Source organism: Asterias amurensis, chromosome 17 (genome assembly GCF_032118995.1).
Source record: "Asterias amurensis chromosome 17, ASM3211899v1".
NCBI lineage: Eukaryota > Metazoa > Echinodermata > Asteroidea > Forcipulatida > Asteriidae > Asterias > Asterias amurensis.
Genome location: NC_092664.1, coordinates 4,411,864 through 4,671,719, shown reverse-complemented (window position 1 = coordinate 4,671,719; position 259,856 = coordinate 4,411,864). Strand labels below are relative to the sequence as shown.

At 38.0% G+C, this 259,856-nt stretch overlaps 13 protein-coding genes and 1 pseudogene across 17 annotated transcripts; 10 read left to right on the top strand and 4 right to left on the bottom strand.

Moving 5' to 3' along the window:
• Positions 1 to 19,825: 19,825 nt before the first annotated feature.
• Positions 19,826 to 82,380, bottom strand: LOC139949433 (uncharacterized). The gene is made up of 7 exons (XM_071947762.1): positions 82,314 to 82,380; positions 79,378 to 79,546; positions 62,333 to 62,500; positions 50,972 to 51,140; positions 34,434 to 34,570; positions 22,993 to 23,100; positions 19,826 to 22,384 (listed from the first exon to the last, which is right to left on the bottom strand). Exons 4-7 carry the CDS (start codon positions 50,976 to 50,978, stop codon positions 22,328 to 22,330), a joined length of 309 nt encoding a protein of 102 aa, XP_071803863.1. The 5' UTR covers positions 50,979 to 51,140; positions 62,333 to 62,500; positions 79,378 to 79,546; positions 82,314 to 82,380; the 3' UTR covers positions 19,826 to 22,327.
• Positions 24,284 to 30,454, top strand: LOC139949820 (uncharacterized). The gene is made up of 2 exons (XM_071948361.1): positions 24,284 to 24,403; positions 26,786 to 30,454. The coding sequence occupies exon 2, from the start codon at positions 26,817 to 26,819 to the stop codon at positions 28,311 to 28,313; it is 1,497 nt and encodes a 498-aa protein (XP_071804462.1). The 5' UTR covers positions 24,284 to 24,403; positions 26,786 to 26,816; the 3' UTR covers positions 28,314 to 30,454.
• Positions 35,382 to 50,160, top strand: LOC139949423 (uncharacterized). Its single transcript, XM_071947752.1, has 2 exons — positions 35,382 to 35,511; positions 45,189 to 50,160. The coding sequence occupies exon 2, from the start codon at positions 45,216 to 45,218 to the stop codon at positions 47,013 to 47,015; it is 1,800 nt and encodes a 599-aa protein (XP_071803853.1). The 5' UTR covers positions 35,382 to 35,511; positions 45,189 to 45,215; the 3' UTR covers positions 47,016 to 50,160.
• LOC139949757 (uncharacterized) lies at positions 51,971 to 57,686 on the top strand. The gene is made up of 2 exons (XM_071948292.1): positions 51,971 to 52,119; positions 55,159 to 57,686. Exon 2 carries the CDS (start codon positions 55,186 to 55,188, stop codon positions 56,986 to 56,988), a length of 1,803 nt encoding a protein of 600 aa, XP_071804393.1. The 5' UTR covers positions 51,971 to 52,119; positions 55,159 to 55,185; the 3' UTR covers positions 56,989 to 57,686.
• LOC139949421 (uncharacterized) lies at positions 68,181 to 73,981 on the top strand. Its single transcript, XM_071947750.1, has 2 exons — positions 68,181 to 69,373; positions 72,149 to 73,981. The coding sequence occupies exons 1-2, from the start codon at positions 69,347 to 69,349 to the stop codon at positions 73,979 to 73,981; spliced, it is 1,860 nt and encodes a 619-aa protein (XP_071803851.1). The 5' UTR covers positions 68,181 to 69,346.
• On the top strand, positions 80,513 to 113,293 carry LOC139949420 (uncharacterized). Of its 2 annotated transcripts, none has more exons than XM_071947747.1 (2): positions 80,513 to 80,681; positions 107,976 to 113,293. In XM_071947747.1, exons 1-2 carry the CDS (start codon positions 80,637 to 80,639, stop codon positions 109,800 to 109,802), a joined length of 1,872 nt encoding a protein of 623 aa, XP_071803848.1. In that variant the 5' UTR covers positions 80,513 to 80,636; the 3' UTR covers positions 109,803 to 113,293. The 2 variants fall into 2 exon arrangements, with proteins under 2 accessions (XP_071803848.1, XP_071803849.1); XM_071947748.1 differs by lacking the exon at positions 80,513 to 80,681 and adding an exon at positions 102,772 to 102,901.
• LOC139949426 (uncharacterized) lies at positions 92,804 to 138,598 on the top strand. Its single transcript, XM_071947755.1, has 2 exons — positions 92,804 to 96,528; positions 136,327 to 138,598. Exon 1 carries the CDS (start codon positions 92,833 to 92,835, stop codon positions 94,612 to 94,614), a length of 1,782 nt encoding a protein of 593 aa, XP_071803856.1. The 5' UTR covers positions 92,804 to 92,832; the 3' UTR covers positions 94,615 to 96,528; positions 136,327 to 138,598.
• On the top strand, positions 131,356 to 136,329 carry LOC139949429 (uncharacterized). The gene is made up of 2 exons (XM_071947757.1): positions 131,356 to 131,472; positions 133,858 to 136,329. The coding sequence occupies exon 2, from the start codon at positions 133,889 to 133,891 to the stop codon at positions 135,608 to 135,610; it is 1,722 nt and encodes a 573-aa protein (XP_071803858.1). The 5' UTR covers positions 131,356 to 131,472; positions 133,858 to 133,888; the 3' UTR covers positions 135,611 to 136,329.
• Positions 138,503 to 146,160, top strand: LOC139950074 (uncharacterized; annotated as a pseudogene).
• On the top strand, positions 142,846 to 151,915 carry LOC139949422 (uncharacterized). Its single transcript, XM_071947751.1, has 2 exons — positions 142,846 to 142,970; positions 147,193 to 151,915. The coding sequence occupies exon 2, from the start codon at positions 147,220 to 147,222 to the stop codon at positions 149,017 to 149,019; it is 1,800 nt and encodes a 599-aa protein (XP_071803852.1). The 5' UTR covers positions 142,846 to 142,970; positions 147,193 to 147,219; the 3' UTR covers positions 149,020 to 151,915.
• Positions 151,916 to 166,541: 14,626 nt separating this feature from the next.
• Positions 166,542 to 188,099, bottom strand: LOC139949432 (sialin-like). Its single transcript, XM_071947761.1, has 13 exons — positions 187,973 to 188,099; positions 184,884 to 185,028; positions 182,761 to 182,898; positions 181,830 to 181,968; positions 180,885 to 181,057; positions 179,541 to 179,774; positions 178,975 to 179,062; positions 177,962 to 178,057; positions 176,902 to 177,026; positions 175,736 to 175,885; positions 172,809 to 172,941; positions 171,888 to 172,129; positions 166,542 to 170,417 (listed from the first exon to the last, which is right to left on the bottom strand). The coding sequence occupies exons 4-13, from the start codon at positions 181,933 to 181,935 to the stop codon at positions 170,226 to 170,228; spliced, it is 1,539 nt and encodes a 512-aa protein (XP_071803862.1). The 5' UTR covers positions 181,936 to 181,968; positions 182,761 to 182,898; positions 184,884 to 185,028; positions 187,973 to 188,099; the 3' UTR covers positions 166,542 to 170,225.
• Positions 188,100 to 188,143: 44 nt separating this feature from the next.
• Positions 188,144 to 194,820, top strand: LOC139949623 (uncharacterized). The gene is made up of 5 exons (XM_071948062.1): positions 188,144 to 188,414; positions 189,448 to 189,577; positions 190,136 to 190,267; positions 193,004 to 193,164; positions 194,216 to 194,820. Exons 1-5 carry the CDS (start codon positions 188,253 to 188,255, stop codon positions 194,474 to 194,476), a joined length of 846 nt encoding a protein of 281 aa, XP_071804163.1. The 5' UTR covers positions 188,144 to 188,252; the 3' UTR covers positions 194,477 to 194,820.
• Positions 194,821 to 195,983: 1,163 nt separating this feature from the next.
• On the bottom strand, positions 195,984 to 245,409 carry LOC139949618 (uncharacterized). Of its 4 annotated transcripts, none has more exons than XM_071948053.1 (33): positions 244,736 to 245,409; positions 238,097 to 238,305; positions 235,081 to 235,256; positions 234,535 to 234,567; positions 233,446 to 233,472; positions 232,030 to 232,139; positions 230,358 to 230,649; positions 228,614 to 229,062; positions 227,958 to 228,003; positions 226,546 to 226,717; positions 225,319 to 225,590; positions 224,829 to 224,962; positions 224,268 to 224,421; positions 222,774 to 223,109; positions 221,105 to 221,476; positions 219,964 to 220,089; positions 218,259 to 218,615; positions 217,369 to 217,491; positions 217,084 to 217,187; positions 215,815 to 215,879; positions 214,814 to 215,010; positions 212,446 to 212,478; positions 211,528 to 211,662; positions 209,630 to 209,977; positions 208,823 to 208,921; positions 207,510 to 207,872; positions 206,310 to 206,411; positions 204,925 to 205,242; positions 203,956 to 204,142; positions 202,418 to 202,680; positions 201,469 to 201,611; positions 200,633 to 200,797; positions 195,984 to 199,555 (listed from the first exon to the last, which is right to left on the bottom strand). In XM_071948053.1, exons 1-33 carry the CDS (start codon positions 244,814 to 244,816, stop codon positions 199,550 to 199,552), a joined length of 5,997 nt encoding a protein of 1,998 aa, XP_071804154.1. In that variant the 5' UTR covers positions 244,817 to 245,409; the 3' UTR covers positions 195,984 to 199,549. The 4 variants fall into 4 exon arrangements, with proteins under 4 accessions (XP_071804154.1, XP_071804156.1, XP_071804158.1 ...); XM_071948055.1 differs by having other exon boundaries at positions 228,980 to 229,062; positions 244,736 to 245,408; XM_071948057.1 differs by lacking the exon at positions 244,736 to 245,409 and adding an exon at positions 240,962 to 241,049.
• A 5,015-nt stretch (positions 245,410 to 250,424) lies between these two features.
• LOC139949620 (uncharacterized) lies at positions 250,425 to 258,641 on the bottom strand. The gene is made up of 3 exons (XM_071948059.1): positions 258,500 to 258,641; positions 252,235 to 254,630; positions 250,425 to 251,203 (listed from the first exon to the last, which is right to left on the bottom strand). Exons 1-3 carry the CDS (start codon positions 258,612 to 258,614, stop codon positions 250,904 to 250,906), a joined length of 2,811 nt encoding a protein of 936 aa, XP_071804160.1. The 5' UTR covers positions 258,615 to 258,641; the 3' UTR covers positions 250,425 to 250,903.
• Positions 258,642 to 259,856: the final 1,215 nt, after the last annotated feature.

Sequence of the window (259,856 nt, the reverse complement as noted above, 5' to 3'; positions counted from 1 at the left end):
ATTGATGACTTTGAGATCTCAGCTCTCTATGTGACACAAAAGTAATTGATTAGGTCTCTAGAATATCAATCCTTTTAAAGGCAGTGGACCAAGGTTGTAGCTACCACGGTCGGAGCCGGTCGGCTATCACCGGCCCCAGCTTTTGCCGACCGGGATCCAACAAAAAATATCAAACTCCGACCGGCATAAATTTATGTGAAACTGTTTTAAATGCCATTGAAATAAGTGAAAAATAAAGAAAACAATCCTGTAAAACTCCTAATTAGGTGTGTATTTTATTTCTGTAAAAACAATCAAAACAATTTTCTCTCCAAAACCGCGATGTTCTCCGTGATTGTTGCTTAAAAATAAGCCGCTTGAATGCTGCGAGTTCATGGAGTACTGAAAAAAGCACGCACAATCTCCGGCGTGCGTGTAGTATCCATGATGCACAAAACCATATGGTATACTCACACGGTCACCCACTGGTTCATGCAGCATGCACAGCACATAACACACACAGTCCGAAGTCCAGCTTAACCAAGATTCCGCACGCTGTGATTGGCCATTGATGGCTGTTAATAAATCCATATTCATGATCTTCTTGGCTAGCCTTCTTCACAACACACGCTCACGAACGGAGTAAAGAATTGGCAAACGTTGTGCATCACGCCTGCAGACTGTATGCACAATGCACAGCCTTGGAGGAGTTCTAGTAACATGGACAACTTCTGCCAACAGAGGGCGTTGCTGGCCAAAGTTCATTGAATTATTTCTCAATGTGTGTTGTTGACCGATCGTTGATTCACGAAGATTTTGTTGCAAACGGATATCAGAACATGTTCAAAACAAACAATTCTCAAACAACAAGTTCATTCAAATGGTTGTTGATAATTTAGGGCATAAATTAAGAGATAAAGTCGTCCAATTTTAGGGACTTCACTTCCGTGTTTTTTTAAATATTTTTTTTTAGTTTCAATTTTTTTTTGTACCATACATGCAGCAGGCTAGTGAAAAAAACCTGCGGGCGATCAAGAATTTTGGTTGACTCGCCCGGCGGGCGGTTGAAAACAAAGTTATTCTGATGGGCGGACCATGTTGGTGGAGTCGTCGAAGTTGCATTAAATTTTTATTTAGAATTTTATTTAGATGATTTTCCTGTCTATTAATACTTGTTGGAAAAAAAAAAGGAAAAGACAAGAATCAATTTTTGAGTTTATTGAATGCACTTCGTTGAGAAATTGTCAATGAATACAACTCAGTGAAACATGGCTTTTCTATTTTACTAATGTGCTCCTTTTTGAAATGGAATAGTCTAGATTTTGCGGCAGTGATCGGACATGTGTCCCGTCATCCTGTGTTTCTGAACTTGTCTCTCCAGTCTGCATTGCCTTCTGATGAATATATGCAACTGCAAGCTTTTCAATTGATAAATTCAACACTCAAAAATTCTGCCTAGTAGTCTACCTACACTATTTTGAGATGGGATTTAAGTCGTAAACAGAATATTAATTTTATTTATTTTACCCTAACATTTTACTTTAAAACTTAATAAGTATTTATTTTCTATGGCTCCCTGGACATGTTTTTTCCTTTGACAATGGCTATGTCAAGGCACAAATAGGCAAGAGAGAGCCTGGGGAACCCATCAAAGCTTAAACAAAACCTAAAAATCTTCAGCTTCCAAAGAAGCCGGGTTGTGAGGCGCTACGCTGCCCCTACATGTACACCCACCCTCTCGACTATGCTCTCGACAAAATTAGCCGGCATCCAATTTGCCCTAGCTACAACCTTGCAGTGGACACTATTGGTAATTACTCAAAATAACCATTAGCATAAAACCTTACTTGGAAACATGTTATAGGAAGCTGTTGATCGTATAAAACATTGTGAGAAACGGCTCCCTCTGAAGTAACATAGTTTTAAAAGAAAGTAGTAATTTTCCAGGAATTTGATTTCGAGACCTCAGAATTATATTTTGAGGTCTCAACATCAAGCATCTGAAAACACACAAGTTTGTGTGACAGAGATGTTTTTCTTTCTTTATTATCTCGCCACTTCGACAACAAATTGAACTCAAGTTTTCACAGGTTTGTTATTTTATGCATGTTGAACTACACCCAGTGATAAGACTATAGTCTTTGACAAATACCAATAGTGTCCAGTGTCTTTAATGTTTTTATGCCGTTTCAGTGACTGACCTCCTCCGCTTCTTTTCATTGTAAATAAACATGTTGAACTGCAGAGAGGTGCAGATCTGTGTACAAAATGAGGTATCACTCTGTAACCATGAGTCAGTTGCAATGTAACTGAGTGACCTAAATTACCTACTTATAATTATCAAGCAAAAATAATGTACCGTATTTTCCTGCGAATAAGACGCGTCTTATCTGACTTTTTAGACCCCAAAAACGTTGGTGCGTCTTATCTTTCGGTGTGCCTTGTCTGCTGATGATTGATTTTTAGTTAGCTGAACACCTAATAATGTATGTATGTTGGTTTTATTTGGTCTACAATTATGTATAGCTAGGAGATTTTTTGAGAGAAAATGTATTTTTTCTCTTTTTTTTTTCTTTTTCTCAATCCATGACCATGAACCAGCAATTTTAATATAGGCTCTATAGCATAAAGTAAAATTGCTGGTTTATAGTAATGGGTGACTTACACTGTACTTCCGAGTGTAATAAAAGGAAGGTTATAAGCAAGGATAGGGATATGGATACAAATATAGTAACCGGATACTTTCACATTAAATGCGCGTCAGATTTTTGCAATAGTAGAATCATGTGTTGGGCGTTGGCCAAAGCATAGACACATTTTGCCATAGCTTTTGCAAGCAAGACAAATCAAAAACCCTTTTGTGTACAGTATCCTCTAGTCACATTTGATAATTATAAAGTAAAGATACATGTAAAGTATAAAGTAAAGATAATTTCATTGAATGGTATTTTGTTTAACTGATGACTTTCAACCCCTAAGTTAAACGTCCTGGGGAAAACAAATTTCCAGCAAGCACTGCAAGGTAGAGATGCCTGTTTAAACTGCATTTTCCCCATATGTTACTTACAAATTACAAATACATTTCTATCTATGACATGAATGACATCTTTAATAGCATCTGTATCCAAAGTCTTGCAAAACCCATTTGATGTAAATTTTGCACCAATTTTGCAAAATGTTAAGATTAGAAAAAACAAAACCATGTTCAGGCTGGTAGCTACACCAAGTGTAGGGGTGGGCTATGAATCATTTTGTTTTAAGTCCACCAAGGGCGAGCTGATCTACAAAATTATTCATGTTTAATTATGGGGGCCATCATTGATGAAGTACAAGCTTCAGGCATGATGCCAGGTTGCCAAACTATTCATGTTTTGGGGCCATACAGTTAGTTGAGTTTGCACCTTTGACTGTGTTATTTCTCTGTGAAATTTGATTCTCATTATCATTAGCTATGTCTCAGACAGCGCACAATGGACAGTATTTTGAATAAATCTGGGGGAAATCTGTACTCAATGGCACAATAAATTGTACTCAGAGTGCTGGGGAAAAGAATGTCTGGGCAGGTCTGCCCAGCACCACCCACCATGGCTACACCATGGTTCTTATTCAGATGTTTGTCATGTTGTTGTTCAGTTTAGTTTCTTGAGTAGTACAGTACAGCTAAATAAGCTTTTGGATTGTTTTTATTTGTCAAATCTAATTTTAATGGGCTTTAATGTCATATCTAAAGTTGATTTTTAAAAGAAAACGCACTTGTCTTATAGAGTGATAAATACTTTTGCATGTAATAAATGTTTTTTTAATCTTGGTTTGAAGAAAAAAATTTGACTACTTTGAAGTTAATGTTGTTAAGTTTAGTTTATTAGAGACAGTGGACACTATTGGTTATTGTCAAAGACCAGTCTTCTCAATTGGTGCATCTCAACATATGCATAAAATAACAAACCTGTGAAAATTTGAGCTCAACTGGTCGCGAGATAAAGATGAAAGAAATTGCGAGATAAAGATGAAAGAAAAACACCCTTGTCACGCAAAGTTGTGTGCTTTCAGATGCTTGATTTCGAGACCTCAGGTTCTAAATCTGAGGTCTTGAAATAAAATTCGTGGAAAATTACTTCTTTCTTGAAAACTACGTCACTTCAGAGGGAGCCGTTTTTCACAATGTTTTATACCATCAATCTCTCCCCATTACTCGTTACCAAGTAAGGTTTATGCTAATAATTATTTTGAGTAATTACCAATAGTGTCCACTGCCTTTAAGTCTAGTTTGATTTATTCTTTCAGTGTCCTTTTGTTTGCGTATTGAGCCTAAAATGCCTATTTATTTTTAATCTGAAACCTCTTAGCCTAAACTGTTGTTGTTTAAAGCCAAAGGCCATTTAGACACTTAATTTTAAGACTTTATTGGCACAAAAGGTGAATATTTGGATTGTGTTTACTCAAACAGCCATTGTACCAGTCACTTGGCAAGCACGCTTCCCTTGTTAAACCATGAATCTGTGTCAAGCTGATGTGCCGAGACTAGAAAAACGTGTGACACTTGTTTGAACTTGCACACATTAAAGTAGAAATGCATCGCAACACATTACTGGACTGACCAACACTTTTATAACATTTGGACATTATCTAGCGCATGTACATGTACATGAAGGGTCCAAGAGAACTCTCATGCGTTTCTTGCTAACACTAGACAGGATTCCAAATAAAAAACAAGGTGTGACAAAAAACTGCTCCACAACCAATGAAAGACCTCAATAAAATGATCTAAACTCACCTGAGGTACACAGCAGATGTTGCTGGTCAATATGACTGTGTGAATCACAGGCTGGATCCTCAGCAAGGTTCCACATTCACATCTTGTCATTGAAGCACCTAACACCATTCCACAGTCTCTTGAGTCTCAAACATTCCAGATGCAGAAACTTGCATCAAACTGACAACCAAGCTAACCTATGCAATCAATCAACGTTGACAAAACTAGGTCATAGTATGAAAGGTTTTGCTAATTGCTGTAAAGGTCACACAAACCATTGAGCAAATAATCAACAAGAAAAGAACAATTTGGTAAATAACACAAATGCCTAATATCCACTTGACAGTTGACCCCTAATGGTCGAACGAGGCGTCCAGTTTTGTCCTAATTTATCGCTCGAAAATCATTTGTTTTATTTAAAGGGCCTTGTACTTTTTGTAGGACAAGAAACACTGTCCACAGTTGTACATTAAAAATACACAGTCTGAAGACAATGATTGTAGAAAGCTTCTGTAGTTTTTGAGAAATAAGTAAAACAATGTCATGAAAATAATTTTGGTCTCAGTGATCATATGACGAAAACTATTTTAGCATGTAAAAACGTATTAACAACACATTGTTTTACTCACTTCTCAAAAACTACAGCACCTCAGCAACTAATATTTTAAGATACGCTTTCTACTATCATTATCTTCAAATAATAAGTTTAACGTAAATCAGTGGACATTGTGTTTTTTGTTACAAAAAGTAACTGAATCCTTTAAGCCTACTTTGCTTCCTAGATGCTTGTATAACAAACAATAATAAAAAAAATGTTGTAACTGCTAGAGGGCGCTATCATTCCTGTAACCACCGCTCTCATCCATGAACAAATTGCAGGGGGCCTTACTACAAGAGGACAACAGAGGGGGTACGACTCGTGTCAAAGGGTAACTTACAGGCCGATTGGAAAATTCAGGGACATCACACAAAAACATCGCGAATAAGGATAAATTGTTTAGCTGAAAATGTTAAACACTGATTACTCTTATTGTTGTTGACTACGTATTGCAGCTATTGTCGTTATAAAACAATCCCTATTTGAACCTTTCGTGGGATTTTGTTTGAACTTATTGTTAAAAAAATTGGTTAGATTGACATGTCTCTTATTGTTAGCATTTTAATTGTCGGATTTTGATTTTCTTTTGCTGTTTAAGTAGTTGTCAACATCCCACATATACCTGTATTTTCTAAGTGGTTGTTGAGGTCCATCAACAATGGTGACGTTCCATACTCGAAATGTTTTACCTCAATTTAGTTGAAAGGCATGGGCTGTCAAAATTGTGATATCATGCCAGATACCTCCCGTTTATCAATCGGTCCATATAAAAAAGAAGATGCGGATAATTTTCCACACATCGCCACCAATGTATCCGCCCTAAAAAAAAAAAAGGGCTGAAATTGGTGGCAAGGTCGTAGAATTTTTCTGAAGATGCCTATACAGAATTTTAACCTTCTCAAACATGTACAAACATAAACAAATTGCGGTGAATTGTGTTCACTTTGTAGAGAGTATTTATTCCTAGAACATCAGTGCAATGGCATTGACGTTTTACACTCCTAGCCTACAAAAATACCAGGCCACTATCTACTTAGTTCCCTTAATTAGTACATGTAAGCAGTAAGTACTGGAACAGGGCTAGATAGATACCCTGCTGCCGACGCGTAATGCAACAGTTGGTCGGTGGTCCAACTTCCAATAGGCTGTTTCAGTCAAATTTAATGCAGGTGATTTTTTCTCTGACAAGATGTGGTCTGTTAAGGTGTATTCTTAGAAGTAAAAATCAATTTAAAATTTTGAAATCGGATGTTTGGTTGCAGAGATATACCGTTTTTAATGAGCGTGGATCGTGAAAAAAACGTACCCGTGTTCAAGTTCAATTCTTATGTTTTTTTTCATATCGGCCACGGCCAAGTTTAATGCACAGCCTATGGCAATAGAGGGCGCACACTAGGCGAGCGCCCTCTATCAATGGGGAGGTTTACAAACTGTGCTTTGAGGCGCTAGTATGATTTTTTATGAACGGCAAAAAGTGATATTTTGTGATCAAACTGAGGAGCGGCATCGTGGGGGAAATTGTTAAAAATAAAAATTAAATATGTGTTAAGTTTTGCAGGTGTTTGTGTGAATATTCTTTATTAATTATGTCAACAAATAGCATTATTAAATTAACCAGAATGGAATAAAATTAAAGAGTTTATGACTGGTGTTTCCTTTAATTTAAGATCAGTTGATCCTTTGATTTAAAATTGTAGCATTAACACAGTAAAAATTTAGAACAATCTTTTAAAAACTTGAGGATGAAGGCATTGGTATACATCGATTATTTTTGTTATATTTACAGAGACAATTTCTAAAAACCAATGGCTATACACAATCAATTTTTTTGTTCAACTTTCGTTTCAATTAGTATAGGCCTTTAAAAGTATATAACAATACTAGTTTCTTTTGACTCAAGATGAGCAGTCTGTTATTATCAATTCAGAACGTAGAAATTATCAAAGAAACAAGATCGGGCAGCTTTCCAGCTTTCTATTATTAGAGCCCCGGCCTATCAAACTTATTGTAACACACGCCCTCTTGTGGTGGCACATCACGGAAACACGAAGATGTACGAGTACGACTCGTGCGTATTTAGGACAACTTTGCAAGAAATGGTCTAACAAACCTTTCTGCGGGAGAAGAAAACATAATCAAATTACACCAAATTTTCACAAGTTAAACTTAAAAGTATGGGACTTAGCACTGACAAAGTCGCATTCAATTTTGATGATTGTCTCTGGAAGAAATCTTGATTCAAAAAATGAAAAACGCCGACAAAAATAGGTTTTTATGGTAAAAGTTATGCGACTAGCTGTACGATGTGCGGAATTTTATCGGCTACACGATGATGTAATCGTTATCTCATTTTGTGTAAACATGTGCTCCCGCATCGCAAAAAACCGTCTTCCTCTTCTTCGGCCCTTTCCGAAGATTTCCAAAATCCTATGTCCACGGGGTTCAAAGTTGACGTCATGCACAAACGAATGGGCGCTGCACGCCAGGGCAAGCTTCTGTTTTTTGTCGTTGCTCTCTTTTTTTTACAATATCTCCGAAACTATTCATCCGATTTCGAATATTTTTAAAATGTAAGCACGGGAAGAGAATGCTCCTGCCTGCTGTCAAGTCTCATAGTTGTGAGTTGTACAAAATGTGAGTTATGATTTAATATATTTCGTTCTTTTTTTTCGGGGCTGTGTGTGTGTGTGTGTTTTGGTACACGTACAATCAAATTGATGAAACTGCCTACTTCCAACTAAACAGCTAACTAAAAACTAAACCGTAACAAGAAGGAGAAGGCACGGAATAGGGAATTATGTACAAATAAAAGTAAATGTACATTACCATTTTTGTAGTGTCAATTTACCTGTTACTTTGTTGAATGTCAGTCTCATCTCAACTCAGCGTCAAAACTCATAAAAACAGTGATGTGTTTTGGAGTCATTTGTGCCGTCTATTTCTGTTTGCACACAAGTACATATACATGTACATGTACAATGAGTAGTTGTACATGACCATTGAGTAGTAGTGTAATGTTAACAAGCTAGACAAGAAGGGCGGGTCACCACATCTGACAGTAGACTGGTCCCCTGCCCACAGCCTTGCTGCGCCACTAGAGGGAGGTATACTGAAATTGCCTTGATTCTCCATCCAGGGGCGCACCAAACTAAAACAAACAAAAGTTTCTTTTGAATAATAACGTTTTGGGGTCATGATTTACAACAATCTAATCCAAACCTGAAGAAGTTCTGTGCTTCAACTTTTGAGGAGACTAGATACATTTTTTTATTTAGACTTCAAATTGTTCTGGGCTTTTTCTTCTGGGGGGTAATTAGCAAACATTCAAAACGGCTGACCCCCAAAAGTTTAAAGGAAAATTATAGTTTACTTGTCGGAAAATAATGTTCGATAGGTTTTCAAAAGGCTGGGAGACTTTAAATATTGGTTGAATATTTTTGAATATCGTTGGTTGATATATTCATAAACTTCCATATATGGGAGTTTATTTTGTGTGGTGAGTACCCGCCACCATTACTAGGTTGGGGGGGGGGGGGGCTACACGGAACTGGCAACCCCACCATTGTTTAAAAACCATGCCAACTATAACCTAGCCTTGATCAAGGCTGTTGACGTACTGTTCCCCGGCCCGGTTCGCGGCACACGCATGCAGTACATTCACAAATGTACATTACCATACATTGTACAGCGAGAACAGTACAGCGTAGTCGTGAGAACGGTCGTGTCTTTGTATTTTCAACCTCATACACGTGGCTACTTGGGAAGACCCATGTACCGTAAGTGTACCGTATACTGATGGTACATGTACATAGTACGTATGTGTACATACGCTGTACACGTATATGCACTGGGTTATGTATGGGGGTGCGCTGGCGGAATTCAGTGATGGGGACTGGGATTTTGCAGATCGCGGCTGGCTGTAGCGCCTTGATCAAGGCTAACTATAACCATCCTTTGTAGTGTTATATAACAGACCAGACCAGTACAATGCTAAGTTTAGGCAACCTTTAATCATATCCAACAAAGTTTGTTACGGTCCCTATGTGAACACGGTCCCTCGTAGCAAATACAAGTGTCAAATACTTAACAAAAAAGGGCAGGGCAATATCCCTTTCGTATAGGTTTGGATACATGTTTTTCGACGCAGAAATTACTATGACAACAAAATATATTGAAATGTAATTCAAGCCTTTAAGCATTGTTTTAAACAAATGTTTCTTGTTATGAACGAAAAGGGGGGCAGGCCTTAATCCTTCCATATAAGTTTGGATATCAATTATTTCATGGGAGAAAAATAAACAAGACAAACAAAATATATTGCAAAACTAAATTCAAGCTTTTAAGAACTTTTTAAAATTATAAGTGATTTATTAGGGAAAAACAAGCTTGAGAGTATAATTCAATGTTTATTATGAAATTAACTTTCAAAGATTTTATCAATGGACACTGGTTTCTTCTTTTTCTGTGCTATTATATCCAAGCCTGCCAAAGTGCCTTTTCGTACTACTGGCAGTGATCTACATATCTATAGGAAGCAAAGACTAGTTACAAAGGAACTGGCAACCACACCATTGTTCAAAAACCACGCCAACTGAAACCAACCTTTGTAGTGTTATATAACAGACCAGACCAGTACAATGCTAAGTTCAGGCAACCTTTAATCCACAAAAAGTTTGTTACGGTCCCTATGTGAACACGGTCCCTCGAAGCAAATGAAAGTGTCAAATACTGAACAAAAAGGGCCAGGCAATATCCCTTTCATAGGTTTAGATGCATTTATTTCACGCCAGGAAAATACTATGACAACAAATTACATTTAAACGTAATTCAAGCTTTTAAGCATTGTTTTAAATTAATGTTTTTTTTCATGAACAAAAAAAGAGGCAGGCACTTTTCCTTCCATATAAGTTTGGATACACTTATTTCCAAAACTAAATTCAAGCTTTTAAAATTTGTTTTAATTTATATGTGAATTTTGCAAAAAAAAAGCCTCATGAGTACAATTCAATATTTAGTCTGCAATTAATTTTCAAAGAGTTTATCAGTGGACATTGGTATCTTCCTTTTTCTGTGTTATTATATCCAAGCCTGCCAAAGTGCCTTTTCGTACTACTGGCAGTGATCTACATATCTATAGGAAGCAAAGACTAGTTACAAAGGAACTGGCAACCACACCATTGTTCAAAAACCACGCCAACTGAAACCAACCTTTGCAGTGTTATATAACGACCAGACCAGTACAACGCTAAGTTCAGGCAACCTTTAATCATATCCAACAAAGTTTGGTACGGTCCCTATGTGAACACGGTCCCTCGAAGCAAATGAAAGTGTCAAATACTTAACAAGAATAGGGCCAGGCAATATCCCTTTCATATAGGTTTGGATACATGTTTTTCAACGCAGAAATTACTATGACAACAAAATATATTGAAACGTAATTCAAGCTTTTAAGCATTGTTTTAAACTAATGTTTTTTAACGAACGAAAAAGGAAGGGGGAGGCAGGCATTATTCCTTCCATATAAGTTTGGATATCACTTATTTCATGGGAGAGAAAAAACAAGACCAAAAAATGCATTGCAAAATTAAACTCAAGCTTTTAAGAACTGTTATAATTTATGAGTGAATTATTAGAAAAAGACAAGCTTGAGAGTACAATTCAATGTTTATTATGAAATTAACTTTCAAAGATTTTATCAGTGGACACTGGTTTCTACTTTTTCTGTGTTATTATATATATCCAAGCCTGCCAAAGTGCCTTTTCGTACTACTGGCAGTGATCTACATATCTATAGGAAGCAAAGACTAGTTACAAAGGAACTGGCAACCACACCATTGTTCAAAAACCACGCCAACTGAAACCAACCTTTGTAGTGTTATATAACAGACCAGACCAGTACAATGCTAAGTTCAGGCAACCTTTAATCATATCCAACAAAGTTTGGTACGGTCCCTATGCGAACACGGTCCCTCGAAGCAAATGAAAGTGTCAAATACTTAACAAGAATAGGGCCAGGCAATATCCCTTTCATATAGGTTTGGATACATTTTTTTCAACGCAGAAATTATTATGACAACAACATATATTGAAACGTAATTCAAGCTTTTAAGCATTGTTTTAAACAAATGTTTTTAAATGAACGAAAAAGGGGGGGCAGGCATTATTCCTTCCATATAAGTTTTGATATCACTTGTTTCATGGGAGAAAAAAAACAAGACAAAAAAATATATTGCAAAATTAAATTCAAGCTTTTAAGAACTGTTTTAATTTATAAGTGGTTTATTAGGAAAAAACAAGCTTGAGAGTACAATTCAATGTTTATCATGTAATTCAACAAAGTTTGGTAAGGTCCCTATATGTAAACACGGTCCCTCGTAGCAAATGCAAGTGTCAAACTTAACAAAGAGGGGCAGGGCAATATCCCTTTCTTATAGGTTTGAATACATTTTGTGAACAAAAGGGGGGGGGGGGCAGACATTATTCCTTCCATATAAGTTTGGATACACTTATTTGTTCTTTTGAGGTTAAGGGTCAAAACACCTGAGCCAGCCTAAGAACCCTTTCTGGTACTAGCAGTGGTTGACATAGCTATATTGGAAGTAATGTAGAGCTGGCACTATTGGCAGACAGACCATTGTTAGAATACAATTGGCACTGGATGCTATTCACAATGAACGCAAGCATACCGGGCTAACCCATAGCTTGCTGTACGATTTCAGAATAGTACGGACTGACTGCTACATCAGAACAATGCAAACTGAAACATCCATTCTAGTATTATATAACTTTCATTGCATAGAATAAAAAGATTCAAAGTGGGATTCTAAAGTCTATACATAGCCATACGGCTACTAATTTGTCACAGTCTCTAAACGCACTTGATTGTCACTAAGGAAAAAACACGCCACGCAGTTGTTTTCCAAACCATTCAGCATTTGACTAGATATGTAATTATTTTAATTTGTTAAGGAGCAAACTTTGATTTGTTTTGTTTTCTTCTAAGGCGTGAACAATAAGTTTTTCAAATACAAGTTAAATTCTTCAGAAGTACACACACGTATACAGTCGGCGTATATTCCATTTCACATTACAGAAAGTTTCCCACTTCATCATTTACTTATAATAAACAACAATTTTTTCACTCTGGCTTAGCACCTTCATATCGAGGCTGAGAGGAAAAAACAATGGAGGCCAAGCTAAGGATTTCCCTTGGCATGAGATTTAATTTAAAGTCCAAATCACATTGGACCTCATGGGACTCCATCAACTTCTTGAACAAAAAGCCCCGACAAGAACAATGGATAATGACTTAGCCCGGTGAGGGAGCTATGTCAATTTAACGGTCCCAAAAAAGTACGACTATCTAGTCGAGACATCTTACATTTTCTGGCCAGGGAATCTCAAAAAGCGACATTATTTCCTTGACCGTGAGCAAGGGGCCTGGAAGGTCGGTGTGCCTGATGGGAAACTTAGTCGCTTCAAGATGATACGTATCTCAATCCGATCTTTTTGAAAGTTTAAAAATTACAAGAACGAAATGATACGGCTTAGATTGTAAGCCAGTGTTGTTAATTCGTGGAGCAAGCTTAGCGATGGATATAAAATACATGGTCTAATTTCACGATTCCGCTAACTGCGGAGTTATGCAACCATAAAAAGTAAAAGAGGGGGGGGGGGGTAACGTCGGCTGGATTTTGGTGGTCATAGTGAATTATTATTATTACCTTTTTTTTTACAATGATTTATATCACATTATTTTGCTGTTTGGTATTTCCTGTATTTTCAAAAAAAAAACAGGTTTCTTTTTGAGAGTATGGTTAGACTACGTACATTTCTGAGGTACGAGACTAAGTAAATGGTTTGTTTTCTGCTCGGCCCATCGTTGCACGTAACCGTGTGCAAAGCTCATTGGTTTGCCTAATAACATCTTCTCCAATATAAACTTTACTGGCAATTATTTTTGTGAAGCTTGTTTGGACTGGCAACAGTGCATAATATAAACTGTGAATAATTACATAATATAGAACAACAGAATTCCAATTCAACATCACATTGGTCATTGTTGGACTCCTACAACTCTTTGACTCCCTACGACTGAAAAGAACAATGACTTAATCGAGGAAAACTGACTGAGGGCGCTATGCCAACTTAACGGTCTCATTTTTACTACGTTATCCAGGGTATCTAGCTGGGACATAAACAGATTCAGTCCTTACATGTCATAGTGTTGTCAACTCCTCGGTTTAAGTTTTTGCCGGCAACAGTCTAGGATGACAGATTCCCAACGTAATAAAAGTGCTAAAATAAGCATTATACTGATGAGAAGGTTTTGATAACATTGCTTGGGACAGCGTTTAGCCCGTAAAAGAGGGGGGGGGGGGTAACGTAGTTTGTATTTTGGTAGTCATAGTCAAGTAGGTTTTTTTTGTGACAATGCTTTTAATCATATTTGCTGTTTGATATTTCCAGTATTCTACTACAAAACAGGTTTCTTTTTGAGAGTATGGGTAGACTACCTAAATTAGTGAGGTTTGAGTGAGCCCGAGCGCTGTGGTTTTTGCGCTGTGTACGGCGTGAAGTCGGGCTGTGATAAGGGAGATCGCGAAAGTGTCCGACTAGTAGCTGTCAGCTACCCCTTCTAAAAAAATAATTTGAGGGTGTAAATATATGGATTTGCAGCTTCTTCTGGAGATTTATCTTAAAAGTATTGGCAGCAAAATCATTACAATGAGGGCAATATAAACCATAAGCTACTTTCCGTGAAACAAACACATGGCATCGAGTGAACATTGGTCAATCTGTGTTTACCCATTACTGGCAACGTCAGCCACCGGTAAGGTCTCACGTTTCTAACTCAGGAATATTCTTCCTTTCCATAAATATAGTTATAATTTTGTGTATAACCAGACTAAGTAAATGGTTTGTTTTGTTTTTGGCCCGTCGTTGCACGTAACCGTGTGCAAAGCTCATTGGTTTGCCTAATAGCATCTTCTCCAATATAAACTTTGTTTAATTTACTGGCAATTATTTGTGTGAAGCTTGTTTGGACTTGCAACTGTGCAGAATATCAACTGTGAATAATTAAATAATATAGATTTACAGAATTTCAATTCAACATCACATTGGTCATTGAATGACTCCTACAACTCTATGACTCCCTACGACTGAACAGAACAATGAATTAATCGAGGAAAACAGAGCAAGTTGAGGGCGCTATGCCAACTTAACGGTCTCATTTTTACAACGTTATACAGGGTATCTAGCTGGGACATAGACATATTCAGTCCTTACATGTTGTAATGTTGTCAACCACTTAGTTTAAGATTTTACCGGCTACAGTGTAGGATGCCAGATTCCCCATGTAATAAAAGTGCTAAAATAAGCATTGAGCTGATGCGAAGGTTTTGACAACATTGGTTTGGGACACCGTTTTAGCCCGTAAAAGAGGGGGGGGGGGGGGGGTAACGTAGTTTGGATTTTGGTGGTCATAGTCAATGATTTTTTGTTTGCTTGTTTTTTGTGACAATGATTTAAATTTAATTAGCTGTTTGATATTTCCGTATTCTCCTACAAAACATGTTTTTTTATGAGAGTATGGTTAGACTTTGAAATTACTGAGGTTTGAGCGAGTCCGAGCGCCGTGGTTTTTGCGTTGTGTACGGCGAGAAGTCGGGCTGGTATAAAGGAAATCGCGAAGTTGACCGACTCGTACCTGACAGCTTCTCCTTCTAATAACTAATTTGAAGGTGAAAATATAGGGATTTGCAACTTCTTCGGGAGATTTATCTTAAAAGTATTGGTAGCAAAATCATTACAATGAGGGCAATGTAAAACCATAGGCTACTTTCCGTGCACAAACACATTACATCGAGTGAACATTGGTCAGTCTGACCCATTACTGGCAACGTCAGCCTACGGTAAGGTCTCACGTTACTAATTCAGGAATATTCTTCCTTTTCATAAATATAGTTCTAACTGTGTTTATAACGAGACTAAGTTAATGGTTTGTTTTGTGCTCGGTCCGTCGTGGCACGTAACGGTGTGCAAAGCTCATTGGTTTGCCTAATAGCATCTTCTCCAATAGAAACTTTGTTTAATTTACTGGCAATTATTTGTGTGAAGCTTGTTTGGACTGGCAACAGTGCAGAATAGAAACTGTGAATAATTAAACAACATAGAATGACAGAATTTCAATTCAACATCACATTGGTCATTGTATGACTCCTACAACTCTATGACTCCCTACGACTTAAAAGAACAATAAATAAATCGAGGAAAACAGAGCAAATTGAGGGCGCTATTCCAACTTAACGGTCTCATTTTTACTTCGTTATACAGGGTATCTAGCGGGGACAAAGACAGATTCAGTCCTTGCATGTTGTAGTGTTGTCAACCCCTTGGTTTAAGTTTTTGCCGGCTACAGTCTAGGGTTCCAGATTCCCCATGTAAATTATACTGATGAGTAGGTTTTGACATTATTTGTTTGGGACAGCTTTTTTAGCTCGTTAAAACTCGCGACCAAAAAGAGGGGGTAGGTTGGTAACGTTGTTAGGATTTTGGTGGTCATAGTCACGTAGTTTCTGCTCATTACGGAAACGCTAAAGTAAATATTCCTTGATGAGTAATTTGGTTGGAAATATAATAATGAACAAATAAAATATATGATATGAGGCATTGCATGGTAATGAGATATCAATTTGGTTTGCTGTAACATCATGTGTGTATCTACACACCAGATGGAGTTTGTTCTTTTAGAGAACTGCCTTGCTATTGTTATACTACCGCAGAGTAGATTTATCGGATTTTTCGGGAGACTTCTAAGTTCTGAAAAGAACTGTTCTCCTTTGTAATTACTACCTGGGTGGAAAGTATTTAAACAGGATGTAAGTATTATGCTAATAAAATGCTTGCATGAAAACTTACGTGTTATAAAGAGAAGTAAAGCAGATTTGGGTAGTATGTAATGCATTTCAGAGTAATTTTACCTCAAAGTTCTGCAGTTATGTAAACATATTATTACTTTTTCTTCCTATGAGTTAAAAACGCTTCTCAGATTGTGTATTCCTAAAAGGATTATTCTTCTTGAGTGGACATTATTTGCACCAGAGTTTCGAGAATATCTCGAAAGAAAAACCCATGATGAAATAAAGTGTTCACATATTTTGTACAACCCTATAATATATAATAGAAGTTAAATTTGCATCGGGGATAACAAATATTAACTATTTTTGTTTTTTACCCATATACACCGATGTGTGTTAGCACTGTAAAAAATACTATGTACATACCCAAGTTCTGTATAAAAAAAAAAAAAAAAACAACAACAACAACACAACATATTACTCGGCTGGGATTCGAACCCACGATCTTTGACATCCTAGCGCAGTGTCTTACCAACTAGACCACCGACATTGCCCGTTAGTTTGAGGCATTTCGAATCCAATGTTTTAGCAGCGGGTACTGCAAACAATTTAATATAAGTTAAGTTTGCATCGAGGATAAAGGATATTAATTTTGGTTTTTACCCAATCGGTGTGTGTTAGCACTGTATACTCACTCAGTACTTACCCGAGTTCTGTTTTATACTCTTTAAACATCTGTTTGTTCGATAATTGCTTGAGGTGGTAAACGCCTAATTGTTTACACCAAACATACCCAAACAAACATTAAAAATAAATTGTCGCGACGAGATAATTATTATTTAATTTGTTTTTATATCTTCCCCGTCAATTGATGTATGTTTGGGACTGTGCCTCTCTTAGCCGTCGATCTTTCTGATTAAATAAAACATACAACACGGAATAGAAAAATATTATCAAAATAAAAAACAAAAAGTTACTCTGCGATTTGTCAGGTATTCAGGAGCCGCGATTCGGGTTATTCCCCCATTGCAATTTATGGTCCGCGCAACACATAAACCACTAACAGAGGCCCCTTACCGGCTTCCATATAGCACCCTTCTGGTATGACAACCGACTTCACAGTATATCCTTCCCTATCTCTCAGCCCTAGCAGTCCTTGCCCCCCTCGCTCAGGGTAAACAAAGCGGCTCCCAAACCATACTGGTGTCTTTCCCAGTAATAAATGCCTTGTTTCGTATTATTGCGAGGGGCCGGGATCGAACTCGGAACCGGTGGCTCATACCGATTCGGAATTCAGAGACAGTACCAGCGCCTAACGAATCGCCCTAGCACGTTGGTGCTTGCCAGACCCGGTTTTTAATCTGATAAAGGCAAATAAATCCAGGTGCATTATGGGAGGGTCGTTTGATCACTGGGCGTGAACAACAGACCATAAGAGACTTCAATAATACTCTAATAAAAGCACTACCACACTAGCTCAGTGAGTAAAGGTGCAGTGATTATCACACTTCAGACGAAATGTCCGAGTTCGACTGCCGGCCTCGCCGCAAAAGGCAAATTTCCTTTCGATGTTACAGTATTTTTTTTTAGTTAAGAAAAAAAACAATCTATTTACCAAAAATACAAAGCCACACTGGAGAAGAAAAACTCCTTCATGGACAAGAGTTTTTAAAAGATTTTAAAGTTGAGTAATTTAAATTGCAGTAAAATATGTATTTTGGAAGTAAACTTTTTCCGGATATTGATTTTTTTACAAGGTTTTATTTCTTGCAATTAAAATATTGTTTTATATAGCAAAAAGGGCTGTCCATGCAATTACGTCTAGACGAAAATGCATTTAAATTTTTGCTTTAGAATTTGATTCTCTAATGTCTTCTGAGGCAAGTTTCAAGCATTTCAAAAAATGTTAACAACCAGCACCCGCGGCGCAATGGAGGTAAGGGCGGCAGCAGAACCCTGGCCCCACCCACCCCAAAAGAGATCAAACACATCTCAAAATCAATGGTTCAACACATCAAAGCCCCAACCCGTGAATTATGTCTTTGCCCCTGCTTGCCCCCCCCCCCTTCTAAATGGAATTTCTTGGTTACGTCAGAGACCACAACTAAGCTAAAAAAGATACCTCCTGTTCTTTTGCATGCTTAGCGAGGAAACTGTCATAAGGACAAAACTTCTTTACTCTGAACAATACCAGCATCTGACGTTATTGACTTGTTTTTAGCGCTACCAAGATGCACACTTATAGATAAACACTCTATCTATCTCTATCTATTTAAAAGCTTGGCTTTCTCGGTAAGTTAGAAAACGTGCACATTTGGTACAGGTTTCCATTAAATAAGAGGGCTAGAGTTGGAACCCAAGCCTTGGTTCCAGAAAGGACCTACATAAGTAATAACAGAGGGCGCCCTTTTATGTTGTTGTTAATTGAGCGCGCGCACATGTCTACAAATTGAATTTGATTCACATACCTGATGTATTTCAATTGCTCTCTTCCATGGACCTTCCTTGACTCACACTGAGATATAATCATCTGGTTTGAAGCAAGTTACGTTCATATTTCTCATCCTCCCAGTTTAACACTTCGTCAGCTCAGAAAACCTTGAATTCTGTGCGAAAATTAACAGACAGGATGCAGGCACGTTGTGTTTACAATGGCCATAGAACGTTGGGTCTGGTTCCCTAAGCGCGTGTTTGGAAAGGGTCTAAATGACTTAGAAGGGGCCAGTCTATAGACGTGTAGCTAAGGTAATAATTGAATTTGAAGACTTTTGAAACCCATTTCTCTAGTTGATGAATAACAAGTTTCATTTAAATAACATACAGTGTATACATCAAATCGTGGTAGTATAAAAATGATATTTTTCCAGATTTGACTAAGTCCTCGTTTGAATAAAAGCACACAAAGAAGGCTGACTTAGTTGTGTATACAAGTCATCAATAACGTACAATTAAATCTGTAGTCAAGTTGTAGTGATGAATTATATTTAGTGCTCTTGGAACAATCGAAATATTCAAAGGTTTTTAAAATTCAACTGAAACTTTTTGCTCCCTCTATGCTCAACGAAGTTTCTTTTTTGTCTTTTTCGGTGTTTTTTTTCCAGACGGCGTCTCCACTCCTCCCCAATGACCGAAACAAAACCGAATGTAACGTCAAAACCAAGAACCAGTCAAAAAACAACAATAACTCAACAGCCAAACAATAGAGAAGTAATAACAACTAAGATTAATAAAATGGTAACTAAAAAGTAAAACACAATCAACAATAAAGATTAAAAAAAAAACCGGAAGAACAAAAAAACGGATTGGCTTGCCGATACTGGTCAACAGAAAATAACCACGAGGGGAAAACAAAAACAACTTTGTGTAATTCTTATTTATTTTAATTCACCAACTCGGCACAGCAACAATTTCTTGCTACTTCGGTAAAGTTTGTAAAGAAACCGAACGAGGTTAAATAAAAGAAAAATGTTGAATGAACAAACTTCTTTTGTTTAAACTAAAACCAACCTGAGAATGTTTATGACATTAATGACTTTGCTGCAACAGTCGGGTCCCCGACGCCCACTGTGACAATGACAGTTCTTATGCTGATTTCATTAAGTCTTGTTTGCCTTGTTATTGGTTACTCTGGTTTGAATTAAAGACAAATAAAATGGTTGCGTCATGATAGAATTGCTTATTGATTTAACCTTTACCCCAAAGATAGTGGAAGAAAATAGTAACAGCGACATTAAAACTGAGGTATAATTTATTCAAAAGTGAGCAAGGCACCACAAAATTAGCTAAGCACGTAAAAGTATTGCTTAGCCGAAACAGGTCACCAGCCAAAATTACATTATAAATATTGTTTACACTGACTGCGCCTTGAACACCCAGCAGGGTGGATATGTGCGCATTACAAGTCTTATTATTTATTATTTATTATTACTGTTGCCCCACTCAACTTATGCTTAGAAAACAAATTTTGTAAGCAGTATTTTCTGCTTACCAGCTATGTGGAGTTGGGCCCTGAAGGTAACATTAACACCAGTGATTAACACCAGTGTTGAGTCCTTTATTGTCTAATATGAAACTTATTGGTAAGTGTTGCCCAATCAAGAACCATTCCTAAATCAAAGCCCTGGCCATAATCCTTTCAATTTCATAAAGCTGTTAAGCTAAAAACACTGCCTAAGACACGAGTTGGGCACCAGTTACATCAACAAAACGTTATGTTTAGCCTTGTAACCACTTTCTGTGAAGCAAGCTTTTTTTGTGCTTGGCAACTGTTTAGGCTTACAGGCTTTATGAAAGTGGGTCAAGATCTATATTCTTTAGATTCGGAATAATGTAGAGGTAAAGTCAGAAAACACTCAGGCTAAACAAGGGTTCTTTTTTATAACAGCTACACAAACAAGTGGTACCTAGTGTGTAAACAAATCAACATTTAATTACTTATATACCCTTCAATTGTTCATTGACAGTTTAAACCCGCCTTTCCAATAATACATCAGAGTTAGCATACATCTAAGACTGATTATGAACACAGTTTTTAATGGGAGGGGGGTTGTTGTAAAATCTTCTCGATTTCATGAAACGTTTTTTTCTTTTTTTTTCAGAGTACATTCATCCAATCCTCTAGTTTTCAAGAAACATATCTTAGAGAGGTTGTTCATCTTTGATAATTGAAAGAGCACATCATTCCACTCCTGTAGTATTCAAGAAACATGCCATAAGGGGATGGTACAATAATAAGACATCACACAAGTGCGAGTGGAATACGGAAAAATTTAGCGCTTCTGCGTCACATATCCAACGAGGCCAAATGCCGAGTTGGATATGAGACGCAGACGGTAACGTATTTATCTTCAAGCAAACTTGGCGCGTGACATAGAACACACAAGACGCATGGTAGTGATATTAGCCGTGCAATATAGGAATTTATCACCACTCCATTCTGCGAATCTGATTTGAGAGTTATCGCGTACTTGAACATTGATTATTGGAAGAGTACATTCATTCCAATTCTCTAGTATTCAAGAAACATATCATGAAGGGATGGTGCATCATTAGTTATTGGTTTATTTGATGTCTTTAATATTGTATTGTACCGTAGACGTAAATTTGCATCGAGGATAAAGAATATTAATTAACTTTTATTTTGTTTACCCTAATGAACCGATGTGTGTTAGCAGCACCGTATGTTCAGTGCTTACATAGGATCTATGAAAAGAAATCACAGGCTTTTTACTCAGCATATTAACTATCGGGCTATCTCGGTGGTCTAGTTGGTAAGTCACTGCTCTAGAATTGCACAGGTTGTGGGTTCGAATCCCACCCATGTAATATGCCCTTTTTCCATAGAACTCTGTAAAGTACTGAGTATACAGTGCTAACACACATCAGTGTATAAAGGTAAATCCCTACCATGTTGATAGGCTTCATGGTTGTCATCTTTAGTATCCTCATCTTGTGTTGTTTTATTGGCATTCTGAGCAGCCATGCCATCAACACCAGCAACTGCAGCAATACCTGCTGCAAGACCACTACAGTTGCCCTCTCAGCTACAGCAATGGCTGTGGAGTGCTTTGGAGGCCATGGTACACCTTCATTGCTAATCCAATTCCAGCAGCACAAACTCAGTTATTGGTTGATGCATGAACAGCTTCATCCAGATTCCAGTCAGAGACGTAAACCCTGGTGCTCTCCTCTCACCCAAACTGCAGCAATACCTGCAGCAAGACCACTACATGTTGCTACAGTTGCCTTCTCAGCTACAGCAATGGCTGTGGAGTACTTTGGGGGTCCATGGTACGCCTTCATTGCTAATCCAATTCCACCAGCACAAACTCAGTTATTGGTTGATGCATGAACAGCTTCATCTAGATTCCAGTCAGAGACGTAAACCCTGGTGCTCTCCTCTCACCCAAACTGCAGCAATACCTGCAGCAAGACCACTACATGTTGCTACAGTTGCCCTCTCAGCTACAGCAATGGCTGTGGAGTACTTTGGGGGTCCATGGTACGCCTTCATTGCTAATCCAATTCCACCAGCACAAACTCAGTTATTGGTTGATGCATGAACAGCTTCATCCAGATTCCAGTCAGTGACTCAAACCCTGGTGCTCTCCTCTCACCCAAACTGCAGCAATAATATCAGCCAACAGGCACCACAGACCATAGCCTGCTTGGTCCCTGACGACCATACTTTAACTGTTGGGGTCAAGAAGTTTGGGATTGAGGTTAGACTAGTAGACTAGAATGATGAGTTTGTTCTATATTGTTTGAAAACAAGAATAAAAACCAAGACAGAGACAGGTTGTGATACAAGCTTGAACAATGAGGAACAAAAGAGGTCCACTTAATGCATAGCATTGAAAAACTACAAGGACTTTCAAATGTCAACACAGTAACTTTTACAATGTTCAAGAAAATGATTTTTCTTAAATATATTTAGAACAAAGCAAACTCCACACAGTGTAAGCATCACAAAGATAAAACCAAATGCAACCTTTTTGTTACATAAATAGTTTTCATTATCCAAAGTCAACAAATATGATTCAAAGTTGCTTCTTGTCACTGGGTGAGCTCTTTGGTCTAGCAGTTAAGATCTACTCTAAAATTAGGAAGGTGGATTACCATCCAAACTGCCTCAGTATTTCATTGATTCAAACTTGCTCCTTGTCACTGGGTGGGCTCATTAGCCTAGCAGTTAAGATCTACTCTAGAATGAGCAACATGTCATTTGGCAGTGGATTTGTCTGCACTCCTACTTCTTGACTCTAATTAAGACACACCAAATGATTGCTCTCATCTCATACCTGATTTCTTTGGTCTAGTTCATGCTCCAGCAGTGACATCACCTGCTTCAGCTTTAGACTCCCACACTCCTCATCCTCAAGACACTGAACTACACTTGACTTCTCCTTCTGTAAAGAACAAAGTTGAGAAAGAGTAAGATGAGGTGAAAGTGAAATCCAGTAGAATTCCAACCAATGATGATCCATTACACCATGTTCAGAATCTCATTCATGAGAACTAATTGAGAACCATCTGCTGTCTGAGGTTCATTTTTCTCCCACAGGATTATGAAAGCAGTGAGTATACAGCGCTTATCACACATCAATGAGAGGGTCAAACCAATAAGATCTAATCTAGAATGAGGAAAATTGACTAGCCCAACTCAACTGCCTCAGTATTTCAATATGATTCACACTTGTTGTGTCCCAAACACCTTCCTTTATTGTCTATTAATTTTGTCTAGATAACATATGCATAATAGTTTCAAAATATCACCCCATTTTGTGAAATTAGACTTAGTTTTGCATTAGGTACAAGGTCTAATAACCAACAGCCAACATTGAGTTGATGCTCCAGGCGCACAATGCAGTAGTACTAGTAGTACAAACCAAGTACATTGGGTTGCATTCCAACTCTAGAATCAACCAAACTATAGTTGGGACTAGTCCCAACTTGAGTTTAACTGGGTTTGCCTGATTGCATGAAAGAAACTGCGCACAATGCACCCGCCATAACACAAGTTGGTCCCGTCCCAACTCTAGAATCAACCCAACTATAGTTGGGACCAGTCCCAACTTGAGTATAACTGGGTTTGCCTGCTTGTGTGAAAGAAACAGGCACAATGCACCCATCATAACACAAGTTGGACTAGTCCCAACTATAGTTGGGACCAGTCCCAACTTCAGTATAACTGGGTTTGCCTGATTGTGTGAAGAAACTGCACAATACACCCGGCATAACACTATTTGGACTAGTCCCAACTATAGGTGGGATGATTCTTAAGTTAGGACAGAACCTACACGCAATGCGCAATGTACAGCCAACGAGGTGATCCTACAGTAACAAACCCAAGCCCCATACACCCACTCATTTCATAAGCATAGAACCAGCCAGTGTAAATACATGTAAGACCTTCGTGACCTGAACACAACAGTACAATATTGATATTTATCATAAGAATACCCTGTCTAGTTTGAATCTGAAAAGCTGACTCAAAGTTGTCCATGCATACTACACTTCATTCACACAACACAAAGACTTAGTTATAGAATTTGGTATTTCCACGTTTTGCAATGTTCACAGTCAGACTTATAGCAGTACCAGGTAGGGAGTGTCACTGTGTAATAGTCCAACAGATCATTGCTTGAATATCCTACTCATCTAACAGATTGGATGCTGTGTTTCTAGCCATCTTCTTCTGTCATAATTCAAGTAAGTTGATTAAGACAAGTCAAAGGCAATCAGTAATGACTTTGTTCAGATTTTTTTTTTTTTTGAAATAAATAAAAATTTTTTATATACAAATCCAGTCTTTTGGTATACACTGTATAAGCAAGGTGTATCTGGCTCTGGACACCAAAATCAGCAAAGCAGCAAAGTGGAGTAATTGTATCAACATTTAGCCTTATTAGGATAGCAGTCAAAGTGGTACTAAATGATACACGAATAGCAGCAAAGCAGCAAAGCAGCAAAGTAGAGATGGTGTCAACCTATAACCCACGTTAGGATAGCATTCAAAGTGGTACTAAATGTTACATGTATAGCAGCAAAGCAGCAAAGTATAGTAATGGTGTCAATCTATAAGCCACATTATGATAGCATTACTAGGTGGTACTAAATGATACATGTATAGCAGCAAAGTAGCAAAGTAGAGTGATGGTGTCAACCTATAAGCCACATAGCATTCAAAGTTGTACTATATGATGCTTGTATAGATTTATAAATCCCTCCAGTCTTGTCTCACTTTTTAGCCACAATGTTTAATTTGTTTGTGCTAAATAATCAAATTTTGCACTCTTCGTCTTGAAAATCTCAGTAACTTAGTTAGATGTACTGTATACAATTAGCTGAAAATAAAATCAATTAGGTTCATTCTGTTAGTTTGACTGGGCAATACATGTATGTATGTTGTTAAGTTTAAGTCAAAGTTATAAACTTTAGAACTTTAACTTAAATTTTACTTCACGCTTTGATTTCCTCTTAACATGCTGAGTCACAAATGAGTACATTACACTGGCTGAATGGTAGAGCTTGGTACAGCATACTATGAATCATACAAAGAAACAACCAATGGCTAGGTACAGCATACAAAGAAACAACCAATGGCTAGGTGCAGCACACAAAGAAACAACCAATGGTTAGGTGCAGCACACAAAGAAACAACCGAACCATGTACTAAATATCTGACTTGTACACATAGGCCTACATTATGTTTGCATGTACCTGTAGCTACATGTACTATTGTTGTATGTCTGAGTGGTTGTATTGTATCCTGAATATTGAACTTGAAATCAACTTTCAGTTTGCAAGTTACCATTGTTGCATGTCTGTGTTGCAAAGGAACAGAGTTTTTACACACTATGCTTTTAAAAACAGTAGTTCATTCAGCTAGTGTGGTTGATTTTTCTAGTAGATTTTCCTACTCAGAGTTTAAATTTTAAAATAAAATATAGTGTAGAAGCCAACACTGTCTTCAATATATTCATACATTAAATGATTTGTGTTAAAGGCAGTGGACACTGTTGGTAATTGTCAAAGAATAGTCTTCACAATTGGTGTTTATCAACATATGCATAAAATAACAAGCCTGTGAAAATTTGAGCTAAATCGGTCATCGAACTTGCGAGATATGAATGAAAGAAAAAACACCCTTGTCACACGAAGGTGTGTGCGTTTAGATGGTTGATTTCGAGACCTCAAGTTTTAAATCTGAGGTCTCGAAATCAAATTTGTGGAAAATTACTTCTTTCTCGAAAACTATGGCTCTTCAGAGGGTGCCGTTTCTCAGTGTTTTATACCATCAACCTCTCCCTATTCCTCAGCACCAAGAAAGGTTTTATGCTAATAATTATTTTGAGTAATTACCAATAGTGTCCACTGCCTTTAAGGTGTGTAACAGATTCAGAAAGACCAATAGGCCAAAATTAAAATCAGTTATCATTTAACACTGGTTCAGGCAAAGTACAGCAGAATGGTGATGGAATTGTGCTTTTGATGGAATGTGGCACATACAGCATGTCAAGAGAAATATTACTGTCAAAAAAGAACACAGATTTGTCTTTTGAAAAAAGAAATGTAGAACAACAATGAATGGCAGCTAGGTTGAACATTCAAAAATGTCTTTTTATTCTAATTCATGACAAACTCTCAGCGTCATTTTCTATGCTTGGATCATCAAAGACACCATTCCCCCTGAATCCCTATCAGCCCCACTAGCATGACACCCCAATCTTATCCAAGTCCAAACCATTAGGAATGGAGTGACATAGGATAGAATGATATTGGAGGATTGAGGTCACCTGTAGGCAAAAAGGCCTATACACAGTAAGGCATGTACAAGTAAACAAATATGCTTGAATTGCCTCTTTGTAAATTTACAAAAATGACAATAAAAATGTACATACCTTTGTTAAACTTATGAGAAGTAAATGAAGAAAGTAACAGAGCAGTAGGTTTTGACAAGCGTGTCTCATTTTGCAATCAGTGAAGAAGTGTTGACCAATGACTGAAGGCAAGTAAGATCATGTACTCAAGTCCTCCACTGATGGTATTATACATTGAACTAAATTAGCTGTTTTCTATTTTAAATCACAGTTTCACGTTTCAGCTAGTCCTTCCATTCACAATGGCATCCTATATAACAGCTGAGTCAGTGCTAGCAGAGATAAGTAAGGATCATCTTGAATGTCCAATTTGCAGTGGACCCTTCAAGCAACCCAAACTACTGGAGTGTTCTCATTCATTTTGTCTTGAATGCCTTCAACAACTCAGACAGAATAGTCAAAGTACTACAAGGCTTTTATGTCCAGTGTGTAGAAAAGAAACTCTTTTAAAAGAAAACGGCATTGATGGTCTGAAAACAGACAAAAGTAAACAACATGCGTCAGAACTTCTAGCAGAAGTAAGACAGAGTATCACAACCTTCAACATTGCTATTCAAGACATAGTTACCTCCCGTAAGACATTAGACTCTATGTTTGCTGCTACCAAAGAGAAAATCACCAAGAAGGCTGATCTGGAGATTGCCAAGGTGGCTGCCAGGATCAGAGAGGAGAAGCAGAAACTGATGCAAGAGGCAGAACAGATTTATAAAGACAGAGTCAAGACAATGGAAACTGCACGAGCTACAAACATCAAAGAGATAAACAAAGCAGAGCACAAGCAGGATGAGGTAAATCAACTCATGGATCAACAGAACAAGATTGTTTATCACATAGAACAATTCTTACAAGACCTCAAAGAATACAGAGAGAAGAAACCAACAAAAGTACCGGATGGGTTGAGCTATATGGACTTTAAAGAAGGCCAGAAATCACTAGGGAGACTGGTGCTGAAAGATAAATGGACATTGAAAACAGAAATTAATAAATACAAGAACATGACACAAACAACTGTGAAGATTAATGCAAGGGATGTTGCTGCATACTCTAATAGTGATATTGTTGTGGCTATATGGAATAATACCAGCTTGATTACAATACCAGCAGAGAGCAACCCTCAATCCTATAATGTTCCACAAGAACAATCAATCCAAGGTCTTACCAGACCAAGCAAAGTGGCTGTGAATAAGAATGATGAGCTCATTGTTCTAGATGATGAAACCGTAAAGATCTTCGACAGGAATTATCAGCTCCTCCATCAGTTCAATCCAGGCAGAGAACCATCATGTATTGCAGTGGGTGACAACAATCTCATAGCAGTGGGTAATTATACCAAGGCAGAGATCTCTCTACACAACCCAGATGGATACCTCATCAGAAAACTGTCTGCTCCAGGGATTGGTAGATACTTGACTACCCACAAACAACAACTCATTTACACCAACTGGTTTGGCAAGAAGTTAATATCATTAGCCTACAATGGTGGAATGGTATTCTCAGTAGATATCAATCAGTCTGTGAATCCTGATGGTGTGTGTTGTGACAAGGATGGTAGCATCTATGTTGCTGTACGGAGAGGACAATACTCATCATCAGGTGATATCCATCATTACAGTCCTGATGGCAAGTACATTGGATGTATCATCAAGGATTGTGCTGCTCCCAATTGTCTCACATTCACATCAGCTGGTGATCTGGTTGTGGCTACAGACAGATCAGTTCAAATCTATCAGCATGTGTGAAGACGTAAACAAACATTATGCTGGACCACAATAACTTTCAAGCTGAGATAAACATTTCGGCAACACATAATTTAATTTCTTGACTAAAGTATCAGTTCACCAACATCAGCCAAGAAAATATAAATAGTAAAAATAACATGGTAAATGTCTTATTAAAGTTATTGCTTGGGCTTACATTTCTACAATTTTTCCTCTGGAATCACCTGCATGACTAATTTTCAGAAATAATTTGCCGTTTTGTGGAATATCAGCACAAACATGGAACCCTGACAAAAGCAAAAAACTACAACAGTCCGATCATTGTAAGATCTCACCTCTCTAGGTCACACAAACATTGTATCGTTTATAAATATTAGTCAGTTCCCATTGTGGTTTATAAATTAATATAGTTTATACCTGTAAGTATAAAAGGTATGGTTGTGATATTTCTGTACTTAAAGACACTGTACACTGTTGGTAATTGTCATTTAGAAGTAAAGCAGATTTTGATTGTATAAAGAATTTTGAGAATTATTTCAGTTTCAAATTATGTTGTCATGGAAAATATATCAGTAATTTAGCTCAACAGTTTGAATTTGAGAAGAGTTACTGACAGTAACAGTTTTCAGATTATGTGTTCCGAATATTGATTATCCATCCTGCCTGGACATAATCACTCTGAATTTTAGGGCGATATCTCATCAACATGAACACTCATTGCAAAGAAATGTTCACAGGTTACATGGATCTCATAAACAGGAACACTCATTGAAATGAAATGTTCACAGGTTACATGATTTTAGTTTTCTTGTATATATATCTACACACTTAAATTGGATCAAATGGAATGTTCAAGAGATTCAATTTTCATCCAATACATGTCATTACAAATAATTGTAGACTATACATTCACTGTAACTGCAGAAAAAATGCATATTTGTGTAGTTTTCATGAAGATGTCTCATACAGTGACTTTGTTACCAAAGATTCATCACTGCAATTACCAATCTTTCTGAAAGTTTGTATATACTCAGCGCCTTGAGTACCTTGTTTGGTAGATACGTGCGCTATATAACACTTCCATATTATCATATTAAAATTAGAGTAACAGGGAGAGTGACCTAATTGACTAGACTTAGTTGTTATTACCTTTTTATCTCCAGATACCATATATTATGGTAATGATATTTGTAAGAATATAGCTTTGGAATACATGTCCGGGCAATATAGCTTTGCAGCTTTAATTTGATGTCAACTTTGTAACAGGTAAAATGTTTGGTGATGAGTGCAACCCTGGAGAGAGTCATCCCATGCATGTGGCTCTTACTGTTGTTAGTCACAGCAGCCTTAACCAAACTGCATGTTTTGGCAGTTTGTTTGTTTATCTATGATGAATTCCACCTTTCATTTCATCACTTTGGTGTTCTCTAAAATAAGTTTTGGATCAAGATTTTTTGCCTAAAGCTAGAGAATCTCTGTTCCTACACTTTAAAGGCACTGAACACATTTGGTAACTGTCAACGACCAATATTCTTACTTGGTGTATCCCAACATATGCATATGATAACAAGCCTGGAAAATTGGGACTCATTTGGTCATTGAAATTGCAAGAAAATGACGAAAGACACACACCCTTGCTCTACACAATAGTGTGCTTTCAGATAGGAACAAAAGGCTTCTGGTTGAGTTTTTATTATTTTAATGAGAAATAACCTTTCTCAAAAACTACATTACTTCAGAGGGAGTCGTTTCTCACAATGATTTATACATGTACTATCAATAGCTCTCCGTTGCTCGTTACAAAGTAAGGTTTTACAGTAAATTTTGAGTAATTACCAAGCATGTACAGTGCCCTTAAATGTCTTTTAGGACTATACTGCATTTCACGTACTCTTGTTTAGCTTGTATATGTTTTTTTTCCCATTTTTTTTCTTCGAAATATGTACATGGCACACAATCTTTGGTTAAAGTAACAAGAATCAGGCATTATTTGTTTTACCTATTTCGCTCTTCTATATTTTAAATACTCTTAATTTGTACGTTATCATTCCAAGTTATAACTAACAGAGAGTAAACATTGAAATAAATATTAAAATACAAATCACTGTTTTGTTTAATAGCTCCTTGTCACTGGGTGAGCTCATTAGCCTACATGTAGCAGTTAAGATCGACTCTAGAATGAGGAAGGTGGACTACCACAGGGTCAAAGGGTCAATCATACGTTTATTTGGTTTTCTCCACTCAAATGTATTTTTACATGGCATACCATGACAGTGCAATCAATAATGAATGAACTCTTCGTGTTGAATGATTCCACCCTGTCCAAAATGACCTCTTGTAATCATCTAGTTCAAAGGTCATTATGTCAGCAAATGTAAAAAGACCAATTAAATCTGAACAAGTTATAATATCAAGGACGATCAACAAAGTTTCAATCCTGATGCTCTTTTTGATAAATTCAAGGACTATTTTAACAAGAAGTTTGATAAGATCCAACATACATCCAAATAATGTAATGAATCCGAGCTGAAAGAGCTAAAAAAAGAAAAGAAAAAACTGGAATCTAGAGATTTCAAGAGACCTGGCAATGCTGCACAATTCCACTTCTGTGGGCAATTGGAAGTTGCCCTTGACAATTAAATAATGGTAGAACTTCACCAAAAAGGTAACATACAGGACGTCATAGAAGCGATCCAGGAAGCGGAGAGTCTGGTAGCAGAACGGAAGAGGAAGATCAAAATAGCAGACGAAAGCAAGGCTGGCTGGACCACGATCCAACATATGGACAAAGCAGGATCGACCCAAGAAGTCGTCAGAAGAAAGAAAAGGGTTCAGATTGCAGAGGAAGCAGCTCTCAAGGAAATTGACAATAAGAAGAGACAAAGACGCTCAATAAACAGCAACTTCTACGACTGATCGTTATCTTTTTTGAGGTAATAAAGAAAAAATTTCCAAATATTAAATTTGATGAATGACATTGGATATTTTTGATATTATTGGATAACACCCATACCCCAGCTCAACTCATTATCTTTGTGTTGGTTCATAATCGGCATACAACCGGCACTTTCCCATGCTTTAATAAACCTGATGAAACAAAACAATGAATAGTATTGTAGCTTGTGTTATTGTCAGTCATTAGGGTGAAACCGTTTTTCATGCGTATGAGCGCAGCGAAGGAGCATGAAAATTGGGTTTTAATCAAATGATTGTCGCATACCAATAGACGCCCAGCCTCCCGCTGGACTTGTCACTTGAGTGCACCCACTGTAATTGTCACGTGAGCGTAGTGCGCCACTATCAAACCAATGCATGACTGAGTATAATTAGCGTTGTTACAACAAATCCATATGTTCAGGCCTGGTTACGCCGCCCGGTGTTTGCATCTTATACACAAAAATCTTATCAAGTTTCACAAAGAAATATTTTGATTTCTTTCATGTACATACATGTATCAAATTGTTTCCATTTACTCCTGCTCTTGTTTTTCATTTGTGTTTGTTTGGACAGGCATGCCAAATGCTGACATTAGCTTCAGCTGCGGAATGCCAGGGCACTGGTCCAAAAGATTGCCCATTCAACTTCGGCGCTGGATCCTCAAGAATCAAGCCAAGAGTGAGACCAGCACAGGCTATCGGTTACCAGTAGTTTCACTGATAGCTCAGCTACATGTAACTATTCTGAGTGGGTCAGAAACATCTTCACAAACCCCTATCACAAAAACAACCAATATCATTGAAACATCTTCACAAACCCCCATCACAAAAACAACCAGTGTCATTAAAACATCTTCACAAAAACAACCAATATCATTAGAACATCTTAACAACCCCCATCGCAAAAACAACCAATATCATTAAAACATCTTCACAAGCCCCCATCACAAAAACAACCAATATCATTAAAACATCTTCACAAACCCCCATCACAAAAACAACCAATATCATTAAAACATCTTCACAAACCCCCATTACAAAAACAACCAATATCATTAAAACATCTTCACAAACCCCCATCACAAAAACAACCAGTGTCATTAAAACATCTTCACAACCCCCATCACAAAAACAACCAATATCATTAGAACATCTTCACAAACCCCATCACAAAAACAACCACTATCATTAGAACAAGTGAAATGCATTGTTCACAAATTCAGAAATCCTGACAAAAATCTGATGCAACAAGAACTGCTTGCTGGGATTACTCAGAACAGCCTATTGAAGAAACACATAAGAAGCAAACACATAAGAAGCAAATAAAAGTGACTTACAATGTGAATAGTTAATGATATGTACACCACCTTAAACTGTGAATGACTTTAATTAATGTCCGGAATTTCCAGGGAGATAACCGAAAGGCTAGAAGAGACAGCTTTTTAGGTGTTCAGGCCAACAGCCCGGAACACCTTCTATTTCTGTCCGTTTTTTAAGTTTTTTATTTTATTATTTTATTGACACTTCTTCGTCTTCTCTACGTCCCTTGTCCGCTAACAGAAACATCTTTCCAAAGAACTGTTTTTCATGCGTATGAGCGCAGCGAAGGAGCATGAAATTGATATGTGTTAGCACTGTATACTCAGTACTTTCCCGAGTCCTGTGAAAAAATATCACAGGCATGTTACTCGGGTGGGATTCGAACCCACGACCCTTGCAATTCTAGAGCAGTGTCTTACCAAATGGACTACCGAGGTTTTTTCACAGGACTCGGGAAAGTACTGAGTATACAGTGCTAACACACATCGGTGTATGGGTAAAAACCAAAATTAATATTCTTTATCCCCGATGCAAATTTAACATCTATTATGAAATTGATAGTTAAGGAAATGCCCTATTCATCCTAAGAGGAAAAACACAGTTAACATATCTATATTATTCGTAGAATGGATGAGGAAAAGCAAAAACCATTCATGTCTTTTTTCTTCCTATGATGGTTGAGGCATTTCCTGAACCGTCCTAGGATTAAAAAACACATAGCAACTGTATTTTTCTCATAGGATGGTTGAGGCAATTCCTTAACCATCCTAGGAACAAAAAACATTAAACATGTATTTTTTATTCCTATGATCCATCCTAAGAGGAAAGATAGAGTTGCTATGTGTTTTTTAATCGTATGATGGTTTAGGAAATGCCTCAACCGTCATAGGAAGAAAAACAGATGTTAACATGTATTTTATACTCCTAGGATAATTAAGGAATTGCCTCAACCAACCTAGAATGAAAAAACACCTACTATGTATTTGTTTTTACTCCTTAACTAGAATAGTTAAGGAAATGCGTCAACCATCCTATGAGGAAAACACAGTTGCCATGTATATGTTTTTTTGTTTCCAGGACAGTAAAGGATATGCCTCACCTACATGTATGCTATAAAAAGGACTGTGAAGTTTTTAAAATCCTAGTTTACCTGAGCAAGTTATATTGGATTATTATCTTTAAACAGTGTAAGTTTTAAAGTAAATCTTTAGGCTTCAGGGCTGAAGTCTTTCTGACAGGTTCAAATACTTTACTGCGCAATTACCTCTTTTTTCAAATCCTACGTGACTTCAGAGGGAGTCTTTTCTCACAATGTGTTAGACCATCAACAGCTCTCCATTGTTCATTATCAAGTAGCTTGTTATGCTAGTATGTATTTTAACAGCTTTGTTACAAGCCTAGCTTCTGTAGTGTGGGGACATTGGTAAAAGAGTGTAGGGACACCGGTAAAAAGTATGGACAGCTGGTTGTTGGACAAAAAAAAAAAGATGTAAAAAAAATGTTTTAAAACGGTCAAGCTGTACCAGTTCACACATCAAGTGAATTGATTGTAGTTGTATTTTGTCGTCCACTTTGAGGCATTCTAGACTTGCTGTCAAAGCCCAGTCCCCTCTTCACCACACGTTCATAACTTGACATGGGCATTTATGACACCATAAGCAACCCCCTCCCCCTCTCTATACTCCCCTTTACATAGCCTTTCCACATGGACCATCCTTTTGATAGTTGCATCTCAACTTGTTGTTACGTTCAGCAGCTGTTTTCTTATACCATTCTTTGTCGATTGTTTTTTAATTTGTCATTTACTCATCAACAGCCTCTTGATCCTCTCCCACTTTGTCAGTCGTAGATTGATTTTAAGATAAATCCCAAAAGGATCACTTACCCTTTGATGGAATGGAGCTCCAAAAGATCGCAGTGCCATCCATCTTGTGAACAACCAACATGCAGACTCTATTATCATGAAGTGTGAAGCTGCTGGCTCCCCCATCTCCACTGGTTCATCCAAAGCAATTTCAACTGCTGAAGTGGACAACAAATAGAAGACAACATTTGTTTTAAAATTGTCTTAGGTGAAGATTTACATGTATAAAGATAGATGAGCCTTTAATGAGCACAGTGTCGATCAGAACGCTTTAACACTTGCTTTGCTAAGAACAACTTGCATCAACCTGGCCTACTAATCAACAGTCACAGGTCATTCATTCTACAACTTATGGGGGGCTTAAAGTCAACAAACAGTTAGGACTGCAATAATATGTTTTTAAAAAAATATCTTTCAATTCTTTTTTCCAAAAACATTGGAGTTCTAAACAAAGTGCAATTGTGGGGCTGGGTCTACAATGGTGAGAGTTAACTTTGGTCTGGGGGATAGGATAGGGCCTAAAAGGGCTGGGTCTGGGGCTGTGATGGCTGCATGGACAAAACTGATTTTTCCAAAGTTGTTATTATTCCAAAAAAGTTGGGGACACAAATTAGGGTAATCAGTTATGCACACCAAAAGGCCTATTTAGTGTTTGTTTGGTTGTCCACAGTTTAGAAAATCTTCCCACTAAGGGAACTCTGAAAGCTTCCTACAATAGAATACATGTAAATGCCAAGCTGGCAACAGCCAATCTCTTTCACAATACAAACATACACAGTCCCAGTTTTATGTGAACCGGTCAGAGGTTAAGGTCATTGTCAAGTCAGTGTGTAATGCAGTATGAGTACTGTACAGGAAATGACAATACATCTAACAGCACAGCCTTCAACACAAAGGCTACATATAGAAACGGGAATTCCCACATATGAGAAATACATAGGGCTTGGTGTGGCATCGTTGAACGATATACAGAAAGCAACCATTCAGTGTGTTGTGCCAACATCTAACGGATCAATGCTGGAATGTACTCTTGAAGACTACAAGATTTTATGTTTCATGCCAGTTGATGTTTCAAGCCATGTTCTTTCATTAAAAACCAGTAAGTTATATAAATGTGTCAAAAACAGGGTTTATATTATAAAATGCTTTAAATATAATTTCTTACACAGCAATAATTTAGTGGGTATCAACAACCAAGTTAAAAACTCCATCCAAGTGTAATGGCCTGTTGCTTTTTTAAACAAGACGTACAAACATGTACTGCATCTTAGATGATTACAGCCAAAAACCCTCAAACACCACAGCATGACTTGTACAGCCGATATTGTGCAGCATCTCCATGTACAAAAAAGGACATAAACCTTGAGATAGTGGCTTTAAATGAAGACAGAGATGATGTACATGTATTACTGATTTACAATGGCAACCTAAACACAGCTTTGATTGGAATTTATGTTTTTGGGGAGTATTCCTTTGGAGAGCTCCACAATGTCATTTTCAAGTACATGATAATTGCTGTGTATGAAAATATGTACACAGTAACTTTTTTTGTATCAAGACAATATATTATCATACACAATAAGTCCAGAGTCAATGTGTATACCTGAGCATACAAAGAAGTTATAATGTACATAAATGATAGTTGTCATGAATGTACATAAGTATTGTCATGTACGTACATGATAGATAGAAAGACAAAATGGTTTATTAAAAAACTGTCCTCGCAGCACAAAGGCTGAATTAAAACAATTTTACATAAATTTAAAATTTGAAATTAAATAGAAAGCAACATGGTTATAAAAAAAAAAAAAAATATGTGAAATAGTTAAGCCACTCCCCCAAATTTACACATTGAAAATTGCACATTGACATACACACTTTATATAGGATTAAAACAATCAAGTGGTTAAAAACCAAAAAGCCACTTGAACATTTGTATTGTTATTATAGAAAGTATCGGATTCCATCAATTTCATGTTTATTTTCAAAAATGATCTCAACAAAGGATTAAATTAACAATTCTGAACCCATCAGTCTTGGAATTCCGAATACAAGGAATATTTAAACTTACAAATGTAGCTTTGAATTCCTCCATCAGGAATAAAAATGAAAATAGTTTGTCTATATCAAATGTGTCACACTTGTATAGGACCTTTATGCCCTGGACTTGTTTTTCTGCATTGTTTAAATAGAAAGAAGTCTAACCTTTGCCTCATACAACATCCAAAAAATGATAAGCAGAAAATGCTGCTTAGCAAATGTCTTGGCTAAGTACAAAATGAGTGGGGCACGTGTTGCATAGGCTTTATGCATATTTGGGATACAGTACAAATTGGTATATATATGCAATCAAAAATACTGTTCAGCTAATGCTGCTCAGGAAACTTTTTTTGCTAAGAAAGAATTGACACGAGTAAGCGAATTGTATGTTATAATGTTTTAATAAGTTGGGCCCTAGGGTACACCAGACAACTAATGTATGATACGCATTCAACAGTACTCAGTCCAATAGCTTTTTACAGTAAAAGGACACTTATGCATTGACTCCCAAATTGTTGTCCTCTGCTCAATTTGAAACAGGGGAATTCCAAGGCTCGTTGAGTTATTCTCCCTTCAAATATAAACACTTTTTCACCCATGTAAAATTCAAAAGGTTCGAGCATCAACCTTAAAGTCACCTGGAAGTGGTATTTTGTCAAGATAAAGCTTTTGCCACTAAAATATGTGTTTTGATTAGTAGAATATGAATAAACAGTTAACTAAGGTTCTAAAAATTTAGTTTCCATTTTATTAACAAATTTAAAAGTAGGCACGATCCGAGAGGGCGCTATTCGTGCTGTCAATCGAGGCGGGATGTTTGAAGCACGGCGGCTTGAAGTGTTTGCTACACAGCGATGGAAAAGACGTCTGACCGGACCACTTTGCAAACTGACCCCATTTTTAGTTGTTTTGCTGCCTCAAGCAGCAATACATCAGCAGCAATACACGTGGTCGACATTGCCGGAAAAATGCAAGAAATTAACCTTTTTTCGAAACGTACAAACTCATGACTAGGACATTCTGTCTCCTGTTCCCTGTTGATTGGAGCACCGAAGACCGCGTAAGGAGAGCCAGGACATGCAGGAGAGCAAATACTGAAAGGGGGCATTGAGCCGTGGTGCCAGAGCCCAACGAGATATGGCCGGGATTGTCTTGAATTAAAAAATATATATTACAAACTTTTGGTAATTACTAAAAATATCATAAAACCTTTCTAGATTATGAGTAATGGGGAGAGGTAGATAGTATAAAACATTGTGAGAAATCGCTCCCTCTGAAATAATGTAGTTTTTGAGAAAGAAGTACAATTTTCCACGAACTTGATTTTGAGACCTCGGATTTAGAATTTGAGGTCTCAAAATCAACCATCTAAACGTACACAACTTCTTGCGACAAGGGTGTTTTTCTTTCATTAATATCTCGCAACTTCGAAAATCGATTGAGCTCAAATTTTCACAGGTTTGTTATTTTATGCATATGTTGAAATCCACCAACTGTGAAGACTAGTCTTTGATAATTACCAATAGTGTCTGACACTGTCTTTAAAAATAATATAAATGTGCATAGAGAGTAAATATTCATTCATAAACACCCCAGACAATTTCGCTCTTCCTATTGGTAGAGAGCGGGTCGTGGCCGTGAGGTAAGGGACGAATTCAAAATTAAACAAGCGGTAACTCGGGGGCTTTTTAAGAATCCCCTGAGGTAACACAGGGTATTTACAGCCTTGCATACGAACAATGGAGTCATGAATATCCGTCTGCACATGCTGGGTCAACTTGGTCGTGGATGGGTGACCGCGGGTACAAAGAGCAATTTAACAAAAGGCAAGATTTGCTTGTGGGATTACGTCAGCAAGGGATTATCGGATTAGTGAAAGCTGCCTGGCTGCTCCAATAACTGTTCTACTGATCCATTAACAAATTATGATTATGAATGATAAGCCCAAAATATTGTTGCTTTAGACCAAAGTATTCAATAATTCCTTTTTTGATCGGTCAAAATCGGCCACTGAACAGCAAATTTAACTATTAAAACGATATACCTAACAATATTTTATTGCAGGTCGTCGTGTTCGTGACCATCGTTGCGTCGTTGAAAAGACGGTACATAAACACCTTCCGATTCCTCCAAGTTGAACATACCATATTTTACTCTCTGAATTCACAATGCTAAGACGGAAAATTTGTTTTAGTCGTTTCTGTTACTGTTTATAAGTACTGAATTAAGTTTACGTCTCATTTGTTTTCTTCGAAATGTTGAGATTTAGCTTTTCAACCAAATGAATAGATACCACAACCATCATAGACGGTTGATGAAAACAAAACAAAACAACACAGTCAATTGGTATTATTATTCTCGACTGCGGCTTCTTTATTCTTTCTTATGATTGTTGTCTTATTTACAGTTGCACACACATTAAATAGAATTTATTTGCAACCAGAGTAGATATATGAGAGTCTATTTGTAGTAACAATTATATGATATGACTAAAATAGGAGTATATAAATTTCATAATACAGAAAATAATATCAATACGTGTAATGTTTGCATTTGTTTATTAGTAATGTTGCTCCCTCTCTTTTGTTTTACTTTTTCATTGTATATTGACATGCGCATTTGATCAGCGCTGTCTAGAATTATCGCATTACAAATTCTCCAATGCTCGATACCAAGACAGCTTTTAAGTAAACATTTGTTTTTTGAAGTATTTACCGAACGTGTACCTTCCTTTTAAAAGCTGAAAAGAAACCCCAGTCGGGCGATCTTTTGCATAAAAAAACTACTTATCGGTCCAAACTTTAATGAAAGATTAAAGAATGTCTTCTCTTGTCTGCCTTTGAGGAAAAATAATAGCAAGGACAGACAGGGCATTTCCCAAGATCTTTTTTGACGTATGACGGCATTGTCTCTAGGTTTACCAGGTCGTTGGACAAGGCAGTGAGTTCAAGGTAAGTCATGTAGTGCTGAGGTTGTGTTGGCGATTCCTTCGGAAGCAGCATGATCCCGCGATTCTTCCTAATTTCTCCAACCGATTTGACGGCACTTACTGGGTGTATGGAACAAAAACCACAGTTCACATCCGAGCACTTTACAAGTGAGAGTTCTCTGGGTCGCTTGTAAACGTGCTTAAGAGCAAAATGACATTTCCTCAAAAATGCCCGCGTTTTCTAAGAATTTGGCTTTAGAGCCCGATGACACTATTGGGTGAACTGTTTCATAGTCATTGAATGGCTCGGGTGGGTGATTGCAGGGGTGGTGGGAAGAGGAGATGCGAAAACCATCAAATGTCTGACCATCCCAGAATGCCTTGAGGTCTTCCATGGCGTTGTCGAACAAGGTCGCTTCTTTGTTCCTCTTCTCATCCGCTGTTAGAGTATTTTGTGAACTTGGGGGCAGGTTTTCTCCATCAAGGGTGCTCTTCAGTTTGACAGAAGTAAGCATCTTACTTAGCGGGGACCATCCATGCTCGATAGGGTTTAGCGCAGAGTTTTTCGGCACATACTTGGTCATACAGATGAAGTCAAGGTTCACTTTCCGAAGTAGCCGAGAGAGGAAGAGAAGCACTGTCCAGGATGCATCACTCCAGTCTGGACCGCCATCCACAATAAGAACAATGCCCGTCTGACCGTGTGCGATACATTCCTTTTCAACGATTGGCAGCAAATCATTGATGTGTTCTTGGATTGTCATTTTATGGAATTTCTGGGCACGGTTGACTACTTGTAATGGTCCAGTCCTTGGGGTGTATAGGTGGTTTCGGCTGAGCTCGTCTTTGACTTCTGAAGTTGACCCACATTTGAGTGTCATGTACCCGCAAGGTGTTATGAGATATCCGTCTCCTACAGGGAAGTCGTGGTCTGGATAGTTAGGGGCGTCTTGTATCATGTGAAACCGTGAGATTTGGTGGTATCTGCTGACGGCCATCGAGCCGATCCGTACTTTGTTCATGCAGTCACAAGAAAGCACTCCAACCTCATCTGCATACTGTGCCGCAAACTCCATCCTGCAGTAGTGCGAATCCATGTGGAATGACCGTTCATTGTTTTGCTTCAGAGCCACCTTTGCTTGAATCAGCTCTTTGTAATTATCTGCCGACTTCATCTTCTTGTCCGGGGCAACCATAAGGCGCTGGCAGGTAGCTACACTGATGGAGAGTCCGGGAACTTCTCTTTCCAGATGTCGTTTCAGAGATGGCATAGAGGTCCCGCAGGAACGCCCTACCCTCGTTCTCCGCCTAGAGTCGGCTGCGTAGCTCTGTTGTGTGATGAATTCGGTTGCCGTATCTACCAACTGGGGAAACTTGAGATGCAGTGCTTTGCGCCCGGCGCCCTTTTTGGCGTAGTTGCCCTTTCTTCTTGGGTCTCGTCCTTTACGAACAGCAGGCGATGGTACCTGTGGGATATGAAAATAAACAAATGTAAATGTAATGTATGTATTTCCCCCCAAAATAAAAAAAAAATCTACTACAAAAGATGCCCAAAATTCTCCGCTCACGACTTCTGCCTGTTGCGTCTTCACTATTGGAGCGCATTGAACGAAAACTTGTGCGCAATAAACTTTTGCGCTCTGCCAAATTTTAGCTGAACCTGCTGGGGAGAGCAAAAGCGTGCGCAATATTCAAATTTGCGCTGTTTGTACGGCAGCTCAAGTTGATGATTTTGAAAAACTACGTTATTTCAAAAAGTTTACCAGTCAAAAGTGTCCAGTGCCTTTCACAGTTTCGTAATTGTTATAGGTATTGTTGTATTCAACATATAATTATTGTGGCTACAAAACAACACTCGCATTATTTTAAAACGTACATACCTTTACTGGAGAGTAGTCATAGCTTGGATGGTTTTCGGTGTCACTATCTCCGGCGGAAAAAAGCCAAGAGTCGTCTGAATTGTAGGTGTACAGATCTAGATCTCCCAAGATATCTTCAGAAAGATCCTTGTCCGCCATCGCATCCAGTGAACTTCTGAATAGTTTAAGACTTTATACTATAATACTATATTTTATAAATTTTAGAAGTAAAATTGAGAGCTCTTAGGGTATCACGCTGTACATCTGCAGTCCAAACAAACAGTAAAGGCTAGACGCTGAATCCCCTAACAACCGATGCAAACAACCTTATTGTTATTTGCGTCGCGGCAAAGTCAATAACATCAAATGTTTTGGTGCGCAAGCAGTCCCTTTTGAAAGTTATTCATCTGATACAGTTTGTAAACCAAAGCTTGCAGTCTTTCAGTGATCTTAAAGATGCTGCAATATTCAGCGAACCATGCATGTCTGTCAGTTGACTCTGTGCACTTTACCAGACGCTCCACAATTCGCTTCCAGTTTCATCGCAAGTTCAACCTTTTATTTCCATTTCGAAAGAGATTCATCGTGAAAATAAAAAGAGTTCTTCTAAAACTCCACCGAAAATGAACATTGGACACCTCGGTAAGTATAATAATGTAATTCCTTTAATTTATATTGAAGAAGCAAACAAGCAGGGCCACGGGGGAGGGGGGGGCAGTTCTTCGGTATGGGGCTTCCCTGGTTTCAGCCATTGGCCCCCACAAAATACAAAGTGAATTGATAGGTAACATTTTTTAGGGCAGCATGGTTTATAGTACAGACAGTATTAAATTAAACATCCAACAATCAGAATAGTTATAAAAACAACTGACAAACTCCAACCCCCCCCCCTTTTTCATTTTAAATTAATTTTGAATTTTGAATTTTTTGATATTATTACGAAAACAAACAAAAAATACCCTAGGCAGCAGACCAAACCGATAGAATCTATATGCTGTTTGTTGGAAGAAAGATACTTGTTTTTTTGATAACTAGATAATAATACCCATGGTTTTATTGTATATTTATTGTGTCTTATATATAACAATTTGTATTGTTTTTTCATTCAGCAAAACGTCAACGAGTCATGTCAGGGTCTGATGACAGTGATGATGATGCGCCGCTTTCGTCACTGGTGAGACCAAAGAGTCCATCATCTGAAACCTCGATAGTGAAGATGTTACAAGAGATGAAACAGCAGCAGCAGGTCACTTTCTCGGCCATTCAAGAAATCCGGGAGGAGCAACGTCTGCAAGCAGAGGAAAATGCAGAAGTCCTTGACACCTGTGCAAAAAAATTTGACATTGTGAAGGGAACATTAAACTTGTTAAAAGGACGGCTTGTCAGAAAAGTCAGTCACGAGGGAAATGTTTCTCATGCCGCCGAAGGAAACATTCTCAAACCTGCTGATCAACCTATCCCCAAACCCGACGATGAACCAAACCCCAAACCCGCCGATCAACCCCCGATCAACTTATCCCCGCCGATCAACCTCCAATAACGGAACCTGCCGATCCACCTATCCCGGAACCCGCCGAACAACCTATCCCTGAACCCGCCGAACAACATATCCCTGAACCCGCCGATCAACCAATCCCGGAACCCGCCGATCAACATATCCCTGAACCCGCCGATCAACCAATCCCGGAACCCGCCGATCAACAAATCCCTGACCCCGCCGATCACCCCATTTCCGCCGAACCAACCATCCCCGCACCCGCCGATGAAAACATCCTTCCACCTTTAGGCCTACCTGTGCAAGCACCAATCGCCCAACCTCGAGGACCAGCCGTAGTGACTGGCGGCAACGTTGTCGTTCCAATCCGCCATGAAGAGTTTAACCCGGACCAAATATACGATCCAGTTTTAATCAACGCCCATCAATTTAATTCCCTCCGTCAGAAGTGCACCAAAGCGTCATCGTTTGTGCGGGGTTTGATGCCTTTTTTTTTCTCCGCAAACATTATGAAAAAGTCTAATTTTGACGGTACCACTGTTTTAAGTAAGGACGGACAAATCACTAAAGACAGATTAGATAGACGATTATTGATGTCAATGTTAGATGTAGTAGAGCGGGAATTTCCAGGAGAGGTAAAAGGGAAATCGTTTGTAAAAATTTGTTCCGTTGTAAATGACAAGTGTCGACATAGTCGTTAATTAAACCAACTATCACAAACTACTAGAGGGCGTGAACAAGCGATTGTAAACTATTTTTTATAAACACACAAAATTGTCTACTTAAAAAAAAAGTAAGGATGTCTGATCGTAATGAGCCGATTGTTTAAAATGTTTTATAAACAGTGATGAAAAAGTGTTTAAGAACTAAAGAACCAATTTATTAGTTGTAATACACAGACCAGAGTGATATATTTGTTGCTATTTGATGTATTTATTACATGAGTAACAAAATATGTTTTGGTTAACTACATGTATTTAAGTTTTGGTGATTTAGCATTTTGAAAATAAAACAACCAAACAAACATAAGATTGCAATTTGACTAATCCTGGCTCGTTTTTCTTCATTGAAAATGCTGTTAACCTTAACAACTTGTAAATTTTAACTATTTTGCGGGGGAAATACAAAACTTTATATCTTTTATGAAATATCAATGTCTGTATAATTTCTCAGTGGTCAAGTCTTTGTCTCCTCCAGGTACTCAATCTTTCTAAAGAAACCAATGGACCGCAAACTCCACTTATCTATTGTTGAACAGTATCAATTACGGATTAACCGAGCCTCTGCCAAACCGCAGCGTGGCCGGCGGCGATATCAAAGAAGTAAACTTGGCTCTCTGTGGCCCCGAGGAGCGATGTTCATTGACCTGTAGATAATGAGCTCATTATGGCCCGACTTCCTTTTGCCTTGTAAAACCCCGGGGGAAAATGAAGATTTACCCCGAGTTACCGCTTGTTTAATTTTGAATTCGTCCCTAAAGGCATGACACCGTCGGTTTTAAATGGTCTTCAAGAACTCGTTTACTCTTTTATTCCTTGCCGAGTACGCAGCTAAAACATTATTCAAAACAGCAAGGATATTTTTGTTTGGGGGGGGGGGGGGTTTGACTATGAATGCGCAGACAGTGAATGTTCATTACTTTAAATGTATGCCACGGTGCAGGGCCATATGGTTGGGGCTCAAAGAGATTTGGTCGGGATGGTAGGTCACAACTGGTCCAGAATTTACACTATACCCTTTTTATTTTAGCTTTCAAATCTGTCCAATAACAATATAGGATTCTTTAGGGCCTCCGAAATACTCAAGAGGCAGTTTTCAATGTTGTCTTTTCTATCTATTTGGGGGGGGGGGGGTAAGTGTGCCCTTCATGGAATGAAACAAAGTAGTACCCTCTTCATTTAAATAAAGACAAGATATTTTCATGGACCATTTTACAAACAGTGATTTCTGTTTGTCCCTGCTATATTTGAAATCGAGTTGGCTCAGTGTTATTTTCCCTGTCTTTCACCCTCTCTGGACCCAAGTTCGATACACATGGATCAAAGCCTTGCATGTGGATTTGGTGTCAGTCCCTACCTCATTGCATGGGTTTTCCCTGGGATGATTGGGGTTTCCCTCCACACATCTCCAACTTTACATAGCTGCTCAAGTATTGCAACCTGCAAGAGAGGCATCTTGTGTTATACTTCTTTGATCTTGTGATATGTATTGATATATATGTAACTGTATAGATATGCAGTTTAAAAATGACAATGAAAAAACATACTTGATCGGTCATCATAGTACATAGAACAAAATACAATGCCATATGAAATCCATAAATCTAAAAAAAATCTTTAACTTTATGCCAGGGATTGTAATATGTTCAAGAAATCAAGTCTTGCATTGATAAGGAAAGTACTGGAATAGAAGGATGTCATCTAATTGAGTCAATTTCTTCTTTTACTTCACAGATCATCATTAAAGCAACTTCCAACAAAATGGCATCCAATATAACAGTTCAGTCAGTGCTAACAAAGATAAGTCAGGATCATCTTGAATGTCCAATTTGCAGTGGATGCTTCAAGCAACCCAAACTACTGGAGTGTTCTCATTCATTTTGTCTTGAATGCCTTCAACAACTCAGACAAAATAGTCCAAGTACTACAAGGCTTTCATGTCCAGTGTGTAGACAAGAAACTCTGTTAAATGAAAATGGCATTGATGAACTCAAAACAAACTTAACAGTCCTTTCATTAAAAGAAGAAATTGAAACACAGGAAACCCAACTGAAACAGCAGCAAGAAAAACCAGTACACAGTCAGGAACTTGTTTCTAAGTGTAGCAAGCATGCCGGCAAGGATCTTGTCCTGTATTGTGAAACATGCAAGAAACTGATATGTACAACTTGCATTGCTAAAGACCACAGAACACACCCTGTAATAGAACTGAATGAAGCTTCAGACAAAAGTAAACAACATGCCACAGAACTTCTAGCAGAAGTAAGACAGAGAATCAAAACCTTCAACATTGCCATTCAAGAAATAGATACGTCCCGTAAGACATTAGACTCTATGTTTGCTGCCACTAAAGAAAAAATCAACAAGAAGGCTGATAAGGAGATTGCCAAGGTGGCTGCCAGGATCAGAGAGGAGAAGGTGAAACTGATGCAAGAGGCAGAACAGATTTATGAAGACAGAGTCAAGACAATGGAAACTGCACGAGCTACAAACAGCAAAGAGATAAACAAAGCAGAGCACAAGCAGGATGAGGTAAATCAACTCATGGATCAACAGATCAAGATTGTTCATCACATAGAACAACTTATACAAGACCTCAAAGAATACAGAGAGAAGAAATCAACAAAAGTACCAGATGGGTTGACTTATATGGACTTTAAAGAAGGCAAGAAATCACTAGGGAAACTGGTGCTGAAAGATGAACAACAAGTAGAATCAGCAACTTCTGCTCAGGCTAGAAAGCCAACGATTCAACCCATGAAACACTTCAAACAAGATAAATGGACTTTAAAAACAGAAATTTCTAAATACAAGAACAAAAACCAAAAGATGGTGAGTATGCATCCAATAGATGTTGCTGCATACTCTAATAGTGATATTGTTGCGGCATATTCGAATTATACCAAATTGATTAAAATACCAGCAGAGAGCAACCCTCAATCCTCTGTCATTCCACAAGAACTATCGATCCAAGGTCTTACCAGACCAATCAGTGTGGCTGTGAATAAAAATGATGAGCTCATTGTTCTAGATAATGAAACAGTCAAGATCTTCAACAGGAATTATCAGCTCCTCCATCAGTTCAATCCAGTTAGTGAACCATCATGTATTGCAGTGGATGACAACAATCTGATAGCAGTGGGTTATCGTACCAAGGCAGAGATCTCTCTACACAAACCAGATGGATCCCTCATCAGAACACTGCCTGCTCCAGGGATTGGTGGATACTTGACTACCTACAAACAGCGACTCATCTACACCAACAGGAAAGACAGTAAGTTAGTATCAGTAACCTACAATGGTGGAATGGTATTCTCAGTAGATATCAATCAGTCTGGGTGGCCTCGTGGTGTGTGTTGTGACAAGGATGGCAGCATCTATGTTGCTGTATGGAGAGCAACATACCCATCATCAGGTGATATCCATCATTACAGTCCTGATGGCAAGTACATTGGATGTATCATCAAGGATTGTGATTCTCCCCATGGTATCACATTCAGACCAGCTGGTGATCTGGTTGTGGCTACAGACAAATCAGTTCAAATCTATCAGCATGAGTAAAGACAATAACAAACATTATGCTGGACCACAATAACATTCAAGCTGAAGTAAGCATTTGACAACATGTAACTAATAAATAAAAATAGTATATTGCGCAAATATCATTTCACTCACCAGATATGCTATCATATGTGACAACAAAACATGGAAGAAACATTATTGTACTTCACCACTTGGGTTCAGGATTCCACATTTTTTTCAGGAACAACCCCAAGATTCATTTTATGAACCAATTTGTTATTTTAGGGGAACAGTGCAAAATAATATATAAAAAAATTAAAAAATTAAGACAGGAAGCATTCTTATAAACTGCACCGCCATTCATGGCATGAAGAGTTCCATGCAGTAAAACTTTACTGATGGATTTGTAAATTTGGATGTTGATATTTTGGTTATTGGGCAAAGCAAACATGTTACAACTATTACTTCATCAATGAGAATTGTTATAAAAGCTTGAAAATAATCTCATAATGCAATAAGTGTTTCTTGAAGGAAACATTTGTTTAAATAATCCACTAAAACTATGGTGTTTCTTTTACGCACTGGTTTGTAAAATAGTTTTGCTGTAAAAATGATGTTTTGGCTAGAGAAGTAGAAAATGCTGATAAATGCATTATTGACAAGAGAGTACAATGTGGATGTTTTTGTAAAATGTCTTCAATTTTATATTCTCATAAATTTCAGAAAGAGTGATAACATTTTTGACATACAAATTGTAATTGTTTTTAAGAGGAAAAAAACATTTCATTGAACCATTTCAACCAACCTGAGTAGATAAGCAAATTCAGTCAGCTCACAAAAAAATGTACATTTTGGTAGGTAGGAATACAATCTTGACATAGTATGTATTCCATAGTAACGAATGACGCCAAAACACATTTTGCAAAGTTCAATTGTGTTTTTCGTAATTTGTTGTGTCTGGTAATGGAGTGATGGTTATTGAGTGACAAAATGTCCAGCCTAAGTGTAGGCTGACAGGTGTACACATGTATTATGAAAACAACAACTGTTTTATGTAGTTAAGTGATTATGTTGAAAGTGAAAATCTAATGTAATTGGTATGAAGGGTCAGTGCTGAATTCAAGTTATAATATTGGGCCACAGTTTTAATGTTCAGAATCATTCTTATTACAAAATCAATCTGCGACCAAGATTCAACACCTTGATGCAAACATACAGAAATAATTTGAAATGTAAAGAAAAATATAAAATATTCTTCCTTTTAGAAGCACACTACATTATTTTGCTCAACGCAATTGTACTTGTACAATTATACTAATGTACAAGTGAACGTACAATGCAACTTTAAGAGTGGTGTTCTAATAAGGAGGAAGAAGTTCAGATGGGAAATAAATTTCAGAGGCCTATTCTTCTACTTCAAGGCACAATTACATGTACGTACATACATTTACTGCACAAGTATTTGATATGGGCTTGAATGCACAATGTTCATTAACCACATGGAACTGTTTGTAAACCACAACTGCTTGCCTATGAATACAAGCAATACCAGGGAAAATGTTTTGAATCCAGGGCAACATTACAACTAAATCAGCAAAACAGTATCCATTCTGGACAAACATACATGTGTATGAGCTACAGTATCTGTTGTAAACAAGCATGAAAAACACCGAAGCAACATTTACGCATCACATGAACCCATCAAGTGTTGACATATCAGTATCTGAAGCATTGCTAAACAACTCAAATGTAATTTGTTTAACGGGAAGGTGCACGTTTGGTAAATGTCAAAGGCCAGTCTTCACACTTGGTGTATCCCATCATAACCATAAAATAACAAGCCTGTGAAAATTTTGTCTCAATTGGTCATTGAAGTTGCGAGAAATTTATCAAAGAAAAAACACCCTTGTTGGACGAATTTGTGTGCTTTCAAATAAGAATAAAAGACTTCTTGCTAGAAGTCTTTTGTTATTTTAGAGAGAAATTACCTTTTTCTCAAAAATGTTACATGAGAGGGAGTCGTTTCGCACAATGTTTTATACTATCAACAGCTCTCCAATGCTCGTTACCAAGTCAGTTTTTAAGTTAATGTTTGTCTTGAGTAATTACCAAACGTGTACCTTCCCTTTAAAAAAGAAAACAAATTAGATTTGTAAAGCAGTTCCCATATAAATTGTGTTTTAAATGTTGTTGAGTTTAGTTTCTTTTAAATAGCACTGGACATGTTTGGTTATTACTAAAATGCACACTTTCTTAACAAGCACCGGGGAGATGTTAATAGCATAAAATATTGTGAGAAACGACTCCCTCAGAAGAAACATATTTTTGAAAAGAAAGTTATGACTCACTAAAATTTTTGAATCTGAGAAAGGGTTCAGGAATGAAGCCTTTTTCAGGCATCTGAAAGCACACATTTGTGCAACATGGGTGTTTTTTCGTTGATTTATTTCCTTGCAACCTCAATGACCAACTGAGTCCATATTTCTGAGATTTGTTATTTCATGCACACTTTGGAATACACCAAGTGGGAATCATGGTCTTTGATTTTAGCAAAAGTTTCCAGTTCCTTTAAGTCTTACATGTACAGATGTACATGTAGTCTTTGTGATTATTTTTTTGGCAGTTTTTATTACAGTGGATTTTTAAAGTTCTATTTTACTTTAATTTTAATATGTACTATTAGGTTTTCTTAAGTCTTTTTTTTTCTCTTGTCGTTCCTATTCAGTACAATAAATGGTTTATGGCAATGGAGTGACATTATACTTTTGCAAGTAATTACTAATTTTTATTTTGTTAACAATTGTTAAGATTAGATTAAATGGAAAACAAAAACACTTTGAAGTTCTTATTGAAATCATTTTCATATTGAGTTTAACTTCTGAAGTGTAATTTAGTTAACTCTTTCAGTGCTCGCTTTTGGAGGTTTTTCGACATCCAGTGCCCCCCTCCCCCAAAAAAATAAAATAAAATAAAATATTAACTCACCTCATTTTGCTTGCTTACATAAACGTATCTCAAAATGCAGAAACAAATCTGACTATGTCAGCATTTCAAAGAGTAGAGCTATTTACCACCATTCACTGTACTACATGTATGTACAGTACCTGATAACAGACCTAGATGTACTTCAAACTGTTTTTGTATTTAAAGTCCATGTTCATTACCAGCAGCCATACTCCAATAAACTGATAATCTGGCCATTGATCATTATAAATGGTTGTTTGTCTGATCTTTGACTATAACAGCAAGTAGCTCTAGTGCACAGTTTACATTGCCCTGTACTGACACGTACATGTTTTTTATTCTTGAAGGCTCTCAGACACCTTTGGTAATTGTCAAAGACCAGTCTTCTCACTTGAGGACACCGTTTCTCAAAATATTTTATACTATCAACAGCTCATGCTCTAACAGTAATGCTCTAACGAGGGCAACTCTGAGTAGAATTTGAGGAAGTTGAAACCATTTACAGTTATGAGAAGTAAGGATAGACTTGATGAATAAATATCAATATTATTCACATATTATTTACAAAGCCATCATGTAGACAATTTGTTCCACGTTATTTGGGGATAAATGGTGATATATTTTACCAAACCTACAGTACCTTGAAGTGAAACATTACTCAAAATGCATTACACTATCCAAAGCAGCTGTACTTTTTGTATTTTTGTAAGTTTGTATTGCCATTAATCTTTTAGAGTCATTACCAAAACAAATACAGATCAGATCAAAACAAGAAGTTAGATCAAAATCTCAACTCGCGACAAAAGACGTGGTTCATTTAAGGTTTGCTTTGTAATGCTGTTTCAAAACTGCTGCCTAGCTGTACTTGGCTTAATTAACAAACGAAACTACCATTACAATCAAAAGCAGGCCTCGACCTCTACAGCGACTATGAATAAAAATGTCTGTGACAAACAAGAAGATCTGCAAGTCTGTTACGAGAGATGTCAACATGAAATAAACATTGACAGCAAATGCTGACTATCGCTTACCTCTCATTGTGAGCTTCCTGTTTCTTGTACATCTTCAACTCTCCCTGTAGTGTCTTCAGAGCTTCACTGCCAGAGTCATCAGCATCTACCCCTGGGAGTCTGAGAATGAGTAAGATCTTATGGGTCTTGGGTTACCATGGTTATGGGCATCCAAGATGAGGAGCAAGGCCTGGGATAAAAAGAGGATAAGAGTAAAGAAGAAGGGTTCAAATAAAGGATTTTTTAAAACTGTTTAAACTGCAGGTTTCATTGTGAATGTGCATGTACATGTATGGGTAATACACAAGTTACATGCAAAAGAAATGATTTGTACAAAACCAATAATGATGTCTACGCTCTGTGATGAAATTAAGCGCAAATCTAAAGTCTTTCATAGTAAACAACCAAAGAGAAAGTCTTGTTTTTTGTGTGTGTATTTTAAACAGTAGAAAAAACAGCTCTGGAATTTATTTTTGAAACCTTTAAACATTTTTAATAATTGATTTTTGTGGCAGTGGCTACCTTAGAATAACTCAAGCAAGCAGCAAACAGCAGTGCATCAATTATAAATAGAATATCAAAAAAGAATAATGAAAGCCTGTGATTCGATGACTATTAAACAAAAAAACAAAAAAATTGACTTACAAAAAGCTCTTTTATTTTCAGTAATATGCATTACAATCAGTCATCCAAGATGGGTAAAAATGGAATAAATTTTCAAAGGAAATAGGTTTGTTCAAAGATGACGTCTGAATCCAAACCCAGACAGTACTGCAGTATGCTGTGGTCCAATGTTCAACAACCTGTTATTGATTAGTCACTGAGTCCCAGTAATGTACATGTAGGGGTTACAGACACCAAGAACTTTCAGATTGATATCATTTCAGTGTGGAAATATGCGCTAAGTGCAGTATCAGTAGAACCGTACGGTAACCATAACACTGCTACAAACAAGAGCTAAATTAAAAAAAAATGGAATTTCCACATAACAGTAATAAGTAGGGGCGTGTTGTTCCAAAGTTTAATTTTGAGCTGTGTAACTCTATGGAAATACAGTGGAACATCATTCAGTGTGTTGTGCCAACATTAACCAGATCATTGCTGGAATTTCCTCTTCAACTTTAAGGATTGTTGCTGTGTTTCATGCTATATTCTTCACTCAAATACTGGTAAGTAACAATTGGAATTGTAGTTTAGAATAAAAGGCCTTTTTAATAATTAGTGGTTCCAGTCAGAAGCCATTAAACCTGTAACTGCAGTGTAGCCAGGGATCACATCCAACGGTGGCGGAACACTTTTAAAAGTGGGGGGAGGGGGGGGGGGGCAATTTGTTTTTCCTATGTCAGTCAGATTATGTGTTTTCCAAACATCATGCATGTACAAATGTTATGTTGGGCTTAAAAAAAAAAAAGTAACACTATTGATTTAAAGCCATTGGACCCTTTCGGTAAACAGTATTGTTCAAGGCTCACACTCCCTGTATCACAACTTCTATATAAAATAACAAACCAGAGAAAATGTAGGCTCAATCGGTCATCGGAGTCGGGAAAAAATAACGAGAAAACCCACCATTGTATCCGCGCGTTTCGCCGTGTCATGACATGTGTTTAAAATAAATTCATAATTCTCGCTAACGAGAATTGATATTGTTTTACTGTTTTCTCAAAAAGTAAAGCATTTCATGGAATAATATTTCAAGAGAAGTCTCTCACCACTACCTTCTGTAAACCCTGTAAGTTATTTGTAAATCTGTGAAATTTTTCTTTTTTTTTCTGTACCGAAAGGGTCCAATGGCTTTAAAGATAAGAATGAAACGTTAAAAATAAAAATAAAAATAATGTTTTTAATTTTGGGGGGATAACAAAATTTGTGGTGTCACGACCGATGACCACTAGGCTATGAGGGCATAACACATTATATAATTTGTACGTGTGGTCGTCAGCGTAAGTACGTGTGCGCGTCAACAGAGCATTGGGGTAAGGGTTATGATCCCGGCGAAATAATTATCGTTTCATCATTTTACGACCGTTGTCAATTAATATGAACTGCTAACGCCTAACTATTAAGTACAGTAGAAATATTTGTTGAGTCTTTAATCTTTATAAAGATGACATCGGGGTTTTATCAAATGTTTGCAAGCCTTATTAAAATGGGAGACTAACAACAAATCGGACGGTCCTACCTAGCCCTCTGACACAGTACTTTCATCACGACTAGAAAAAAAATGGCCTCACGACTGCCGTTTCAACCCAGTTGCAGATTGAGTTTTTCTTTTAAATATCACTTTCAAAAAAGTCAGAAGGGGAACCTACATAATAATAATTGCATATGACATGGTAGTTATTGTGTATAAACACAACATATTATCGAACATGATAAGTCCAGACTAAAGGTCTATACTTTCAGATCCTGCTTAGCAGAAACGGTTAACCAGCCAACAATTCATTAAGCTTACACTGTTGCCACAGGTGCCCTGGTCAATTTAAACTCAGCAATGAGTTTTTCTGAGCGGAGTTGGCTGATTGCTTCGCATAATTTCTACTATATCCCAATTCATAAAGCCTATAAATACGAAATCTTGCTTAGCACTGAAAAATCCTGCTTAGCAGAACTTGGTCACCAGTCAACATTTCATCACGTTTGTACCGTTGCAACAGGTGCCCCATGCATGTTTTGCTCAGCCAATACATTTGCTAAGCAGCTTTTTCCGCTTTAAACAGTTTGTGTATATTTTATGAGGCTAAGGTTGGACTTTCTCTGTCCAGGGTATAAAATGGTCCTTTACAGATACAAGTGGGAACACATTCGATAGCTTAGACAAACTATTTTCAAATTTATACCTGATGGAGTAATTTGAAGCTACCTTTACATAACTGATGGGTTAAGAATTTTCAATTTGATGCTTGGTTGAGATCATATTTAAAAATAAAATTGAAATTGGTAGAAACAAAAAAGACTACCCTGCATAAACTCTGAATTAAGCAAAATGGTATGTTTACAGGTTTTTATAAGTTGGGCCCTAGGCTACACCAGACAACTATGCTAAGCATTCATGTTACTTAGTCTAAAACATTTTCACAGAAAAGGAAAACTTATCCATTATGCCCGAAATTGTTGTCCTCTGCTCAGTTTGACACAGGGGTGTCCCAAGTCTTGTCGCGTTGTTCTCCCTTGTAATATAAACAACTTTTCACCCTTGTAAATTTTCCAAGGGTTCGAAAATCAACCTTTAACAATTGTCCCTACAACTTGATTAAGAGAACTATTTTTTTTTAGGGCATAGGTCATAAAAAAAAAAAACCAAGCTACATACACAGCCAAAATGCTTGGGCCATCCACTCACAACATTACAATGAACATTCTCTGTCCGTCCCCCTGCTCAATGTTGATGGGATTGCAGAAGACAATGCAGGAAGAGCCAGGAGACCAAACATTGAAAGTGGGCATGGGGGGCCATGATGCGGGGGCCGGGATATAAGGTCACAATTGGTCCATACTTTACACTGTACCCTTGTTATCTTAGCACTCAAATCTGTCTAGTATTCAGTATAGGATTCTTTAGGGTCTACGAAATTATCATGAGGCACTTGTTCTGCTGTCTATCTATTTGGTGAGAGAGGGGGGGGGGGTAAGTGCACCCTTCATGGAAGAAACAAAGTAGTGTTCTCTTCACTTAAATAAAGACAAGATTATTTCCATGGATCATTTTGAGAACTGTGATTTATATTGGTGACTGCCATCAAGTTGGCCCAGTGTTTTTTTTCCCCTGTCTTTCACCTTCTGTGGACCCTGGGTCAATACACCGCTCAAAGCCTTTCATGTTTATTGGGTTTTCAGTCCCTACCTCATTGCATAGGTTTTCCCTGATTGGGGTTTCCCTCCAACATCTCCAACTTTACATACCTGCTCAAGTATGGCAACGTGCAAGAGAGGCATCTAGTCTTATACTTCTTTGATCTTGTGATATGTCTGTAACTGTATCGACATGCAGTTTAGGGTGACAGTGTAAAATACCTACTTGATTGGTCAAATTAGGACATGGTACACAAATCAAAACGTGTTATGAAATCAGTCAATTTAAAAATCTTTAACTTTATGCCCAGGATTGTAATATGTTCATGAAATCACATCTTGCATTGATGAGGAAAGTACTGGGATATGCAGAAGGATCTCAACAAATTCAGTCAATTTCTTGTTTTACTTCACAGATCATCACTGAAGCAACTTCCAACAAAATGGCATCCAATATAACAGTTCAGTCAGTGCTAGCAGAGATAAGTCAGGATCATCTTGAATGTCCAATTTGCAGTGCACGCTTCAAGCAACCGAAACTACTGGAGTGTTCTCATTCATTTTGTCTTGAATGCCTTCAACAACTCAGACAGAATAGTCCAAGAACTACAAGGCTTTCATGTCCAGTGTGTAGAAAAGAAACTCTTTTAAAAGAAAATGGCATTGATGGTCTGAAAACAGACTTTAAAACCATTTCATTGATAGAAGCAATTGAAACTAAGGAAACCCGACTGAAACAGCAGCAAGGAAAACAAGTACCCAGTCAGGAGTTTGTTTCCAAGTGTAGCAAGCATACTGCCAATGATCTTATCATGTATTGTGAAACATGCAATAAACTGATATGTACAACTTGCATTGCTAAAGACCACAGAACGCACCCTGTAATAGAACTGAGTGAAGCTTCAGACAAAAGTAAACAACATGCCACAGAACTTCTAGCAGAAGTAAGACAGAGTATCACAACCTTCAACATTGCCATTCAGGAAATAGATACATCTCGTAAGACACTAGACTCTATGTTTGCTGCCACCAAAGAGAAAATCTCCAAGAAGGCTGATGAGGAGATTGCCAAGGAGGCTGCCAGGATCAGAGAGGAGAAGCAGAAACTGATACAAGAGGCAGAACAGATTTATAAAGACAGAGTCAAGACAATGCAAACTGCACGAGCTACAAACAGCAAAGAGAAGAACAAAGCAGAGCACAAGCAGGATGAGGTAAATCAACTCATGGATCAACGGATCAAGATTGTTCATCACATTGAACAACTCTTACAAGACCTCAAAGAATACAGAGAGAAGAAATCAACAAAATTACCCGATGGGTTGAGCTATATGGACTTTAAAGAAGACAAGAAATCACTAGGGAGACTGGTGCTGAATGATGATCAACGAGTAGAATCAGCAATTTCTGCTCAGGCCACAAAGCCAACATTTCAATCCATGAAACACTTCAAACAAGATAAATGGACATTAAAAAGAAAAATTAATGAATACAAGAACATAAAACAAAAAATGGTGAAGATTAATCGTGCAAGGGATGTTGCTGCATACTCTTATAGTGATATTGTTGTGGCAGATTGGAATTATACCAGCTTGATTAAAATACCAGCAGAGAGCAACCCTCAATCCTATGTTGTCTCACAAGAACTATCAATCCAAGGTCTTACCAGACCAGGCAGAGTGACTGTGAATACGAATGATGAGCTCATTGTTCTAGATGATGAAACAGTCAAGATCTTCAATAGGATTTATCAGCTCCTCCACCAGTTCAATCCAGGCAGTGAACCATCATGTATTGCAGTGGATGACAACAATCTGATAGCAGTGGGTTATTATGACAAGGCAGAGATCTTTCTACACAAACCACATGGATCCCTCATCAGAACACTGCCTGCTCCAGGGATTGGTGGATACTTGACTACCTACAAACAGCGACTCATCTACACCAACTGGAATGACAATAAGTTAGTATCAGTAACCTACAATGGTGAAATGGTATTCTCAGTAGATATCAATCAGCCTGGGTGGCCTCAGGGTGTATGTTGTGACAAGGATGGCAGCATCTATGTTGCTGTACAGAGAGGACTATTCTCATCACCAGGTGATATCCATCATTACAGTCCTGATGGCAAGTACATTGGATGTATCATCAAGGATTGTGATTCTCCCTGTGGTATCACATTCACACCAGCTGGTGATCTGGTTGTGGCTACAGAAAAATCAGTTCAAATCTATCAGCATGAGTAAAGACATCAACAAACATTATGCTGGACCAGAATAACATTCAAGCTGAAGTAAGCATTTAACAACATGAAACTAATAAATAATAATAGTATATTGCGCAAATATCATTTCACTCACCAGATATGCTACCATATGTGACAACAAAACATGGAAGAAACATTATTGTACTTCACCACTTGGGTTCAGGATTCCACATTTTTTTCAGGAACAACCCCAAGATTCATTTTATGAACCAGTTTGTTATTTTAGGGGAACAGTGCAAAATAATATATAAAAAATAAAAAACTAAGACAGCAAGCATTCTTATAAACTGCACCGCCATTCATGGCATGAAGAGTTCCATGCAGTAAAACTTTACTGATGGATTTGTAAATTTGGATGTTGATATTTTGGTTATTGTGGGCAAAGCAAACATGATACAACTGTTACTTCATCAATGAGAATGGTTATAATAGCTTGACAATAATCTCATAATGCAATAAATGTTTCTTGAAGGAAACATTTGTTTAAATAATCCACTGAAACTATGGTGTTTCTTTTACGCACTGGTTTGTAAAATAGTTTTGCTGTAAAAATTATGTTTTGGCTAGAGAAGTAGAGAATGCTGATAAATGCATTATTGACAAGAGAGAACAGTGTGGATGTTTTTCAAAAATATCTTCAGTTTTATATTCTTGACAATTTCAGAAAGAGTGATAAGATTTTTGACATACAAATTGTAATTGTTTTTATGGGGAAAAAAAACATACTATTGAACCATTTCAACCAATCTGAGTAGATAAGCAAATTCAGTCAACTCACAAAAAAATGTACATTTTGGTAGGTAGGAATACAATCTTTACATAGTATGTATTCCAGAGTAACGAATGATGCCAAAACACATTTTGCAAAGTTCAATTGTGTTTTTCGTAATTTGTTGTGTCTGGTAATGGAGTGATGGTTATTGAGTGACAAAATGTCCAGCCTAAGTGTAGGCTGACAGGTGTACACATGTATAATGAAAACAACAACTGTTTTATGTAGTTAAGTGATTATGTTGAAAGTGAAAATCTAATGTAATTGGTATGAAGGGTCAGTGCTGAATTCAAGTTATAATATTGGGCCACAGTTTTAATGTTCAGAATCATTCTTATTACAAAATCAATCTGCGATCAAGATTCAACACCTTGATGCAAACAAACAGAAATAATTTGAAATGTAAAGAAAAATATAAAATATTCTTCCTTTTAGAAGCACACTACATTATGTTGCTCAACGCAATTGTACTTGTACAATTATACTAATGTACAAGTGAACGCACAATGCAACTTTAAGAGTGGTGTTCTAATAAGGAGGAAGAAGTTCAGATGGGAAATAACAAATTTCAGAGGCCTATTCTTCTACTTCAAGGCACAATTAAATGTACGTACATACATTTACTGCACAAGTATTTGATATGGGTTTGAATGCACAATGTTCATTAACCACATGGAACTGTTTGTAAACCACAACTGCTTGCTTATGAATACAAGCAATACCAGGGAAAATGTTTTGAATCCAGGGCAACATTACAACTAAATCAGCAAAACAGTATCCATTCTGGACAAACATACATGTGTATGAGCTCCAGTAGCTTCAACGTTTTGTCAACTACTGTGATTTAAACTATCTCCAACTAAATGTTTCTAAAACTAAGAACAGTGGAACGTACAACTTCTAACAAATATTTGGGTGTTGTGTTTGACAATGAATGTTGCCATGAGCATGTAGATTCCATTGTGGAAAAAAATAATTCTCGTTTGTTTTGTCTTAGGAAATTAAATTTGTTTCATGTCAATCGTAATATTTTAGCTCCTTTTCACGACACTGTGGTTGCTAGTGTTTGGTCATACTGCTTGGTCTGTTGGGGTGGAAATGCACATGGGATTCCAAAGGATCGCATAAATAGAATCATAAGAGCAGCAGGAAGGATTCTTGGGGAGCCGCGGCCGCTTGTTGACACAGCATATGGGGATCTGCTGGCTGGCAAGCTAAATATGCTACTGAATGATGCTAACCATCTGCTTCATGATGCGCTTGCCAGCCAGCTGATCCCAAGATCTGGTCGTATGCGAGTGCCATATTCTGCGACAAACCGCTACCCATCCTCCTTTATCCCTCGTGCAATAACACACCACAATCTCAATTTTAAACAATAATTATTAATTATCGCCCAGTCTCCAGTATTTTTCTTATCTCAATTTTTACTAACAATAATTATAAATGTACCGCCCAGTCTCCAGTATTTTTCTTATTGCTTTTTGTGGTTTTTCTTGTAATTGTATATAGCCATTGTCTGTTTTTTAATGTTTTTAATGTGTCAATGTTTTTACTGTATGCGAGCATTTGAATTACCCTGTTGGGGATCTAATAAAGTTTATTGTATTGTATTGTATTGTATCTGTTGTCAACATGCATGAAAAACACCGAAGCAACATTTACGCATCACATGAACACATAAAGTGTTGACATATCCGTATCTAAAGCATTGCTAAACAACTCAAATGTAATTTGTTTAAAGGGAAGGTGCACGTTTGGTAAATGTCAAAGACCAGTCTTCGCACTTGGTGTATCCCGTCATAACCATAAAATAACAAGCCTGTGAACAATTTGGGCTCAATTGGTCATCGAAGTTGCGAGAAAATGATCAAAGAAAAAACACCCTTGTTGGATGAATTTGTGTACTTTCAGATAAGAATAAAAGACTTCTTGCTAGAAGTCTTTTGTTATTTTAGAGAGAAATTACCTTTTTCTCAAAAACTACGTTACTTCAGAGGGAGTCGTTTCCCACACTGTTTTATACTATCAACACCTCTCGAATGCTCGTTGCCAAGTCAGTTTTTAAGTTAATGTTTGTCTTGAGTAATTACCAATTGTGTACCTTCCCTTTAAAAAGAAAAAATTCAGATTTGTAAAGCAGAACCATACAAATATAAATTGTGTTTTAAATGTTGTTGAGTTTAAAAAGGCGCTGAAATGATCTGACAAGTACTTTAGGACGCATAAGTAAATGACACGGACAATATTCCAACGTCATGTGTGTGCTTTCATGTTAGATTCTCACATGTGCGTTGAAGCACTTAACATCAATAAACAAACAGTAGTGTTGAAGCATTGTATAATAATAACACGCATAGTGGATATTACATGCACTGGACATGTTTGGTTATTACTAAAATGCACACTTTCTTAACAAGCACCGGGGAGATGTTGATAGCATAAAACATTGTGAGAAACGACTCCCTCAGAAGAAACATATTTTTGAGATGAAAGTTATGACACACTAAAATGGTTGAATCTGAGAAAGAGTTCAGGAATGAAGCCTTTTTCAGGCATCTGAAAGCATGCATTTGTGCAACATGGGTGTTTTTTCGCTGGTTTATTTTCTTGCAACTTCAATGACCAATTGAGTCCATATTTCTGAGAATTGTTATTTCATGCACACGTTGAAATACACAAGTGGGAATCATGGTCTTTGATTTTAGCAAAAGTTTCCAGTTCCTTGAAGTCTTACATGTACAAATGTACATGTAGTCTTTGTGATTATTTTTTGCAGTTTTTATTACAGTGGATTTTTAAAGTTCTATTTTACTTTAATTTTAGTATGTAAAGTAAGGTTTTCTTAAGTCTTTCTTTTCTCGTCGTTCCTATTCAGTACAATAAATGGTTTAATGGTTTATGGTAATGGAGTGACATTATACTTTTGCAAGTAATTACTAATTTTTATTTTATTAACAATTGTTAAGATTTGATTAAATGGGAAAAAAGTTCTTATTGAAATCATTTTCATATTGAGTTTAACTTCTGAAGTCTTATCTAGTTAACTCTTTCAGAGCTCGCTATTTGAGGTTTTTCGACATTCAGTGCCCCCCTCCCCCCAAAAAATAAAATAAAATAAAATATTAGTTCACCTCATTTTGCTCGCTTACATAAACGTATCTCAAAATGCAGAAACAAATCTGACTATGTCAGCATTTCAAAGAGTACAGCTATTTACCACCATTCACTGTACTACATGTATGTACAGTACCTGATAACAGACCTAGATGTACTTCAAACTGTTTTTGTATTTACAGTCCAAGTTCATTATCAGCAGCCATACTCCAATAAACTGATAATCTGGCACTTGATCATTATAAATGGTTGTTTGTCTGATCTTTGACTATTACAGCAAGTAGCTCTAGTGCACAGTATACATTGCCCTGTACTGACACATACATGTTTTTCATTTTTAAAGGCACTGGACACCTTTGGTAATTGTCAAAGACCAGTCTCCTCATTTTGTGTATCTAACATATGTATAAAATAACAAACCTGTAAAAATTTGAACTCAATTGGTCATGGAAGTTGCGAGAGATGATAGAAAGCACCCTTGTCGCACAAGTTGTGTGCTTTCAGATGCTTGAATACGAGAACTCAGCTGCTCAGGTCTCAAATTCAATTCAAATATCTTAGTGGGAATTTTTTTCTTCTTTTTTCTCAAACTACAGTACGCTACTTCAGAGGCATCAGAGAGAGCCGTTTCTCAAAATGTTTTAAACCATCAACAGCTCTCCATTTCTGGTTACCAAGAAAGTTTTTATGCTAACAGTTATTTTGAGTTATTTGATAGTGTCCAGTGCCTTTAAATGCAATTTTGACTGGAAAACCCAATCTCAGGAACATATTGTATCACATTCAACAGGATTTACAGTTTGTACAATGACTCCTAAATTTATTTATTTTACCAAACCTACAGTATTACATACATGTACGGCTCTACATTTGATCCCCAAAACCGAACCGATCAGACAAAACCTACGTGACAATAGTTTCTTAATGACAATGACACAAGTCACAAGACTGGGACTCAAACAAACACTCTGCTGATCAGAAACACAAGAGCCTGAGTGTGGTGCACTTAGTCACAAAATTTCGTAGCTAATAGAAGCGACAACACTTTGAGCTTTGTCCTCCACATGAGTTTTCAATGTCTAATAACAGGGACTTTGGGAAGTATTTTAAATAGTTCTCTAAAATCTCACATTTTTCACGGTGTTTACCAGTTACCAACACTTAGCAACAGAAGACGAGTACACCTGAAAACAGTTTTTATTATGCCATGCAGTCAGGTACCTCATAATAACCTTTTCAGTTTGCTGTTGTTTGAGAAGTTTCTCAAATCAAACCAATTCTAGATATCATCCTCCCAGATATGTCAAAGACAAACAAACAAACATTTCTTGGCTATGAATAAAAATGTCTGTGACAAACAAGAAGATCTGTAAGTCTGTGACGAGAGATGTCAACATGAAATAAACATTGACAGTAAATGCTGAATATCGCTTACCTCTCATTGTGAGCTTCCTGTTTCTTGTACATCTTCAACTCTCCCTGTAGTGTCTTCAGAGCTTCACTGCCAGAGTCTTCAGCATCTACCCTGGGAGTCTGAGACTGAGTAGGATCTTATGGGTCTTGGGTTACCATGGTTATGGGCATCCAAGATGAGGAGCAAAGCCTGAGATAAAAGAGGATCGGAGAAAAGAAGAAGGGTTCAAATAAGGGATACAAAGGTTGTTAAACTGTTTAAACCACATGCTTCAGTGTGATTGTGCATTGCCAATGACCTTGGGGAATACACGACTTACCAGGTACATGTACATGCAAAAGAAATAGTTTTACAAAACCCAAAATCATGTCTACGCTCTGTGATGAAGTTAAGGGCAAAGCTAAAGGCTTTCTAATATAACAACTGCTGGGTAAATCTTGTATTTCTGTATTTCAAACAATATAAAAAACAGGTCTGGGATTTGTTTTTGAAACCTTTTAAACATTTTTAATGTTTGATTTATGTGGCAACCATTAATTAACTAAAATTACTCGAGCAAGCAGCAAACAGCAGTCATTAGTAATAAATAGAAGTTCAAACAAGAATGATGAAAGCAGTCACTGCGCACCGTGCGGAAAAGTCCTTTATTTCATTTGCGGCGTATGCAAGACAGTCGCAGTTTTGCATATATAATGAGCTTGGAGGGCACATTTTCAAAAAATCATATCGTGAAAACCCAGCCATGTAAAATAACAACAACGTGACAGTATGAATGAGGAATGCTTAATTGTAATGACAAAAACCATAGGTGAATTTTTAATTGTTCAGAAATAAGAAATTAATGACTATAAAAATGATCATCGTTGTACAAAAATAACGGTCTCGGAAAAAGTCCCTTTTGTAGCATTTAACGAAATCGTGCAGACAAACCTTAATCACGTGTGTTCAGGTACATTATTCATCTACTCAACCGCTACTGTCGTTGTTTCTGACTCCACTCGAAACAGTCGGGGGCACCCTAAGTATCCGTCGCCGTCAGAGCGAATTTTCTCGGTAAAAAAATCCGCCATTACTCAATGGTATAATGTGAGCCCGAACGTGATTGGTCAGAATGTGCATCAAGCGTGCCAACTGACTAATCAGCTTCTACGTAACAAAACGCAAGGCACCTTTGGTTTGGCATGATTCCTTGCTCATGTCATGCAATCACGGGGGCTTGTTTTGACAACAAAGGGGTGCCCGACTATTATTCGTTAGTATGGCGTTTGGCCGGGTTTAGCTTCAGTTATTATCTGATCTGTATCTTTACGTCTACGAAACCAAAACTGGCATAAACGCAACGGATAATTGCTATTCAGTGCCAAAATATGATGGCCTTCCAACCCAATGCTATGAATCCAAGTATATTTGAGTTTTAAAAAGAAATCCTTCTTTGTATTATATTGATTAAAATAAAATTAAAAAGGGTTCAAAACTCATTTGTTGTTTTCTTTTAACCAATGAAATGTTCAATACCTGACCCTGGCCTTCTCCCTATTTATTAACTGTGAAATCTCAACTAAAAGCTGGAAAGTTTGGTCAGCTTCAAATTAAATATATTCAATATACAACACACAATAATAAACCAGATGACAAATCTTTTAACTTTGTTAATTTTACAAAACATTTATTTTAAAGTCCCTTTCAGCTGCTTACATAAAATAACGACGACATTTTGATGCGTTTCTGCACACACGACAAGTTGAAAAAACTTTAGTGACCACAGCAAAATACAAATTAAAAATTACTTGGGAAAGTACCTTGGTATATTAATATAAATTAAATAGAAATATCAGTTTTGTTCAGTTTACAAAAATATCTTGTGAGGGAGTCTCCTAGTGAAATTTATTACTCGACTAGTCGGGCCTCGGAGTCGCAACTTTTAAACTAGTTTTCGATGCCCAAGATGCCTTACGGCATATTGTTTGGCACAGGCGCAATGTATTAAAGTTAACGCTGAAAGGATTGAAAGATTATGTAACTGGTGAAAAACAATCAGATTGTGTTCCGTAAAGTAAATTAAGACCCTTTTCAAAACCGCGGCTGCGGCATTGGATTCGGCTTCAGGCTCTGTCATGTCTGACACCCCACGGGGCATAAGCAAAGCATGCGCAATTGTTAAAACTACCACGGGCCAAGCTAGCCTGAGCTGAATCTTAAGTCAAAGCCGTGGTCTCGCAAAGGGCCTTTCGCTGTTGTGAATGGTCGCAAGCGATACAATAGCACTCTGCACTTATGACATCACTTTTGCTTGAAAGACCCCGGTGTCAGACAAACATTCCACTAATTTAGCAATCACGCCAAACGTGCCATATGGCACGTGTATGTAGTAGTAGTAACGCGAGTAAACATAGTGGACAAGTGTGTGTGCATATGTTGTTAGTAAAATTTTGTACGCTTGTCTGAGATCCATGTACTAAACTTGGTTTTAGCATTTAGTGCGGAGTGCTATTGGTTCACAAGCAGGTACATTGTAGTTACGACTATGCAGTGGCACGATAACAGAGTAGTTGAAAAATGTTTGCAACTCGACTAAGCAATCAACAGTCCCGACTTCAACAGTAGTCGCCCTATGTAGTCGTCCAGGCTCGGGTCTCCCCGTCACTTTAAACCGTGGAAAATTTTCAGAGAGCTGGGACTGTAAAAGGAACACAAAGAAAGCAAATAGAGTTAAAAACATGCCCAAGAAGACCAAAATGTTTCAGAAACACTTTACACTGAGCAGAAAACTGACATGGACTACAGTTAGTACCAATAAATTGCAATCCCCCAGTGAAATATTTTTGTTAGACAAGTTTGACCGTTCCCTTTTTGATTAAGAGTTAACCAAGACTCGAATCAATAGGATTTAACCCAGTATGAACTAGCAAAAGGTATTGACCACCTGATCAAATTGAAACTCAATCAATAAGTATTGTATTATTTATTTTCTCAACAACGTGTCCACAAATATTGAATATACTTTCAGGTAATTAAACAAATATTATTTTTTGAATAATAATATACATGTGAAAAATAGAACTTAGATTCGAATCATAGAAATAGAAGACCTACTCTAAGTCTTACTCTACACATTTAATACAGAGTCTCAACCACCACGAAGAAAACCCATAACAATTCCATATTTCAATCCTGCAACACAAACTGCCATGTTTTGTTATTATTGATGGAAATAATTTTTGATATTATTCTTTTTTTTTCTCATGAGAAATATATTTCTTCATGATTTTTTTTCACAACGATCGTCATCAAATAATCATGATAACAAAAGAACGCTGTACGAACAGTACACAAACCAAAGCCTTTTCTTACATGATGACGTCACGTAAGCTAAAACGAAGCGGCACAAACAATGATTTTTGCACATTTTTGCAATGAAAACAAAAATCAACGGCAAAACCTGCAGAAGTGTATGTGGTACCAAACGAAAGAACTATCCTTCGTCTATCAGAATATGGACTCCGTTTGTCTCAATCGTGCTCGAAACAGTCGGGGGCACCCTAAGTGTAAAGCCTATCAACAAAAAGTGTAAAACTTCAACCACATTTCAGACGAAGATTCACATGTGTTTGGTCTCGAAAATCCAGTAAAAATGGATTTGTTTTACGAGGAAAATGTTCAAGAAACTTACCACTCCATGCTTGACCCCACACTGCCCTCTTGCTGGGACCTGTAGCCAATTTTGCACATCGTCTCCGAGTTCTCGTGCTGTCACGCGAAATCTCGAAGGGTCCGAGTGCGCCGCGCGACTGCAAATGAAACCTGGAAAATATGCTAATTATCTCGCACTCTGCGCACGGACTGAAAGTCTGTATTTCAATGACTAAAACAAATAAAACAAGTTCATTTTACAAATAGCTTCCTTATTTTCACATGCACGAGAATGAGTCGACCATGATGGGTAAAAATGGAAAGAAGTTTCAAAAGAAAAGTTCTGTTCAAACATGAAGTCTGAATCCAAAACCAGACAAGTATTGCAGTATGCTGTGGTCCAATGTTCAACAACCTGTTATTGATTAGTCACTGAGTCCCAGTTATGTACATAGACCTTATCGCAAATACTCGGTACGCGCACAATAGACGTGGAATGAGGTGCATGCTCTGATGTTGCACACTTCAGCACTGGAGTCCCACAGGGGTGTGTGTTATCACCTCTTTTGTTTTCATTGTTCACAAGTGACTTTAATGTCCAAAGTAGTTCTTGTATTGTGATTAAATATGCAGATGACACAGCCTTGACTGGATTAATTTCTGGCAATGATGAATCGGAGTATAGGACAGGAGTTAATCAGTTTGTTGATTGGTGTAAAAGAGGTCGTTCACACGCCGTACTAAAGTTGGTCTAAGTCCACTTAGACCGGTTCGGGTTCAACTTTTGTGCGTGTGAACGCAAATAAAGTTAGACCGGATCGGGTTTAAACCCCAAAACTTAAACCGTCCAGCGAGGCGGTCTAAGTCTAAACCGGTTCGGGTTTATCTTTTAACACTGCGTGTGGACAGAATGACATCCGGTTTTAACTCACAACGGACGACCCATTGTGTGGTTCAATGCACACGCCCGGGACCCGGAGTGCTTGTATACGGTTTCTGTTGCCTCTGATGCTGAAAAGCACCGAGTATTTATATTACTTTCTTGCCGCTTACCGAGTTGGCGAAACCCTCTCGATCGGTGTATGCAGTTTAACACAGGCCCACGCCCGAGATTTATTAAATTCTGAAACAAAATTATATTTTCCAAGCTTTTTTTGTTGAGTGTCCTACAATAAATTGAAACTGTTTTCCATGCGTATACTACGAGCGCAGCGAAGAAGCATATTTTGTAATGCTTCTCACATGTACAGCGCTGCCATCCCATAGTGATCACTCTCTGATATCCCATAGTTATCCATCACCGATCCCGTGGATGTGCCTTTCTATTGCTGTCACCGTTACTAGCGTGCTGTACTTTCAATCTAGGAGAATGAACTGCAGTGGGCGCGAGGCTGTGTGTAGGGGAAATTCCCTACGCCAGCAATAACGCCACGTTGTTGGGAAGTTGGGAAAATACTGCAAAGTACATGTATTTACGTAACTTGCACGTGTGTAGTTGTGTTTATGAACGAATCGGAATAAAAATCGCGGCACCAGCTTTTGAGAGATCGCAACTTCCAATCGATTGAAGTACAAACTAAAAGTATTTATTAAATTGGAAACAGTGGTATAAAACAAAACACAAAAATGAAACGTGTTCTGTTTCATGGAATATGGACAATATTTTGGTGAGTTTTCTCGGCGGTTCGTATCAGTATTTTGTTTGTTTAAAAAAATAATTTCGAGTCGTGTTCATGTTTGTTTTAAGTGCCCATATCCTCCCAACGGTAAAACTGTTACCGCGTTCGATTGAGCCATTTGTATCCAATAATTATGCCCTGTCTGATCATCCAGGGCATGGGGATCTCGGCATACTCGGTGCGTGAATCTGATGAATAAAACCGGATGTTAGAGCAACGGGGTCGCGTCTACTTTGACCTCTTAAAACCGAAGATTTAACCGGGTTTAACTCTGTGCTGTCTGAACGCAATGGGTTTTTATTTTTACGACCACCCCCCGCTGCTCGTAAAAGTTAGACCGGTTCGGGTCTAAGTTAGTACGCTGTCTGAACATACCCATAGAAATAACTTAGTTCTCAAAGTAAATAAAACAAAAGAAATGGTTTTTAAATTTCAAAAAAACATTCAACCTGTACAACCTGTTAAAACTAATGACATGTCTGTTTAAGTGGTAAAGGAATACAAGTATCTGGGAACTGTAATTGATGATCAGCTGAACTGGAACTCTAACACCACGAAAATCTATAAGAAGGCTAATCAATGGTTGTACTTTGTCAGGAAGCTGAAGTATTTTAATGTTAACACCCGGATTCTTAATCTATTTTATCAGAGTACTATTTTATCCTTGTTGACTTTTTGTGCAATCACTTGGTTTAATTCACTTTCAGTTTTTAATAGGCAAAAACTAGTTCGTATTACCAAACAAGCCAGTAGGATTATTGGTTCAGATAATGACGGTCTTCAGGAATTAGTTAAGAATAGACTTTTGAGTAAGTTCCACTGTATTTTGTCTGACAACACACATCCCCTTTACCCACTGATTGTTCACAACAAATCTGGTAGGATCCGTCAACTAAGCCTTAAGACTAACAGGTTCAAGAACTCATTTTTACCTATTGCTATCCATAATTTTAACTGTGATTTTATTAGATAACTGCAATGCATCCAGCCCTATGTTCTGTCTTAATTGTTTATTATTGTTTTATTTGATTTTCTGGCAGCTCCTGTGCAATTTGGCCTCATTTTTAATTTTGGGAGGGAGTCCACTACTCAATCATGCTTAAGCGTTTGACTGTTTGTTTGTTTGTTTGTTTGTTTGTTTGTTTGTTTTTTATATAAACTTTAATGATTTTTCTTACATTAAGGTTATTGTTTTATGTAGTATTGTGGTATAACTTGTGCAATTTTACATTTTAATATTTTATATGTTGCTGTACAATAGGATTGTAAATTTCATGTATTTTTATATACCTGACGAATAAACCATTCAATTCAATTCAATTCAATGCTGGTCTAGCTAGCTATCAAACTTGATCACTAGCTAGACCAGCATGCACGTCATTCGACAGTTTGCGCTTGCGCAATGGTATTTGCGAAAAGGTCTATGTAGGGGTCACAGACACCAAGAACTTTCAGTTTCATATCATTTCAGTGTGTAAATATGCGCCAAGTGCAGTATCAGTAGAACTGTATGTTAACCATTAACACTGCTACAAACAAGAGCTAAACTAAGAAACTGGAATTTTCACATAACAGTAATAAATAGGGGCGTATTGTTCCAAAGTTTAACTTTGAGCTGTGTAACTCTATGGAAATACAGTGGAACTTCATTCAGTGTGTTGTGCCAACATTAAACAGATCATTGCTGGAATTTCCTCATCAACTTTAATGATGGTTGCTGTGTTTCATGCTATATTCTTCACTCAAATACTGGGTGAGTTTTAAACAAAATTGTGATTGGTCAATATATGCTACATGTAGAGAACAAGAATGAAATGCCTTGTTTGATTAGAGACCTTGGCCAAATTTTATAGAGCTGGTTAACGGTAAGCAAATTTTGTTTGCTTTATTTGGCAAAATTAATTGCTAAAAGACAATGGACACTATTTGTAAATGTCACTGACCAGGCTTCTCACTGGGTGTACATGTATCTCAACATATGCATAAAATAACAAACCGGTGAAAATTTGAGCTCGATTGGTCGTCGGAGTCGCGAGATAACTATGAGAGAAAGAAAAAAAAAACACTTGTCACACGAAGTTGTGTGCTTTCAGATGCTTGATTTCACAAAATCAAATTTTGAGTAATTACCAATAGTGTCCACTGCCTTTAAGTGTAAACCTAATTCACGAGTGGTTGCTAGCTTAAGCATGTAAACAAACTGCACGCGCAATATTTTGGGTCGTCTGCGTCAGCAAAAAAGAAGAAGGCGAAATAAATACACAGTGGCCTTAACAAACATATCATCACCTTCTCTGTCTGTAGTGCCCCTTGAAAGGTTTACACACTAACTTGAGAGTGAACAAGAAGAAAATACACTGTAAAACATTTCTGAAATATTTTAGACACATGTTTACTTCGCTGAACCTATCATACACACACATGTAAAATACAAACCGCTGCCTCACCACACTAACAACGCATATTGCAGTGATGTAGCACTATGCGCTGTGCTTAAACAGGGTGCTGAAGCAAAAAGGTTTGGGCTTTACGGACTGTTTTTGTTTGCTTACCGCTTTAAGCAAAAAAACCTTGCTTAAAGACACTGGACACCATTGGTAATTGTCAAAAACCATTCTTCTCACTTGATGTGTCTTAACATATATGTTTGCATAAAATAACAAGCCTGTGAAAATTTGTGCTCAATTGATCGTCAAAGTTGCGAGATAATAATGAAACAAAAAACACCCTTGTCACACGAAGTTGTGTGATTTCAAATGATTGATTTCAAGACCTCAAATTCTAAATCTGAGCTCTCAAATCAATCTCGTGGAAAATTACTTCTTTCTCAAAACCTACGCTACTTCAGAGGGAGCCGTTTCTCACAATGTTTTTATACCATTAGCTCTCCTTTACTCATTACAAACTAAGGTTTTATGCTAATAATTGTTTTGAGTAATACAAATAGTGTCTACTGTCTTTAAGCAAGGCTATGAAATGAAAATACACAAAATTATAAAAACTAGGCTTAGCAAATGAGTCTTTAACATGGCTTTGAAGGATTCAAGAGATGAACCATGACGGATATGTAGATTTTAGGGAGATTGTTCCATGATGTAGGTGTGCTGACTGTGAAGGCTCGTTGGGTGGGTGCGGGGTGCAGGAGACAAACACAAATGGGAAGTAGAAGAGGAACGAAGATTGCAAGAACTGTGGGCTTTGGTAGAAATAAGGTTCTGAAGATAAGTAGGAGCGAGACCATTTCTGACTTTGAAAAGAAGCAGGAGGACTTTGAATGTGATTCACTTGTTAATGGGAAGCCAGTGAATGGATTGAAGGACTGGTGTGATGTGTTCTTGGAGTTTTGCTCGGACAATTAGACGTGCTGCACTGTTTTGGATGCGTTGGAGGGGAATTGTGGATGTCGCTGGTAAACCTTAAAGGAGGCTGTTACAATAGTCCGACTCCGAAGATAAAAATGCATGGACAAGGCGTTCGGTGGAATTCTGGTCAAGATAACGGCGCAGTCTTCCAATTTTGTAGATACCGTAAGATGCATTTCGACAAACATTCTGAATGTACTAGTCTTTTCCACTTCCCTTAAAGAAGGCTTTAAAAATACTAAATATGTGCACAGAAAATCAATGCTTATATCTTGCTGAGTACAGCATTTACCTTTTGGTGCACAGATTAATTTTTCAAACAGCAAAAAAATGAACATGTTCAACAATGTTTTTCTCAACAAATTTCAAAAGCACACCCTGTTGAATATCACACCAAACGAAAACTGATGAGGGCAGTATGTATGGGGGCTGTAGTTTTTAAGTAATGACTATTTATAAAAGTACAATTTGACGTGTTCTTTGGTGGTCGCTAGCGGGCGCCATGTGCACCAAAGGGTTAAAACTATATTCAAAAACATTCATGAGGCAGTTGTTCTGTTTTCTATCTACTTGGGGGGTAGGGACGTGCGCCCTTCATGGAAGGAAACAAAGCAGTACTCTCTTCACTTAAATAAAGTCAAGATATTTTCATGGATCATTTTACAAACTGTGATTGGTGCATGCTATATTTGAATTCAGCTTGGCTCAGTGGTTTCTTTCCCTGTCTTTCACCCTCTGTGGACCCTGGTTCAAATCCTCGCCCAAAGCCTTGCATGTGGAATGTGTTTTCAGTCCCTACCTCATTATATGGGTTTTCCCTGACTGGGGTTTCCCTCCCACATCTCCAACTTTACATACCTGCTCAAATATGGCAACCTGCAAAAGAGGCATAAAGTATTAAACTTCTTTGATCTTGTGATATGTCTGTACCTGTATTGACATGCAGTTTAGTATGACCGTGTAAATTATCTACTTGATTGGTCATCATAGAACGTAGAACAAAAATCAAGACCTGTTATGAAATCAGTCAATTTAAAAATCCTTAACTTTATGCCAAGGAGTGTAATACGGTCAAGAAATCAAGTCTTGCATTGATGAGGGAACTACCGGGATATGTACATTGTTGATATCATCTAATTGAGTCAATTTCTTCTTTTACTTTACAGATCATCACTAAAGTAACTTCCAACAAAATGGCATCCAATATAACAACTCAGTCAGTGCTAGCAGAGATAAGTCAGGATCATCTTGAATGTCCAATTTGCAGTGGACGCTTCAAGCAACCCAAACTACTGGAGTGTTCTCATTCATTTTGTCTTGAATGCCTTCAAAAACTCAGACAGAATAGTCCAAGTACTACAAGGCTTTCATGTCCAGTGTGTAGAAAAGAAACTCTTTTAAAAGAAAACGGCATTGATGGTCTGAAAACAGACTTTAAAACCATTTCATTGATAGAAGCAATTGAAACAAAGGAAACCCGCCTGAGACAGCAGCAAGGAAAACAAGTACCCAGTCAGGAGTTTGTTTCCAAGTGTAGCAAGCATACTGGCAAGGATCTTATCCTGTATTGTGAAATATGCAAGAAACTGATATGTTCAACTTGCATTGCTAAAGACCACAGAATGCACCCTGTAATAGAACTGAGTGAAGCTTCAGACAAAAGTAAACAACATGCCACAGAACTTCTAGCAGAAGTAAGACAGAGTATCACGTCCTACAACATTGCCATTCAAAAAATAGACATGTCCCGTAAGACATTAGACTCTATGTTTGCTGCAACCAAAGAAAAAATCTCCAAGAAGGCTGATGAGGAGATTGCCAAGGAGGCTGCCAGGATCAGAGAGGAGAAGCAGAAACTGATACAAGAGGCAGAACAGATTTATAAAGACAGAGTCAAGACAATGCAAACTGCACGAGCTACAAACAGCAAAGAGAAGAACAAAGCAGAGCACAAGCAGGATGAGGTAAATCAACTCATGGATCAACGGATCAAGATTGTTCATCACATTGAACAACTCTTACAAGACCTCAAAGAATACAGAGAGACGAAATCAACAAAATTACCTGATGGGTTGACTTATATAGACTTTAAAGAAGGCAAGAAATCACTAGGGAGACTGGTGCTGAATGATGATCAACGAGTAGAATCAGCAACTTCTGCTCAGGCCACAAAGCCAACATTTCAATCCATGAAACACTTCAAACAAGATAAATGGACATTAAAAAGAAAAATTCATGAATACAAGAACATAAAACAAAAAATGGTGAAGATTAATCATGCAAGGGATGTTGCTGCATACTCTAATAGTGATATTGTTGTGGTAGATTGGAATTATACCAGCTTGATTAAAATACCAGCAGAGAGCAACCCTCAATCCTCTGTTGTCTCACAAGAACTACCAATCCAAGGTCTTACCAGACAAAGCAGAGTGACTGTGAATACGAACGATGAGCTCATTGTTCTAGATAATGAAACAGTCAAGATCTTCAACAGGAATTATCAGCTCCTCCATCAGTTCAATCCAGGCAGTAAACCATCATGTATTGCAGTGGATGACAACAATCTGATAGCAGTGGGTTATCGTACCAAGGCAGAGATCTCTCTACACAAACCAGATGGATCCCTCAGCAGAAGACTGTCTGCTCCAGGGATTGGTGGAAACTTGACTACCTACAAACAAAGACTAGTCTACACCAACAACAGAGACATGAGGTTATTAGTATCAATAACCTACAATGGTGAAATGGTATTCTCAGTAGATATCAATCAGTCTGGGTGGCCTCGTGGTGTGTGTTGTGACAAGGATGGTAGCATCTATGTTGCTGTACGGAGAGGACAATACTCATCATCAAGTGAGATCCATCATTACAGTCCTGATGGCAAGTACATTGGATGTATCATCAAGGATTGTGCTGCTCTAAATTGTATCACATATACATCAACTGGTGATCTGGTTGCGGCTACATACAATTCAGTTCAAATCTATCAGCATGAGTAAAGACATCAACAAACATTATGCTTGACCAGAATAACATTCAAGCTGAAATAAGCATTTAACAACTTAAAAATGTGGATGTTTTTCAAAAACATCTTCAATTTTATATCCTCATAAATTTCAGAAAGAGTGATAACATTTTTGACATACAATTATTATTGTTTTTAAGGGGAAACAAAACATTTCATTGAACCATTTCAACCAACCTGAGTAGATTGCAGAAGCAAATTCAGTCAACTCGAAAAAAAAAGAACATTTTGGTAGGAATACAATCTTTACATAGTATGTAATTGATTATTGATCTCTAGAAAATGAATCCTTTTAATGTTGTTATGTCATTTCAGTAACTTACCTCCTCCCCTTCTACCATCAGGCAACATTCACATCAGAATTGAAATAATTCACTGACAATAACAACCTCTTGCTCTGATTGGTCTATTGTTTGCATGATCTAATGATACATTTTTTACCACTACTTGTGAAAGGAATGTTCAAGAGATTCAATTTTTCCATAACAAAATGCATTTACACAGAGTTGTACACTACACATTCATTGTAAATAACCATGTTGAACTGCAGAAAGGTGCAGATCTGTGTACAAAATGAGGTATCACTCTGTAACCATGAGTCAGTTGCACACAATGTAATTGAGTGACCTAAATTACGTAGTTATAATTATTATACAAAAGCAAAGTATGTATTAACAAAATATATATAGTTGGTTTTATTTGGTCTCAAATTATGTAAAATACATATTTGAGAGAACATGTATTTGTTTTCTATTTTTATTTCACTCCATCACCATGAACCAGCAATTTTACTTCTGGTTTATTGTAATGGAGTGACATATACACAATTACGTAATTGTTTAATAAAAGAGAGAGTTTGCAAGCAATGTGTACAGATACAGATATGATAAACAATATTCTTCCCAGTTAGATTTGTAAAAGATTTTGTTCGCAATCATAGATTCATGTATCAGGTCTTGGCCAAAGTATGGTTCAAAAACTATTTTGTGTTTGCTGTTTACATTGGAGAATTTAAGTGAGTAGTCTTTTTTATTTAATTGATCATTTTCAGACCCCCATATAAAACTCTTGTAAAAAAAGTTTCCAGCAAGCGAGTCAAGAATAAAGATGCCTTTTTGTTATGCTGCATATCAACAATAATGTGCTTATGAATACAAGCAATACCAGGGAAAATGTTTTGAATCCAGGGCAAAATTACAACTAAATCAGCAAAACAGTATCCATTCTGGACATACATACATGTGTATGAGCTCCAGTATCTGTTGTCAACATGCATGAAAAACACCGAAGCAACATTTACGCATCACATGAACACATAAAGTGTTGACATATCAGTATCTGAAGCATTGCTAAACAACTCAAATGTAATTTGTTTAAAGGGAAGGAGCACGTTTGGTATATGTCAAAGACCAGTCTTCGCACTTGGTGTATCCCATCATAACCATAAAATAACAAGCCTGTGAAAATTTGGGCTCAATTGGTCATTGAAGTTGCAAGAAATTGATCAAAGAAAAAACACCCTTGTTGGACGTATTTGTGTGCTTTCAGATAAGAATAAAAGACTTCTAGCTAGAAGTCTTTTGTTATTTCAGAGAGAAATTACCTTTTTCTCAAAAACTACGTTACTTCAGAGGGAGTCGTTTTCCACAATGTTTCATACTATCAACAGCTCTCTAATGCTCGTTACCAAGTCAGTTTTTAAGTTAATGTTTGTCTTGAGTAATTACCAAACGTGTACCTTCCCTTTAAAAAAGAAAAAATTCAGATTTGTAAAGCAGAACCATATAAATTGTGTTTTAAATGTGGTAGAGTTTAGTTTCTTTTAAATAGCACTGGACATGTTTGGTTATTACTAAAATGCACACTTTTTTAACGAGCACCGGGGAGATGTTGATAGCGAAAACATTGTGAGAAACGACTCCCTCAGAAGAAACATATTTTTGAAAAGAAAGTTATGACTCACTAAAATTTTTGAATCTGAGAAAGAGTTCAGGAATGAAGCCTTTTTCAGGCATCTGAAAGCACGCATTTGTGCAACATGGGTGTTTTTTCATTGATTTATTTCCTTGCAACTTCCATGACCAATTGAGTCCATATTTCTGAGATTTATTATTTCATCATGGAATCATGGTCTTTGATTTTAGCAAAAGTTTCCAGTTCCGTTAAGTCTTACATGTACAAATGTACATGTAGTCTTTGTGATTATTTTGTTGCAGTTTTTATTACTGTGGATTTTTAAGGTTCATTTTACTTTAATTTTAGTATGTAAAGTAAGGTTTTCTTAATTCTTTTTTTTTCTCGTCGTTCCTATTCAGTACAATAAATGGTTTATGGTAATGGAGTGACATTATACTTTTGCAAGTAATTACTGGGTTTTTTTTCTTTTATTAACAATTGTTAAGATTAAATTAAATAGAAAAAAAAAAACACTGTGAAGTTCTTATTGAAATCATTTTCATATTGAGTTTAACTTCTGAAGTCTAATTTAGTTAACTCTTTCAGTGCTCGCTTTTGGAGGTTTTTCTGACGTCCAGTGCCCCCCTCCTCCCCCCAAAAAATAAATAAATAAAATCTTAGTTCACCTCAATTTGCTCGCTTACATAAACGTATCTCAAAATGCAGAAACAAATCTGACTATGTCAGCATTTCAAAGAGTAGAGCTATTTACCACCATTCACTGTACTACATGTATGTACAGTACCTGATAACAGACCTAGATGTACTTCAAACTGTTTTTGTATTTACAGTCCAAGTTCATTATCAGCAGCCATACTCCAATAAACTGATAATCTGGCCATTGATCATTATTAATGGTTGTTTGTCTGATCTTTGACTATAACAGCAAGTAGCTCTAGTGCACAGTTTACATTGCCCTGTACTGACATGTACAGGTTTTTCATTCTTAAAGGCACTGGACACCTTTGGTAATTGTCAAAGACCAGTCTTCTCATTAGGTGTATCTCAACATATGAATAAAAAACAAAACTGTGAACATTTGAACTCAATTGGTCATGGAAGTTGCGAGAGATGATAGAAAGCATGCACACAAGTTGTGCGCTTTCAGATGCTTGAATGCAAGAACTCAGCTGCTCAGGTCTCAAATTTAATTAAAATGTTTTAGTGAGAAGTTACTTCAGAGGGAGCTGTTTCTTAAAATGTTTATACTATCAACAGCTCTCCATTGCTCGTTACCAAGAAAGTTTTTATGCTAACAATTATTTTGAGTTATTTAACAGTAGTGTCCAGTGCCTTTAAATGCCATTTTGACTGGAAACCCAATCTCAGGAACATACATTGTACATTGTGTCACATTCAACAGGATTTACAGTTTGTATAATCACACTCCTTTATGTAGGGCAACCATATGAAGAACTAGTGTGCATCTGCTCAACGCTTTTCCCGGCGACCTGTTCAACACGGGAAATTCCCTTCAAATTCACACACTTGGGAGACATTTTCATTAGTTTAAGAAAAGTGATTTTGTTAAACTTACAAAGTCGCTCGGCATCGTATAGTATATATATTCCTCTTTCGAAACAGTACACTTTTTATATAAATAGGAGCCAGTAAAGAGGGGCACTTTTTGGTTGAAAAAGATGCACTTTGACTAAAATAATCAGTTTCCTATGGAGGTCACACCACATTTTGTCATTTTTTCGCGGGGGTTGTCCCACTAATTCAGCACAAACATCGTTTTTGGATGCAGAATACGTCGTTTGGCAAAGCTTTTTGCTATTTTAATCCATCGTTTTTTATGCCTTAAATTTATATCTTAGAAGCATTATGGTTCAACAATGTAGCGTTTTTAATGTGCAAAGGTATATTTGACTCGTGGAATTTTGTGCATTTCTTCGACTCGAAAATCACTTGACGTGGCTGGATTACTACATTTAGTAAATACATGTAGGGGTGTTTTTTGCAGAATATGTGGTGGGCATGCCAAAAATGCTAATGCTTCGTTAAAAAAAACTTCACAAAAATATGGGACTACATAAAATTATCATTCAACACATTAGTAGAAGCGTCCCATGTCCTTTTTTTTGTTAAATTATGTACAGAAATATCTTGACGAATCAAGTTTGTTGTGTAACATTAAACAATTTTTGTCATTGTTTATGTAAACTATGTCCAATATTTCTGTATAATAATTGTAATCTACTCTACATATGCGACTTTCAATGAAATTGATTTATTACTCCTACTGACTGCAATGTTTTTGTTTTAAATAAACCTTGTGCTTCCTGCCACTTCGTACGAAGTAGCTAGATGTTTGATCCCCTAAAACGTAAATGAATTGTCCCATTCCTGGCTGTGCACTCAAGCCGTTACACAGTCAGATCACACACAGCGTGAGGGATTATCTGCTCAAAACGGGGCCAAAGTTCTTCATATATCTCAGGGTAGAATCTTAGGAAGTTGAAACCATTTACAGTTATGAGAAGAAAGAATAGACCTGAGGAATACTTATTGTTGTAAGTTTTTATTGCCATTAATCAATTAGAGTCATTACCAAAACAAATACAGATCCTTTAAACAAGAAGTAAGATCAAAATCTAAACTCGTGACAAAAGACGTGGTTAATTTAAGGTTTGCTTCGTTGTACTGTTTTGAAACTGCTGTCTAGCTGTACTCGGCTTACTTAACAAACAAAATACTACCATTACAGTCCAAAGATCACGCTCCAAGCTGAAGCTGTAAAAACTTGACTTGTGGCCAACATTATCTAAGTGCTATCTGTTTGCTTCCATGTTCCATGACCCCCCCCCCCCCCCCCCCCACCACCACCACCACACACAGTACATACGCCTCTACATTTTATCCCCAAAACCGAACCGATCCTTCAATAGTTACGTGACTTGTTTAATGACACAAGTCACAAGACTGGGACTCAAATCAACACTCTGCTGGTCAGAAACACCAGAGCCTGAGGGTGATGCACTTAGTCACAACATTTCATAGCAAATACAAGCCGACAACACTGTGAACTCTGTCCTCCACATTCAGATTTTTTATTTTCTATTAACAGGACTTTGGGAAGTTTTTTTAATATTTCTCTAAAATCTTACATTTTCATGATGATTACCAGTTACCAACTACTAACAGTAGAAGACGAGTACACCTGAAAAAGGTTTTTATTACGCCATGCAGTCGGGTACCTCATAATAACCTTCTCAGTTTGTTTTTGTTTGAGAAGTTTCCCTCATCAAACCAATTTTAGATATCATCTACCCAGATGTGTCAAAGACAAACAAACAAAAATTTATTGGCAATGAATAAAAACATCTGTGACAAACAACAAGATCTGTTAGTCTGTGACGAGAGATGTCAACTTGAAATAAACATTGACAGTAAATGCTGACTATTGCTTACCTCTCATTGTGAGCTTCCTGTTTCTTGTACATCTTCAACTCTCCCTGTAGTGTCTTCAGAGCTTCACTGCCAGAGTCTTCAGCATCTACCCCTGGGAGTCTGAGACTTAGTAGGATCTTATGGGTCTTGGGTTACCATGGTTATGGGCATCCAAGATGAGGAGCAAGGCCTGAGATAAAAGAGGATCAGAGTAAAGAAGAAGGGTTCAAATAAGGGATTCAAAGGTTGTTAAAACTGTTTAAACCATATGCTTCAGTGTGATTGTGCATTGCCAATGACTATGGGTAATACACAACTTATCGGGTACATGCAAAAGAAGTAGTTTTACAAAACCAAAAATCATGTCTACGCTCTGTGATGAAGTTAAGGGCAAAGCTAAAAACTTTGAACTAAACAACTCCAGAGTAAATCTTGTATTTCTGTATTTCAAACAATATAAAAAACAGGTCTGGGATTTGTTTTTGAAACCTTTTAAACATTTTTAATGTTTGATTTATGTGGCAACCATTAATTAACTAAAATTACTCGAGCAAGCAGCAAACAGAAGTCATTAGTAATAAATAGAAGTTCAAACAAGAATGATGACAGTCTGTATTTCAATGACTAAAACAAATAAAACAAGTTCATTTTACAAATAGCTTCCTTATTTTCACATGCACGAGAATGAGTCGGCCATGATGGGTAAAAATGGAAAGAAGTTTCAAAAGAAAAAGTTCTGTTCAAAAATGGCGTTTGAATCTAAAACCAGACAAGTATTGTAGTATGCTGCGGTCCAATGTTAAACAACCTGTTATTGATTAGTCACTGAGTCCCAGTTATGTACATAGACCTTATCGCAAATACTCGGTACGCGCACAATAGACGTGGAATGAGGTGCATGCTGGTCTAGCTAGCTATCAAACTTGATCACTGGCTAGACCAGCATGCACCTCATTCGACAGTTTGTGCTTGCGCAATGGTATTTGCGAAAAGGTCTATGTAGGGGTCACAGACACCAAGAACTTTCAGATTGATATCATTTCAGTGTGTAAATATGCGCTAAGTGCAGTATCAGTAGAACTGTATGTTAACCATAACAATGCTACAAACTAGAGCTAAATTAAGAAACTGGAATTTTCACAAAACAGTAATAAATAGGGGCGTGTTGTTCCAAAGTTTAACTTTGAGCTGTGTAACTCTATGGAAATACAGTGGAACATCAATCAGTGTGTTGTGCCAACATTAAACTGATCATTGCTGGAATTTCCTCATCAACTTTAATGATTGTTGCTGTGTTTCATGCTATATTCTTCACTCAAATACTGGTGAGTTGTAAACAAAATTGTGATTGGTCAATATTTGCTACATGTAGAGAACAAGAATGAAATGCCTTGTTTGATTAAAGACCTTGGCCAAATTTTATAGAGCTGGCTACTGGTAAGCAAATTTTGTTTGCTTAATGTAGCAAAATTAATTGCTAAAAGACAATGGACACTATTTGTAAATGTCACTGACCAGTCTTCTCACTTGGTGTATCTCAACATATGCATAAAATAACAAACCTGTGAAAATTTGAGCTCGATTGGTCGTCGGAGTCGCGAGATAACTATGAGAGAAAAAAACACCCTTGTCACACAAAGTTGTGTGCTTTCAGATGCTTGATTTCGCAAAATCAAAGTTTGAGTAATTACCAATAGTGTCCACTGTCTTTAAGTGTAAACCTAATTCACGAGCGGTTGCTAGCTTAAGCATATAAACAAACTGCACGCACAATATTTTGGGTCGTCTGCGTCAGCAAAAAAGAAGAAGGCGCAAATAAATACACAGTGGCTTTAACAAACAAATCATCACCTTCTCTGTCTGTAGTTCCCTTTGAAAGGTTTACACACTAACTTGAGAGTGAACAAGAAGAAGATACACTGTACAACATTTCTGAAATATTTTAGACACTTGTTTACTTCGCTGAACCTATCATACACACACATGTAAAATACAAATCGCTGCCTCACCACACTAACAACGCATATTGCAGTGATGTAGCACTATGCGCTGTGCTTAAACAGGGTGCTGAAGCAAAAAGGTTTGGGCTTTACGGACCGTTTTTGTTTGCTTACCACTTTAAGCAAAAAAACCTTGCTTAAAGACACTGGACACTATTGGTAATTGTCAAAGACCATTCTTCTCACTTGATGTGTCTTAACATATATGTATGCATAAAATAACAAGCCTGTGAAAATTTGTGCTCAATTGGTCGTCAAAGTTGTGAGATAATAATGAAACAAAAAAAACCCTTGTCACACAAAGTTGTGTGCTTTCAGATGTTTGATTTCAAGACCTCAAATTCTAAATCTGAGCTCTCAAAATCAAATTCGTGGAAAATTACTTCTTTCTCAAAAACTACGCTACTTCAGAGGGAGCCGTTTCTCACAATGTTTTTATACTACCATCAGCTCTCCTTTACTTATTACAAACTAAGGTTTTATGCTAATAATTGTTTTGAGTAATACAAATAGTGTCTACTGTCTTTAAGCAAGGCTATGAAATGAAAAATTTGCTAGATGCGCCGTTAAGCACAAAATCAAGTGTTAAGCAGCTCTATGAAGTTGGGCCCTGGTCAGAAGCCATGGAACCTGCAACTGCAGCATAGCCAGGGATCACCTCACTCTATGGTTTTATGAAACAACCTGGTAAGCAGCAACAGAGGGCATGGTTGGACAGCCCAAAAAAGTTTGCAGACCACTATAATACGGAAATATTGACTTCTATGAAAACACAGTTAAAATTAAAGGCCCAAGGTAGATGTCAAAACCATGACTATGCCCGAAACAAAGCTGAAGGCATAGTCATGGTTTCGACATCACCGAGGGTCTGTATTTTTTACAGTGCCCCGATTATTTAGCTGTCAATATTTCTTTTATAAACCGAAATAAAAGATTCTTCTAATCAACAACACTTACTATGGTGAAAGGTCGTCTGCGAAGAAAGGTCGCGCCGTGACACGGAATGCTTGTTGTACATTATACATATCAAAGTTGCGTTATTTTGGACAGACATAATCAATTGACTATGCCCCGGGCATAGTCACTATGACGTCATCTGGATAGAAAAGGGGGGGGGGATTTTTTAACCAATCAGATTAGAGGATTTCCAACATGAGGTATATAATACAAGATAATCAAAGTTTGTCTTAACATAAACAAAATAGAGTTAAATGAGGCATTGTGTGCTGTTCTACAAGAAACAAATTTTCCGCACTCTATTAAAGTTAAGCAGATGTCAAATATTGTTCCTAGTATGTTTTCTGCATTTGCAAAAAATCTACAGAGCTAACTGATACACTGTGCACAGCTGCGCGGGTCCCGGACCTGTGGGCTTGTTTTGCACACATATCACGAATCGCTGACTGTTGTAACAGTAAAACAGTGTGGATGGGATGTGAATTACGGATCTGATTTCAGAAAAGGAACTGTACATTGGGGTTGTAAAAAGGGCAAAATGTTTAGGGTGTGCTTTGAGATTCACCCGCTTTGAGGTTCTTGGAGACGAGAGCGGAACGAACACCTCATGATAAGTCCAGACAGGGTGGTTATAATGTACGTAAATGATGTCATGTAAAAACATAATAATTAAATGGTTAAAAAAAAAACTACAGCATACTTTGCCATCAATGCTTTTTGGCAACATTTTGATTGATTCTTTTTTCTTTTTTTTTCCTTTTTCTTTTTTTAAACACACTTGTTCCCAACCCCATCCATTTTCAATCAAATTAACAACTCTGAATCCATCAGTCTTAGAAATAAAGACATAAGGAAAATTTAAACGTCGCTTCAAATTCCCCTTTCAGATATGAAAATAGTTTGTCTTTATCAAATGTGTCGCACTTGTATAGGATCTTGTATAGCGCCTTTGAACAACTTTGGTTGATTTTGGCGCTATATAAATTCCCTCTGATTGATTGATTGATTAATTGGTTGATTAATTGATTGATAAGCTGAACTTTTTTTGCATTGCTTAAACAGAGAAAAGTCCAACCTTAGCTTCATACAATATCCCAAAACTGTTAAGCAGGAAATGCTGCTTAGCAAATTTATTGGCCAAGTTGGGCACCTGCTGCAACCTCATAAACTTGACAGGTAACTTTTTTCTGCTTAGGAGGACTTCAAAGTGCTAAGCAAGATTTGGTGTGTATGGGCTTAATGATATGGCATACAGTACAAAAGAAGTTCTTTAACTAGATTATGAATGCCCACATACAGTGAATGTTCATTGCTTGCTGAGTATAGTGTTCAAACAATATTTAAAACAGCAATGATGTTTTAGGTGTTTTTTTTTTGTTTTTTTTTTGTGTTTGTTTTTTTTTTTTTTGGGGGGGGGTAACTATGAATTTGCACAGACAGTGCTTGCTGAGTATAGTGTACAAACAATATTCAAAACAAAAATAATGTTTTAGTTAGGGGGGGTGGGGGGGAGCATACCTGCCAACTTTGAGAAATGAAAAAGAGGAATCAAGCAAAATCAAACAAAATCATGTGATTCTTACAAACAGTATGCACCCTCAATGTGCACCCTAAAAAAATATTTAAAAAAAAAAACGAGAAAAATGTTGTCCGGATGTTGGGCCACCATTACAAACGTTAAAAGGCTTTAAAAAATAAACTGCAGCGTAAACAAAACATCCACAGAAACATAGGCCACAATTCTTACATTGTAACAATGTATTGTGCATCCTCATTTTCTATATATTTTTTTGGAACATCATTCAGTGTGTTGTGCTAACATAAAACAGATCATTGCTGGAATTTCCTCATCAACTTTAATGATTGTTGCTGTGTTTCATGCTATATTCTTCACTCATATACTGGGCGAGTTGTAAACAAAATTGTGATTGGTCAATATTTGCAACATGTAGAGACCTTGGCCAAATTTTAAGGAGCTGGTTAACGGTAAGCAAAACAATTTAATTTTTGTAGCATTCCTTAGAGTAATTCCACAAGCGCGATGCGTCCTCGTCGGACCCATTTTTTTCGGTCGGACTGCCCATATTATTTACAAAAGAACACACACAACATACGTCGTGTGGGAAAACCATGTGTGCCTAGTCTTGTCTCAAGGTGTTGGCTTATTAATACAGCTTTTAGTAAAGTGCCCTCTCTTGGTGCAACGGAACAATGGTATTGAAGTACATGTATAAATGGCCATCGCGCTAGACGAACAACAACGGCTCCAATGAAAGACCAACGCGGAGCATTTTATGCATTTTACGAGACAAATATATTGCTTGGAAAACAAGACGGATAAATAATTGATACATATCATACCGTTCAAAATATTCATAAATCACTGTATTTAATTAATAATGTACATGATTTTGAGGAAATGCTAAATACATTGTAAAGGGTAAGTAATTCGTAATCCATAACACAGCTCGTATTTCCGTAATGATTACGCCCAAATCGGAATGGTTGGCAGGTATGGGTTAGGGGTAGGGTTAGTTGGGGGGGGGGTGGGTAACTATGAATTTGCAAAGACAGTAAATTCAAAACAGAAATAATGTTTTAGTTTTGGGGGGGCGGGCGGCTAACTATGAATGTGTACAGACAGTGAATGGTCATTGCTTGCTGAGTAGTCTTCTAACAATATTCAAAACAGTAAGGATGTTTTAGTTGTGGGGGGGGGGTGGCTTACTATGAATTTGCACAGACAGTGAATGGTCATTTCTTTGAAAGGGGCCATGGGGCCGTGGTGCAGGGGCCCAGAGACATACATGTACTTTTGCAAGTAATTACTGCTTTATTTTATTAACAATTGTCAAGATTAAAAAACAAAACAAAAAAAACACTTTGAAGTTCTTATTGAATCATTGTCATACTCATGGGTTTATAAAGAAAACTTATATTATAAAGTCTTATTAAAAATCTTTCAGTGCTCGCTTTTTTATGTTTTTTTAACATTCCGTGCCCCCTCCCCCCCCCCCCAAAAAAAAACAAAATAAATAAATAAATAAAAATTCACCTCAATTTGCTTGCCTATGTAAAAGTATTGCAAAATGCAGAAACAAATCTGACTACATGTATGTCAGCTAATTACCATCATTCACTGTTCTACATGTATGTACAGTACCTGATAACAGACCTAGATGCACTTCAAACTGTTTTTGTATTTAAAGTCCAAGTTCATTATCAGCAGCCATACTCCAATAAACTGATAATCTGGCCATTGATCATTATAAATGGTTGTTTGTCTGATCTTTGACTATAACAGCAAGTAGCTCTAGTGCACAGTTTACATTGCCCTGTACTGACACGTTTCATTCTTAAAGACACTGGACACTATTGGTAATTGTCAAAGACCAGTCTTCTCACTTGGTGTATCTCAACATATGTGTGTAAAATAACAAACCTGAGAAAATTTGAACTCAATTGGTCATGGAAGTTGCGAGAAAATAAGGGAAGAAAGCACCTTTGTCGCACAAGTTGTGTGCTTTCAGATTCTTGAATTTGAGATCTCAGCTGCTCAGGTCTCTTACTCGATTCAAATATTTCAGTGAAAAATTGTTTCTTTCTTAAAACTACGTTACTTCGATGACCGATTGAGCCTAAATTTTCACAGGTTTGATATTTGATATAGAAGTTGTGGTACACAAAGTGTGGGCCTCGGACAACACTGTTTACCGAAAGGGTCCAATGGCTTTAACAACAGTGTCCAGTGCCTTTAAATGCCATTTTGATTGGAAAACCCAATCTCAGGAACATATTGTATCACATTCAACAGGATTTATAGTCTGTACAATCACTCCTAAAAAAGTATATATCAATTTTATTCACGAACTATTTACAAAGTCATCACGGAGACAATTGGTTCCACATTTTTTGGGAATAAAAAGTGATATATTTTACCAAACCTGCAGTACTTTAAAGTGAAACATTTCTCAACATGCAACAAAAGCGACAAAAGGCATGGTTAAACTTGTTAGGTGTTCGGAGCAGAGCATCGCTCCGGACACCTTTTATTGTTCGTTTTTTTTTTTTTTACTTCTTCAGTTTATCTCCGTCCCTTGTCCTCTAACAAAAGCACACTTTCAAAACTTGTATGAACTTGAAACTTTGCACATAGTTAGATATGAATTAGGAGTGGAATACTGTGTTGGTTACGTCATGATGACGTCATCCATTCTTGAGTTATAACAATTCAAAGTTTATTATTTCAAAAAAATCATAACTTTTGATCCACTAGATGGATTCTTACAATCGATGCATCATCGGAAAGGTCGTTAAAAACGGAGTAAACGCCTCGTAGACATGACCCCATTTTGATCTTGTCTTCCGGTTCAAAATCGAGGTTGAAAATTCAAAAATTCATGTATAAAGAACTACGAAATTCCCCCAATGGTTGCGCGTAAAGATTGTATGTGTACATTGTATGCGATGCAGTCACGCGGTTTTTTGGTGTATGAGCATGTGCATTATATAGGCCTTCATTGGTGGCGCGGTGCCAAGTTCTGTGCCATGCGGCATATATGCATAGAGCTGGCTGGGCACATGGCAGAACGCTGCGAAAACGATTTACTCTCAATCTTCGGCGTCAAACTGTTCAAATTTTGCCCTTCTGATGGCTTAGTGGTCAATATGGAATTGAAGACAAAGTTTTGCTGAGATGGCCACCTACTTCAGTGATTCATGGGACTGTTAATTATGTGACAAAATGACAGCAGAAAAAGACGAACATTGGTCATGTTTTGATCAAACACCGAGAAGCAGAGACGTGACATCGATCGACCACTCCCGCGGAACTCACGGCAGTATGACAAGAACAAACAGAAGCACACTTCCCAAACTCGTATGAATTTGAAACTTCGCACATAGTTAGATATGCATTAGGAGTGGAATACTGTTTTTGTTACGTCATGATGACGTCATCCATTCTTGAGTTATAAAAATTCAAAGTTTATTAATTCAAAAAATCATAACTTTTGATCTACATGATGGATTTTTACAATCGATGCATCATCGAAAAGGTCGTTAAAAACTCTGTAAACGCCTCCCAGACATGACCCCATTTTTACCTTGTCTTCTGGTTCAAATTGGATTTTTTTTGAATATTTTCGTCAAAAATACATTGTTTGTTTTGACTACGACCATACTGCGTTGATTACTATGGTTCTCGTCCGATCATTGAAGTTAAGCAACATCGGGCTCACTCAGTACTTGGATGGGAGATCCGCTTGGTCAGTTAATGTTTTTTTCTTTCTTTTTTACTTACTTATTTTTTATATATAAATAGCTTCGTTTATAGTATTTTTTCAAGGCGTTTTCAACAAACATTTCCCTTCCGGTTAGTTAGTCTCTTCTCCAGTCGTCATTATTCACAAGTTCTTATGTCCTCAACCACAATAGCTGTTTAGACAATCTATAGGCCTACATCATATAAAAGGGCTTTTCGTACGTTGTCTGTTTTCAAGGCATTTCAACATTCAACAAACATTTCTCTTCCGGTTAGTTAGTCTCTTCTCCAGTCGTCATTACTCATCAGCTCCTATTTCCTTAACAACAAAAGCTATTTTGACAATCTATACATCATATGAAAGGGCTTTACGTACTTCACAAAAATGGGTATGTTGGTGACCTTCTCTTGACCTTTTGACCTGTCTAAACCGGAAGTGCATGTAAAATGCTTTGAATATGCGTTAATTCTTGGAATTGTCGCTTTGTAATTTCCACCAGGCTTGTATTTTTGTACTCCCGGATGCCGAACACCTTGTTTTTGTTATGACAAAAACTTAAGTCTAGTTTTTTTTGTAATGCTGTTCCGAAACTCGGCTTACTTAAAAAACAAAATACTACCATTACAATCGAAAGATCACGCTCCAAGCTGATGCTGCATAAAACTTGACTTGAGGCCAACATTTTCTAACTGCTATCTGTTTGCTTTCATATTCAGTGACCCCCACCCCCCCCCCCCCCCCCACCAAACACAGTAACGGCTCTACATTTAAACCCCAAAACCGAACTGATCAGACAATAGCTAAGTGACAATAGTTTCTTAATGACACAGGTCACAAGACTGGGACTCAAACCAACACTCTGCTGATCAGAAACACCAGAGCCAGAGGGTGGTGCACTTAGTCACAACATTTTGTAGCAAATACAAGCCGACAACACTTTGAACTTTGTTCTCCACATTCAGATTTTTCAATTTCTAATAACAGGACTTTAAATAGTTCTCTAAAATCTCACATTTTTCACGATGTTTACCAGTTACCAACTACTACCAAACAGAAGACAAGTACACTGAAAAAACATTTTTACTATGCCATGCAGTCAGGTACATGTAATAACCTTCTCAGTTTGTTCTTGGTTTGAGAAGTTTCTCAAATCAAACCAATTCTAGATATTATCCTCCAAGATATGTCAAAGACAAACAAACAAACATTTCTTGGCTATGAAATAAAAATGTCTGTGACAAACAAGAAGATCTGTAAGTCTGTTACGAGATATGTCAACATGAAATAAACATTGACAGTAAATGCTGACTATCGCTTACCTCTCATTGTGAGCTTCCTGTTTCTTGTACATCTTCAACTCTCCCTGTAGTGTCTTCAGAGCTTCACTGCCAGAGTCTTCAGCATCTACCCTGGGAGTATGAGACTGAGTAGGATCTTATGGGTCTTGGGTTACCATGGTTATGGGCATACAAGATGAGGAGCAAAGCCTGAGATAAAAGAGGATCAGAGTACTGGTAAGTTATATTTAGAATTGTAGTTTGTACATTTTGTATGTAGACAACCTGATTATACGGCCTTTTTGATATTTAGTGTTGCCAGTCAGAAGCCATTCAACTTGTAACTGTGGTATAGCCAAGAATCAAATCTCAGTTTATATACAACCTGGGAAGCTGCAGCAACGGGATCACCTTAAAGGGATGTGACAAATTATGTCAATTATCAAGTAATAAACCACATGGAAAATGGGGTAATTTTCAAAGAATATGGGTCCTACAAAGAACAATTTTCAAGAGCGGGACTTAAAAATACAACCTCTGGTTTAAAGTGGCAGTCTAAGCTATCTAGGGTTAAAACTAAGGCACGATGTTCAGTCTGTTCCCCCTGTGGTTTGCTACTTAAAACTTTTTTATTTGTAGTATGTTTAAAGGCCCTTGACAACTTTGGTAATTGTCAAAGACCAGTATTCTCAGAATATATGCATAAAATAACAAGTCTGTGGAAATTTTTACCAAGTTGACATTCAAGTTGCAGGAATTAAAATGAAAGAAAAACACCCTTGTTGCATAAATTTGTGTGCTTTAAGATGCATAATAAAAGGCTTCAGGCCTTAAGTATTTTAATATTTGAGAGAAAAATTACCTCTTTCTCAAAAACTACATTACATGTACTTCAGAGAGAGCCACAATATTTTCTACTATCAACAGCTCTGTTACCAAATAATTTGTTGCAGTTCATCAGTTAATATAAGTTGCTTGTCTGAAAATGGCCAATCCCAATCTAAATCAGTGGCCGAGCGCAGTTTTTTTTTTAGATCATGGAACAACTTTGGTCGTCTTGCTGCTTGGCAAAATTGTCAGTGCCCAGACAAAAAATCACAAAACACCATTTCAGTGTGGGTTTAAATCACACGCTAGTATTTATCAAAGATCGATCTATGTTATAAAAATTGATAAGTGGCTGGTACCCAGAAGTCAGCTATTTTGTTATGGAATTTCGCCTGCATTTTTCATCGTGTTGGAAGGCAGCCTGACAACATTTTTAGCGGATGAATGACACTTTGTGTTGAAAACTCAATAATTGAGTCGACCCCTTGCTATCATAAAACTATTGTATCTTAACCATCAATTCTATGAATGTTGAAACCAACAGCAAGGCAAAAGGCAAGACTGCCAATCAGAGAGCAGAATATAAGAAAAAAATCCAGGCGCTCATTCAAGAAACTTTCATTCCCAGTAGGTAAAAACTAGCGGGCAGTCATGCACGAATAGGGATTTTAGTTTGGGATTAGTGGTTAAAAAATAGTTAGATCTTGCAGGAATAGTTTGCACAATCGTCGATCATGCAAAAGCAGTTTGTGCAATCGGCACATTGTGCTGGAATAGTTTGCGCAATTTGCCGCTAGTGCATGAGTGGTGTGCGCAGTATGCCGATCATGCAGGAATAATTTGCGCAATTTGCCGATCATGCAGGAATGGTTTGTGCAATTTAACACTCATGCATGATTGGTTTTGCTCCCGGACAAAAATTAACCCTGTGGAGAAAGCTGGTGTCGGGTGCATGCGATGCAGTGATCAGGGGCCAAGCGTGGGTACCTGCCAAGCATAGAGCATAACTGCCAGGTCTGTTAGAACCGTTCAGTCAAGTCACACGTCTGGCAGAACTCCTTGGTCCATGCGTTTATGGGGCTATACGTTAAGAACCATTGAAAACCATTAATGAGTTCTCACTCCATGACTGAGTGAAATATTAGAGGGGGGGATAATAATAAATAATAATAATAAGACTTGTAATGCGCACATATCCACCCTGCTGGGTGTTCAAGGCGCAGTAAACCAAAACAAAACAAAACAAAAACACAACACAAAGAAAAACAGACACAACAAAATTAGTCATTGAAAACCTGTGACATAAGATAAGTTTTGAGAAGAGACTTGAATTTTGCAGTACAAAGACAAGATCGAAGATTAAGTGGTAGAGAGTTCCAGATGCGTGGCGCGGCTACAGAAAAAGACCTGTCACCCCATGAGTGTCGAGACTTGGGTTCAATGAGGAGAAGCATGGAACTTGATCGAAGATTCCTTGATGGAGTGTAAACTTGAAGCAGTTCAGAAATATAGTGGGGAGCCTTGCCATTTAGAGCTTTGTGGACAATGAGCATCAGCTTGAAGATGATTCGTTGAGAGATAGGGAGCCAGTGTAGTTGTTTCAGAATGGGGGTGATAGAACAGGATTTTCTAGACAGTGTCACAATGCGGGCAGCAGTATTTTGGAGCCATTGAAGTCGGGAAATCTGGTTGTTAGGAAGACTGTAGAGAAGAGCATTGCTGTTGTCAAGACGAGAAGTAACAAATGCGTGAATGACCTTTTCAGTGGCACTTTTGTCCAAGTACTTGCGAATCTTACCTATATTCCTGATGTGATATGATGAAAACGAACAATGTTGTTGATGTGTGGCTGAAGTGTCATCGATGAATCAAAAATAACCCCTAAGTTCCGAGCTCAAGTAAGAATGGGACAAGGTTTTGTTTAAGGGTTATTCATGACATGTGCCATAATATAGATGCTTGGATCATCAAAGACACCATTCCCCCTGAATCCCTATCAGCCCCACTAACATGACACCCTAATCTTATCCAAGTCCAAACCATTAGGAACAGAGTGACATAGGATAGAATGATATTGGAGGATTGGGGTCACCTGTAGGCAAAAAGGCATATACACAGTAAAGGCATGTACGGGTAAACAAATATGCTTGCCTCTTTGGAAAATTGAAGAAAAAAAAGTATCCATTTATAAAATGTATAAGAAGAAAATAAACAAAATTACATTGTTGCAATATTTTACAAGCATGTCTTGTTTTGTAAACAGTGATTGTATAAATGGTTGACTGATGACCAAGACTTTAATTTGGAGCTTAAAATGTTTTCAGGACCAACATTTCTTTTAACAAGACCAGAATAAAAAATAAGTACAAACTTCCTGACCCAAGTTAATTTGCATTCATAAAAAACTCAGACAGTTACGCTATTCCTATTGGTGGGAGAGCGCGTCACAAGGGGGGTGTGTAAACAGTTGATAAAACGGATAAGTTTCACAGAGTTTCTTACTTTAGTACACCTGTTAACCAAAAAGGCATTTATGAATGGGAATAAAAGAGTAGTGACTCGTTCTTAAACGGCCGTTTAAAACCTTGCAGGGTCATGGCCGTGCGATAAAGGCCCTCGCCTTCGGCACGGGCCGTTAGCACACTGCCCTGACCCTGGCAGTTTTATTAGCCGTTAACGAACTCGTCGCTACCCTTTTATTCCGTTGTGAAGGTAAAATTTTGCTAATTCGACCAAGCGCAAGAGAAGATTGATTTCATTTGTCTTCATACATGTAGGTATGAAGTAAGGCCTACTTCATTATGACTTTACTCAGTAGAACTGAAATAAGTTGCATCAGACTCAAAGTCAGCAAATAACAAAACTTCTTTGTTCAAGATGTAACACAGTGAGGTAATATGCTTGACTGATGTTCAAATCAAAAACACAAGACTACTGAGCTTGTTCTGTCAAAAGAAAACTGGCTTGACACCAAAGCTACAGCCCTCGGGCCTGTGGTCCAGTGTGAAATTCAAGCCCTAATGACCAATGGCAAGTAGTAAATGACTGTGTAATCAAGTCTTTCGCTGAGGTTATAAGACATTGAACTGATTGAGTTAGTTTTCTCTCTTAATTCACAGCTCAACGTTTCAGCAAGTACTTCCAATCATAATGGCATCCAATATAACAGCTCAGTCAATGCTAGAAGAGATAAGTCAGGATCATCTTGAATGTCCAATTTGCAATGGACGCTTCAAGCAACCCAAACTACTGGAGTGTTCTCATTCATTTTGTCTTGAATGCCTTCAGCAACTCAGACAAAATAGTCCAAGTACTACAAGGCTTTCATGTCCAGTGTGTAGACAAGAAACTCTGTTAAAAGAAAATGGCATTAACGGTCTGAAAGCAGACTTTAAAACACTTTCACTGATAGAAGCTTTTGAAAAACAGGAAACCCAACTGAAACAACTTCTTGAAAAAGAATTTGTTACCAAATGTTACAAGCATACCGACAAAGATCTGATTATGTTTTGTAACAACTGCAACAAATTGATATGCACAACTTGCATCATAAGAGACCATCAAACCCATTCTCTGATGGAAATTAATGAAGCTTCAGACAAATGCAAACAAAGTGCCACAGAACTTGCAGCAGAATTAAGACAGAAAATCAAAACCTTCAACACTGCCATTCAAGAAATAGACATGTCCCGCAAGACGCTGGACGCTATGTTTGCTGCTACCAAAGAGAAAATCACCAAGAAGGCTGATGAGGAGATTGCCAAAGAGGCTGCCAGGATCAGAGAGGAGAAGCAGAAACTGATGCAAGAGGCAGAACAGATTTATAAAGACAGAGTCAAGACAATGAAAACTGCACGAGCTACAAACAGCAAAGAAAAGAACAAAGCAGAGCTCAAGCAGGATGAGGTAAATCAACTCATGGATCAACGGATCAAGATTGTACATCACATAGAACAACTCTTACAAGACCTCAAAGAATACAGAGAGAAGAAATCAACAAAAGTACCAGATGGGTTGAGTTATATGGACTTTAAAGAAGACAAGAAATCACTAGGGAGACTGGTGCTGAAAGATGACCAAGAAGAATCAGCAAATTCTGCTCAGTCCAGAAAGCCAACATTTCAATCCATGAAACACTTCAAACAAGATAAATGGACATTAAAACAAGAAATTAATAAATACAAGAACATGAAACAACAGATGGTGGAGATTAGTGCATGTGATGTTGCTGCAAACTCTAATAGTGATATTGTTGTGACAGGTTGGAATAATACCAGCTTGATTACAATACCAGCAGAGAGCAATCCTCAATCCTCTGTTGTCTCACAAGAACTACCAATCCAAGGTCTTACCAGACGAAGCAAAGTGACTGTGAATAAGAATGATGAGCTCATTGTTCTAGATGATGAAACAGTCAAGATCTTCAGCAGGAATTATCAGCTCCTCCATCAGTTCAATCCAGGCAGTGAACCATCATGTATTGCAGTGGATGACAACAATCTGATAGCAGTGGGTTATTATGACAAGTCAGAGATCTCTCTACACAAACCAGATGGATCCCTCATCAGAACACTGCCTGCTCCAGGGATTGGTGGATACTTGACTACCCACAAACAGCAACTCATCTACACCAACTGGAATGACAAGAAGTTAGTATCAGTAACCTACAATGGTGAAATGGTATTATCAGTAGATATCAATCAGTCTAGGAGGCCTAGTGGTGTGTGTTGTGACAAGGATGGTAGCATCTATGATGCTGTACAGAGAGGACTATTCTGGTCATCACATGAGCTCGATCATTACAGTCCTAATGGCAAGTTCATTGGATGTATCATCAAGGATTGTGCTGCTCTCAATTGTATCACATTCACACCTGCTGGTGATCTGGTTGTGACTACATTCAAGTCAGTTCAAATCTATCAGCATGCGTAAAGACATCAACAAACATTATGCTGGACCACAATACTGTTCAAGCTGAGATAAACATTTCGGCAACACAGAAATTAATTTCTTGACTAAAATATCATTTCACCAATATCAGCCAAGAAAATATAAAGAGTAAAAGTAACATGGTATATGTTTTATCGAGTTTAATCGCTTTGGATTAAATTTCTACAATTTTTCCTCTGAATCAACTGCATGACCAATTTTCCGAACCAGTTTAACATTTTGTGGGATATCAGCACCAACATGGAACCCTGACAAAAGCAAATAAACTACAACAGTCTGATCATTGTAAGATCTCACCTCTCTAGGTCACATAAACATTGTATTGTTTATAAATATTAGTCAGTTCCCATTGTGGTTTATAGTTTAAGTGTAAGTATAAAAGGTTTTGTTGTGATATTTCTGTACTTAAAGACACTGTACACTGTTGGTAATTGTCAAAGACCAGTCTTCTCATTTGCTGTGCCTCAACATATGCATAAAATAACAAACCTGGGAAAATTTTTAGCTCAATTGGTCCTCGAAATTTCGAGATAATAATGAAAGAAAAAAACACCCTTGTCACTCGTAGTTGGGTGCTTTCAGATGCTTCATTTCGAGAACTCAAAATCTAATTCTGAGGTCTCAAAATCAAATTCATGGAAAATTACTTCTTTCTCAAAAACTACGCTACTTCAGAGGGAGCTGTTTCTCACAATGCATTATATTACAAACAGCTCCCCATTACTCGTTTTCAAGTGAGGTTTTACGCTAACAAGTGTAGAGGCCTCATGCCTAAATGCCCCCCCTAAATTTTCATTATGCCCTTCCCCTGAATTTTCAACTATTATGCCCCCTCTAATTATTCAACAGCTGCTTGACAGCACCCCTTTGTTTCAACAGCCATACTTTTAACCAATCAAAAGCCTGGAAATAACCCAAGTGAGTAAGTATTATGTGCACCACACACACAGCATGCAGCCATGCCATCCCATGTCATATTGGATGTGATGCTCAGTGAGTGCACTAGACAATTAAAACCGTGAAGCCTACTTACTGTGTTATCCGTTTTCATCCTTTTCAATACAGAATGCTTCAAATTAATGCGCACCTCGGAGTAAACCTTCTGGCTTACGACGGGTATAACATAATTATTTTGAATAATTACCAATAGTGTCCACTGCCTTTAACAACCCCTCAACAGTAATACTCATCAACACTTTAATGAAAGGCATACTTTGGTAATCACTTATAAAATTATTGGTTTTTATAAACTTTCAGTAAGAAGTAACAAAGCAGATTTTGATTCTATAAAGAATTTTGAGAATTATTTCACTTTGAAGTTATGTTGTCATGGAAAATATCTCACTAATTTAGCTAACAGTTTGAATTTGAGAAGAGTTACTGACAGTAACAGTTTTCAGATTGTGTGTTCTGAATATTGATTATCCATCCTGCCTGGACATAATCACTCTGAACACAGGAACACTCATTGTAATGAAATGTTCACAGCTTACATGGATCTCATAAACACGAACACTCATTGAAATGAAATGTTCACAGCTTACATGGATCTCATAAACACGAACACTCATTGAAATGAAATGTTCAAAGGTTACATGGATCTCATAAACAGGAACACTCATTGAAATGAAATGTTCACAGGTTACATGGATCTCATACACAGGAACACTCATTGAAATGAAATGCTCACAGGTTACATGGATCTCATACACAGGAACACTCATTGAAATGAAATGTTCAAAGGTTACATGGATCTCATAAACAGGAACACTCATTGAAATAAAATGTTCACAGGTTACATGGATCTCATAAACACGAACACTCATTGAAATGAAATGTTCACAGCTTACATGGATCTCATAAACAGGAACACTCATTGAAATGAAATGTTCACAGGTTACTCGGATCTCATACACAGGAACACTCATTGAAATGAAATGTTCACAGGTTACATGATTTTAGTTTTCTTGTATATATCTACATACTTAAATTGAAGAGATTCAAGAGATTCAATTTTCATCCAATACATGTCTGATTACAAATAATTGTAGACTATACATTCACTGTAACTGAAGAAAAATGCATGTTTGTGTAGTTTTCATGAAGATGTCTCATACAGTGACTTTGTTACCAAAGATTCATCACTGCAATTACCAATCTTTCTGAAAGTTTGTATATACTCATAGCCTTGAGTGCCTTGTTTGGTAGATACGTGCGCTATATAACACTTCAATATTATTATATTAAAATTAGAGTAACAGGGAGAGTGACCTAATTGACTAGACTTAGTTGTTATTATCTTTTTATCTCCAGATACTATATATTATGGTAATGAGATTTGTAAGAATATAGCTTTGGAATACATGTCCGCGCAATATAGCTTTGCAGCTTTAATTTGATGTCAACTTTGTAACGGGTAAAATGTTTGGTGTTGAGTGCAACCCTGGAGAAAGTCATCCCATGCATGTGGCTCTTACTACTGTTGTTAGTCACAGCAGCCTTAACCAAACTGCTTGTTTTGGCAGTTTGTTTGTTTATCTATGATGAATTCCACCTTTCATTTCATCACTTTGGTGTTCTCTAAAGTTATTTTTGGATCAATATTTTTTGCCTAAAGCTAGAGAATCTCTGTTGCTACTCTTTAAAGGCACTGGACACATTTGGTAATTGTTAACGACCAATATTCTCACTTGGTGTATCCCAACATATGCATAAAATAACAAGCCTGGAAATCTGGGACACATTTGGTCATTGAAATTGCAAGAAAATGATGAAAGATGAACACCCTTGCTCTACAAAATAGGGTGCTTTCAGATAAGAATAAAAGGTTTCTGGTTGAGTTTTTATTATTTTAATGAGAAATAACCTCTCTCTACATTACTTCAGAGGGAGTCGTTTCTCACAATGTTTTATACATGTACTATCAATAGCTCTCCGTTGCTCGTTACAAAGTAAGGTTTTATGCTAAATTTTGAGTAATTACCAAGCGTGTACAGTGCCCTTAAATGTCTTTTAGGACTATACTGCATTTCGCGTACTCTTGTTTAGTTTGTATATGTTTTTCTTCCATTTTTCTCTTCGAAATCAGTACATGGCACACAATCTTTGGTTAAAGTAACAAGAATCAGTCATTATTTGTTTTACCTATTTCGCTCTTCTATATTTTAAGTACTCTTAATTTGTACGTTATCATTCCAAGTTATAACTAACAGAGAGTAAACATTGAAATAAATATTATAATACAAATCACTGTTTTGTTTAATCGCTCCTTGTCACTGGGTGAGCTCATTAGCCTACATGTAGCAGTTAAGATCGACTCTAGAATGAGGAAGGTGGACTACCACAGGGTCAAAGGGTCAATCATACGTTTATTTGGTTCTCTCCACTCATATGTGTTTTTACATGGCATACCATGACAGCGCAATCAATAATGAATGAACTCTTTGTGTTGAATGATTCCACCCTGTCCAAAATGACCTCTTGTAATCATCTAGTTCAAAGGTCATTATGTCAGCAAATGTAAAGTTTCAATCCTGAAGCTCTTTTTGATAAATTCAAGGACTATTTTAACGAGAAGTTTGATAAGATCCAACATACATCCAAATAACGAATCCGAGCTGAAACAGCTAAAAAAAAAACAAAAAAAACTGGAATCTAGAGATTTCAAGAGACCCGGCAATGCTGCACAATTCGACTTCTGTGGGCAATTGGAAGTTGCCCTTGACAATTAAATAATGGTAGCACTTCACCAAAAAGGTAACATACAGGACGTCATAGACGCGATCCAGGAAGCGGAGAGTCTGGTAGCAGAACGGAAGAGGAAGATCAAAATAGCAGACGAAAGCAAGGCTGGCTGGACCACGATCCAACATATGGACAAAGCAGGACTCAAGAAGTCGTCAGAAGAAAGAAACAGGGTTCAGATTGCAGAGGAAGCAGCTCTCAAGGAAATTGACAATAAGAAGAGACAAAGATGCTCCATAAACAGCAACTTCATCACGAAGAATGGATCTACGACTGATCATTATCTTTTTTGAGGTAATAAACAAAAAAATTCGAAATAGTAAATTTGATGAATGACAGTGGATATTTTCGATATTATTGGATAACACCCATACCCCAGCTCAACTCATTATCTTTGTGCCGGTTCATAATCGGCATACAACCGGCACTTTCCCATGCTTTAATAAACCTGATGAAACAAAACAATGAATAGTATTGTAGCTTGTGTTATTGTCAGTCATTAGGGTGAAACCGTTTTTCATTCATATGAGCGCAGCGAAGGAGCATGAAAATTTGGTTTTAATCAAATGATTGTCGCATAACAATAGACGCCCAGCCTCCCGCTGGACTTGTCACCTGAGTGCACCCACTGTAATTGTCACGTGAGCGTAGTGCGCCACTATTAAACCAATGCATGACTGAGTATAAATAGCGTTGTTACAACAAATCCATATGTTCAGGCCTGGTTACGCCGCCCGGTGTTTTCATCTTATACACAAAAATCTTATCAAGTTTCACAAAGAAATAGTTTGATTTCTTTCATGTACATACATGTATCAAATTGTTTCCATTTGCTCCTGCTCTTGTTTTTCATTTGTGTTTGTTTGGACAGGCATGCCAAATGCTGACATTAGCTTCGGCTGCAGAATGCCAGGGCACTGGTCCAAAAGATTGCCCATGCAACTTCAACGCTGGATCCTCAAGAATCAAGCCAAGAGTGAGACCAGCACAGGCTATCGGTTACCAGTAGTTTCACTGATAGATCAGCTACATGTAACTATTCTGAGTGGGTCAAAAACATCTTCACAAACCTCCATCACAAAAACAACCAATATCATTAGAACATCTCCACAAACCCCCATCACAAAAAAAACCAATATCATTAGAACAAGTGAAATGCATTGTTGACAAATTCAGAAATCTTGACAAAAATCTGATGCAACAAGAACTGCTTGCTAATTTTCCATTAATTTGGCTCTCCTATTCAGGCACAACGACATGGTACAACTCAAAGCAAGAGGATTACTAGACAGGGTTTAATCTTACCAAAACTCATAGGCCTGCTGTATGAATAATTGCTATAAACAATTGTAATTACTGGGATTACTCAGAACAGCCTATTGAAGAAACACATAGGAAGCAAATAAAAGTGACTAACAATGTGAATAGTTAATGATATGTACACCACCTTAAACTGTGAATGACTTTAATTAATGTCCGGAATTTCCAGGGAGATAACTGAAAGGCTAGAAGAGACAGCTTTTTAGGTGTTCAGGCCAACAGCCCGGAACACCTTCTATTTCTGTCCGTTTTTTAAGTTTTTTATTTTATTATTTTATTGACACTTCTTCGTCTTCTCTACGTCCCTTGTCCGCTAACAGAAACATCTTTCCAAAGAACTGTTTTTCATGCGTATGAGCGCAGGAAGGAGCATGAAATTGATATGTGTTAGCACTGTATACTCAGTACTTTCCCGAGTCCTGTGAAAAAAATATCACAGGCACTACCTGGGTGGGATTCGAACCCACGACCCTTGCAATTCTAGAGCAGTGTCTTACCAACTAGACTACCAAGGTTTTTTCACAGGACTCGGGAAAGTACTGAGTATACAGTGCTAACACACATAGGTGTATGGGTAAAAACCAAAATTAATATTCTTTATCCCCGATGCAAATTTAACATTTATTATGAAATTGATAGTTAAGGAAATGCCCTATTCATCCTAAGAGGAAAAACACAGTTAACATATCTTTATTATTCGTAGAATGGATGAGGAAAAGCATAAACCATTCATGTATTTTTTCTTCCTATGATGGTTGAGGCATTTCCTGAACCTTCCTAGGATTAAAAAACACATAGCAACTGTATTTTTCTCATAGGATGGTTGAGGCATTTCCTTAACCATCCTAGGAACAAAAAACATTAAACATGTATTTTTTATTCCTATGATCCATCCTAAGAGGAAAGATAGAGTTGCTTTGTGTTTTTTAATCGTATGATGGTTTAGGAAATGCCTCAACCGTCATAGGAAGAAAAACAGATGTTAACATGTATTTTATACTCCTAGGATAATTAAGGAATTGCCTCAACCAACCTAGAATGAAAAAACACCTACTATGTATTTGTTTTTACTCCTTAACTAGAATAGTTAAGGAAATGCGTCAACCATTCTATGAGGAAAACACAGTTGCCATGTATATGTGTTTTTGTTTCCAGGACAGTAAAGGATATGCCTCACCTACATGTATGCTATAAAAAGGACTGTGAAGTTTTTCAAACCCTAGTTTACCTGAGCAAGTTATATTGGATTGTTATCTTTAAACAGTGTAAGTTTTACAGTAAATCTTTAGGCTTCAGGGCTGAAGTCTTTCTGACAGATTCAAATACTTTACTGCGCAATTACCTCTTTTTTCAAATCCTACGTGACTTCAGAGGGAGTCTTTAATTCTCACAATGTGTTAGACCATCAACAGCTCTCCATTGCTCATTATCAAGTAGCTTGTTATGCTAGTATGTATTTTAACAGCTTTGTTACAAGCCTAGCTTCTGTAGTGTGGGGACATCGGTAAAAGAGTGTAGGGACATCGGTAAAAAGTATGGACAGCTGGTTGTTGGACAAAAAAAAAAGATGTAAAAAAAATGTTTTAAAACGGTCAAGCTGTCCCAGTTCACACATCAAGTGAATTGATTGTAGTTGTATTTTGTCGTCCACTTTGAGGCATTCTAGACTTGCTGTCAAAGCCCAGTCCCCTCTTCACCACACGTTCATAACTGGACAATGGACATTTATGATACCATATGCAACCCCCTCCCCCTCTCTATACCCCCCTTTACATAGCCTTTCCACATGGACCATCCTTTTGATAGTTGCATCTCAACTTGTTGTTACGTTCAGCAGCTGTTTTCTTATACCATTTCTTGCCCATTGTTTTTTAATTGTCATTTACTCATCAACAGCCTCTTGATCCTACCACACTTTTGTCAGTCGTAGATTGATTAAGATAAATCCCATAAGGACCACTTACCCTTTCATGGAATGGAGCTCCAAGAGATCACAGTGCCATCCATCTTGTGAACAACCAACATGCAGACTCTATTATCATGAAGTGTGAAGCTGCTGGCTGCCCCATTTCCACTGGTTCATCCAATGCAAGTTCAATTGCTGCAATGGACAAAAAAGAAAACAACATTTGTTTTAATAAATGAATTTTCTATGAAACACAGCCAAATACTCACGTAATTTTAGCTTATGTTTCGACTACTAGTCATCCTCAGAACGAGGCACCACCAGTCGCTTGGTGGCGCTGTTTCCTGCTTCGGCCACTGAATGGTGGCCGAAAACATTTGTTTTCAACATTTGTTTTAACTTTTTTTAAGGTGAAGAACTACATGTATAAAGATAGTTGAGACTTTAATAAGCAGTGTCGATCAGAACGCTTTGACTCTTGCTTTGCTAAGAACAACTTGCATCAACACGACCCACTAATCAACAGTTACAGGTCATTCATTCTACAACTTATGAGGGGCTAAAAAGCTACAAACAGTAAGGCCTACTGTAAATATTTTTATTTAAATCATCTTTATAAAAGAAATGCCAAAAACATGGAGTCTAAAGAAACAGAGTGAAACTGATGTGGGGCTTAAGGTCTAGCCAAGGGTGGGAGTTAACTTTGGTCTAGGGGGTAGGGTGAGGGCCTAAAGGGCTGGGTCTGGGGCTCTAAGGGCTGCATGGACAAAACTGACTTTTCAAAAGTTTTTAATATTCCCAAAAAAATGCGGATACAAATTAGGGTTATCAGTTTGGCACACCAAAAGGCCTATTTAATGTTTGTTTTGTTGTCCACCGCTTAGAAAATTTTCCCATTAAGGGAACTCTGCAAGCTCCCACAATAGAATGGACGTAAATGCCAAGCTGGCAACAGCCAATCTCTTTCACAATACAAACACACACAGTCCCAGTTTTGTATTGAACGGTCAGAGGTTAAGGTCATTGTCAAGTCAGTGTGTACTGCAGTATGAGTACTGTACAGTAAATGACAATACATCACACACCACAGTGTACAACACAAAAGCTAAATATAGAAACGGGAATTCCCACATATGAGAAATACATAGGGCTTGGTGTGGCAACGTTGAACAATACAGAAAGCAACCATTCAGTGTGTTGTGCCAACATCTAATGGATCAATGTTGGAATTTAATGTACTACAAAATTTGATGTTTCATGCCAGTTGATGTTCAAGCCATGTTCTTTCACTAAAAACCAGTAAGTTATAAATGTGTTGTGTTTTGTCAAAATAAGGGTCACATTTTAAAATGCTGTGGGGTTATAAATTTTGTATAGCAATAACTTAGTGGGTATAAACAACCAAATATAAAAACTAGGAGACTTCATCCAAGTACTATAATTGAGTTGATACATAGCAAAACCCTCACACACCACAGCATCTCTATGTGTAGAGTAGTAGGTAGTTTTATTCGCACTCAGCGAGGAGCAGGTGAACTTTAGAACAACAAATAATGAAATAGATAATTAATATATAAATACATAATTAAATTACTCAATAATCAAATCAAAGATACAAGAAGAGTATTTAAATAAAACACGCACTCAGAGGTTTCCGGAAAGATTGAATAAAATGCAATCGATGGCTTCCGGAAAGATTATACGAAAATGAACAGACAATTGTTTCCAAAAGAAGATTGAAGAAACTAAGCAATCGGGATACTTCACAAGGATTTAAAAAAAGCAATTATTAAAGCTTGAACAAATCTGCTTCTGCAATTCTGTATCAAAAGATGAACAATACAATTATGGACTTTACTAAATTAACACAAATTGTTACCGGGAAATTCACATCAACACTGTGGGAAACTTAACGGCGATGTACAGGGTTTACTGGAGTTTTCGGCGGCATACTGATATATAACAAAACTGTTGGGAAATACACACATATAAACTCATTTAGAGATAGTCATTAAGAGGTGTTACTGCAAACCTTTCTAAATCGTATTACCACCATGCAACGTTACAAATCCTACTAATACACACACGATAATAAAAGCAATTACTAGAGACAAGTACGTTGGGTACAAAAAATAGGATTTAGAAGAATAAACTTGCTTTGCCTAGTGGCACCATAAATCTTATATCAAAATCTAGCGACGGGTCTATTTTGTACCCCACTTAAACAGCATTAAGAGGAACCAAAAAATAACTACAAAAAGCCCAGATCATTGAAATGGAAAGGAAGCAATTTTACAGTAACCAATACTTTAATACAATCGGAATAAGTGACATTAAATATTATACAATGAAGAAAATACTACTTATGAAAACGGTGATGAAAGCTTGCTGGGGTTGACTAAGAAAAATACGGCGAAGTTAACCAAACGAAACCAGGAAAAGAAATGACTTAGAAATAACGGCACCCAGGTACCTGCGTATAGAAAATAGGGCTTGCCAGACCTTAAACCAAATTCCTAAGATGCCCGCAGGCGATTAGCTGCGTGCACTGACCTTTGACTTTAAACAAATAAGGATAAGCTAGTAAACGTAAGAGAAATGTATAAATTATAAACAATAATATAAATACATGACCGGTGGGAGATGACACTATGTATACACAAACAAAAGACTTTGAAATAGTGCCTTATTTTACAGAGATGATGTATTTTTTATTTTGATGGCAACCGAAACACAGCTTTGATGAATTTTATTTAAAACTTGAAGTATGATGTTAAGTTTGTACCCAACTTGTTTGGGAGTATTTTTTCACTTGGAGAGCTGCACAATATCATTTTTAAATACATGTAAGTCTGCAGGGGAACACACATTAGAATTATTGCGTATGACATGGAAATATTCAAGATGTACATGTACAAGGTAATTAGTGTGTTTCAACACAATATATTTTTGTACATGATAAGTCCAGAGTCAAAGTGTATACTTGAGTATTCATACGTGTATACAGGGTAGTTATTAAATGTACGTAAATTATAGTTGTCATGTGCAGTGTGTAGGTACATACTAATTATCGTGTACATATATACACGACTTACATACAGGATTTAAACAATCAAAGGGTTAAAGTAAACTTTGCCTTCATTGTTGAAACATTTGTTTTTATTTATTATTCATAAACACCTCATCAGACAGTTTCTCTACTCCTATTGGTTGAGAGCGCGTCACGTGGGGGTGTTTAAACGGTTGATAATGACCAGTGTTTATAACTGGCTGGCTTCCGCGTGTCAGGCGCACAAGATTATCAAACAGCACCCAATCCATAGCTATTAGTACAGCGCGTAATCTATTTCTAAGTGCACGCACGTAATCTATTTCTAAGCGCGCATACACACAACCCACGCGCTACAGACTCTTTAAAAAAAAATATATTTCAAACCTTGAAGTTTTCAACTGTCAAAGTGTCTGTAACTGTATTTTTTTAAAGTTTTTTTACAAAAGAACATTTCTGAATGAGAATAAAAGAGTAGTGACTCATTCTTAAACGGTTGTTTAACACCTTGCAGGGTCGTTGCCATGCGCTAAAGGTCCTCGCCTTCAGCTCAGCCCTTTATCACCCAGCAATTCGACCCTGCCGTCTTTAAACGGCCGTGTCAGAACTCGTCGCTACCCTTTTATTCCCATTTCTTAACACACACTGGTTAACCCATCAATTTTCTGAACCCAGTCTTATAAATCTGGACAAAAAGGAATATTTAAACATCGCTTCAAATTCCTCCATCACATACAAATGTCAAAATAGTTTGTCTTTATCAAAATGTGTCACAATTGTACATAGGACCTTTATATCATGGACTTTTTGTGTTGTTTATAAAAAAAAAAAAATGCTAAGCAGCTGAGCAAATTTCTTGGCTGAGCAAAAAATGAGTGGGGCACGTGTTGCAACAGTATAAACTTATGATGGAATGTTGACATGAAACCTATATGCTTCAGGAGGATTGGGTAACGGTACAAATTCTGCTAAGCAAACAAAAATACTGTTCAGCCAATGCTGCTCAGCCAAATTCTTTGCTGAGAAACAATTGACCGGGGCATCGGTAGCAACATATAACCTTAGTGATGGCTGGTAAACAGTTTCTGCTAAGCAGGATTTGTTTGCATTTAGCAAAGTTGTATGTTTACAGGTTTTAAGACATTGGGCCCTAAGCTACACCAGACAACTACATGTATGGTAGCATTCAAAAATACTCAGTCTAAATAACTGCTATGTTACAGTCAAAGTAAACTTATCATCCATTGAGTCCGAAATTGTTGTCCTCTGCTCAATTTGACACAAGGGTGTCCCAAGTCTCGTTGCATTATACTCCCTTCAAATATAAACACCTCTTCACCCATGTAAATTTCCAAAGGTTCCAGCATCAACCTTAAACAAATGTTCCAACTCTTGGTTAAGAGAACTATTTTTTTCAGGTCATTCAAAAACAACCCATGTCAACAACCCCAAGCTATAATATCCAGGCCAAAATGCTTTGGGCCACTCACAACATTAGAAAAAACATTCTCTCCACTGTCCGCTTAATGTTGATGGGAGCGCCAAAGACTGTGCAAGGAGAGCCAGAAGAGCAAACATTGAAAGGGGGCATGGGGTCATGGGGCCATGGTGCAGGGGCCCAAACAAGATATGGCCGGGATTGTCTGAAGTTTGTCAGCGTGAACTAAAAACAAAAATAATAACAATAGGAAAGAATAATAATATATAATATTTATATAGCGCCTTTTACAAAAGTTACAAAGCGCTGTACAAAACTATGAATAAACACAAAATTCTAAAAACTAGGCTTAGCAAAGAAGTAAATGAGTCTTTAACATGGCTTTGAAGGATTCAAGAGATTAAGCCTGACGGATATGTAGAGGGAGATTGTTCCATGATGTAGGTGCGCTGACTGTGAAGGCTCCTTGGTCTTACCGGGTGTGGGTGCGGGGTGCAGGAGACAAACACAAATGGGAAGTAGAAGAGGAACGAAGATTGCGAGAACTGTGGGCTTTGGTAGAAATAAGGTTCTGAAGATAAGTAGGAGCGAGACCATTTTTGACTTTGAAAAGAAGCAGGAGGACTTTGAATGAGATTCACTAGTTAATGGGAAGCCAGTGAATGGATTGAAGGACTGGTGTGATGTGTTCTTGGAGTTTTGCTCGGACAATTAGACGTGCTGCACTGTTTTGGATGTGTTGGAGGAAAATTGTGGATGTCGCTGGTAAACCTTCAAGGAGGCTGTTACAATAATCCCGCTGCGAAGATACAAATGCATGGACAAGGCGTTCGGTGGAATTCTGTTCAAGATAACGGCGCAGTCTTCCAATTTTGTAGAATAAGATGCATTTCGACAAACATTCTGAATGTGCTAGTCTTTTCCACTTCCCTTAAAGAAGGCTTTAAAAATACTAAATATGTGCACAGAAAATCAACGCTTATATCTTGCTGAGTACAGCATTTACCCTTTGGTGCACAGATTAATTTTTCAAACAGCAAAAAAATGAACATGTTGAACAATGTTTTTCTCAACAAATTTCAATAGCACACCCTGTTGAATATCACACCAAACGAAAACTGATGAGGGCAGTATGTATGGGGGTTGTAGTTTTTAAGTAATGACTATTTATAAAAGTACAATTTGACATGTTCTTTGGTGGTCCCTAGCGGGCGCCATGTGCACCAAAGGGTTAAAACTATATTCAAAAACATTCATGAGGCGGTTGTTCTGTTTTCTATCTACTTGGGGGGTAGGGACGTGCGCCCTTCATGGAAGGAAACAAAGTAGTACTCTCTTCACTTAAATAAAGTCAAGATATTTTCATGGATCATTTTACAAACTGTGATTTCTATTGGTGCATGCTATATTTGAAATCAACTTGGCTCAGTGGTTTTTTTCCCTGTCTTTCACCCTCTGTGGACCCTGGTTCAAATCGTCGCCCAAAGCCTTGAATGAGGAATGTGTTTTCAGTCCCTACCTCATTGCATGGGTTTTCCCTGACTGGGGTTTCCCTCCAACCTCTCCAACTTAACATAGCTGCTCAAGTATTGCAACCTGCAAAAGAGGCATCTAGTCTTATACTTCTTTGATCTTGTAATATGTATGTAACTTTATCGACATGCAGTTTAGTATGACCGTGTAAATTATCTACTTGATTGGTCACCATAGAACGTAGAACAAAAATCAAGACCTGTTATGAAATCAGTCAATTTAAAAATCCTTAACTTTATGCAAAGGAGTGTAATACGGTCAAGAAATCAAGTCTTGCATTGATGAGGGAACAACCAGGATATGTACATTGTTGATATTATCTAATTGAGTCAATTTCTTCTTTTACTTTACAGATCATCATTGAAGCAACTTCCAACAAAATGGCATCCAATATAACAGTTCAGTCAGTGCTAGAAGAGATAAGTCAGGATCATCTTGAATGTCCAATTTGCAGTGGACGCTTCAAGCAACCCAAACTACTGGAGTGTTCTCATTCATTTTGTATTGAATGCCTTCAACAACTCAGACAGAATAGTCAAAGTACTACAAGGCTTTCATGTCCAGTGTGTAGACAAGAAACTCTTTTAAAAGAAAATGGCATTGATGGTCTGAAAACAGACTTTAAAACCATGTCATTGATAGAAGCAATTGAAACAAAGGAAACCCGACTGAAACAGCAGCAAGAAAAACAAGTACCCAGTCAGGAGTTTGTTTCCAAGTGTAGCAAGCATACTGGCAAGGATCTTATCATGTACTGTGAAACATGCAAGAAACTGATATGTACAACTTGCATTGCTAAAGACCACAGAACACACCCTGTAATAGAACTGAGTGAAGCTTCAGACAAAAGTAAACAACATGCGTCAGAACTTCTAGCAGAAGTAAGACAGAGCATCACGACCTTCACCATTGCCATTCAAGACATAGACACGTCTCATAACAAACTAGACTCTATGTTTGCTGCCACCAAAGAGAAAATCTCCAAGAAGGCTGATGAGGAGATTGCCAAGGTGGCTGCCAGGATCAGAGAGGAGAAGCAGAAACTGATGCAAGAGGCAGAACAGATTTATAAAGACAGAGTCAAGACAATGCAAACTGCACGAGCTACAAACAGCAAAGAGATAAACAAAGCAGAGCACAAGCAGGATGAGGTAAATCAACTCATGGATCAACAGATCAAGATTGTTTATCACATAAAACAACTCTTACAAGACCTCAAAGAATACAGAGAGAAGAAATCAACAAAAGTACCAGATGGGTTGACTTATATGAACTTTAAAGAAGGCCAGAACTCACTAGGGAGACTGGTGCTGAAAGATGAACAACAAGTAGAATCAGCAACTTCTGCTCAGGCTAGAAAGCCAACATTTCAATCCATGAAACACTTCAAAAAAGATAAATGGACATTAAAAACAGAAATGAAAAAATACAAGAACATGAAACAAAAGATGGCGACGATTAATGCAGAGGATGTTGCTGCATACTCTAATAGAGATATTGTTGTGGCACTTTGGAATAAAACCAGCTTGATTAAAATACCAGCAGAGAGCAACCCTCAATCCTATGTTGTCTCACAAGAACTACCAATCCAAGGTATTACCAGATTACGCAGTATGACTGTGAATAAGAATGATGAGCTCATTGTTCTAGATAAAGAAACAGTCAAGATCTTCAACAGGAATTATCAGCTCCTCCATCAGTTCAATCCAGGCAGTAAACCATCATGTATTGCAGTGGATGACAACAATCTGATAGCAGTGGGTTATGAAGACAAGGCAGAGATCTCTCTACACAAACCAGATGGATCCCTCATCAGAACACTGTCTGCTCCAGGGATTGATGAAAACTTGACTACCCACAAACAAAGACTCATCTACACCAACTGGAAAAGCAGAAGGTTAGTATCAGTAACCTACAATCGTGAAATGGTATTCTCAGTAGATATCGATCAGTCTGGGAGGCCTCATGGTGTGTGTTGTGACAAGGATGGGAGCATCGATGTTGCTGTACAGAGAGGACCATACTCATCACTAGGTGAGATCCATCATTACAGTCCTGATGGCAAGTACATTGGATGTATCATCAAGGATTGTGCTTTTCCCTCTGGTCTCACATTCACACCAGCTGGTGATCTGGTTGTGGCTACAGACTATTCAGTTCAAATCTATCAGCATGAGTAAAGACATCAACAAACATTTTGCTGGACCACAACCAACACTCAAGCTGAAGTAAACAGTTGGGCAACACAAAAATCATTATCTTCTGACAAAATATTATTTTATTCACATCAGCTCTGAAAACATGTGACAAATAACATACAAGAATTGTTATTGTACTTCACCCCATGGGTTTAAAATGAACAAAACACTCCATCAAGCAAAAACAGCAATATTTGTAATAAAATGCACTGCCATTCATGGCATGATGAGTTCAATGCAGCAGAAAACTTACTCAGAAGAGAGATATTTCGTAACCAAATTTAATGATACAAATTGTAGAGTGTGATATCCTGATTATTTGATTCAACTAATACTTTATTATTGAGAATAGTAATATCAACATGAGAATAATTTGTTCAAATAGTACTTTGATCAATACAAATCTTTTGGCTAGACATTGTTGATGGTTTTCAGAAAGAAACTGAATTGTATATTTCAACCAGTTTGGTTCGGGAATGGTTTTCACAAAATTTACCCCAAAGTTCATATGATGGTTCTGAATTTGTTTTGGTACACGTAGTGTGTCAAATCAAACATGCGGTTTTATAGCACGACTCAAATATGCGACAATGCAACAACTTGGGTTGACTGATCTTAGTGTGTACAAAAAAAATGTTGTGTATAGTAAATGGGTGACTAAATGTCCAGCCTAGAATCCACGAATGAAGGCTGCAAGCTAAGTGCAGATATTTCAAAACCCCAAAACAATGTGTCATGAAGAAGTGATATTATAACATGTTAAACATGAAATTCAATTGAATTTGTATGAAGTGTGTACCTTGATGAATGCAAATTAAGTTAAAGTATGATATTGGACAACATTGTGTTTAAGTTTTTCTCACTACAGATTATACATAATTTGATTACTTGTATCTTAATTTATCTATTTGTATACTGCAATGCCAGTGTAAAGTGTACTAAAACTAAACTAATACATATATGTACATATTCAGTCCAAAAACGTGATAGTGATTGATTCAAACAAACAAATTAATAAGAGAAAGAGGTTGAGATGTAAAGTATAACATTTCATATTCCTTCTGTATAGAGGACACTTGCATGCACTGTACACATTTACATGCATAGTTACGTGTAGATCATGATGTAAAAGCCATTGGACACTTTCGGAACAGAACTCTTTTTAAAGTTCACAGACTAACTTACAAGGTTTACAGAAGGTAATGGTGAAAGACTTCTCTTGGAATATTATTCCATGAAATGCTTTACTTTTTGAGAAAACATTAAAACAATATCAATTCTCGATATCGAGAATTACGGATTTATTTTAAACACATGTCATGACACGGCGAAACGTGCGGAAACAAGGGTGGGTTTTCCCGTTATTTTCTCCCGACTCCGAAAACCAATTGAGCCTAAATTTTCACAGGTGTGTTATTTTACATATAAGTTGTGATACACGAAGTGTGGGCCTTGGACAATACTGTTTACCGAAAGTGTCCAATGGCTTTAATGCACATTTATCCACAATCTTTTTTAGTGTACATGAACAACACATCCACAACTGTACAAGGTAGATGAACACTCCTGGTGACTGTGAGATCTCACCTCTCTAAGTGACACAAAAGTAATTGATTATTGGTCTCTAGAATATCTATCTTTTTAATGTTGATGCCATTTCAGTGACTTTAACACCCGGTTCAGACAGGCGCTCCAGAGACTGAATAGATTAGGAGCGACTCTAGGTTGACCCAAGTAAACTTTGGTTTCAGACAGGCGAACTTAACATAACATTTACATTAGGTTCGGCTCATGACAAGATCAACGTCTGAAACCAAGGCGCTCCAGAGTTGTTCTGACCGACTGCAACAGTCAATCTTTGAACTTCTAGCGCGTACAGTTGCTCCTAACTGTTTCAGACGACGACCTTTTCATGTACTTAATTCAGAATTTGGTTGACGCAACTCTGGAGCACTTGTCTGGTCTAACCCCCTCCCCCTCTACCATCAGGCAACATTCACATCAGAATTGAAAGAATTCACAAAAAACAACCTCTTGCTCTGATTGGTCTATTGTTTGCTCGACCTAATGATATATGTTCCTACCACTACAAGTGGAAGGAATGTTCAAAGGATTAAATTTTTGTATAAAAAGTGCATTTATACAGAATTGAACACTACACATTCATTGTAAATAACCATGTTGAACTGCAGAAAGGTGCAGATCTGTGAACAAAATGAGGTATCACTCTGTAACCATGGGTCAGTTACAAACAATGTAACTGAATGACCTAAATTACATACGTACGTATATGTACATGTACGTCGCAGTCTGCAAACCTCCCCATTGGTAGAGGGCGCTCGTCATATAGTGCGCCCTCTTTTGCCATAGACTGTGCGTTAAACTTGGCCGTGGCCGATATGAAGAAAAACCTAATTGAACTTGAACACAGGTACATTTTTTGCACGATCCACGCTCATTAATAACGGTATATCTCTGCAACCAAACATCCGATTTCAAAATTTTAAATAGAATACACCTTAACAGACCACATCTTGTCAGAGAAAAAATAACTTGCATTTAATTTCACTGAAACTGCCTACTGAAACAGGTATAAACATAAACATGAAATGAATTGTGTGTTCACATTGTAGAGAGTATTTATTCTTACACCTAGCCTACAGAAATACCAGCCACTACATCTACTTAGTACATGTATGCAGTAAGTACTGGACCAGGGCTAGATACCCTGCTGCCGACGCGTTATGCAACAACGGACTTGGTGTTGGCATGGTCGGTAGTCTAACTAAAAACTAAAACGTGACAAGGAATGGCAAGGAACAGAGAATTACGTACAAATAAAAGTACATGTACATTACCATTTAAAGTGTCAATTTACCTGTTACTTTGTTGAATGTCTTTCTCTCAACTCAGCGCCAAAACTCATAAAAACAGTGGTGTGTTTTGAAGTCACTTGTGCCGTGAGCTTCTGTTTGCGCACATGTACATATATACATTGTACATGTACATTGAGTAGTTGTACATGACCATTGAGTGGTAACAAGCTATACGAGAGGCGGGGTACCACGTCTGACAGTAGACTGGTCCCCTGCCTACAGCCTTGCTGCGCCACTAGAGGGAGGTATACTGAAATTGCTTTGATTCTCCATCCAGGGGCGCACCAAACTAACACAAACAAGAGTTTCTTTTGAATAATAACGTTTTGGGGTCATGATTTACAACAATCTATCCAAACCTGCAGAAGTTCTGTGCTTCAACTTTTGAGAAGACTGGATACATTTTTAATTTAGACTTGAAAGTTTTCTGGTATTTTGTTCTTGGGGTAATTAGCAAACATTCAAAACGGCTGACCCCCAAAAGTTTAAAGCAAGTTAATAGTTTATTTGTCGGAAAAAACATGTTCGCGATAGGTTTTCAAAAGGCTGGGAGACTTTATATATTGGTTGAATATTTTTGAATATCGTTGGTTGATATGGGAGTTTATTTTATGTGGTGAGTACCCGCCACCATCCACTAGGGGTGTGTGTGTGGGGGGGGGGGGGGGTTGAAGGAACAGTAAGCCGGTCACGTTAATGAGCACTTTTGGATTACCGTAGCTATCAAAACTGAATCAATAATACATTTAGTTATCAGCAATTTAAACAAGTTTAAATTCAATGGGCTAAAAGAATTAAAAATATCATTTTAAGTGATTTTACAATTGTGTTTGGACTTTCAGAAAAAGAGAAATAGGCTCAGTATACGGGAGGAGATTTCTCCGACAAAAAGGGCTGACAAAATGAAGACGAAATTTCTGAACCCAAGAAAAAAAACTTCTGCAAAGAGCTTGATCTTTGTATGCAATGGATGAGCTAGAGGAAACAAGAACACGTAGAGATATTGGTTACACTGGTTCAGATGAACATTGCAATTGGCAAGCGGTCTGTTTAGAGACCTCTATATGATGCATTGTGGTTGAATTTCCTTTAATAGTTTGTTGTTTGATGCTATTAACAGTGAACCAAGGCACGTCAGGTCAAAGCTAACCCATGATTGCTCTTTGTAGTCAAGATTTAGAGTTCTGTAGATTGAGTACTGCATAAAAGCAGCAACTCGATCATTTATTGTAGTCTATTTATTGTAGTCTGTATCTATTATATAATAAATTATGTAGACGTAAATGTGCCATGCATTGAACGTGGGTTCGTGAAGGGACCTGTGACATACGAAGTTTCTGAAAACCTTTAATTCTACGCCTCCACACAAGTTTGCTACGATCCGTAACGCGGTCCCTCACAGCAATGAGGGACAACGTAGTGTCAGGCAAACTTCCTTCCAACATCGGTATGGATAATGCAGGAAATCCTAAAGAAACAATCGCTAGACATATTTATACTTCTTAAAAAGATTCAATAATAAGTTTCCATAAGTTTGTTTTTGATAAAAAGTATTTAGGTTTTATCAACGAACATATCATTGAAGACATTCATAGTTGAAATTTAAGTGGAATTTGTTCTGTCGGTGGTGTGGGTCTGCAAAAGGGATACATTTTACCAACTTTCGTTTATAGAGAAAAGGGGAAGAAAACCATCAACAAAATTATTTGAAGAAAACAAGCTTTAAAAATATCATTGCGTATTATTCCCACAAAAAGTGTGTTAAAAAGTTATATCAAATGGATAAAAATTCAATTCGTTTTCACAGCTATAAATATAATATTTGAATAGTTATGACATGTATTCTCTCTTGAAATGAATTTATCGAAACCGACATTGGAACGAATTTCAGGGCTTGGCACTAGATTTGTACAGTGATTTACACTTTGTATTTTGCTGTTGGGGATCCTGTCCATCACATAGGGACAATACCAAACATTTTGTGGAATCATAGGATTAAAGGTTGCTGAAACTTATCAGCATTTCCCTGAGTCACCTTAACATGCACAGTTCGATGCTATGATAATTATATAATACCACAATGGGTGGTGTCAGTTGGCATGGTTATGCGTTACTCAATCAATATAATTCCGAATCGTAGCATTCTTCGCTAAACAACGGTCTGCTTGTCAAATTGTAATGTTAGATCCATCAAGACTGAATCTCTGTACGTGTTCCTGCTAGCTATGGTTTCACATAGATGCATGCATAGAAGATGCCCTTTTGCAAACTATGGTGTTTTGAGGGTTCAATATCCCTTTCATATAGGTTTGGATACATTTATTTCACGCCAGGGAAAAACTATGACAGCAAATTATATTTAAACGTAATTCAAGCTTTTAAGCATTGTTTTAAATTAATGGGGGGTTTTTATGAACAAAAAAGAGGCAGGCACTCTTCCTTTTGTATTAGTTTGGATACACTTATTTCCAAAACTAAAATCAAGCTTTTCAGATTTGTTTTAATTTATTAGTCATTTTTGCAAAAAAAAGGCTCATGAGTACAACTCAACATTTAATCTGAAATTAATTTTCAAAGAGTTTATCAGTGGACATTGGTTTCTTCCTTTTTCTGTGTTATTATATATATCCAAGCCTGCCAAAGTGCCTTTTCGTACTACTGGCAGTGATATAAATATCTAAAAGAAGCAAAGACTAGCTACAAGGAACTGGCAACCACACCATTGTCTAAAAACCACGCCAACTGAAACCAACCTTTGTAGTGTTATGTAACAGATCAGACCAGTACAATGCTAAGTTCAGGCAACCTTTAATCATTTTATATCCACAAAAAAGTTGTTACGGTCCCTATGTGAACACGGTCCCTCGGAGCAAATGAAAGTGTCAAATACTAAACAAAAAAGGGCCAGGCAATATCCCTTTCATAGGTTTAGATTCATTTATTTCACGCCAGGAATATACTATGACAACAAATTATATTTAAACGTTATTCAAGCTTTTAAGCATTGTTTTAAATTTAAGTTTTTTTTCATGAACAAAAAAAGAGACAGGCACTTTTCCTTCCATATAAGCTTGGAAACACTTATTTCCAAAACTAAATTCAAGCTTTTAAGATTTGTTTTAATTTATATGTGATTTTTGCAAAGAAAGGCTCATGAGTACAATTCAATATTTAATCTGCAACTAATTTTCAAAGAGTTTATAAGTGGTTTATTGGGGAAAAAACGAGCTTGAGAGTACAATTAAATGTTTATTATGAAATTCACTTTCAAAGATTTTATCAATGGACACTGGTTTCTTCTTTTTCTGTGTTATTATATCCAAGCCTGCCAAAGTGCCTTTTCGTACTACTGGCAGTGATCTACATATCTATAGGAAGCAAAGACGAGTTACAAAGGAACTGGCAACCACACCATTGTTCAAAAACCACGCCAACTGAAACCAACCTTTGTAGTGTTATATAACAGACCAGACCAGTACAATGCTAAGTTCAGGCAACCTTCAATCATATCCACAAAAAGTTTGTAACGGTCCCTATGTGAACACGGTCCCTCGCAGCAAATGCAAGTGTCAAATACTGAACAAAAAGGGCCAGGCCTTTTACTTTCATATAGGTTTTGATATATTTATACCACGCCAGGAAAACACTATGACAACAAATTATATTTAAACGCAAGCTTTTAAGCATTGTTTTAAATTTAAGGGTTTTTTCATGAACAAAAAAAGAGGCAGGCACTTTTCCTTTCATATAAGTTTGGATACACTTATTTCCAAAACTAAATTCAAGCTTTTCAGATTTGTTTTAATTTGTTAGTGATTTTTGCAAAAAAAGGCTCATGAGTACAATTCAACATTTAATCTGCAATTAATTTTCAAAGAGTTTATCAGTGGACATTGGTTTCTTCCTTTTTCTGTGTTATTATATAATATATCCAAGCCTGCCAAAGTGTCTTTTTGTACTACTGGCAGTGATCTACATATCTATAGGAAGCAAAGACTAGCTACAAGGAACTGGCAACCACACCATTGTTAAAAAACCACGCCAACTGAAACCAACCTTTGTAGTGTTATATAACAGACCAGACCAGTACAATGCTAAGTTCAGGCAACCTTTAATCATATCCAACAAAGTTTGGTACGGTCCCTATATGTGAACACGGTCCCTCACAGCAAATGCAAGTGTCAAATACTTAACAAGAAAAGGGCCAGGCAATATCCCTTCTTATAGGTTTGGATACATTTATTTCAACGCAGAAATTACTATGACAACAAAATATACTGATACGTATATCAAACTTTTAAGCATTGTTTTAAACTAATGGGTTTTTTTTATGAACGAAAAGGGTGGGGGCAGGCATTATTCCTTCCATCCATATAAGTTCGGATATCACTTATTTCATGGGAGAAAAAAAAACAAGACAAACAAATATATTGCAAAATTAAATTCAAGCTTTTAAAAACTGTTTTAATTTATAAGTGATTTATTAGGAAAAAAACAAGCTTGAGAGTACAATTCAATGTTTATTATGAAATTAACTTTCAAAGATTTTATCAGTGGACACTGGTTTCTTCTTTTTCTGTGTTATTATATCCAAGCCTGCCAAAGTGCCTTTTCGTACTACTGGCAGTGATCTACATATCTATAGGAAACAAAGACTAGTTACAAAGGAACTGGCAACCAAACCATTGTTAAAAAACAACGCCAACTGAAACCAACCTTTGCAGTGTTATATAACAGAGCAGACCAGTACAATGCTAAGTTCAGCAACCGTTAATCATATCCAACAAAGTTTGGTACGGTCCCTATATGTGAACACGGTCCCTCGCAGCAAATGCAAGTGTCAAATACTTAACAAGAAAAGAGCCAGGCAATATCCCTTTCATATAGGTTTGGATGCATTTATTTAACGCCAGGAAAATACTTTGACAACAAGTTATATTAAAACGTAATTCAAGCTTTAAAGCATTGTTTTAAATAAATTGTGGGTTTTTTTTTTGAACGAAAGGGGGGGGGGGGCAGGCATTATTCCTTCCATATAAGTTTGGATACACTTATTTGCTCTTTTGAGGTTAAGGGTCAAAACACCTGAGCCAGCCTAAGAACCCTTTATGGTACTAGCAGTGGTTGGCATAGCTATATTGGAAGTAATGTAGAGCTGGCAGTATTGGCAGACAGACCATTGTTAAAATACAATTGGCACTGGATGCTATTCACAATGAACGCAAGCATACTGGGCTAACCCATAGCTTGCTGTACGATTTCAGAATAGTACAGACTGACTGCTACATCAGAACAATGCAAACTGAAACATCCATTCTAGTATTATATAACTTTCATTGCATAGAATAATAAGATTCAAAGTGGGATTCTAAAGTCTATACATAGCCATACGGCTACTAATTTGTCACAGTCCCTAAACGCACTTGGAAAGTGATTGTCACTAAGGAAAAAACACGCCACGCAGTTGTTTTCCAAACCATTCAGCAGTTGACTATAGATATATAATTATTTTAGAATTTCATATTGTAAAACAAAAAAATCTTGTTTGACTTACCACATGATAAGTATCAACAGCAACCAATCTCCACTGAGCCATAACCGGAGCACCTTCCATCTTTCTTTGTCGTCCCGTGATCAAGACTGCAATAACAATAACATATACGGATTTTGAAGTTAGAACTAAGGGACCAGACCAATTTCCCTTTCTGCCTCGGTTTGATTACAATTGGTTTCAGAGTAGAGAAAATTGTGGCACTAGTAGTTTCTAACCTTCCGAGTGCTATGTTTTTGAAGTAATACTAGCATTAAATTCTCCAAATTTAACCTTAAATTTGGATTGTTTTACACTCTGTAAATGAGTGATCTTGTTAGAATATTTGTTGTATTGCAACCTAGTAAGAGGGAAAACCAAGAAAGGTATATCCAGGGAACATCACATTACAGAAGAACATCAAAGTAGTTGGCCTACCACATGAGTTTACATCTTGGTAAAACGAATAAGAGTATGGAGGGTCGCCCAGTATTAATTTGCTAAGGAGCAAAATTATTGAAAACTTTTATTTGTTTTGTTTTCTTCTAAGGCGTGAGCAATAAGTTTTTCAAATACAAGTTAAAATCCTTCAGAAGTACACACACGTATACAGTCGGCGTATATTCCATTTCACATTACAGAAAATTTCCCATTTCTTCATTTACTTCTGATAAACAACAATGCACTCTGTCTCAGCACCTTCATATCGAGGCTGAGAGGGAAACAAACAATGGATGCCAAGCTAAGGATTTCCCTTGGAATGAGATTTAATTTAAAGTCAAAATCACATTGGACCTCATGGGACTCCATCAACTTCTTGAACAAAAAGCCCCGACAAGAACAATGGGTCATGACTTAGCCCGGTGAGGGAGCTATGTCAGTTTAACGGTCCCAAAAAAGTACGCCTATCTAGTCGAGACATCTTAGATTTACTGCCCCGAAAATCTCAAAAAGCGACAGTATTTCCTTGACCGTGAGCAAGGGGCCTGGAAGGTCGGTATGTCCGATGGGAAACTTAGTCGCTTCAAGATGATACGTATCTCAATCAGGACTTTTTGAAAATTAAAAAATTACAAGAACGAAATGATACATTTTAGATTGTAAGCCAGGGTTGTTAATTCGCGAAGCAAGCTTAGCGATGGATATAAAACACATGGTCTAATTTCACGATTCCGCTAACTGCGGAGTTGTTATGCACCCCTAGCCCCCCCCCCCCCCCCCCCCCCCCCGGTGGTGGTAAAACACTTCATTGTGAGGTTATTACAACATTTGTGTTATATTAAAAAGTTATATTAAGTTGGTTTTGGGAACTTGGCGTCTGGACATGCATCCCAAAAACGTTAACAAATATTTGAAAATCACACTGGTCCTTGCGGAATACTGTCACATTTGCAACTAAATGTAGGCCTACCAAATGTGTGTTCACAGCTTGTTGCGATTGCCCTATTAGCATAGCCTTGTCCAAGGCTCTTCACGCTAGCACCGGCCCGCTCTGAATTCACGAACTGCATAGATACTATACTGCACGGTACATAACAGTACCTGATACCGTGGGGTCGAAGCATGGTTTTTCGAGGTTTCAACCTTGTACAACGAGAGTTGTTCGGTTGTACGCGGTTCAAAAACATCGAAAAGACACGCTTCGACCCCACGGTATCAAGTAATGTTATGTACCGTGCAGTAAAGTATCTATGCAGTTCGTGAATTCAGAGCGGGCCGGTGCTAGCGTGAAGAGCCTTGGACAAGGCTACACAGCGCTACCTATAGCATCATGTACAAAGTCAACTTGGTTAAAGTTCCTAAAAATAATAAATTAAAGCTTGTTTGGACTGGCAACAGTAGGCTACACAATAAAAACCGCAAATAATTAACAAATATATGATTTCATATCAACATCAAATTGGTCGTTGTAGAACTCCTAAAAGTTTATGACTCCCTACGACTGAAGAAAACAATAAATAAATCGAGAAAAACAGAGCAAAGTGAGGGCGCTATGCCAACTTAACGGTCTCATTTTTACTACGTTATACAGGGTATCTAGCTGGGACATAGACAGATTCAGTCCTTACATGTTGAAGTGTTGTCAACCCCATGGTTTAAGTTTTTGCCGGCTATAGTTTAGGATGCCAGATTCCCCATGTAATAAAAGTGCTAAAATAAGCATTATACTGATGAGAAGGTTTTGACAACATTGTTTGGGACAGCGTTTTAGCCCGTAAAAGAGGGGGGAGGTGTAGGTACGATTTTGGTGGTCACCCCTACCCCTAATTTTGCGTATAACGAGACTAAGTAAATGGTTTGTTTTGTGCTCGGCCCGTCGTTGCACGTAACCGTGTGCAAAGCTCATTGGTTTGCCTAAAAGCATCTTCTCCAAGAAAAACTTTGACTGGCAATTATTTGTGTGAAGATTGTTTGGACTGGAAACAGCGCATAATAGAAACTGTGAATAATTATAGAATTCCAGAATTTCATAGTCAAGTAGTTTTTGTTTTGTTTGTTGTGACAAAGATTTAAATCACATTTGCTGACTAAGTAAATGGGTTGTTTTGTGCTCGGCCCGTCGTTGCACGTAACCGTGTGCAAAGCTCATTGGTTTGCCTAATAGCATCTTCTCCAATATAAACTTTGCTTAATTTACTGGCAATTATTTGTGTGAAGCTTGTTTGGACTGGCAACAGTGCAGAATATAAACTGTGAATAATTAAATAATATAGAATTACAGAATTTCAATTCAACATCACATTAGTCATTGTAGGACTCCTACAACTCTATGACTCCCTACGACTGAAAAGAACAACACATACAGCGAGGAAAACAGAGCAAATTGAGGGCGCTATGTCAACTTAACGGTCTCATTTTTACTTCGTTGTACAGGGTATCTAACGGGGACATAGACAGATTCAGTCCTTACATGTTGAAGTGTTGTCAACCCCATGGTTTAAGTTAAAGGTATTGGCAGCAAAATCATTACAATGAGGGCAATGTAATATCATAGGCTACTTTCCGTGCACAAACACATGACATCGAGCGAAAACTGGTCAATCTGTGTTTACCCATTACTGGCAAGTCAGCCACCGGTAAGGTATCATGTTACTAACTCCGGAATATTCTTCCTTTCCAGAAATATAGTTCTAATTTTGTGTATAACGAGATTAAGTAAATGGTTTGTTTTTTGCTCGGCCCGTCGTTGCACGTAACGGTGTGCAAAGCTTATGGGTTTGCCTAATAGCATCTTCTCCAAGATAAACTTTGTTTAATTTACTGGCAATTATTTGTTTGAAGCTTGTTTGGACTGGCAACAGTGCAGAATAGAAACTGTAAATAATTAAATAATATAGATTTACAGAGTTTCAATTCAACATCGCATTGGTCATTGTAGGAGTCCTACAACTCTATGACTCCCTACGACTGAAAAGAACAATGAATTAATCGAGGAAAACAGAGCAAGTTGAGGGCGCTATGCCAACTTAACGGTCTCATTTTTACAACGTTATACAGGGTATCTAGCTGGGACATAGACATATTTAGTCCTTACATGTTGTAGTGTTGTCAATCCTTGGTTTAAGTTTTTGCCGGCTACAGTGTAGGATGCCAGATTCCTCATGTAATATAGTGCTAAAATAAGCATTGAACTGATGCGAAGGTTTTGACAACATTGGTTTGGGACACCGTTTTAGCCCGTAAAAGACAAGGGGGGGGGGGGTGTAACGTAGTTTGGATTTTGGTGGTCATAGTCAATGATTTTTTGTTTGTTTGTTTTTTGTGACAATGATTTAAGTTACATTAGCTGTTTGATATTTCCGTATTCTCCCACAAAACACGTTTTTTTATGAGAGTATGGTTAGATTTTGAAATTACTCAGGTTTGAGCGAGTCCGAGCGCCGTGGTTTTTGCGTTGTGTACGGCGAGAAGTCGGGCTGGTATAAGGGAGATCGCAAAGTTGACCGACTCGTACCTGACAGCTTCTCCTTCTAATAACTAATTTGAGGGTGTAAATATAGGGATTTGCAACTTCTTCGGGAGATTTATCTTAAAAGTATTGGCAGCAAAATCATTACAATGAGGGCAATGTAAAAACCATAGGCTACTTTCCGTGCACAAACACATTACATCGAGTGAACATTGGTCAGTCTGTGTTAACCCATTACTGGCAACGTCAGCCACCGGTAAGGTATCATGTTACTAACTCCGGAATATTCTTCCTTTCCAGAAATATAGTTCTAACTGTGTTTATTACGAGACTAAGTAAATGGTTTGTTTTGTGCTCGGCCCGTCGTTGCACGTAACGGTGTGCAAAGCTAATTGGTTTGCCTAATAGCATCTTCTCCAATAGAAACTTTGTTTAATTTACTGGCAATTATTTGTGTGAAGCTTGTTTGGACTGGCAACAGTGCAGAATAGAAACTGTGAATAATTAAATAATATAGAATTCCAGAATTTCAATTCAACATCACATTGGTCATTGTAGGACTCCTACAACTCTATGACTCCCTACGACTGAAAAGAACAATACATAAATCGAGGAAAACAGAGCAAATTGAGGGCGCTATGCCAACTTAACGGTCTCATTTTTACTATGTTATACAGGGTATCTAGCTGGGACATAGACAGATTCAGTCCTTACATGTTGTAGTGTTGTCAATCCTTGGTTTAAGTTTTTGCCGGCTACAGTCTAGGATGCCAGATTCCCCATGATGAGAAGGTTTTGACATTTGTTTGGGACAGCATTTTTAGCTCGTAAAAACTCGCGACCAAAGAGAGGGGGGTAGGTTGGTAACGTTGTTATGAATTTGGAGATCATAGTCAAATAGTTTCTGCTCATTACGGAAATGCTAAAATAAATATTCCTTGCTGAGTATACGTTTGTTGGAAATATAATAATGAACAAATAAAATATATGATTTGAGGCATTGCATGGTGATGAGGTATCAATTTGGTTTGCTGTAACATCATGTGTGTATCTACACACCAGATGGAGTTTGTTCTTTTAGAGAACTGCTTTGCTATTGTTATACTACCGCAGAGTAGATTTATCGGATTTTTCGGGAGACTTCTAAGTTATAAAAAGAACGGTTCTCCTTTTTAATTAAACCTGGGTGGAAAGTATAGAAAACAGGATGTAAGTATTATGCTAATAAAATGCTTGCATGAAAACTTACGTGGTATAAAGAGAAGTAAAGCAGATTTGGGTAGTATGTAATGCATTTCAGAGTAGTTTTACTTCAAAGTACTGCAAATGGAACAAATTATCAATTTTTCTCCCTATGAGTTAAAAACGCTTCTCAGATTGTGTATTCCTAAAAGGATTATTCTTCTTGAGTGGAAATTATTTGCACCAGAGTTTCGAGAATATCTCGAAAGAAAAACCCATGATGAAATAAAGTGTTCACATATTTTGTACAACCCTATAATATATAATAGAAGTTAAATTTGCATCGGGGATAACAAATATTAACTATTTTTGGTTTTTACCCATATACACCGATGTGTGTTAGCACTGTAAACAATACTTAGTACAAACCCAAGTTCTGTATAAAAAAAAAAAAATAAAAAAAAAAAAACATATTACTCGGCTGGGATTCGAACCCACGATCTTTGACATCCTAGCGCAGTGTCTTACCAAGTAGACCACCGACATTGCCCGTTAGTTGGAGGCATTTCGAATCCAATGTTTTAGCAGCGGGTACTGCAAACAATTTAATATAAGTTAAGTTTGCATCGAGGATAAAGAATATTAATTTGGTTTTTTACCCAATCGGTGTGTGTTAGCACTGTATACTCACTCAGTACTTACCCGAGTTCTGTTTTATACTATATGATTCAAACTTTAAAACAGTCCAAAAACAACAAAGGATTACAAAAGGTCTTTAAACATCTGTTTGTTCGATAATTGCTTGAGGTGGTAAACGCCTAATTGTTTTTTTTTTTTACACCAAACATACCCAAACAAACATTAAAAATAAATTGTCGCGACGAGATAATTATTATTTAATTTGTTTTTATATCTTCCCCGTCAATTGATGTATGTTTGGGACTGTGCCTCTCTTAGCCGTCGATCTTTCTAATTAAATAAAACATACAACACGGAATAGAAAAATATTATCAAAATAAAAAACAAAAAGTTACTCTGCGATTTGTCAGGTATTCAGGAGCCGCGATTCGGGTTATTCCCCCATTGCAGTTTATGGTCCGCGCAACACATAAACCACTAACAGAGGCCCTTACCGGCTTCCATATAGCACCCTTCTGGTATGACAACCGACTTCACAGTATATCCTTCCCTATCTCTCAACCCTAGCAGTCCTTGCCCCCCTCGCTCAGGGTAAACAAAGCGGCTCCCAAACCATACTGGTGTCTTTCCCAGTAATTAATGCCTTGTTTCGTATTATTGCGAGGGGCCGGGATCGAACTCGGAACCGGTGGCTCATACCGATTCGGAATTCAGAGACAGTACCAGCGCCTAACGAATCGCCCTAGCACGTTGGTGCTTGCCAGACCCGGTTTTTAATCTGATAAAGGCAAATATATCCAGGTGCATTATGGGAGGGTCGTTTGATCACTGGGACGTGAACAACAGACCATAAGAGACTTCAATAATACTCTAATAAAAGCACTACCACACTAGCTCAGTGAGTAAAGGTGCAGTGATTATCACACTTCAGACGAAATGTCCGAGTTCGACTGCCGGCCTCGCCGCAAAAGACAAATTTCCTTTCGATGTTACAGTATTTTTTTTTAGTTAAGAAAAAAAACAATCTATTTACCAAAAATACAAAGCCACACTGGAGAAGAAAAACTCCTTCATGGACAAGAGTTTTTAAAAGATTTTAAAGTTGAGTAATTTAAATTGTAGTAAAATATGTATTTTGGAAGTAAACTTTTTCCGGATATTGATTTGTTTACAAGGTTTTATTTCTTGCAATTAAAATATTGTTTTATATAGCAAAAAGGGCTGTCCATGCAATTACGTCTAGACGAAAATGCATTTAAATTTTTGCTTTAGGATTTGATTCTCTAATGTCTTCTGAGGCAAGTTTCAAGCATTACAAAAAATGTTAACAACCAGCACCCGCGGCGCAATGGAGGTAAGGGCGGCAGCAGAACCCTGGCCCCACCCACCCCAAAAGAGATCAAACACATCTCAAAATCAATGGTTCAACACATCAAAGCCCCAACCCGTGAATTATGTCTTTGCCCCTGCTTGCCCCCCCCCCCCTTCTAAATGGAATTTCTTGGTTACGTCAGAGACCACAACTAAGCTAAAAAGTTACCTCCTGTTCCTTTGCATGCTTAGCGAGGAAACTGTCATAAGGACAAAACTTCTTTACTCTGAACAATACCAGCATCTGACGTTGACTTGTTTTTAGCGCTACCAAGATGCACACTTATAGATAAACACTCTATCTATCTCCATCTATTTAAAAGCTTGGCTTTCTCGGTAAGTTAGAAAACGTGCACATTTGGTACAGGTTCCATTAAATAAGAGGGCTAGAGTTGGAACCCAAGCCTTGGTTCCAGAAAGGACCTACATAAGTAATAACAGAGGGCGCCCTTTTATGTTGTTGTTAATTGAGCGCGCGCACATGTCTACAAATTGAATTTGATTCACGTACCTGATGTATTTCAATTGCTCTCTTCCATGGACCTTCCTTGACTCACACTGAGATATAATCATCTGGTTTGAAGCAAGTTACGTTCATATTTCTCATCCTCCCAGTTTAACACTTCGTCAGCTCAGAAAACCTTGAATTCTGTGCGAAAATTAACAGACAGGATGCAGGCACGTTGTGTTTACAATGGCCATAGAACGTTGGGTCTGGTTCCCTAAGCGCGTGTTTGGAAAGGGTCTAAATGACTTAGAAGGGGCCAGTCTATAGACGTGTAGCTAAGGTAATAATTTAATTTGAAGACTTTTGAAACCCATTTCTCTAGTTGATGAATAACAAGTTTCATTTAAATAACATAGTGTATACATCAAATCGTGGTAGTATAAAAACGATATTTTTCCAGATTTGACTAAGTCCTCGTTTGAATAAAAGCACACAAAGAAGGCTGACTTAGTTGTGTATACAAGTCATCAATAACGTACAATTAAATCTGTAGTCAAGTTGTAGTGATGAATTATATTTAGTGCTCTTGGAACAATCGAAATATTCAAAGGTTTTTAAAATTCAACTGAAACTTTTTGCTCCCTCTATGCTCAACGAAGTTTTTTGTCTTTTTCGTTTTTTTTTTTCCAGATGCGTCTCCACTCCTCCCCAATGACCGAAACAAAACCGAATGAAACGTCAAAACCAAGAACCAGTCAAAAAACAACAATAACTCAACAGCCAAACAATAGAGATGTAATAACAACTAAGATTAATAAAATGGTAACTAAAAAGTAAAACACAATCAACAATAAAGATTAAAAAAAAAACCGGAAGAACAAAAAAACGGATTGGCTTGCCGATACTGGTCAACAGAAAATAACCACGAGGGGAAAACAAAAACAACTTTGTGTAATTCTTATTTATTTTAATTCAATCAACTCGGCACAGCAACAATTTCTTGCTACTTCGGTAAAGTTTGTAAAGAAACCGAACGAGGTTAAATAAAAGAAAAATGTTGAATGAACAAACTTCTTTTGTTTAAACTAAAACCAACCTGAGAATGTTTATGACATTAATGACTTTGCTGCAACAGTCGGGTCCCCGACGCCCACAGTGACAATGACAGTTCTTATGCTGATTTCATTAAGTCTTGTTTGCCTTGTTATTGGTTACTCTGGTTTGAATTAAAGACAAATAAAATGGTTGCGTCATGATAGAATTGCTTATTGATTTAACCTTTACCCCAAAGATAGTGGAAGAAAATAGTAACAGCGACATTAAAACTGAGGTATAATTTATTCAAAAGTGAGCAAGGCACCACAAAATTAGCTAAGCACGTAAAAGTATTGCTTAGCCGAAACAGGTCACCAGCCAAAATTACATTATAAATATTGTTTACACTGACTGCGCCTTGAACACCCAGCAGGGTGGATATGTGCGCATTACAAGTCTTATTTTTTATTATTTATTATTACTGTTGCCCCACTCAACTTATGCTTAGAAAACAAATTTTGTAAGCAGTATTTTCTGCTTACCAGCTATGTGGAGTTGGGCCCTGAAGGTAACATTAACACCAGTGATTAACACCAGTGTTGAGTCCTTTATTGTCTAATATGAAACTTATTGGTAAGTATTGCCCAATCAAGAACCATTCCTAAATCAAAGCCCTGGCCATAATCCTTTCAATTTCATAAAGCTGTTAAGCTAAAAACACTGCCTAAGACACGAGTGGGGCACCAGTTACATCAACAAAACGTTATGTTTAGCCTGGTAACCACTTTCTGTGAAGCAAGCTTTTTTTGTGCTTGGCAACTGTTTAGGCTTACAGGCTTTATGAAAGTGGGTCAAGATCTATATTCTTTAGATTCGGAATAAGGTAGAGGTAAAGTCAGAAAACACTCAGGCTAAAAAAAGGTTCTTTTTTATAACAGCTACACAAACAACTGGTACCTAGTGTGTAAACAAATCAACACTTAATTACTTATATACCCTTCAATTGTTCATTGACAGTTTAAACCCGCCTTTCCAATAATACATCAGAGTTAGCATACATCTAAGACTGATTATGAACACAGTTTTTAATGGGAGGGGGGTTGTTGTAAAATCTTCTCGATTTCATGAAACGTTTTTTTCTTTTTTTTTCAGAGTACATTCATCCAATCCTCTAGTTTTCAAGAAACATATCTTAGAGAGGTTGTTCATCTTTGATAATTGAAAGAGCACATCATTCCACTCCTGTAGTATTCAAGAAACATGCCATAAGGGGATGGTACAATAATAAGACATCACACAAGTGCGAGTGGAATACGGAAAAATTTAGCGCTTCTGCGTCACATATCCAACGAGGCCGAATGCCGAGTTGGATATGAGACGCAGACGGTAACGTATTTATCTTCAAGCAAACTTGGCGCGTGACATAGAACACACAAGACGCATGGTAGTGATATTAGCCGTGCAATATAGGAATTTATCACCACTCCATTCTGCGAATCTGATTTGAGAGTTATCGCGTACTTGAACATTGATTATTGGAAGAGTACATTCATTCCAATTCTCTAGTATTCAAGAAACATATCATGAAGGGATGGTGCATCATTAGTTATTGGTTTATTTGATGTCTTTAATATTATATTGTACCGTAGACGTAAATTTGCATCGAGGATAAAGAATATTAATTAACTTTTATTTTGTTTACCCTAATGAACCGATGTGTGTTAGCAGCACCGTATGTTCAGTGCTTACATAGGATCTATGAAAATAAATCACAGGCTTTTTACTCAGCATATTAACTATCGGGCTATCTCGGTGGTCTAGTTGGTAAGTCACTGCTCTAGAATTGCACAGGTTGTGGGTTCGAATCCCACCCATGTAATATGCCCTTTTTCCATAGAACTCTGTAAAGTACTGAGTATACAGTGCTAACACACATCAGTGTATAAAGGTAAATCCCTACCATGTTGATAGGCTTCATGGTTGTCATCTTTAGTATCCTCATCTTGTGTTGTTTTATTGGCATTCTGAGCAGCCATGCCATCAACACCAGCAACTGCAGCAATACCTGCTGCAAGACCACTACAGTTGCCCTCTCAGCTACAGCAATGGCTGTGGAGTGCTTTGGAGGCCATGGTACACCTTCATTGCTAATCCAATTCCAGCAGCACAAACTCAGTTATTGGTTGATGCATGAACAGCTTCATCCAGATTCCAGTCAGAGACGTAAACCCTGGTGCTCTCCTCTCACCCAAACTGCAGCAATACCTGCAGCAAGACCACTACATGTTGCTACAGTTGCCTTCTCAGCTACAGCAATGGCTGTGGAGTACTTTGGGGGTCCATGGTACGCCTTCATTGCTAATCCAATTCCACCAGCACAAACTCAGTTATTGGTTGATGCATGAACAGCTTCATCTAGATTCCAGTCAGAGACGTAAACCCTGGTGCTCTCCTCTCACCCAAACTGCAGCAATACCTGCAGCAAGACCACTACATGTTGCTACAGTTGCCTTCTCAGCTACAGCAATGGCTGTGGAGTACTTTGGGGGTCCATGGTACGCCTTCATTGCTAATCCAATTCCACCAGCACAAACTCAGTTATTGGTTGATGCATGAACAGCTTCATCCAGATTCCAGTCAGTGACTCAAACCCTGGTGCTCTCCTCTCACCCAAACTGCAGCAATAATCTCAGCCAACAGGCACCACAGACCATAGCCTGCTTGGTTCCCTGACGACCATACTTTAACTGTTGGGGTCAAGAAGTTTGGGATTGAGGTTAGACTAGTAGACTAGAATGATGAGTTTGTTCTATATTGTTTGAAAACAAGAATAAAAACCAAGACAGAGACAGGTTGTGATACAAGCTTGAACAATGAGGAACAAAAGAGGTCCACTTAATGCATAGCATTGAAAAACTACAAGGACTTTCAAATGTCAACACAGTAACTTTTACAATGTTCAAGAAAATGATTTTTCTTAAATATATTTAGAACAAAGCAAACTCCACAGAGTGTAAGCATCACAAAGATAAAACCAAATGCAACCTTTTTGTTACATAAATAGTTATCATTATCCAAAGTCAACAAATATGATTCAAAGTTGCTTCTTGTCACTGGGTGAGCTCTTTGGTCTAGCAGTTAAGATCTACTCTAAAATTAGGAAGGTGGATTACCATCCAAACTGCCTCAGTATTTCATTGGTTCAAACTTGCTCCTTGTCACTGGGTGGGCTCATTAGCCTAGCAGTTAAGATCTACTCTAGAATGAGCAACATGTCATTTGGCAGTGGATTTGTCTGCACTCCTACTTCTTGACTCTAATTAAGACACACCAAATGATTGCTCTCATCTCATACCTGATTTCTTTGGTCTAGTTCATGCTCCAGCAGTGACATCACCTGCTTCAGCTTTAGACCCCCACACTCCTCATCCTCAAGACACTGAACTACACTTGACTTCTCCTTCTGTAAAGAACAAAGTTGAGAAAGAGTAAGATGAGGTGAAAGTGAAATCCAGTAGAATTCCAACCAATGATGATCCATTACACCATGTTCAGAATCTCATTCATGAGAACTAATTGAGAACCATCTGCTGTCTGAGGTTCATTTTTCTCCCACAGGATTATGAAAGCAGTGAGTATACAGCGCTTATCACACATCAATGAGAGGGTCAAACCAATAAGATCTAATCTAGAATGAGGAAAATTGACTAGCCCAACTCAACTGCCTCAGTATTTCAATATGATTCACACTTGTTGTGTCCCAAACACCTTCCTTTATTGTCTATTAATTTTGTCTAGATAACATATGCATAATAGTTTCAAAATATCACCCCATTTTGTGAAATTAGACTTAGTTTTGCATTAGGTACAAGGTCTAATAACCAACAGCCAACATTGAGTTGATGCTCCAGGCGCACAATGCAGTAGTACTAGTAGTACAAACCAAGTACATTGGGTTGCATTCCAACTCTAGAATCAACCAAACTATAGTTGGGACTAGTCCCAACTTGAGTTTAACTGGGTTTGCCTGATTGCATGAAAGAAACTGCGCACAATGCACCCGCCATAACACAAGTTGGTCCCGTCCCAACTCTAGAATCAACCCAACTATAGTTGGGACCAGTCCCAACTTCAGTATAACTGGGTTTGCCTGATTGTGTGAAGAAACTGCACAATACACCCGGCATAACACTATTTGGACTAGTCCCAACTATAGGTGGGATGATTCTTAAGTTAGGACAGAACCTACACGCAATGCGCAATGTACAGCCAACGAGGTGATCCTACAGTAACAAACCCAAGCCCCATACACCCACTCATATCATAAGCATAGAACCAGCCAGTGTAAATACATGTAAGACCTTCGTGACCTGAACACAACAGTACAATATTGATATTTATCATAAGAATACCCTGTCTAGTTTGAATCTGAAAAGCTGACTCAAAGTTGTCCATGCATACTACACTTCATTCACACAACACAAAGACTTAGTTATAGAATTTGGTATTTCCACGTTTTGCAATGTTCACAGTCAGACTTATAGCAGAACCAGGTAGGGAGTGTCACTGTGTAATAGTCCAACGGATCATTGCTTGAATATCCTACTCATCTAACAGATTGGATGCTGTGTTTCTAGCCATCTTCTTCTGTCATAATTCAAGTAAGTTGATTAAGACAAGTCAAAGGCAATCAGTAATGACTTTGTTCAGATATTTTTTTTTTTTGAAATAAATAATTTTTTTTTATATACAAATCCAGTCTTTTGGTATACACTGTATAAGCAAGGTGTATCGGGCTCTGGACACCAAAATCAGCAAAGCAGCAAAGTGGAGTAATTGTATCAACATTTAGCCTTATTAGGATAGCAGTCAAAGTGGTACTAAATGATACACGAATAGCAGCAAAGCAGCAAAGCAGCAAAGTAGAGATGGTGTCAACCTATAACCCACGTTAGGATAGCATTCAAAGTGGTACTAAATGTTACATGTATAGCAGCAAAGCAGCAAAGTATAGTAATGGTGTCAATCTATAAGCCACATTATGATAGCATTACTAGGTGGTACTAAATGATACATGTATAGCAGCAAAGTAGCAAAGTAGAGTGATGGTGTCAACCTATAAGCCACATAGCATTTAAAGTTGTACTATATGATGCTTGTATAGATTTATAAATCCCTCCAGTCTTGTCTCACTTTTTAGCCACAATGTTTAATTTGTTTGTGCTAAATAATCAAATTTTGCACTCTTCGTCTTGAAAATCTCAGTAACTTAGTTAGATGTACTGTATACAATTAGCTGAAAATAAAATCAATTAGGTTCATTCTGTTAGTTTGACTGTGCAATACATGTATGTATGTTGTAAAGTTTAAGTCAAAGTTATAAACTTTAGAACTTTAACTTAAATTTTACTTCACGCTTTGATTTCCTCTTAACATGCTGAGAGTCACAAATGAGTACATTACACTGGCTGAATGGTAGAGCTTGGTACAGCATACTATGAATCATACAAAGAAACAACCAATGGCTAGGTACAGCATACAAAGAAACAACCAATGGCTAGGTGCAGCACACAAAGAAACAACCAATGGTTAGGTGCAGCACACAAAGAAACAACCGAACCATGTACTAAATATCTGACTTGTACACGTAGGCCTACATTATGTTTGCATGTACCTGTAGCTACATGTACCATTGTTGTATGTCTGAGTGGTTGTATTGTATCCTGAATATTGAACTTGAAATCAACTTTCAGTTTGCAAGTTACCATTGTTGCATGTCTGTGTTGCAAAGGAACAGAGTTTTTACACACTATGCTTTTAAAAACAGTAGTTCATTCAGCTAGTGTGGTTGATTTTTCTAGTAGATTTTCCTACTCAGAGTTTAAATTTTAAAATAAAATATAGTGTAGAAGCCAACACTGTCTTCAATATATTCATACATTAAATGATTTGTGTTAAAGGCAGTGGACACTGTTGGTAATTGTCAAAGAATAGTCTTCACAATTGGTGTTTATCAACATATGCATAAAATAACAAGCCTGTGAAAATTTGAGCTAAATCGGTCATCGAACTTGCGAGATATGAATGAAAGAAAAAACACCCTTGTCACACGAAGGTGTGTGCGTTTAGATGGTTGATTTCAAGACCTCAAGTTTTAAATCTGAGGTCTCGAAATCAAATTCGTGGAAAATTACTTCTTTCTCGAAAACTATGGCTCTTCAGAGGGTGCCGTTTCTCAGTGTTTTATACCATCAACCTCTCCCTATTCCTCAGCACCAAGAAAGGTTTTATGCTAATAATTATTTTGAGTAATTACCAATAGTGTCCACTGCCTTTAAGGTGTGTAACAGATTCAGAAAGACCAATAGGCCAAAATTAAAATCAGTTATCATTTAACACTGGTTCAGGCAAAGTACAGCAGAATGGTGATGGAATTGTGCTTTTGATGGAATGTGGCACATACAGCATGTCAAGAGAAATATTACTGTCAAAAAAAGAACACAGATTTGTCTTTTGAAAAAAGAAATGTAGAACAACAATGAATGGCAGCTAGGTTGAACATTCAAAAATGTCTTTTTATTCTAATTCATGACAAACTCTCTGCGTCATTTTCTATGCTTGGATCATCAAAGACACCATTCCCCCTGAATCCCTATCAGCCCCACTAGCATGACACCCCAATCTTATCCAAGTCCAAACCATTAGGAATGGAGTGACATAGGATAGAATGATATTGGAGGATTGAGGTCACCTGTAGGCAAAAAGGCCTATACACAGTAAGGCATGTACAAGTAAACAAATATGCTTGAATTGCCTCTTTGTAAATTTACAAAAATGACAATAAAAATGTACATACCTTTGTTAAACTTATGAGAAGTAAATGAAGAAAGTAACAGAGCAGTAGGTTTTGACAAGCGTGTCTCATTTTGCAATCAGTGAAGAAGTGTTGACCAATGACTGAAGGCAAGTAAGATCATGTACTCAAGTCCTCCACTGATGGTATTATACATTGAACTAAATTAGCTGTTTTCTATTTTAAATCACAGTTTCACGTTTCAGCAAGTCCTTCCATTCACAATGGCATCCTATATAACAGCTGAGTCAGTGCTAGCAGAGATAAGAAAGGATCATCTTGAATGTCCAATTTGCAGTGGACGCTTCAAGCAACCCAAACTACTGGAGTGTTCTCATTCATTTTGTCTTGAATGCCTTCAACAACTCAGACAGAATAGTCAAAGTACTACAAGGCTTTTATGTCCAGTGTGTAGAAAAGAAACTCTTTTAAAAGAAAACGGCATTGATGGTCTGAAAACAGACTCAAAAACCATTTCATTGATAGAAGCAATTGAAACAAAGGAAACCCGACTGAAACAGCAGCAAGAAAAACAAGTACCCAGTCAGGAGTTTGTTTCCAAGTGTAGCAAGCATACTGTCAAGGTTCTTACCATGTATTGTGAACCATGCAAGAAACTGGTATGTACAACTTGCATTGCTAAAGACCACAGAACGCACCCTGCAATAGAACTGAATGAAGCTTCAGACAAAAGTAAACAACATGCGTCAGAACTTCTAGCAGAAGTAAGACAGAGTATCACAACCTTCAACATTGCTATTCAAGACATAGTTACCTCCCGTAAGACATTAGACTCTATGTTTGCTGCTACCAAAGAGAAAATCACCAAGAAGGCTGATCTGGAGATTGCCAAGGTGGCTGCCAGGATCAGAGAGGAGAAGCAGAAACTGATGCAAGAGGCAGAACAGATTTATAAAGACAGAGTCAAGACAATGGAAACTGCACGAGCTACAAACATCAAAGAGATAAACAAAGCAGAACACAAGCAGGATGAGGTAAATCAACTCATGGATCAACAGAACAAGATTGTTTATCACATAGAACAGTTCTTACAAGACCTCAAAGAATACAGAGAGAAGAAACCAACAAAAGTACCGGATGGGTTGAGCTATATGGACTTTAAAGAAGGGCAGAAATCACTAGGGAGACTGGTGCTGAAAGATAAATGGACATTGAAAACAGAAATTAATAAATACAAGAACATGACACAAACAACTGTGAAGATTAATGCAAGGGATGTTGCTGCATACTCTAATAGTGATATTGTTGTGGCTATATGGAATAATACCAGCTTGATTACAATACCAGCAGAGAGCAACCCTCAATCCTATAATGTTCCACAAGAACAATCAATCCAAGGTCTTACCAGACCAAGCAAAGTGGCTGTGAATAAGAATGATGAGCTCATTGTTCTAGATGATGAAACCGTAAAGATCTTCGACAGGAATTATCAGCTCCTCCATCAGTTCAATCCAGGCAGAGAACCATCATGTATTGCAGTGGATGACAACAATCTCATAGCAGTGGGTAATTATACCAAGGCAGAGATCTCTCTACACAACCCAGATGGATACCTCATCAGAAAACTGTCTGCTCTAGGGATTGGTAGATACTTGACTACCCACAAACAACAACTCATTTACACCAACTGGTTTGGCAAGAAGTTAATATCATTAGCCTACAATGGTGGAATGGTATTCTCAGTAGATATCAATCAGTCTGGGAATCCTCATGGTGTGTGTTGTGACAAGGATGGTAGCATCTATGTTGCTGTACGGAGAGGACAATACTCATCATCAGGTGATATCCATCATTACAGTCCTGATGGCAAGTACATTGGATGTATCATCAAGGATTGTGCTGCTCCCAATTGTCTCACATTCACATCAGCTGGTGATCTGGTTGTGGCAACAGACAGATCAGTTCAAATCTATCAGCATGTGTGAAGACGTAAACAAACATTATGCTGGACCACAATAACTTTCAAGCTGAGATAAACATTTCGGCAACACATAATTTAATTTCTTGACTAAAGTATCAGTTCACCAACATCAGCCAAGAAAATATAAATAGTAAAAATAACATGGTAAATGTCTTATTAAAGTTATTGCTTGGGCTTACATTTCTACAATTTTTCCTCTGGAATCACCTGCATGACTAATTTTCAGAAATAATTTGCCGTTTTGTGGAATATCAGCACAAACATGGAACCCTGACAAAAGCAAAAAACTACAACAGTCCGATCATTGTAAGATCTCACCTCTCTAGGTCACACAAACATTGTATCGTTTATAAATATTAGTCAGTTCCCATTGTGGTTTATAAATTAATATAGTTTATACCTGTAAGTATAAAAGGTATGGTTGTGATATTTCTGTACTTAAAGACACTGTACACTGTTGGTAATTGTCATTTAGAAGTAAAGCAGATTTTGATTGTATAAAGAATTTTGAGAATTATTTCAGTTTCAAATTATGTTGTCATGGAAAATATATCAGTAATTTAGCTCAACAGTTTGAATTTGAGAAGAGTTACTGACAGTAACAGTTTTCAGATTATGTGTTCCGAATATTGATTATCCATCCTGCCTGGACATAATCACTCTGAATTTTAGGGCGATATCTCATCAACATGAACACTCATTGCAAAGAAATGTTCACAGGTTACATGGATCTCATAAACAGGAACACTCATTGAAATGAAATGTTCACAGGTTACATGATTTTAGTTTTCTTGTATATATATCTACACACTTAAATTGGATCAAATGGAATGTTCAAGAGATTCAATTTTCATCCAATACATGTCATTACAAATAATTGTAGACTATACATTCACTGTAACTGCAGAAAAAATGCATATTTGTGTAGTTTTCATGAAGATGTCTCATACAGTGACTTTGTTACCAAAGATTCATCACTGCAATTACCAATCTTTCTGAAAGTTTGTATATACTCAGCGCCTTGAGTACCTTGTTTGGTAGATACGTGCGCTATATAACACTTCCATATTATCATATTAAAATTAGAGTAACAGGGAGAGTGACCTAATTGACTAGACTTAGTTGTTATTACCTTTTTATCTCCAGATACCATATATTATGGTAATGATATTTGTAAGAATATAGCTTTGGAATACATGTCCGGGCAATATAGCTTTGCAGCTTTAATTTGATGTCAACTTTGTAACAGGTAAAATGTTTGGTGATGAGTGCAACCCTGGAGAGAGTCATCCCATGCATGTGGCTCTTACTGTTGTTAGTCACAGCAGCCTTAACCAAACTGCATGTTGTGGCAGTTTGTTTGTTTATCTATGATGAATTCCACCTTTCATTTCATCACTTTGGTGTTCTCTAAAATAAGTTTTGGATCAAGATTTTTTGCCTAAAGCTAGAGAATCTCTGTTCCTACACTTTAAAGGCACTGAACACATTTGGTAACTGTCAACGACCAATATTCTCACTTGGTGTATCCCAACATATGCATATGATAACAAGCCTGGAAAATTGGGACTCATTTGGTCATTGAAATTGCAAGAAAATGACGAAAGACACACACCCTTGCTCTACACAATAGTGTGCTTTCAGATAGGAACAAAAGGCTTCTGGTTGAGTTTTTATTATTTTAATGAGAAATAACCTCTTTCTCAAAAACTACATTACTTCAGAGGGAGTCGTTTCTCACAATGATTTATACATGTACTTTCAATAGCTCTCCGTTGCTCGTTACAAAGTAAGGTTTAACGGTAAATTTTGAGTAATTACCAAGCATGTACAGTGCCCTTAAATGTCTTTTAGGACTATACTGCATTTCACGTACTCTTGTTTAGTTTGTATATGTTTTTCTTCCATTTTCTTCTTCGAAATATGTACATGGCACACAATCTTTGGTTAAAGTAACAAGAATCAGTCATTATTTGTTTTACCTATTTCGCTCTTCTATATTTTAAATACTCTTAATTTGTACGTTATCATTCCAAGTTATAACTAACAGAGAGTAAACATTGAAATAAATATTATAATACAAATCACTGTTTTGTTTAATCGCTCCTTGTCACTGGGTGAGCTCATTAGCCTACATGTAGCAGTTAAGATCGACTCTAGAATGAGGAAGGTGGACTACCACAGGGTCAAAGGGTCAATCATACGTTTATTTGGTTTTCTCCACTCAAATGCATTTTTACATGGCATACCATGACAGCGCAATCAATAATGAATGAATTCTTTGTGTTGAATGATTCCACCCTGTCCAAAATGACCTCTTGTAATCATCTAGTTCAAAGGTCATTATGTCAGCAAATGTAAAAAGACCAATTAAATCTGAACAAGTTATATCAAGGACGATCAACAAAGTTTCAATCCTGATGCTCTTTTTGATAAATTCAAGGACTATTTTAACGAGAAGTTGGATAAGATCCAACATACATCCAAATAATGTAACGAATCCGAGCTGAAAGAGTTAAAAAAAGAAAAGAAAAAACTGGAATCTAGAGATTTCAAGAGACCCTGCAATGCTGCACAATTCGACTTCTGTGGGCAATTGGAAGTTGCCCTTGACAATTAAATAATGGTAGCACTTCACCAAAAAGGTAACATACAGGACGTCATAGACGCGATCCAGGAGGCGGAGTCTAGTAGCAGAACGGAAGAGGAAGATCAAAATAGCAGACGAAAGCAAGGCTGGCTGGACCACGATCCAACATATGGATAAAGCAGGATCGACCCAAGAAGTCGTCAGAAGAAAGAAAAAGGGTTCAGATTGCAGAGGAAGCAGCTCTCAAGGAAATTGACAATAAGAAAAGACAAAGACGCTCAATAAACAGCAACTTCATTATGAAGAATGGATCTACGACTGATCGTTATCTTTTTTGAGGTAATAAACAAAAAATTTCCAAATAGTAAATTTGATGAATGACATTGGATATTTTCGATATTATTGGATAACACCCATACCCTAGCTCAACTCATTATCTTTGTGTCGGTTCATAATCGACATACAACCGGCACTTTCCCATGCTTTAATAAACCTGATGAAACAAAACAATGATTAGTATTGTAGCTTGTGTAAGTGTCAGTCATTAGGGTGAAACCCTTTCTCATGTGTATGAGCGCAGCCAAGAAGCATGAAAATTTGGTTTAAATCAAATGATAGTCGCATACCAATAGACGCCCAGCCTCCCGATGGACTTGTCACGTGAGTGCACCCACTGTAATTGTCACGTGAGCGTAGTGCGCCACTATTAAACCAATGCATGACTGAGTATAAATAGCGTTGTTACAACAAATCCATATGTTCAGGCCTGGTTACCCCGCCCGGTGTTTGCATCTTATACACAAAAATCTTATCAAGTTTCACAAAGAAATAGTTTGATTTCTTTCATGTACATACATGTATCAAATTGTTTCCATTTGCTCCTGCTCTTGTTTTTCATTTGTTTTTGGTTTGGACAGGCATGCCAAATGCTGACATTAGCTTCAGCTGCGGAATGCCAGGGCACTGGTCCAAAAGATTGCCCATTCAACTTCGGCGCTGGATCCTCAAGAATCAAGCCAAGAGTGAGACCAGCACAGGCTATCGGTTACCAGTAGTTTCACTGATAGATCAGCTACATGTAACTATTCAGAGTGGGTCAAAAACATCTTCACCAACCCCCATCACACAAACAACCAATATCATTAGAACATCTTCACAAACCCCCATCACAAAAACAACCAATATCATTAGAACATCTTCACAAACCCCCATCACAAAAACAACCAATATCATTAGAACAAGTGAAATGCATTGTTGACAAATTCAGAAATCCTGACAAAAATCTGATGCAACAAGAACTGCTTGATATTTTTCAATAAATTTGGCTCTCCTATTCAGGCACAACGACATGGTACAACTCAAAGCCAGAGGATTACTAGGCAGGGTTTAATCTTACCAAAAGTTATAGGCCTGCCTTATATGAACAATTGCAATAAACAATTGTAATTACTGGGATATCTCAGAACAACCTATTGAAGAAACACATAAGAAGCAAATAAAAGGGACTTACAATGTGAATAGTTAACGATATGTACACCACCTTAAACTGTGAATGACTTTAATTAATGTCCGGAATTTCCAGGGAGATAACCAAAAGGCTAGAAAAGACAGCTTTTTAGGTGGAACACCTTTTATTTTTGTCCGCTTTGTAATTTTTTAAAATTATTTTACTTTATTGACACATCTTGTTCTTCTCTACGTCCCTTGTCCGCTAACAGAAACATCTTTCCAAAGAACTGTTTTACATGCGTATGAGCACAGCGAAGGAGCATGAAATTGATAGTTAAGGAAATGCCCTGTTCATCCTAAGAGGAAAAACACAGTTAAAATATTTTTATTATCCGTAGACTGGATGAGGAAAAGCATAAACCATCCTAGGAACAAAAAAGTTTCACATGTCTTTTTTCTTCCTATGGTGGTTGAGGCAATTCCCGAACCATCCTATGATTAAAAAACACATAGCAACTGTATTTTTTCTCCTAGGATGGTTGAGGCATTTCCTTAACCATCCTAGCAATAAAAAACATTTAACATGTATTTTTTATTCTTATGATGGTTGAGGAAATGCCTCAACCATCCTAGGAGGAAAGATACAGTTGCTATGTGCTTTTTAATTATAGGATGGTTTAGGAAATGCCTCAACCATAATAGGAAGAAAAACAGATGTTAACATGTATTTTATACTCCTAGGATAACTAAGGAATTGCCTCAACCAACCTAGAAGGAAAAAACACCTACTATGTATTTGTTTTTACTCCTTAACTAGGATAGTACACTCGGATAGTTAAGGAAATGCGTCAACCATCCTATGAGGAAAACACAGTTGCCATGTATATGTGTTTTTGTTTCCAGGACAGTAAAGGATATGCCTCACCTACATGTATGCTATAAAAAGGACTGTGAAGTTTTTAAAATCCTAGTTTACCTGAGCAAGTAATATTGGATTATTATTTTTAACAGTGTAAGTTTTACAGTAAATCTTTAGGCTTCAGGGCTGAAGTCTTTCTGACAGATTCAAATACTTTACTGCGCAATTACCTCTTTTTTCAAATCCTACGTGACTTCAGAGGGAGTCTTTAATTCTCACAATGTGTTAGACCATCAACAGCTCTCCATTGCTCATTATCAAGTAACTTGTTATGCTAGTATGTATTTTAACAGCTTTGTTACAAGCCTAGCTTCTGTAGTGTGGGGACATTGGTAGAAGAGTGTAGGGACACCAGTAACGAGTATGGACAGCTGGTTGTTGGACAAAAAAAAAAGATGTAAAAAAAAATGTTTTAAAAAAGGTCAAGCTGTCCCAGTTCACATATCAAGTGAATTGATTGTAGTTGTATTTTGTCGTCCACTTTGAGGCATTCTAGACTTGCTGTCAAAGCCCAGTCCCCTCTTCACCACACATTCATAACTGGACAACGGACATTTATGATACCATATGCAACCCCCTCCCCCTCTCTATACTCCCCTTTACATAGCCTTTCCACATGGACCATCCTTTTGATAGTTGCATCTCAACTTGTTGTTACGTTCAGCAGCTGTTTTCTTATACCATTCTTTGCCCATTGTTTTGAATTTGTCATTTACTCATCAACAGCCTCTTGATCCTCTCCCACTTAGTCAGTCATAGATTGATTAAGATAAATCCCAAAAGGTGCACTTACCCTTTCATGAAATGGAGCTCCAAGAGATCGCAGTGCCATCCATCTTGTGAACAACCAACATGCAGACTCTATTATCATGAAGTGTGAAGCTGCTGGCTCCCCCATTTCCACTGGTTCATCTGGTTCATCCAAAGCAAGTTCAATTGCTGCAATGGAAAAACAAAGAAGACAACATTTGTTTTAAACTTTTCTTAAAGGTGAAGATTTACACATGAGCTACATGTAATAACTAATTATAACACAGTGTCGATCAGAACGCTTTCCCACTTGCTAAGAACAACTCGCATCAACCTGGCCCGCTAATCAATAGTTACAGGTCGTTCATTCTACAATTTATAAAGGGCTAAAAGTTTACAAACAGTAGGGCCTACTGTAAAATGTTTTTATTTAAATCATCTTTAGAAAAAACATGGAGTCTAAAGAAACAGGGTGAAACTGATGTGGGGATTAAGGTCTAGCCAAGGGTGGGAGTTAACTTTGGTCTAGGGGGTAGGGTGAGGGCCTAAAGGGCTGGGTCTGGGGCTCTAAGGGCTGCATGGACAAAAACTGATTTTTCCAAAGTTGTTGTCATTTCAAAAAAGTGGGGGATACAAATTAGGATGATTCAGTTTGGCACGTCAATTTAGGCCTAGAGTGTTTGTTTGGTTGTCCGATGTTTAGAAAATCTTCCCACTAAGGGAACTCTGAAAGCTCCCACAATAGAATACATGTAAATGCCAATCTCTTTCACAATACAAACACAGTCCCAGTTTTATATGAACCGGTCAGAGGTTAAGGTTATTCGTCAAAGTCAGTGTGTAATGCAGTATGAGTATCTGTACAGTAAATGACAATCACATAGCACAGTGTACAACACAAATGCTAAATATAGAAACTGGGAATTCCCACAAACGAGAAATACATAGGGCATAACACAAGTTGGTCCCGTCCCAACTCTAGAATCAACCCAACTATAGTTGGGACCAGTCTAACTGGGTTTGCCTGATTGTGTGAAGAAACTGTGCACAATGCATCCGTCATAACACAATTTGGTCCCGTCCCAACTCTAGAATCAACCCAACTATAGTTGGGACCAGTCCCAACTTGAGTATAACTGGGTTTGCCTGATTGTGTGAAGAAACTGTGCACAAAGCACCCGTCATAACACAAGTTGGTCCCAACCCAACTATAGTTGGGATGATTGTTAAGTTGGGACAGAACCTACACACAATGCGCAATGTACAGCCAACGAGGTGATCCTACAGTAACAAACCCAAGCCCCATACACTCACTCATTTCAAAAACCATAGATACAGCGTAAATACATGTAAGACCTTCGTGACCTAAACACAACAGTACAATATTGATATTTATCATAAGAATACCCTGCCTAGTTTGAATCTGAAAAGCTGACTCAAAGTTATCCATGCATACTACACTTCATTCACACAACACAAAGACTTAAATATAGAATTTGGTATTTCCACGTTTTGCAATGTTCACAGTCAGACTTAAACCAGTACCAGGTAGGGAGTGTCACTGTGTAATAGTCCAACGGATCATTGCTTGAATATCCTACTCATCTAACAGATTGGATGCTGTGTTTCTAACCATCTTCTTCTGTCATAATTCAAGTAAGTTGATTATAAGATTAGTCAGAATCAGGGATCGAGTTAAAGTGATGTTCTTTGCTCTAGACTAGCAGAGTGAACTGTTTGAAAAGTCGAGACCAAACTAAAGGGCTTTTCAAAGCCAACACTACCTCAAAAAAGGATTAGTACATTACCCAACAGTTTACTCTTATTTACAGCTTATTATTATCAGAGTTGATTTTGTTCAGATTTTTTTTAAGGATAATGAGTTTGTTTTAGTAGACACATGAATTGCAGAAAGCCGAATCTGTGGCATAATAAGCTGATATGTGTATAGGCCGCAGGGCACCAAAATCAGCACAGCAAAGTTATGGTGTCAATGTATTTGCCGCATGAGGGCAGCATTCAAAGTGATACTGAACAGTACCAATGATGATGTTTGTATGAATCCCTACAGTCTTGTACAGTAGGGTAGACCATGGAGGTTGAATTGTTCTAATTCTACCTCCATGGGTAGACTAAGTAGAGAAACACATAGACAAGGAACAAAATGATTAAATTCATACACCTAATACATTGTATACGTCATGTGATTGCAGTTTGTTTGTACAGGTAGAGTTACAAATCTTAGAAATGTACTCAGCCAGAAAATAATTAACAATACATGAACTATACTTTCCCCTCTTGGTGGTAGGATAAATATAAATGTATCAAAGTTGCACTTGTTCTATTGTCTTAGCTCATTCAACCAGAACCATTGTCTTAATTTAAGAGTTTAACTCTTTCATACACATTTTGCCAGTCAGTGGCACAATTTAATTGAGTTTCATGTCCATACATCATTTAAAAAAAAACTGTCATGCTTTCATGATGAGTTTTATTATTTTATAAGTCTGCCTGTCACTATGTCAGTGGCAAGATTTGATACAAGTTTCATGTTGATACATCATTTGAAAGAGAACTTATGGACACTCAATGCTTTCATGATGAGTTTTATTATTTTATATGAATCTGCCTGTCAGTGTCAGAGGCAAGTTTTATACAAGAAGATTTAATGCAAAAGCTGTTTTAGCTCATTCAACAGGCACCAGTGTCATACTTCTGAGACTCATTCTTTCTTATCAATCTACCTGTAAGTGGCCAAAGTTCCAAGTTGATACATCATCATAAAAAGGAATGTCCAATCCACCGCTCCTGGAAACGACTGAAGAACTTTCAAGGTTTCTCATTCAACTCATTACTTAGGAGAAAGTGAAACAAGCGTTAGGTTCAGTCTTTTAGTTTGACTGTGCAATGTGCATGTCTGTTGTAATGTTGAACTCAAAAATATAAACTTTAAAACTTCAAATTTCATTTCACTTCAAACTTTGATTTCCTCCTAGAGTCACAAATGAGTACTTTAGGCTGTCTGACTCGTACAAAGAGACAACCAACAGCTAGGTGCAGTATACAAAGAAATAACTGAACCGTGTACTAAATATCTGACTGGTACATGGTAGGCCTACATTATACATGCGCCATTGTTGTATGTCTATGTGGGTGTATTGTATCCTGAATATTGAACCTGAAATCAACTTTCAGTTTGCAAGTTACCATTTTTGCGTGTCTGTCTGGCACATAAACAGAGGCTTTCATGTCCAGTGTGTAGACAGAAAACTCTGTTAAAACAAAATGGCATTGAGGGTCTGAAAGCAGACTTTAAAACCCTTTCCTTGATAGAAGCTTTTGAAAAACAGGAAACTCAACTAAAACAACTTCCTGGAAAAGAACTTGTAACCAAATGTAGCAAGCATACTGACAAAGATCTTATGTTTTGTAACAATTGCAAAAAGTTGGTATGCACAACTTGCATTTCAAAAGACCATCAAACCCATTCTCTGATTGAAATTAATGAAGCTTCAGACAAATGCAAACAAAGCGCCACAGAACTTGTAGCAGAATTAATACATAAAATAAATACCTACAACATTGCTATTCAAGAAATAGACATGTCTCGTAAGACATTAGACTCTATGTTTGCTGCCACCAAAGAAAAAATTTCCAAGAAGGCTGATGAGGAGATTGCCAAGGTGGCTGCCAGGATCAGAGAGGAGAAGCAGAAACTGATGCAAGAGGCAGAACAGATTTATAAAGACAGAGTCAAGACAATGCAAACTGCAAGAGCTACCAACAACATAGATATGAACAAAGCAGAACACAAGCAGCATGAGGTAAATCAACTCATCATGGATCGAAGGATCAAGATTGAACGTCAAATATAACAACTCTTACAAGACCTCAAAGAATACAGAGAGAAGAAATCAACAAAAGTACCAGATGGGTTGAGTTATATGGACTTTAAAGAAGGCCAGGACTCACTAGGGAGACTGGTGCTGAAAGATGAACAACAAGTACAATCAGCAACTTCTGCTCAGGCCACAAAGCCAACACTTCAATCCATGAAACAAGACAAATGGACATTAAAAACAGAAATTTAATAAATACAAGAACATGACACAACAGATGGTGGTGATTCATGCATGGGATGTTGCTGCATACTCTCAACAGTGATATTGTTGTGTCAGATATGGATTATACAAGCTTGATTACAATACCAGCAGAGAGCAATCCTCAACCTACTATCATTCCACAAGAACTATCAATCCAAGGTATAGCCAGTATGACTGTGAATAAGAATGATGAGCTCATTGTTCTAGATAGTGGAACAGTCAAGATCTTTAACAGGAATTATCAGCTCCTCCATCAGTTCAATCCAGGCAGTGAACCATCATGTATTGCAGTGGGTGACAACAATCTGATAGCAGTGGGTTATTATGACAAGGCAGAGATCTCTCTACACAAACCACATGGATCCCTCATCAGAACACTGTCTGCTCCAGGGATTGGTGGATACTTGACTACCTACAAACAGAGACTCATCTACACCAACTGGAAAGACAGTAAGTTAGTATCAGTAACCTACAATGGTGGAATGGTATTCTCAGTAGATATCAATCAGTCTTGGAGGCCTCATGGTGTGTGTTGTGACAAGGATGGTAGCATCTACATCTATGTTGATGTACGGAGAGGACCATACTCATCATCAGGTGATATCTATCATTACAGTCCTGATGGCAAGTACATTGGATGTATCATCAAGGATTGTTTTTATCCCAATAGTCTCACATTCACACCTGCTGGTGATCTGGTTGTGGCTACATTCAATTCAGTTAAAACCTATCAGCATGAGTGAAGACATCAACAACAAACATTATGCTGGACCAGAATAAAATTCAAGCTGAAATAAGCATTTAACAACATAAAAATCATGATGCAATAAGGAAACATTTGCACTAGTCTTTTCCACTTCCCTTAAAGAAGGCTTTAAAAATACTAAATATGTGCACAGAAAATCAACGCTTATATCTTGCTGAGTACAGCATTTACCCTTTGGTGCACAGATTAATTTAACAAATTTCAATAGCACACACTGTTGAATATTACACCAAATGAAAACTGATGAGGGCAGTATGTATGGGGGGTTGTAGTTTTTAAGTAATGACTATTTATAAAAGTACAATTTGACGTGTTCTTTTGGTGGTCGCTAGCGGACGCCATGTGCACCAAAGGGTTAAAACTATATTCAAAACATTCATGAGGCAGTTGTTCTGTTTTCTATCTATTTGGGGGGTAGGGACGTGCGCCATTCATGGAAGGAAACAAAGCAGTACTCTGTTCACTTAAATAAAGTCAAGATATTTTCATGGATCATTTTACAAACTGTGATTTCTATTGGTGCATGCTATATTTGAAATCAACTTGGCTCAGTGGTTTCTTTCCCTGTCTTTCACCCTCTGTGGACCCTGGTTCAAATCGTCGCCCAAAGCCTTGAATGAGGAATGTGTTTTCAGTCCCTACCTCATTGCATGGGTTTTCCCTGACTGGGGTTTCCCTCCAACCTCTCCAACTTAACATAGCTGCTCAAGTATTGCAACCTGCAAAAGAGGCATCTAGTCTTATACTTCTTTGATCTTGTAATATGTATGTAACTTTATCGACATGCAGTTTAGTATGACCGTGTAAATTATCTACTTGATTGGTCACCATAGAACGTAGAACAAAAATCAAGACCTGTTATGAAATCAGTCAATTTAAAAATCCTTAACTTTATGCAAAGGAGTGTAATACGGTCAAGAAATCAAGTCTTGCATTGATGAGGGAACTACCAGGATATGTACATTGTTGATATTATCTAATTGAGTCAATTTCTTCTTTTACTTTACAGATCATCATTGAAGCAACTTCCAACAAAATGGCATCCAATATAACAGTTCAGTCAGTGCTAGAAGAGATAAGTCAGGATCATCTTGAATGTCCAATTTGCAGTGGACGCTTCAAGCAACCCAAACTACTGGAGTGTTCTCATTCATTTTGTATTGAATGCCTTCAACAACTCAGACAGAATAGTCAAAGTACTACAAGGCTTTCATGTCCAGTGTGTAGACAAGAAACTCTTTTAAAAGAAAATGGCATTGATGGTCTGAAAACAGACTTTAAAACCATGTCATTGATAGAAGCAATTGAAACAAAGGAAACCCGACTGAAACAGCAGCAAGAAAAACAAGTACCCAGTCAGGAGTTTGTTTCCAAGTGTAGCAAGCATACTGGCAAGGATCTTATCATGTACTGTGAAACATGCAAGAAACTGATATGTACAACTTGCATTGCTAAAGACCACAGAACACACCCTGTAATAGAACTGAGTGAAGCTTCAGACAAAAGTAAACAACATGCGTCAGAACTTCTAGCAGAAGTAAGACAGAGCATCACGACCTTCACCATTGCCATTCAAGACATAGACACGTCTCATAACAAACTAGACTCTATGTTTGCTGCCACCAAAGAGAAAATCTCCAAGAAGGCTGATGAGGAGATTGCCAAGGTGGCTGCCAGGATCAGAGAGGAGAAGCAGAAACTGATGCAAGAGGCAGAACAGATTTATAAAGACAGAGTCAAGACAATGGAAACTGCACGAGCTACAAACAGCAAAGAGATAAACAAAGCAGAGCACAAGCAGGATGAGGTAAATCAACTCATGGATCAACAGATCAAGATTGTACATCACATAAAACAACTCTTACAAGACCTCAAAGAATACAGAGAGAAGAAATCAACAAAAGTACCAGATGGGTTGACTTATATGGACTTTAAAGAAGGCCAGAACTCACTAGGGAGACTGGTGCTGAAAGATGAACAACAAGTAGAATCAGCAACTTCTGCTCAGGCTAGAAAGCCAACATTTCAATCCATGAAACACTTCAAAAAAGATAAATGGACATTAAAAACAGAAATGAAAAAATACAAGAACATGAAACAAAAGATGGCGACGATTAATGCAGAGGATGTTGCTGCATACTCTAATAGAGATATTGTTGTGGCACTTTGGAATAAAACCAGCTTGATTAAAATACCAGCAGAGAGCAACCCTCAATCCTATGTTGTCTCACAAGAACTACCAATCCAAGGTATTACCAGATTACGCAGTATGACTGTGAATAAGAATGATGAGCTCATTGTTCTAGATAAAGAAACAGTCAAGATCTTCAACAGGAATTATCAGCTCCTCCATCAGTTCAATCCAGGCAGTAAACCATCATGTATTGCAGTGGATGACAACAATCTGATAGCAGTGGGTTATGAAGACAAGGCAGAGATCTCTCTACACAAACCAGATGGATCCCTCATCAGAACACTGTCTGCTCCAGGGATTGATGAAAACTTGACTACCCACAAACAAAGACTCATCTACACCAACTGGAAAAGCAGAAGGTTAGTATCAGTAACCTACAATCGTGAAATGGTATTCTCAGTAGATATCGATCAGTCTGGGAGGCCTCATGGTGTGTGTTGTGACAAGTATGGGAGCATCGATGTTGCTGTACAGAGAGGACCATACTCATCACTAGGTGAGATCCATCATTACAGTCCTGATGGCAAGTACATTGGATGTATCATCAAGGATTGTGCTTTTCCCTCTGGTCTCACATTCACACCAGCTGGTGATCTGGTTGTGGCTACAGACTATTCAGTTCAAATCTATCAGCATGAGTAAAGACATCAACAAACATTTTGCTGGACCACAACCAACACTCAAGCTGAAGTAAACAGTTGGGCAACAAAATCATTATCTTCTGACAAAATATTATTTTATTCACATCAGCTCTGAAAACATGTGACAAATAACATACAAGAATTGTTATTGTACTTCACCCCATGGGTTTAAAATGAACAAAACACTCCATCAAGCAAAAACAGCAATACTTGTAATAAAATGCACTGCCATTCATGGCATGATGAGTTCAATGCAGCAGAAAACTTACTCAGAAGACAGATATTTCGTAACCAAATTTAATGATACAAATTGTAGAGTGTGATATCCTGATTATTTGATTCAACTAATACTTTATTATTGAGAATAGTAATATCAACATGAGAATAATTTGTTCAAATAGTACTTTGATCAATACAAATCTTTTGGCTAGACATTGTTGATGGTTTTCAGAAAGAAACTGAATTGTATATTTCAACCAGTTTGGTTCGGGAATGGTTTTCACAAAATTTACCCCAAAGTTCATATGATGGTTCTGAATTTGTTTTGGTACACGTAGTGTGTCAAATCAAACATGCGGTTTTATAGCACGACTCAAATATGCGACAATGCAACAACTTGGGTTGACTGATCTTAGTGTGTACAAAAAATATGTTGTGTATAGTAAATGGGTGACTAAATGTCCAGCCTAGAATCCACGAATGAAGGCTGCAAGCTAAGTGCAGATATTTCAAAACCCCAAAACAATGTGTCATGGGGATGAAGAAGTGATATTATAACATGTTAAACATGAAATTCAATTGAATTTGTATGAAGTGTGTACCTTGGTGAATGCAAATTAAGTTAAAGTATGATATTGGACAACATTGTGTTTAAGTTTTTCTCACTACAGATTATACATAATTTGATTACTTGTATCTTAATTTATCTATTTGTATACTGCAATGCCAGTGTAAAGTGTACTAAAACTAAACTAATACATATATGTACATATTCAGTCCAAAAACGTGATAGTGATTGATTCAAACAAACAAATTAATAAGAGAAAGAGGTTGAGATGTAAAGTATAACATTTCATATTCCTTCTGTATAGAGGACACTTGCATGCACTGTACACATTTACATGCATAGTTACGTGTAGATCATGATGTAAAAGCCATTGGACACTTTCGGAACAGAACTCTTTTTAAAGTTCACAGATTAACTTACAAGGTTTACAGAAGGTAATGGTGAAAGACTTCTCTTGGAATATTATTCCATGAAATGCTTTACTTTTTGAGAAAACATTAAAACAATATCAATTCTCGATATCGAGAATTACGGATTTATTTTAAACACATGTCATGACACGGCGAAACGTGCGGAAACAAGGGTGGGTTTTCCCGTTATTTTCTCCCGACTCCGAAAACCAATTGAGCCTAAATTTTCACAGGTGTGTTATTTTACATATAAGTTGTGATACACGAAGTGTGGGCCTTGGACAATACTGTTTACCGAAACTGTCCAATGGCTTTAATGCACATTTATCCACAATCTTTTTTAGTGTACATGAACAACACATCCACAACTGTACAAGGTAGATGAACACTCCTGGTGACTGTGAGATCTCACCTCTCTAAGTGACACAAAAGTAATTGATTATTGGTCTCTAGAATATCTATCTTTTTAATGTTGATGCCATTTCAGTGACTTTAACACCCGGTTCAGACAGGCGCTCCAGAGACTGAATAGATTAGGAGCGACTCTAGGTTGACCCAAGTAAACTTTGGTTTCAGACAGGCAAACTTAACATAACATTTACATTAGGTTCGGCTCATGACAAGATCAACGTCTGAAACCAAGGCGCTCCAGAGTTGTTCTGACCGACTGCAACAGTCAATCTTTGAACTTCTAGCGCGTACAGTTGCTCTTAACTGTTTCAGACGACGACATTTTCATGTACTTAATTCAGAATTTGGTTGACGCAACTCTGGAGCACTTGTCTGGTCTAACCCCCTCCCCCTCTACCATCAGGCAACATTCACATCAGAATTGAAAGAATTCACAAAAAAACAACCTCTTGCTCTGATTGGTCTATTGTTTGCTCGACCTAATGATATATGTTCCTACCACTACAAGTGGAAGGAATGTTCAAAGGATTAAATTTTTGTATAAAAAGTGCATTTATACAGAATTGAACACTACACATTCATTGTAAATAACCATGTTGAACTGCAGAAAGGTGCAGATCTGTGAACAAAATGAGGTATCACTCTGTAACCATGGGTCAGTTACAAACAATGTAACTGAATGACCTAAATTACATACGTACGTATATGTACATGTACGTCGCACAGTCTGCAAACCTCCCCATTGGTAGAGGGCGCTCGTCATATAGTGCGCCCTCTTTTGCCATAGACTGTGCGTTAAACTTGGCCGTGGCCGATATGAAGAAAAACATAATTGAACTTGAACACAGGTACGTTTTTTGCACGATCCACGCTCATTAATAACGGTATATCTCTGCAACCAAACATCCGATTTCAAAATTTTACATAGAATACACCTTAACAGACCACATCTTGTCAGAGAAAAAATAACTTGCATTTAATTTCACTGAAACTGCCTACTGAAACAGGTATAAACATAAACATGAAATGAATTGTGTGTTCACATTGTAGAGAGTATTTATTCTTACACCTAGCCTACAAAAATACCAGGCCACTACATCTACTTAGTACATGTATGCAGTAAGTACTGGACCAGGGCTAGATACCCTGCTGCCGACGCGTTATGCAACAACGGACTTGGTGTTGGCATGGTCGGTAGTCTAACTAAAAACTAAAACGTGACAAGGAATGGCAAGGAACAGAGAATTACGTACAAATAAAAGTACATGTACATTACCATTTAAAGTGTCAATTTACCTGTTACTTTGTTGAATGTCTTTCTCTCAACTCAGCGCCAAAACTCATAAAAACAGTGGTGTGTTTTGAAGTCACTTGTGCCGTGTGCTTCTGTTTGCGCACATGTACATATATACATTGTACATGTACATTGAGTAGTTGTACATGACCATTGAGTGGTAACAAGCTATACGAGAGGCGGGGTACCACGTCTGACAGTAGACTGGTCCCCTGCCTACAGCCTTGCTGCGCCACTAGAGGGAGGTATACTGAAATTGCTTTGATTCTCCATCCAGGGGCGCACCAAACTAACACAAACAAGAGTTTCTTTTGAATAATAACGTTTTGGGGTCATGATTTACAACAATCTATCCAAACCTGCAGAAGTTCTGTGCTTCAACTTTTGAGAAGACTGGATACATTTTTAATTTAGACTTGAAAGTTTTCTGGTATTTTGTTCTTGGGGTAATTAGCAAACATTCAAAACGGCTGACCCCCAAAAGTTTAAAGCAAGTTAATAGTTTATTTGTCGGAAAAAACATGTTCGCGATAGGTTTTCAAAAGGCTGGGAGACTTTATATATTGGTTGAATATTTTTGAATATCGTTGGTTGATATGGGAGTTTATTTTGTGTGGTGAGTACCCGCCACCATCCACTAGGGGTGTGTGTGTGGGGGGGGGGGGTTAAAGGAACAGTAAGCCGGTCACGTTAATGAGCACTTATGGATTACCGTAGTTATCAAAACTGAATTAATAATACATTTAGTTATCAGCAATTTAAACAAGTTTAAATTCAATGGGCTAAAAGAATTAAAAATATCATTTTAAGTGATTTTACAATTGTGTTTGGACTTTCAGAAAAAGAGAAATAGGCTCAGTATACGGGAGGAGATTTCTCCGACAAAAAGGGCTGACAAAATGAAGACGAAATTTCTGAACCCAAGAAAAAAAAACTTCTGCAAAGAGCTTGATCTTTGTATGCAATGGATGAGCTAGAGGAAACAAGAACACGTAGAGATATTGGTTACACTGGTTCAGATGAACGTTGCAATTGGCAAGCGGTCTGTTTAGAGACCTCTATATGATGCATTGTGGTTGAATTTCCTTTAATAGTTTGTTGTTTGATGCTATTAACAATGAACCAAGGCACGTCAGGTGAAAGCTAACCCATGATTGCTCTTTGTAGTCAAGATTTAGAGTTCTGTAGATTGAGTACTGCATAAAAGCAGCAACTCGATCATTTATTGTAGTCTATTTATTGTAGTCTATTTATTGTAGTCTGTATCTATTATTTAATAAATTATGTAGACGTAAATGTGCCATGCATTGAACGTGGGTTCGTGAAGGGACCTGTGACATACGAAGTTTCTGAAAACCTTTAATTCTACGCCTCCACACAAGTTTGCTACGATCCTTAACGCGGTCCCTCACAGCAATGAGGGACAACGTAGTGTCAGGCAAACTTCCTTCCAACCTCGGTATGGATAATGCAGGAAATCCTAAAGAAACAATCGCTAGACATATTTATACTTCTTAAAAAGATTCAATAATAAGTTTCCATAAGTTTGTTTTTGATAAAAAGTATTTAGGTTTTATCAACGAACATATCATTGAAGACCATTCAAAGTTGAAATTTAAGTGGAATTTGTTCTGTCGGTGGTGTGGGTCTGCAAAAGGGATACATTTTACCAACTTTCGTTTATAGAGAAAAGGGGAAGAAAACCATCAACAAAATTATTTGAAGAAAAAAAGCTTTAAAAATATCATTGCGTATTATTCCCACAAAAAGTGTGTTAAAAAGTTATATCAAATGGATAAAAATTCAAGTCGTTTAATAGTTATGACATGTATTCTCTCTTGAAATGAATTTATCGAAACCGACATTGGAACGAATTTCAGGGCTTGGCACTAGATTTGTACAGTGATTTGCACTTTGTATTTTGCTGTTGGGGATCCTGTCCATCACATAGGGACAATACCAAACATTTTGTGGAATCATAGGATTAAAGGTTGCTGAAACTTATCAGCATTTCCCTGAGTCACCTTAACATGCACAGTTCGATGCTATGATAATTTTATAATACCACAATGGGTGGTGTCAGTTGGCATGGTTATGCGTTATTCAATCAATATAATTCCGAATCGTAGCATTCTTCGCTAAACAACGGTCTGCTTGTCAAATTGTAATGTTAGATCCATCAAGACTGAATCTCTGTACGTGTTCCTGCTAGCTATGGTTTCACATAGATGCATGCATAGAAGATGCCCTTTTGCAAACTATGGTGTTTTGAGGGTTCAATATCCCTTTCATATAGGTTTGGATACATTTATTTCACGCCAGGGAAAAACTATGACAACAAATTATATTTAAACGTAATTCAAGCTTTTAAGCATTGTTTTAAATTAATGGGGGGTTTTTATGAACAAAAAAAGAGGCAGGCACTCTTCCTTTTGTATAAGTTTGGATACACTTATTTCCAAAACTAAAATCAAGCTTTTCAGATTTGTTTTAATTTATTAGTCATTTTTGCAAAAAAAAGGCTCATGAGTACAACTCAACATTTAATCTGAAATTAATTTTCAAAGAGTTTATCAGTGGACATTGGTTTCTTCCTTTTTCTGTGTTATTATATATATCCAAGCCTGCCAAAGTGCCTTTTCGTACTACTGGCAGTGATATAAATATCTAAAAGAAGCAAAGACTAGCTACAAGGAACTGGCAACCACACCATTGTCTAAAAACCACGCCAACTGAAACCAACCTTTGTAGTGTTATGTAACAGATCAGACCAGTACAATGCTAAGTTCAGGCAACCTTTAATCATTTTATATCCACAAAAAAGTTGTTACGGTCCCTATGTGAACACGGTCCCTCGAAGCAAATGAAAGTGTCAAATACTGAACAAAAAAGGGCCAGGCAATATCCCTTTCATAGGTTTAGATTCATTTATTTCACGCCAGGAATATACTATGACAACAAATTATATTTAAACGTTATTCAAGCTTTTAAGCATTGTTTTAAATTTAAGGTTTTTTTCATGAACAAAAAAAGAGACAGGCACTTTTCCTTCCATATAAGCTTGGAAACACTTATTTCCAAAACTAAATTCAAGCTTTTAAGATTTGTTTTAATTTATATGTGATTTTTGCAAAGAAAGGCTCATGAGTACAATTCAATATTTAATCTGCAACTAATTTTCAAAGAGTTTATAAGTGGTTTATTGGGAAAAAAACGAGCTTGAGAGTACAATTCAATGTTTATTATGAAATTCACTTTCAAAGATTTTATCAATGGACACTGGTTTCTTCTTTTTCTGTGTTATTATATCCAAGCCTGCCAAAGTGCCTTTTCGTACTACTGGCAGTGATCTACATATCTATAGGAAGCAAAGACGAGTTACAAAGGAACTGGCAACCACACCATTGTTCAAAAACCACGCCAACTGAAACCAACCTTTGTAGTGTTATATAACAGACCAGACCAGTACAATGCTAAGTTCAGGCAACCTTCAATCATATCCACAAAAAGTTTGTAACGGTCCCTATGTGAACACGGTCCCTCGCAGCAAATGCAAGTGTCAAATACTGAACAAAAAGGGCCAGGCCTTTTACTTTCATATAGGTTTTGATATATTTATACCACGCCAGGAAAACACTATGACAACAAATTATATTTAAACGCAAACTTTTAAGCATTGTTTTAAATTTAAGGGTTTTTTCATGAACAAAAAAAGAGGCAGGCACTTTTCCTTCCATATAAGTTTGGATACACTTATTTCCAAAACTAAATTCAAGCTTTTCAGATTTGTTTTAATTTATTAGTGATTTTTGCAAAAAAAGGCTCATGAGTACAATTCAACATTTAATCTGCAATTAATTTTCAAAGAGTTTATCAGTGGCCATTGGTTTCTTCTTTTTCTGTGTTATTATATCCAAGCCTGCCAAAGTGCCTTTTCGTACTACTGGCAGTGATCTACATATCTATAGGAAGCAAAGACTAGCTACAAGGAACTGCCAACCCCACCATTGTTTAAAAACCATGCCAACTGAAACCAACCTTTGTAGTGTTATATAACAGACCAGACCAGTACAATGCTAAGTTCAGGCAACCTTCAATCATATCCACAAAAAGTTTGTAACGGTCCCTATGTGAACACGGTCCCTCGCAGCAAATGCAAGTGTCAAATACTGAACAAAAAGGGCCAGGCCTTTTACTTTCATATAGGTTTTGATATATTTATACCACGCCATGGAAAACACTATGACAACAAATTATATTTAAACGCAAGCTTTTAAGCATTGTTTTAAATTTAAGGGTTTTTTCATGAACAAAAAAAGAGGCAGGCACTTTTCCTTCCATATAAGTTTGGATACACTTATTTCCAAAACTAAATTCAAGCTTTTCAGATTTGTTTTAATTTATTAATGATTTTTGCAAAAAAAGGCTCATGAGTACAATTCAACATTTAATCTGCAATTAATTTTCAAAGAGTTTATCAGTGGACATTGGTTTCTTCTTTTTCTGTATTATTATATCCAAGCCTGCCAAAGTGCCTTTTCGTACTACTGGCAGTGATCTACATATCTATAGGAAACAAAGACTAGTTACAAAGGAACTGGCAACCACACCATTGTTAAAAAACCACGCCAACTGAAACCAACCTTTGTAGTGTTATATAACAGAGCAGACCAGTACAATGCAAAGTTCAGGCAACCTTTAATCATATCCAACAAAGTTTGGTACGGTCCCTATATGTGAACACGGTCCCTCGCAGCAAATGCAAGTGTCAAATACTGAACAAGAAAAGAGCCAGGCAATATCCCTTTCATATAGGTTTGGATGCATTTATTTAACGCCAGGAAAATACTTTGACAACAAGTTATATTAAAACGTAATTCAAGCTTTTAAGCATTGTTTTAAATTAATTGTGTTTTTTTTATGAACGAAAGGGGGGGGGGGCAGGCATTATTCCTTCCATATAAGTTTGGATACACTTATTTGCTCTTTTGAGGTTAAGGGTCAAAACACCTGAGCCATCCTAAGAACCCTTTCTGGTACTAGCAGTGGTTGACATAGCTATACTGGAAGTAATGTAGAGCTGGCACTATTGGCAGACAGACCATTGTTAAAATACAATTGGCACTGGACGCTATTCACAATGAACGCAAGCATACCGGGCTAACCCATAGCTTGCTGTACGATTTCAGAATAGTACAGACTGACTGCTACATCAGAACAATGCAAACTGAAACATCCATTCTAGTATTATATAACTTTCATTGCATAGAATAATAAGATTCAAAGTGGGATTCTAAAGTCTATACATAGCCATACGGCTACTAATTTGTCACAGTCCCTAAACGCTCTTGATTGTCACTAAGGAAAAAACACGCCACGCAGTTGTTTTCCAAACCATTCAGCAGTTGACTAGATATGTAATTATTTTAGGCTTTCATATTGTAAAACAAAAAATCTTGTTTGACTTACCACATGATAAGTATCAACAGCAACCAATCTCCACTGAGCCATAACCGAAGCACCTTCCATCTTTCTTTGTCGCCCCGTGATCCAGACTGCAATAACAATAACATATACGGATTTCGAAGTTAGAACTAGGGACCAGACCATTTCCCTTTCTGCCTCGGTTTGATTACAATTGGTTTTAGCGCTAGCAGTTTCTAACTATCCGTTTGCTTTGTTTTTGAAGTAATACTAGCAGTAAATTCGCCAAATTTATGAAGGGTCGCCCAGTATTAATTTGCTGATGAGCAAAATTATTGGAAACTTTGTTTTGTTTTGTTTTCTTCAAAGGCGTGAACAATAAGTTTTTCAAATACAAGTTAAATTCTTCAGAAGTACACACACGTATACAGTCGGCGTATATTCCATTTCACATTACAGAACATTTCCCACTTCTTCGTTTACTTCTGATAAACAACAATCTTTGCACTCTGTCTTAGCACCTTCATATCGAGGCTGAGAGGAAAAAAACAATGGAGGCCAAGCTAATGATTTCCCTTGGAGTGAGATTTAATTTAAAGTCAAAATCACATTGGACCTCATGGGACTCCATCAACTTCTTGAACAAAAAGCCCCGACAAGAACAATGGGTCATGACTTAGCCCGGTGAGGGAGCTATGTCAGTTTAACGGTCCCAAAACAGTACGACTATCTAGTCGAGACATCTTAGATTTTCTGTCCCGAGAATCTCAAAAAGCGACAATATTTCCTTCACCGCGAGTAAGGTGTCTGGAGGGTCGGTATGTCTGATGGGAAACTTAGTCGCCTCAAGATGATACGTATGTCAATCCGGTCTATTTGAAAATTTAAAAATTACAAAAATCGAAATGATACATTGTAGATCGTAAGCCAGGGTTGTTAATTCGTGGACCAAGCTTAGCGATGGATAAAATATACGTGGTCTAATTTCACGATTCCGCTAACTGCGGAGTTATGCAACCCTAAAAAGTAAAAGAGGGGGGGGGGGGGGTAACGTCGGTTGGATTTTGGTTGTCATAGTGAATTCTTATTATGAATTAAATCACATTATATTGCTGTTTGGTATTTCCTGTATTTTACAAAAAAAAACAGGTTTCTTTTTGAGAGTATGGTTAGACTACGTACATTTCTGATGTACGAGACTAAGTAAATGGTTTGTTTTGTGCTCGGCCCGTCGTTGCACGTAACCGTGTGCAAAGTTCATTGGTTTGCCGAATAGCATCTTCTCCAATATAAACTTTGTTTAATTTACTGGCAAATATTTGAGTGAAGCTTGTTTGGACTTGCAACAGTGCAGAATAGAAACTGTGAATAATTAAACAACATAGAATTACAGAATTTCAATTCAACATCACATTGGTCATTGTAGGACTCTTACAACTCTATGACTCCCTACGACCCGAAAAGAACAATGAATTAATCGAGAAAAACAGAGCAAATTGAGGGCGCTATGCCAACTTAACGGTCTCATTTTTACTACGTTATACAGGGTATCTAGCTGGGACATAGACAGATTCAGTCCTTACATGTAACAGTGTTGTCAACCCCTTGGTTTGAGTTTTTGCCGGCAACAGTCTAGGATGACAGATTCCCCATGTAATAAAAGTGCTAAAATAAGCATTATACTGATGACAAGGTTTTGACAACACTGTTTGGGACAGCGTTTTAGCCCGTAAAAAGGGGGGGGGGGGTAACGTAGTTTGCATTTTGGTAGTCGTAGTCAAGTAGGTTTTTTTTTTTTTTTTTTAAATGCTTTTAATTACATTTGCTGTTTAATATTTCCGGTATTCTACTTCAAAACAGGTTTCTTTTTGAGAGTATGGGTAGACTACGTAAGTTTCTGAGGTTTGAGTGAGCCCAAGCCCCGAGCGCCGTGGTTTTTGCGCTGTGTACGGCGTGAAGTTGGGCTGTGATAAGGGAGATCGCGAAGTTGTCCGACTCGTAGCTGACACCTACCCCGAGGTTAAAAATAGGGATTTGCAGTTTCTTCGGAGATTTATCTTAAAAGTTTTGGCAGCAAAAATCATTACAATGATGGCAATGTAAAACCATAGGCTAACTTCCGTGCACAAACACATGACATCGAGTGAACATTGGTCAATCTGTGTTTACCAATTACTGGCAACGTCAGCTACCGGTAAGGTATCATAAAACCAACTGAGGAATATTCTTCCTTTCCATAAATATAGTTCTAATTTGTGTATAACGAGACTAAGTAAATGGTTTGTTTTGTGCTCGGCCCGTCGTTGCACGTAACCGTGTGCAAAGCTCACTGGTTTGCCTAATAGCATCTTCTCCTAGATAAACTTTGTGTAATTTACTGGCAATTATTTGTGTGAAGTTTGTTTGGACTGGCAACAGTGCAGAAAAGAAAATGTGAATAAAACAACATAGAATTACAGAATTTCAATTCAACATCACATTGGTCATTGTAGGACTCTTACAACTCTATGACTCCCTACGACCCGAAAAGAACAATGAATTAATCGAGGAAAACAGAGCAAATTGAGGGCGCTATGCCAACTTAACGGTCTCATTTTTACTACGTTATACAGGGTATCTAGCGGGGACATAGACAGATTCAGTCCTTACATGTAACAGTGTTGTCAACCCCTTGGTTTGAGTTTTTGCCGGCAACAGTCTAGGATGACAGATTCCCCGTGTAATAAAAGTGCTAAAATAAGCATTATACTGATGAGAAGGTTATGACAACATTGTTTGGGACAGCGGTTTATTAGCCCGTAAAAGAGGGGGGGGGGGGGGAAGTACGTAGTTTGGATTTTGGTGGTCATAGTCAAGTAGTTTTTCTTTGCTTTTGTGTGAAAAAGATTTAAATCGCATTTGCTGTTTGATACACAAAACAGGTTTCTTTTTGAGGGTATGGTTAGACTACGTAAATTACTGAGGTTTGAGCGCGCCCGAACGCCGTAGTTTTTGCGCTGTGTACGGCGTGAAGTCGGGCTGTGATAAGGGAGATCGCGAAGTTGTTCGACTCGTAGCTGACACCTACCCCGAGGTTAAAAATAGGGATTTGCAGTTTCTTCGGAGATTTATCTTAAAGTATTGGCAGCAAAATCATTACAATTATGGCAATGTAAAACCATAGGCTAACTTCCGTGCACAAACACATGACATCGAGTGAACATTGGTCAATCTGTGTTTACCAATTACTGGCAACGTCAGCCACCGGCAAGGTATCATGTTACCAACTGAGGAATATTCTTCCTTTCCATAAATATAGTTCTAATTTGTATATAACGAGACGAAGTAAATGGTTTGTTTTGTGCTCGGCCCGTCGTTGCACGTAACCGTGTGCAAAGCTCACTGGTTTGCCTAATAGCATCTTCTCCTAGATAAACTTTGTGTAATTTACTGGCAATTATTTGTGTGAAGTTTGTTTGGACTGGCAACAGTGCAGAAAAGAAAATGTGAATAAAACAACATAGAATTACAGAATTTCAATTCAACATCACATTGGTCATTGTAGGACTCTTACAACTCTATGACTCCCTACGACCCGAAAAGAACAATGAATTAATCGAGGAAAACAGAGCAAATTGAGGGCGCTATGCCAACTTAACGGTCTCATTTTTACTACGTTATACAGGGTATCTAGCGGGGACATAGACAGATTCAGTCCTTACATGTAACAGTGTTGTCAACCCCTTGGTTTGAGTTTTTGCCGGCAACAGTCTAGGATGACAGATTCCCAATGTAATAAAAGTGCTAAAATAAGCATTATACTGATGAGAAGGTTTTGACAACATTGCTTGGGACAGCGTTTTAGCCCGTAAAAGGGGGGGGGGGGGGGGGGGGTAACGTAGTTTGCTTTTTGGTAGTCGTAGTCAAGTAGGGTTTTTTTTTTTTGTAAAAATGCTTTTCATCACATTTGTGTACGGCGTGAAGTCGGGCTGTGATAAGGTAGATCGCGAAAGTGTCCGACTCGTAGCTGACAGCTACCCCTTCTAATAAAATGATTTGAGGGTGTAAATATAGGGATTTGCAGCTTCTTCTGGATATTTATCTTAAAAGTATTTGCAGCAAAATCGTTACAATGAGGGTAATGTAAAAACCATAGGCTACTTTCCGTGCACAAACACATGACATCGAGTGAACATTGGTCAATCTGTGTTTAACCATTAATAACTGGCAACGTCAGCCACCGGTAAGGTCTAATGTTACTAACTCCGGAATATTCTTCCTTTCCAGAAATATAGTTCCAATTTTGTTTTGGTTTGTTTTGTGCTCGGCCCGTCGTTGCACGTAACCGTGTGCAAAGCTCATTGGTTTGCCTAATAGCATCTTCTCCAATAGAAACTTTGTTTAATTTACTGGCAATTATTTGTGTGAAGCTTGTTTGTACTGGCAACAGTGCAGAATAGAAACTGTGAATAATTAAATAATATAGAATTCCAGAATTTCAATTCAACATCACATTGGTCATTGTAGGACTCCTACAACTCTATGACTCCCTACGACTGAAAAGAACAATACATAAATCGAGGAAAACAGAGCAAATTGAGGGCGCTATGCCAACTTAACGGTCTCATTTTTACTATGTTATACAGGGTATCTAGCTGGGACATAGACAGATTCAGTCCTTACATGTTGTAGTGTTGTCAATCCTTGGTTTAAGTTTTTGCCGGCTACAGTCTAGGATGCCAGATTCCCCATGATGAGAAGGTTTTGACATTTGTTTGGGACAGCATTTTTAGCTCGTAAAAACTCGCGACCAAAGAGAGGGGGGTAGGTTGGTAACGTTGTTATGAATTTGGAGATCATAGTCAAATAGTTTCTGCTCATTACGGAAATGCTAAAATAAATATTCCTTGCTGAGTATACGTTTGTTGGAAATATAATAATGAACAAATAAAATATATGATTTGAGGCATTGCATGGTGATGAGGTATCAATTTGGTTTGCTGTAACATCATGTGTGTATCTACACACCAGATGGAGTTTGTTCTTTTAGAGAACTGCCTTGCTATTGTTATACTACCGCAGAGTAGATTTATCGGATTTTTCGGGAGACTTCTAAGTTATAAAAAGAACGGTTCTCCTTTTTAATTAAACCTGGGTGGAAAGTATAGAAAACAGGATGTAAGTATTATGCTAATAAAATGCTTGCATGAAAACTTACGTGGTATAAAGAGAAGTAAAGCAGATTTGGGTAGTATGTAATGCATTTCAGAGTAATTTTACTTCAAAGTTCTGCAGTTATGTAAACATATTATTACTTTTTCTCCCTATGAGTTAAAAACGCTTCTCAGATTGTGTATTCTCAAAAGGATTATTCTTCTTGAGTGGACATTATTTGCACCAGAGTTTCGAGAATATCTCGAAAGAAAAACCCATGACGAAATAAAGTGTTCACATATTTTGTACAACCCTATAATATATAATAGAAGTTAAATTTGCATCGGGGATAACAAATATTAACTATTTTTGGTTTTTACCCATATACACCGATGTGTGTTAGCACTGTAAACAATACTTAGTACATACCCAAGTTCTGTATAAAAAAAAAAAAAAAAAAAAAAATGCATATTACTCGGCTGGGGTTCGAACCCACGATCTTTGACATCCTAGCGCAGTGTCTTACCAAATAGACCACCGACATTGCCCGTTAATTGGAGGCATTTCGAATCCAATGTTTTAGCAGCGGGTACTGCAAACAATTTAATATAAGTTAAGTTTGCATCGGGGATAAAGAATATTAATTTGGTTTTTTACCCAATCGGTGTGTGTTAGCACTGTATACTCACTCAGTACTTACCCGAGTTCTGTTTTATACTATATGATTCAAACTTTAAAACAGTCCAAAAACAACAAAGGATTACAAAAGGTCTTTAAACATCTGTTTGTTCGATAATTGCTTGAGGTGGTAAACGCCTAATTTTTTTTTTTACACCAAACATACCCAAACAAACATTAAAAATAAATTGTCGCGACGAGATAATTATTATTTAATATTTGTTTTTATATCTTCCCCGTCAATTGATGTATGTTTGGGACTGTGCCTCTCTTAGCCGTCGATCTTTCTAATTAAATAAAACATACAACACGGAATAGAAAAATATTATCAAAATAAAAAACAAAAAGTTACTCTGCGATTTGTCAGGTATTCAGGAGCCGCGATTCGGGTTATTCCCCCATTGCAATTTATGGTCCGCGCAACACATAAACCACTAACAGAGGCCCCTTACCGGCTTCCATATAGCACCCTTCTGGTATGACAACCGACTTCACAGTATATCCTTCCCTATCTCTCAACCCTAGCAGTCCTTGCCCCCCTCGCTCAGGGTAAACAAAGCGGCTCCCAAACCATACTGGTGTCTTTCCCAGTAATTAATGCCTTGTTTCGTATTATTGCGAGGGGCCGGGATCGAACTCGGAACCGGTGGCTCATACCGATTCGGAATTCAGAGACAGTACCAGCGCCTAACGAATCGCCCTAGCACGTTGGTGCTTGCCAGACCCGGTTTTTAATCTGATAAAGGCAAATAAATCCAGGTGCATTGTGGGAGGGTCGTTTGATCACTGGGACGTGAACAACAGACCATAAGAGACTTAAATAACACACAAATAAAAGCACCACCACACTAGCTCAGCGCGTTAAAGGTGTTGCGATTGCCAAACTTCAGGAGACATGATCGAGTTCGAATGCCGGCCTTGCCCCGAGAGAGGTATTTTTACTTTTTGAATGTTTTATTTAACAATTTTAATCTATAGCAACAAAAAATTGCCACACTGCCAAAGGTATAAAAAAATAAAAATGGCCAAGATTTAAAATAACTTTGTTTTATGGTTTATTGTACTGGGTTTCTGAATTATATTTGGAAATTTTAGTTTAGCTTATATTTTAGTTTACAGTTAAAATATTGCTAAACTCATCAAATACACGCATGTTCACGCACTGATGTCAGAAGAAATACACACAAAAAGATGTCAATGATCGTTTAAGATTTGTTTCACTTTGTATGGTTTTGGAGCAATTAGTTACAAACTTGTAAAACATTGGCGGTGAGGGCGGCGCAGAACCCTGGCCCCACCTACCCCAATTGAGATCACAAACACCTCAAAATGAATGGTTCAATACCCCCAAACTCTGAAGTTATGTATTTGCCCCCCCCCCCCCACCCTCCTCCCGTCCCAAATGGACATGTTTGGTTAGTCGCTGCCAACCACCAAGTTCCCCCCCTCCCCTGTTTAGTTAGTGAGGTAATTTTCCAAAGGCCAAAACTGCCTTACTTGAGTCTAAATAAAAAACACTAAACGAGGACTTTTTTTAAGAGCTCGACAAAAAGAAAGAGCTTTTTAAAAAGAGCACGTTTTACAACGTGCACATTCTGTACGGGTTAAATAATGGTCATGGTTCCAGAGGACATACCGAAAAAGGGGGGCGCCCTTCAATATTGTTTTTACGTGATCGAGCGCGCGCACATGTCTACAAATTGAATTTGATTCACGTACCTGATGTATTCCGATTGCTCTCTTCCATGGACCTTACTTGACTCACATTGAGATATAATCATCTGGTTTGAAGCAAGTTACGTTCATATTTCTCCTCCTCCCAGTTGAACACTTCGTCAGCTCAGAAAAACTTGCATTCTGTACGAAAATTAACAGACAGGATGCAGGCACGTTGTGTTTACAAATGGCCAGAGAACGCTGGGTCTGGGTCCCGAGGCATACGCGACACGGGCAATGCTCTAGTTGGGCCGATTGGGGGCCAGGCTATGACGTGTGTGTATGGTGACATCTATTTAGAGCATTTTACTGCGACTAAAGAAACCCCTTTCCCAAGTTAAAGTTGCTATGTCAGATTTCTGGCCGATTTGACCCCCAAATTTTGATTTAAAATTCAATAGGTATTTTGATGGGGGTCGAGAAAGTAACAAGCTTTCATTTGAGCCATTGCTCGAAAAAGTTCGCCAATTACTAGTAGCCGTGAAATCCGCCAATTATTAGTAGCCGTGAAATAAAGTGCGCAAAATTATTTTTTGTCGGGATCCCGACACGCGACTAATTCTTATGTGTTTTAAAAGAAACGTTTTGAATTTTTGTCATGGTTCTTGACCATTAAAAGTAAAAGTTAAACTTTTTTTCGTTAGAGTGGGTGATACTCCTTGAAATACCATTCACTCAAAAAAAATCTGTTTTTAATGTTTGGGGCCAGAAATCTGACATAGCATCTTTAATGTTGTCTAGGTTAAATAAGGTAAATCATGAAAGGGATTTCGTAGAAAATACGAAAGGGGAAATTTACTTCCAGACTCGACTTGGCTCTTGTTTGATTAAAAAGATAAACAGTACAGTACGTGTGTGTTTTCAAGTCATCGATAACGTATGTAGGTCTATGCAAATTTATCTGTAAATGTAGTCCCAAGTGACAGTGGACACTATTGGTAATTGTCAAAGACTAGCCTTTGCAGTTGGTGTATCTCAACATATGCATAAAATAACAAACCTGTGAAAATTTGAGCTCAATCGGTCATCGAAGTTGCGAGATAATAATGAAATAAAAAACCACCCTTTTAACACGAAGTTGTGTGCGTTTAGATGGTTGATTTCGAGACCTCAAGTTCTAAATCTGAGGTCTCGAAATTAAATTCGTGGAAAATTACTTCTTTCTCGAAAACTACTCCACTTCAGAGGGAGCCGTTTCTCACAATGTTTTATACTATCAACCTCTCCCCATTACTCGTTACCAAGTAAGGTTTTATGCCAACAATTATTTTGAGTAATTACCAATAGTGTCCATTGCCTTTAAATAATATATGCATTTTTCTCGGAACAATAATAAAGTTACCAGGTCTGTAAAAAATCAACTGAAACTTTTGTTGCTACTGTGCTCAACGAAATTTCATGTTCATATTTTCTTTCCACCAGTTTTTTTTTTCAGACGATATCACCACCCCCACCCGGCCCAATTACTCGATGAAAACCGAGAATGGAACTTTAAAACTCCGAACCATTAAAAAAATATCTCTAAACAAAACGGCAATGAAAACAAAATGCAGCAAATAAAGTAGCCCGAAAATTGAAAAAAAAAAAAAAAAACCGAATTTTACTCAAACTTAAATTCAAAAGGAAAACAAAAACCAACAACAATAACTGAGAACAAGAACAAAACGGAACTTAGTTGCAAGCAATTTTGCTGATACTGGTCAACGGAACATAACCGGGGGGGGGGGAACAACTTTGTGTAATTATATTTTTATTGTATAATTCGATCATCTTAGCACAGTATCATACCGCGCACAATTCCTTAAGCCTGTAAAGATGTACCGTAGAACTGGGTACTTTAACAAAACTGTTCAACGTCTAAACTTGTTCGTTTTAACTTAAACCAACCTGAGAATGTTTATGACATTATTGACTTTGCTCCAACAGTCGGGTTCTTACGCTGATTTCATAAAGTCCTGTTTGCCTTGTTTTGGGTTACTCTGGTTTGAATTGAAGAGAAATAGAATGGTTTCGTCAAGATTGAAAATGCATAGCAAATTTGAAAATTGCTCCAAAGAGATTGATAGCATGCTAGTACCAGAAACATAATTTCTGATGTAGCACAATTAATTAAAAATGAGCAGCTTCTATGAACTCTTTCATTAACACCAGTGCTGTTTACTTTGTTGTTCTATTATGAACATTATCAGTAAACATATCCAATCAAGAACCTTCCCCAAAACCACAGCCTCACTATAATCCTTCATAGATCTTCATACACACAGATCTATCTGTTTAAAACCAGCCAGAGCTCAAGTCAGAAACCACTCGGGATCAAAGAGGGCCTCTTCAGGTTGAGAGCTACATGTAGGCCCTACATAATTTAATAGATGTTAAATTTGCACCATGAATAAAGATTATTAATTTTGGTTTTACCATTACGCCAAATGTGTTAGCACTGCAAAGGTCATGGGTTCGAGTCCCACCCCAGTAATAGGACCATTGAAGTGATTTTTTTTCACAGAATTTGGTAAAGTACTTATGCTAACACACATCACTATTCAGGGTAAACCAAAATTAAGAGCGTCTACATTGTTACTCTACAAGTGTAAACGCTTCAGCCAGTGAATGAGCTTTTTGGGTTGTTCACCCCCATCCCATCCCCCCCCCCTCCCAAATAAAAATCTTCTCCCTCCATCTCCAATGATGGGGCCCAATATTAAGGCAACTTACAAAATTATATGATAAGTGCCGACATCTTTGACAATCAGCACCATAATAATGGGCACAGATCACTTCACAACAACAAACACTCAGAGATTTTGTTTAAATAATTATAATTTAAATCTTCATATAAATTAGCCTTAAACCTGCAGAAGGACCCCAAGGTGAAACTCAGTTGTGTGATGCACCCATTATCAAAAGATAGAGTCTTTGTGCAAAGGGGAAAAGCTACAAGTCTCAACCTCACCTTAAAATGTGTAAGGTGTCAAAAGATTGTATACTCTTATAGAGCGGAATTTGTAACATGAAGTCATGGGACACCAACAACAAATGGGTCTCTACATTCCAAAAATGATTTGTGTTATGGCAGTCAAACGGTCATATTCAATGCTGTTTGATTGAATAAATAATATATGTTGATTTTGCACTTGAAGTGTATCAAACACAGTGACTAAGTAGGATTTGAAACTTTGCATGGTGGAGATAAGATATAGAAGAGTTTGCGGTAACACTATGTAATAATCTCTAAATGAGTTGGGTGGTTCTGAAAAGAACTGTTGGTTTAACTCAATGTTTCGATCAGTATGCTCTGATCGTCGTCTGGAGAAGACACAGAGACATTCTACACTTGATAGGTTAGACCTAGCCATGACACTTGTGTCCTTAAGCAAGACACTTAACCATTGCTTTGTCCTTCGGATGGGGCGTAAAGCCGTTGGTCCCATGTGTTGTGTTACGCATGTAAAAGAACCCAGTGCACTTATCGCAAAGAGAAGGGGTTTGCCCCGGTGTTCCTGGCTGTGGCTGCTGTATGCGTTGTAGCACCTTGTAAAGCCTTATAAGGTGCTACATAATTGGGTCTCAGAATTCATTACTTCAATAACCTATCTTTCTGAAAGTTTGTATATACTCAGCGCCTACAGTAACTTTTTCTTAGATACGAGCGCTATACAACACTTTGATATTATTATTTATTATTTACGTAAGGGCTCACATTACTGAATTTGACCTTGGAGCCCCCTTTAACTTTTTAAGTAAAATAGTTTACCCTAATTATTCAACTCATTAACTATACACATATAAAGTTATTAAAATAGCCTTGAGTTAATAAAAAATATATAATTTCTTTTAAACAAATGTATCACTATTGTAGATTGTTTACTTCTTAAAAAAACCTGTTAGTACTGTTAGACATATTTCATAAATTTTACTTTAGAGGATTCGTGACTAAGATTGCAAAAAGCTTACATTGGCACTAACAAATCACAACAGTACTCAATGGGAGACTTTTTGAAAGGGCTGCCACTAGAGGGCAGCAGACCTACCAGGTATGGGTGCACAACTCCTTTAGCAAACAATGGTAAATGCTAAAAATTCTAAAATACTCAAAAAATATTTAGAAGTCTCTCAGCCTTTTGAAAATTAAATCAGATACATTGTCATCCGACTAAACTTCAGATTTCTTCTAAATTTTTGGTAGGTCAGCATTTTGGAATTTTTGCTAATTACCCTAGATCTTATAGAAGAAACACTCCCAAAAACTCATGCACACCGCTTGTTATCCTTGGGGAACTCGTGTCCAGTGCGTCCTGTTCCAGAACAGTTTGGTTTATGCTGGCATTGTGTTATGAAAAACAAAATACAGTTTGGCTAAATCTAAGTATAAAATCAAAAACACGCAAAACACAAGGTATTTGCTGTCAGTGACCGTCACTCATGCTTCTCCTATTCCTAAGTTGTTGACATTACCTGGTGAAGAGCGCCCTCTCTTGGTGATTGGCAGATAGTATAAAGTTTCCCATTATATCTACTACATGTAGTATGCCCATTATTACGCATAAAATGTGCTTTTGTAGACCTGCGCACCAACATGTGCATTACCATGAGCACCAAGCCATGCTACACCATATCTTTTCCAATGACTTCAACCCAATGATTTCAATTGTTTCCACCAATCAGATTGCATAGTTATCCACGGTATACATATAAGTTAAGAATCTTCCAGATATTTGCAAGATTTAGTCTTTATGCAGTGGCAGATGATTATTATGTTTTCACAGTGAATGTTGCGCAGGAGTTGGGCACAAGTCAACTGACCCGAATTGCTCATTGCGAATTTGTCCTGTCTTAATTGTATATATCGCATTCGCAGTAAGTATGAACTGCGCTGAATACTCTCAATTGAAATATTTCATTGTGTGCTTTCCTTTTGTCCAATAGAATGATAATATTTTGTTCATGTGAATGGTTGTAGAGCATGAAATTGTGACAAAATTAACCTGTCAAACTTCATTAAATAAAGTGGTCACCTGGTGGGCACAGTTTAAAAAACGTCTACGGCAAATAAAAATTAGTGCTTAGTTCAGCAAAAATAAGACTGGTACAGAATTTCAAAGGAAGATTCCAGATTGTAAATCTGTCATGGAATGTTTATTCCTGCTATTATTAAACAATGAGCAAGTCTTGCAAGTATTCGATCACTGGGACCTGTTAAAGTGTGTGAGTTTGTTTTCCTTCATGTGCTAAAGCAATTTACGCGCAGCTAAAGTGCTCCCGAATTGTTTGAAATTATGTGAGACTTGCCTGGTTTATTTAGCATCATACCTTTAACATTCAAACTGGTAAGGATTAGCCTGACAGTCAAGATCAATCTAGGCGTTGATTATTCCTGCATCATTCTGTATTGAAGGATTGATGTCTTGATGTGTTATCGCTGATGATTCTTGTGAATCCATAGCCCAGGGTTGCTTCTCTGCTGATCCTAAACAGACGTAAACGATCGTCCCAAATAAGTAGGTCCCAAATGAGATCCAGAATATCACACTCCAACGCTGGAAAGTTTCCTATACCAAGAAGAAGTTAAGGTCAATTTGATATACCAGTATGGCATGACCGATTATTGGCCCTGTTTTGGGGGCACGGTTCTAGACGATTCATGGCTTGGGCCGCTCAACTGCCTAGACCACTCTGTTGCCCTGGTATCGGTGCCCTTTCAAAAATGTCAGAGACTTTAAGATTTTTCCAATGGAAGTGGCCCCTGCAAAATAAAAATTGCCTTGCCCTCTCAAAGATAAATCTACAACTAAACAGATGCGTTTTTTATCCTTTGTTTAACTGTTGCTGAAAGCTTTAAGTTGAGTGAGAACCATTCGATGGAGCAGCAATTACTAGGAAGTAGAGTTTGAGAAAAGTAAACATTTTGGGCTGAACAGTAACAAATTGAATGGAAGGGAATGTGAACGTGAACATACGACCATCGCTATATTTGTTTGAGGTGCCAGTCAGAAGCCATTAACCCTTTATGTGATATGGTGTGGCCAAACAGATAAGAGCACCGGACACAAACTCTGGTTGTTTCTGATCAGCAGAGTGTCGGTTTGAGTCCCGGTTATGACACTACTGTCCTTAAGCAAGACACTTGACAGTTATTGGTGCCCTTCAGGTGGGATGTAAATCTGTAGGTCCCATGCCTTGTGTAATGCAAGTAAAAGAAGAAACCAGTGCACTTATATCATAATAGAGAAGGGTCTCGCCATGGTTTTCCACATTTGATCGGCTGCATACTGTGCCACAGCACCTTTCAAACCATTAAATTGTGCTATGTAATGGAACATGTCTCATACTTCAAAACGTAGCTAGCTCTCAATACAGAGCATTTGTATCGGGAGTGATCAAGCACTAAATCAGAACTGCATGTATGTTTTAAATGGAGGTCACAGGTTCAAGACCCAGTCTAGTCAATATACAATTGTTGCATGGTGTGACGGGGTCCATGGCCTTTTGTAAACCCGAGGGGGAAGAGGGTGCCATTTTCCCCACGAGGGTGTACAAAACCCATGGACCCAAAATCTTAGCGTGCACAAATGGTTTTGTTATACCTTGGTAACATCCGATGCAAATTTAACATCTATTATTATCATTCCTCTTATCAAAGATATGCTTTCATCTTCAAACATTAATACGATGGAGTATGCATAGTTCTAATAAGCAGACGAAGAGTTGTTCAAATAAGAAACCATTCTTCACTGTTCCCTCCAACCCGCGGCTGTTTCGTACTAAGAGCTGAAAATTGGCCAACGCTGGGAATGATCAAGGTGATGTACACCGGTTAACATCACTCATGTTACCCGCCGCGCTGTGCAGCCATGGTACATGTGTATTTGTTGCACGGCACGTGATTGGTTCTCGACCAATGAAACTTCACAATATGTTACCGGTGTATTTCAGTTTGTCTTTGTTAAACCTAAGATTACCAACAAAATTATCCAGTCAGTTTCCCTTGATAAAAGTAAACTTTCAGATAATAAACTTACCTGATCTTCTGTGAGTACACCCGCAACCACTGGGCCAAGAAATCCAGGTATGCTGCCTACCATGTTAGAAATCCCCATGAGTAAGCCGGCATACTTAGGAGCAATGTCTAAATGGTTAACTGAAATCCCTGACCCATTCAGGCCAGACGAGGTAACAGAGAGTGTCAGCAATGTCATAGCTATTGTGTGATCACATCCAACGTAACTAGTAAAAACAAGGAAGGTTCCTGGCAAGGTTAAACCTATCAAAGAAAAAAGAAGAAACATAATTTATATTATGTGGGTTCAAATCCCTGTCTTGACACCTGTGTCCATGAGCAAGATGCTTTCCTATGATTTCTTCTCTCCAACCAGGGGTACAAATGTGTACCTGCGAGGGTAGAGGTTGATGTTGTTTGAAAAAGCTTTCTGAGCGCATGGAAGCTTAGGCTGTATTATACATGTACTCCCCAGGGAGCTGAGAGCATACTGTGCGTTGAGTTGTCAACCACCAATATTTGTGTAGATCATTTCTACTTTTACAACATCTTTCTAACAATACCGATTTTAAAAGAACTGTTACAGAATGCTTTTCAAAGACCAACTCGACCGATCCAAGGCAACGTGTTCCTTTAAATGGTTGAAACAAATATTTACATAGACACCTTGCAATATGCTCAGAGAACTCACGTGTGCCTATCCTGGGTGTCATTTTGGGTATCAAAATCGTATACAGTCATGCACAAAAGAAAGTTGACACCCAAAATTATGCTCACTTGTTCGGAGGAGTGTTCTACAGGTACGCTGAGGTCACGCGCACGTTTTATTGCGCACAGAGAACAGCTTTTGTCCAATGATCTGCCTCCTTTTTTTGAGAGCATGACGTCATATATGCAATGGGTCTATAGAAAAATAAAAATGGAGTGAGATTTGTGGATCTACCTAATACAGTAAATATCTTTCTGGTGGTTGTTGTTGAAAATATCTGATGACTGATGAGAAAGTCAGCAATGTGTCCACTGGTTATCATCACACACCACAAAGCTAGGTAAGGTACAGCAGCCAAGAAACCACTCTGAAATGGGTACCAATAAAATATCTTGTTAGCTACGGGTCATGTCACTTGGGGCAATTTAAAAATAATAATAATAATAATAATGATAATAATATTTGGTTTATACAGCTCCTAGTATAAAGTTATCTCTAGGTGCTTTACAAATAACTCAAAGAAATAACCTGTTAATTTTTTTTTACAATTGACTGAATGGTTAACACACAATTTAGGTAAATAATGCTTTATATTAAAGAGTTGGGTTTTCAGGGCAATTTTGTATGATCTAAAGGAGCTGATAGAACGAATGTTATGGGGGAGATTGTTCCAGAGTGTGGGTGCATCAAAGCTGAATGACTTGTTTCCGTAGTGCTGTGTGTAAAACCTTTGAATCTGAAGGAGATGTTGGTTTTGTCATGTTTGAGAGCAAAGAGAGCAGGTGGGAGTGTAGTTGAGTAAGCGATCTGAGATGCACATGGGAGCAGTGTCGTGAAGGCCTTAAAGGTGAACAGTTCCAGGCAACCAGTTCCAGGCAATCGCAAAGAGGAGAATTCATTCACAGTGGAATGTTCAAATATATTACTTGGGGTATGCAAGTGGGAGTGTCATGGCCGAGTGGTTAAGAGCACCGAATTCAAACTCTGGTGTTTCTGATCAGCAGAGTGTGGGTTCGAATCCCAAGCCGTGACTCTTGTGTCTTTAAGCCAGACACAGAACTATTGCTTCATCCTTCGGATGGGACGTAAAGCTGTTGGTCCCATGTGTTGTGTAAACGCATGTAAAAGAACCCAGTGCACTCATCAAAAAGAGAAGGGGTTCGCCCCGGTGTTTCTGGTTGGATTGGCAGCATATTGCACCACAGCACCTTGTAAACCATTACATGGTGCTTAAGGATTAGGTGTTGTATCTCAAACTTCGTCCCACTCCTTGCAGTAATAATACCTGGCGCTTTGTATCCTTTGGCAAAAGGCGCGCTATAAATACGGTTATTATTATTACAACCACTTTATGATATGTTTCTTGAAACTAGAAGATTGGAATGAATGTACTCTTCCAATAACCAATGATGTACAACCCCTTTATGATATGTTTCTTGAAACTAGAGGATTGGAATGAATGTACTCTTCCAATAACCAATGATGTACAACCCCTTTATGATATGTTTCTTGAAACTAGAGGATTGGAATGAATGTACTCTTCCAATAACCAATGATGTACAACCACTTTATGATATGTTTCTTGAAACTAGAGGAATGAATGTACTCTTCCAATAACCAATGATGTACAACCCCTTTATGATATGTTTCTTGAAACTAGAGGATTGGAATGAATGTACTCTTCCAATAACCAATGATGTACAACCCCTTTATGATATGTTTCTTGAAACTAGAGGATTGGAATGAATGTACTCTTCCAATAACCAATGATGTACAACCCCTTTATGATATGTTTCTTGAAACTAGAGGATTGGAATGAATGTACTCTTCCAATAACCAATGATGTACAACCCCTTTATGATATGTTTCTTGAAACTAGAGGATTGGAATGAATGTACTCTTCCAATAACCAATGATGTACAACCACTTTATGATATGTTTCTTGAAACTAGAGGAATGAATGTACTCTTCCAATAACCAATGATGTACAACCCCTTTATGATATGTTTCTTGAAACTAGAGGATTGGAATGAATGTACTCTTCCAATAACCAATGATGTACAACCCCTTTATGATATGTTTCTTGAAACTAGAGGATTGGAATGAATGTACTCTTCCAATAACCAATGATGTACAACCCCTTTATGATATGTTTCTTGAAACTAGAGGATTGGAATGAATGTACTCTTCCAATAACCAATGATGTACAACCCCTTTATAATAGGTTTCTTGAAACTAGAGGATTGGAATGAATGTACTCTTCCAATAACCAATGATGTACAACCCCTTTATGATAGGTTTCTTGAAACTAGAGGATTGGAATGAATGTACTCTTCCAATAACCAATGATGTACAACCCCTTTATGATATGTTTCTTGAAACTAGAGGATTGGAATGAATGTACTCTTCCAATAACCAATGATGTACAACCCCTTTATGATATGTTTCTTGAAACTAGAGGATTGGAATGAATGTACATGTACTCTTCCAATAACCATTGATGTACTGTCCCTTTATGATAAATTTCTTGAAAACTAGAGTATTGGAATGAATGTACTCTTCCAATAACCAATGATGTACAACCCCTTTATGATATGTTTCTTGAAACTAGATGATTGGAATGAATGTACTGCTCCAAAGTACCATCTTTTCATGATACGAATTACTTGAAAAATAGAGGATTGGAATTATTGCAATATTCCGAAAGCCAATGCGGTACCATTCCATTATGATATTTTTCTTAAAAACTAGCGGGTTGATTTGGATGCAGTTATTGATACATTATGAACCTTAAAGGAACACATTGCCATGGATCGGTCAAGTTGGTCTATAAAAAGCGTTAGTAACCGTTTTTTATAAAATGCATATGGGTAGAAAGATGTTGTCAAGTAGAATACAATGATCTACACAAACATGCCTCGAAATTGCTCGGTTTTCCTTTTACCTCATCGGCAAACACAGTCTGCCATTTATGGGAGTCAAATTTTTGACTCCCATAAATGGCAGACTGTGTTAGTTCGCACAGTAAAAGGAAAACCACGCAATTTGGAGGCAAACTTATGTGGATCATTGTATTTTACTTTCACAACATCTTTCCAACCATATGCATTTTATAACAAACTGTTTCTTTAAGTTGAGTACTATTAGCAGAAGACACTTACCTGTGATAAATCAAATCCTAGCACAACCTTGAGATACGTTGGCAAGTTTGTAAGTAAAGTATAAAAGCCCCATGTACTGCAGAAGAAAGTAATCACGAGGGCCCACACTGGTGTAGAAGTCATTATACTCCACCAGGGTACATAATAAACCTGCAAAATATCACACAATAGCACAAAATAGTACAAAATATCACAAACTATCAAAAATACTTATAGCATATTATAAACCACAAGGGAAACTTGACTGGATTAATTTGAAAATAATTTGAGGTAGAACAAAGAAAATTGACTCTAGTGGGACTCGAACCAACAACCTCCGGATTACATATTGGCCCTCTACCAACTAAGCTTATCTAGCTCTAGCTATCTAGCTATCTTTATAAACACTGTGACAAAAATGTCAGCAACATCACTCCTCTGCTTCAGAAACTGAGCTTATTATTGTTGGTTAATTTGCATTGACAGTGATGCTTCAGGCATGATATTTAGTAGCACTTATCGGAGTATATGTAGCAAGAGGTATGTAATGCCTTCCCAGAGGACAGTATTTTTGTATTTTAGTCTTTGGATATCTTGTATTTTGAAATTGTACTTAAATAAAGATTTTTATATTTCATGTTTTTCTGTAGTTTTAAAATAGTGGATATATTTTTTTATGATCTGTAATTTTTAATGCAATTCAGCCTCTGACTACTCTGACTGAAGTTTGAATGTGTTTTAATAATAACCAATAATAACAATACTTGGTCTTTGAACAAAAATTTGAATGGTTCATGGAGAACAAGGGCTGACCTTCATGTACATATGGTGTAGGCTTTACACATATTATTGGTGTATGAGGTTGTCTCAGTGGTTTCTCTCCCTTCACTTCACCTCTCTGGACCCCGGTTCCAATCCCACCTCAGACAAGAGCCTTGCATGTGAATTGGATTTCCAGTCCCTACCTGAGTGATGGGTTTTCCCCAATTTAGTTTTTTCTCCCACATCTCAAACTGAACATTTCTTCTCGTTTCCCATCCATCCTATTATTAGGGCTACTTGTGCAAGGGTGTTTGATAAATAAACAGAAAACAAACAAATTAAACACTTCATGAAGAGAAATAATGCCTTCACAAATGCATTAATTAATTAATGCATACTCCCTGCATACAATATTAATGACTTACATCATCTTTATCTCCAATGGAGGATTCAATGTAGATTCTTTCTACATCTGATATACGTGGATGTTTGGATGGTTTATCATGTACAAGTAACATCCATAAGACAAACCATATCAATGCTGATGTACCTGAGAGAAAATAACATCAACACAGCTCATTAAAGACACTGGACACTATTGGTAACTGTCAAAGACAGTTTAACTCAATTGGTCGTCAAAGTTGCAGGATAATAATGGAAATCAAAACACCCTTGTACACGAAGTTGTGTGCTTTCAGATGCTAGATTTCGGGACCTCGAAATCTAATTCTGAGGTCTCAAAATCAAAGTCAATCAAAATGACTTCTTTCTCAAAGTACGTTACTTCAGAGGGAGGGAGCCTTTTCTCACAATGTGTTATACTACCAACAGCTCTCCATTGCTTGTTACCAAGTGAGTTTTTATGCTAACAATTATTTTGAGTAATAACCAATAGTGTCCACTGCCTGTAATACTTCCACTATACTGAAAATGAAAACCTGTTCTCTTGCGTATGTTTGGTGTTTTTTCGATGAAGGGGAATGCCGGGGTTATAAAAAGGGGAAGGTAGCAGAGAGATGCAAGAGACAGATAATTGTATACTCAGTGGCGACCCATACAAATGGCTGATGTCACTTTAAAAGTCGCGTTCATGTGGAGTAAATAACATTGGAAGTGGCAGGTCAGTTGCGTTCAAACGATGGTTTATTTGGCCTTGCAGCAGGGGTTGGTCGTAAAACCTGGGCTGTTCTGCGCTAATTCAACTTTTTTCAGGACTGGTTTAGCCCAGTTTTGTGGGTCAAATTGACCCTCACAGACGGAGGGTTATTTTAGCACCTTTGGATAAAGGGTTAATTTAACTCCTCGTCTGAACGTACCCTAGGTGCCAACTCATAGGTAAATGATCCTACCCCACCAAACTAGGAATTTATCTGTCTGTTTGGCTATGATTCAATGGCCCATTTTGAAACTTTTTGATGGAAACATGGCGCCAAAACCTACTCTCTAAATAAAGCATGATGGCACATGGAAGGGCTTGGAACTTACCGAACACGTAGAATGCTAACGGCCACCCATCTAGGAAGTTTAATTCAGAGAGTAATCCTGAGATTGGCATTGCTAAGACTGTACCTATATGACTTCCTGCACAGAATAAAACAAAATTATCATCATAATGGGAAAGTTTCATTAAAGATCTTCAAAATTTCGCCACAAAAACACAAAAACTACACATCCTTTTTAACATTGAATTAGTACTTGATGGGGGCTCAAGCAGGGTATAGTGCACAGTGGACTTAAGTCACCATTGGGGCCCACAAGCAGGGTATAGTGCACAGTGGAGTAAGTCACCATTGGGACTCAAGCAGGGTATAGTGCACAGTTGACTAAAGTCAACATTGGGGCTGAAGCAGGGGCGTAGTGCACAATTGACCAAGTCACCAGTGGTGCTCAAGCAGGAGTCTACTAAAGTCACCATTGGGACAAGCAGGGTATAGTGCACAGTGGATTAAAGTCACCATTTGGGCTGAAGCAGGGGTATAGTGCACAAGTCACCATTGGGGCTCAAGCAGGAGTCAACTAAAGTCGCAATTGCAACAAGCAGGGTTTAGTGCACAGTGGACTAAAGTCACCATTGGGACAAGCAGGGTTTAGAGCACAGTGGACTAAAGTCACCATTGGGGCTGAAGCAGGGGCATAGTGCACAATTGACCAAGTCACAATTGGGGCTCAAGCAGGAGTCAACTAAAGTCACCATTGGGACAAGCATGGTTTAGTGCACAGTTGACTAAAGTCACCATTGGGGCTGAAGCAGGGGCATAGTGCACAATTGACCAAGTCACAATTGGGGCTCAAGCAGGAGTCAACTAAAGTCACCATTGGGACAAGCAGGGTTTAGTGCACAGTTGACTAAAGTCACCATTGGGGCTGAAGCAGGGGCATAGTGCACAATTGACCAAGTCACAATTGGGGCTCAAGCAGGAGTCAACTAAAGTCACCATTGGGACTATCAGGGTTTAGTGCACAGTTGACTAAAGACACTAGGTGGCCTAGGATCTTACCTGAGTATGATATGGTAACTAGTCTGCTACGTTCAAGAGGTGGAGCCCAATGACCCCACAAGGAATGCATGGCTGGATAAGTCACACCCTAACAAATAGAAAAACATAACATTCAAATTTAGTTTGATGCTGTGTTTAAGTCCTTGGCTGCTAATTGGACACTTTATTGCACTGGACACTATTGGTAATTAGTCAAAATAACTGTTAGCATAAAAACTTACTTGGTAACGAGCAATATCGAGAGCTGTTGATAGTATAAAACATGATAGTATAAAACATTGTGAGAAATACCTTTTTAAAAATGATCAATACAAGAATAGAATTCTATTTGTGCTTCAACCAATTACTACCTCACAAACTCAGTGAGCCAAGGCAAGGTCTGAATTGGTAGATACTGCTATGGCTATGGCTGGGATTCAGCACCATCATGCATTAAAGTATAAAGACATCCCTAGCAACAGTCATAGCCCTAGCCACCTATTTAGATATAGCCTTAGGTTTGATAGCCCAAATATAAAATCTTACGAGAGCTCGATCGTGACCTTCACAAAACAAAATCACCGTACCTCTCCAACACCTTCCAGTACTCTGAGGGCAATCAAATACTGGTACCCTGCCCTGGCAGCGAACGGCGTGGCCAAGGTTAACACAGCGGTGCAAAGAACTCCAAGTCCAAATATTAGCTTTGCTCCATAGCGATCTGCCAATAAACCACCAGGTATTTGAGTAAAGACGTAACCATAGAAGAAAGAGCCGAGAATCTGTCCTTGAGTTGACTCGTCCCAAGTGAATTCTCCATTCTATAAAACAGCCGCAAAAAGATAGAAAATAAAATTGATGATAAAAAAGGGCCTTCAGTATTAAAGGCATTGGACACTATTGGTAATTACTAAAAACAATTGTCAGCATAAAAACTTACTTGGTAAAGAGCAATAGAGAGCTGTTGATAGTATACAACATTTTGAGAAACGGCTCCCTCTGAAGTAACGTAGTTTTTGAGAAAGAGGTGATTTCTCTATAATGGATGTTAAATTTGCATCAGGGATAAAGAACATTAATTTTTGTTTTTTTACCTGCACACCGATGTGTATTGGCACTGTATACTCAGTACTTTCCCCAAGTCCAGTGAAAACATATCACAGGCATATTTACTCGTGTGGAGTTCAAACCCATGACCCTTGCAATTCTAGAGGTAATTTTTCACTCAAATAATAAAAAAACATCAGTGGCAGCCTTTTACCATGCATGTAAAAGCACACAAAGTTGTGCAACAAGGGTGTTTTTTGTTGTCTATTTGCAACTTCCATGGCCAATTGATCCCCAAATTTTCACAGGTTTATTTTATGCATATATGTTGGGATACACCAAGTGAGAATGATGCTCTTTGACAATGACAAAACGTGTCCAGTGCCTTTATGAAATTAAGGAGTGTGTGTGCAAATCGCTCTCTGCAAAAATCCAGAGCGAATACGTCTACGCACAAAGAATAATCTCTAATAGAAACAACCAATCTAAGAAACATTATGACACTACTGCTTCTCAGATTCAAATTTCAGTAGATAAAAACTTATATCGTTTTTAAATTACCACATTACTTCAAAGTGAAGTGCCTTAGATAATACTATCAAAAGCTGCCGTAGGCTACTGACAAACCTTTTTAGTTCCATTGACATGATTGTTTGCATTTCACAACACAAGGAGCATACAGCTTTACATCATATCTGAGGTAAAGAACAATGATGAATGAGTGACTCACTCAAAGAAGTGTCAAGACTGGGATTCAAACCCATACTCTGCTGATTAGAAACACCAGCACTCGAGTTCAGTGGACTGAACCGCTCAGCAATGACATGCCACTATATTTCCTTGTAGAACCTTATAAATCCGAGAATAACTATTCTATAACTTACCTTGGGAGTATGGGACATGTTAGCCGTAGGACATACTGAGCTGTGATTGGTCAAAGTTGTGTTCACCATGGCAACCAACGCAACACTTAAATTCACCCTCATTGCATAGATGTTCATCAAGCCGAGGAAACTCAAGATGGCAAGAGTGTATCGAGCTGATATCAAACCAGGGACTGTGGGATAAAAAAAAAGATGATGTGATTAAGCTTGGAAACACACACCACTGATATAACACATCAGTTAAGTCATAAATATTTGTTTTTCCTTGAATTTCAAGCTCCCCCGTGCCCGCCTGGATACACCACTGACCATTCACATCCAATCTTGCAGAGTGTGCTGTTGTTCTCACTGTAAGCTGTTTTAACCTGCATGTAAAGTTTGCTTTAAGAACAATTTGTTGCGTGTTCGTGGAATGACGCAACAGCAAATGTTTAACCTTGATTTTTTATTACCTTGTTAAGAAACATTAAAGGATGGGTTTGGTTTGGAATTGTACATTCTATATTAACGTGGGAAACACTTGTCGATTGAGTTGGATTTATTTTCGGATGTGGTAAGCTTTTGAAAAAACAAAACCTGAACTATGAGTGCAAAGCATGAAAGCTTGCGAGCGCAAAGAGACCTGCTCACAAACACTTATGTTTGGTTTTGAAAGCCCTACTATACACTCTGGGGTGTTCCATGTGGTTTTATCTTCATTTTCAATATGAATGATCTAAGTTTTAAATAATAATCTAAACAAAAAGAAGAAGGGAGAAATCACATCCCTGTAAACTCTTAGACAATCTTGTTTGAGAGGAAGCCGGTCAAATCTAGCTATGAAACTGCTATGGGTATTTTGATACAAGCCACTTTGGACCTCTGTGGTTGGTAAAGGGTTTACTATCAACATCGATAACTAATTAGTAACTGCACACCAAGGAGTATTCACAAAATACAACCAACCTTTTGGCACTGTAATTGTTGAGTTCTGATTTGCATTTGGTTTGATGAGCGATGCATCCTCATCAGTAACATCTGAAGCTACATGTACATCAATGGGTTCTTCCATTCCAGCTGCTTGTGAGTCAATCCCAGTCAACAACTGCAGAGGAGAGTCAATCACAATTAATGACTGCATATGACAGTCATTTACAATTAATTACGACTGCATATGAGAGTAATGCCCTAAGTGACTACATGTACATTAAGAACTTTTTTTGTTCAACCCATAGAGTTATATATAAGAACTAGAGGTCGCACGAGTGATGCTTTGTGCACAAACGCCACAGGACTGCAAGTTGATAAGCGTGTCATTCTGCACGCACGTTGAATATGAAATACACGTTTGAGTTTGTTTTTATTGAACGCTCATGCGATGCTGTTTGTTCAACTTACAAACTGGCCGCACAAACACACGCTGTGAGATAGCTGTTTTGTCAACTTAGAAAATGGCCGCCTGCGCACATACCGGGGCGCATATATAGGACAGTGCGCCCTCTAGTTCTTATTTATAACTCTATGGTTCAACCCCAAATTATTTCAAATTGACTGTCAGTTTCCCTTGCAGTCTATTATTTTATATCGGGAATGAAAAGTCGCATCCCCTTTATAAAAGGTGATCCCTCTGCTGCTGCTTCCCAGGTTATGTAAAAAACTATGGTGTGATCCATGGCTATGCAACAGTGCAACAGTTCAACAGTAACAGATTGAATGGCTTCTGACTGGCACCTCCAAACAAAAAGATATTGACTAAAATAGGAAGACCGCCAACATTATGGCAAGAGGGCAAAAGTTGGATGAGCGCCGGCACATTAATACGGAAGTCACAGGTTCAAATCCTGCTCAAGTCAGTTTGTCTTTGCTCAAACCCAAATTGTATAAAATACATACTTACATGGAGCACCTTAACATAATCCTAAATGCATGAGGGATTCTTGAAGATTGACGATGGCTTAAAAGAACACCAACTGAGGAGTTCTGCTGCAGGGGTCAATCAAAGTCAAGTCTTTTCTGCCAAAAACTGACAGAAAGTCTAAAATGGAACAAATCAATGTTTCAATATTTAAATATGAATGTTTTTATTTCTATTTAAGGAGCGTCTCAAAAGCCGGTAAAATTTTTTTTGCAGAGAAAAAAACACACCAGAGGGCATCTCACAGCACTCATTGTTTTTGTTTTTTAATTTCAGATAAATTTATTTTATGTCAACATCAGTCATCACAAAGTGTAATAATATTGCTCAGTTAAACATTAACTTGTACAAATGAAAACTTGAACCAGTTATTTACACAATAAATAGATAATAGTGTGGCATTAACATGTAGGAAAAGGGAGCTAAGCAATGCTTTTTGACCCCCTTCCCCATAAGGACAAAAGGAACATCTACATGTACAAGGAAAACGATACCTCTACAAGGTATGTGGAGACATTTTCAAGAAAAAAAAACAGAGGATATTGTAAAATAACACCCCAGGCACTGTGCACTTCTCCCCATGGTTTCTCTGATGCCCTGTTCAAATAGTGTTTATTGGCGGTGGGTAAAAAAACCTTATCCAGGATGTTTGATGTACATTACATTGTATATTAATCGTTCAATCTAAATACACAAGGCCAAAGACTTGTCCAGTCATTAGTTTACTGGGCCAGGGCCAAAATCACTGGCCTCGCCGGACCTGCGGTCCAGTGTAAAATTCAAGCCTGGGGTGGAATTCAGAGTAACACTAATCTTATCTTGACTAAAGACAAATTACTCGCATGCATCAAAAAGCTTTGAGTATCATATCAAAATATCATGGTGCTCATTTGGGGGAAAAAAATTGTTTTCTACTTACATGTAGGTTCAAAGGGTTGGAAATCCTATCACCGTAGTAATGACCAGACCTTCAATCATTGACACTCCGTTGTTCAACTCTTTAGGTTTTGATAAAAATTGACCCATTGTACCCTTAACAAAGCAACCATGGACCTGTGGTGCTTTTTGTTGTTAAACTGTTAAAGCCATTGCACCCTTTCGGCTAAGAAAAAAAAAAAAAAAAAGTTCACAGATTTACAAATAACTTACAGGGTTCACAGAAGGCAATGGTGAAAGACTTCACTTGAAATATTATTCTATGAAATGCTTTACCTTTTGAGAAAACAGCAAAACAATATAAATTCTTGTTAACGAGAATTACGGATTTATTTTAAACACATGTCATGACACGGCGAAACGCGCGGAAACAAGGGTGGGTTTTTCCGTTGTTTTCTCCTGCCTCCGATGACCGATTGAGCCTAAATTTTCACAGGTTTGTTTTTGATATAGAAGTTGTGGTACACAAAGTGTGGGCCTTGGACAACACTGTTTACCGAAAGGGTCCAATGGCTTTAAGTCCTTGGCTTGAATGTCACAACAAGCTCACACACATCAAATGTGTATTATGACCTCAAAACATGTAATGGCCTCTTATCATTGACCCTCCTTGTTCAACTCTTTGTTCTGATAAGCATAGACCCAATTGTTTTCATTTGTGATAGCATTTGTGGACATATTGTCCCTATTAAAGTCCTTGGTTTAAACTGAAACTACAAGTGCACGTACACATGGGTTCATCAGACACAAAACATTGTTTGTTCTACTTCTTCAATGGTGACCGTGCTAACCACCACTTACATTATACAGTTCTTAAAAGTAAAAAAGTATACATCTGTATACAAGTAATACATAGATGCTGGATGCTTTTCTTTTTTAACGCATTAGGGGTATGTTTTAATCTAAACTTATATCATTATGTTTCTTTGACTTGAGATGAGATGAGATGACAGTTGAGCAAACTTCCACAACTTTGTATGTAAAAAATATTTACTTCGTACACATATTTCCTAAATCTAGTTGATTTTTCTTAATGTCTGCATCCTCAAAGCTCCATTTTGTGTATAAAAAAACCAAAGAAACTGTTCAAAGCAATGGAAAAGTATGTAAACTTGCCCCTCCCCCTACTACTCTAGTAGGCCTAAAGGAAGGTTTTCAAAGTCACTTACTTGGAATCCTTTTTAAACCGTAACCAAGAATGCATGACAGATTCTTGAAGACTGCTGATGGCTTTAGAAGAACACAAACTAAAGAGTTGCTGGTTCAATCAACATCAAGTCCTGGTCTTTCCCTCCACAATGTGTCACTCAGGGTCTGAAGTGGAGAATAAAAATGATTTTAATTGTTAAAAGTGTTACCCTTATTTCATACAACCGTGCACCTTTTTATCAATCAAGATGATGGACATCAAAATCGATACAGTCCACCCATCTCTACCAAAATCAATTCTCAACGTTTTGTTTCTTCTTCTTCTTCTTCTTCCGTGAAAGTACAGTCCACCATCTGGTGTATTGCGTACTGTGGTAGTTGTGTGCATGCGAGGGTGTGGATATATACAGTGCAGGTGGGTGAACAGTGAACGTGCGGCTAAAAACAGCTCAGGCTGACCTAGCGGAGCTGGACTGACTGTACACCCTGCTTAAAACTAGCAAGAGTTGTACAGTTGATCAGGTCTACCGGGAGATTGTTCCATATCCTAATGCTATTGGGAAAAAATGACTGTGTGTAGACCCCTGTCCTGGTGAATGGTATCATGTATTTGTAAGAATGACCCCTCAGAGAAACGGTGCATGGAGCTAGAAATGTGTGTGGGACGTCAACCAGGTTGTTCACAATCTTATACATGTTTCTGAAATTATTTTAAAAAACATTATCAACATAGACCTTCAGGGCTCGTAATTCACACTGGACCACAGGCCCGAGGCCAGTGATGTTTGCTTCTGTCCCGTAAACTTTATGCCAAACAAGGCCGGCGATCTTGTTTTTTTTTATTATACGATAAAACTAATTATAAAAAATAATATGAAATATTTTATCTTTCATTTACATGTATTTCAATCTCACTTTAAAGGATTCGGGTACTCTTTCAAAATGTCCACAGATTTACATTAAACTTACAGGGTTTAAAGATAATGATTGTGGAAAGCTTCCCTTCAAATATTACTAGCTGAGGTTGTGTAGTTTTTGAGAAATGAGTAAAACAAGTCACAAAATAATTTTCGTCTCATGAGACGAAAATTATTTTAGCATGTAAAATCCTGTTAACCAGTTATGATATTATACCAAAACCATACCATAACTGGTTGATACGTTTTTACATGCTAAAACTGAGACGGAAATTATTTGTTTTACTCATTTCGTAAAAACTACAGCACCTCAGTTAGTAAAATTTCAAGGGAAGCTTTCTACTATCAATCTCTTCAAACTGTGTAAGTTTAATGTAAATCTTTGGACATTGTGTTTTTTGTTAGGAAAAGTACATCTATAGACCCTTTAAAATAAAAGTTTTTATTTTAACTTGTCAGATCAATTCCGAACACGGAACGTCGATCCGTTTTTTTCCCTTGTGTATCATGCATTGCTGCATACAAGTTCCCCATTCAGTTTACCCATGCCCACACCCTTGTACATCTGGGCTCAAAACATTTATATTTTCTTATATAATTCTGGTCCAGTAAAAATTTCCCCAAAATTGAGCCCTGCAATTTTGAGAATGAGTTTGTCTTTAAATGTAGTTCTTGCCATGCTTGCCTGTATGTTACTGTTCCATTATTTTTTGTATAAGTACCTGAACAGTAATAAATATTACTCTCTAATGTTGCATGTGTCACAGTAGTTCAAATCTCGGCTGAAAACCATAATAATGGGTTAATCAATTAACCAATTGGAGTGCAGACAGAGCACAGAGAGTTATGACCGTGCAGGGCCCAATTTCTATACAGCTTCTTTAGCAGAAAATTATGCTTTGTACTATACTATAGTAATACAGTGTTGATAAACTTTCCAGCTATAGACTATGCTATTAAGAAAAAATAACCAGGATACCAGTCACATGTACACGGAACTGCGGAACAAGTCCTGCAGGTAACTATAGATTATTCTGTCTGTAAAATTATTCTGGTAAGCATAATTTTGTTCTGCTTGCATTTAGCTACTTTTTTTTTACGCGTAGCGTAACTACATTAAGCAGAACAAAATTATAATGCTTATAATATTAGGGCCCTTGCTTGGGCCTTGGCCCAATTTCATAAGTAAAATTCCTTTATAATTTTATAAAGCAGAAAATACCACCACTCTCACTGAGACCGAGAGTCTCAGTCTCAATCCCGGTTCATACTTCATGCGAATGCGAAGCGAATGTTGACGTCACAAATTCGCAACGAATAATTCGCAGCAGTTGAACTCTGCTCTACTCACTTGAGAATACCGCTGCGAAAGGAGGGTCATGACGTCAAATTCACGTCAAATTCGCTTTGTATTTGCATTTGCAGGAAGTATGAACCGGGCTTGGATAACTTTCCGTATGGCGCCACCACCTTTTCACTCATTTTTACAAAAAGGAATATATCAATCAGGTAAATTAGATACTATATTATTTTATTTCGAATGAAAAAGTGGTGGCGCCATACGGAAACTTTTCCCCGGGCTTCACTTTCACTCTACCAAAAATACATTACAATGTCTACTGCACAGTAAAATGACTTTTCTAAATCTAACTTCTACTAAAGTCACTAAGGAAGCAAAAATTGAGGGCAGCACCAGTCACAACAGAAGTCACAACAGCAACAACAAAGTTACAATGTAAACTAAAAATGTAACTTTAGCTGGCGAGTGTTTCTACAGTAAAATGACATGGAGCAGCCTCAGTCTATGCCCTAATTTAATTTAATTTTGCAAGCATTTCTTCACCGAATGATTACACAAAAAAAGAAACTACACGTAGCGCAAGTTCGAATTTGCGCGCAAGGTTAGAACTATTGCTCGGGCATATTGAAACATTGCATGCAATTTCTATTGGTTTTTACTTTGCGCTAAACAAAATAACCAGGAAATTAACTTTTTCACTACGGTGATGTTGGGCGGGCGGAGACAAAAACAATTTTGAGACTTTGTTGAGTTTTGAAGTATTATCTAACTTTCTAAAACTTCACTTTTGTATAATTTTATATTTGAAGTTACACAGTGGAATGTGTGGTGAATGTGTCATCTGAACTAGTATGTAAAAAGAAGAAAACAACAATTTTTTTCATGAACTTACCACCAAGCTTACAAGAAGTTCGTTCGCTAAGCAGACGACCGGACTGCCGCGTGCAAAAGTGGTGAAAAACATCGTCACGTGATATTGTTTTTTTCACTTGACTTGTCCAACATTCTGCCACTTGAGGGCGCCCTAAAAATTAATCCACACACTTTGAATGTGAATGTCGGTAGTAAACAATCAAATTGCAAACGTCAAATCAAAGTCAAAAACGGACCTTTGTTTACATGGGAAACTTTCTACATTTTCAGTGTTTGAAATTCCTGAATGATTTGAAACCATGTTTGGATCGATAGTTTCATCCCGTATGAGACACAAGCTCTTTCTTGCATCATCTACAGACGATTCCCAAGCATCAAATACAGCATTTCTGTCTCCGTATTTGATCTTGGGATGTGGAGTTGGGATGGTCACTTTTCCGTCTTGCCTCGGACTCATGCAGGTTTGCACAGAGCCACAATTCAACTCAACAATAGTTGTGCAGAAAGTGCAACAATTATATTATATTAAAACTTCACAGTGCTTTTATTCACACATAAAAATGATAAAGGCAAATACTTGCAAGTTGCATACAATACATTAGTTTTTAAACCCATCATCATTACCTGACCTGGGGCTCTGTTTTGTCTGTGTTATTTAATATTTGTCTGCACTCATTTAAAAACATTATTTTGTACGATTTGTATTCTAGGTAGGAATTTAGTAGTAGGGGGGTACAACCCCATAGGTCATAGGCCTAATACTAACTATTAAAAAATGCAAATGGCAAAAATATATTAGGAAAAATGAGTACTAGCCTACTGGGTCTACTGGGTCAATATTGACATTGTTGAATACTATTTTTAGGAAATGCTACCATGGCTACTGCGCTCTATACAAGACAAGAGCTGACTGTATTTATAATTAAAATAATAGTTAAGTATAAGGAACATTTATATTGATTGCGCAATGTCCACCTAAAAAAAAAATAGTACTACAACTGAGGTGCTCAAAAAGCGCATGAAAAGAAAATGAAAAAGGCAAGAGGGAACAGAGGGGAAACAAAAGAAAGGAAATAACTGCAGAAAAGCTGTTTGAAACAAATTGAATTTCAATCTGTCTACAACATGCATTTATGTGGCCCAAATCATCACACAAAATTGTTAGCCCTGAATAATGGTTCTCAAACTGAACAGTGCGAAAGGTACTCCTAACTACCGTAGTACGTAGAGACAAGAGCGAACCTCATAGATAGTTCTAACGTAGGTCTAGGATAGTTGCGATTTCCATAACCCTCCTCTTCGTCGTCGGGATGAAGGTTACGTTATTGCAACTGTGTAGGTCTAGGTCAGGAGTAATGCGAAGGGACCCTTCAGGATGGAGGAAGTATACAATCAATCAGTAACCATTTTCAAAATACAAATTTCATTACAAGTAAATGAAAATATAATTACTCCAATTTAACAAATAACAGATTTTTTTCTTTTCTAATCTAGGTGTTGGTGTTCCGTCCTTTGCGTCTGACCTGCGCATTGTGGGGAGCCAGTGTGTTGGGACTTGTGTCAGTTGGTTTGTCAGGAACAGTGGCATCTACATGTGCAATGCATATCTTCAAATTCAACATGGGTATGATACATGTAGATAGTTAATATTCTAAATCTAATGATTCAATCAAACCCCTAGCCTACATTCCCATATCCTATATGAACCAAATCTACTCCTAGAACTACCATGTTTGTTCAGCTATTGTCCCCAGTCCCTTGATAGCGTGACGATAGAAAGCAGAACAAGTTTTATAGTTCTAGGACTAACCCAAGTCATGGAGTCGTGTCCGAGCAGTCTACTTCATTGAGCCCAAACTCTAGTGTTGTCAGCAGCATTGTTTGAGTTTGAATCCCGGTCATGACAGTTGTGCTTTTAATTTGGGGACTTGACCACAATTGCTTCATAAAAAAATTGGGAAAGTTGTGCATTCTGCTTTACCAGCAAGGCTCCTGTGGATGATACCCATTCCTACACAGTACAATACATCCTTACAGACTATGAAGGGGGTAACCCGGTTTCAGCCAAAGGAGTAGGTGCAACGTGCCCCTGGTCAACAGCCCAAATCAGTTCATAGCCCTCAATGTCACATCGTACTAACAGACAAAAACTACTATTAAACTTGTACGAATCCTTTCACAGGTATTGGCTCTTCATTGACATCTTATGGAATTCTAGAATCTACGTTGATGTACGGTGCGACATCATCACTAATCTTTAAGTGTCTTGGAGGGCGATTTAGTTCTGTCTTGCCAAGTAATCTGCTACATCCAGGTAAATATTTATATATAAACTGCGCCAATAAAGTATCTAAACACTTTCGAAAAGTCACATTTATCGGAACCTGAATTAGTATGCCAAAGAATAACTATTCATTTCTATTCACCGTTAATTTCTGCACATTTTGACACATCTTGTGTTGCGCTATGATGTTGTTTGGTGGATTTATGGACACTTGAGTGGCTTAAGGTCGAATTTCAAAAGTTGCAAAAGCCTCTATTCACCCCAATTCGATCCAGAAGGGAACTCACACAAGCCTCACACACAGACAAAATCGAGACAAAAGACACAAACCCGTTTCGTTTACTTGACCATGAAATTTATGGCCGTATCTTTAACTCTAAAACTGCTGATATCCTGTCCTCAATACTTGGTGTGTCCTCCATCACTGTTAACGGCAATGAGTCGTCTTCTCATACTCCCAACGAGACATCTGATCTGTCCCTGGTCAATCCCCTGCCATTTCCTGATCAGGATGCGTCGCAATCCCTCGAGAGTGGTGTCAGGCTTGATGGACTTGTTCACTTTCTTCTGCTGCAGAAGTCACACTCGGGCGGCCACTCCTTGGCAGGTTGTCCACATTTCCCTGAGCTTGGTAGCCATTCCACCATTTTACTGACCGTCGCTGGTGACGTTCCAACTTGATGAGCTGCAGCTCGAATCGACATACCGGCTTCTATCAAACCAACGATCCGTCCTCTTTCCTGTTTGGTCAGTTGAGCCATCTTTCCTGTTATGGCCATCTTTCCTGTTATCTTGAAACACCTTTCCCTGTCTTACCATAATCAGGGATTCTGGCTCTTAACCCATTTTGTTGTATGCCACCCATCTTTGACCCCTTTGCTTGGTTACTGACAATTATTGCTGATGTTCATCGCAACCGATTTATCCAAAACGCGACAAAAAAACATTTATGAAGGGCGGGCAAAAGAAACGCTGATCTTACTCGTCACAATACAACGATTTAGCTTGAATAGGGGCTTTTGCAACTTTTGAAATTCGACCTTAAGCCACTCACGTGCCCATAAATCCACCAAACAACATCGTAGCGCAACATAAGATGTGTCAAAATGTGCAGAAATTAACGGTGAATAGAAATGAATAATTATTTTTTGGCATACTAATTCAGGTTCCGATTTATCTGACCATTTGTAAGTGTTTAGATACTTTATTGGCGCAGTTTATAATGTTACAAATACATTAAATACTTGGTTTGCAGTAACACCATGTGTGTATTGCAAGGTAGAGATAGTTCTTAGAGAACTGTCTTTCTTTGCGTGCATTCGATTAGCTTCCCTGGGTCGACCCCGATGTCGCGTATTATTTTTTTTTCCAGGACGAACGTGGGCACACAATTACCCCACCTTCGTCCTCGAACCAGGAAAAAACCCCAGACACGTCACCACGTGAGCCTTCCTGTGGTGATGTCAGTGCACCTCGGGCCAGCCCCAAGAGCCCCACTTGTGGATTAGGTCACTTGGGGCTGGCCCGAGGTGCACTGACGTCACCACGGGAAGGCTCACGTGGTGATGCGACTGGGTTTTTTTCCTGGTTGGAGGACGAACGTGGGGTAATTGTGAGCCCATGTTCGTACTGGAAAAAAATAAAATACGCAACATCAGGGTTGACCCAGTCAAGCTAACAAACGCACCCACTATTGTAGGCCTACTACCACGGAGTAGATTTATCGGATGTTCGGGAGACTTCTCAGTTCTGAAAAGAACAATTTGCACAGATAGTTGTCAAGTGTTGAAAGTATCCTATGTGTTCTAAAGGACCTGATTAATAATAATAATTAATAGTTGATTATTATATAAAGCCATCACTCACCAACACTTTTGGCGATCCAACTTTAGTATCTCTAGTCACTGGGCCACTTGCATTCCTTGAATCATCTCAGCTCTCTTGGTAGCATACAGCATGTGCTGTCAAATATGTAGCACACCAAGCTAAATCAATCACAAGAACCATCTCTGCCCTCACATGTGCCTATTTACTCCTGGATGAAGAGAAGCAACAATGATAGTCAACAGAAAAGAGTGCTGCCATATATATTAGCGCATACAGCCTGTACATGCTGCCAAATGTTGCGCACCAAGCTTATTCAATCACAAGAACCATCTCTGCCCTCACAGAGACGCCCATTTTCTCCTTGGTGAAAAGAAGCACTCAGTCATAGTCTGTGCTGCCAAATATCACATGTAGCACACCAAGCTTAAAGGCAGTGGACACTATTGGTAATTACTTTAAAATAAATATTAGCATAAAAACTTAAACTTACTTGGTAGTGAGTAATGGGGAGAGGTTGATAGTATAAAACTTTGTGAAAAACGGCTCCCTCTGAAGTAGCGTAGTTTTCAAGAAAGAAGTAATTTTCCACAAGTTTGATTTTGAGACCTCAGAATTATGAATGTTTTTTCTTTCATTATTACCTTGCAACTTCAACGACCAATTGAGCCCAAATTTTCAGTTTTGTTATTTTATGTATGTGTTGAGATACACCAAGTGAGAAGCCTTGTCTTTGAAAATTACAAATAATGTCCAGTGTCTTTAATCAATCACAAGAACCATCTCTGCCCTTAATGTTCCCATTCACACCTGGGCGAAGAGAAGCAACCATGTATTGCATGACAGAGCCTGTGCTGCTACATGTGTAGTAGCACATCAAGCTGAATCATGAGTACCAGTAATAAATTAATAACAGTGTGAGTTTTGATTTGTTTCTTGTAGGAGCATTCGCCAGAGAGGGTCTCTCAGCATCTTTTAACTATGCATCCAATAAACAGAAGAGATCTTTACGGGTGGTGGGCAAGAAATACGGATGTCATACATGTGGTAGGCGACGACTTAAGACCAAAGACTTTGTTGCTGACCACCAACCCCCACTAGCGGTAAGCTTGAAATATTAGATTGAAACAAAATTTGTGTGTTACACTTGGTTTTAAACTCGTCAAGTTCATGTAAGGTGGAAAATAAATCAGAGTGATGTACATGTACATAGATTACAGGCATGCAACTGCAACTTCAAGCCCCCCCCCCCAAAAAAAAAAAAGAAGACAAGAGAAAAAATATTCACACAAGCCCCCTGCCGTTGATTTCACAAAACTCTTCCTAACTTGGGACTAATCTTACGACTTAGGACGAGTCCCAACCCTGCACTGTAGCATGCAGACCTTAAGATTAATCCTAAGTCAGGACAAGTTTCTCGTCCCAACTCGAGATAAGACAAGTCCTAACTCTTTGTGAAATAAACGGCTGGGCTTGTAACAAGTTTAGGCTTTGAAATAACCCACAGCACCCATAGCAATTGCTGTGGTGCCCTGTGCTTTTGCTGTGGTGTTCTCTGCAAGATTCCAATACAAACTTACATTTCCCCCATAGAGGTCGCCCTAACCAGAGGAAAATTGCTGTGTCCCGTCAAAAGAGCGAAGTTCAAGGCCTGTAACCTGCAAGTCTATGTCTCAAAACAAAACACTCTCATTAATATGGATGCAATCGTTAATCTAACTTACTAAAGGCAGTACACACTATTGGTAGTTACCCAAAATAGTTATTGGCATTCAACCTTGTAGTTGGTAACGAGTAATGGGGAGCTGTTGATAGTATAAAACAATGTGAGAAACAGCTACCTCTGAAGTAACAAAGTTTTCAAGAAAGAAGTAATTTTCCATGAATTTGATTTCGAGACCTCAGAATTAGATTTTGAGATCTCGAAATCAAGCATCTGAAAGCACACAACTTCGTGTGACAAGGGTGTTTTTTTCTTTCATTAATATCTCGCAACATCGACGACCAATTGAGCTCAAATTTTCACAGGTTAGTTATTTTATGCACATGTTGAGATACACCAAGTGAGAAGACGGGTCTTTGACAACTACCAATAGTGTCCAGTGTCTTTAACTCATAACCTTTGATGAAGTTAAGATTGTTTTGTCTCTGTAGGTAATCAGAGAAAGACTGATGACCAGGAAGACATGGTATGATGTCATATTCCGCAGACGGCTACGAGAACTCAAGTTCTACCCACAGTGCAATACATGCTCGGATACCCAAGGGGTGCATTTAAGGACGGCCTTTCGCCCCGGGTTAAGGGTCTGGAAATGGAGGCATATTGTGACCCATTCAACAGCCCTGAGATTATATCATCTATATCTACCTCTACCAGTTCTGATGCCATACCTTGAGGGTCTGTTTGTAACATGACGTTTGACAAAGATTATTATTTGTTCATTTTAAGTATAACATTCAGGTATTTAACGGCACCAGACTACTTTGGTAATTGTCAAAGAACAGTATTCTCACTTGGTGTATTTTTTACATATGCACAAAATAACAAACCTGTGGAAATTTCCACCGAAGTTGCAATGCAAGAGAATAATGAAGGAAACAAAATTGTGTTGCACAAATTTGTGTGATTTCATGTGCCCAATAAAAGGCTTCAGGCCTGAAGTCTTTTAATATTTGAGTGACAAATTACTTTCTCAAAAACCAAGTTGGTTCAGAGGGAGTCGTTTCTCACAATGTTTTATACTAATAAACAGCTCTCCATTACTCGTTACCAAGTAAGTTTAGATGCTTACAATTTTTTTTAGTAATTACCAATAGTGTCCAGTACCTTTAAAGGGAAGGTATATGTTTGGTAGTCACTCTTAAAATTAACGGCAATACAAATTTACTTGGTTAGAGATAAAGCAGTCTTTGATTGTATAAAACACTTTGAGAAACATTACACTGGAAGTAGTAATGTGGTTATAAAGAAAATGTATCAGTTTTTATCAGAAAATTATCATATTAATCATCACATGGTTGGATATTGACCAAATTCACAATTACACTGGTATAACAGTACTACATGTAATGTTCACAAAATTGGTACAGTTAAAAAAAATAATACAGTGTTGAACAAAATGTAAACAGCAATTGCAGTGAGTGACAAATATTGTTGTTTCACTGTTCCCATATGGCATGTCGTACAAGAATGTAACTCAATTTACCTAGTACCAGTGTTTAACATCTTTGAAACTTGGGCTATCTCTAGCCCTTCTCTATTCCCCTGGGAATAAGGGCCGGCCGGCCTTAACACTACAATCGTTTTAACCCCACTGCGTCCCCCTGCATATGGGCATACCCGAGAGAATATCCGCCCCTGTGCCAGATATGGGGTAAGTGGTAAAACCCTGGGGTATTCTAGAAACGTGCAACCGGAAACCCTGTGGAATAAAGACAAAGTGAAAGTGTGCCGAGGAAACCGAGGGGGAAAAAAAGGTCCAAGGCCTCCCAAGGGATGCATTGACCCCTTTCAGGTACGTCACACGTGGCGACTGCGTCACACTCACCATCTTGGTGGTCAATAAGTTTACGTGTTAACCCTGCGTCGCCTAAAATGCGAACTTCACCGAATAACGCACAGTGATATCGCCCACCAGTATGGCGCAACCAAGATTATTCTGATGATGACGTTAGGTGAATTGGGTCAATACAGTATTCAATGGGGATAAGACATACAGTGTGAAAAGGGCTGCTAAAATTTGTACAAGTCGCTGGAAACGACCAAGATTGGGCATGATCAAGGTCATGTACTAAATGAGCTATGCATCTTTGTAGCACATCACATGATTGGTTCTTAACCAAAAAAGTTCACAGTATATATATTACCATGGTGAAACAGAACTAATTTTAACCTCTCAAAAATAAAACACCCACAACTGGATTACAAACCAAATTTGTTGTATTTGAAATTAAATGACATTAATGGTTTACATAACGGTTTACAAAAGGAAAATAATTCACAAAATTAAACTTGAGAAATTATAATGGAAGTATTCTTTCATCGTTCAAAAAGAAAATACGTTAGTTAATTATCTTTAAGATAAAAATTTGGCAATCTGTTAATGAGAGCATACATGTACACATTAGAATTCAAGTAGGAAGATATGTACACGAGGTTCAGTATTATTCCTACTTCACTCTGACTTTTGGGCCCAGAGAAAATTTGACTTATATAGAAATAGCCCGATAGTCTGTTAAAGCTTTGACCACATTAGTCTAGATTGGCGAAGGTAGTTTTTACCTTATATAAATGTAGACATCAAACTCATTTAAAAAGGTGGTAAACATATCACTGAATATCTGGACCAGTTATTTCTTTGCAGGGTAAAATAATCCGTAATTGGAATACAGAATGAAATGTTTTTGAGTAAAACCACATACCTCACAAAGGAATCCTTTCTAAGAATGAAGTGTTTTGAATCACTTTCTCTAAAAACACATTCCTTTTAAAAGGAGTTTGTTTCTCAAAATTGTATACACTATCAACAGCTGCAGTGCTTTGTTATCAAGCCAGTGTTCATGGTCATTCATTTTTGGAATACTAACAAAAGGAATGTACGTGTGTACGCCCTGTCTTTAATAACATGTAGACTTATTTCTTACAGGTATAAAGAAATTTAATTTTAATAAAATACTCCTAAAGGAATAATAATTGTGCAAAAATTGTAAATATAATATAAACATTTAGTGAAGACCTACATGTTTATATCAAGAATACATTAATTTCAATATGGTTGGAAAGTATTTGATAATTGTTTTACATAACTCTGCGAGAGTGAATATTTGTGTATTTATTGAACATTGGGTGAATAAAATAGTATATTTTAAAAAACATGTATATTAGTTTTATTGGAATTTTTGAAAGTGTTGTTTTAAATATTAAACAGACATGGTATGGCAACAGCATGTAAGCAACTGGCAGACCACATATTTTGTTGTCCAGGGGAGGATTTCACAAAGGTACATGTAGTCCTAACTTAGGACTAGTCCTAGGCAATGCTAAGAGATAGGACCAGTCCTAAGTTAGGACCAGTAACTCGTCCTAACTTAGGACCAGTCATATCTCTTAGCATTGCCTAGGACTAGTCCTAAGTTACGACTACCTTTGTGAAATCCACCCCAGGTCTATATAAAATATTTACAGTTAATGTTACTTTACTTTCTGAGCATTTTGCCGATGGAACCACTTAACATACTGGTTTTGCTGGTAGCCTATAGACACATAAAGAGAGCTACTTAACGATCATCTCAACAGTCATTGCTTTTTAAACTACTAGACCTTCCATTTTATTATGGCCACAGATTTTTTTCATATGCTGCACCGTTTCTTTGGAATAGTCTTCCTGTGCATAATAAGTCTCTTTTGAAAACTCGTTTGTTTAAAGCTGCATTTTGTAATTTGCTTACATGTATTTGTATCTTGTATCTTTCTCTATTGGTATATTTTATTGTTCTCTTTATGCGCTTTTTTGTAGAGGCTTTTCACATAAAAGGCGCTTTACAAATTAATCTGCTCAATCTGTTCCTGGCTAGAACATGTAGAATGTGGTTTACCAGCTAACAATACATTGCCTGTATTCTTGTAATTGGTTTACTTTCAGAACTGAGAAGTCTCCCAACTTTTGCAAACCCACTTCGCGGTAGTATAGCATGACCGTTCTTTTAAGAACAAAATCTACTTAGCAAGTAGATTCACACATGGTGTTACCGCAAACCAAATATATACAGAACATATTGCTTAGTAATCTGCTCAGCCAGCTGAGTGTAGAGCCACAAATTGAGAACATCGAAGAATATAACTCTACATTGGGTGCGTTCGCTTAGCTTCCCCGGGTCCACCCCGAACTGCCCCTGGTAGGTTCGAATAGCTTTGATGTCATTCCAGGGGCTCACCCGGGTCAGCCCCAAGTGCCCTGCTTGTGGAACGGGTCACTTGGGGCTGGCCACGAGAGGGTGAGTGATCATTCGATTAGCTCTTGTCAGGGGCTCACCTGAGTGAGGTCGACCCAGGGAAGCTAATGTCACAGTAATATGTAATGAAACTTTTAATTCAAACAAAAATACAATACCAACGAAGCATGAAGTTGAGGTTCTAGACGCACATATCGGGTCCATGCTAGTAGCGGATATTATAATTAAGATAGTCGAGTGATAATGAACAACAACTTGAGCCAAGACTAAATCGCGGCAAGAGTTTTTGTCACATAGTTGTTGTGCACAATCCTATCACTTTATATTCTCAGTACCATTCAAAGCTGGAAATCATGCATGAATCGTTCCTCAGATTTCCGAGGGTTGATTCCGTAGCGTCCATTTGCGAAGTTTGGTGGCCAGAGATGCGGTTGGTAGCTGCTGTCTTGCTAAATATGGATGGGTTAGACGTTCTTGATGAAAATAACGAGACAGTTTCTTCGCAGCTTTCTAAACAAGTAGACACTGTATTCAGCTGAAACTTTCATACATCTATGTATTTTTAGTAAAATATATTATATAATAGATGTCAAATAGATGTTTAGTAAGATAGTTTGGCCCTTAAAAATCAGCAGTCCGTTATTACAAAAGCAAACTATGATGTAAAGACACTGGACACTATTGGTAATTGTCAAAGACCCGTCTTCTCACTTGGTGTATCTCAAAATATGCATAAAATAACAAACCTGTGAAAATTTGAGGTCAATTGGTCGTCAAAGTTATAAAGAAAGAAAAAAACAACCTTGTCACACGAAGTTGTGTGCTTTCAGATGCTTGATTTTGAGACCTCATAATCTAATTCTGAGGTCTCTAAATCCAACTCACTGAAAATTACTTCTTTCTCGAAAACAATGTTACTTCAGGGGGAGTTTTTTCAAAATGTTTTATACCACCAACAGCTCCCCATTACTCGTTAAGTAAGTTTTTATGCTAATAATTATCTGGAGTAATTACCATTAGTAGTGTACACTGCCTTTAATGACTTAAGCACCACAATCGGAACTTGAACCCACACTTTGCTGATTAGACACACCAGAGCTTCAGTCCAATGTGCTTGACAGTTGACTTACCCGAAGCAAGTTTTTATGCTAATAATCAATAGTGTCCATTGGCTTTAAAATAATTGAATTGATTCGTATAGACATTTTGAAATATTATCTTAACAGACCGTTTCATCAGCTGGAAACCAGCATGAATTTAAACAATTCATTTGTGAGATATTTACAAATAACTTAAAAAGTTCAAATTTCCAGAACCACAAAGTCTTCTATTAAAATATAGTTCTTTTTTTTTAAGAAGTCTATAAAAAACACACTTGAAATATTTACATTGCTTTTAAAAAAAATTAATCAAATATTTACAGATATATTCCTTGTACTTAAAGTTTACAAAGCTTGGAGAATACAAAAATATTACAATAAACTGTGAATTAAACATTTTGGATAAGCTGAGATGTTCTTGACGACTTTCTAGAAGTTATCCCTGTGGGGAAAAATGGGAAAAATAGAAGCAATATTAATTCAAGATTGGCCAGTCGTGGTGGAGCGGTTAAGAGCATCGTACTAAAACTCTGGTATTTATATTCAGTAGAGACAGTTGCTATCATGTTAAATGGTTCAGGGCAGGCCTTTGTATAGCACCCTCCAGATGAGCATACCCTGGTGCCATTATGCCATACACATCCATTCAGAATTGTGTGCGGGTGTTCACCGTCTCTTACGTAAATTTTATAGTTTGAATGACACATCGGGGTAGCCGCCGTATGTGTCACATGACTTATACGCGGGTTACTCAAAAGAAAAAATCACGTTACGGCCCACTCCCATTATTTATTAAAATCTAAGACAAATGTATGTTTTTCAAGTGTGTTTTGTTGTGTGTCCTACAATAAATTGAAACTGTTTTTCATGCGTATGAGCGCACCGAAGGAGCATGAAACAGCGCAAGCTTGCAAAACATGTGAAATACATGTGACATACACATGTAGCAACTGTCTCGATAGTCCCAGTAATTCAAAGTTAAGTGGTAACTTGTGATCAAGCATATCATTGCATCAAATCTAACAAGCAAAATTGAACAAAAAAAGGTTAATAGGTAAGCGTTTTGCTCAAATCCTACCAAGCTAACTGCTGACTTAACAATGACTAGAATAAGTATTGCCGTGTAGCTACTAAATCACAACTTCTTGATTTGTTTGTGCAATTCTTAATCATGGACAATAAACCAAAGTTTGTATGTAGGAGATTGGCTATTACCAACTTGGACGTAAAGCCGTTGGTCCCATGTGTTGTGTAACACATGTAAAATAACCCAGTGCGCTTATCGAAAAGAGAAGGGGTTCGCCCCTGGTGTTCCTGGTTGTGGCTGCTTCATACGCCGTAGTACCTTGTAAAGCCTTATAAGTGCTACATAATTGGGTCTCAGAATCCATCACTGCAATAACCTATCTTTCTGAAAGTTTGTATATACTCAGCACCTTGAGTAGCTTGTTTGGAAGATACGTGTGCTATATAAGACTTTGACATTATATTGATATTATTAAATGTAAAATCATCTTACATTTCCACCCATGACATGAAACGTGATGAAGTCAATGTATTGTGAGATCCTTGCATAAACACCAGGTTTATCTGGGCGTGCGCATCCATATCCAAAGCTCGTTGCCCCCACGAGATTCCATCTGCCCTCTGCGTCTTCACAGACCAATGGCCCACCACTATCACCCTAATAACACAGTGGACAAAAAACAATTATGTCAAACAAAGATATTGATGAAATAGTGACGCCGCCAACATACATGTAAGGCTATAAGATAGCTCAGTAGGTAGAGCGCCGACACGTTAATCCAGAGGTCGTTGGTTTGAATCCCACTCTAGTCAATTCTTTGTTCAACCCCAAAAATCATTTTAAAAATTGACCCAGTCAGTTTAAAAAATTTACCCTTGTGAGTTTCCAGTCTGAGGAAACATGGAAACAAGGGTGTTTACTATTAAACCAGAAACACCAACATTTCCGCGAAAAGTGTTTCAGGTTCTTTTATGTGCACTACCAACCCTAGTGAAAGCACACAACTTGTGCAACTAGTTTTTCTTTTCTCCATTATTGTCTCGCAACTTCGACAACCAATTGAGTTAAAATTTTCACATGTTTGTTACTTTATGCATATGTTGAGATACACCAAGTAAGAAGACTGGTCTTGGACTATAACCAATAGTGTCCAGTGTTTTTAAGGGATGCAGCTTTTTATTTCAGACATCAAATAATTAACGACAAGCATGACAAGGGAAACTGACTGATTTGGGGTTGAACAAAAGAAAATTTACTAGAGCAGAAACGGCAGAAGGGAAGTAAATAAAGCTGGGGTTGAGAAAAGGTTTTTAAAAAATTTGACGAACCTGGCAAGAGTCGATGCCTCCAGCTTTGTAACCAGCACAGATCATGTTATCAGTGATAGTAAATATACCTTGCAGACTCTGGGTGCATTCAGCTTTAGGGACCAGCGGTATTCTTGCCTCTTGCAAGATATCTGGAGTCATACCTTGAGAAATAAATCAGATTTATATCAAGTGTTAGTTCACAGTTCTGTACGTAATATTAAGTCATAAAAAAATGCCTTTGGAAACTTCAAGTGGCTTATTTTAAATAAGGGAATAAATATGTGCTTGGCCGGTTTTAAACACTGTGTTTAATACCGGCTGCAGTCTGGATGCGATAATTAACAGAGCTGGAGGCGAGGGTAAATATCAGCATCCAGACTACTTGCAGTTTTAAACAGAGTGTTTAATACCGCACATTTTTATTCCCATTCATCAAAACTTTTTAGTCCAAAAGTAAAAGAAATGCAAAAATTATAAATTTTCAATGAATTCTTTCAACAAAACACCCCTCCAGCTATAAAATGGTAAGGCCCTCTGGTAAAAACTCCTTATAAGGAGATTGAAGTGCGCGTCGTGCGTATCGCGTGATGTGGCACAGGTGTTACAGCCGTTGCTTTTAACCAACAGGAATGAATAAACTGTCTTATAAATATTATAAGAGCAGGTGCAAGCTTGCGGGTCTCGCCATATTTAAACACTTCTGGCTGTGGTTAAATTAAACACCCTCACGTGATGTCCTCTCGACCAATCAGAATGGATAAACAGTATTACTGAATGCCCAATCAAAACTAGCGCAATATAACCATGAAGTCAATCCCTAACAAAACATGAACTACCTTCTGTTGTGAAGTTCACAGTTTTTAGACGATCTAGTCCCCTACTAATTTTTCTTCTTCAACAACCACTTTCATGAATTTGTGATTTAAGCATTGGTCTTAACGACTTTTTGGGGCAATTTTCAACTTACCATTTTCTGTTAGAGTACCCCATCCGCTGATGTAACACTTATCATATACAAGGGTCTCATTCTCTAGTGTTTGCAGACAAGCTGGTCGAATATTATCAGTAAAATTGATCGGTGACTCCAGTTTAATGACCGAAATATCATTCTCATTGGTTGCTGGGTCATAAAATGGATGATTGTAAACTTCGCTGACGTCCCGGAACTGGAACCCTTCCTCTGCACTTGCTAGATTTGTGAAACCAGCAACTGCATAGTTTATGATGTCCCTGCCGGCAAAAAAAAAACTCTGTTAGCAGTAGTCCAGCATTCTCCTGGAGACGAACAGATTATACAATTCAAAACGTCGAGACCACACCGGCTCTTTTCAGAGCCACCCTTCCTTCAAAAGAGATTTTACTCATGGTTGTACCCACAAGTTTACTATTCATATTTATAGTCACTCTTATTCTCCACACCATGCAAAGCTTCAAACACCAGTTATTCTTTTAGCATTTTAAATACCTGGGGTGTGTCTTATCTTTAGTTAGGAAGAGTTACTCGTCACTCGTCCTAGTTACTCGTCACTCGTCCTAGTTACTCGTCACTCGTCCTAGTTACTCGTCACTCGTCCTAGTTACTCGTCACTCGCCTAGTTACTCGTCACTCGTCCTAGTTACTCGTCACTCGTCCTAACTATAGGACTAGCCATACGTTTCTTATATCTCCTAGGACTATCCACCTCTGGACTCAATTTCATAGCTGCTTAAAGGGTTTGGGTATTTTTTGTATGACACAAAACACAAATGTCCACAATGTTTTTATACTATCAACAGCTCTCCATTGCATGTATTTACCACGTAAGTTTTTATGCTAACAATTAGCATAACAACAGTGTCCATTGCCTTTAAGAAGCTTTATATACATGTAATTGGGCCCTGGGCTAAAGTTTCATTATAAAGTCTGTTAGCGCAAATTGTTTTAAAGAGCATAGGGCAAATCAAATCAATTAAATCTAACCTCACGTTAAAATGGTGTAAACTGCAAATGCATTCAAAACCCATCCAGTGCAAAACTTGTCAACATCCAAAACATCAGGACATTTGTACCGGGGTGTTTTGGTTAAATCCTTACTTTTTCAGAAGGAAATTTGAAAGATGAAGTCATTGGATCCGATGTGAAGCGGTTGACACCTCTAAAAGCAAGTTAGAGTGCTAACATTTAGGCGACCCGTGATTGCCCACTGGCCAGCAACGCACACACTCAAATGACTCGTTTGGAAGCTTAGTCAACCGGTACTACAATTTTCACCGCTTCCATCGCCAGGCCGTCTTTTTGCAATAGTGTCACTGGTTACCCTCTGTGCTTTACACATGTTAGCATGGAACAGGCTATTGGGACCAGTGAAGATCCAATGGTCCTCAGGCTGGTTCCAAATGGTCGACCACAATACTCACCAATGGTTGACTAGCTTGGGTTCAAATCAAAATAGTTAAGCTTGAGCTAACCATACACACTCGAACTTGCTCAAAGTTGAAGGTGGGATACTTAAGGTCTGTACTTACATGCAATGAGCGGCAGTGATAGCCCATTGGTTATTGATCAAGGTAGCTCCACAACGATGCGTATACGTCTCATCTAGAATAGAGAGGATCCATGGCCAGGTACCAAGTGAAGCATCGTCACCGTTGACGATACGAGAAATAGGAACAGACGCCGCTCTAGTACCGCAGTATCCCGTCTCTAAAACATCTGTTAAGTCAAGACAGAATCACAGAATTTCGTCAAATTATTTACAAACAAATTACGACCTGAAATTTGCAAACTACTAAAACAAGATGGGTGCTTCAACAACTTTAAAGGTAAGGTATTAACCCCTTGCATGCATGTCACGGTGCAACTGTGCCACGCACACCATTTATGTGGGTAATAGGTTTACATTTTAATGCCACATCACCTAAAATGCTTTCACTGAATAAAGCACAGTGACATTGACTAATAAAATGGCACATCCAAGATTATTCTGATGATGAAATCAGGTGAATTGGGTCAAAACCTTGGGTTTTTGGAATCCTTAATTTATTTGCATCCAATATAAATCAAGATGTAGGCTATACCACCATGACCACAAAACTAATGTGAAACTTTGATTTTCTGAAGGTAGTTGAGTTTTTGAGATCAGAAAAATCCAGAGTGAATGTGTCAATGCAGGAAGAAGAACCCCTAATAGGTATACCCAAGTCTTTGAACACCCTGTTTTATCTTGTAATTTATATGTATTATGAGTGAACAACTTGACACCCAGTTTTAAACATCTAGCCAAGATAGGTCTTGAGAGCCTGTTTGAAGGCTGGAAGACACTGTTGAAGTTCCTGGTTTGGATGGGTAGACTATTCAATAATCAGGGAGCAGCAATAGAAAAAGGACCTGTCACATGCAAGGTTGAAATCCCCAGCAACCACAAATCAATCCATAGGATGGTCCAAATAAATTGTTGATTTAAATTCAAAAGAAGAAGCTGAATATTCACTCACCACCATCATAGTTACACCACACATCTCCGCCCGTCGACGGCAACGAATCACAGGATACCGCCGATATGTCACACCCAACCAAAGCTGTATTACAGACGCCACGGCAGATTGCCTGCCGACTATTCCCTGGCGTGTTGCACTCGGGGAACAACAATGAGCACAATACTATCTCCGTCATGGCATTACAGAAAGAGGGTTTGTTCTGTTGGTAGAGACTCAAGGCGTGGGTGACGTTGTTTGAATATCTACCGGGTAGTTTCGTCATGGTGTAGGGGAGGAGGCTCGCACATTCCCCGGCTGGGATCTCTTGACACAAATCTGATATAAAAAGGAACGAAATTCACCATTACAAAAAATCTATAGACCGATCCAAGTGCTGCACGCCGCCATTAGGTTAATCACAAATAACACAATATCAAGAGAGGACGCTGTTGAACCCACACAAAGATAAAGGCGATGCGTGCGCACGTCGTGCATGACAACATACACCGCGGTTGCAAATGCCCCATATCTGCCTACCCATAATGCATTGCGGTTCTGAATCGTGATAAACCTTATTGCTGGAACGCTGGCAGTGCAAGGTTTGGTACACAAAGACATGGACAAACCATTGTTTAAAACCCATCATAACTTTCCACCATCATTACCTTCAAACTGTGTAAGTTTAATGTAAATCTGTGGACGTTTGTGTCGTATAAAAAGCACCCAAACCCTTTAATCGGAGCATGATTCGTTTCTCAGATTTCTGAAGGTTGATGTCTATTTTTGAATGCTGCAGTTCGTACGCGCTGTCAATTTCCTAAACATGGATGAACTTGACACAGAATGCACTGCCTTCCATACTTTTTATGGGGCAATTATGGTCACATGCATTGCACATGCAGTGTCATGACCAGGATTCAAACCTACACTTTGCCGCTGACAACACCAACGCTGGGGTCTGGTAAACTAGACTGCTCAGCCACAACACACCACAAAGTAACATGAGTAAGGGGTTAAACATAATATATATTTGGTTTGTGTTAAAGCCATTGGACACTTTCGGTAAACAGTATTGTCCAAGACCCACACTTCGTGCATCACAACTTATATATAAAACAACAAACCTGTGAAGGTTTAGGCTCAATTGGTCATCGGAGTTGGGAGAAAATAACAGGAAAACCCCCCTCTTGTTACCGCACGTTTCACCGTGTCATGACATGTGTTTAAAATAAATCTGTATATCTCGATATCGAGAATTGATATTGTTTTAATGTTTTCTCAAAAAGTAAAGCATTTGAAGTCTTTCATCATTACCTTCTATAAACCCTGTAAGTTATTTGTAAATCTGTGAACTTTGTTTTCTGTTCCGAAAGTGTCCAATGGCTTTAACATAATGTACTTACTACAGTCGACTTCATCTGATGGACTCCCTACACACTGTGCCACACCGTCACACATTTCATCTTGGAATACAGCCTGAATATTATTACTACACGTCACATAATCTGGAAGAGGGGAAAAAGGGAAACAACCACCAATTTAAAAATCCATACCAATGTCAGGAGACAATAAATTTTGTCGAAATTCACATTTACAGGAATTAAACACCAGACTTTCGATCCAGAAACGAAACTGCCTAGCTGGCTGATCCAGAAACGAAACTGCCTAGCTGGCTGACCAGGGCCCAATTTCAAAGCTATTTACCTGTAAGCAAATTTGGTTGCTTACTTTAGCAGAAAAATGTGCAGAAGCATGAATGTATTTCACCATGATTACTAGTGCTGGGCGAATAGTGAAATTTTGATGTTCGTATACCGCTGGCCAACTATCCGAAATTTTTTAATTTTTTTTTGCCCCTAGAGGGCGCTGTTCGTTTGTGAATGAGATCGTATGGGCGGATTGATATTAGTTTTAGACAGTGTCCCTCAGTTCATTCATAAAAACAACCGGATCTAATTTAAAGATGGCGATTTGCTTTTTCTTTTGATCGTGATTGACTCTATGTGAAGGAAAACTTTCGTAATCTTTGAACAAATTACGTCAGAAATGTCACTGTTTTAACTCTTCACGGAGGTGAGCATAGTTAAATACTTAATTTATGCTGTTTTATGCTGTCTTAATAGAAGTTTCATAAGGATTCAGACAAAACATTCCCATCAGTTGTCGCCCGACGTCCACGGATATTACGGATATTAAGAGAATATCCGGTTACTTGGTTGTAATTACAGAACTATCCGGTTTATAAATAGGTATTCGCGCCCTATGCGGATATCCGGTTAAGAAAAAAAAGGCAATCGCGGTTACGGATAGGAAAACCTATTCGCCATTAACCGGATATTCGAATAACTCGCCCAGGCCTAATGATTACTCAAGTAAGCAGAAAATGTCTAGGCCCGCACGCACGTTCACCATGGATGTCCATTGCTACATCACTTTAGTGCTTACCACGGGTTAGCCAGCATTTGCCCTTGCTTACGGTAAACAGCTTCATGAAATAGAAAGTCTGCTAAGGGATGCTCCAGAAGCACAAAACAGTCGCTTACATATTTTATGAAAATGGGCCGTGGGGTCAAAAAGAACAAAACAACCCAGATTGAACTTACCATTCTCATTCAAAACCGTCACACCAACACTGAAGCCACCATCCGTCCCCATAGAGTCACTGATAAACCTCATGTAAGCATATTGACCCACTACGAGGATATGGGAACCAGTTGGCAGGATACCAGGTAGTTGCGCAACGGCAGAGAGCCGCACGCCAGGGTCATGACCGTGTCCGAAGGATAGTGAATCCGGTGCCATGATGTTTATGACGTTGGCATCGAAGATAATTGAAGTGTCAGGTAGTCCAGTGATAAGCCATAGACAGGCCATGTTGTTTGCATAGTTACTGGGGAAGTTGTTGAGCTGTAATGTGACTGATGTGTTGTAGCTTAGAGTGTGGTTGGTTTGACCACAGGTTGAAGCTGAAGAAAAATCAAGACAAAATTGATGCATCAACAATGGAAGGCAGGGTATACCCTTGGTACATGTAATTACTTCAAAAATTAATCGCCATAAACAATTACTTGGTAAAAGCACTACCTGTTACTCACTATCCCCAGGAAATTCATGAAACAACTGAAATGTAAAAGGATTTCCTTCCTCCCCTGACTGACTGGGTTGCCAGAAAAGCGCCTCATGTGGGAACGCAGCTTTTTTTTAATTTTAAACATCAAGTAAAAACCACAAGGGGACCCAACTTGGTAAAACTGACTGAGTGAAACTAAATGTGAATGAGTCTTCTTCTTGGAGATTGCCTAGACCAGGCCCCTGTTACATAGAGCTCCTTAAAATTCAAAACGTACCAAAGCACAAAAAAATATTGCTTACCAGAGTAAAGTTAGCAGCCAAAGTACTGTCAAGTTTACTATCTGTAAGTGTACCCTGTGCAATTATGCTAAGCTGAGAAAGTTGTTAAAGACACTGAACACTATTGGTAACTGTCACAGACCAGTCTTCTCACTTGCTGTATCTCAACATGTGCATCAAATAACAAACCTGTGAAAATTTGAACTCAATCGGTCATCGAAGTTGAGAGATAATAATGAAAGAAAATAACACCCTTGTCGCACGAAGTTGTGTGCTTTCAGATGCTTAATTTCGAGAACTCAAATTCTAAATCTGAGGTCTCAAAATAAAATTTGAAAACTACGTCAAGAGGTAGCCGTTTCTCACAATGTGTTATACTATCAACCTCTCCCCATTACTCGTTACCATAAGTAATGTTTTGTGCTAAGAATTATTTTGAGTAATTACCAATAGTGTCCACTGCCTTTAGGCAACATTTGCTGCTTAAGCACCTTCATGAAATTGCACCGTCTTGTGGGCAATGTGGTACAGTCTAAGCTTTAGATAGTCTCATAAATGAACTTACCACAGTTGAATTCATCAGAATAGTCCACACAATCATAACGTTGATCACATTTCTTGTCTGCTGGTAAAACTTGTACTCCGTTATCACACACAGGAACACCTGCAAAGGAAATAGTACACAAAATATTCCTTATAATCACGTGTACTTGATAACAATAATACAATAACATAACACTATTGAAGTCTTACATAGAGCACATATCTACCAACAGGGTACTCAAGGCGCTGAGTATATACAAACTTTCAAAAAGATAGGTTATTGAAGTTATGAATTCTGAGACCCAATTATGTAGCACCTTATAAGGCTTTACAAGGTGCTACGGCGCATACAGCAGCAACAGCCAGGAACACCGGGGCGAACCCCTTCTCTTTTACATGCGTTACACAACACATGGGACCAACGGCTTTACGTACCATCCGAAGGACGAAGCAATGGTGAAGTGTCACGGCTGGGAATTCCAACCCACACTCAGCTGATCAGAAACACCAGAGTTTGAATTCGGTGCTCTCAACTGTTCGGCCCTGACACTTCCACTTCAACAATGCTGGAACCTCGCACACCTAATAATCACTGTAGTGGAAAATTACTTCTTTTCTCGAAAACTACATCACTTCAGGGGGAGCCGTTTCTCACAATGTTTCATACTATCAACAGCTCTCCATTTATCGTTATAAAGTGAGTTTTTATGCTAGCAGTGTTGTGCAGAATGGCATTGGAGAGGCTCCAGTGTTCTTGCTCACACGTGCGCCGCAGGCGGCGCCTAATGGATCGGTGTATTATTACAAGATGATAAAATTCATATCCTACCTGTTTGTTGTGTGGCTGAGATCTGGAACGATATGCCATGACTCTCATTCCAATGGCTTCCATACAAGCTGATACTAATACTCTCATCCACGCTGACTATATCCAACGGCTGCTCAACGCTCCCCATGAACTCCAGTAGCTTCCCCTGACCGAACGATAACACCAGATGCTGCTGGCCGGGTACCAGGTTAATCTTCTGAACGACGAGATAGACTCTGTGATTGGCTGGAGCTGTGATGATGTAACCGCACTGTTGGTCGTAGAGCGGGTTGTTGTTAGTGGCTACCATGGGAACGGTTAGATCCACTGAGCCTTGTGATGTCAGGGCAATGTAGCTGTCTCCACAAGCTATTTAGATTAAGTCAGAAAAGGCATAAAAACTCAGAACAGGCATCATACCATGGGGAAACTTTAAGAGCTACTGGGGCCGCAATGATCTTAAAATTTTCAAAAATCTTATTTTAATTATTAGGTTTTGTAATCGTTGAACGCCCAGGAGTATGTTTCATGGACGGATGCTACATTATATAAATTGTCATTATTATTATTATTATTATTATTATTATTATTATTATTATTATTATTATTACTATTACATAGGCTTATATTTTAAATAATACCAAGTATATATGTACAGAAACGCCATATCCATTTCTTAACAAAACTCTCATGTGCTTTGAAGACATAAAAGTCAATTAGAAATAGAAGAAAATAACAATGAAAGACATAGGGTTACAAGAAATGCCCGCTGTCAATGTATCATGTTGTGAATGCATCTGTACACAGTAAACAGTTAACCCTCCTACTGTCTGACCATTCAATATCATCTGCTGTGGTTTTGAATGGTGGATAAACTTATGCCAACCTGCAGTAAGATTTCATGTTGTGAATGCATCTACTTTAGTACAGTCAACCCTTAACTCTTTGACCATTCAATTTCATCAACCAAGGTTTGAATGATAAACTATGCCAGCCTGCAGTATGATATCATGTGGTGAATGCATCTACACACTACACAGTCAACCCTCCTACTGTCTGATCGTTAAATTTCATCCACCATGGTTTTGATTATAAACTATGCCAGCAGGCAATAATATATACTGTCTGACCATTCAATATCATCTGCTGTGGTTTTGAATGGTGGATAAACTTATGCCAACCTGCAGTAAGATTTCATGTTGTGAATGCATATACACAGTACACAGTCAACCCTCCCACTGTATGACCGTTCAATGTCATCCACCATGTTTTTGATGAGTGCAATTTGATATCATGTGCCGGCTGCATCTACACAATACACAGTCAGTTCTGTGGATAGTTGTGTCACCATACAAAACCTTGCAAGTTGAATGGTTCTATGAATAGTCAAGTATTATAGAAGTAGTAAATTATAAACTAGACCAATGGGAGACTTTTAGACGGTTCTTTTTTTTAAGTTCTCGCAAGTAGTGTGCGTGCTCAGACCTATGCATGCAATATTGCACATTTGCGGGCACGCTCATAATAATAAAAAAGGAACTTTATGTCTGCTGCCGCAAGCGTCTCAAAAGTCTCCCTTTTTTTTCTCCAGGATTTAAATAAATGTCACTTCTACAACACTTACAGTTGCCTAATATGTGTTTGTTTTTATTGCTAGGATAGTTAAGGAAATGCCTCAACCTACCTATGATGAAAACACTGTTGATTTGATATTTATGTATGTTTTTGTTTCCAGGACAGTAAAGGATATGCCTCAACTATGCACTCAATACTGCACATGTGCGCGCATGCTCAGAAACGCATAAAAAAGATGGTTAAGTCTACTGCCGCCAGCACTCTAAAGTCTCCCATTAGAGGAATACAGATCAAGGAGAAATAGTGCCCATAGGCAGTGACATAAAAAAAATATTGTTTCTTACCCACGGGACAGTTATGTTGGCCGAATACTTCATCAGTTCCGTCCAGGCAATCAGCAACCTGATTACAAACAGAGCTTTGAGGAATACAGGTTGATTGATCGCAGGAGAACTCGCTAACAAGACAGATATTAGGCACTGTGTAAATCAATAAAAAGCCAATATTAGTCCAATGTTATATTGATTAATTTATATCACTAGAGTATTGATCGTTCTTTGTTTTTACGTTTGATAAGCAAACAGCGACTAAGCTTGGAGTATCTCAAGCTTCGTGGAATACATGTCGATTGATAATATAATAATATACAGCGCTTGTAAGTTGTATAGCGCTATTCTAATGAACATGATCATAGTGCTTTACACATGAACCACTACAAACACAAAATATATACACACCAAAAAAAAGGCTGAGAAAAATATATAAAACAGAACCAGAATAAATTATTGGCAAATAAACAAAAACTCTGTAAGACAGATATAAGAACTGTGTGATCAATAAAAAGCCAATATTAGTTCAAAGCTATATTGACTAATTTTATATCCCGAGTATTGATCATTCTTTGTTTACATTTGATAAGAAAACTGTAACTAACATGACTAAAGGTCAAGCATCGCAGGAGAACTCTGTACCAAGACAGATATTAGGAGCTGTGTAATCAATAAAAGCCAATATTAGTTCAAAGCCATATTGATTAATTTATAAAGACTATTGATAACTCTTGATGATTGTATTGGATAAGCAAAGTTAAAGGTAAATCAAAATGCCAAGTTTGCTAAAAACGTTACCAATAATATTACTTTACCAATAATAACATTACATACATTAGGCGGTGTGTAATAAACAAAAGACAAATATTACTTCAATATTAAAATGATTAATTTATGTTTATAGAGTGATTTGATATGATTTGATAAAGTTACCTGATGTTGAAGGTGCTGTGGTGGGTACAAACACTATAAATAGAAAACAAACAACAAAATGGAGTAAATAAAAAAGCGTTCTACACAAAACTACAACTAAATATAAGTGAAAAGCAAAGAAAGTTATCTACTGCCTTGGAGGGCTTGGTGTGATGTTCCCAAGTCCCCGAGGCGGGACTAATGGAATAGGAACAAGAAAAGCTGGGCCTAGCTAGATTAAAGCTGCAGTTGGAACTTAAAGGGAAGGTACACGTTTGGTAATTACTCAAAACAAATATTAACTTAAAAAATGACTTGGTAATGACCATTGGAGAGCTGTTGATAGTATAAAACATTGTGGGAAACAACTCCCTCTGAAGTAACGTAGTTTTTGAGAAAAAGGTAATTTCTCACTAAAATAATAAAAGACTTCAGTCTTTTATACTTATCTGAAAGCACACAAATTCGTCCAACAAGGGCGTTTTTTCTTTTATAATTTTCTCGCAACTTTGATTACCGATTGAGCCCAAATTTTCACAGGCTTGTTATTTTATACTTATGATGAGATACACCAAGTGAGAAGACTGGTTTTTGACAATTACCAAACGTGTACCTTCCCTTTAAAGACTAAACTGAAACCCACAGTGAGTGGGTAGGGAGTGTGCGCTCACTAACCTGAATCAGGACAGGGAACCTAGAGTGACTGAGGGTATTGATGATAATAATAATATCGAAGTCTTATATAGCGCACGAATCTACCTAACAAGGTACTCAAGGCGCTGAGTATATACAAACTTTCAGAATGACAGGTTATTGCAGTGATGAATTCTGAGACCCAATTATTTAGCACCTTATAAGGGTTTACAAGGTGCTACGGCGCATTAAAGGAACACGTTGCCTTGGATCGGACGAGTTGGTCAAAACAAAAGCGTTTGTAACCGTTTTTTATAAAATGCATATGGTTGGAAAGATGTTTTAAAAGTAGAATACAATGATCCACACAAGTTTGCCTCGAAATTGCGTGGTTTTCCTTCTACTGTGCGAACTAACATGGTCGGCCATTTATGGGAGTCAAAATTTTGACCCCCATAAATGGCCGACGTGTTAGTCGACGAGGTAAAAGGAAAACCACGCAATTTTGAGGCATGTTTGTGTGGATCATTGTATTCTACTTTTACAACATCTTTCTACCCATGTGCATTTTATAACAAACGGTTACAAACGCTTTTCAAAGACCAACTCGACCGATCCAAGGCAACGTGTTCCTTTAAGCAGCCACAACCAGGAACACCGGGGCGAACCCCTTCTCTTTTCGATAAGTGCACTGGGTTCTTTTACATGTGTTACACAACACATGGGACCAACGGCTTTACGTCCCATCCGAAGGACGAAGCAATGGTTAAGTGTCTTGCTCAAGGACACGCAGTGTCACGGCTGGGGATTCGAACCCACACTCTGCTGATCAGAAAACCAGAGTTTGAATTCGGTGCTCGGCCACAACACTTCCATGACCACGACACTTCCATATGACCCAAGTCCAAGGGGTAGGGGGTTAGAGTGGGTAGGGAGTGTGCGCTCACTAACCTGAGTGAGTTTGTTGACAAGCACAGGGAACGAGGGAACCAAGCGGAGACTGATGAGGGTATAGATGAAACAAGTCTTAGGGGTATGGGATATGACCTTGGATATAGGAGAGTCCCACAATTTTGTAATTTTTGGCACATCTAGCAATGCCAGAAGTGTAGCTATTTTTTAAAACCTTGACGCTCAGGCCTAATTGTTTTCGTTGATATAACTACATAATTTAGAAGTGAATGTATTGAAATGCCTACACGTAAACACAATTCGACAAAATTTACAGTAAAAACAACAGCCTTCGAGAAAGACTCTGCTAGGGAGTGTCGTGGGAGTGCGGTTAAGAGCACCGAATCCAAACTCTGGTGTTTCTGATCAGCAGAGTGTGGGTTCAAATCCCCAGCCGTGACACTTGTGTCCTTAAGCAAGACACACGACCATTGCTTCGTCCTTCGGATGGGACGTAAAGCCGTTGGTCCCATGTGTTGTGAAACGCATATAACAGAACCCAGTGAACTTATCGAAAAGAGAAGGGGGTCCGCCCCGGTGTTCCTGGCTGGATTGGCAGCATATTGCGCCACAGCACCTTGTAAACCATTACATGGTGCTTAAGGATTAGGTCTTATATCTCAAAATTCGCCCACTCCTTGCAGTAATAATACCTGGCGCTTTGTATCCTTTGGCAAAAGGCGCGTTATAAATACGGTTATTATTATTATTATTATTATTAGGGTCAAAACGTCAGGCCATTAACTGTGTTTTGCATAAAAACATAAGCAACAAACACGCAAAGAAAAAAAATTAAGCTCCTCACCCATATGAATCACAACAGAGGTTGAGTTGACCTGGAGGAAACCCAAGCTGCCATCTTGTACTTCAGTCGTTAGTGTGTTATCAATGAGAGTTTGTACCTCACCAGGAGTTTGTGCAGTAGATGGGTATCGATTCAACTTGACGGTGAAGTCTACCGCAGTGTCTGCAGCTGTACGTGTGACGGGATCAGTAGAGGACCTATGACAATCAACAAAAACAATAACAATAATAATAGTCGGTTTTAATACAGCACTTTTCACACCTGATGAGCTTCACAAAGCGCTCCAATAGAACGTATTGAATAAGACGTTCCCGTTCAAATATCTGCCCTACAAGATGGCGTCTGCGAGCGTGTGTGTGTGTGTGCGTGCTTGTGCCGTAGAAATAAAACTGGGAACATTGCGTGCTGCGTGTTTCTTTGATGTACGCTTTAAGACGCGCATACAGTTTGACCTACAAGATGGCGACTTTCATAGCAGCAAAGGAGTTATTTAATACGGTCTATATTATTACCCCTTGTCACTGGGCCGTTTATTTAATTCCTTAAACCATCTCAGCTCCATCTACATCCACCACCCTTCCCTCTCTTTTCAGTCAAAAATTGTCATTTAAAACAATAACTCCCCTCCATAAAGGTCTCATAAAAGTGCTCTTCACTTTCTAGTGATTGCGCCTAAACCATTTGACACATTGTGAGTGTGTACCAGTTTTTACATTTTCCCGTTTGTCTCAAGGCCTCAACATACACTAAAACCCATGTCCTGGGGGAAAAAAACAATCCAAACTGTCTTTGTGGCTACAGTCTACCTTATTCACAAAATTCCTCTGCAGGCTATATGATTTCGCTCTTCCTTTCCAAACATTAGTAACCGTTTTGGGTATGTATGAATAAACCCCCCCGGGAAGTGATACAATTTCCTCCATGATCAAGATACTAATTTGTTTGAGAGCACCCTCCCGCAATCAAAAATCTGGCTCATTCTGCCTGAATGGAAATCTTACCTGAAAGCATCAACAGTTGTAGAAACATACGCCGTACCAAGACCATTACTTAAGACTGGATCAATCTGAAACCAACAAACAAATAACAGAATAATAAAACAAATCTGTAATATTTAGGTTAATGCTTAATTTATGTCTATATGGTTAAATTCACTAAAGGCTGTGTCACATCGCAGAGGTAACCAAAACGATAACGATCACGACACAAAGAGAACACATTCTATTGGTTGAATGAGCGTGTGCGAATTCTACGTGAAGCAATTCAACCAATAGAATGTGTTCTCTTTGCGTCGTGATCGTTATTAGTTTCATTATCGCTGCAGTGTGACTCGGCCTTTACAGATCTGTGTTTATCCAGAGCACCCAAACAATTTATTTATTTATTTTATTGGGGGGGGGGGGCATAGTGGTATTATTCCATGCCTTCTGCCTCTAGGACCCTGGGTTGAGTCAAGCCGGGGGGCACTGCATGGATCGGGTTTCAGTCCCTACCTGACTGTGTAGGTTTTCCCTAGAATAACTGAACTCACTGCAGTGGAAGTGTTTCAGAGCAGTTTTTTCCGTGCAGGAAAAAGGAAAAATGACTCGGTATTGAGGATATATTGAACTTAAATGCGCAGAGAGTTTCCTACAACCCCACATTTCAGGAGTGATTTAACCAAATGTATACCATCCCTTTAAACAGAAATATTGCCTAATAATTGTCTGCTGAGCAGCGATAAGCAGGAAACCAGTCATAAGTTGTACACGTAACATGGTAGTTTGGTTGGCAACCAGAATATAGTTAGCATAATTTTTGTGTCTAAGCAGTTCTATGAAACTGGGCTCTGGTGACAATGGGTTGATTGGAACCGTACACAACCCTGGAGCAATAGTTTAAAGGAACATGACAGAATTGGTTTTTGCTAAAAAAACAGTTGCTGGCAGTGTAAGCACTTTATGTACAATCCACCATAAACTGACAAACCTGTAGAAGTTCAAGATATATCAGCCATGGGTCACGCGAAAAATAGTGACAAACTGATTACACCTTTTGCATGACATGGTAGCAGAAAACAAAAAACAATAAAATTAACCCCGAGCACAAAATTATATTATTTATTTCTCATCAAATATGACATTTTAGACAGAAATATTTCAAGGGATGTTTTCTACCATCATTATCATTTAGACCGTGTGAGTTTTATGTAATACTGTGATCTTCAAGTTTTTGCTTTTTACCAATTCTGTAACATCGCTTTCAAAGAAAAGGGAACATCCAAAACTTACCGAATTGACGAACCGAGTGCTCAGTTGGACAGACTCTGGTGAGGTCAGATTCCCGAGGTCAGAGGTGAACAGGGTCAAAAGGGTCATTGACCCTGAAGCCGTTACTGTCAGGGGAAGAAACAAAAGGGTTTTATGAAAAAATGTGAAGAAGAAAACAAATTTCTGCAATGACGAAAACAAAAGTTAAACTTGCTCATTTTCCTACAATTACAGGCCTGGAATTTCATTTGACAGCAGAGCCACTTTCATTTTGCAGAGGGCACAAAATAAAATCAATGAACTTACTTTCGACACAATTAGCTTCATCGGACCAGTCAGCACAGCGAGGTTCTCCATCACATTGCCAGGTATCAGGAACACAAACCAGATGGCCACAGTCAAACTGGTCAGCCTCGCAGTCAAAAGTCACTACAAATGGAGTATACATCAAGAAAACCATTCATGAGACCATATCCATGCTTTAAGGCCCGGTCACACAGGCCTCGATAATGAAAACGAGAACGTTAAATATGCACAGCCTCGATTGGTTGAGTAAGCGTGGGCAAATTCGGCGTGAAGCAGCTCAACCAATATAATGCATTCTCTTTGCGTCGTTATCAATATCGTTTTCGCTGCAGTGTGACTCGGCTTATAGCAGAAAAAGTAGCCAAGAATAACAAAAGTATGCTAAGTACTAGATTAAGAATACTAGCTAAACTACCCTGTTCAGGTACAGTTGGTGGCTGGTATCCTGCTCATTTCTGCTTAGCAGACAATTGTTAAGCAATATTGGTAATTACTTAAACCATTGTGAGAAACGGCTTCCTCTGAAGTAGCATAGTTTCTAAAAAAAGAGAGAATTTCTAACTCGCAAATCAAATAATAAAAGACTTCAGCTGAAGCTTTTTATTTTGCATCTGAAAGCACACAAACATGACAAAGCTCTGCAACAAGTTTTTTTCTTCTTTCATTAGTCTCTGCACCTTTGATGGCCAAATGGGTTAAATTTTCACAGGTTTGTTATTTTATGTATTGGGATACACCAAGTGAGATACTGGTCTTTGACAACTACCAATGATGTCCAGTGTTTTTAAGCAGCTATCAAATTGGGCCCGAATCTTAAAAACCCACTGAAAGCAAAAAACCCAAATCTCTACACTACACTTTAATTCCCTTTTTTCAGACTTGAAACTTACCAGCGTTGTCAACATCGAAGACAGTGAAATCGAACCCTCCCGTGTCGACAGAACCGTCAGATTCAAACGAGATCCACATGAGGTTACTATTGGAAACCACAACTGGAGGCATCAACTTCCCAGACCAAACAAAGAACAGGGTGCTAAGATCATTCGGAATCCCACCATCCCCAACTGAGAATATATCAAAGTCTAACTCAGTGCTGAATGTGTCAAAGTTGATTAGAAGCTTCCTGCCCGGTTGGGAACGGATGACCCAAGTGGCGTTGGAGTTGGAGATGTAGCTACCTGTGGAATACCTTGGTGATAAGATCTGCTGGCTGCCATCAACTCCGAGGGTGATTTCTTCATGAAGGACTGAACAAAAAACAAAAATAAAAACTCTTGATGTTCAATGTCAAATTCACCTTAAAGGGACCCGTTGCCTTGGATCGGACGAGATAGTCTTTGGAAAAGCGTTTGACACCATTTGTTATAAAATGAATAAGGATAGAAAGATGTTTTAAAAGTAGAATAATGATCAACACGAATATCCCTGAAATTGCACAGCTTTAGAACTTTGCCAACTGACAAAATTTTGACTTCACAAATTAACCGTTAATTTCGACCGTGCAATTTTGAGACTATTTGTGTGGATCATTATATTCTACTTTTAAAACATTTTTTTCTAACCATATGCATTTTTTAACAAAAATGGTTTTAAACGCTTTCCAAAGATCAACTCGTCCGATCCAAGGCAACGAGTAAACTATAATACTATTTGATGTATGAAATTCGTTGAATTATAATTGTGAGTGCTTTTGCATATTATCAATAATAACACTCGCAGTTACATGTAAGTATAATATAAATTTCTAGAAACAAAAATGGTAATGGTAGTATACATGTAAAGCATCCTGCAAAATTATTTCGTCTGAACTGCCAAAGTTGACTAAAAATCAATTCAATTACATGTAGTTGTGTCTGAGAAAAGATTCATGTATGAATCATTTCTCAGATTTCTGAGGGTTGGTGTCTGTTTGTGAATGCTGCAACCAGAGATGCGGTTGGTACCCACTTTCACCTCACTATATGAACTCTTTGTTCAAGTGAGAATACTATGACAGTTTAAGGCTTTGAACTTCGCTCTGGAAGGGGAACAGCAGTTTCTCTCTGCTAAGGGGAGCTCCTAGGAAGAAAATGTAAAATTGTATTGGAACTTTGCAAAGGGCACAACAGCAATAGCACAGGGCACCACTGCAATTGCTGTTGGTGCCATGAATTGTTTCGAGGCAAGATGTTTCTTTGCTGTTTTCTTAACGGGGCCCAATTTCATGGCTCTGCTTAACGTAAGCACAGAATCGGCACTTAAGGAATGACGGCAAGCGTATTTCACGGGTTAGCGGCGAATTTTGGCTTCTGCGCGTGCGTACTCCAATTTATTAGGCATTCTATGCTTTCAAGGCTAGCGCAGAAATTCGGCGCTTGCGCATAAGCGGGGAATCGTGATCATAAGCGCAGAATTCGGCGGTAAGCAGAGCCATGAAATTGGGCCCAGGTAGAGTCTGTATTCAGCTGAAACTTTTACAGGAGACTTTTTGTGTATCTTTTGCCAACAAACAAGCAATATGTTGACAAAAACCAGACTTAAAATATTTGTTATCCAGTTACAATCTATAAAACAATCCAGTACAGCAAGTTTGCGGATTAGAATCTGAAGACTTACTTTGACAATCTTCATCTTCGCCTTGAGGGCAATCCATGACGTCATCACAACGCCATCGGAACGGAATGCAAGAAGTACCATCAGAGCATCTTGAGACAGAGTTCTGTGAACAATAACTCGCTAATCCTATAGAACAGACAAATAAAAGTAAACAATGAGGTAATATTAATACACTACAGATTGCATTGCCACCCAATTACCAGTACCTTATTCGTCTTATCATGCCAAAGAGTAAGAAACGGATAGGCGATTGATGGATCGTCCAGTGTGTTCCAGCCAACTCTCTAGAACCAGTTACCACAGACCATCCATAAGAGCCTCACCAACAGTTGATGCTTTCAAGCGAAGTCTCAAAACACATTTATTCTAGTATAAAGTTCAACTTGCTGACAATGTTCTTTTTTGTATGTGAAGCGCAATGATCATCTTTGGAATTGCACTATATAAGAACTGTTAATTAATACATGTAGAAGTCAGTTTTTTAATCGGGGAGAGTGAATGCGATTTATTTTTACACTGTGAATAAAGCACTGTACACTCGGTACTTGCCCCAAAATCTGTAGAATAAAACCACAGGCATATAACTCGGGTGTAAATCAAACCCTAAACCTTTGCCATGCTAAAGCAGATGCTCCTCCTAGACCACCGAGCTAGCCCTGCGGCTAGAGGCAATTCCAATCATATGTGTTAGCAGCAGGTACTTAAACGTTATTATAGATTTCCTTTTTTTTAATCCAGGATAGGAATACAATTTGGCGGGGTGTCGTGGCAGAGCGGATAAGAGCACCGAATTCAAGCTCTGGTGATTCTGCTCAGCAGAGTGTGGGTTTGAATCCCGGTCGTGACACTTGTGTCCCTGAGCAAGACACTTCACTATACATGTAATTGCTTCTCTTCACCCAGGGGTAAATGGGTACCTGTGAGGGCAGAGTTGGTTCTTGTGATTGATTAGCTTTGATTGCGCTAAATATTTGGCAGCACAGGCTGTATACTCCGCAGGGAGCTGAGATGGTTTAAGGAATTATTTAAGGCCCAGTGACCAGGGGTAATAATGTCGAAGCGCCATGAGCGTCACTGCGTGACAGACCTGAGGGCTATATAAGAAGCCACTATTATTATTATATTATTTTATATTTCTTACCTGTTGTACCAATTGCCTGCACCTCAGCTTGGAAACCCCTCAATTGTTCTGAACTGTCCGATTGGAAACGTAGCCACATACTACTGCTTTCAATCACTAACGGCTTAGGTGCAGTCATGCCAAACACAGCAGCTAGCGTTGACGTTCTGTTCCTCTCATCGTTTCCTTCACCGATGGTTAAGGTATCACAACAACCTTCAATCTTCACAGTCAGGAATTTGATGATGATGCGAGTGTTATGTGGGGTTGAGATGATCCAGACGCAGTCGTCTAGACCGGGGTAGAGGTTGGGGAAGTTTGGAGAGGATAGAGTTGTGTAGTCGTACAGAGCTGGGAGCGTTAAGCTGCGGTTTCCACAGGAATAATCTTCTCCTATAAATCAGAGTTGGCAAAAGATTAAATAGGAATTACGATTGGAATGTTTAACAATAATAACAATAATACCAACCGTATTTATAAAGCTCCTTCTCCGAAGAATGCAACCAAAACCTAAATACAATATTGATGGTGAAATTGAACAGATGTGTTTTTAAGAGTCCCTTAAACTGCTCTACAGAGTTCCAGCTACGGGGACCAGCAATAAAAATAGCACAGTCTCCAAATTTCTTGTTTAAACGGTTAACCATTTTAACTGTAAAAATATATAAGGAAGTCGGTTATGAAATTAACAGATGAATTTAACTGGTTTCTTTAAGCAGCTCTTTGAAATTTGGCCCAGTGCTTTGCAATGAAATGCCATCTACGAAAAACCCATATAAATCACAGACTCAAAGGCAAAGTATACCTTTGGTGTTTTGAACTATTCAATTGTTTTAGTCCTATGTAAATGTAGATGTACACAATAAATACTAACATCTGGAAATTTCATTTTAAAAGGTTGTAGCGCTTTTGAGTCATCGCCGTAAATCCGGGGTGAATATGACCTCGTAGGAAGAAAACTCCATGTGTAGGAATACACAATCTGAGAAGCATTAAAGGGTGGCTGCAGTGTTTTTTTTTTATTCATTTAAACGATTGAACATGACTTTTTAAACCTGAAATATTTTTTTATATTTTTTATTAAATGCGCAAGTATTTTAAAAATGGTTTTCAAGAGATTAGGGGAACCCACCCCGCCCCTTAAAGGGAGCCTTCATTTGCATAAACGTGACGTCATGTCGGTAACCCGAGCCGTCGGGCCCCCTGGCTGTGTGCATATAGAGACGTGTGCACTGTGTAGTCTGGTACCTAGGCGCGTGTAGTTAGGGACCAGACTCTTTTTACCGGCGATAATGTTTGAATTCCCGATGTGTCGTCGATGGTAGGGGGGCGGTAACAATCCACAAAAGGGCATGACTTATTCGCTAATTACGCAAGTCAGATATGTCGGGAATAAACAAAACACATTTTATTGATGTTCAATACATATATCAGAAATAAATGACAGCAAAATTATTTTTTGTATTCACTGCAGCATCCCTTTAAGCTTAGCTTGAACGCTTCTCAAATTCAAATTATGGACATAAGAACTTATATAGTCTTACATAACCACACTGCTTCAAAGTGAAAAGTTTCTCCAAACACTTTATACAATCAAAAGCTGCTGTAGGCTTCCAACAAGTTGACTGCCATTAATTTTAAGAGTGATGACTAAATTGCTACCTTCCATTTAAGGCTAGCTTATTCTCACCTGTTTGACATAAGACTGACGATGCATCGAGGCTTAGTGGATATGATCTACAATCAAGTACTAATGATAATTGCTGGAACAAAGCAGTACAGGCAGTAGACACCTCAAAACACATCGCCTGACATATGGTTAGACCGGTGCCATCTGCTTGGCACTCAGGCATCAAAGCAGCACATAACACAACACTAGCTTGGCTGTGACAAGACAGGAGACCAGACGACTCAGCTGTAGCCATATGAGACGCGATTGCTGATTGGCTCGTTGGGTGTGTTGTTGAGTAGGATAAGACAGAGGTGCATTGTGGGACTTGGATAGTCTCACAGGGGATATCCGAACCTATAACATAAAAAACAAAGTAGGAAGAAATGGTAACAGATTTGAAAAGACTGTCATTCCTCCATTATCAAGCAAAATTCTCAAACTCAAATTAACAAAACAAAACAAACGAAACAAAGAAAAACAGACACAACAAAATTATGTGGTAGAGAGTTCCAGTTGCATTGTGCAGCTGAAAAAAAGACCTGCTACCCCAGGGGTCAACATAGTTAGGACTAGTCCTAACTTAGGACTAGTCCTAGAAGATATACAAATTGCATGGATAGTCCTAAGTTAGGATGAGTAACTGGTCCTAACTCGAGATAAGACTTGTCCTAACTCTTTGTGAAATCCGCCCCAGGAGTGTTGAGACTTGGATTTAATGAGAAGAAGCATGGAACTTGATCAAAGATTCCTTGATGGAGTGTAACCTTGAAGTAGTTCAGAAATAACACATACGGTGCAAGTTTGAAATGGTCAAAAAACTTGAATCTTACTTAAAGACAATGGACACTATTGGTAATTGTCAAAGACCAGTCTTATCACGTGGTGTATCTCAACATATGCATAAAATAACAAACCTGTTAAAAATTTGAGCTTGATTAGTCGTAGAGTTGCGAGATGACTATGAAAGAAAAAAACACCCTTGTCACATGAAGTTGTGTGCTTTCAGGTGCTTGATTTTGAGACCTCAAATTCTTAACTTAACTTGATTCAAATTTGTGAAAAAATTACTTCTTTCTCGAAAACTACGTCACTTCAGAGGGAGCCGTTTCTCACAGTGTATTATACCATCAACCTCTCCCCATTACTCGTTACCAAGTAAGGTTTTATTTTGAGTAATTACCAAGAGTGTCCACTGCCTTTAAAGAAGCCTGAATTTTGAGCTACACGCCCTATGGTCTTGTGAATTTTTCTCCCAAATTCGAGTCCTGCACAATAACGTCTCAATGATTGTTTACATTAGTGCCCTGGACATTAGGCAATTAACATTCCTTTTTAATATTTCTCAGCTCCCTAGGGATTATATAGCCCTGAACTGCCGTGGCACTCCAGTGGCTTTTTCATACACATTATCAACCTCTACCCTCCTTGCAGGTACCCATTTATACCCCTGGGTAGAGAGAAGCAATTATAGTACACAAGTGTAATGACCGGGATTCAAACCCACACTCTTACCTGTATCAATGATGGAAGAAGCTATGTCATAGTAACCAGCCACTTTAGTGAATGTACCCTCGGAGCAATCAGTAGATGTTGAATCTATTATACCAACGAGATTCCACGCATTGGTCGTCTCATTCTGACACATTAATCCAGCTCCACTATCACCCTAAACAAGAAATATAAGTCAAATAGTAGTTTATAGAGCAATTTTTCAAGTTTTATTATATATGATGGGACGAAAAGCTGTTGGTCCTGTGTGTTGTGTATTGCATGTATAAGAACCCAGTGCACTTATCGAAAAGAGAAGGGGTTTGCCACGTTGTCCTGGTTTGGTCGGCAGCATATTGTGCCACAGCACCTTGTAAACCCATTACATGGTGCTATAAGAAAAAGGTCTCAGACGAAAATTATTTTGTGACTTGTTTTACTCATTTCTCAAAAACTACAGCACCTCAGTAAGTAACATTTGAAGGGAAGCTTTTTACTATCAATTTTTTCAAACCCTGTAAGTTTAATTTAAATCTGTGAACATTTTGAAAAAGTACCCGAATCCTTTAAAACATCTGTACTTACAAGACATGCATCAGGAGCGGTGAACTGTGCACAGATGAATTTGTCCATCAGATTGATCGATAGTGTGGAACCTGGACATATACCATCAGTAACACTGAGAACAGGTGATGTCATTAGGTTCTCATTCAAAACACCTGTCATTAAAGAATTATGATCAATTAACATTATGAAAAGCTGTTCAAGACCTCACTACCTAAAGTATCACACAAGCGTGATTGGGATACAGATACAAAATGTAAATCTAGCGCTTCTGCACACCCATATCCAATGAGGCCAAAGGCCGATTCGGATATGGGACACACATGCGCTATATTTTTCCGTACTCCAGGGCCTAATTGGATATGGGAAACAGATGCGCTGTACTTGTATGTTATAAATTTCTTACACACATCAGTGTATATGGGTCAAACCGAAATGAATTTTACATGTACATGTGAAGAAAACATGGCCTACTTTGCCTGTCCGAGCATGAGAAACTTTGAACACTCACCTCCCAGTGTACCCCATCCAGCGATGTAACAATTCTTATAATTCTCTGGCGTCCCTGTTTGTTGATCTTGTTGGAAACAAACTGGCCAGACATCGTTACTGACTATCACAGGTTCAGCTAGCTTCAGGAATGCTATGTCATTATCTAACGTCACACGATTGTACCCTGGATGTATGCGAATCGTTTCAACCGTTCGCTCAACATGGATACTTGATTGGCTGTAAGAACTTGTGATGTCACCAAATACAAGGGAGGATAACGTTCCGCCATCTCTGTAAAAAAAAAAAAACATACAAAATATCTGAAATTGAAATATTGTTGTCTGATTTTCCTTGTACTCCTAAAAATTACAAGGACCATGTACATGTACAGTGTATTCCATTCAATTCAAAGGCACATTAGTCTGGGTGTCTTTTGGACACCCTGTTTTTAATTTAAATTTAATGTAAGTGAACAATTTATTGTAAGTGAACAATTTGGACACCCAGTTTTAAAATTTCCAGCAAATTTGGACACCCTTTTACCAAATCCTGGCTAAAACCTTGACTACGGGGTAAAGCCAAAATAACATTAAGTAAAAGTAAGCAGGATAAGTGTAATAAATTGAGTATGGGCTGTTTTGATAAGCAGAAGCTTGTAAAAAAAACAGACAGACAAAGAAACAAAACAAACAGACAGACATGCACGTCTCCTAGCAAGGTTATCCCGAGTATAAAAAAATTTAATGTATTAAATACGTGCATGGTCACAGAATAAACTCACTGCATGAAATCTGGTCTTGGACTATTCCATTTTACTCGGTTTTCACCTCTTGAAATGGAATAGTCCAAAAATCCACTCCTGCATTTAGTATTTGAATAAGATTCTCTTTATTTGAATCAGAAGTCTGCGGCATTGCATGGTGAGGTATCAATATATATTTGGTTTGCGGTAACACCATGTGTGTATCTTCTTGCCAGGTAGAGTTTGTTCTTAAAGAACCGTCTTTATTTATTCTACTACCGCGGAGTAGATTTATTGGATGTTCGGGAGACTTCTCAGTTCTGAAAAGAACTGTCCTGCTTTTTAACTACTGCCCGGGGGGAAGGTATAGAAAATTGGCTTGGACTACTACTTTAGCTTATACATTTGTAGGATCGTGATTAACTGCACTACCGCGGAGTCAGTTCTTGAACTGGTCTCACATGGTGTTACTGCAAACCAAATATATACAAATCAGATTCTTACCCAATGCAACCAGCGGATGTGACCGCCCATTGCTCTCCTATGAGTGTACAACCGCATGCATGACCGGTACGGAAATTGACTGATCCATGCCATGGCCAGGTACCAACTGGTGTAACTGGTGTACTGGGTGCTGACCTGCTTGATATCCCACACTCTGGAGGATTCAACATTGCTGTCAATCACAGAAAAACAAAGCCCAAGATGATATCAATAATTTTTATAAAGCTTTGCATGTTTGTATTACAGATTATCTCCATGTATTGTAAATTAAAGACACTGGACACTATTGGTAATTGTCAAAGACCAGTCTTCCCACTTGGTTTATATCAACATATGTATAAAATAACAAACCTGTGAAAATTTGAGCTCAATTGGTCGTCAAAGTTGCAAGATAATAATGGGGGAAAATGCCCTTGTTGGACAAGTTGTGTACATGTACTTTCAGAAGCTCAAAAATCAAATTCAAATTTTTTAGTGAGAATTTACTTCTTTCTCAAACATTACATTGTACTTCAGAGGGAGCCGTTTCTCACAATGTTTTATACCATCAACAGCTCCCATTACATGTGACCAAGTGAGGTTTTATGTTACTAATTATTTAGAGTAATTACCAATAGTGTCCAGCGCTTTTAACCAAGTTTTTGTGTTAAAGGCACAGGACACAGTTGTTTTTTTGTCAAAGAATAGGGACTTTTCGTTTTCGACGACGGATTGTTCTGCGACGGTTGTTCAGCTAAACGTTGTTGTTTTCAGCACAACGAAGATTCATCCCAAGTACTGTCGTAGAAATTGAGGGACGACCGTCCTCAAAGCCGACGCATGCGCAGATGATGCCAAATGTCATATTTACATGTACCGTCGCAGAACCATCCGTCGTTGAAAACGAAAAGTCCCTAACATTACTCTGTGTATCCCAACATATGCATAAAATATCAAATCTGTCAAAATTTGGACTCAATCGAAGTTACAAGAAAGACATGTTTGAAAAAGAACCTGGACATGTGCACAAATTTATGTGCTTTTAGATGCCAAGTGAGAATACTGGTCTTTAGCAACTGACAAACATGTCTAATGTCTTCAACCCTTTGGTGCACAAGGCGGTTGCTAGCATCCTACCAAACACATCAAACTGGACTTTATATACCGCCCTCATGTGATTGTTTAGAGTGAGTGTTGAGATTTTGTTTGGTTTGATATTCAACAGTGGGTGCTGTTGTGAAGAACAAAAATAGTTGAACATGTACTTTTTTTGCTTTTGTAAAATTTAATCTGTGCACCAAAGGGTTAATTTTCAATTGAAATCATTCTGACTTTTTTTAAAAGGTTCTGAAAGCACGTAACTTTGTGCAACAAGTTTTTTTATTTAAACACATCACAAATTCAAATTGAAGGATACAGTGTGTTGCATTTACCTGGTTGTGGTGTTGTTGATGGTGAGAGAGTTGTGGGCTTATCCACCTACAAAACAAGCACGATTTAAAATAAAAAATTTAAGGAAATTATCATTAAATGCTGAACCAATTTACTACAAAACATTGTTTTACTAAAGTTGAATACTAGTAATACAAGCTAGCATTCTTGGCTCTTAGAGCTACTACATACATTTGCTTAGAGCTTAGAGCTACTACATATTTCAGCAGCAAAAATAAAAATAGCTAAGCACAAGAAAAGCATGCTTTAATAACAGAAAAAGCCTACCAGTAAAACACCACATGTCACATGTTTGAATTGTGACTGGTACCCTGTTTATGTTTGCTTAGCAGAAACTTTTTAAGCAACACTATATGCTTAAAGCCTGTGCACAAAATTGGTAACTTTGAGAACAAAAAGGCTGGCAGATTTTACATGGTTTTAAGGTTACACGATGTCATTGGATGTTTTGACTGGGCCGTGGTGACGTTTGTACGTCAAAGGTGATTAAGGACAGGAAATGACCTAGGCTTGAAACCACTCTCTTGCGTAATTCACAAGCCTCGAAGTGTGACGTCAGATGTTCAGGCTACTCTGGTTAAAGAAAGATTTATTGGTTTGGTGCAGACAAAAACACTTAAACACTGTGCGTCTTTACCTCTGATGATGTCGTTGATGCCTCGGTGGTGGTGGTAGATATAACGTCCTCTTCGGTTGTCGACTCGGGAGGGATGGGCACTGTAGTTGAAGGTGCTGCAGTTGCTTGCGCAGCGGTTGTCGGGGCAGCAGTTGTGGGGGCAGCAGTTGTGGGAGCAGCGGCTGTGGGGGCAGCAGTTGTAGGGGCTGCAGTTGTGGGGGCTGCAGTTGTGGGGGCTGCAGTTGTGGGGGCTGCAGTTGTGGGGGCAGCGGTTGTGGGGGCTGCAGTTGTTTGAGCTAAAGTACTAGGCACTGCAGTTGTAGGAGCTAAAGTACTAGGTATTACGGTGCTAGGGACTACAGTAGTTGGCATAAGAGTTGTAGGTACCTCTGGATTGGTGGTTACACCTGGTGTCATCGTGTCTGATACTGGTGGCGTCTGAGTTACAAGTGGAGTGGTCGGCAGGATTACTAAAAAACAATCAATATCATTTATTAATGTCTTGTAGAGAATAGACCATATTGAATAACCCCTTTTTTGCTATGAAAGTCACCATCTTGTAGGTCAAACTGTATGCGCGTCCAAACGCGTACATCAACGAAGCACGAAGCATTCCCGGTTTGATTTCTACGGCACATGCACACACACACCCACGCACGCGCGCACAGACACCATCTTGTAGGGTAAATATTTGAATGGTGACGTCATATTCAATACGGTCTACATGGAAAGGAAATATACTAGCACAATATCGTTGATGAACATATTGGAAATGTTGTCAGGCCCCAATTTCATAGAGCTGAACATAAAGTAGCTAAGCACAAAATAATTACGCTTACCAAAATAAGATTACCACCCAAAATACCATGTCATATGTACAATTTAAGACTGGTATCCTTCTCATTTCTGCTAAGCAGAGAATTGTTCAGCAATATTCCCTGCTTAAGCAGCTCTATGAAATTGGCCCTGGTCAGTGCTCAAAGGCATTTTCTGCAATAATAAACAAGCAGGTGAGAATGACGTGGAGGCAGCAGCAGAGGCTGTGGACTCTGTTGCCCTAGTATTGGCCTTGGTGCCCCTTCAAAAATTATAAATGCTGTGAAAATTGCCTCGCCCTCTCAAAGATGAACAGGACAAAAAAGGACCAAATTTAAAATGGTTATAAAACAAGAAGCATAATCAAAGATATGTGAAAGACACTGGACACTATTGGTAATTGTCAAAGACCAGTCTTCTCACTTGGTGTGTCTCAACATATGCATAAAATAACAAACCTGTACAAATTTGAGCTCAATTCGGCGTCAAAGTTGCGAGATAAAAATATTTTTAAAAACACCCTTTGCCACACCAAGTTGTGTGCTTTCAGATGCTTAATTTCGAGACCTCAAGTTCTAATTCCGAGTTCTCAAAATCAAATTTGTGGAAAAATAACTTCTTTCTCGTAAACTTCGTTTCTTCAGAGGGAGCCGTTTCTCACAAAGTTTGATACTATCAACAGCTCACCATTACTTGCTACCAAGTAAGGTTTTATGCTAATAATTGTGTTGAGTAACTACCAATATTGTTACGAGCTACCGCAGCTCACCTTATTCACAGCGAATAGGAACAGAGCATTTTGCTGCCTAGGCCAATCACCACCCAGTTTTCCTGCATGTTACAAGCTACCGAGAGAAAGCTACCATAGTGTCCACTGCCTAAGGCTAAATATTTTGCTATGCGCAATTACTGGTCGAAATCGCTCCCTGACTGTCATCCACAACCTTACCTTCCATCGCTGTGATCGTGGTTGTATTTATCGCTAAATCCTGACAGCATGTACCCTCCTCTACCGCCATAACGATGGTACTCTCTACACTCATCTGAATCAGAGTCTGGATGGATAGACTCGCTGAGGTTGTGCCTGATGGGTTAGCGGTCACTGTCTGCATGACATCGGTTAGGATCTGCTCTGTGAAGGTGATGGATGCGTCGACGTCGATACTTCCTGGGCTGAAGTTGTTGACGTTTGTTTCCATGTAACTACTGCTTAGGTCACTCATGGTGAATATCTCATTCATCTATAAATAATAAAAAATAGTTAGTTTTTCTTTGTTTAAGACAATATTTCCACACTACACCAAACTTCCTACTGGCCTATTTCACCTGACATCATCGACAAAAAAATCTTGAATGCGCCATACTGGTGGGCAATTTCACTGTGTGTTTTCATATATATAAACTCTATGCTGTGCGTTATGCAGTGAAGTGCGCAGTTTAGGCGACGCGGCATTAATACACGTAAACTTAACTTGCCAACCAACATGGTGAGCGTGGCGTCAGTCGCCGCGTGTGATGCGCGTGCAAGGGGTCAATAGTTGGTGTCCTTGAGCAAGACAATAACTATAATTGCTTTTCATCACCCAGGGGTAAATTAAATTTGTGAATGATTTAGCTTGGTGCGCTACATACTCCCAAGGAAGCCGAGATGGTTCAAGCGGTCGATTTCACCAAACTCTTCCTAACTCAGGATTAATCTTAAAGGAATCTGGATGAGTTCAGTTTGGTCTTAGCGTTTATAATAAAACAGACATTTATATTGAGCAGTTACCTATATAAATATACTGTACTGCGCATTACAAGGAATACAAAAAATGCAGAGAAAAAAATGAAAACACAAATACACAAACAGAGCAAGAATGAATTAAATGCGTAAAGAAAACAAATGTGTTTTTAAATTAGATTTATATAAATTAAGTGAAGAAGACTGTCTAATGCAAGGAACATCTTGTGAAATCGGCTGCAGGAATACAAAAATATCCCAGTGACCAGGGGTGGATTAAGACTATAGTCTTATCTTGAGTTAGGACTTGTAGCTCCTTCTAACTTAAGACTTGCCTTAAGTTTTTAATAACTTCTAAAGAGTCCTAGGACTTGTCTTACAAACACTGGACACATTTGGTAAATGTCAAAGACCAGTCTTCTCACTTGGTGTATCTCAACATATGCATAAAATAACAAACCTGTGAACATTTTAGCTCAATTGATCGTCCAAGTTGCGAGATATGAATGAAATAAAAAACACCCTTGTCACACGAAGTTATGTGCTTTCAGATGCTTGATTTCGAGACCTCAAATTATAATTTTGAGTTCTCAAAATCAAATTCATGGAAAAATTACTCCTTTCTCGAAAACTACATGTATGTTACTTCAGAGGGAGCCGTTTCTCATAATGTTTTATACTATAAACCTCTCCCCATTACTTGTTACCAAGTAAGGTTTTCTGCTAATAATTATTTTGAGTAATTACCAATAGTGTCCACTGCCTTTAAGTTAGAGTTATCTTTGTCAAATCGAACCCTGGAGTAATAAAGGCCAATGCACAATGATCTCTTTAGAATTGTACTACATAAGGGCCTATGTTGTTATATAATAAAACTGATTGGAAATGTTCTACTTACAGAGTTAGTGAAGTTATTACTGAGTTCTATGTAGCCAGCAGACAGAACATCATTGTACTCCGGCAGAAAGGGCTGCATTAACTTCATGGACAGACCAACTGACACAACACCTGACACAATACAAAGGTAAGATGAACGTCAAACCAACATTGCAACAACCCATCCAGGACAATGAGATACTAATCCCCTCCAGACCTACTGACATCTATAGGGTCTTCTGTACCAGAAAAACTTAAATTATGACACTATAGTTTCATCACCTTCCCCCCCCCCCCCCCGCACCAATCCTGCTCAAGAACCCAAGCAAATAAAAAGACAGATGTCCTCCCTCGACCCCAGAACTAGGATCTTCTATACCTCAAGTTATTTAAATTAGGGCACTTGTTTCTTCACCCACCCCCCCCCATCCTGCTCAAAGCAAGACCTAAAAAAACCATGGCCCCCCTACACCAGACCTAGGATCTTCTATTCCCAAAGTCAGTTCAATTACAGCACTAGTCTCTTCACCCCCCCCCCACACCCTCCCCATACAACCTGCTGAAGAACCCAAGCAAACAAAACACACTGGTCTCCCCATCCAAGACCTACTCTTACCCTCAACTTACCTCCCGTAAAAAAGGGTGCTGGGGCCGATTTCACAAAGATCTAAAATTGATCGTAACTGCAAATCAATCGTAGTTGCTTAGTAAAGTGTGATGTCACAATACAAATCACTATGGTGATACTAAAAATTTGTGTTGCGATGAATTTTGTTGCTTTGTGAAATCGGCCCCAGGTCTCTTCACACCCCCCCCCCCCCCATCCTGCTCAAGAACCCAAGCAAAAACTTTAAAAAACAAGACACAGGACCCCCACCCACCTAAGATCTAGGGTCTTCTATAGACAATGTGACCTGTGACATCACCTGTTTACAAAAGAGCCACAGAGCATGGACTTCCTGGAGGCATGATTTGAACACAGCTCAATGGAAGAAAATATAAAATCTTATATTTTATGGAGATTGCACTGTCTATTTCTTATCAACTTTTGCTATGATTAAAGCAGGCACATCTCAAAACTTGTCCAGCTGTTACTTTCATAACTCTTGGTTTTATGAGGAAATTATGACACAAAATGTCATCTTTCCCATAGGACCAGTGTAGTACAGTGCCTGCCAGAATGCTTAAAGAATGTACAAGGTCACACTTATTGTAAACAAGGTTCACATGGTCTATACCCAAAGTCACCTAAATTAGAGCGCTTTGTATCTTTTGTTATAAAGGCGCTCTACAAATATGGTTATTATGAATAATCTCTAAATCACGATTCAGTAAATACACGACAATATTTTTTCTAGTCATTGTGAAATCAGCAATTAGCTTGGCTGGATTTGAACCCACAACCTTGTGATTGCTAGGCTTTTGTTTTGGTACATACCTGCTGCTGGGGCTTGGCTCGTTACTCCTGTGAACGAATGAATGAGAACGATGTAAACATCAATATAAAATTGAAAACTGGTTTCCCGTTAATGAAAGTATACCATTGGTTTTTGGAACTGTTTCGCTGTTATAATCCTATATAAATGTGTGTATATACACGGTACACAACAATTTTATTTGAAAAGGTTGTAGCTTTTATGAGGTGCGTACTGCCAGAAATCTGTAATGTGTCCACGCAGGAAGAATAATCTGCAATCGGAATAAACTATCTGATGAACATTTCATGCAAAAACATTTCTTAGATTGAAATTTGTTTGATCCCTCTCTCTCTCTAAAACCACATTCCTTTGAAGGGAATTGTTTCTCAAAATAAAATATGGGTAAAAACCAAAAATTAAAATAAGATACATTATCAACAGATGCATTGCTGCTAACCAAGTAGGTTTTATGGTCCAAAGGTATAATTCAAAACATTTGTGATTAACCATGTGTGAGTCCAAGTCCGAAAGCTTACTTTAATTTACTGAAGATACTCGTTTGGTAACTGTTTAAGACCACTCTTCTCACTTGGTGTAACCCAACATAAGTGTAAAGTGAAAGCCTGTGAAAATTTGAGCTCAATTGGTCGCCTAAGTTGCGAGAAAATGATGAGAGAAAAAACACCCTTGTTGGACGAATTTGTGTGCTTTCAGATAGGAATACAAGACTTCTGGCAAGACTTCTGGCTAGAAGTCTTTAATTTTTTTAGTGAGAAATTACCTCTTTCTCAAAATCTATGCTTCTCACAATGTTCTACCTAACAGCTCTACACTGCTCATTACCAAGTCAGTCTTTAAGTTAATATTTGTTTTGAGTAATTACCAAACGTGTACCTTCCCTTTAAACTACATGTACATGTATCTCCTTGGCAAAACACCCACAGGGGAGAACAACACTAAGCTGGCAACAGCCAATCTCTCACATAAAAAAAAATGGTTTAAAAAAAATGTGTCCACCACTGACCACCATTGCAAAATACTCCGTGTTAGAACATATACTGGTCCCAGATTTGACACTTTAAACTGAAGACTTTTTTTTTGTAACTTACCGACTGTTGGAGCCACTGTTGTTGAGTTGTTTTCTTGAAAAACAAAAACAAACAAAAACAGAACGATGTTATATGGGGATCGAAACAAGAAACACAAATCATCAACTTTTGGGAATTGTTGCATTCAATTGGTTTTACCACCGATGTGTATACTCAGTACTTTTTCCAGAGTTCTGTGGGGAACAAACCAAAAGCAAAACAAGGGAAAGTACCGAGTATACAGTAAAGGGGAAACTAGGTTATAATTTTGACTCACGCTTTATCAAACACAGAAAACACAACATAATTATTTTTGTGACAAGAAACAAAAATCGTCTGCTCATCGTTCGAATATCATATTGTTGTCTGCCATTTTTAAACCACGCACTCACACCTCAGAAATACATTCTCCTATGGTCGCTAACAATCGCCAATGTAGGAGACACACAGAAAGTTCCACCCGAAATTGATGGCAAAAGTAATGTGTGGAAAACGCAAACATTATTTGAGTGTTCACTTAACTTATGTACAGGTCTTCCTATTGACCTTTGACCTTGCAATACTCACCAATAATATAAAAGACTAAGAAGACAGCAAGGGCGCCAAGAAGAATGAAGGCAAGAACAGTAAGCAACGTGATGGCCATGCAGGCATAACTACGCGAGTTGGACTTCTGTATCGGGATGTGTGTTGATTGAGATGAATGCCTGCTTGATGACTGTGCATGCTGTCTCTGTTTAGGCCTGTCAACATAAAAACAAAGTTGGATTAAAGCAATCGCACAACATCGGTAAACAGTATTGTCCAAAGGCCCACACTTCGTGTATCACAACTTATATATAAAATAACAAACCGTGGGCTCAATCAGTCATCCGAGTCGGGAGAAAATAACGGGAAAACCAACCCTTGTTTCCGCATGTTTCGCCGTGTCATGAAATATGTTTAAAATAAATCCGTTATTCTCGATATCGAGAATTGATAATTGTTTTAATGTTTTCTCAAAAAGTAAAGCATTTCATGGAATAATATTTCAAGGGAAGTCTTTCACCATTACCTTCTGTAAGTTATTTGTAAATCTGTGAGCTTTTAATTTTTGTTCTGTTCAGAGAGTGTCCAATGGCTTTAAAGACACTGGACACCACTGGTTGGTAATTGTCAAAGACCAGTCTTTTCACTTGGTGTAATCTAAACATATGCACAAACTAACAATCCTGTGTAAATTTGAGCTCAATTGGTCATCGAAATTGCGAGAGAATAATGAAAGAAAAAAACACCCTTATCACACAGAGTTGTGTGCTTTCAGATGCTTGATATATCAATACCTCAAAATCTAGTTCCGAGGTCTCAGAATCAAGTTCACATATTTTTGTCGAAAATTACTTATTATTTCTTGAAAACTATGTACGTTACTTCAGAGGGAGCGGTTTCTCACAATGTTTTTTACTATCAACAGCTCTCCAATGAAGGTTAACCGGTAAGTTTGTATGGGAACAATTATCTTGAGCAATTACCAACAGTGGACAGTGCCTTCAAGTACAAGATATTTACAAGGTACATATATATTTTTGGTAATCACTTTTTAAAGTTGATGGCAATAACAACTTGCAGAACCTGCTGATAAAACATAGGATTCGAACTGCCTCTATAGCTACCTTGCAATCTCGGTGGTCTAGTTGGTATGACACTGCTCTATAATTGCAAAGGTAGTGGGTTCAAATTCCACTCGAGTAATTATGCCTGTTTTTTGTTTGTTTTTCAGAACTCGGGAAAGTACTGAGTAACTCGGGAAAGTACTGAGTAAACAGTGCTAACACACATTGGTGTTTATGGGTAAAAAACAAAATGAAAATAATAATAACTTACTTTGGTAAGACAGCTATAAAGCAATTTAAGAATTATTTCACAGTCAAAAGGTGATGGACAAATATAGTTTTATTAAAGCAAGTTGGAATCTGAGAAGTGTTCTGTCAGAAACACTTCTTAAGATTGTGTATTCCAATTGCGAAATATAAAAGTAAATACCTTTGGTGACTTACTGTACATTATGGGATTCAGGGCAATGCATGGTGGTGAGGTATGGTTTGCCGAAACACAAGTGTATACTATGCATCTACTTGCATGACTTGCTGACAAAATCTACTCCACATACTACAGCCAGTAGAATTTATCACAAGACAAGTTCCAAAAAAAAAATGTATACAGCAAAATACACCGCAAACAAAATATAATTCACATTCCTGCATATATTCTAGTTATTCATTTCTCAAATCCAGTTGTTAAGTACTAGAACTTGTTTTGAATAGCAAGTCTCAGTGGCTCAGTGGCAACAAATTGTTGAACACTGAAACATGAAAGGACTCTATGACTCGACATACAATTGAACCCAACACGCCCACATGAAAAGAGAACTGTTTTGTGTATTTACTGCTGATATTATTATAATTCTTCAGCCAGTTGTGACTAAAGTGAAAATGCTCGACCTGCATAGCAGACATTCCATTCATCTGTAGTGACCCCAAGTTCAGCAAAACTTTACAATAATTCAATTAATCAAAACCATGACAATGTATTGCGAGTGTGGTGAGCTGATTTGAAATCCACAACGTTGATTGACATGCTATAAAAGGGTTTCCAATTGTAATGTTGTTTCCGTCCTGTTGTTTTGTCCCAATTACTTTGATTTTGGAATTAAAACCCACATTTTTTTCTCGTTAGTGTGTAATTTGGACTCAACATAACACATAACTACCATTTTTGGACATCCTAATTGTGACCTCAGGTTAAAATTGTGACTACTCCGGTGCAAACTTCAACATGTTCAAGCATAAAATGACTCAGGCAATTTTGTGAAAAATAATCCCATCCTAGTGGAAGTGAAAAATGGAAGATCCCTAACTTTAAAGACGCTGGACGCTATTGGTAATTACTCAATATAATTGTTAGCACAAAAACTTAATTGATCACGGGCAATGGAGAGCTGTTGATGGTATCGAACATTGTGAGAAACAGCTCCATCTGAAGAAACATAGCTTTTGAGAAAAATGTAAATTTCTCACTCAAATATTTGAATTGAGTTCGTGACCTCAAATTCAAGCATCCGTAAGCTAACAACTTGTGCAACAAGGGTGTTTTTTGTATTATTCTCTCGCAACATTGATGACCAAATTAAGTTCAAATTTCGACAAAGGTTTGTATTTTATGCATATGTTGAGATACACCAAGTGAGAATTAGAAGACTGGTCTTTGACAATTACCAAAGGGGTCGAGTGCCTGTTACTGGTTATGGTAAATGAGACTAGTCTATAATGCAAGTCTAGTCTATTTTCTAACTTGCTCCAATGTAGATCTCCCCTCCCAACAACAACAAAAGTCTGCGACAGACGGGGCTGTACTTTTTCTTTCATATTCTCCCCACCCCAAAGTAAATCTTGGTTACGGGCCTGGCAGAAACGTGTATATAAATCAGCTGGCCCATGTATGGGGGGAACCGGTACAATTTCCCGGCTGTATTTTGCGATTGTCTTTTGTTATGAACATCCCGTCATTACTGCGAACTGCAAAAGGGGAATCCCCTCCAACTAACCTGTAAAGATTCCCGTTGGTCTCAGACTTTCTTTCCGCTTGTCGGTCCTCATGAGGTCTCCTTTCCTCTCCTCCTCCGTAGATGTAATAAGGTCTGGTGTAGGACGGATCGTTTTTTGGGTCATTGTCTCTTTCATATCCATGGTTGTGTTGCTCTCCTCTGTGCTCATTGCCGTTATAGGGATCTCTGCCGTTATAGTGGCGTGAAGACTGTTAAATAAAACAACATGCAAAGGTAAATATCAAAAGGATAGAAGCTATTCTTGATTGGCGTACCTGCTTTTTGTAATACATATAGTCACATCGGTCTAGGGCACAACATCGACCAATCTCGGAGGCTGGCTTGGAGGGACGAGGCAAGTCTATGAAATCTGACCAAAACAGTTAGTTTTCAGCCATTATCAAAAATACATATAGGACAGGAGGGGGGGGGCATACATGTACATTAGATTGGCTAAACAAGGGTTATCTGTTTGTGGATGACAGGGCTGTATGCTCCGGTTTTGTAAGGGCAAGGGCACCAAGGCATTTTCTTCTTGGTAAAGCGCACCCTATGATGAAATTGCAAATTTGTACTGGAGCATTTCAAGGGCACCAAGGCATCAACCAGGGGACACAGAGGCAATCGCCTTCGTTGCCTCTGTGAAGTATCAGGCCTGGGATGACATAAAACATACTACCCCCGTGAGAAAACGTGATCTCTCTTTGATTATTATAAATATCCAATAAGCCTTTTTGAGATATGGCGGACACCATTGTGCATATTGACCATAGAAACGGAACGTGTATTATTCAGTGAAGTGTGCATTTATATAGGCGACGCAGCGTTTACACATAAACCTATTGACCACCAACGTTCATGGTGAGTGTGGCATCAGTCGCCGCGTGTGACGCTCGTATCACGTCATCCATACCTCAAAAAGGCTTATTAGAATAGGGAGTCTTTCAAAGCAATCATTTTTTTCCTCTAAGATATAGACCTGGCTACCGAACTTTGTTCAAAGTATAAGTAAGACCTTACTAAGCACAAGTTCTGGTTTACATTACAAGATACTATGGTGCAATCTGCAACAAACCTTACCAAAACACACCAGTGTATTGTTTTTTTTGTACATCCACATGTGGATTGTAAACACAAAACATGTACCTTGGCTTGTTGACATGTACCCGTCATTCGAGGAACGAAGTATTCGTGGTTTTAAGTGTCTTGCTTTAAAGGCAAAGTATACATTGTTACCCTTTGTACGTTTTATTTATAAACTGTTTTATTATTTTAGTCCAGGTGTACTCACTCCCTTGTATGTATACGTACAAATTTCAAAAGGTGGTCGTGACTTTGAAATATCGGGGAAAATCCCGAAAAAGTTTCCACCGGGAAGAATAATCCCTAATAAGAGTACAATCTGAGAAACGTTAATGACAGACTATAAAACTTCCTCAGCTTCAATTTTTGGGGAACAAATTCTGCCTAAATTAAGATCCAAACCTCAGCAGAATCATCTAAAATACATTGTAAAAACATCACCTGGGAAAATAATATAAAAAAATAGACGTGTTACCTCCAAGTATTTGAGGTCTTGAATGGAACAACAAATATTAGAATAGTATACCTCTGAGTAAACTGGGTGTGTTTACAACAAGTTTCTGACTACCTACATACATGTACCTACATTGTAGATTCAATAGAGAATCAAAGTGAACCAGTGAACCTGTCTGAATGGCACAACTGGACAATACAATCCCTCTATAGGTAGGTATGGCAGGTACAGAATCGGGTTACCTATTGATGTTGTAGACGCACCTTGATCAATAAACTTCACACTGGATGGGTCTAAACTTCACAGGCCTGATGCCCGAGGCTATAGTGGATTCAGTGTCTGGCCAGTGTCAGGGGAAAACCTACATAATACAAGATTGCAGTGCTTGTACAGTACACATGTAGTTGTGATACAAGAGTTACGAGACTGTGTACACACTATAGGAGTGAGCTTGTCCAACACAGACAACTTTGACACATGTTGAGAGACTAGTCACCAGATTTGCCTCACTTTTACCGCTTTCAAATATCATGACACAAATTCTAAGAACACGAATTTGATCATCATTGACATTGTATAATGAATCCATTTCTATTCTCAAAACATCATAGAGAAAATATTTTGAAGAAAAAGACAAAAAGTTACGGCTGTGGGGAAGAGGGTTGTGTTATCGCAAATTTGGTAATTACTCAAGATAACTATTAGCATAAACCTTACTTGGCAACTAGTAATGGGGAGAGGTTGATAGTATAAAACATGAGAAACGGCTCCCTCTGAAGTAGTGTAGTTTTTGAGAAAGAAGTAATTTTCCACGAATTTGATTTCGAGACCTCAGAATAAGAATGCGAGGTCTCAAAATCAAGCATCTGAAAGCACACAACTTCTAATTCTACCTCCATGGTGTGACAAGGGGTTTTATTCTTTAACTATTATCACGCAACTCCATATACCAATTGAGCTCAAGTTTTCACAGGTTTGTTATTTTATAAAATATGCATATCAAATGTTGAGATACACTACTAAGTTAGAAGACTGGTCTTTGAGTTTTGTTAACAATTACATTTAGTGTCCAGTGTCTTTAAAACAGGATCCATTAAACTTAAGTCACACATACATACTACTTTTTCCTCCATGTTTTTCAACTCATTCAAACCGAAGCTAGCTCGAGACCTGCGGCCAATACCAAGTTCACAGAAGAAACTGCGCAGCGCGTCGCCACGCTGAAAATACTGATACACTCGACCTGACCATGTTCTGACACTGACACCGACAGCAGAGACAGTAAAAACAATAACATTGACTACAAAACTAGCATAAGAATTACTTACTTATAATTACGGAAGACACGATTCACAATAAGACAACTCTGGGAAATCCCAACTCTGTTCAAACCAATGACATATAATTCTTCAATAGTCCGTACTTATATCCAGTGTCACTTTCCATGAAAGTTTCCCGAAGAACTTGACACACATGTGTCCAACGGCTGTGTCCAACATGGAGGCTGCCATGATAAATGACGTCACGCTTGCTGTTGACGTCAGAAGTGACGTACAAAGGTACTTCCAAGATGGGCGGGTAAACTGGGGAATGGGGGGGGGAGTATCGTGATTGGAACCAATGGGAACAAGTGGCAGTAGCCAACGAAGTCATACGACCTAAGCGACAAAGTGTGGGTGGACTAGTGAGGTGGTATGATCGTGGGAAGGGGACATGAATTTACGGCGGCCGACAGACGAAGGCTGACAACATGCAAGATCGAAAATGCCTCACAAAAGGTGAACGCGCGCGTACGCTAAACCTTTGCTTGTTTTGCTGCGAGAACGATAGGGAATTTGGCCCGACGACGCAAGTGTCAAAATTGCATTTGTACCCTTTATGCAATGTACTAGTGTTCAGAGATGTCCGAAGTCACTAGTACTTGCAAAAGGTACTAAATTCGTGTCCAAACGAATTGTTCTTGCTTAGTCAAGTTCGTACCTTCTTGTACGACGGTGACCAGGCACCATGCAAGATATAGGCTTACAGGTTTCGTTTGAGCTCAAGGGCGTGTCCCGGTACAGTAGGTGAGTTCGTTTACCTCCCTGGGTCGACCCGGTCTGCCTCCGGTGCGTTCGAATAGATTTGACGGGGCTCACCCGGGTCAGCCCCCAATGCCCTGCTTGTGGAGTGGGTCACTAGGGGGCTGGCCCCAGGTGCATGACGTCACCACGAGTGGGTGATCGAATTCGTTTAGCTATTGTCAAGGGCTCACCCGACACAGGGAAGCTAATCGAACGCACCCAATATGAAAACCAGAAGAAGAAAAAGTAAGTTGAAAAGTACAACCGGATTAAACAAAAGAACATTTAATTGACAAAGTACTATAACAACCAACCCGCCATTATCTCCTGCGCAAGTACTTCCTGGTTATCAAGCATCGCTACTGGGCTGCGTATAACCACTTCTAATCTATTCGTACTTTCGATATCACGATGTTGTTTTCCCTGGAAAAACTTCCTCGTAGTTACTGTGATTAGTAAACTGCGTTTTTTTATCTGATCTTAGTTAATCCTGATCCGAGTTAAGTTTCTTCCAACCTGACTCATGCAGGCCTGCGTGGTGCTTCGCTTAAAGGCAGTGAACACTATTGGTAATTAGTCAAAATAGTTATTAGCATAAAACCTTACTTGGTGACGAGTAATGAGGAGAGGTTGATGGTATAAAACATTGTGAGAAACGGCTCCCTCTGAAGTGACATAGTTTTCGAGAAAGAAGTATTTTTCCACGAATTTGATTTCGAGACCTCAAGTTTGGTTCTTTCATAGTTATCTCGCAACTCCGACGACCAATCAAGCTCAAATTTTCACAGGTTTTATATTTTATGCATAATGTTGAGATACAGCAAGTGAGAAGCATGGTCTTTGACAATAACCAATAGTGTCCACTGGCTTTAACGGGCAATGTCACCAATGGCATTTTCTCCTTGGTAAAGGGCACCCTGTGCATGAGGACATGTGTATTTTCTACTGGGACATCAATTTTCTACTAAGCGCACCAAGGCAACGACCAGGGGATATGGGGGCATTCGCCTTTGTTGCCTCCGTGAAGTACCTATAGTATCATGCCTGCCCATTATATTGCAGGGATTTTTTTATGATAGGTTCATAAAGACACTGGGCACCTTTGGCAATGTTGTCAAAGATCAGTCTTCCCACTTAGTGTATCTCAAAATATACACGGAGTAACAAACCTGTGAAAATTTGAACTCAATTATTGGTCATCGAAGTTGCGAGATAATAATGGAAGAAAAAACACCCTTGTCATCACACGAAGTTGTGTGCTTCCAGATGCTTGATTTAGGGAACTCAAAATGTAATTTCGAGGTTTCGAATTCAAATCCGTGGAAATATAACTTCTCAAAACCTACGTTACTTCAGAGGGAGCCGTTTCTCACAATGATTTATACTATCAAAAGCTCTCCATTGCTTGTTACCAAGTGAGTTTTAAGCTTACAATAATTTAGAGTAATAGTCCACTGCCTTTGAGAGGCGTAATATACAGGGGTTCATTTTCTCGAATTTTTTAACCGATAAATATAGAAATATACGATTCGTTGGACGAATCTGTGTGCTTTCAGATAGGAATAAAACGTGGAATACTTGCGAGACCTCAATAAGTTCATAAAGAGCATACCGACACGTTTAGGTCAGACCAGACACTTTTTTGACAATGATGTCGTGTTAGAACATGGTTTTTAATTGACAGTGCCGATAAGTGCCCATAATCGCTTACGTCTCAATGTACACAAAATTAAATAAATTACTGTATAACTGTCAACAGAACAAACAACTGCGAAGGTACGTACTGCAACATGGACATCAATACTGACAATCGTACACAGATTATTTTCTGAAAGTTATGGAAACTAGCCCAAATTAGGATTTGGAGTCAATTGAATTATCTTCAATTCAACTCAATAAGACATTTATTTCATATTGACATCCTCAACGACAGTGAATACAATTTGTAAAAGGACAATTTTAAAAAGTAGGCCTAGTTTGCAACAGAATCAATAATAACATGTTTACACAAATACGAGTGACAACACACATTGCCCTTGGCCTTAAAAACCCCCACATGTTTCCTGCATAGAGCCGGTAGACAGGAATGGGCTCCAACTTCCCAGATATAAAGTCAGCAATTGTCGCCATTAAACATTAAATCAAGGCAGAGCATGTTGTTTCATGCCAAATCGTAGGCAGTCGTAGGCAGGGTATACTTTGGGTAGTTGTAATAAATAACTCTCATCACCCTATTAATATGCAACAAAAATAGCAAACCTGTGAAAATTTTGAATTGGTCATCGAAGCTGCAGGAACATCATTTGGGGGGGGGTAAGATAAGGGAAGGTATAAGTATGGTAATCACTCTAGAAACTAATGGCGATACAAACTTTTCAGAAACGTCTCAACTCGTAAAATAATGCGGTTATGTACCAATCTTTCTATTTGTGTATGCCCCAAAATTACTGCCATTGCACGTTTCTTAGATTGTGTATTCTTCCTATGACGGATTAATTATTCCTGCGTGGACTCGCAAACACGCGACCAGCTTTTTATGTTTAATTTGCACATGTTAGTTATACCTAGTATAAGATCGAAACATTCAAACGGTGAAAAACCAAAGGCAGACTGTGCCATCAGATGAACCAAACATGATTCTTCAAACTACAACCCCATTCCAACTCCAGCTTCATCTTCCAATGGAGGATGGAGTTCCATCCTCCGTGCTCATCACTATATCCCGGCCAATGTCTTACAAAATCTCCCCATACATCAAGTCCGGAGATTCAGCAAGTCAATTCAAATATTCACACACTCACTAATGAAATCTTATCACATTCATTAACGTTTCAATTTGTTTCTAAAGTTACATCACAATATTCAACCATCACCAATGAATGTCATTTTGCGACTTGGGTCTAATTTCATTAAGCATGTCATCACCGCGCGTGCTTAACGTTAATACCGGAAGTGACACTTTGGCGAAAATATAATTTCAACAACCGTTTGCTGAGACATCTCGACTTATAAACATAAAGAAGAAGAGTCACTTCTTACCCAATTAGCAACCTGTCTGTTTGGATCGTATGGACGTAAATTAATCCAAGAATCCTCCGGAGTATGATGATTAGACGGCATCTTGGTATCTCCCTTTTTTAAACCAACCACAAAAAATAACGTCTGCCACGCACTGGGTTAGTATTTCCAGACTGGTGAAACCTTGGTCGATCCCACAACCTGAATCATCCGAGTACAATAAATGAAGGTTTCTTATATATAGCTTGGCTGTTGACGTATTGACATGACAAAAGCATTGTTAAGCCTGTTCACGCATCGATAGATTGTGTTCACTTATAAACCACTGCGTACTGTATAGCTATACGCTGCATATAAAACCGGACTTCGTACATGTGTACGTACTTTAGGTATTTATTGTTTTATTTTAGTTCAAGTATGTTCAATGATTACCATATCCGCGGTTTCACCTTCCGTTATCATGTCATATGTTCCCTCTAATCCCACCGAATTTCAGTGTTAATCATTAAACCATACCATGAAGTCACCGGAATTCTACGTATAATTTCAACTTGTATATAGTGTTTGTTTGAATAGCCAACACAATACAACAGGAATGCATAACGCTGTGACGTCACAACATTCGATGGTTAAGTACAGCAATATGTAGACGTGACAATGCGAAGTATGGCCTTTACAATATGATGACTGTACTTCAAACTAAAATTGTAATAATACACTGTGGGTGAATCCTGGTATCCTAGGAAATAGGAAACAGATAAACATACATGTTTAATTCTACAAAGTGAGTGGATCCATGCGCACCACGTACGCATATACAGCACAGTGGTACATGATGCGTCCAAATCAAATTAAAGATTGCTGCATTGCAATCTGTAGTCCAAATCGATAGTTGTGGCTATTGCCAATGGCTTCGGTTACATATTATTGCTGAACAGTCATGTTCTTCAACGTTGTCACTGCTACTCTTAAAGCCTAGCCACAGCCAGAACATAAAATCTGCAATTTTAAGGCTATCTTTATAAAGCAATTATTATATTAATTATCAATAAACCACAAAGCGCTACGACAAACAGACAATGTCAAATTAATATTGACAAACTTGTGAGTGTTGCTATATACGCTTGGAATATTACTGCTTCGATACGCTACACAAAACCATGGAATTCCTTCCTCCGTCGATAAAACAAACACAAATAAATATGGTGCACAAATATGAGAAAATATAAAAAGCTGTTGCAAACCAATGCTTACCAATCAAAATGACCAATGGTAAAAATGCAAAATAATTAGTAATGGGCTGATGTTTTGCCCCGAGCAGAGTTATTCGAATCTCGAATGCTTGTAAAAATGTGCCAAGCCCTATTAAAGACGGACACCTTTGATAATATTGTCAAAGACCAGTCTTCTCACTTAGTGTATCTCAACATATGCACAAAAAACAAACCTGTGCAAATTTGAACTCAATTGGTCCTCGAAGTTGAGAGATAATAACGAAAGAAAAAAACACCCTTGTCACACAAAGTTGTATGCTTTCAGATGCTTGATTCCGGGACCTCAAAAACCAAATTTTGGGTCTCGAAATCAAATTCGAATATTTTAGTGGAAAACTACTTCTTTCTATAAATACTTCAGAGGAAGCCGTTTCTCACAATGTTTTATACTGTCAACAGCTCTCCATTGCTTGTTACCAAGTCAGTTTTTATGATAACAATTATTGTGAGAATCTACCAAGTGTCCAGTCCCTTAAAAGATATTATTTTAGATTTTGTCAAGTTAATTATTGCATTGGTTTGTAACAGTGTTTTGCATATCCGGGTTGCGTACAATCGTGAAGGAAACATTTATTTGTCCTCCAAGTAAAATCATAACTTGCTCTATGGTACAATCATGTACGTCTCTCCCGTACCTCAATGTACACACATCAATAATGTTATTACGTAACATAATAATAGACTTATGATAATAGAAGAATACGTCTGGGTACGTGACTGCCGATGCTGACTAATAAATCATGTATGTGTGTCATGATTTGGTGCTCCTTGTGGCATGGTGTTTCCCCTTCTATTGTGTCTTCGTTTGAGGTTGGGATGTAAAGAATTCTTTGGAGGACTTTATGGGGGTACAACATGTACTTCTGTATCCTATAAATAAAAAGAGTGTGATGAAGTATAGGCACTTTGGGGGACATCCTCTGTCACTTACCTAGCAGAGGGCATTTTTGGGTGCAGACTAGTCTTGGTTCCAAGACCATTGGTGTTGCGCGGTCACACACAACCAACGTTCCGAAGATCTATATCAGAGAAACAGAGCGCCCGCTTATAGCGTTCGTTCATTACAAGCGTGTACAGTTTTTGCCTTGCATAGTGATAGGAACGTTGGTTGTGTGTGACCGCGCAACACCAATGGTCTTGGAACCAAGACTAGGGGTAGACCATTGTTTCTCTCTCTCTCTCTAGTCGACCAAGGTCGGAATCAGAGGCTCGCCCATCCCTGTATGTAAACCACACTGAAACCGAGGGGTTATCAGGAAGTAGGTCACGAGTTCAGAAGACGGTTGTCACCATTACTCTATTTCGAAGAGCAAAGATTTTGCATTTGTGTTCATTTTTGTTAATCTATCTTATTTGTATAATATATCATTTTGCCATTATGTCATACTTTTTTTTCTGAATCCGTCAATTTATGTATTTACCATTCATTCTTCATCTTCAACTCTCTTGACTATCAAATTGTTTTTCCATTGCAGTGTTTAACCAGTTATAATTTGAATATCAATACAAAAAATTGAAAATAATGGACACTGGTTAACTTCAATAATGGAGGTAGAAATATAACTTTCACATTTATCTTTAAATAAATCACTTTTACTTGCTTATTTATTTATTTAAATAAAACATAATAGATTAAGTGGATGAAGTGTATTTGAATCTTCATTCTAAATATATAATATAAAATAAGTTATTTTTACACAATTTTTGTTAAGTACATGATTGCTTACACATGTTGTTTTCTTTACAAGTCTTTAAATACATATACGTATTTACAAAGGTGTTGAAAGTATGTTCACTGATAATGTTCCTCGAATTTGTTAGTCACGTTTCAAAAATCACAACAAACATCACAGTTTAAACAATCAAATTGACAATGGTACAGTAAAACCACATTGCAGACAGTGCATACACATTATATTTACTGTATTTTGTCTCCCGGGTTCGGGATTTAAATGTTCGGAATGCTGTACGCAGAGATGTTATTCTTACTTTATCATGATGTTTAATACTTCTCTATTTAAACATGTCTGAATGACAAACAAGGTTGTTTGGTAATCTGAAAACTACATGTGTTCGAAGTAGCACTATTTCTCCATTGAGTTGTGTTTGTTCAGAAAAGAATCGATGGTAGACAACTCAAAACCATTACTGAAAAGAGATTTACACATGATTCTACCGCAAATCTCACCTGGTTATAACTCCCACCATGGAAAGTTTCAAAGCCTACCTACACGTACCAATCAACACTTCAAACTTAAACATCATCGCATTGCTTTTGGCGGGAAGGAGGGCCACCCAGGTCAGAATTTACCCGGATTTCGGGTCCAAGGGAGCCTGACTCTTTCCCAGGTCAGGTTGACACGGAAAGTGGTTTAACAAATGGGGTTTCAACACGGAGTACGGCTTCTGCGTCAATTTGATCATTTTCTGGGTCATTTTGACACAGTTCCGGGTCAAACTGAGTGATGCACGTTCTAAATGTTAAATTTGTCATAAGTATGACAAGTCGATTTGCCAAATCAAATCATAAAAGCAACTAAAGTTTGATGGCAAATTATAAGAAATATGAGCTCAGAAAGCTTCAACCAACTCAATAACAATCTGCTTCTGGCAAGGGTCGTGGGTTCGAATCCCACCCGAGTAATACGCATGTGATGTTTTTTGTTCACAGGACTCGGGCAAGTACTGAGTATACAGTGCTATTACACACATCGGTGTATGGGTACAAACCAAAATTAATATTCCTTATCCCCGATGCAAATTTAACATATCTGCTTTCTTTGTACACAAAATGCACTACCACTTTGTGGTTTGACAGAATTCCTTCGTCACAATAGTTATTAATTATTAAATTATAAATACATTAAGCCGAAGCTCGTCGCGGATTTTGGTTCAACGACCCTGCTGAACGTTCAATCTCTTTCTCTGAGGATAACATATTGCTATGGCGACGGTAGACCACTTTATGACTACAACTGGCCACTAATGTTGAAAATGAATAAATATTGCCAATGTGGGAACAAAACTATGTGTACAAATTGGTAACTAATTTTGTTTCACAATATGCAGATTTCCACCGAGTTGAAGATACAGCGTGCAAACTTCTTATAAATTATGATTTTCCAGCAAACTGCTTAAATTCATGGTTTGGCATATTGACCCGTTTAACTTGGTCAAGGTGGTCCAGTGGTTAAGACTGCATGACTTGCAATTGCAAGGTTTTGGGTTCAAGTCCCTCAAGCTAGCAGCCGATTTTACAATAACTAGAAATAAGTACAATCGTCTAGTTACTGGATCACAATTTATTGACTTATGCAGTTAAACCTAAGTTTGAACAATATGAGAGAGATTGGCTGTTGCCAACCGTTTGTGTTTACTTCCCTTCTGTGAGTTGGTCGAGTTTCCTTTGAGGTTAAGATAAAAAAATAAAAAAATAAAAAATGCAGTCATATTTTTGAAAAATCATATGTACTTTACACATCACTGCTGCATAGGTACGGGTGGGCGGGGATTGGAGGCAAAAGAGGGAGGTGGATCCCAGTCATCGTTTATATTCAACAAACCAAAACCGCAGATCTTTTCATACTATTCTGAATTTCAAAACACCACAATCTTGTTTTGATAAATATCTGACACATTCTAGGAATTTCAGTCCATGTTTGATTTCTTCCAGATCAAATAGATAACTCCAACCCCATACAATCGTAACTATGCCAACCGGAAGTTCACAATTAGTTCATCCTTGTCCGTTGGCATCCTTGAACTTTGCCGACTAGGAATGGGAATCCCTAATGCAAATATAGAAAATATAATCCCGGAATTGAGTAGAGTGTGGTTTAATACATCATTGGAGTATTCAAAGCATGGTTGAAGGCTGTACTCATTCCCGGTTTAACTGAAGTGGATAATGAGTGGTATGCGAGCGACTCAATGTGCGGTGAGATTTTATAAAGCATTGTTAAATACCAAACAAAAAAGGAACTATGCATGTGCACAAAACAAACATAATTAGGTCTTAATTAAGATCTTTTACAAATACTTAAAACCTACGACAATAAAACAGCTATTGCTGTGGTGCCCTGTGCAAAGTTCCATTACAAATTTACTTTCTTCATGGAAGTGCCAGTCCCTTTAATAAACCAGAGGAAAATGGCTGTGCCCCTACAAAGTTCATAGGCCTGTATAAGATATAGCATTAATTTAATCAGCACTTATGCTGTGTATGGTTTTTTTTATAGCGACTACTGCTTTGGCTTGATCATCACTTTAAACAGCCGTTGACGCATATGGAAGCCCCTAGCAACACCCTGGGCTACAGCTGCAGCCATAGCAGCTATCTCAGCACAAACGAGTAGAACTGAAATGAGTTTGCAACTAGCGCCCTCTGTCGAAGAAAAACCTGAAATGTTAAACTGCAGAAACGAGCGGGATATAGCAGTGTTAGACACCACATGCGACATAGGTATTTTGGCTGGCAACCTTTATTTCGTTACGTATAAATGCTACATTTTGTCGATCAATTTAACCAAACTCTTCCTAAACTAAGGATTCATCTTATAGGACGAGTTAAGTTCCGTATCCTTATACGTTATGATGCTTATTGAACCAATCCTAAGTTAGGACGATCGTTTACTCGTCTTTTAACACTCGATATATGATTAATCCTAGCGTTTCGAGAAATCGGCTGCAGGCCTGTTTTCCCATGCCTCAGGACAAAGTCAATTGGCCATTGAGGAACAGTACTGCAGGATCGATGTTTATTATTTATATATAAGCCTAAGTACTTTATTTGTGGAAGAACATTTAACTTTTAACTATAGAAGACGGCAACTACCATCACAAATATATTTTGTTAAAGGTTCGATGTGACATAGGCCTACATGTTTAGAAACAGTTTCATTCATTACCAGTGACGTCACTGTGCTGTATCAATATGCTCTGATGGTGAATGCCTCCCACACAGATCTTTCTTCTCATGCGACGATGGCAACACTTTCTTCCCTTTCTGTATGGTTTTCCTGCCTGATGTAGACTCTTGCTTTAACCCGAGTTTTTCCCTCCACAGCGCCCTCACTTGTTTTGTAAACGTAAAGGCCAGGAAAATGTAAACGCCTTGAATGGAGGTTAGAATGCAGAAGATGTACATCAGGGGTTCGCTATCCAGTACGACTGCCAGAAGGTTGAATATCCAGGTGAACGCCAACAGAAATCCAATCTACAAAGACAATAGATTTTGAATAATATTGATAAAAACGCACGGTGTCGAGTAGCACCACTTAAAGGGGCACGGTCGTCGTGATCACAGGGAGTCTGTGGCCAGACAATAAATTCTCAACTCTTCACTCAGTTTACTGAACACATAGACGCAATACTGACCGTGGCCCACTTGGTGTATCCCAACATAATAATATGCATAAAATGACAAATCTGTGCAAATGATGTCTCATTGGCCATCGAAGTGGCAGGAAAGTAGCGACAGAATAAACCTTACTGCAAAAGTGTGTGCTTTCAGATGCCTGAGAAATGCTTCAGGCCGGAAGTCTTTCTAAGATTAAAAAATTTCAGTGAGAAATTACATCGTCATCAAAAACTACGTTACTTCTGAGGAAGTCGTTTCCATAAGGTTCTATCAACAGCTCTCCATTGCGCGTTTCCAAAGTGTTTATGCAAATACATTATGTTTAGTAATTTTAAAGTGTCCAGTGGGTGGCCCGAAAACATTTTATATGTGATGTGATGACGGTCAACGCGCGCGCGCGTGTAGTGTAGTATTAAACTGGGTGTGTTCCAGTTTCCAGTTTCCACTGTCCTAATTCTGAAAGTCAACAGTTTTCTGAAAGTTGTTTATTGTAACTTCTTTTTTAAAGCCATTGGACTCTTTCGGTAAACAGTATTGTCCAGGCCCCACACTTCGTGTATCACAACTTCTATATCAAATAACAAACCTGTGAAAATTTAGGCTCAATCGGTCATCGGAGTCAGGAAAAAATAACGGGAAAACCCACCCTTGTATCCGTGCGTTTCGCCGTGTCATGACATGTGTTTAAAATAAATCCGTAATTCTCGCTAACGAGAATTTATATTGTTTTACTGTTTTCTCAAAAAGTAAAGCATTTCATGGAATAATATTTCAAGAGAAGTCTTTCACCACTACCTTCTGTAAACCCTGTAAGTTATTTGTAAATCTGTGAACTTTTTTTTTCTTTTTCTGTACCGAAAGGGTCCAATGGCTTTAAAGGGGCTTACCTTGAGAGAAATTAGAACGTCTCTTCTTGCACGGCTCTTTTGAACTTTCTTGGAATAAAGTTTAGCAGAGGGCGTCCTTCTAAACGTAAACCCTGTCAGTATCCAGACGAAGAGGGCAGCATTTGTCACAAGAGACGCACAGATTGGGATCAAACTGGCCAATAACCTGGCGTATCGATCAATGATGTAACAACTTCGTGTTCCGTTGACTCCGACAGACACGCCGTAGAGGGCGTTATCCAAAGACGCGTAGATGATGATGCAGATGATTATTATTGGGCAAGGTGCTCCCCAGCCGAAGATACTGTACATCAAGAAGGATTTACGATGCTGGGTAGCGGCCGCTGGCTTAGCTTTCGGTCCGAGAGTCCTGGCCAGGTACAATGCAAGAGCGTTGGTCCAACTAAATGTTGCAAGTATGGAGTAGTGAAGAAACACTGCCAGGAAGGTGCAGGATGCCTTACTTACAGACTTCGCAACATCATCTCCTGTGATCAGAAGTAAGAACTGACTCAAGAAGACAGCAACAATAAGTGCCATGACGCATTTACCTGGTAGGTTACGTATAGTCTTAAACACAAGATAGGTGATAAAACTTGCCACAAGTGCCAACATGGATAGAATGATACCAATAAGTGTCACTATGGTTAAACCATGCACGCCTGGCTCTTTGATGGAGACTAGATAGTGACATACCAGAGCGCCCCCAGTGTCGAGGATGAGATAGTTTGTATCTGTTCGCTGTGCATCCTCTTTGAGAACAAAGTCACTGCCATCCAATGCCACCAAGGAGCAATTCAACTGAATAGGTTCTCCACAGATGGCGACTTTGTATTCTTTACTTAAAGACTTGTTTCTTTTTTGTTTGTAAGTTATCTGGTGAACTGTTTCCTCCAATGAGTACAGACCATTAAAATGGCGAACGTAAACAGCACGCGAGTTGTTCCAAGATGTCAAATACACGTCACTTTCATCAGAAGTGGTGTAGTCATAGCAACTGATGTTGGATGAAGACAAACAGCCAATTTTTACACTAAGACGGTGTACGGTGTCCATTAAAGGACATCTAAACATGTTCTCTATTACATCACTCAAGTTGTGGACAGTTGTGTTTACCGTTTGGATAATGCGCACCACACTGGAGCAGTTGAAGTCCGAAGCTTTTTGCACATTTTCCAGTTTAGAAACGCACCTGTGTATCGGAATATCGGGTTGTGAAGACATTTGCAGACATTTGTTCAACGACTCGCATGGGTTTTCATCATCATGTCCACAAACAACCACTTCAATTTCCATATAACTTGGCGAGAGGCAGTTTTGATTATCAGTTGTATCATCCTCGAGTGCACTTGACGCTTTTTGGAGACAGACCCCATCTTCATATCCAAATTCCAGTGGACACTGCAAAACCCGACAGCGAAGCGAGAATGGATCTAAAAACTCACCCTCCTCACAGGCAGTTTGAAACTCTTCACCAAAGTAGGAATGTGAACTCTCACTTTCTCTGAAGTCTATAACTGCCGTTAGAGGCGTTGTAAATAACAAAGGTGGTACCAACCTGAAAGAGTTACAGATGTTTATTTGCGGGTCGATTCCACCGTTGCACAGTGCACAGTACCAATTCCTGTATATAACTTCTGTTAGTGGGTTCACTGCAGCGTTCATGTAAGATTTACATTGCCCGATTACGAATTGGTTGTCATACCCAACTGGGCATGTGTCAATGATATTTGGGAGGCATGCTCTTGAGCTTAAGTCAGTGGGTACGAATTGAATATGAGGTTGGGTTCTGTCTAAATTGGGTGATGATTTAAGAATATCAATCATCGATACGGAATAATTGTCAGCTTTCCAATCTTGAAGGACAGCAGCTGATATCTTGATGTCCCAACTCATCACACTTGACAACTGCAGACTGTGACACAGCACACAGTAGATGTTACGAAATGACGTCATGGTGTTGTCATGTGATGCAAATGGAAGCTGAACCATCAAATCAAAATCGTCAACAGAGGGCGCTTCGCAGCGATTCCGGATGATGACGTCATTCCAAGATGGCGGACACTTGGAAACCATCCAGACGCCGTATGGTAGAGTGTACCACCCACGGAAAATTGTGAACTTGGCTATTTCTGTTGGTACAACCACGCATGCGTGGTAGTCTAAGTTGATAAATACGTCACTGGTGGTTTCATTTGATGGCCTGAGATCGTTTCCCGTCAAACGTTGCAAAGAAGAAGCGGGCTTTGAGCTTGCAGTTTCAGGAGGGTCTTTGCAACAGTCGTTGAACTTTGTACACAAATCGTCACAGAAACAGAGTGGTTGGGGTGGTTTGAAGGGACAGGTCATTTGGCTGTCGTATTTTTCGCAGGTTCCCGTTGCATTGCTGTAATCATCTGAAAGCAGAAAACAGTCACAATTAAAATCAAATATTATTGTGGAAACCATTTTTTCTCTTAATTTTATTGTACCTGGCCGTTAAAGCAGCGCTATGGAATTGGCCCTAATCTCAACGCATGGATGACGCGGAAATCTAGCTGCAAACGCCAATTCGGCCATGGTCTTTATACCATTTCCCTCCAACCAAAATAACCCTCCGCCATCACAGTAATCTATATCCCACACTGAGAGTAAGATTTTAGGCATGAATTGTCGAATACAAACTGTCTTGATGACGAGAAATGGGGAGCTGCTGATTATAAAACACTGTGAGAAACGGCTCCCTCCTGAAGTAACGTAGTTTTTGAAAAAGAGGTAATTTCTCACTCGAATAATAAAAGACTTCGGCCTGAATCCCTTTATTATGCATCTGAAAACACAACTTGTGTGACAAGGGTGTTTTTTTTCTTTTGCTGTTTCCAATATTCTCTCGCAACTGCGATGACCAATAATATATTGAGTCAACACAGATTTGTTATTGTACGCATAATTATGTCAGGATACAGGATACACCAAGTGAGAAGAGTACTGGTTTTTGACCGTCGCTGATTGGTTTTTCTGATTAGGCCTATTGACGGAAGGAGTAGACAATTAACAACTAATGAGCCGTCTAGACACAATGTTGACTGCGATTGTTTAACTAGTGAACCTCATTAGAGCCATGCTGTTTTAATCAACAGGGAAAAACATGAAATAATATAATTCATGGGATCAAGTATTATACTGATTTATATTTTATTACAATCACTTTTTTATGTGATGGGGAGCTTACTTTAGGGTTCACGCTTTAAATTACAGTGTTAGACTCAAACTACTGTTATATAAGTATACAAGTTAGATTTTACCACAACGTTCAGTTATTAACAGCATGTTCGTTAAGTAATACCATAGGCTTATACTATGAATTTGATGAACTATTCTATGAAAGTTGATGAATCAAGTGAATCTTTTAATTGAAAATTTCACAGGTTAGTTTCAATGTTGTGAACGGTTAAAACAAGTTGGATTTTTCTTCCTGCATGAAATATTCGCTCCTGATTTCCGTTGATATCTCATAAACGCCGCCCAGTTTTACTGTTTTATATTATCTACAGTTATATATAGGATTAAAACAATCGAACGGTTAAAACAACCAAAGGTATACATTCCCTTTAAGATTAAAAGGTTGAGTTTAACCATAGCTGTTAGAGTGCTCGTTGTACGATGTATTTATTGAAAACAAAATGAAGGGGATTGATCTGCCAAAATCATTGAAGAAGTCTTAATTTGTATCTAGACAACCTTGAAACTATATATAGCATGTTTGTTTTAAAGGCAGTGCACACTATTGGTAATTGTCAAAGACTAGCCTTCACAGTTGGTATATCTCAACATATATGTATGAAATAACAAACCTGTGAAAATTTGAGCTCAATCGGCCATCGATGTTGCGAGATAATAATGAAAGAAAAAATAACCCTTGTCACATAAAGTTGTGTGCGTTTTAGATGGTTGATTTCGAGACCTCAAGTTCTAAATCTGAGGTCCCGAAATCAAATTCGTGGAAAATTACTTCTTTCTCGAAAACTACGTCACTTCAGAGGGAGCCGTTTCTCACAATGTTTTATACCATCAACCTCTCCCCAGTACTCGTCACCAAGAAAGGTTTTATGCCAATAATTATTTTGAGTAACTACCAATAGTGTGCACTGCCTTTAATACTGACTTTCATAAAGCCTAGGATATAGTTTTAATTAGTGGAAGCATGGGGTGATATTCTAGTATATGTTGTAACCACAGGGATTCTTAAGTAGGTTGCATGGTCGTTGTATGGTTTGATAGCAAGGAGTTACTGTGGATATACCTGATGGGCTTCACGGCCTTTTTTGATACCAAAAAGAGTTTATTTTATTTATTTATTTATTTATTTATTTATTTATTTATTTATTTATTTATTTATTTATTTATTTTATTTTAATTCTTCAGACAATAAAAAGCAAAACAATAAAACAAGCACAGGCCGTCCAGGGAAGGGCAAAAGTCCAAAAACTGTCATCAAAAAAAAAGATGTCCTCTCCCAGACCTAGCTCATAAAAAAACACAGCTTGGGCCTGGGCTCCGGATTGCAATTTTTTGCTGTAGTTATATTTCTGAATTTAATATTCATGTTAAAATAAGCATACTTTCTCAGTCTACAACCTTGCTTTGGGATTTGTTTAATCACTGAACACAGATTGTAAAAAAATATGCAAGGTTTTCATTGCCCAGGCATTTTTGAAAGTGTGTAGAACGTGAAATGAAGTAAACCCGCATAAAAAAAACTGTCTGACAGATTAGACAGTACTTAAAATTACAACTCGGCGTAAGCAATACCATGAACAATGTAATTCTTTGAATGTGTTAACTGACATGAGCTACGTTTGGTTGTTTCCCCCCTTAAACTGGTCTGTCCGTATAGACATTGTGTGTGTTTGCGGTTTTTTACGATTGGAACTGCGCATTTTAACACTACGTGGTAACATCCGATCTTTGTACCAACTTGAATGAAATAGCTTTGATATTAGAAACGATATTTTGGGAAAGCCCACGATGTCGCTCAATCAAAGATGTTTGTTTGTTGACTAGTACCGTTTGAATTTTGTAAAACAAAAATGTATTTTGTTAAATTTCAAAATTATTTACTAAATTATGTTGTACGTAAACTTACATGTGTTTGGGCAGAGTCAGTCATTGTGACTAGAATTGTATTGGTCGAGGCACTCAAGCCATCATAAGAAGCAATTTACTGGCAGCCAGTATAGAAAGTCCATTCACATTTCTGTTTTCCATATTATTTTCATAGAGATGGTGCGTTACAGCTAAAATATCGTCTCCATGTGTGCTGTCTTGTTTCCCTTGGCACATGGTCTAAGTGGTTACTTCAAAATTGCATGGACTAATTACCCCGTTTAAAATGGCTTTAAAGTGAAGATTGGGGCTCAATGTCATAGAGGTGCTACACACAAATTTGCTTGGCATGAAATTTCTTCTTTGATAAAGACAGGATTACCAACCAAATTATATTCGTTGCATATTGCTTGATACTGGTATTCAGCTGTTGTTTGCTTATCCTGAGTATCACATGGAAACTTGGTTGGTAGCCCTGTTTTTATCAAGAAAGAATTTCACACTTAGCAAATTTGTGTTCTTAGCAGCTCTATGAAATTGGGCCCAGGATTACCAACCAAATTATCACATGATTTTCAGGATAAGCAAACTACAGCTGAATACCAGTAACAAGCAATATGCAACAAATGGAAATTTGGTTGGTAATCCTATTTTTATCAAATTGTTGTGCCTAGCAGCTCTATGAAATTGTGCCATGGTGATCACTCTTAAAAATAATGGCAATAACATCAGCTTTCAATAGAAGGAATTTTGAGAAAATTTTCACTCAGAAGTTTATGGTTATATAAATAAAAAAAGGTTTAAGTTTTTTGTTATGCCCTAAAATGATTTTGAGAAGCTTAACTGTCATTATAACGCTTTTCAGGTTGTGTATTCATATTAGAGAATATTCTTCCTGTGTTGATGTTTGGCGATATCTAAAAAACGCGACCACCATTTATAAACACAAGCAGAGGCCACCCTGAGAAAGGCAAAAGAAAAAAAATGTCATCAAAAAAGATGTGCCCTCCCAGACCTTGCTCGTAAAAAAGGTAAAAATTATGCTAGAACATTGATATAATAATGATATCTAAAATGAAATGTTCACATACCATTGCTTTATTAAACATACATCTACATTTAAGATAAGATTAAAACAATCGAACAATGTCAAAAAACAAAAGGTTTACTTAAAACTCACCTGTATTTCTGAGATGACCCGAGTCTTGCAGTGACTCTGTCTGTGCCACAGTTCCTGTCATCAGCATGAAATTCAGGCTCGCTAGCGCCAACCCATAACTACAAACAGGCGTCATCTTTGTATTTGGGCCCCTAATAGTCTCTCTGGGATGATTTTGCTTGCTCGTCAAGGTACTTACTGAGCAACTGTGACAAACTATGGTTTATATATAAGCCCGCCACAGCTTGGAGAAACGGTGATGTGATGATTACGTTCTGCTCCTGTAATCCACTAGACTTGGTTCCAAGTCTGTGATCATGGCTTTTTAAAATTAGTCTACCCGATAGCCAATACATTATTGCATGAAATAACGCCCTCTTGCAGATTAACCCCCGTCTTTGGGCGCGTCACGGTGATAGCTAATAATGTGGGGCGTTTTTGTAGTGGCTGATGCAGAGGACTAACCGCGATATCAGACTTGAAATTAAGACTAGTAATCCATTTGCGCTCAAGCGAGACCAACGAATAATTTGAATAATTCAGTTTCTAAGAAACAGAAACAGGTTGTCACCGTACTCTGACTGTAAGTAAATGTTGTTTTCTTATTCTCAATTTTAAGATACAGGATCATAATGTAAAACAGCCGTCGTGCTGATATTTGTATCATGTATAAAGATCTTGAGTAAGTAAATAAACTAAATAAATAAATAAATAAGTATATATATATAATATACTTATAATTATTATTATTATTATTGACAATCACACTATATAAGATATCCATTCCGTAATTCAGTTACAATGTTTTTACATTTCTAACTCAACCAGGTCTTCATCAAGTTGAACTGTTTGTTCTTTTTGTTAAAACAGAACTCAGTCAGCAGAAATCACATCCAGATGTGTTGAAACATTCTGCTTTGTCTCCATTTCTTTGAAGTCCACTAATACAATTAGGAGTTAGGCCTACTAAATGTTGGCACTCATCCTTATGTAGGACTACAAGATTAAGGAGAGCAGAGTGGTGCAAATGCATCCACGCTCTTCAAAATGATGGCACCCCCTCCCCCTTATGCCGAACCTAACCCTGTTTTATATCTTATTGTGTGGAATTGCAACCAACTCTTTCCAGAACAGCAGCATCCTTTTAGGAAAGCTACACCAATGTCAAATGTAAGATTGTGTTGATGCACATTTAGACTAACAGTATACCTCCACAAATTATAATAGTAACAATAAACACAAGCTTGGTAAAAAGCATTGCAGCTGTTGATAATGTATAGCATTTTGAAAAACATTCCCTTCAAAGGAATGTGGTTACAGAGAGGAGGATTCAAAACCATTTCATTCTGAGAAACGTTTCTACCTAAAACGTTTCTCA

Excerpts from the sequence above, each read along its gene's own strand:
- LOC139949757 (XM_071948292.1), top strand. The coding sequence starts at position 55,186 with ATGGCATCCAATATAACAGTTCAGTCAGTGCTAGCAGAGATAAGTCAG.
- LOC139949623 (XM_071948062.1), top strand. The coding sequence starts at position 188,253 with ATGTTTGGATCGATAGTTTCATCCCGTATGAGACACAAGCTCTTTCTT. Across the intron at positions 189,578-190,135 it reads TATCTTCAAATTCAACATGG|GTATTGGCTCTTCATTGACA; the intron begins GTATGATACATG and ends ATCCTTTCACAG. Across the intron at positions 190,268-193,003 it reads AAGTAATCTGCTACATCCAG|GAGCATTCGCCAGAGAGGGT; the intron begins GTAAATATTTAT and ends TGTTTCTTGTAG.
- LOC139949422 (XM_071947751.1), top strand. The coding sequence starts at position 147,220 with ATGGCATCCAATATAACAGTTCAGTCAGTGCTAGAAGAGATAAGTCAG.
- LOC139949433 (XM_071947762.1), bottom strand. Across the intron at positions 23,101-34,433 it reads GAGCTCCATTCCATCAAAGG|AAGGAGAAGTCAAGTGTAGT; the intron begins GTAAGTGATCCT and ends TGTTCTTTACAG. Across the intron at positions 22,385-22,992 it reads AACTAGACCAAAGAAATCAG|TTAAAGTATGGTCGTCAGGG; the intron begins GTATGAGATGAG and ends TGACCCCAACAG.
- LOC139949429 (XM_071947757.1), top strand. The coding sequence starts at position 133,889 with ATGGCATCCTATATAACAGCTGAGTCAGTGCTAGCAGAGATAAGAAAG.
- LOC139949620 (XM_071948059.1), bottom strand. The coding sequence starts at position 258,614 with ATGACGCCTGTTTGTAGTTATGGGTTGGCGCTAGCGAGCCTGAATTTC. Across the intron at positions 254,631-258,499 it reads GGGTCATCTCAGAAATACAG|ATGATTACAGCAATGCAACG; the intron begins GTGAGTTTTAAG and ends TTCTGCTTTCAG. Across the intron at positions 251,204-252,234 it reads ACGTTCTAATTTCTCTCAAG|ATTGGATTTCTGTTGGCGTT; the intron begins GTAAGCCCCTTT and ends TTGTCTTTGTAG.
- LOC139949420 (XM_071947747.1), top strand. The coding sequence starts at position 80,637 with ATGATTGTTGCTGTGTTTCATGCTATATTCTTCACTCAAATACTG. Across the intron at positions 80,682-107,975 it reads TATTCTTCACTCAAATACTG|ATCATCATTGAAGCAACTTC; the intron begins GTGAGTTGTAAA and ends TTTACTTTACAG.
- LOC139949820 (XM_071948361.1), top strand. The coding sequence starts at position 26,817 with ATGGCATCCTATATAACAGCTGAGTCAGTGCTAGCAGAGATAAGTAAG.
- LOC139949426 (XM_071947755.1), top strand. The coding sequence starts at position 92,833 with ATGGCATCCAATATAACAGCTCAGTCAATGCTAGAAGAGATAAGTCAG.
- LOC139949618 (XM_071948053.1), bottom strand. The coding sequence starts at position 244,816 with ATGCCGTCTAATCATCATACTCCGGAGGATTCTTGGATTAATTTACGT. Across the intron at positions 226,718-227,957 it reads ATCAACAACACCACAACCAG|CAATGTTGAATCCTCCAGAG; the intron begins GTAAATGCAACA and ends TGTGATTGACAG. Across the intron at positions 208,922-209,629 it reads CTCAGCCACACAACAAACAG|GTGTTCCTGTGTGTGATAAC; the intron begins GTAGGATATGAA and ends TTTCCTTTGCAG.
- LOC139949432 (XM_071947761.1), bottom strand. The coding sequence starts at position 181,935 with ATGGAAGAACCCATTGATGTACATGTAGCTTCAGATGTTACTGATGAG. Across the intron at positions 181,058-181,829 it reads AACAATTACAGTGCCAAAAG|TCCCTGGTTTGATATCAGCT; the intron begins GTTGGTTGTATT and ends TTTATCCCACAG. Across the intron at positions 177,027-177,961 it reads GTTAGCATTCTACGTGTTCG|GTACATCAGCATTGATATGG; the intron begins GTAAGTTCCAAG and ends ATTTTCTCTCAG.
- LOC139949421 (XM_071947750.1), top strand. The coding sequence starts at position 69,347 with ATGCTATATTCTTCACTCAAATACTGG. Across the intron at positions 69,374-72,148 it reads ATTCTTCACTCAAATACTGG|ATCATCACTAAAGTAACTTC; the intron begins GTGAGTTTTAAA and ends TTTACTTTACAG.
- LOC139949423 (XM_071947752.1), top strand. The coding sequence starts at position 45,216 with ATGGCATCCAATATAACAGTTCAGTCAGTGCTAACAAAGATAAGTCAG.